Source organism: Capra hircus, chromosome 16, assembly GCF_001704415.2.
Source record: "Capra hircus breed San Clemente chromosome 16, ASM170441v1, whole genome shotgun sequence".
NCBI lineage: Eukaryota > Metazoa > Chordata > Mammalia > Artiodactyla > Bovidae > Capra > Capra hircus.
Genome location: NC_030823.1, coordinates 69,962,465 through 70,206,257, shown reverse-complemented (window position 1 = coordinate 70,206,257; position 243,793 = coordinate 69,962,465). Strand labels below are relative to the sequence as shown.

Sequence of the window (243,793 nt, the reverse complement as noted above, 5' to 3'; positions counted from 1 at the left end):
ACTTGCGCAGCTCACTGGGCTCACTCACCAGAGCTCACAGGGGTACCCAGGCTCCTCCACACCGGGTAGAGGCTGAGTGGTCCCGCACCCATCCCCACTCTCTTCTGGCAAGTCTCCAGGCGTGCGTTCTGAGGCGTGGTCATACCTGTGCACTGTGGATTTACACACATTTTATGACAACGCCCAGGCCACTGGCAGAAGTGCTGCGCTGGGACAACCGTTCATGAAGCCAAGAGATCTTAGAGGGACCCAAGTTACCTGCCAATCAGTTTCACCAGCTCCACGTGCCCCCCCCCACCCCCCACGCCCATTACACATACCCACAAATCCTGTAAATTCATTCTTTCCTTTAAACGCTACCCCTCCTTTAAGCCAACATCAACTTTAAAGAGAAAAAGGCAAAATGAGCAAAGAAATTGAGAGATTTATTTTAAAAGAAAACTTCCAGGAATGTGCCCTGTGCTTCATCTTGGGAGCAGCTTCCAGCCCAAGTGCCCATATCAGCAATGTCTGCAATCTTGTGATCCCTGATGTCTAGAAATCATGATCCCAAAGCACTGAATGATCCCAAATCAGGAAGAAACAGTTAAATGACATCTAGGACACTGTGCTCAGACAAGAAAGTCTATTATTATTACTTTTATAATGGTTTTCAACCAGTATTGAAACAGAAAAAAAGGGGTTTTCTGGCCTAACCAGAAAACATCTATTCCCTGAGCATTCCAAGTCACTGAGGTTATATTATAAAGAGACTGCTATTTCTAGATGATCAAGTCTAGCATTACCTAACATGCCAAGAACTTAAACCAATCAAAGGAAAGGATCTGCCCTCCTAACTTAAAATATTAAGATACTAAATGCAGGTGATTCTTTCACTCTTAAGAAACAAACAAAAAGTCTGTATTATATATAATCACACACATATTAGAAAAAACAAATTATTAATTTCCAATCTTTCTACGTAATTGTTAGCTGCTGTTTGGGTAAATTAAATACTAAAACAATAAATTAATATTGCTTTAGCAGGGAAAAGATGGGTAAATAGTTGAAATAATATGGCAGCATGTTTCAATTCTGCCAGACCAGTCACGCTCAGAACCCACAAGACCAGATGTTTCAGGGGACACTTTCAATTCCAACCAACTATGGGAGGACTCTGTGTCTATACCCTGGGTAAACCCAGCACCTACTGATCAGAACTAGGATTTCCCAAGGCCTAGCTCAGAATTAGAGGTCTATGTCAGGCAGCAAGTGATATATTTTGGTAGAAAAGCAGTCAAATTTACTAATTCAATGATCCCAATATGTGACTTTTCCTGAAAGAAAAAGAAAAGACTCAGCCACAATAAAAGCAATCATAGCAAAACAACAAAAGTGTTAAAGATGAGATGAAGGGCTTGGTGGGAGAAGCAGTCAGGAAAAAATAAAAATCTTTCTGGTTAGGACCCCAATTGTTTCTCAAACTGAATTTTTTAGAAAAAAAAATATTTTCCCCCAGAATGTTACATTACAGAAACCGATGAATAAATGGATTCCGCATTCTAACGTTCGTATCTTAATCCATAAGAAAAAGCAAACTATCTTTGCCCAGCTGATCCGTCCCTGGAGGTCTGCAGTGCGTCGGCTGTGTGGCTAAAACCGCGTGTAGGCATTTCGCTGCTGTTGCTGTTGCAGCGGCTGCTGGGCCTGCTGCTGCTGTAGGCGAATCTGCTGGGAGTAAGGGTCCTCCAGGGATTTCACAAATATGGTAGTTCGGGGACCAGTCTTCCACACGATACCGTTGGCGTCTTTCACCGAAGATTCCACTGTAATGTTGTGAGTACCAAGAATGGCGAAGTTCAACAGAAATTGAGTACTGAAGTAATCGTTATGAGGCTCAACCCTCTGCTCCATCTCATTGGTCATATTGTCAATGGGTATCTGGAATGAAAAAATTGTTAAATGACAGCAACAGCTGACATGTATAGAGGGGTATGCTATGAGCCAGCCCTGGTGATAAGAGAGCACTGTTTAACCCTTGCAAACAAGCAAGAGGTAGGTATTACTATGATCCTTGCTTCATGAATGAGGAAACTGAGGCAGGGAGGTTGGGTAACTTCTCTGAGGCCATACAGCTAACAAGTGGGGCAGCAGGCATCTGAACCCAGGCAGGCTGATTCCAGGGCCTCCATGCTCCATCATCAGATGATAATGCCTCCTCACTGTCCTTGAGCAGAAGAGGCTACCTCTACCTTCTCACGCGGGCCCGTGTGTTTTGCGATGGAGTTCAGAACACGCCACCCCAAGTAGGCTGCTGAGGCAGCGTTAAGGGTACTTGAAAAACAACAGATACAGAAAGGGCTTTCTGATCTGCCCCACACACTTCTTTTTTTAACCTAAAACACACGTCAAATTCTCCATAAGAAAGGTAACCTCCCTGCACAAGGAACAGAAGACCAGCCTTAGCACCAGAGCCTGGGAATCACTGAGACGGAGCTGTACAGACCCACCTCTGAAGAGAACCCTCACCTTCCACCGGTCTCTCCGCACTGTCCCAAGAAATCTCCTAGCCTTATGGTCTCCTTGACTTACTGTCTCTAGTCCCAAACCCCCCGTCTTGTCATTTTGTCAAAAATACATTGCTTCTGGGTCTAAAAAAAGGCATTTAAGTTTTCTGTCCTGGTCACTTCTTTGGTCTCCATCCTTCTGTGAAGATGCCCATATATGTGTGAAATGCTAATAAAACTGGCCTGCTTTTCTCCCGTTAACCTGCCTTCATGTCAATTCAGTCTTAGGCCCAGCTGGAGACCCTGAGGGTAAAGAGAAAGTTCTCTTCTCCATACACTTGCTAGATTAACCCCAACCCAATTTCCATCTTTCTTGACCCTGTGAAGAGATATTCTAAAGAAAGAGGATGCAAACATCTTTTTCAGGGAGTTTAAAATCTAGACGACAGAAGAACAACATAATGCTTAGTAAATATATAGTTTCCCTCCAAATCCTAGCTAGCAGTGATTCCTCCTTTAACAAATTGACTGTTTTTTTTTTTCCCAAGGGTTTTTTTTTTTTTTTTGATGTGGACCATTTTTAAAGTCTTTAATTTGTTACAATATTGCTTCTGTTTTATGTTTTGGGTTTTTGGCCCTAAGATATGTGAGATCTTAGCTTCCTGACTAGGGATCGAACCTGCACCCCCTGCTTTACAAGGTGAAGTCTTAACCACTGGACTCCTAGGGAAGTCCCAACAAATCAGTGTCTTGTTCAGACTGTCAGTATATTATGAAACACATTGATTATTATATTATGAACACACTGGTTCACTTATTTAGCTAGATATTCAAACCTCTGTCCTTCACAGAACAGAATAACACCTGTGGATGTACCCTTATCTGTACCCAAGACGAAGTATGTCAAGGGTGACACTAATTCTAAGAATGCATATAGAGATAATCAGAATGAATATTTGACCTGATTGCTCTATGTTTCTGTGTGTTTCTGTTGTATGATTAATTATATAAATGTGCTCTGAAGCTTTGGGTCTCTGTAGGCAGTTATCATGAGGTCAGTTTCCCAAAGACACTGATGTTACATTAATGAAATGAAGTTGCCAACCAATTCAAGATCTTAGAGTTATTTGTAAGTCCTTTTTTGTTTTTTATTTGCACATTCAAATTCTGTAGGATGTTTATTTCCCTAAAGAATATGCCCACCAAACAAGAACTTCCTTAAAAGGACCAGAAATAGGCCTAGGAGGCAACCTGATCCCTCTAAATGGATGATGCATCTTAAGCTACAAACTCACTACAAGTAACATTACAAAGCAATCATGTATCACCTGGTTTCTTAATATCAGCTTCTTGACTTTCAGCATGACTCTTGAGAGGAAAGTCAACAATGAAAACTCACCTCGATTTAAACGTATGTTTTTTTAAAAACAGAAATCACCACTGTTCTTTCAAACTCAAAATGAGCAGAGAGCTGCAGACAGGGATAAGCTAACTATGTAAATTCTCGTTATGATCTTCTGTGAGTGACAACAGAGATCACTGCAACAACACAATAAATGATTTTTTCCTTATTCACCACATACCTACTGAATGGCCACATAAGGTGCTGTGCTTTATGCCATGGAAGTCAAAAGAGAGGGAGGGAATGAAGACAGAGCCTTCTCAGGGTGGGCACAGAGCCCCCGGAAAGAGAGAGTCACCAAAGTAAGGAAAGCAGTGATGGCTTACACCAGACATTCCCTTGGCTGTTAGTTTATATCTTTACTGATACCCCATTTTCCTTGCTCTGGACCTCAGTTCACGGATGCCGACAAATAAACCAATTTGGGCATTTAAACAATCTGTTCATACAACTGCACACTTGTTCTCTTGTTCCACTTACAATGAATAAATCTCCAAGCAACTGGCAAGAGATGTCTATAAAGACAGGACATTTCACATTTGGAACGTTGGTGTCTCATGGGCACAGATTCAGAATCTTAGCTTTGACTAACAAAGCAAGCATGATTTTGGCTAATCTACCTCATGATTTCTCAAAGCAGCACATTCCTAGGTCTAATCCTTAACAAGAGGTTTTACTTCATCTCATCATTGCATATCAACACAGTAATTTTTTTTTGAACATGTTAAAATTTACTTAAAGGAAAAATAAACAGATGTGTTCTTTTGGGGTCAAAGGGTTAGGGAGAAGTTATTCCCCACTCCTGATGCTTCCCTCCACGTGGAGGAACCTTTCATTAGATGAACAACACCTGTCTCTAGGCGAGAAGGTAAATGCCACTGATTGGTAAGTTGTGGGGTGGGGGCTGGACTTCGGGTGCTAAGCACCTTCTCCCTCCCTTCTCCTTTGGGCTGCGGGGTACTGCTCCTCCCAGTTTCACAGGGGCAGGCTCTTGCGTGTACTGGTGGAGGCCGGTGGGAGAACGCAATTCAGAGCTACAAGGCTAGGCAGTCCTTGCTGCCAGGAACTGAGCTAGGTTCCCCCAGCTCTAACAGGGGTGACACTCCACTGCCTAGATGCTTTGTCCGTCAATTGGTTCAGGCAGGGAAAAGAGAAGTGTTGCTGATCAGCCCCCTCACACCACAATAAGCGCTTTTAGCTTATGTCCATCTGTGTCCTTTGGTAGGTTTAAGTACTGTCTGCTTAACCATGGAAAACTTGCATCAGTGAGTTGATAAAACCCGCATCACAACTCTGCCTCTTTTCTACGTTACCTTGTAGTCCTGCCCGGATTTACTCTGCAGCGTGGAGGACACGTTCAGACAGACGGACTGAATTCTGCGGAAGAGTCCGGGTTTAGACCCGTGCTGGACCACCCCCTCTACCTTCAGCGCCAGCTGCTGGTTATTCTGGACCGCGATGGGCTCTGCAGGGTTCCGGGGGGACGGTGACAGGGCAAGCTGGAAAGCCAACACCAAAAAGAATGCTCACAACCGAAAGCAAGCTTCCTTCCAACACACACACCTGTGCTATTCGCTGATCACAGATTAAAATGGTACTTGCACACAGAGACACACATCCCCCTTTAAAGACCTGATTGTGCTGGGACGACCAGACAGTTGTACCTTTAAAGTCTATGGTTCCTTATCCCCAGTGCCTCTTTTAAAATACCAATTTTTGTTTGTTTGTTTATTTGAATTTACCCCCTACAGAGGGGAACAGAGGCTTACAGAACAGTAAGGGCCCTTCTCTCCCAATTTCTGAGGTGGGGCACTTCTCTCACAATGAACCAACTCCAGCAGGGAAATGCACTATGGAAATTTTCATGTGCAGTTGCTGTCTCTTTGGCCTTAGGTAATTTTAAATAGACTAAATTCAAATGCAAATGACTCCAAAATTCTAGGATTACATATACCACCAAGTCACCATGGTATAAAAGTCAATTTAAAAAAAAAAAAAAAAAGTCTATTTCCAATGAAATTTTTTTTAAGCCAAAGACATTTTTAACCTCACTAGTTTTTCTTTCAAAAACATATTAAGAATCCTAAATACACTTTAATTACAGAAAGCTCAAATCTTACTTAAATAAAATGAGGGAAGAAATTGGGTCTTTTTGATAATGTTGAGCCACTAAACTAATCAACCCTGGAGACATGGTGCCTTTAGGACTTCTTATCTAGATAATCAATTTTCCTTATTATTCATGTCATTCTGAAATGGAATGTTCTATCATCTGCAGTCAAAAACATTCAAAAGGATCCAAAAGTACACTGAAGACATTTACTGATACAGATAATCCAGGGAATCTCTTGAAAGTGACAATTCCCCTCTTCCCCAACAATTTCATTCTTTGAATCAAAACAGCTTTTAAATTTTGAGTGGCTTAAATACTTTAAAATACTAACTCTACTCAGTGACCAGCTCCTCAAAACTTGTTATTCACAGACAAAAGTGCTCTGGAGGTAGGGCTGGTAATGTTTCACTGGACCTGATTCATTCTAAGTTGGGTCTGAACAGGCTGATTAGACATGGATTCAGCTCAAGATCCTTATGGGCTACTATGATGAATACCACTCAAATCATTCTTGAAGACAAGTCAGAACTCCAGGTACCCAAATGTCTATCACACTGCATTGGGTGCTGTCAGGTAAGAAAGGAGAGGAGAAGGTTTAACTCCTAAATATGTTGATAAAGGAAAGGCTTACAACGGAAGAGTATAAGTTTTATCTAAACCAAAGGTAAAGCTCTGCCCCTTGTCATCTTCAGAAGAAGGTATTAAACTACATTAAACCTGAGTGTTCGTCCTATATTACCTTGATGCTGGTAGACTGAAGTTTCTGGAAAAAATATCTCTGAAATGAAAGAGGAACTTTCAGCAAAGAAATGATGGCATTGCAGAGGCATGCTGTATGCTGGGGGGGAAAAAAAAGAAAAATGAAGTGAAAATAAATTTCCAAATTTCATCAACGAATAGTTACTTTCAGGAAGAAGTTTAAAAACTTCAAATGTTCATGATTCTTACAAAAGTACACACCAAGCAGGTTAATAGAGACAACACTTAGGAACTCATACATCTGTCAAATCACTCTTGCTGAGGTCAGAGATTTATAGCCCTTGGGCCCACCCCCACAGGTATGTTAGCTGCAGGTAACTATCAACGTGCCAGTCTGGAGATGTGAAATCACATCTCATAGCACATGGTATGATAATCACATGGCATGGTTAGTACCCTGCTAGGAGGACTAGTCCATCTCCAATACCTTCTTCAATGCAAACCCAGCACTTTGCAGCCTTTGGATCTTCCTGACATTTCTGTAGCTCCTGACAATGGTCCTCTTCCATGGGATGCCCCTTCACAGCCCCTGCCCTCACTTTTTCTGCCTGCTCCCTTCTCCATCTTCTTCCCTAAGATTCTCTTCCTTTGCTTGCTCCCTCAGTGTTGACACTTCAGTCCTTTTGTGTTCTCGGTCCACTTGTTCTTCACAGGCAATTTTCTTCACTCCCAGGACATGAAGAATCTCTACATCATGACAACTTCCATGCATCGCAATCTATCTCCTTCTGACATCAGACCTATTATCCAACTGTCCAGGTTTCACAGGTTTAAAAACAAAACCTTCACCTCTCCCACTGTCCCTCCGTATTCTGTCTCAGTAAAGTATCAACCACTTGTGCACATGGTCACCCAAGCTGGAAACCCAGAGGTCATGTCTGCATCCCTTATATCTGATTTAAAGAAAACAAAAAACAAAACCAAGCCTTGAAAATATTACACCTAAGTAATCTTTATGCATCTGTTCTTCTCATTCTTACTCCCATTTTACCAGTGCGGCCCTTACTTTGGATTACTGCAAAAGTCTTATAACCACCCTTCTAATTCCATGCCCTCCAGGCCATGACCTGTTCTGTTTCTATAGAGCCATAATGCACAGTCTTAGCTTAACCACTTCTCTCCCACCTCCATGTAAAATTCCTAAAGAGTGCCCCCACTGCCTATGGGACAAGGTCCAAACTCCTTAAGACTGTGTCCAAAGCCTTTTGTCATCTGGCCTCTGCCCACCTCTCTAGTCCCGAGCCTGGGCATTATATTGCAGCAGTAACACACCGTTTCCAGGAGACGGAACGGTGCCTCTGCTTTAGAATGTATTGTCTTCTGCCACGAATTCTCCACACTTCCTTACCTGCCTGGAAAACCCATGTGCAAGCACATCTCTCTGGCTCGCGCCCTCACCTGTTCTTCCCACCCTTCAACGTGAATTACTTTCTTTTTCGTGCTACAGCTCTACTTTGCAAGGAGCTCCACCACTGCACAGGACCTGTATTTGCTTACAGAATCTTTCTTTCTTATCAGGCTATGGACAACTGGAGGGAAGATCCTCTTTGTCATTTTTCTATTCCTAGGATTCAAAAAATACTTGTTGAACTGCATTTTGGGTTCAGAAAGTACCAACTCTATAAAAGACAATTTGGAAAGGGAATCAAGAGTTAGTAACCACTCCTTTTATGCCGGGCCAGACAATGTGCTAGGCATCAGGCATTATCTCACTTAAACTTCACAAAAACTCTATGAGGTAGATATTTTTCCACATCACAGAAAAGGATATTAGAAATCTGCCTCAAATCATGACCTGCTGATTGGCAGCAGAACTTGACCCGAGGGGTCTTCTCTTATATTGCATACCCACTGAGCAGAAAATTCCCATTTCTTCCATTATATTCAGTGGATTCAAATGTATCAAACTCAAGTTACTGTGTGGCATTTATTTAACTTCTTAGGGTGGAGCTTAGAGGAAATATGAAAATATTTTTTTAACCAATGTCTCACACAGATATGTCTATTTTCTACAAAGATTATCTTTACAACCTTCCTTAGCAATCAATTTCAGTATCAAACAGCTACCTATGTCATTTCAACTCAGCATATACGTACTGACAATCTAATGTGGAAAGCAGTGTGTAAAGCAGAGTATCTAACCTTGGTATCGAACTTGACTCTTTCATGACACATCCTGCCAGTTTCTTCTAAAACACTTGATGAATGACGAGTTCAGAACGCGGGGAGCAGGAGGCGGAAGAGAGCCACAGGGAGTCAGCACCCCACGTGTGGGCAGCGCAAGGGACACCTCCAGGGTGTCAAGTTCAAAGATGGCGCTGCGGGCTGATGTGCTGCTGTGTCCAGACCCACATGCGGAAGCCCCAACTCCCAGTGTGCTGATATCTGAGGGTGGGCCTTTGGGAGGTCATTAAGTTTCAATGCGGATATGAGGGTGGGGCCCCCGTTATGGGAGAAGAGAAAAAGAGATGAGAGCCTCCTCTCCCTCCAATTCCTGAGGACACAGTGAGAAAGCAGCTGGCAGGCTAGCAAGAGGGCCCTACCAGGAAACAAGCTGGCTGGTACCCTGATTCTGGACTTCTCAGCCTCCAGAACTGTGAGAAATGGCCACTGCTTAAGCTACTATGTCTATTTTTTTATAGGAACCTGAGTTGACTATGACACTGGAGAAACGGCCAGACAGGGAGGAGGAAATCTGGGTGAGAGTGTCAAGTGTCTTCTGTGACTGGAAAGTCAGGGGATAAAGAGCAGGTGCTCAACAGAACCCAAGGCACCAGAGATTCAGCAGGCTAAGTGGCCAGGTGTACTAAGACGGCCAGGTTGTACTAAAGGACCACACTGGCATCGCCTGGCAGGAACTGATTTACTGACAGTCAGACAATAAGCCCAGTTCTTTCTGTTTTAATTGGCCAGTGGTTTTTAACCCTCGTGTCATGAAAGAATCACCTGGGAGCTTTTAAAAATACTAATGTCTGGGCCTCACAGAGATTCAAAGATAACTGGTTTGTGGTGGGGCCTAGATATTGATGTATTTTTTAAAAAGCTTCCCAAGTGATTCTAGAACGTAGCCAAGATTGAGAACAACTGCAATCTCAGTTAAACAGTTTAAAAAAGGGGAAAAATAGTTTTATCTGCATTCTGGTGGAACAGATTTGACATGTTTGTGTGACTACGTAGCCACTACAGATGTGTGTTAAGTAGCAGCTTTCACGGATTACCATCCTCACAGCTACCATGCTGCAAGCACCGTACTAACCCTGTCACAAAACAGGCACAGAGAGGTTGATGTGCTGAAGTCACAACACAGTAAGTGCCAGAGACACACAAAAACTCACTTCCACATAAAAAAACCTCAATGAAACAAATGCGACTTGCCATGTAAGAAACAGGGGTATATTTCCGATTGAGCGATTCCACCTCCTCCAAGACATGATTATATACAGACATCATTCTTCTCTCATATTCACTATCAGCATGGGCTGCTCCTGTAGACCCATATTCCTGGAAACTGAAGTCAAAAATTAGTATCAATGAATCAACGAAAACAGTAATTTAATGTCAAAATGTGTCAGGTACTTTCCACACACTCATTTAATCTTCAAAATAATGAAGTAGACACTGTTATTTCCATTTCACAGATGAGAAAACTGAGGCTTGGAGACGTTAAGTAATTTGCCTTCAGTCACAATAAGTGACAAGCTGGAATGCAAATCCAGACCTGATTTCAAATTATACAAGTCTTAATCACTTTGGTTGTTAGCTAGATGAAAAATGTTTAATTAAAAATTGTTCCAAAAAAAAAAAAATTGTTCCTGCCATGAGGTGAAACAGACAAAAGATATCTGAAAAGGTAACTATTAATAAAGCCAGCAGACAAGGGCCAAATAACCAATAAAGATATGCAAGTCATCAGATTATGCAAGGAGTTGAGGAATGTCATAGAAGACATCAATCTTGGACAAATCACTACACAAGTAGCAAGGAGAAGACATGAAGAGATGAAAACTGCGGAGGGCATTCACAGCTGGGAAAATGGCATGAATCAAGCAAGCAGGTGAAATGCTCAAGAATGGTCAGCACAGAGCTACCATATGGAACATGCTAGAAAAAGTTTTATCCAGATTTCTTCAGTTTTCTCTCTACTGCCTCAAACCCAAAGATATTTTTGGAAGTATTTCTAAATGGGAAGAGGTGGCAAAACTGCATTCTAACTAAACTTCAAAAATGCAATACAGGTAACTATGTCGTGCTAATACTACTCTTATCACTCCCTTATTATCCTTTTAATGCCTACTATGCGCAAGGTACTTCAACTAGGTACTTTATAGAGGTTTTTCACTTAACCAACACAACCACTCTTAAGAGACAGGCATCATTACTTACCTATAGTTTACGCATAAGAGGCTCAGGGAGATGAAATTACATGTCTGTATTCATACAGCTAGGAGTGAGTCTTAAGGGACTGACTCACTCCCAGCTGTAAGCGCATGAGTATCCGGCTGGCTCCTAAGCTTTGTTCCCTACTCTGTACTGCATCTTAAGTTGCATTAAGACAAGAACCAAACCTCATTTATACGACAGACTTTAAGGAAAACTACCCCACACAATAAAGCATGATGACTTTAAAGTCTTTGACAAAGTGACCTAATAAAAGGGTAAAACCCCAGAATACATTGTTCCACCTTCAATACAAAAGGAGTATTCCTTTACTTAAAAATAAATTTTACAAAGATACGTTACAAAATCACAAAAATGCACCTTTCCTAGTCAGATCCCTACCTTTGGCCCCCAGTAACCACTGCAGATGGTGACTGCAGCCATGAAATTAAAAGATGCTTACTCCTTGGAAGAAAAGCTATGACCAACCCAGACAGCATATTAAAAAGCAGAGACATTGCTTTGCTGACAAAGGTCCGTCTAGTCAAGGCTATGGTTCTTCCAGTCATGTATGGATGTGAGAGTTGGACTATAAAGAAAGCTGAGTGCTAAAGAATTGATGCTTTCGAACTGCGGTGTTAGAGAACACTCTTGAGAGTCCCTTGGACTGCAAGGAGATCCAACCAGTCCATCCTAAAGGAGATCAGTCCTGGGTGTTCATTGGAAGGACTGATGCTGAAGCTGAAACTCCAGTAACTCCAGTACTTTAGCCACCTGATGCAAAGAGCTGACTCATTGGAAAAGACCCTGATCTAGGGAGGGATTGGGGGGCAAGAGGAGAAGGGGATGACAGAGGATGAGATGGCTGGATGGCATCACTGACTCGATGGACGTTAAGTCTGAGCAAGCTCTGGGAGTTGGTGACGGACAGGGAGGCCTGGCATGCTGCAGTCCATGGGGTCGCAAAGCGTTGGACATGACTAAGTGACTGAACTGACTGAATATTCCACTGTATGGATATACTACAATTTATTTGCTCACTCGTCTGTTGACATATTTGGCTCCTTCCAATTTTTGTTGTTATAAATAAAGCTGCTAAGAAAATCTGTGTATAGGTCTCTGTAAAAATATGTTTTTCTCTTAAGTAAGCAGGCATAGAACTGGTGGTCATATGGTAACTGCCAAACAGTTTTCAAAGTGGCTGAATCATTTTGTAGTCCCAACAATATATGAAATTCAAGCTCTTCCACAACTAATTAATACTTGGCATTATAGGGCTTTTTAATTTTAGCTATTCTAGTGGGTATAAGTTTATCTCACTGTGATTTTAATTTGCATTTTCCTGATATTTAATGATACTAAGTGTCTTGTCATGTGCTTATTGGACATTAATACGTCTTCTTTTTTGAAGTGTCTCGTCAAATCTCTTGTCAAGAGCTTTTCTGGTGGCCCAGGGCTAAAGAATCCACCTGCCAATGCAGGGGACACAGCTTTGATCCCTGATCCAGGAAGATCCCACAGGTCGTGGAGCAACTAAGCCCGTGCCCCCCAGTTACTGAGCCTGTGCTCTAGAGCCCAGGAGCTGCGACTACTGAAGCCCGAGCGCCTATAGCCTGTGCTCCGCAACAAGAGAAGCCTCCTCCATGAGAAGCCCACACACCACACCTGGAGAGGACCCCCGCTCGCCCCGACTAGAGACAAGCCTGAGCAGCAACGAGAACCCAGCACAGCTAAATAAACAAATAAAATCTAAAAAAAAAATCTTGTCAGTTCTCAAAAATTGGGTTATCTTGAGTTGTACGGTTTCCTTAATACTCTGAACACAAGAACTTTGACAGAGTATGTTTGAGAATATTTTCACCCTGCAACCTATCTTTTCATTTTCTTAGTGGCATTTTTCAAAGAACAGAAGTTAAAATTTTTAAATCCAATTAAACAAATTTTTCTTGATGGTAACTGCTATTTGTGTCCTTGCTGACCTCAAGGTCATGGAGATTTTCTCTCACACAGTATTCTAAAAAATTTGGAATGAATCAGGTAAATGGGAGAAAAATAGCCAAGTGGCCTAGTCTGAGAGTAGACAGGACTTCAAAACAGAAGGCCAGGATTTTGATACTGCTTAGAAAAAAAAATGGTTAAGTCAATGCTTTAGGACAGAGAAATTTAAAATGCTTTGTTTAAATAGCCAAGACATGGAAACAATCTAAATGTCTATCGACAGAAGAATGGATACAGATGCGGTATATATACAGTGGAATACTACTCAGTGGTTAAACAGAATGAAATAATGCCATCTGCAGCAACATGGACCTGAAGGGAGTCACACTGAGTGAAGTAAGTCAGACAGAGAAGGAGTATTATCATATGATATCCATTATATGTGGAATCTAAAAAGAAATGATACAAATGAACTTATAAAACAGAGAGAGACTCAGACTCAGAAAACAAACTTATGGTTGCTGGGGGTTGGGGGGAAGGCATAGTTAGGGAGTTTGGGAAGGTCATGTGCACACTGCTGTCTTCAAAACGGATAAGCAATAAAGACCTACTGCATAACACATGGAATTCTACTCAGTGTTATGTGCCAGCCTGGATGGAAGCAGGGCTTGGGGGATAATGGATACATGTACATGTATAGCTGAGTCCCTTTGCTGTTCACCTGAAACTACCACAACATTGTTCATCAGCTATACCCCAATACAAAATAAAAAGTTAAAGTTCAAAAAATAAATATATATTATCATAGACATCCTTTCGTAAAAAAATAATAATTAAAAAAATAGAATGCTTCATTGATAATATACTGAGAAGTAGGGGACATGGGTTCGATCCCTGGCTGGGGAACTAAGATTCCACTTGCCGCAGAGCGACTCAGCCTGCACGTCATGACTACTGAGCCTGAGAGCTCCAGAGTCCACATGCCACAACGAGAGACGCCCAAGGCCACGACTACTGAGCCTGCGAGCTCCAGAGCCCACGTGCCACAACGAGAGACACCCAAAGGCCACGACTACTGAGCCTGCATGCTCAACCAGAGAGTCCAGGCACCATAACAAAAGATCCCACAGGATGCAACAAAGATACTGCACACTACAGCGAAGGCCTGAAAGACAAATAAATCGTAAATATTTTTTTTTAAATGAAAGCCTTAAAAAAAAATACCTTGCTGATTCTGGGTCCAAAATGAGGGCTTCAATTGCATGAGATATCAGTAAACAGCTCTGCTGCTGTCTGAATTATGTTAAGGTTATACGTTATACATGATAATAGAGAAATGTACTACAGACTTTACATTTGAATATTAAATAAGGCAAGATGAAAATCACCATATTCTTGGTGAAGGTAACTATGTTACTGATTCAAACAGTCTGTGGTGGTTTTGTCTTTTTTTCCTTTTAAGGGATATATGTTGTCTGTAATAGTTCCAGGAAGGGTGCTTCAGAGGTTCATGTTGGAAAGAGGAACCTAAGCAACAGGATCTGTGATTCACTCACAAAAGCTCTTTATCTTAGATACAGGCGTTTCACTGATAAAAGTTAAAAACCACCACCACAATAAGGGTCTGTACAGTGGTTACCCTGGAGATTCCTAGGCTGGGAGGGATCTGTTAACCCTCCTGAAATGGTATGCAAACTTTGGGAGGGTATGTGCACATATGCATTTTTCAGGGGAGAGAGTCAATAGCATTCATTGGGTTTTCTATCGGGTAAGCCAAATTGCCAGAAATTATTGATTTATAGGTCCTACAACTAAAAATCAATGTATCTCTTTACTCTTTTCAAAAAGGATCTAAGGCTGCTAATAAAAAAATATGGAGAACTAAAGATGGCTTAAGGAACAAAAGTGATGACTGAAACAACTGAATATATCACTAATAAAGGTGATGGAATCTAGGGTTGTTAGCTGTGAAGAAAAGAAGGTGAGGCAAGAGACAAAATGGCTCTCTGGTGCAAAAATGTTCTGTAACTTAAGTGAGCACAAAGACCTCAACACTGATCAGACCTTGGTTTTGGATGCTCTTCTCAAGAGGGAGAACGACCACCCGCCATTGAGTCACCACCTTTTAAAAAGCTTGGTTGAAAAAGAAAAGTATAATTATACTGTTCATACTAGATTTCAAAAAAAGAAAATCATTACTTACAGTAGATTTATGGGCTTCCCTGGCGGCTCAACTAGTAAAGAATCCACCTGCAATGTGGGAGACCTGGGTTCGATCCCTGGGTTGGGAAGATGCCCTGGAGAAGGGAACGGCCACCCACTCCAGTATTCTGGCCTGGAGAATTCCATGGACTATACAGTCCATGGGGTCGCAGAGAGTCGGACGTGACTGAGCGACTTTAACATTGTAAATCTGTAGGGTTATCTAATGTATATTTTAGTTACGCATATCTGAAGTATTTATTCTACATTTAAAAGAATACTTCCGATGAACAAGAAATATCAGGCAAGTTTAGGATACAGTTCTACATTCCTCAAAGTTGCCGAATCAGCATCAAAAGACGCCTGATAAAGATCCCCATATCGGGAAGCAAGGCTTCGGAATTCTTCCATGGACAGCTTCATCTATAAAGAAGGAAAAATATCAATTATGATAAATAAACAAACATGCTATCCTTATTGTGTAAATAACACAAAAACTGAAACCTAAGGAAAAAATCCTCAAACAATTAAAAAATGCAAAAAATATTTCAACTCTTTTTCATTTTCAGTTCACTCAGTTTTATAAACTGTGGAGAATTAACAAAGGTGGCAAATGAAACCACAAATGGGCATAAGATTATAATAATTTACATACCACGTATAGAAACAAAAACCACTGCATTTTTAGCTTCTTCAAAGTTCTACCAAAATAAATAATAGCTGTGAACATCCCAAAGTTTCTTTAAAATGTATGTCCTTTCTCTTTATATAAATATATAGCATGGAGTGAGGTATCATCAATCATTTTGTCATTTTAATAAGCTTTCGTAGCTTGTGTTTTGCAAGACAGATGAGTTTATAAGCATTTGCTGTTGCCTATGAGTCAAACCACTGATTTCTAAATTTCACAATGTAAAAATAAATAAATAAATAAATAAATAAATAAATAAATTTCACAATATTTTTGATCTCACAACTAACCTCAAAAATCTCTAAAGTGTACATAAAAACTGCCCTGAAAATACAGTTAAGACATGCCTGATTGGAGATGCGACCACACCGCTGAAGGTCATTCCCTAAGGTCATGGCGATAGTTGTGGCAATTGCAGGTGGGGGGCTTGTCTTGAGGCTATTACAAGTACAGATAAGTTGGGAGAAGGCTTGCAGAAGGTCGATCCTGAGCTTTACAAATTCACACTGAAAACTTAAAGGATTCAGTGGTGTACTGGCAGCCTGGGGAATTAAAAAAAAAAGATATATTTAAGACAAAGTAAACATAAAAGGAAGATGGTGAAGGGCAAAGTATTTGTTGTAGTCTGTGCAAAAGACCAACAGTTCTAACAATGATGGATAAACACTTATAACGGGAGGACATAATACAGAAAGGAAGACACTGTTTTTACCGGCACTCTGAAAATCTGGGTTCCATCAACCCTGAGGATCCTTCCTTCCTACATTTGCCAAGATCTTACAACACATGGATCAGCTACACTGTCAGCAGTAAGACTGCGTATAAAGGGTGCTTCATGGACATTACCACTCTCTCCAGATTCCCTTATTACATTCCTACCCTTCTAACCTGAAATTTTCATGCTGGAATCATTAGCAGAATTGTTAAAAGGTGGGAGTGGGGAGAAAAGGAAGGTAAGGGCAGGAGAATTATACTGTTAGATAGTCACTGCTTAAAAAGCATGTTGCTGGTAGAGCTGAGGCAAGGGACAGCCAGATTATGTGGGGCCTGCAAACAACAGGCAAAGTTCTGGATTATGTTTTAAACGTAGCAGAAAGGCAGTTTCAACAACAACAAACAAAGCATGTTGCCTCATGGCTGCTTTCTTCCATGACTAGTCCAGGTCAACTTTATTTTACTTATTTATTAATTTAAAAAAATTTGTTTATTTCTGGCTGCACTGGGTCTTCGTTGCTGCGCGTGGGCTCTCCCTGGTGAGCAGGGGCCACGCTCTAGTTGCAGTGCACGAGTTCCTCACTGTAGTGGCTTCTGTTGCAGAGCACGGGTTCTAGGGCTCATGGGCTCCAGAGCTCTGGCTCAGGAGTCGTGGCGCACAGGCTTAGCTGCCTCGTGGCGCACAGGCTTAGCTGCCTCGTGGCGCACAGGCTTAGCTGCCTCATGGCATGTGGGATCTTCTCAGATCAGGGGTCGAACCTGGTCCTCTGCATTGGCAGGTAGATTTTTAACCACTGGAAGCAAAGTCTCAAGCCCAGATTAATTTTAAAGAGAATTTCTCATTAGACATTTAGGATGCACAGAGAGGCTACCAAGGAATAGGTTATAACACACAAGTTTCAACGAGAATGGAGAAAAGTCAGGGATATGTCTTAAATAGCAAAGAGCAGCATCAGCTAGGTAAAGGAGGCCAAGAATTTAAGTCAAGTCAGTGTAGACAGAGAACTAAGACAACCTTTAACTATTTATCAACTGCCCTAGGGAAGAAACTGGCATGGTGCTTTCAACAAAAGGCATATTAAAAATACATTAATTTAACAACAAAGAAAGTACAATGACATTAATTCTCTTCTCTGACATGACTCACTTAAAACATGTGGATGCTGTTTCTTAGTACCTCATACTATTCTTTTAGCTGGAGAGCCTGCTTAATTCCGGAGAAGACAATGGCACCCCACTCCAGTACTCTGGCCTGGAAAATCCCATGGATGGAGGAGCCTGGTGGGCTGCCATCTAACGGGTCACACAGAGTCGGACACAACTGAAGCGACTTAGCAGTAGCAGCAGCAGCTGCTTAATTCTGGAACTTTAAATTTTCAATTCTGGAACCTCAAGGTATGTGACTTGAGGTTCCAGAATTCAGTTACAATATTATACATCTGTCCAAGTATCACATATTGACCTCTGTGAGGTTCTCTCTAGTCTTAAGTGTCAAATGGTAAGTTTTATTACTTGGCAGCATTTGTATTTTACTCTAGGAAATAGCCACTTCCTATATCCTTTACAAGAATGTATACTTGCTATAGTATCCCTCTCAGATTGCAAAACTATCTCTATATAAAATTATATAAGCTAGAGGTAATAACTGTAATCAATGTATCGAATTCTGTGGTTTTCAAACTTTTGGGATGTTTTGTTCTAACTGTGAAACAGTACAGATTAGGATGTAAAAGAGACTATTTCAATTGTTTTTAATTTCTTGGAGATCTGATTTGCTTTTACAGGAAGATAAATTCCCCTTCCCTCTGCCTCTTATGTTCCTACTTGCTATTTTTAATTTATTGCTTGTCAGTAACTTTAGAAGGGTCAGAAACACAAGTAGGTATATGATACTGTTATATACAGTGCAGACCATCTTATCAGGCAAAAAAATTTGCAACATTGTCCTAACATTCATTATAAAACTGACAGCAAAGAAAGATGTAGTTATAATGAGAAAGATTTACTGTTAGCCTGGATTTATTTCTGACTAACAAGAAATATTTGATTGATGACATAAGATGGCAACTTTGCAAGTTATTGTGCATCTTTGACTGTGGTATACCGAAGGAAAAATACGCTAGATATAGTATGCATGTTCAAAAACAATACAGAAAGTCTAAGCTTGTGCTAGAGGTCAAAGACTTTAAAAAGGTAGTATCATCCATGAAAGATAGAAAAACAGACAAAAATAAAATTTAGACTATAGCATGATGAACAATGCCAATGAGGAATAAAAGGAATATTATTTACTTTTCTTTATGCTGGGGCTAAAGTTTAAATAGAAGTGGGTTGTAAGGTCAGCAGGTAAAGCAAAAATTGTATATAATCACAATTATTCTTGAAAATTTCTCAAGAAAGAATCACCTCCAATAAATTTAACACTGGTGAAAAAACAGCAAACTCAGAGCTCTTCTCTACTGCTCACTCTGGGGTACAAGCTAATGGAGAAAAACTGCTCACTATTTAAACTGCTATTTTGCTTCCCTATTATTGAAATAGCTTATTTTTTTCTTCATTCCTGTTTTTTGTTTTCTTGACTTTTTTAAAAAAAAGCCTAAGTGCTAGTGCTGAGTTACTTTAATCATGTCCAGGTCTGTGAGATCCCATGAACTGTAGCCCACCAGGCTCCTCCATCCATGGGATTCTGCAGGCAAGAATACTGGAGTGGGTTGGCACTTCTTTCTCAAAAAAAAAAAAAAAGGAAAGCCTAAAGTTAAATTTGAGTTAAATAAGAGTTAAATTTGAGTTAATAAGAGTTAAATTTGTGTTAAACACACATATAATACTGCTTCACAGAATTTCTGACTTGTGGTTCATATCCTGATTTCTACATGGATCAGCTAAAAGAAAACTCCCAATGTGGCTGAAAGTAACACTACTTGATAAACTCAGTTTAAAATATTTATATACATTGTGATAAAGAACACGGAACAACCAAGAATGAGCCACAGTGATGGACTTAAAGCCCCTAGTAACCACCATCATACTTTTTTGGCAAACTTTTAGTATTTTAGTATTTTTAGTATTTTATTCATTTTATTCATTTTTCATAGTTTTACAGTATTAGTAAAAATAACAGTCATTATAAATAAGTATAAAATGGAAGGTGATGACAAAATAACCCCAAGTCTTTCTTGACTCCCACCATCCCCCCCCAAAACTTGTTAGTATATGGCAAATATCCTTTTCACATGTTATCTTTAGGCATATATTCACTTTGAGGTGGTGGATGGTTTAGTTGCTAAGTCATGTCCGACTCTTGCAACCCCATGGATTATAGCCTGCCAGGTCCTCTGTCCATGGGGTTTTCCAGGCAAGAGTACTGGAGTAGGGTGCCAGTGCCTTCTCCACTTATTTTCTGTTTCTATGAATCCGACCACTTTCAGTTAAGTGGAATCATACAATATTTGTCTTCTTGTGACTATATTTTACTTAATACAAGCTCAGTTTTTGAAAGAATAAGCCAAGCTTAAGGGAATGCTAAATAGTCTTAAACCATCCAGCCTGTTAAGAGCAAATGGAAAAATGAATAAAATGTTATAAACATCTATCTGAAAACACTGAAGAGCTATAAGCAACAAGGAACCAAAATCACAGAGAAGTGGGCAATTCAAGGAGGTAAGACTGACATTTGGTAATATCTGCTATTTTGAAATCTGCTCCCAGCAGTCAGAGAAGCTGAACAGAGCTTTCATCAGTCTCACAAAACTAAGAAGAGGGCTGTGGAAAACATTTCAGGCTTTTCTCTGTAACTTCAAAGAGCTATACTCTAGCAGTCAGGAGAACCAAAAATAGACTGATTCTTCCAAGGACTGAAGCTTAGCTTTGAATTAGCTCAATCCTTGGTTGGATTAAGTAATCTGCCCAGAGCCTAACTGCCCTCCGAAAGCAAAGATAATATAATTACTATAATTTTCACACTCACTGTCCAAAACTAAATAAAAAATAACTGAGCATACAACAAAGACGAAATTCCTCAAACCAAGAGGGGGAAAAAGTGTCAAAGACACAAACTGTAATAGATTCAGATAATGGACATATATGAATTTCAAGACAACTATAATTAGCATATTAAAGAATTTCAATGACAAGATAGAGGATCCTAAAGAAGAACTACAAAATATAAAATAATTAAATGGAAATTTTGAAACTGGAAAAACACAATAAATGAAATTAAGAACTTAATGAATGAGTTTAAAAAAAAAGAACTTAATGAATGAGTTTAATATATGAATTAGATACAATGTAAGTGAGAATTATGGGAATGGAAGACAGGCCAGAAGAAAATATTGAATTAGGTACGGAGAGATAAAAAGGCAAAACATACAGAAGAGAATGGAGAGAGAGTTGAGACTTGGTAAAAAGAATTAACAAAGGAGTACTTGGAGTCATTGGCTGAAGAGATAATGGCAAATGTTCCATAACTGACCAAAGTCATCAAGTCATATATTCAAGAAGTACTGTGAACCCCAAAAGGCACTTATACTGATAGGAGTATAAACTGGAAACCACCACAGGCAACTTTTTGGCAGTATTTATTAAAGCTGAACTTAAACATATAACACCATCCAGGAAATATGCACACTTCTACCAAAAGATGTGCAAAGAAAGTTAATAGTGAAATTACCTTAAATAGCCCCATCCTGGAAATAACTCAAATGTTGATCAAAAATAAAAGATAAACAGACTGTTATAAGTCATTCAAAAGAATATCATGATGATATGAAATGAGCAAACTACTGCAATATGTAACAGATACCATTACTGTATCACATAAATATAAAGCTGAGTAAAGAAGCTATAATCAAGTCTAATACTGCATGATTTCTTAAATGATGATGAAAAACAAGGCAAGACTAATCTATAATTTTAGAAACCAAAAGTGATTTCTGTAGAGGAGGGTAAAGGTAGTGACTTGAAGGGAAAACATTTCTTAGAGTGACTGTGAATGAAAAGATAGGTGCAGCTCATATTACCGACAAAAGACTGGTATTTAGAACATACAAAATGAAAAGACAACCTACTGAGTGGAAAGAAATATTTGCAAATCATATATTTAATAAGAGGTTAATATCCAAAATACATTTAAAAACTCATACAACTCAATAGTAAAAAAAAAAAAAAATTCTGATTAAAAAATAGGCAGAGCTCTGAATAGACATTTTTCCAAAGAAGACACATAGATGGCCTCAGCATCACTAACCATCATGGAAATGAAAATCAAAACCACAATGAGATATCACTTCACACCTGTCAGAATGGCTATCATCAAGACCAGAGTAACAAGTGTTGGAGTGGATATGAAGAAAGGGACCACTGTGTGCGTCTGACAGGAGTGTAAACTGGCGCAGCCACTATGGAAGAGTATGAAGGGGCCTCGAAAAATTAAAAATAGAACCACAAGTTCCAGCAGTTTTGCTTTTGCGTTTTTACCCAAAGCAAACAAGAACACTAATTCAAAAAGATATACGCAACCGTCACACTGCAGTTTTACTTACAACAGGCAAGATATGGAAGGCATCTAAGCTCCCATCAACAGACAAACGGATAAAGAGACGCAGCACACATTTGTACAATGGGATATTAGCCATAAAAAAAGAGGGCAATCTTGTCATTTGCAACGACACTGGTGGGCCTTTAGGCTAAGCTAAAAAAGTCAGAGGAAAACAAATACTGTATGATTTAATGTATAAATGGCATCTAGAAAACAAAGCAAGTGAGTAAACATGACTGGACAGAAAGAGAGTCGCAGAGAGAAGAGGCGGTTACCAGAGGGGAGAGGGCAGGAAGGTGAAACACACAAGGGAGGCCAAGAGGAATACACTATCAGACACAAAGTAAACGAGCCACAGATAATGTGATGTACCACGTGAGAAACAGCCAATAATCATGACCATATTTTTATGGTGACGGATGCCAAGGAGACTTATCACGGTACCATTTTAAAATAGATGCCAACATTGAATCAGTGTGTTGTGTATAAGGAACTGAGTTTTGTAGGTCAATTATACTTAACAAATCAACAAAAAAAATTTCAAATTTGTGGCTACCAGAGGTGGAAGACTGGGGGTGGGGGCAGGCGGAGAACTGAAAGAAGGTAGTCAAAAGGTACAAAATTCCAGTTATACATAAGCTCTAAGGATAAAATGTACGTAAGATGTATGATATATATGAAAGGCAAGAAAAAATCCTACATGTTTTTTCCACAAGAAAAAAAGCTATTTTCTCTATTTCTTTAATGTATTTATATGAGACCATGGATGGTCACTAATCCCATTATGATAAACAGTTCATGATGTATACTGATTATCATGTTGTACACTTTAAACTACACAGTGTTTTATGTCGATTATATCTCAAGAAAACTGGAAGAAAAAACAAGTTTTAAAAACACTATATTGAATATTTGAAAGTTGCTAAGATAGTACATCTTAAAAGTCCTCTTCACAAGAAAAAAAAAATTAGTAACTATATATGTGACAGATTTTAACTATCACCATACTTACTGTAGTGATTTCACAACAGATAAAATATCAAATCCTGTTGCACATCTGAAACTAATATGTTCTATAATAAGCAAAACTCAAATATGCAGATATATAAAGTTTAATTGTATTAATTACTCCAATCATAACTTCCAGAACATACCAATGGGGGAAATGTAGAGTAACAAGAACTCATACACTGCTGGAAATACTGTAAATTTAAAACCACTATGTAAAAACTCCTGATATCAGCTAGTCAACTGAAGATGCACATAACTTATGCAATTTTACTCCAAGGTAGTACTTTAGATCAATATCTTTTAATAGGAGCAGGAATATCCTCAGCATTTCAGAAAATTCAGCATCTCCAGTCAATGACCATTAGGCTAGCAGCAGTCTCTCCAACCACTCTATCACTGGGAAAAACAGAAACATCTTCACATATTTCTAAATTGGAGCAGCGAGCAGATACACAGTTTTGACTGAGGTATACTGCCCTAGAGAAGGGTCTTCAACCTCAGCATACTAGTGACATTTTGGAATAACTCTCAAATTTTGAGGGGAGCTGTCTTATGCTTTGTTGGATGTTTAGCAGTATCTTTGGCCTTTATCCACTAAATGCCAGTTAACACCTAGTTGTGATAATCATAAATGACTCTCAGTTCAGTTCAGTTCAGTCGCTCAGTCGTGTCCAACTCTTTGCGACCCCATGAATCGCAGCACGCCAGGCCTCTCTGTCCATCACCAACTCCCGGAGTTCACTCAAACTCACGTTCATTGAGTCGTTGATGCCATCCAGCCATCTCATCCTCTGTCGTCCCCTTCTCCTCCTGCCCCCAATCCTTCCCAGCGTCAGGGTCTTTTCCAATGAGTCAACTCTTCACATGAGGTGGCCAAAGTACTGGAGTTTCAGCTTTAGCATCAGTCCTTCCAATGAACACCCAGGACTGATCTCCTTTAGGATGGACTGGTTGGATCTCCTTGCAGTCCAAGGGACTCTCAAGAGTCACAGTTCAAAAGCATCAATTCTTCAGCACTCAGCTTTCTTTATAGTCCAACTCTCACATCCATACATGACCACTGGAAAAACCATAGCCTGACTAGTTGGACCTTTGTTGACAAAGTAATGTCTCTGCTTTTTAATATGCTGTCTAGGTGGGTCATAACTTTCCTCCAAGGAGTAAGCGTCTTTTAATTTCATGGCCGCAATCACCATCTGCAGTGATTTTGGAGCCCAAATATATAAAGTCAGCCACTGTTTTCACATTTCCCCATCTATTTGCCATGAGGTGATGGGACCAGATGCCATGACCTTCATTTTCTAAATGTTGAGCTTTAAGCCAACTTTTTCACTCTCTTCTTTCACTTTCATCAAGAGGCTTTTTAGTTCCTCTTCACTTTCTGCCATAAGGGTGGTGTCATCTGCATATCTGAGGTTATTGAGATTTCTGCCGGCAATCTTGATTCCAGTTTGTGCTTCCTCCAGCCCAGCATTTCTCATGATGTACTCTGCATATAAGTTTATACTTAGATATTTGATATCTTTATACACCCTATATAATATATAGATATACCTATTCAATATTTAATAAGGTAAAAAATAAAGACCCACCATCTGTAGGCAGATTGCTAAAATGGTTCCTCTAATCATGCTTTCCCACTCCCATCCCAGTCTCCAAAACTTGTGTAATCTCCCTTAAAGTGTGGATAGAACCTGTAACTTGCTTCTAATTAATGGAATATAGAAAAAGTAATAGATTGTGAGGATGTAATTTAGGTCCCTGATGATCTGACTTTATACTCTTCAAAAGGAAGATTATTCTGGGTAGATCACTCCTCATCAGGTGAGTCCATTAAAACAAAGTCTTGAAGGTAAGAGATGTTCCTTCTGGCCTTGAGGCTTCCACAAGTCTCACAGCTGTGAGGACATGAATCCTGCCAACAATTACAGGAGTTTAGAAGCGGACCCTGCACCCAAGTCCCAGACAAGATTGGCCCTGGCTGACACCTGGACTGCAACTCTGTGACAATATGACCAGGGAACCCAGTTAAGTCATGCCTGGACTTCTGACTCATGCAATGGTAAAACAGTAAACAATAAATGGGTCCTGTTTTAAGCCACTAAATTTGTGGTAATTTGTTACACAGCACAGAAAGCTGATACAAACACTTTTTATGAATTTTATTCCTAAGAAGCAAGGTAACTATCATTAATCACTCTACTGGGAAATCAGACACCCAATATTGCTATAGCATCTCCAACAAACACAGAATTCTTAACTTCTGTTTAGTTTGGTTGAAGAAGGTTTAAAAAGCATAATCGTCACAGCTGACATGTTCCTTCATGTGTCAAGGAACAAAAAAGGCAATTAGGCTTCCCTGGTCGCTCAGCTGGTAAAGAATCCACCTGCAATGCAGGAGACCCCAGTTCGATTCCTGGGTCAGAAAGTTTCCCTAGAGGAGGGAACTACCCACTCCAGTATTCTTGGGATTCCCTGGTGGCTCAGATGTAAAGAATCTGCCTGCAATGTGGGAGACCTGGGTTCTATCCCTGGGTGGGGAAGATACCCTGGAGGAGGGCATGGCAACCCACTGCAGCATTCTTGTCTGGAAAATCCCATGGACAGAAGAGCCTGGTGGGCAACAGTGCATGGGGTCGCAAAGAGTTGGACACGACTGAGCAACTAAGCACACGCTCAAATCATCTCTGTTAAAAAGACAGAAAGCTATCATCAAATTCACACTTGTCTAAAAATCTTAAGAAACAAACAAACAAAAAAACCCCCCAAACTGTGATAGTATAGTACTTATAATCAGAAATGTGAGAAGTTCCAAATGATTGTTTAGGCTTATACTTCCTTCCTCTTGAGACTACTCTCAAGTGAAGAATTATTTCCTGATTCTTTTATCCTCAAAGCAGTGTTTGGCACATAGCAAGTGTTTACAGTTTGCTGAATAAAGGAACTCCATCAAAAGATGATTTGAAGATCAATAACCTGCCTTAGGTCACAATGTGTTAATTGCAGAACAGAGGCTAAGACAAGGGTCTTTTGTCTGCCAATTGGCTGCTTTCTTCCTATATCGGAATTCACTTCTTAATTACTGCCAAACCTCATTAAACACACATACCACACAAATCATTAGGACTATTAAGTATTCAATAAGATTTTTTTCATAATATTAAGTCCACCTGGCTCACTATTTTGTTAGCCTATATCACAGTTCCTATCATTCACTGTACTAAATGATTAACAATTTTCTGCTCTACAGCAACTAGAAAATGAAATAATTCTACTTACTAGAGACAGTAACAGTACTTTTAGATTTTCTGAGGTATTTAATAGCCTGATATAGGCAACAACAATCTTTTCCCAGGATAGTCAAGGGAAGAGAACCACAGAAGTCAATGCTACCCCTTAAAATGGAGGGGAGCCACACCTATATTCCTGTTTTAAAACAGCAGTCAATCAATCCCAGCCCCCTAAAATCATTCCTCAAAAGATATGCACCCACAGTTATTTGAACAGTCTGTCTCTTGTGACATCTGTTTGTTCTCTGTTCTGTTTGCAACAGTTCTCTTTGAATGGCTCACCATTAAAAACATTTTAGATTATGTGATAAATATAAAACAGGTACCAAAAGTTTTATGGCCCCATCTATATACATATAATTTTTTTTTAATATACATATAATTTTTAAAGTCAAGTGACAATACTTTAAAGATGCTTAATGGTGATTACACAAACTTTACACTCTTCAGGGGAAAAAGTCCTTGCATTAATATATAAAATGCACATTTTAGGAAACAGGTACTTACTTAAGGAAAAGAACTGGTTTCAAGAAAATGTTAAGGATCTGCTCTCTCTGTACCCCTCTTTCTTTCTTGGCAGAAAAAAAAACTGAAATGGTAGTAGCTGGCTGATTGTTAATTTGGAATGGGAAGACATCACAGAGGGATAAAAGGTGAGATACTGGCATCCTAGATAATTTCTTCTTTATTTACAAAATAAGAAACTCTAGTAAGTAGCTCCCAGGTATGAGACGGGGTGGAGGGTTCACATTTGACAACAGTAGTGATCCAGGTTGGGGTCTTACTAAGAGTCTGGAAAGGGGGAATCCCACCTTCAGTTATCCCTCCTGTATGGATTCAGCAATTCTTTTCACATGTGTACCCGATACTTGATAAAACAAAATGATAAATGTTCATCAATCTAGGAACAGTAAAAAGTTGGGGAGGGGTTAATGATCTACTTCCAGATCCTATTCATCATTTTAATACTGCCAAATACATGTGTATCGCAAATTTTTCAAGGTTAAAAGAGAATAGCCCCAAAAGAAAAGAGAAATCGTTCTCACAAGTAATCGTCACCAAAGGAGAATTAAGCGCACTTACTGTTAAGGAAGCAATCCCTTTGTGGTAGAATTTTAAAGACTCAGCAATGCAAGAAAGTGCTGAACTATAATTCTCTTCTTGTAACTCAGTGAGGCACTGTTCTGCATGTGAGAACTCCTTCAAACTATTCAGCCAGAAGTAGAAATGTTCTGAGGCAACCTGAGTCAGCAAACTCTGATAAAGCTCTCTGGCCATGTCATGATTACCCTAAAAAAAAAAAGTGGGGGGAGGGAGAAATGGAGGGGCATGATGAGATTCTTACACTTGAATTGGTTGATGTAGCAGCTAAAAGAGAAATTCAAACCTTGGATAAAGTTTTAGCAATCATTCCTCACATTATATAACTGTGTCAGACTCCGTCAAAGTAGTTCTTCAGAGAAAATATGCTGAGCTGCTTTTATGTAACATAATGCCTGAAGTTCTGTACCAAAACAGTTCCAAAGAAAAAATGAATGGTGTTATCTATAACCTGGGTCTAGAATTTTAGTTCAAGATTTAGAAAGTATAAATTCTTACTGTATGTCATTTTCGTATGAGCTATTTAGTGGGGTGGGGGAGAAGTCCAGTTAAGTTCCATCAAGTATTACTGTACCCTCTGGAAATGACTGACGGAGAGGGAGGGAGTTGAGGGGGGATGTGAATGCCTGTTAATGCCTGGGGGCGAGGGATGCTCACTCTCCTGCCCAGTATAAGAATGATAAGGTGGGAGAGAAAAAGGGAAGAAAGACGTGGGAAGCTGAAAGGGGAGGAGAGAAACACGAGTGGGAAGGAGCTGTGTTTCCGAGAGCACACGGTAAACTGAAAGCGCTGCTAACAACCTACAGCCGGAAAGCTCCTATTTCTGGAATTCCGGTGGAATCTCTCCCTAACAATGTATATATTGTTCTCATGTGTATATGTTAAAAATTACGTCCTTTCCTTCATCATCTTTTAATCCCATGACTAAAAAGTACTTCCACCTTCATCTTTAGTTCTGACTAGGAGGAACAATCACACAACCTAAAGGTTCGTAATCTGCCCTTTTCAACAACCCAGCTCGCACAGAAGGACAGTACGCACCATTCGGGATGCCTGTCTGGCAATCCGGTAGACAGTCCATCCATTGGAAACGCTTTCAAGCTGCTGCTTTATCACCGCCTTCACTTCAGCAGACAGTGCTTTCTGACTGGCTACAAAAATCACAGTGGCCAAGCTCACCTAGCATCGAACAAGAACAAAGTCAAGAGAATCGTTGACTCTATCCAATGTTATAGATAACTTTACCCAGAAGGGTGAAACGCTAGTTAGAGCCTACTGAAAAATAACAACATTTGTCTTCCTTTGACACTTACTAAATTTCCACTTTATTCCACTACTCAGAACATTGTGTATAACAGAAAATAATTAGAAACAATGCCCAATTATATGGACAAACTATGATATTAATAAAATCACACAATGAAAAACTATAGAGCAGTGAAATGGATAAACCAGAAATACTCTTAACAATATAGAATCAATACACACTCACATAAAACAGGAAAAATGCAAAAGATCACATGTAGTGCGATAACATATAAAGTTAAAACATGCAAAAAATCTTGCATATCACGTAGGATATATACTAAGGCAGTAAATACAGAACAATATGTATGGGAATGACAAACCCCAGTTTTGGGATAGTGGTTACCTATCCTGACAGGAAGGAAGAAGATACCATCATGGAGATACATAGGCGGGTACAAGCCTACTGTACTAGCAACACTTTTTTCTTAAACTAAGTGACGGATGCAAGACCTCTCATCATATTATTCCTGATGTGTTTTTGAATATTTCCTGTCATAATTTAAAGTTGCTTTTAAAATAGTACTAAACAAAAAAAAAGGGATAAAGAATAGTAGTTGAAAATGCTGCTTCAATGAAAAGCAGACTTGGCTACCTGCTGCTCAGTATTCCAAAGCCAACACATACCAGGGTCCATACACACTGTGATAAATGCATGGTTTCCACGACCACTGCCACTCAAGACATCAGGGTAACCTTTCCTGACAGCAAATGATGAGATGGGGGCGATCTTTTACATAATGCCCCCTGCAGGATTAAACATAAAATGGGCTTGAGTAAGTAATTTCACTAGGCTTTTTCCCAAGCCATATAATCAGATGACCACAAACAATATGGAGAGGCTACTTTGAAGCTAAATTCCAATTTATGCCTATTTAGCATCCAGTCTACTCTCAGCCCTGGAGAACTTTCAAGTCAACATTATTACACAACTTCCACGCCTTCCATGCCTTCCCTTTTCCAACCCCAGGACTGCATTGAAACCCAAACTGGATCCTCAACAGCTAAAGAGGTCCTGGACTGGCAAAGAGGAACTGATTTAATTCCTCTTATGGTCACTGATATCACTAGGTCATTTTACTTATATTTTTGGAAGGACAAAACAGGGTTTGGTTCATTATTTATTTGCTTTGTAAAAAAGAGGAAAAAAATAAAAACAAACCCTTCAGTTTCATTTTGTCCTTTGTAATAAAGCAAAAATATCAGATTGAAGGTTTTGGCTACACTAAACTGATTTGACAGGGCTTAGGAAGAAAGCAGTTTTACATGTGAACTAAACAGGGCTTTCTATACCTAAAGTGGAAACAGCAAAAAGCTCCAGCTCCCCAGCCTATTTTCACTTCAGCATGCTCCTGGTCTTAGCTAATTATTTTAACCTGCTGTCTTCCTGGATTACTGATAATCCTCCCTAGACCGGAACCCATTCATCCACAGGAGGTCTGAAAAGTAGCTCTTTACCAGAAGCTCCTGTTGCTTGTCTGTGGCTGATCGTCCGATCACCTTGTAGAGTTCCACAAGGTCACCGAGCATCCCATCGCCCAGCACGGGCAGCTGCATGGCAATGGCGGCCAGGCAGTGGCACATCAGGATGCGGGCAGTGTCCTGAGCGCTGTGCAGCTGAGTCAACAAGGTCTCAACCACGGACTGGCTGAGATGGGGCCTGCCCTTGGCCAACTTCACCATACAGTTCAGAGCAATCTGCATATTGAATAGAAAGTGGACTAGTTACATTTAGAAGGTATGAAGTGAAGCTTTAAAGAAAGTTACAGTTACTAGGAAGAATCAAGGTTGTTGGTAGGCACAAAAAAACGTCTTGTGGTCCCACAGGGATTCTGGGGATTTGCCAATCACATGGGGCCTATTTCCTTCACCACCTCTTGATTATCAGCTTCTATTTAACAGTACCAGCATCTGTATTATTCATCATTATAACCACATCATACCTTTTCTTAACATGCTAAAGTAAGTCATGATTTTTCTCAAACTATACCTTAAACAAGCTATAGTCCTTACATTCTCCAATGTCTAACAGCCTTTTATTTCTATTGGTCCTACTTTTCTTAATTATTTTGTGCCATCAAATATTACATTTCATGTTTAACTCCAATAATAGTCTCATTTCACCTTAAAATGTTGAAATACCTCTAAGATGATAGTTAAGTGAGTGGATTAAAACTAGGGCTTCTATACTGTATAAACTAATATACACTTACACATTTATTTCAGTAATTTCATTAGTTCTTTGTGACCTTATCAGTGTTACCTCAGATTATAAAACTTGCAAAAGTACAGGAGCTCTGTCTGTTTGACTTTGCTTTACATTATCTAGGATCATCATACATATCTATTACAACTTAATAAATACTTTCAACTGATGGCAAAATAGGCCAAAATCAAATTTTAACTTCATCTGTCTTTCGGAATAACAACAGTCAAAATACTAGCTTTGAAAGTGAAGATCAAGGGCAAATATTTGTTTAAGCCAGAGGCTGACAAACTCTTGCACTTGGACCAAATCCTGCCTGTTTATGCAAATAAAATTTTACCAGAACATAGTCATACCATTAACCCTTCTCTTAAAAAAAAAAAAAAAATTGTCCATGGCTATTTTTTCCCTATAATAGCAGAACTGAGTAGTTGTGACAAAAAGTGCATTGTCTGCAAAGCTTAAAATATTTACTATCTAACCCTTTACAGAGAGACTGGCAATCTACACTTCTGGCAATGAAAACAGGCATTATATAAAAAGAGCTGATGTTTTTACCTTTAAAGTGGCTTGAGCACCTGGGCTATCATCTTGACTACAAAGCACCAGAAGGGATTCCAGGCCAAAGACAGCATCTTGTTCCAGTGCCAAAAGGTCTAGAGGAAAAATACTGTGTTTTTAATGGTCAAGCAGAGAAGATTACATACACACACACAGATGCACACAGAAGAAAAAAACATTCAGGACAAGAAAATACAAAACAGCTTAGCTAAGAAAGATACTAAGTACAGCAAACCATGTATCGACATGGTGTGTGTCAAATCTTCCAAACTAGCCTAACATTATGCAGGTCCATTTTTACCTAGGATGCAACCTTCTCATTGAAGTAGAAATGCTTTCTAGAAATAATCAAGATCCCACTTCATCTTACTAGTGTTTTAAGTCAGATCATAAAGAAATGAACCCTTTAGATGTCTCATGTAATACCAGTACTATATCATCTCTTCACTACTTTTGAGCTAAAATTTCTCTAAAGTTCTGTGTGTGTGTGTGTGTATGTATATATAAAACCACATTTAGGTTAATATTAACATATGTCAACTTTGAGAATACAGAGCAATTTTCTGTGTTACATGGTAGATGATGCTTATTACTATGCCAAAAATTGAGTTACTGAAATCAGAATGAACAAACAACTTAAATGCCTTTTGAGTCAGTGTAAGAGCTTGGCAAACAATGTCTGGTGAAGATCAAGGTGCTGGGAAAACAAAGGTACTAGTCACAAGCAGTGCTGAAGCCTAGTGGGGATAAGAGGAACTGCTGATTCTTAACAAAGATCAAAATAAGCACTGAAACAGATGAAACATCCAGAATGCATTCCTGTTTTTGAACACCAGCATGCATTTGTTTAGGTCAAAAGATGTTAAGAATACAATAAAATATATGCATTATTTTCTATGCACATCCTTCTTGACTATACAAGTCATTTAATGCTATAGATACGTAGAGATAAATTCCATGACAGTTTAACTTACATTGCTCTGTTAATTCATTTTCCCCCTAGGTGAAAACTATCTGTTACTTAAGCCTCTCAATAACTTTGTATGCTTTTTCTCCCCTAAATTTTCTAGTCTTTTTTAAACAAGTGAACAAACTGATAATCACTGGATAGTTATAAGCAGCCTCTGTCCATAGCACCATATGAGCAGTTCTGCACTCCCAATCCCAAGGTCCTCATTTTGTTTTCCCAAAGAATTAGGTAGTTTTGAGAAAATACGCCCTAAGAACATTCAGGAGGAGGTGACTAATAGATAAAAGCACACAGCCTAAAAATAATTAGGGATTAAAAAATGAAATACAGCACTCTGGTGAAACTCCAATCTGAAAGTTCATACATAGTATCAGTCTTGATCAAACTTACCTTTTTCTTGACAAGATACAGTTATATTAGTTAGGACTCTCACTCCATGAGCTGCAATGCCCCTGTTATTATGGTAACAGCACTCTTGGGCTAATTTGACTAAATCAGAGGATCTAGGGGACGAAGCCACATTTCCTAAACAAGCAAAGAAAAGTAGGGCAGATTTAATTAATTTACACAGTTCAAAAGCAGTTCATTTTATAGGTTCATTTTTTATCATTTTCAAAAGAAAATCTCTAACAATGAATTTCAACAAAATTTTCTACCTCAACCCTATGCTCAATATACAAAACCATCCCTTTTTCTCCTGTTCACATACTTAGAATAAGTATATACTAAATAGTTTTCTAATGATTAAGATCTAAAATTAACATAATATTGCTGCTGCTGCTAAGTCGCTTCAGCCATGTCCGACTCTGTGCGACCCCACAGACGGCAGCCCACCAGGCTCCCCGTCCCTGGGATTCTCCAGACAAGAACACTGGAGTGGGTTGCCATTTCCTTCTCCAATGCATGAAAGTGAAAAGTGAGAGGGAAGTCGCTCAGTCGTGTCTGACCCTCAGCGACCCCATGGACTGCAGCCTTCCAGGCTCCTCTGTCCATGGGATTTTCCAGGCTCCCCCCACTCAAATATTAATAAAAATTGACTAAGAAACACACCAAAAGCCAAGATTGTATCTTGGGCATTCAAACGGATTCTCATTAAAACAGAATCATTACACGGCTTCTTGCCAGATTAAAAACCTTCCATTCAAGAGGAGAAAAGAGAAACAAAAATTTTAAGTTTGCTCAATTGCTGGCATATAGTTATACTGCAAAAGGTTTATGTAAGAATTTATAATTTTAGAGCTACCAAGGACTTGGAGATCTTCTGATTCAATACTATTTTTACAGAAGAAATTGAAGCCTAAAGATCTTAAGCATCTTGCCACCGAGGTCATATAAACTTGTTAGTTATGCACGAGCTTTGTGCTATATACGTTAAGTTCTATCCTATAGTTAAAAATCACACTTGAAATTCTGTAACATAAGGTTTATGCTGTGAATGTTTTTATTTATAGCAGAGAAGCTCTCAGTTACAGGTGAGTTTAGCATCAAGAAGAATCTGAAGATTAAAGCTAATTCAGCTTCTCAGCAGGGTCTTTCATTCCTGTCCTTCTCTGCCCTGTTTATTTTTCCATGATTCCTATCAACTATAACCTTGTCTTTCACACTGAGGGCAATCACCCTTTTAGAGGTTTGAAGGGGACACTATTACTAATAACAACAGCCTATAAACCAAAACTACCCCAGGTAGTCTGGGACATATGGTCACTTTACTGATTTCCAGTTTAACATAAAACTACTAGCGTAGGTAAGGCCTCAGTGTTTTTTCAATAGGCAAAACATGTGAAAGGATTTTTCTTCACAAAACAATGGAAATTGTAATTTTCTCCATTTTTTCCCTTGTACATGTAATATAGACAATGACAACTCATCTATAAATTTACAAATGTTTTGAACTTGCTTTTTTCCTTTTTTTTTTCCTCACTGAGATGTCAAAGAAAGCTTGGGGGAAAAAAAACAGGAAATAAAAAAGTCTCTAAACTCACAAACCAGCATAACCTTATTATTAGCTTTCTGTAATACTTAAAAAAAAATGTTTTCCCCTATGCATACAATTATAATTTTAAAATTCATAATCAGGATAAGTAGATATTGTCAATATCCTGCCTTTAAAATATAATATTTGTGAGCATTTTTCTGTGTCAATTGTTTCAGGGATAAAATTATTATTTTTAGTTTTTTTATTTAGAAATAATTTTGTAAGATAAATTTACTTGGTTCGAAAAGTTCAACCAATAGTAGGAAAAAGGTAAAAAGTTACTGAGTGAAAAGTCTTCCTCAAACACCTAAGGTTATGTCTCTTGTGTATCATTCTAAAGAGTCTACACATTTGTAAGCACAATCCTTTCTTTTTTCCTGTTTTAAACACTGCTGCGCATCCTGCTTTATTTCCCCCAGACATTATGTCATGGAGGTTATTCCATGCCATATATTCTTTTCAGTAAGCTGCACCGATTGCCACTGCAGTTTTGCACCTTAATTTCTTTAATGAGCTCCCTACTGATGGACCTTCTTATGCTACTCCATCTCCAGTGATGGACAATATTTTGCTACTACATTAGTGATGCTGTGAATAACCATGCACATGTCACTTCTCAAATGTGAGACTAAATTAGTAGGATAAATTCCAAGAAGTGGAATTCCTCTATGTTTTTCACTTATAATTTTGATGAGTGCTTCCAAATTACCTATGCTGAAGTTTAACAATTTACATTCCCACCAGCAGTGAATGAGAGTAGCTTTTGATTAGCCACACCCTTGTCAACACAACATATTATCAAACTTCTGGATCTTTGCCAAACTGATGGATTAGAAAAATATTTCAGTGTTGCTTTAATCTGCATTTTTCTTAGGTATGTGTGATACTGAACATCTTAGACGCTTAAGGCCCATTTGTTAGGGATAATTTAGACACACTAAATTTAAGTCTGTTTTACAAACTGTTTATCTGGTTATACTAAAACTCTAATCAATGAAAATACACTTAAATATTCACTATTAGTTATGGAAATAATCTGACTTTAGAAAATACCTGACATTTATTTCTTGTGAGCATTACCTAGTCTGGTTGTTTAAGCCGTTTGCTTAATTCCATATACAAATCACAATTTAACAAAATTTTAAAAAAGGACAAAGAAAATATCTAGCTTGTGAAGTGCTTGAATGTTATAACCTGACACACTTACAAAGGTCTTTGGAATTAGAAAATAAAGAAAAAGAAAGACATCTTGTATCTAGGTCAGTTTAGTATAGAAAAGAATCCCAAGACAGAGCCCTTGGGCTCGCGTGCTTCACAGCTGTGACTCTGGACACCACTGAAGCCCTGGGAGCCTCAGATCCAATACTTGTAGCTTCTATGCATGTGCCTCACTTAATAGGTACTCGTACAAAGGACCTCGTACGGGAGGGCTCCTATAAACTGTAAGATAAAATTAATACTTTGCCTACTGCTGCTCTTTCAGCATGTGATAGGAGTGAAGGATATTAACTGCAAGCTGGAGAAGACTCCTTAAAGTCCCTTGGACAGCAAGATCAAACCAATAAATTTTAATGGAACTTAACCCTGAATACTCGTTGGAAGGACTGATGCTGAAGGTGAACCTCCATTATGTTGGTCATCTGATGCGAACAGCCGACTCACTGGAAAAGTCCCTGATGCTGGGAAAGATTGAGGGCAAGAGTAGGGGCAACAGAGCATGAGATGTTTGGATGGCATCGCTGACTCAATGGACACAAGTCTGAGCAAACTCCGGGAGAGGGAGTAGGACAGGGAAGCCTGCCGTGCTGCAGTCCACGCGGCTGCCAAGAGTCAGACACAACTGGGTGACTGAACAACAATAAACTGAGATTGGCTGATTTATGTAGAAAAAAGAATTTATCGAAGACACAATGAGTATAAATAGATCATTGATTTTTTTAAATTGTTGATTTAAAAAAAACGCTGTGATAACTTCTCTCATCTCTTGTAGGCATGCCCCTTTGCAATGTAATGTTCCAATTCCTTGCATCAGCAGACGTTTATTTCTCCACCTGTCTGGGCTTGGCCATGCGACTTGCTTTGACCAATGAGACATTAAAAAACATGTGCAAGCAAAAGGCTAAAAAAGTGCTCATATGTTGGTGGCTTGCCTTCTTTTGGGTGCTGCTAGAATGGCAACCTACTCCAGGACTCTTCCCTACAGAATCCCGTGGACAGAGGAGCCTGGTGGGTTGCTGTCCATAGGATCACAAAGAGTCAGACACGACTAAAGAGACTTAGCATGCAAGCATGCATTGGAGAAGGAAATGGCAACCCACTCCAGTGTTCTTGCCTGGAGAATCCCAGGGACAGAGGAGCCTGGTGGGCTGCTGTCTATGGGGTCACACAGTCGGACATGACTGAAGCGACTTGGCAGCAGCAGCGGAACCCTAAGAACGTGATGTCAACAGGCCCAAGCTGGACTGCCAAAGAGTCAGAAGGAGGAGAACCACAGTGCCTCAGGTGAAAGTCTTTCCGACCTATAGCTGGTGAATGAGGCCATTTCAGACCATCCAGTCTGGTCAAGATGGCAAACAACTGTGGTTTCAAGCCACAGAGTTTTGATTTATTATGTAGCAATAGATAACTAATACAGAGGTACCTCACGCAATTATTGAAAAGGCTGGAAAACTAAGTTCAAAAGATGGATAGGAATAAGCTGAGGCTAGAGACCAACCAAAGGCTATAGCCCAAAGCATGCATAGAATTAGCCCAGTGAAGACATGATCACTGCTGTTACTGCTGCTTGCTGCCACAGCTTACATTGCTGCCAAAGGACCAGATACGGCAAACGTCCCTGCTACAGAGCACCCTGGAAATGGGATACTGCTGCGGTCATTGCAGTATCATCAGAATGGATTCTCAGATATCACTACTTCTTGCTGTCAATGCCTTCCAATTTATTCTCCAGTACGAAAATGATTAGTTGAGTCCAGACTGCTGTGTGCATCCTAGATGGCAGGAGCCTTGGCAATAGAGCATCAGGTCTTTACAGCTTCCTACCAAGACTTATACGGTGGGGAATTTCCCTTACCCAATAAGTGAGTTTATATGCTGTGAAGCCATAAAAAAGACAAATGCATAATGCAGTTCCTTAATTAATCCAATTCAGAATAACTAGATGCTAGTAAAGTAATGCTCAAAATTCTCCAAGCAAGGCTTCAACAGGATGTGAACCCTGAACTTCCAGATGTTCAAACTGGATTTAGAAAAAGCAGAGGAACCAGAGATCAAACTGCCAACATTTGTTGGATCATTGAAAAAGCAAAAGAGTTCCAGAAAAACATCTACTTCTGCTTTATTGGCTATTTACAACAAACTGTGGAAAATTCTTAAAGAGACAGGAATATCAGATCACCTGACCTGCCTCTTGAGAAATATGTATGCAGGTCAGGAAGGAACAGTTAGAACTGGACATGGAACAACAGACTCGTTTCAAATCGGGAAAGGGGTATGTCAAGGCTGTACACTGTCACCCTGCTTACTTAACTTACATTCACAGTACATCATGAGAAACGCTGGGCTGGAAGAAACACAAGCTGGAATCAAGATTGCCGGGAGAAATATCAATAACCTCAGTTACGCAGATGACAACACCCTCATGGTAGAAAGTGAAGAAGAACTAAAGAGCATCTTGACGAAAGTGAAAGAGAAGAGTGATAGAGCTGGCTTAAGGCACAACTTCATAAAACTAAGACTATGGCATCTGATCCCATCACTTCATGGCAAATAGATGGGGAACCAGAGGAAACAGTGACAGATTTTTATTTTTTGGAGCTCCAAAATCACTGCAGATGGTGACTGCAGCCATGAAATTAAAAGATGCTTGCTCCTTGGAAGAAAAGTTATGACCAACCTAGACAACATATTAAAAAGCAGAGACATTACTTGGCCAACAAAGTCCATCTAGTCAAAGCAATGGTTTTTCCAATAGTCAAGTATGGATGTGAGAGTTGGACTATAAAGAATGCTGAGTGCCAAAGACTGATGCTTTTGAACTGTGATGTTGGAGAAGACTCTTGAGAGTCCCTTGGACTGCAAGGAGATCCAACCAGTCTATCCTAAAGGAAGTCAGTCCTGAATATTCACTGGAAGGACTGATGCTGATCCAATACTTTGGCCACCTGATGTGAAGAACTGACTCATTGGAAAAGACCCTGATGCTGGGAAAGATTAAAGGCAGGAGGAGAAGGGGACAACAGAGGATGAGATGGTTGGATGGCATTACCAACTCAATGGACATGAATTTGAGTAAACTCTGAGAGTTGGTGATGGACAGGGAGGCCTGGTATGCTGCAGTCCATGGGGTTGCAAAGAGTTGGACACGACTGAGCAACTGAACTGAACTGAACTGAACTAGAAAAGGAAGCAATAGAGATCCTACAAAACTTGCATTCAAACAACAAAAACCTTTAAGCTTAAGTGTGTTATGTAAGCAAGCTCCTCATAAGGCATTAATAAAGGCATTTTGGAGTTAAATCATCTTGAAGAGGCAAGTAGGAAAGCATTATTGAACTGAGGCAAAGTTTTATTTTAATCATTTTCCAGAAGGATAACATATGCGTAAAAGGAAGCATATGACATTTGCTTTTAAAATTCACCACCACTTGGCCTTTGAAATATACTTAAATCCAAAGGGCAATTTAAGTCAGAGACATACAAAAGCAAACCAGCTATTTTAAGCACTCTCAAAAAATATTATTTCATCCACATAACAATGCAAAAAAGGGCAAATCCAGAAAAACTATAGCCTTGAGTTAATATCAAGGATGCAAGCTTTTATTATCTTAGGAATTAGTTAAGAAATCATTTTTGAAGAAATTACTAACATGTAACAGTAAGAAACTAAAACCTTTCTTGATTCTAAAGCTTTAACTTGAAATATAAACATGACATGAATAAAAGATTACTAGCATGTTATCCATATATCATCTCCTTTCTTCTCTTTACCTGAAGCTATGCTGAAGTAATGTTTGACGGCGATGGTCCCTGACAGCGTGGCAAGGACAGAGAGCATCCCGAGTTTCAAGCTGTCATAAGGAGTCTGCAGGGCACATTCACAGAGTGCCTGAAATGCAAAAGAGAAAGGAACACAGAAGTTAAAACATCGATATACCTTAAAACTGTCTACTCATTGTAAATGTTCCAGCTTTCAGAGAAACTGTATCTTTCTTCCATAAGAAAATACTTCAGTCAAACTTGCCAGAGTCAAGAGGAACCTAAGGAGACAATGCTGTATCCTAGATGGATCTGGAACAACAGCAACAAAAAGAGATACTGGGTAAAAGCTGAAGAAGTCAGAACAGAGTATGAGCTTTGGTCAATAATAATAATGTTTCAGTACTGATTCACTGATTTTTAACAAACCTACTACAGTCTTGTAAAAGATCAATAACTGGGGAAACTGGTTGTGGGTATGTGGGAGTTCTCTGTACTACCTTCTCCATTTTTCTGTAAATCTATACATGTTCTAAAAAATACAGTCTGTTAAAAAGTCATGATGAACTTTTTATTAAGGTCATTATCAATTATGTACTGCTTACTTCTCACAAGCAGAAGTTCCAACATATTTACCTTATCTAAGAGATGAATATTAGCTGAATATAAATGAATATGTGTATGTGTGTATATATATATATACATATATGTATATTTAAAAATAATTGAGAGTGTAGCATTCTATCTGGCTAGTGAGTGGGCTGTCTCTCTGTTCTTTGCCATTTCAGGTCACTTCCTCTGCTCCTTACCTAGGTGCTCTGATGTATTGCTAAAATCAAGATGCTAGTTTTCCTTTCACTGCAGTTAACCCTGAATATGTCAGTGTTGGCTTAGTGACTGTTGGCTCATCCTGGATATTTACTCTTATGACTCTATAACTATATATATATGGTCAAATAACTGTCCTGTTAAATTAAACTAATTTCCATTCTCTCACCAAGTTTCAGAAGATGAACAAAACTGAAAGACTAGGGAAACAATAAAAAATCAAATTTCACAGAGTTAAACAATAAATTTAATATGACTCCAGTAAAAATGTCAACAAAATACTGGAGGGAGGGGAGAACTTAGATAACCTTTATCTAAAGATCATATGGAAAAACAGAAATCAGAAAATATGCAGAACATTCTGACAAAGTATAATGACAGACAAAACAAGCCCTATCAAACATTAAAATATATAATAAATTTGAAGAAATATTATAAATTTTTCCTACTTCATAGAAATCAAAAGAGAACTGGTCCCAGAAATAGACTCCATTACACAAACAATTTAATATATGATAATGGTATTTCAAATCAGAGAGACCAGGCAATAAACAATTCAAGGTCAACTGGCCAGTCACCTGGAAAAAATAAAACTTGATTCTTTTTTCTTTTTTTATGGCAAATCAAAAGAAACTATAAAAGTACGAAGAGTTAACAAGGCAAAAGAAAACGTAAAATGATGATGGACAAAACTGGAAGAAAAATTCATATCATGTAAAGTCAACAAAAGTCTAATAATCTTTATATTAAAGTTCTTACTAATAAATAGGCAAACAACCCAAAAAGAAAAATCAGTAGTTCACAGAAAAAATTTATACAAACGTTTTAAAACTTCATTCATAATCTTAAAATTTTAAATTAAAATTAGAGTTGTTTTTCACTGATCTGATTGGCCAAGATTAAAATTTAATAATACATAACACTGCAAACAGTATGGGGAAATGCCCTCTACCACACTGTGGACAGAGGGTGCGTGTGTGTGTGCTCAGCTGCCAAGTCACGTCGAGCTGTGGTGACCCTATGGACTGCAGCCCACTGGGCTCCTTTGTCTATGGGATTTCCCAGGCAAGAATACTAGAGTGGGTTGCCACTTCCTACTCCAGGGGATCTTAATGACCCAGGGATCGAATCCCCATCTCCTGCACTGGCAGGCAGTTTCTTTACCACTGAGCCACCTGGGAAGCCCTGACAGAGAGGAAAAGGGTGTAACTTTCCTTGACTGGTAACTGGCGTTAAACACAAAACACTGTCGAGCCCTTAATTCCTCTTTTGGAAATTTATGTCGACAAAGGCAACTTTTCTTTTATTTTAAACAAACTAGTCAATGTAGCAATATAAACAGCAGCAGTAAAAATACCGGAAGCAACTCCAACTTCCACTGATGGAGTACTGGGAATAAAGAGAGAGGACAAGACTGAGCGACTGAACTGAACTACATAGTTGGTAAAAGAATGCAGTAGATCTGTGTGCTAATATGAGATATTCTCCCAGATATACTCTTTAAGTGATAAAAAATTCTTAACATGCATAGAGTATTATTTTCATTTGTACAGAAAAAAGATGGGACATACACGTGCTTGCATGTGGATGAAGAAATTCAGGTAGAATACCTAAGAAACTAGTAACAGTGATCACCTCTACAGAGGACACTTGAGGGAAGAGATGGAAGACACTTATATTTTGCTCACCATGCACCTATGAACTGCTTTTTTAAAATATAGATATCATGTGCATGCAATACTTTTTCAATTCAAAGAAAAACTTAGTTAATAACAAAAACACCATCAGCAGCAAACACTACTGAGGAAAGCATGGAAATGGACTTGAGACACAAAGTAGGTTTTTGGAAGGGAAGACTGTCTAGGTGATATAAACAAGAACTGGGGCAATAAGGCCAGAATATGAAGTGCTTATTTGTGGTAAGAGGAGATGTATCCAAAAGGGATGAAGGCTAAGAGAGAGAAATATTTAGGCCAGATTGGAGGGCTTTGAAAGTCGGGCAGAATAATTTAAACAGGATGAGAAAGAAAAAATGAAGCCACTGGAGAGGAATAATGTCATCTAAAGTGTTGGGAAGATTATTCTGGCAATGGTAAACAGAACAAGTTAACAAAGAAAGCTGAGAGCTAAGAAGCCATCCTGTAGTTTATGGCAGCAATCAGACATCCACTGGTGATGGCCTGAGCTAGAACCCAGGGGTAGGAGCGGAGAATAGAGGATGAATATGAGAGACACTTGGAAGGAGACTGTACATGAGGCATGAGCAGTGAACAAGGAGCATTCAATTACTATCACAACATTTCAAAACTGATGGCCAGAGAATGTTGGTTCCATTTATAAAGACTAAGAATTTATGTGGATAAATGAACACGTGTGTAAGAATAGAAAATAGGAGGAGACATGAAATCCAAAAAGCAAGATCCACCGGGCATTTGGAATCTGAGATGTAGCAGATTTTTAACTGGAAGACTTGCATTAGAATTCTGGCTCTGCCACTTACCATCTCCGTGATCTGAGCCAATTATTGAAATCTTTGAGTCTCAACTTCTTTGTCTATAAAATGGCAGTAAAGATTTACACAGAATTTATATATCTCTGGAAAAACATATAAGAAATTAGATACTGGCTGCCACCAGGCAAAGGAGCTGAGTGGATGGCAGAAAGGTGGGAAAGATTTTACTATATATGTAGCCTTTTGCTACTGCTGTTGTGCTGTGCTCTGTCATGTCTGACTCTTTGCAACCCCAAGGACTGTAGCCTGCCAGGCTCCTCTGTCCATGAGATTCTCCAGGCAAAAAACTGAATGAGTTGCCATTTTTCCCCAGGGGATCTTGGAGACCCAGGGATCACATTTGTGTCTGCTGTGTCTCCTACACTGGCAGGTAAATTCTTTATCACTAGCCACCTGGGAAGTCCAGATAAAGAGCATCTGAATTTTGACACATGAGTGTATTGGCATTAAAAGAAAGGAAGCGAAATTTAAAATATAAGAGGAGGTGACATATAGCATCTGTAAGATCAAACAGCTACCGAGAGACAAAAAAGCACTCACAACCTCTTTAAGCTACTGCGCTGGAGAGCAACTGAGCTCAGAAGTGGACTCAATTGTTAGAGGATGTGACGGCTGAGGTTAAGGGAAGCCCTCAGGGGGCAGAGAATAAATGGAAGAAAGCACGTAGACGGAACTCCACTCAAAAACTTCAACTCTGAGGAAAGGGAGCAGTGAAATCCCGAGAAGCTGCAGTTCAGAGAGTGGGAAGAGCAAGTGAGGACAGTGAGGCCCAAAGAAGCCAGAGAAAGGAGAGGCTGGCGGTGTCATACGGACCCAAAGGAAAGCCGGGAAAGGCAGAAAAAGGCTCTGGGTTTAGCATTGAGAACACTGGTGATCTTAAGTAACTAAGCAAAGGAATAGGGGACAGAATTATGTCCAAGTGTGTTACAGACAGAGTAGAGGATGAAGAAATACAAGCAGATAGAGATGCTTTTTTGAAGTTCAAAAGAAAGCTTTTTTTTAAAAATGGTGATTGTTATTAGGTAAATTACAGTTATAACTTATTTATTTAAATACTGAGACTACTTCCACTTATCCACTTTTTATTGCCTAAACTGGTTTGCTTGTACTGTTTGTATCTAGGAATAAAATTCTCAATCAAATAGCCCCAGAGGCTATGTCCTGTATTTATACAAATTCAAAATTATGTATTATGACATGCTCTATGTATAACAGAACAATTATTTTGGAATAATCAAGTAGGTAAGAGAGACATGTAAGATGATACTAAAAGTTTTAAAGAAAAAAATTATCATTTAAAAAATTGAACAAAACATTAGAAAATCTTAGAATTATTTACAATGTCATCTTCTAATTAGTGCCACTTTGCACAGTACTGGATATCTAAAATGCTCTCTGTAATGACATATTGGTCTTAAAGGTCCAATTAATTCAAAGTAGTAATTAACTGAGCTCATCAAAGCTCCCTAGAGATAGCCCGTCAATCATATTTCAATGATAAACTCTGGTTCAAGTCTCTCTTTCAAGGATGTTACCTATTACAAAATTGTTCTTACCAGGACTGTTTTTCATATCAACCAAAAGGAAAAATCTAATTCTTCAAATGAAGGCGCCCTTTCTCACACACCACCACTGTTATTGTCACTGCCTATCTGGTCTGGATTTCTCTCTCTCTAGGCTGGTTTAACTCACTGCTCAGCTGAGGCTCTGTCCTGATTTACTGTTTTCTGGGTCAGCTCCTAAGTGGGGGCTTCTCCTCTACTCTGGGATGGGACTGGCCACCAGGGATGTGTTCTAGAAAGGCATGGCAGTTTATAATCCTTAAAGAGAAATGCCACATGAAAAATACTCTGTGAAGGGGATTAAGAGGCACAAACTTCCAGTCATTAAAACAAAAAAAGTCACGGCATGTGAGGTACAGCATAGGAAATCTGGTGAATATACTACAGTAACCCTGAATGAGGACAAGTAGTTACCAGATTTATCGTGATGATCCTTTCATAGAGTATTTAAATGTTGAATCCCTGGGATACATTTGAAACTAACATAACATTGCATGTCAACTACACTTCAATTAAAAATAAAAGTACTGCGTCAAAGACACTCTTGTTGTTCAGTCGCTCAGTTGTGTCCCACTCTTTGCAACCCCACGGGCTGCAGCACGCCAGGCTTCCCTGTCCTCCCCTCCCTCCCCATCATATGTGCAGTCCATGGGGTTGCAAAGAGTGGGACACAGCTGAGTAACTAACACTTTCACTTTTCACATGGCAGAGATTAACACAATACTGTAAAGCAATTATCCTCCAATTAAAAATAAATTTTTAAAAAACCCAAAGAAAAATATAAATGTGAAAAACTTTCTTTGTTCCTATGAACTTATTTTTCACAACCTTAACAAGAATACACCATTCTTGGGCCTTGATTTTAAGCTCTTCCTTCCTTCAGGTTTTTAAAACATTCAGAATGAAGGTACTTCTTTTACGGCTGGAATATTTGATTACGGGTGGAAATTATAATACCTACCAACACACCAGTAAAAGTAGCAATAGAACAGATTCAATTTGCATTGGAAATACCAAAACTCAAAAAACAATCACCAGAGCTAACACTGGCTAAGAGAAAGAAAAAAGGAAAGAATGAAGAAAGAAGAGGGAGACCTAGAAGAAAAATAATTATTTTTGGTGACTAAGAGCAAAATTCAAATTTGAAATCAACAAGCTATTACTCTGTAAAGATTAAATCATTAGAACATTCTCCTGCTCTATTTTAAAATTTTCAAAAAATACACCATACTTTGAAAAAACAATTGTTTGATCATATCCATTTAATTAAAATCAAGTTTCAGGAAAAAATTCTTTGTGGGAGAGATAAATATTCAAAAATACATATTTTCAATCAAAAACAACTAATGAAAAAAGCCACAAGAAAGAGATAAATCAGAACAAAAAACTCCAGAGAACATGGGGTATACTGAAGAAATACTAGTAAGCTGTGAAATCAACAAAACAGTTAACACTTAAGTGACCATTCATGTGGTTGTGAAATTCAATGGAAATATTATGAAAAAAATTACTACAAAAAAGAAATTACATAGTATTAAAGAAAAAACAGTAACTGGTATTTAAATTCCAGATTATCTTAACACAAAAGGGAAGGGGAGGGAATGAAGGGGAGTAGAAAAGAGTACCTAAGGCTGCCAAAATTTGCAACATATCAACCACCATACTTTGCATTCTGAATAGAGATATACAAGTTCTAACATTAATATATTAAGTATAGAGGTAGGCAGAGTAAGAATAATGTTTAATTACCATGTCAAAGTCTCTTTAATTCGCTAGAGAATAAACAAAGAAAACCTGATCAAAATAACAAAGGAAAGTAATGAAACAAAAGAAACAAAACGGACATGTTATAAACAGTATAAAATAAGAGGAAGGAAGTTTAAAAAAAACTCAGTTACATCAATAACTGTAAATAAGTCATGCATGTTATACTACTAAAAAAGATTCAGATTAAGTCCAAAGAGGTAAATCTGACTATATAGATTTCATACGGTTTTATACTGAAATAAATGTTAATAATATATAATATCAATACATAATACATATATATTATATACTTATCTACATTATCTAATATATTATATTATATAGAAAATATACCTTCTTTTCAAATTCTATGAACTGTTTATAAAAAGTGACCCTACCTTGGGCTGCAAAGAAACTTTAAAATCAGGAATTAACAACGGACATGAGTTCAAGTAAACTCCGGGAGTTGGTGATGGACAGGGAGGCCTGGCATGCTGCAGTCCATGGGGTCGCAGAGTCAGACACAACTGAGCGACTGAACTGAACAAGAGGTTAGCAACAACAAAAATTCCATCAACAAATATAAAAAGCTTATCACTTTAAAAACAGAAACTTCCAGTTGTAAGTAAGTATTAGGGGTGTAATGCACACCATGGTGACTGTAGCTAACGCTGCTGCGTGACACACAGGAAAACTTAGACGAAATCCTACGAGTTACCCTCACAAGCAAAAAAAACTTTTTTGTTTTTTCTTTTTATCTATATGAGACAATGGATGCAAACCAAACTAATTCCATTGCCAAAGGGGAAATCAAAATGGCTCTCAAGGAAATTAAAAGAAGGAAATGACTTAAAATACAGTTAACCTTCCATATCTGCAGGGGTTCCAAGACCCCCTGCGCTGCTGTGGATACCAAAGTCCCTTCTCTAAAGTGGTGTGTTTGCATATAAGCTGCCTGTGCACATCTTCCCATATACTTTACATCATCTTTCGATTACTTACAATACCTAATACAATGTAAATACTATGTGAATAGTTGCTGGCAAATTTGCAGGTGCACATTCAAGTTTTGCTTTGGGGGACTTTCTGGGATTTTTTTTCCTTTAATATTTTTTTGAGTCTGGGGTTAGTTGAATTTGTAGACATGGAACCTGAGGATATCACCAAAAACCATGAGATACCTAGGAATATCATACAGAATATGTGCAAAATTTGTGTGCTGAAGACTAAAAACCACTGATGAGAAAGAGAGGAAGCTCTACATAAATGGAGAGATGTGCCATGTTCATAGATCAGAAAACTCAGTGCTATGAAGATGGCAACGCTCTCCAAATTGATCTGTAGATGCAAATGCCGAACAGAAAGAATCCTAGCAGACTTTTTGCAGAAACTGACAAATTGATTCAAGGCAAGGAAAGGAAAGGCAAAAGACTTACAACTTTCAAAACAAAGAAGAAATACAAAGGTTAGAGGACCCACACCACCTGATTCCAAGACTTATAGATTTCAAGCTACAGAAATCAGAATTGTGTGCTACTTGGCTTAAGAACATATACATGGACCAAAGGAACAGACTGGAATCCAGAAATAGATCTATACAGAAAAGGTCAACTGATTTTCAACAAAGATGCTGAGGTAACTCAAAGAGAAAGCACAGTCTTTTCAACAAATTGTGCTGGAACACACACCTATCCAAACACATCTTGATTCCTACCTTGCACCATATGTGATGAAAAGTGAAAGTGTTAGTCGCTCAATGATGTCTGACTCTTTGTGACCCCATGGACTGTAGCCTGCCAGGCTCATCTGTCCAGGAATTCTCCAGGCAAGAATGCTGGAGTGGGTAACCATTCCCTTCTCCAGGGGACCCAGGGGATATTCCCGACACAGGGAACAAACCCAGGTCTGCTACACTGCACAACAGTTAACTCAAAACGGATTACATAGAGTTAAATATTAAACTTAAAACTAAAATTTCTAGAAGAGAATATATGATAAAATCTTTGTGACTTTGGGTTAGGTAAAGACTTCCTAGATAAAACACAAAAATAAAACCCCAAAAGGAATAAAAAATGATAAATTAGATTTCATCAAAACAAAAATCTTCAAAAGATATTTATTATATTAGAGACGCAGTTACAAAGGTGAAAACTGTAGGAAATAGATGATTGCGATAGTTGCACGAAAGTGTGAATGTACTTAGTGCCACTGAACTGCACAGTTAAATACGGTTAAAATAGTAGGTTTTATATTACGTGACTTTTACCACAGCAAAAAAATTTAAAAGGCTCTGCATTAAAGGCGCATACTGGCAGGAAATATTTGCAAAATATACATCTGATAAAGAATTTGTGTCTAGAACATAGAGAGAACTCAGTAACAAGAAGAAAACTTAAAGCATAAAAGATCAGAATACGCACTTCACCAAAGAAGAGATCTGGTGATGACAAGACTAAAAGGTTGAACACCGCTTGTCACCAGGGAAATGCAAATTAAAACCACAATGGGATACCACTACACAATTATTCAAAAGGCTACAATTACAGGACCATACAACAGAAAGTGCAAGCAAGGGTACAGAACCACAACTCAGACATTGCCGGTGACCACGTCAAATGGTATGGCACTATAGGAAACAATTTGGCAGTTTCTTACAAAGTTAACCATACATTTACCACACAACCCGGCAATTCTACTTCTAGGTATTTACTCAAATAACATCCTACAAAGGTCTGTACATCAGGAATTTTATTTATAACAGAAAAACAAACTGGAAACAATTTAAATGTCCATCAAGTTGTGAACAGATAAACTGTGGTTCATATACTGGGATACTTCTTGGCAGCAAAAAGGAATGAACTAACTATTCACGCAACAATATGGATGAATGATGTTAAGCATTATGCTAGGCCAAAGAAACCATACCCCAAAGGCTACATACTATATAAATCCTTTCAGGTTTTGGAAAGGCAAACTCATAGGGCTAGAAATCCGTTCAGTGGTAGTCAGGAGTTAGGCAAAAAACTGACTACAGAGGGGCCTGAAGAAACCTTTTGGAGTGATCTGAAAAATGTTCTATATCACAACTGTGGTGGTGGTTACACAGCTGTATAGATTTATCAAAACTCGAACTGCATATCTAGAACTGTATACCTGGAAAAGTTTCAGTGAGTAAATTATACCACAGTAAATCTGACTTAAAAAGTGTACTTCAAATTAATGGCAAAGGGAACACTAAGAGTTGCAATTTATGGAATGTGGCCAACCTGCACTAAGATGAAAATTAATAGCCTTGAGTGCTTCCATTATTAAACAGAAGAATGAAAATAAATGTACCAACCACTTGAGGCGTAAGAAAGCCATGCTGCTGACAAGTTTAATAAAGAAAAGGGAAACACAAACACAACAGTAAGAATAAAATAAAGATAACATTTTAAATACAGACATACTACAAATTACAAAGGTTCTCCTTATGTTGATACTAATGCATCTGCAAAAAAAAATTAAATGAAAAAAAATTATCAAGACTGATTCAAGAAGAGCTAGAAAACCTCAACAGGGTAACAACCATGTAAGGAATAGGAAATATTCTCAAAATGCTATTCCTGGAAGAAAGTCCAGGTTCAGACCGACTTACGGCCCTTATAAAGCTATACCCTCAGAAGACAGAAAATTTTTATGTCAAAGCTCTTAACTGTTTCAGAGCATGGAAAGGGCAACTATTTACACTGCATTTAGATTTTATTTACAACTACTTACATAGTATTTACATTGTATTAGCTATTATAAGTAATCTAGAGATTAGATTTAAGGTATATAGGAGGATATACATAGGTATATGCAAAAACTGCTTCATTTTATACAAAGAACTTAAGCATCTGAGGATTTTGGTATCCAGTAGGGAGTACTAGACCCAATTCCCCAATGACATCAAGGGACATCGGAATAGCAATGAAAGGAAAAAAACATGCAGCCACATGGACGAGTCTCATCAGTACAATGCTAAGCAAAAGCAGTAAACACAAAACTAAATGGTATTTTCAGGGAGGCACAGATGGTAAAACTATGAAGAGCAAAAAGTGACTGTCACAAAAGTCAAGAGTGGTTTCCTTTGGGTGGTCATTAAGACTCTGATCAGGGAGAAGCATGTGAGCAGAGGAAGCAGTTCAGTTCAGTTCAGTTCAGTTCAGTTCAGTCGCTCAGTCGTGTCCGATTCTTTGCGACCCCATGAATCGCAGCACGCCAGGCCTACCTGTCCATCACCATCTCCCGGAGTTGACTCAGACTCACATCCATTAAGTCCGTGATGCCATCCAGCCATCTCATCCTCGGTTGTCCCCTTCTTCTCCTGCCCCCAATCCCTGCCAGCATCAGAGTCTTTTCCAGTGAGTCAACTCTTCGCATGAGGTGGCCAAAGTACTGGAGCTCCAGCTTTAGCATCATTCCTTCCAAAGAAATCCCAGGGTTGATCTCCTTCAGAATGGACTGGTTGGATCTCCTTGCAGTCCAAGGGACTCTCAGGAGTCTTCTCCAACACCACAGTTCAAAAGCATCAATTCTTCGGCACTCAGCCTTCTTCATAGTCCAACACTCACATCCATACATGACCACTGGAAAAACCATAGCCTTGACTAGACGGACCTTAGTTGGCAAAGTAATGTCTCTGCTTTTGAATATACTATCTAGGTTGGTCGTAACTTTTCTTCCAAGGAGTAAGTGTCTTTTAATTTCATGGCTGCAGTCACCATCTGCAGTGATTTTGGAGCCCCCCCAAAATAAAGTCTGACACTGTTTCCACTGGTTCCCCATCTATTTCCCATGAAGTGATGGGACCGGATGCCACGATCTTCGTTTTCTGAATGTTGAGCTTTAAGCCAACTTTTTCGCTCTCCTCTTTCACTTTCATCAAATGGCTTTTTAGCTCCTCTTCACTTTCTGCCATAAGGGTGGTGTCATCTGCATATCTGAGGTTATTGATATTTCTCCCGGCAATCTTGATTCCAGCTTGTGTTTCTTCCAGTCCAGCATTTCTCATGATGTACTCTGCATAGAAGTTAAATAAGCAGGGTGACAATATACAGCCTTGACGTACTCCTTTTCCTATTTGGAACCAGTCTGTTGTTCCATGTCCAGTTCTAACTGTTGCTTCCTGACCTGCATACAGATTTCTCAAGAGGCAGGTTAGGTGGTCTGGTATTCCCATCTCTTGCAGAATTTTCCACAGTTTATTGTGATCCACACAGTCAAAGGCTTTGGCATAGTCAAGAAAGCAGAAAGAGATGTTTTTCTGGAACTCACTTGCTTTTTCCATGATCCAGCGGATGTTGGCAATTGGATCTCTGGTTCCTCTGCCTTTTCTAAAACCAGCTTGAACATCAGGGAGTTCACGGTTCACGTATTGCTGAAGCCTGGCTTGGAGAATTTTGAGCATTACTTTACTAGCATGTGAGATGAATGCAATTGTGTGGTAGTTTGAGCATGCTTTGGCATTGCCTTTCTTTGGAATTGGAATGAAAACTGACCTTTTCTAGTCCTGTGGCCACTGCTGAGTTTTCCAAACTTGCTGGCGTATTGAGTACAGCACTTTCACAGCATCATCTTTCAGGATTTGAAACAGCTCAACTGGAATTCCATCACCTCCACTAGCTTTGTTCATAGTGATGCTTTCTAAGGCCCACTTGACTTCACATTCTAAGATGTCTGGCTCTAGATTAGTGATCACATCATCATGATTATCTGGGTCGTGAAGATCTTTTTTGTACAGTTCTTCCATGTATTCTTGCTACCTCTTCTTAATATCTTCTGCTTCTGTTAGGTCCATACCATTTCTGTCCTTTATCGAGCCCATCTTTGCATGAAATGTTCCCTTGGTATCTCTAATTTTCTTAAAGAGATCTCTAGTCTTTCCCATTCTGTTGTTTTCCTCTATTTATTTGCATTGATCACTGAAGAAGGCTTTCTTATCTCTTCTTGCTGTTCTTTGGAACTTTGCATTCAGATGCTTTTATCTTTCCTTTTCTCCTTTGCTTTTCGCCTCTCTTCTTTTCACAGCCATTTGTAAGGCCTCCCCAGGCAGCCATTTTGCTTTTTTGCATTTCTTTTCCATGGGGATGGTCTTGATCCCTGTCTCCTGTACAATGTCACGAACCTCATTCCATAGTTCATCAGGCAGTCTATCTATCAGATCTAGGCCCTTAAATCTATTTCTCACTTCCAGTGTATAATCATAAGGGATCTGATTTAGGTCATACCTAAATGGTCTAGTGGTTTTCTCTATTTTCTTCAATTTGAGTCTGAATTTGGTAATTAAGGAGTTCATGATCTGAGCCACAGTCAGCTCCTGGTCCTGTTTTTGTTGACTGTATAGAGCTTCTCCATCTTTGGCTGCAAAGAATATAATCAATCTGATTTCTGTGTTGACCATCTGGTGATGTCCATGTGTAGAGTCTTCTCTTGTGTTGTTGGAAGAGGGTGTTTGCTATGACCAGTGCATTTTCTTGGCAAAACGCTATTAGTCTTTGCCCTGCTTCATTCCGCATTCCAAGGCCAAATTTGCCTGTTACTCCAAGTGTTTCTTGACTTCCTACTTTTGCATTCCAGTCCCTTATAATGAAAAAGACATCTTTTGGGTGTTAGTTCTAAAAGGTCTTGTAGGTCTTCATAAAACCGTTCAACTTCAGTTTCTTCACCATTACTGGTTGGGGCATAGACTTGGATAACTGTGATATTGAATGGTTTGCCTTGGAGATGAACAGAGATCATTCTGTCGTTTTTGAGATTGCATCCAAGTACTGCGTTTCGGACTCTTTTGTTGACCATGATGGCTACTCCATTTCTTCTGGGGGATTCCTGCCCACAGTAGTAGATATAATGGTCATCTTAGTTAAATTCACCCATTCCAGTCCATTTTAGTTCACTGATTCCTAGAATGCCGACGTTCACCCTTGCCATCTCTTGTTTGACCACTTCCAATTTGCCTTGATTCATGGACCTGACATTCAGGGAAGCAGGGTCCTGTGATTTTTGCAGTGTTCTATTTCTAGCTGATGGAGACTACATGGGCTTTGACTTACAATTATTATTTAAACTATTAAATATACATTCTTCAAGTGTGTGTGTGATTTATTCACAATAAGGAAAGAAATGAGATGGACTAATACAGTGCTTTCACTGGGTCTGGTTCCTTAAAGCGGTCAAGCACATTCTCTTCCTGTTTAGTAGGAAAAAAGCACTAGAGGACAGAGCTCTCTTAATTAAATTCTTAATTAAGCCCTCTTAAGAAGCTCTCTTAAGCATATTAAATCTCTCTGAATCCTAATTTACTCATCTATTAAGTGCAAATACTAATAACTGTCCTCATCTCTTGGGATATTTGCCAACTATCAATCATAATATATTAAAACATGTTTGGCTTAGATGCTCAGTCGTGTCTGACTTTTTGCGGCCTCGTGGACTGTAGCCCGCCAGGCATTTCTGTCCATGGGATTTTTCAGGCAAAAATACTGGAGTGGGTTGCCATTTCCTCCTTCGGGGGATCTTTCCAACCCAGGGATTGAACCCAGGTCTCCTGAAGTGCAGGCGGATTCTTTACCAGCTGAGCCACCAGGGAAGCCCAAGAATACTGAAGTGGGTAGCAATCCCTTCTCCAAGGGGATCTTCCTGACCCAGGGACTGAACCATCATCTCTAATGTCTCCTGCACTGGCAGGCAGGTTCTGTACCACAAGCGCCACCTGGGAAGCCCACTGAGACATGTTTAGAAAATTGCAAAACAAAACAAACAAACAAAAAGAGCAGCTCGGTTTTCATAATCTGAAACTCAGCAGTTTTTGTTACACTGTAGCTATGATGATACCAAGAAATAATAAAATCCATGAAAACAAAGATTGAATTTAACAATCTTCCATTTCACTTTAAGCAGCATTTAAAAACAGGGTTGTACCTTGAGAAAAATATTAAACATCAATGTAACCTAAGAAATGCTATAAAAGATGTCACATTAAAAGTCTAAAGATTGAGATCTTCTCTTGTATTTACAAAAGAAAACTTAAGACTGTCTTTTCCTCTGTGTGTAAAGGAGAAATAAGCTTTACCTCTTCTCTAATAAATCATAGCCAGCACCAAAACCATTCTCCCTAAATTGAGTAAAGGAGACAGGAATAAAATGAACAACTTAACAGGGCTTCTCAACTAGCCATGGTGCTGCTATGGGATAATTAAAAAAGAAACTAAGAGATCAGTCTAATGAACTACAACAAATCTAAACATGAAAGGATATAAGCTTTTCAGTAACTAGGTAATATCTTTGTATGGTGACATATCATAACTAGACTTATCATGGTGATCATTTTGAAATTTTGTATAGAAAAAAAATGACTACATTGCACAATAGGAACTAACAGTGTTATAGCTCAATTATACATTAAAAGCAAGAAAACAAACAAATATACAGACTCAGTCAGAAAAAGATGAGATCTGTGGTTACCAGAGGCAGAGGGTAGTAGGATGAAGGCAGTCAAAGGCACAAACTTCCATTTATAAGATAGGTAAGTACTAGGGATGTGATGTACAACATGGTTAATATAATTAACACTGCTGTAAGCTATATATGAAATTAGTTAAGAAAGTAAATCTAAAAATTTTTTTCTTTAATTTTGTGTCTATATGAGATAGACACAAATGGATGTGCACTAAACTTACTGAGATAATCACTTTACGATGTTCTAAGTTAAATCGTTATGCTGTATACCTTAAACTTACACAGTGCTGCGTGTCAATTACATTTCAATAAAACTGGGAAAAAAGTAAAGGGAAAATAACAAAGAATTTTTATATATTTACTTTGCCAGTTCTAACTTCTGCCATAAATATCAACAATACTCTTAGAAATTTTCCATATTCAAACATTTAAGAAGACAAAAATAACATAAAAACGTAAAGTGAAACAATTTGATCTATGACAACATCATATTATTTTTCTATATAAAATAATGATGCTTGAAGTTCTACATACCTGAATGTTTTCTCTACTCCAAGTATGTGGTGTTTTATTGGCAAGTAATTTCAGATCTTGAATAGCAAGTCTCTTTACTGCTTTCCTAGGGTCATTCTTCAAATACTGCAATAAAAGCTGAATCTATAAAGGAAATAAGTCATTCCATGAGTGACATCATCACTGAAATTATCATTAGGGATGCACTGTAGTTTCATGAAACTTTCAGATTTGAGATAGGGCTCATTTCAAATTACAGCCCTGTCATTTATTCACTATGTACCCATGTTTGGGCCTTTCTCCTCGTATAAAAATATACCTCCACTTAACTTGCAAGGTTCTAGCGCAAGACCTGGCCTTAAACACTCAACTCTTCCTTTTTCCACCCACCAACTCCATGCTCTGCCATGTACTTACTCTCACCTCCACCTCATTTAATTTTTATAAGACTTCCAAGAATCAGCACTGAGAATACAACTCAAATCTTCCTCCCCACTGCACCAACTCCATGCTCTGCTCTGTACCCTCACCGCCACCTCTTTTATCACAAGACTCCCAAGAATTAATACTGTGAATACAAAGAGGGAAAAGAACAAGCAAAAGGAAATTAAACTTTCTGCGATCTTTATCAGAGAAAGGGATCTCAATACTATCAAAACTTATGGGTTACTTAACTTATTTTTTAGCATATTAATACTTAAAAGGCAAGTTTACTGAAGAAAAAGGAAGTTTAAAGGAAACTGAAACTACCTGCTTAGGCGTATCAACCAGAGATGAAGCTGCAAGCAGCGTGAAAGTGTGCAGAGAGACTATCACCATTTTGGTGGAAGGATAGGCGGTGACCAGCTGCTGTAGGAGCTGACGCGCGCTGGACGCCAAGATGGCGTCATGGTGCATGTGCTGCAGGATGGGGATCAACTTCAGCTTCAAGTCTACTGGCGTGGCTAGACCTGGACATGGAAAGAACGCTTAGAGATTTCTGACCCTCATCCTGGATAATACCTCAGATTCAGAAGGTCTGATTCCATTAGCAAAATGACTATTTAAAAGCAAATAGCACACTCAATGGTTAGCTGCTCAGTCATGTCTGATTCTTTGCAATCCCAAGGACTGTAGCCCATGAGACTCCTCTGTCTATAGGATCTCTCCTGGCAAGAATACTGGAGTGGGTTGCCATTCCCTTTTCCAGGGAATCTTCCTGACCCAGGGATCGAACCCACTGGAGGGGGCCCTCCAGTATTGCCATGCCCTCTGCCAGGAGATCTTCCCAACCTAGGGGCTGAACTCAGGTCTCCTGCACTGCAGGCGGATTCTCTACTGCCTGAGCCATCAGAGAAGCCCGCCCCAATTCCCACCCTGTGCTCTTCTCCCTTTCTCTCTGTACCTCCTGAGCGTGAAAATAGCTCAGTGGTGTCCCAACTCTTTGAGACACTATTGACTATACAGTCAGTGGAATTCTCCAGGCCAGAATACTGGAGTGGGTAGCCTTTCGCTTCTCCAGGGGAACTTCCCAACCCAGGGATCCAACCCAGGTCTCCAACATTGCAGGCGGATTCTTTACCAGCTGAGCCGTAAGGGAAGCCCAGGAATACGGAGTAGGTAGCCTATCCCTTCTCCAGGGGATCTTCCCACCCCAGAAACTGAACCAGGGTCTCCTGCATTGCAGGCGGATTATTTACCAAGTAAGCTATCAGGGAAGTCCTGTATCTCCTAATTCCTGTTAATATACTTTAATTTTGTGTAGATAAAACTAAAGAAACAAAAACACATTGCAGGTGAATTCTTCACCACCTGAGCCACCAGGAAGCCCAAATAGTACACTAGTATTATGTTTAAATTTATATTATGCTTATATATATTATGCTTATGTAATACTATATTAGAGGTAATCAAGTTCAATAGTTTTTTCCAAAAGTATTTATCTTGATTTGGGGGTGATTATTAAATTACAGGCTAATAGTAGAAAATATCCTTAAAAGGCCAGTAGAAAGCAGTCATATTTGCTGCCTCTTTCTTCCCATAGCATACCAAAACATATACATATTCATGAACATATATATACATGCATATACACAAACTCAATGGCGATAACCTGTTATAATTACAATTTTAATTATTTCCTTCAACACCAAGTCAAGATCAGAATGTGAACAGACTATATACGGAGCAGCTGCAAAGTTCTCTGAACTTTGTGCAGCACTGCCTTTCTTTACAGCATCCACAGGTGGAATTTCATTGAGAACTGATTCCAAAGCATCTTGTCAACACTGGAGCTAAATAAACAGAAAGTCTTTGCTTCTACATCATGGCTTAATGGTGATAGTAAACAAAAAACTGTCAATCATACTGTCCTACTTATATGCCAAAAGCTAATTTATCTCTGCTGATGAGTGCTTTTTGCCACAGTGAATAACTCTTAGTATGAATACATGACATTTCAACATCCAACAGTAGCTTACATCAACTGACTCCCTTACTGTTTGGCCACTCTTCAAATTTAGCCAAAGCAGAGCACCCCCAAGAGATAGGAGAGAGAAGAATGCCAGAGTATTTACTCCCTGGTTTTCTCTGTGCAGGGTCAGATCAGGCCTGTGTTATGGCTGCTTTGATCCTTAAGTTACTGAATGCATTTGCAAGACCATTCTATCTTTGAACTCTTTCTCAGTGGCTTTTGCTTTTTCACTCTTCCTGGTTTTTGTCCTTCCTCTGGCTGTTCTTTCTCAATCTCTTTGTATTCTTCTATCCACACTTTAATTTCTGATATTCCTTGGGGTTGCTAATAAATTATCTTCTTCTCCTATGTACTTTCCCTGAGTGAGCTGATATAATCCCATGGGTTCTGCAATCAGCTATTTGCTTTTAAAGACTGCCTCCCCTCTCACTCCGACCCCCTGAATTTCAGATGCATATGTCCCATCACCTTCTGGTTATTACCTTCCCGTTACCTTCTGTCCCATTACCTTCTGGTTATTACCTTCTGTCCCATTACCTTCTGGTCATCACCAATGGGCTATCTCAGAAGTACCTTATGCTTAACAGGGACAAAGAGAACTTCTGATCTTTACTATGAAACTGCCCGTGCAAAACTTTCCCCATTTCAAAATATGACAGCTCCTCAGACCCTGGAGTCTTTCCTGATTCTCTTCTTTCTCTCACATTCACATCCAAATTTATTAACAAATCTTGTTGGTTTCTAGCTTCAAAACATAAACCAAGTCTGACAGTCTTTCCACCTTCACTGCTGTCACACCGGTTCATTTCTACCACTACCTCCTGACTGGATCATTACAAAGTTTCCTAAGTATTGTCCCTACTTAAGAGCTTCCCCACGGCAGACTTCCATCTCATATCCCTCCCTTCTCCTCTGCAAGCCTATTCTCAGGCCAGCAGTCAGAGGATTCTTTGTGTTTGCAGACACCTTCACTGAAGGTTTTGTTGTTGTTTAGCTGCTAAGTCATGTTTAGGGAGACTCAAAATTCTACTTCATAGAAACACAAGCAGCTGAAAATTTAAGGATATTTATTCCTCAAACTCACCTGCCACTTCTGTATGTTGGGCTTCAATCTTCCTCTACCTTGCCCCCACTTCTGTGCTGTGCTTAGTTGCTCAGTTATGTCTAACTCTTTGCGACTCCATAGAATTTAGCCCGCTAGGCTCCTCTGTCCAAGGAGATTCTCCAGGCAAGAATACTGGAATGGGCCCTCCACCATTGCCATGCCCTCCGCCAAGGGATCTTCCCAACCTAGGGACTGAACCCAGGTCTCCCATACTGCAGGTGGATTTTCTACGATCTGAACCACCAGGGAAGCCCAACCCCATTTCTACCCCATTGCTTTTTTCCTTTTCTCTCTGTACTTCCTAATTCCTGTTTAATATTTTTTTAATGAATCAACCTATTTTTATTCATTTGGCAGTGCAGGCTCTTTAGTTGCAGCATGTGGGATCTATTTTCCCTGACCAGGGATCGAACCCAGGCCCCTGCACGGGGAGCATAGAGTCTTAGCCACTGGACCATCAGGTTAAGTCCCTTTACTTTAATTTTGTATAGATAAAAACTAAAGGAACAAAAATGAATCTTAAATATGTACATTAATGGATTCTACATATGCCTGTATCTATATTCATATATACACACCACTCAAGTTATACAGAATCCTTCAGCATCCTAGGAGGCTTACCTATATAGCTTTCATCAACTCCCTTGCTATCTACCCTGTCTGTGTGGAGAGCCCCAGCAGATGGGAAGTCCAGGTCAGGTCAGTGTATTTATTCCTTGGCTCCTCTACAGGGTCACATCAAGTCGCATCACCCTGAAGGTCAGTATTCCAAAGTGGCCTTCTGGATGTGACTCCAGGTTCCGATAAGCACTTCCTCCCCTGCAGCTCAGACAGTGCAGGACAACGTCATTCCCTCTAGTTTATTCTGCCCACATCTTTGTAAATGGCTCCTTCATTAAACCCTACTTGAATTACTGCAGTTCAAGTGTGACATGTTTCCTGCTGAGATGCTGTCTGATACAGCAGGTGTTCAGCAAAAACCTGCTCAATAAATGAGTGATGCTGCTTCTAATGAAAGCTTTCTGCAAGGCAGCCTTTTTCTGGAGGTAGTGGGGAAAGACAAAGGAATAAAGGGAAACCGCAGAAAGCTCAATCACTGTATCTTGGTCTTCAACTAAGTGATCTTACTATGACTCCATTTCCTTTTCCATAAAAGAAGAGTACTACCTATTCAAGTCTGCCAAATTACACAATACAAAGACACACCATAGAGAAAAATACAAAGGAAGTCGTGTTCTCCGGAGCTGTGCGATGCTGTAACCCCAGAGCTTGCTTTTGTGACTATTATGAGAGGAAATGGGGTGATACACGGGAAGCACGGTACGGAAGATGAGACTAGAACACGGCTTTGCAGGCTACAGTAGGCAACTTGGATTTGGGTTAGTAGAAATTGGAAGATACTGGAGGCATATTAGCAGAGTGAAGAGAGTCTCTGAGTTTTCCCCCCGGTCAGAATATTTTCCCCCTAAAAATATGCATTTCTTACTCAAGTATCACCTGATCAGAAGTCTTCCTTGATCAAGAGATATACGACAGAAATCTCACCCCTGCCATCCTGCCATGGACTCTAGACTGTCCTTCTTACCTCGCCTTTCTTCCACAGCGCCTGCTGTGCCATAAATTGACTCACCTGTTGCTGGCACTCCTTCCACCACTAGAATGCAGGTTACACGGGAGCAAGGACTCTGCCTTGTGCAGTATTGCATCCTAAGCTCCCAGAATAGTTCTGGCATTTAGAAGACACTTAATAAGCATTATTTGGAGGAATAAAGGAATGAATAGTGACTAGCAAATAGTAAGTGTTTAATGAATGTTAGCAGCTATTATTAGTATGAGTACCATTAAGTCACTTCATAACACCAAATGAAGAATACATACCTTGAATCATTTCACTGATTTTGTTACAGATTCCTACAGCAAAATCCCTTGGGAAAGAGAAAACAGTATAATCTTTAAAACCAAAAAAAAATTAAATTTGCTTCAGTTTTCTAAGGACTTATATAGAACACAGAAAGCACAGGAGAAAGGCAATATTCCAAATCATAACTAATATTCCTAAGGTCAGGTGCTGGGGATGGGGAAAGAAATGCAACCAAAACCAAAACTCCACAAAGCAAGTGGGCTTCTGTCAACACTGTTCTCACATGATCTTCAAGGAAAGATGCTCTGATTTATGAGCACTGTTGCCATTTCATTACTGAACGACACTGTCTGAAATACTCAAGGTCACTATCTCAGTCTACAGTGTTTTAGGACACACGTTTAGTTAAGAAAAGCTTTTGACACACAAGCTAATCATTTATATAAACAATAAAATATACATCAAATAGTCTGAATTTTAGAAAAACAGAGTAAGTATGAAGCAGTAGAAATGCAGTGGGAAATATGGGTAGAGCCAAATTATTTAAAAGTGGCCATTTTTAGATTAAAGACCTAAATGTAAGACCAGATACCATAAAACTCCTAGAGGAAAACAGGCAGAATGCTCTTTGACATATATTGCAGTAATATCTTTTTGGAGCTATCTGCCAGTAAGATGGAAGTAAAAACAAAAATAAACAATAAGACCTAATTAAACATAAAAGCTTTTACACAGCAGAGGAGACCATAAGAAACAAAAACAAAAACAACCTACAGAACGGGAGAAAATATACACAATGCAATTGACAACAGATAAACCTTCAAAATATACAAGCAGCTCATACAGATCAATATCGAAAAACAAAAAACTCAATCAAAAAAAATGGGCAGAACATCTAAATAGACATTTCTCCAAAGAAGAAAGAAGACATAAAGATGGCCAAAAGGCACATGAAAAGATGCCCCTCATCACTAATTATTAGAAGTGCAAAGCAAAACTATAATACAATGAGGTATCACCCCACACCAGTCATAACGGCCATTTATCAAAAAATTCTACAAATAATAAATGCTGGAGAGGGTGTGGAGGAGGTTAGTGGGAAGGTAAATTGGTGCAGCTACTCTGGAAACCAGTATGGAGGTTCCCTAAAAAACTAAAACCAGAGTTACCATCACTCAGTTCAGTTCAGTCGCTCAGTCGTGTCCAACTCTTTGCGACCCCATGAGTTGAGCACATCAGGCCTCCCTGTCCATTACCAACTCCCGGAGTTCACTCAGACTGACGTCCATTGAGTCAGTGATGCCATCCAGCAATCTCATCCTCTGTCGTCCCCTTCTCCTCCTGCCTCCAATCCCTCCCAGTATCAGAGTCTTTTCCAATGAATCAACTCTTTGCATAAGGTGGCCAAAGTACTGGAGTTTCAGCTTCAGCAACATTCCCTCCAAAGAAATCCCAGGGCTGATCTCCTTCAGAATGGACTGGTTGGATCTCCTTGCCATCCAAGGGACTCTCAAGAGTCTTTTCCAACACCACAGTTCAAAAGCACCAATTCTTCAGGGCTCAGCTTTCTTCACAGTCCAACGCTCACATCCATACATGACCACTGGAAAAACCATAGCCCCGACTAGACGGACCTTCGTTGGCCAAGTAATGTCTCTGCTTTTCAATATGCTATCTAGGTTGGCCATAACTTTTCTTCCAAGGAGTAAGCATCTTTTAGTGTCATGGCTTCAATCACCATCTGCAGTGATTTTGGAGCCCCCCAAAATAAAGTCTGACACTGTTTCCACTGTTTCCCCATCTATTTCCCATGAAGTGATGGGACCAGATGCCATGATCTTTGTTTTCTGAATGTTGAGCTTTAAGCCAACTTTTTCACTCTCTTCTTGCACTTTCATCAAATGGCTTTTTAGTTCCTCTTCACTTTCTGCCATAACGGTGGTGTCATTTGCATATCTGAGGTTATTGATATTTCTCCCGGCAATCTTGATTCCAGCTTGCTCTTCTTCCAGCCCAGCGTTTCTCATGATGTGGTGTCGCAGAGTCGGACACAACTGAAGTGAAGTGACTCTGCATATAAGTTAAATAAGCAGGGTGACAATATACTGCCTTGATGTACTCCTTTTCCTATTTGGAACCAGTCTGTTGTTCCATGTCCAGTTCTAACTGTTGCTTCCTGACCTGCATATAGGTTTCTCAAGAGGCAGGTCAGGTGGTCTGGTATTCCCATCTCTTTCAGAATTTTCCACAGTTTATTGTGATCCACACAGTCAAAGGCTTTGGCATAGTCAAGAAAGCAGAAAGAGATGTTTTTCTGGAACTCACTTGCTTTTTCCATGATCCAGCGGATGTTGGCAATTTGACCTCTGGTTCCTCTGCCTTTTCTAAGATCCTGCAATCGCACCACTGGGCATACACTTGGAGAAAAACATAACTCGAATAGACACATGCACCTCAATGCTGACTGCAGCACTATTTACATGGAAGTAAACTAAATGTCCATCAACAGATGAACGGATGAAGAAGACGTGGTATATATCACAATGGAACATAACTCAGCCACAAAAAGAAGAAATAACGCATTTGCAGCAACATGGATGAATCCAGAGATTATCATACCCAATGAAATAAGCCAGATTAAGAAACACAAATATCTTAAGATATCACTAATACATGGAATAAAAAAAAAATGATAGAAATGAACTTACTTACAAAACAGAGATAAACCCACAGATATAGAAAACAGATGTGTAGTCACCAAGGGGAAGGGGGGAGGAGGGATAAATTAGAAGTTAGGGATTAACACACGTACACCACTAAATAAATACAAACTAGACAACCAATAGGACCTACTATATAGCACAGGGAACTATATTCAATATTTTATAATAACCTATATGAGAAAAGAATATAAAAAAGATATATATATATGTATAATTGAATACTCTGCTGTATACCTAAAAATAACATTGTTAAGTATACTTCAATTAAACAAATAAATAAATAAAATTTTAAAGTAGCCATTTTCAAAATATTGTATATCTGAAAAGTATTTTCTAAGGCGTCGCTTTTGAGTCTGTTGCAACTGAAATAACACTGAATGTTGCAAAAGTTATCAGTAACATGAATGTTTGGGATAAAACTATATAATATATAAGGAAAGATGATACAAGTAACATGATCAAACTTGGTTCTTTCAGTCACGATTCATGACACATAAGGCATGAAATACTTTCGCTCTGCAGTTCAATGGATGTCTGTATAAAATATTTTCTGCCATTAAGATATTATTTTAACATTCTCTGACAAAATGAAAAGTACACGTAAATTACACAGCGGCTGTCTGCAGGGTAAGCACCATGCAATCCTTAGAGTTATGAGATGAACTAGCCATTTTTTCATGAAACTCCATAACTATTCAGAAATGGCTATTTGCAGGTATCTTCTAAAGAGATAAATAAAGTAAGCATGTAACTTTAAGAAAAATAACTGGGTAAACTTTTTGCCAATCCTAGCTTCTAAACAAAAACTAGCACTTCAGAAAACTTCTGTCACCAGGAGCTTGACAGCGTAATACTTAAAGCCTTTCCTGATGAGATCAGTGGTGATAACAACAAATATGATCCTTTGATATTTAACAACAAATTTGATATTTTACAAAGGAAAGGGCCAACATTTGGTAGACCTGCATTAACAGAGTCAACCAATATTTCCCAAAAGACCAATGTCTAAGTTATAAAACCATACATAGGTAAGGGATGCCAACGGATTTCAATGTAATAGTACATGTTCACTGACACGGTTTTACAGTTCACATTGCAACTAACTTTTATGAACCAACAATTTTCTAGTTCCGTTAAGAGATCAAGGAAAAATAAGCATAATTATCTACAAAACCTTTAAAAATACTCCTCTCTTTTTCAACTACGTATCTGTGTGAGGCTGGCATTTTTTCATATACTTTAACCAAAACATCACATTGTAAAAGAAATGGTGAATGCAGAACCAGATGTGACAATCCAGCCTGACATTAAAGAGATTTGTCAAAATGTAAAAAACAACGTCCCTCTTCCCACAAAATTGATTTTTGTTTTGGAAAAATATTTTCATAAAGATATTTTTGTGTCAATACATTAGGAATTTGTTATTCTTTAAATGAATTAATAATGTATTTTAAGTTTAGGCATTTTCATCTCTAATACAGTAAATACCAATCAATGTAATCTATATAAACATAAAAAGCACTTTGAGGACGTTAATAATGCTGAAGAGTGTAAAGAGATTCTGATACCAAATAGTTTGAAAATTACTGCTCTGATATCAGCCTTATATTCAATAAGAAAAAGTAAGCTGTAAATGTCTTTTGGGTACAAGGCAAGAGGTGTATTAGGTATCTACAGATGACCTGTTCACCTTTCAGAGCGCTCTTATATTTGTTATTCCTTCTGCTTGGAATATCCTTCCTCCAGATGGCTGCGTCTTCTTCAGGACCGTTTCAGCTCAAATGCCACCTCTTCGGGGAGGCTATCCCCGATCACTCTACCTAAGGAGCTTGCTTAGGTCATCACCATAATGATAAAACTACTTTATTTTTCTGTAACATTAGTGAGCAGCTGAAACTACTGTGGGTTTACATAGCAACAGAGCATTCATCTTTTCCACTCCTGTATTCCTGCTGATTGGAATAGAGTCTGGACATGATGGATATTCACTAAGTATTTCTTAACTAACTAAATAACTTTTTTAACAAATGCAAAATTTAAAAATCTGTTACAGGCCTCTAGGGTCAATAAACTGCAAGTTTGAAGCCTGGAGTTTTCTCTTTTTTTTGGTCTAATAATATTTCTAAAAACTCTTAATGGCAGCATTAAAAATACGTTAAGAATACATAGTCTCATTCGCTGAGACTACAGAATAATCTGATTCTCCAGCTTCTTCCCATCCCAAATTCAGATCTGACAACACTGGTCATATTTCCTGCACCATCACTGTCAGCTGGTACCCAGGAACAGTTACCCTTTCAGATGGTGTGCACATTCCAGTCCACCAGTGACCACTAGAGGTCACCACTCTGCTTGACAATGCCTCCCAGGTTCCTGAAGTCATTTGGGTTTGCAATTCCTCCTCTGGGACTAGCTCTTAACAATTAAAACCTTTTTGGGGGCACAGCGGTCAAGAATCTGCCTGCCAATACAGGAGATTCAAAAGAAACAGGTTCAATTCCTGGGTCAGGAAAACCCCCTGGAGAAGGAATTGGCAACCTGCTCCAGTATTCTTGCCTGCAAAATTTCATGGACATAGGAGCCTGGCAGGCTGTAGTCCATGGGGTCACAAAGAGCTGGCCACAACTGAGCACGCACACCCTCAGAACAAGTTACCTGTGGTTATGGTAGCAGACAGGTAGAAACAGGATTAAATCAATTTTAAAAGCCTTTGTTTGGTCAACTACTCTAAGATCCAAAACTAATAAAGATACTAAGATAAAAATCCATCTGTACTGGTTGTGATATCTGATCTCAAACCAGGTCATCATTTCTGAGGGAAGTGCACGCACTGTTCAGTTGTGTCTGACTCTTTGTGACCCCATGGATTGCAGCCCACCAGACTCCTCTGTCCATGGAACTTCCCATGGTAAATGCTAATCTGGAAAAGATGTATTTTCTTGATTTTCACACTCTAAGACATTCCGCTAAGTACTTCAGACTTAACTATTGCACTAATTTGGTATGTTTAAACATCACAAATCACAAGTATACCATATTGAAGCCTGGTATGTTAAAAACCGCTTCTATGTTTAAACTGTTAAATGTTTACTGGTCATCAATTCTATAAATGAAAAATCATGTTGTTCCTATGTTACTTAATCTTTTCCAAGATAGATCAGAAATTCCACAGCTGATAAAATTAGCTTCTGATAATAACACATGAGAAAAACTGAGCCAAAAATGATTTTCATAAGCAAATTCTAATACTGAATCACAAATTTATCATCTACATTTAGAAAACTATTTTTAGAGCTACTCCAAGTACACACTTAATTGGACAGATTTAAAGTACTCACACCTTGACAGTGGTGATCAGATGATAAATATTCACCAGCTATAACTCTTAACCAATAAAATTAATTTTTAAAAAGTTCTTGCAATACCCATGACTCTCAATAAGAAAAAAATGCCGATTTTCAAAAGCACAAATTGGGATCGTCTTTACTTAGATATTTCTCTTCCTCATTTACTGTCACACCTACTACTTTCAATCAGTAAATAAAATAATACACAGTTTATGTTCTCTAATCTCCTTTTCCAATGAATAATCCTGGACTTCTGAAGGTTTGATAGGAGCAGCTGAAGAGATGAATAAGCATATAATTAAACTATAAAGAAAGATCACTGGTGATTAACTATTTCAAGTCTTATCCAAATTTAGCAGAGGCTCTTAAATGCTATTTTTACATTAAAAAATTCATTAGTCACCTGATTATAAATCAAAACTTGCTCCTAGCAGGATATACAGAAATTTGTGAAAAATAAAATAAAAATAAGATAATATCTTCACTCAGAGACAATATTTCAATACATATCCTAGTCTCTTTTCTATTCCATAAATACTTGCTTTTCAAATAAACCGTAATATCACATAACCTATTATGTAACTTGTTTTCAAATATATTTCTAAAATACATTAGTTATAAAAGCTGATATAGTATTTCAATGTATGATCCTATTTATCTTATTGGCACACTGGTTGGAATTGGTTACTAATATTTTTTGTTATTACAATCTTATAACTAGCATCCTTGCAAGTAAGTATCAGTACACACTGCTGATTCCTTAGGATAAATTCTTATAAGTGGATTTTCTAGGTCCAAGGGATGTACAAAATACATATTACCAAAATGCCCTCCAAAAAGCAGCGTTACTTTCACATCATCAGTCAGTAAAAGAAATAATCAGTAAGTCAAACACATTAATAAAACTATGGCCAATATTTCATCAAAAATAATAAATATATGTAGAGAAAAATACTATTTTATAAGATAATAGAGTATGATACCCCAAAGAAGTTAAAATTGGTTTCAATTCCAGTTATTATCTCTGTCAAATTGTCCAGACTTGAGACGATAGTAAGAAAAGAATAATTTAGTATTAGGACAGTATAGGTTTGGGGAAGACACCTCAGTGGACAAAGCTTCTGCTTCCCAGTGAAGCCTTCCCCAACTATTCTAATCCCAGGCTGATCCTGTCCTTCTGGGAGCTTTAATTTCATTTACAGTTAATGCCAACATCTGTACTTAACTCTTCTGCTTTATGGATTTAAGTCCTGTTTTCCCAACATGATAGAAACACCCTTGGAAAATACATCTTGCAGTTTACATTTTTCTATATCCCTTAGTGTTTACATATATAAATGAGCTATTCTTTCAAAACCTCTTCTTAGGAAGCCAAACTATAAAAGGCCTAGGCTTACTTTGACTGTGCAGAGAAGTTAGCAGCAGCAAAAACAGCAGCTTCAACTTCTACATTATCATGTGAATCCAGACTCTGACGAATACTATGATGAGCATTCTTCCTCTCGGGAATTATTGATGCCAGACTTCCCAACATCCTACACAAACAGAGAAACCCAAAAAGAATGGAAATACAGTAAGTTCAAGGTCAGAAAAGGGAGAAACAGGCAAAGCTTACCAAAAATAAAGTTTGTAGGTCACTCTATAAATCTCAGGTTAATGACATATCAATTTTAAAAATCAGCGACTCAAGTTCTGTAAACATTTTTCCATACTTCAACATGTAAGAAAAATTAACATGGTTAATTTAACACAGCAAAAATTTTTTTAAAAAATCACCTTGAAGTACATGCCAAGTACCAAAGAGAGCCCAGGAAAACAAACTTTTGAATTACTAAAGCATCAAAATGCCAATTTTCCAATGTTATATAAAGAAGTCCATTTTAGCAAAGCATTAAGAGTCAAATATTTTTGCTATTAAGCAGACCCACAAAGTAAAAATGTAAGACTTCCCAGTCTTTTTTCCACATCAGTAATTACTTGTATCATGATTTTCAAATCTCTCAACATCAAGAGAAGTAGAGGATGTCCCCTGGAGCTCATATCAGAATAGAGGCAGGTATAGCTTAGGAAAGTGATCAAAAATCCAAAGTTTACACATACTAATTTCATAGATGACAGACCTAAAAAGAGGATATGGTTCAAGCTGGTTTTAAGGCTTACAAAATGAAATTCTACCAAAAATTTTTTAATGCCAAGAAAGAAAAGGAAATGTTGAAGAAACTAAGGTGGTTGTACCTGGCATTCTCTAAGGAGTCAAGATATAAATTATCATATATAAAAATGAGCACATAATCAAGGATGAATATAGAAAACGGACACGAAACAGGAAGAACAAGGTCAGAAAGGTCAAAGTTCAAAATAAGCATGAGGCTTCCCTGGTGGCTCAGAGGTTAAAGTGTCTGCCTGCAATGCAGGAGACCCAGGTTCGACCCCTGGGTCAGGAAGAGCCTCTGGAAAAGGAAATGGCAACCCACTGCAGTATTCTTGCCTGGGAAATCCTCATGGATGGAGAAGCTTGGTAGGCTACAGTTCACGGGGTCACAAAGAGTTGGACTTGACTGAGCAACTTCATTTTCTTTCTTTCTTTCAAACCATACTTACATTTGAGTTAACAGATCAGAACATCTACCTACAAAACGAGTGTCTCAAACATAAGTTACCAAAACTGTATCACAGACGGTTAGCTCTAAAGCATTTATAGATTGGGATGGTTACCATATTTTCTCATTGATTCTTACTAGGAAAAACAAAAATGAATTCCTAATATTCAGAGTAACAGAAGTAAATGTACGGCCTTTTGGGAGTATAGAAATACAGCTCAAACAATCTTGCGGTGACTCAGCGGCGTAACAGAACATACCGCAGTGTGATGGCTCTTGCAACAGGGTCATTACTATGAATCACAGAGAAAATTCTCTTTACAAACTCATCCACATTTAGGATCTTCTCCAAATGCTTCTCACTTTGTTGGGTAACTTTAAGAACACACAGCCTCAGGAAATTGTTTCTAGGAAGAACCACAGACAAAATGAATTAGACCACTTTAGGAAAGTAATATTTAATTAGGAATCAAAGCAACACAAATGATACTAATAAATTTTAGCAACAGGCCAATGTTTTTCAATCTTAACATTCTGTTTTACCACAGAAACAGCCAAAAGTCTGTACCGTCATCCTACGATACCCGCAGTGTGGAGGGGAACTAATTCCAGGACTAGCCCGCACCAAACCCAAATCCTTGGAGACTGAACTCGCTTCTGCAAAATGGCACAGTGCCTGCGCATCCTCTCACATAGTTTAAATCATCTCTAGATTACTTATAATACCTAATACAATGTAAATGCTATGTAAACTAGTATAAGTACAATGTAACTAGTGGCCAGTGGGTGGCAAGTTCAAGTTCTGCTTTCTGGAACTTTCTGGAATTATCTTCCCAAATATTTTTGACCCGTGGTTGGTAGAACCCGTGGATGTAGAACCCTGAGATGAGTACTAAGCATAAGCAGTTAGCAGAGCCTGCAGTCCTGCAGGAAAGCACCCAAACAGCTGTAACGTAGAGAGAAGCCTGGGAGCCAAACTCAACGTCCTCAATCCTACTAGAACCAAGAAGATGGTCTTCCTCCTTCAAGCTAATTCTACAGCTTCTTCTCTGCAAGTCTGATTAGGTTTGTGTGTAAGCACACAAGTATATGGAGAATGATGGAAAGAAGTGGGAGAGGGAATGGCGTAGAGACAGAACAGGTATATATTCAGGCTCTGCTTACATGTTTCAGGCACTTCACAGTGGCCCATAATCTCATGTAATATGTAATCTCATGTTATAAAAATAAATTGTTAAATCAGAAACTTCTCAAAATGAACTACACAAAGCCACAGATATTTCCAAAATACACAATTATATATCAAGGTTGTCTTTAATTTTGAATTATCCTGTCCCTCAAAGAAATAAGTACTCTCTGCCTTATACCCTTTACTTTGGCTCAAAATGCCATTAAATTTCACACCAAAATTTGTTGTGAATTTCCACATGCGTCCACTAAAACGGTAAAAAAACAGAAACAAAAAACCATCACGTCGAAGTCCGAAAAGGCAAAAAGAATACAGACTACAATATAAAACAAAGAAATATGAACAAAGTGCTTTAGGACACCAAGGGCTTAAAAAGACTTACCCAACTCTGAAAACATCAGCTAACTTTAGGAATGCAGAATTGATGAGAATAGGGAATGGATACTTCTGAAAGAGCCTGGGAAAGCGGACAACTGCTTCACACTGTTCACCAAGTTTGCCAGATCTTAGACCTATGGGAACCATTAAAAGGGAAGAACAGATTAGAAATTTTTGACTATAGAAAGGCAAAAACAGCAAATACCAACACAGTATTACAGACTAAAATTTATTTACACAGTAAAATTATAATCATTCTTAACAATTAGATAAAGTACAACAGTAACTCGTTATGTTTTCAAAAATAAAAATGACACATGAAATAGTAATTTTGGAAAGTGCCACCTTAAGATATAATGAAAGAGAAACTTTTTTTTTTAAGGTTGAATTGATAGAATATTTGGGGCCACAAGTAAATCTCAACAAATATGAAAGCACTGAAATCATATTATATATGTTCTCCATTACAACATAATGGAATTAAATTAAAAATCAGTAAGAGAAAAATATTAAAAATTTTTCAAATATACTGGAAATTAAGCAACACAGTTATTTAAAAAAACCAATAAGATGAACCACTGAAAGAATTAGAAGTGTAAAAGAAGAAATCAGAAGAGAAATTTAAAAGAGGAAAAAAAGAAACTCAATCCTTAATTTGCACCATATACAAAAATTAATTCAAAATGAACCACAGACCTAAGAGTAAGAGTTAAAATTATGAAGCATATAGAAAAAAGGAAGAAATTTTTGTATGCTTGTATTATGCAATAATTCTTAGATAAAACACAAAAAGTGTGCTTTTTAAAGATTAAAGAATAAGTTTAAACTTCATAAAAATTTAAAACTTATGTTCTTCAAAATATACTTTTCTGAATAAAAAAACAAGCCACATACTGGAAGAGATATTTGTAGAACATGTATCTGATAAAGGACTTCATTCACAGCTCTTATATCTCTAGAAAACTCAGTTTTTAAAATGGGCAAGATGTGAACAGAAATTTCCCTACAAAGGAAATACGAATGGCAAATATAAGCACATGAACAGATGCTCATCATTATTAGTCATCCAGGAACTATAAATTAAAAACAACAGTAAGATACCACTACACATCCACTAGAATGGCGAAAAATTCCCAGTCCATCAACTGGTGAATGAATAAACAAACTGTGATATCTCCATACAATAGTCTCCTACTCAGCGTTCAAGAAACTAAGATCATGGCATCTGGTCCTATAACTTCATGGCAAATAGATGGGGACAAAAATGGAAACAGTAATAGACTTCGTTTTCTTGGGCTCCAAAATCTCTGCGGACAGTGACTGCAGCCATGAAATTAAAAGATGTTTGCTCCTTGGAAGAAAAGCTATGACAAACCTAGACAGTGTATTAAAAAGCAGAGACATCACTTTGCCAACAAAGGTCCATCTAGTCAAAGCTATGGTTTTTCTAGCAGTCGTGTACAGATGTGAGAGTTGGACCATAAAGAAGGCTGAATACCGAAGAAATGATGATTTCGAATTGTGGTGCTGGAGAGGACTCTTGAGAGTTCCTTGGACAACAAGATCAAACCAGTCCATCCTAAAGGAAATCAACCCTGAATATTCATTGGAAGGACTGATGCTGAAGCTGAAGCTCTAATACTTTGGTCACCTGATGCGAAGAGCTGACTCACTGGAAAAGACCCTGATGCTGGGAAAGATTGAGGGCAGGAGGAGAAGGAGGCAACAGAGGATGAAAAGGTTGGATTGCATCACTGACTCAACAGACATGAGTTTGAGAAAGCTCCAGGAGACAGTGAAGTTCAGGGAAGCCTGGGGTGCTACAGTCCACGGGGTCAGGAAGAGTCAGACACAACTTAGTGACAGAACAGCAGCAGCAAAAAAAAAAAAGGGAACCCGTTACTGATGCACAACATGGGTGGATCTCAAAATCATCATGCTAAATCAAAGAAGTCAGACCCAAAAGACTACTCTATGACTATACATTACATGACATTCTGGAAAAGGCAAAGCTATGAAGACAGAAAGTGGAAAGTGGTTGCCGAAAGCTAAAGAAAGACTGACCACAAAGGGGCATGAGGAAGTTCTAGGGGTGAAATATTCCAGGCAGTGGTTTCATGACTATATACATTTGGTGAACTTTATTACAAACAAATTATGCCTCAATGAATGATTCCTTTTTTTTTTGGTTGCACTGCTTATGGGATCTTAATTCCCAGATCAGAGATTGAACCCAGGCCCTCAACAGTGAAACCATGGAGCCCTAAATGCTGGACCACCAGGGAATTCCCTCAATGAATTTGATTTTTCAAAAATCCAACAAACAGCTCATGTTCAATCCTTAAAAAAATCCATTAAGAATGAATATCCTGATATGAAATTAATAGTATCACCTTCAAATAATTTTTATTATTTTGCCACTTATAAAATGCTGATTATATCTGTACAAGAATAAGTGCCCATGAATAGTTCTGTTCAGTAAAGTTTGTTCATTGTTTAAAAATGACAAAGGAAATATCTGGGGTTGAAACAAGGAATGTCGCTCGCCATTCAGTCCTACGAGGAATGAGTCACTGACCTACAGTATACCCTGAAAGGAATTCAGCTTAAAGAACTAAATGAGGCACTCTGTGTTTTAAGGAAAACAGGCCAAACATGCACTTAGGCAGTTATATTTCAGGGGAAAAAAGTTTATGAACCCGGAGTCCTGCATTTTCCCACACTTAGAAAAGCACCAAAGTCATTAACTGAGATGTGTGTTCCTTGAAACTGTCAGTAACCTACCGAGATGTCAGCCGGCTTGCACATACTCCTTAGTCATAATTGCATGATATACTGACCTCTCCCCCTGAGCGATTTCTCAGAGCTTTCTGGAAAGCTGTCTCCAGGGCTATAGTCCTCAGTGAGACACTGACTGAAACTGAACTCACCGCTCGTACACTGTGCGGTTGATTTCCAGCGGACTGAGGGCTCTTTCCTGGGTGCCTCTTTGTCTCAATGTGGAAGACTTACAAAGTAAATGCGCACATGCAATTTCTACAACTTACTAATGAATTCAGTTCTGTAGGCACACTCAGGTTAGTTATCTGGTACTGGGAACATATTTCCTCATAGGAAAAAAAAAAAGTACCGTCAGTACTTAACAGTACTCTGTAATCTAATGGCTGCTTATAATAAAAGTTCTTAAGGGAAAATTAATCCAAAATTAATTTCTAACTGAGATATTCAGAACATATCCCTTCTTTGTCTGCTCCCCTCTCCCTACACACCTCACTCACCAACTTCCACACACACAAGAACTGCCACTAGGAGCTCTTGGAGTCTTCTTCCCATTAAATACACTAAGCGCCAATAGAGACCTTCTAGGTGACTAGCAATGGCTCCTGAAGCCTTGAAAAGGCGGTCCAGGGACACAAAGCCAGGGCAGTGAAGGGAAAGAAAGGCAAGCCTCAAGACAGAGGTGAAGGCAGAGGAAGGAGAGATGTGTGCTTGTATACATGCGGCGGGGGAACGGACTGCTGGGGGAACCCAGAGCAACTGGGTTTGCTTCCTTCTCTCTCTCTCCCTGGTTGAGTGATGCACATGACAGCAAAGTTCTGTTTGTAGTAAATTAACCTTAGTTGGGATGAAAAAGGGAAAGGAGGAAGTAGCCTAGGCACAAGGAGTCTCTTCAACAGAAGACGATCCACTTTACCTTCCCTTTAAAACAGAATCTCAGACCAATTTATTCAAACTGATTCAAAATGTGCCAAAGATAATTTTGCATCTGCCAGAGAAATATTCTGATTTTTCTAGTGTGGTCAATTTTTATTTAAGATAGACCATTTATTCCTGTAACAGAGCCTTGGGTACATGAGCTAAAGAACAGTAAATGTCTTGCTTATTTTCTGATATGAGAGTCTTATTATGAGAGAGGAAATGAGAAGGTAGGGTGCAAAAGAGAGAAATGCATTCAGTTCAGTTCAGTTCAGTCGCTCAGTCATGTCCAACTCTTTGCTTAGCCACACATAAAAATGAATCTGTGGATTTCAATAAGAACCAAAGAAGGGTCTTGAATTTTTGGATCAGTTCTCACAGCTGGCCAAGGGATCACTGGCTTTAAGAAATAGTCCATTATAATGCTTGTTTTTATGTGACTTTGAGTTAACAGTCTGACCTTCACCTCAATTCTATTATACATGATCTTAGAGGTCCACGGGCTTCCCAGATGGCTCAGTGGGAAAGAATCCACCTGTAATTCAGGAGATGGGTTCGATCCCTTGGTCGAGAAGATCTCCTGAAGTAGGAAATGGCAATCCACTCCACTATTCTTGCTTGGAAAATTCCATGGACAGAGGAGGGTCACCAAGAGTCAGACACGACTGAGCGCACATGTGCCAAGGCCAAGAGGTCCACCTCTCAACACTAAGTTTGGTCTGGTAGTACAGATTCTTAAAGAGAAAGAATTTGACTCAGTGTGGATCACATGTCCATTTCTGAATCACTTATGGCACAGAATTAAGTCACTTGGTACAATCTTGGCTGCAGAGATCTCCCTCTTTGGAAGGGGATATGAGGATACTTGCAAGGCCTCACATTTATTTATCATGCCAACTACATCTGTGCCAATACGGACAGTGTAAAAGCAACCTGTGCTCTTCTTCAATCTGAGAATTCAGATGTTTGCCAACATAGGTGACGTGATAGCATCTAAGGGAAAAATAAGGGAGACAAGACAGTTGTCCTGATTGACGGCATCCATATCAATTTCTTCACTGAACATACCGTCAGGTTTTCCATGCAGCATTAAGTTCACCAGCACCTCGGCCAGCAACTCCAACCCCTGCACGTCCTCCTTTCTCATCGCCCAGGCACAGGAAAGGCAAACTGCTCTCTTCTCCATTGCTCTTTGATCTCATCCCTCCCAAGACCAACCTCACAGAAAGCAGGCAGGCTGAGTGGTGTCTTCTACAGTAGCTTCTCCTTTCCACCCAGGGTGGAGATCTTGCGTACCTTTTCCTAAATCATCGGGACACTTCCCATCAGCTGACTTAAAAATCTTTAGACTGACAATGTTTAGTGAAAAAGTTACACTAACTGAATAAATTATGTGAAGTATGTCCTTTGTAATGCCTATACTATAGAAATGATGTGCTGTATTACGAAATGTCCAATATACGTAAGTTGTACTTGATTTAACACTTAACTCTGTTTGCTTTGTCTTCATAGCTCAGGCAGCATGGTTATCAGCTTAAAACTTTAAAAAGGGGAAGGCAAAAAGACCTCGACATAGGAGCGAAAGTCATCCTCAAAAATGTAAACCAATCCATGTCAGTCCTCTACTTAAAAACTTCTCAATGTCTTCTCATAAAATCCAAACTTCTTGTCCTAACAAGGCCATATTTAATCTAGTCCTGTCTGATTCCTTAGGTGAGCTTTTTTTTTTTTTTTTTCCCATAGGTAAGAAGTAGATTAATTCAAAGAGAAACACACTCCATAGATACAGTGTGGGCCACGACAGAGGGCAAGTGCTGTGGTCTTGAAATGTGGCCATGGTTAGTTTTTCTGGGCCGGATAATTTCGTAGGCTAATGAGTGGGAGGATTAGTCCAACTATTTGGGGGGAGGGGAGATTTCCAGGAATTAGGCCACTGCCCACTTTTTGGTCTTTTTTTTAAAAAACTTATTTATTTTTAATTGAAAGATAATTGCTTTACAATACTGGTTTGATTTCTGCCACATATTAACATGAATTAGCCATAGTCTATGTCCCTTCCTTGAACCTCCCTCCCTCAGGTGAGGTTCTTAAAGCTGTTTTGTTCACTAATACAGCTCCAAGTTTAAGTGCCTAATACAGTGCAGGTGATTAGTAAATATTTATTAAATGAATTAATGACTATTATATGAATGATTATTTTCCTGTGTTACTAACTACATCCTAAACAGACATTCAATCAGCTTTAAAAGACCATCCATTTATTCCTAGAGAGATCAGAAATAAACACCTTACGTCCATGCTTGCTCAAAATGCTCAGAACAAAGTACAACAGTCATAACCATATAACAGGTTATAAAATGGCAATATTTCCCAAGTGGGTTTCTTGACACTCGTGCTACAGATACTTTTCTATTATGGACTTCAACTATCACATCTTATATCTAACTGCCTACCCAACATCTCCATTCGAATGTCTAAGCGATAGCTCAAATTCAATAGTCCCACAGTGATCTGATTTTCATCCACTCGGTAAATGACCATATATACTTCCAATAGCTCTGACCAAAAAAACCCAAGAAACCTCTGAGTTTCTCCTGACCTCTTATTCTCACATCCTCAACTAATTCATTAGCCAATCTTGTTGGCCCTACCTTCAAAATACATACATAATCTCAGCACTTCACACAGCTTCACTGTAACCTGGCCCAAGCCACTCTTCTCTTCTCCCTGGATTATTACAATCACCTCCTCTCTACAGCAGTAGCCTCGCTGCTATCTGTGTGGCACCATGTATTCAAGCAACCCCAGACCAACTTCCACCTGTAAAATAACTGGGTTGGTCAAAAAGTTACTTTGCGTTCTTCTGTAAGATGTTATGGAATAGAATAACATCTTACATCACCCAAGGTGCCGCTGGGAGGATTAAACATGATCTAGGACTGACACCTGGTTTATAGGTAAACACTCAATAACCATCTATACACTTCTTACAGGTCTAAAATATTCCTATTTCAACTTTTGGGAAGGAAAAATTGTGTTACATTTTTTTCTTACCCCAACTGCAAGTTTTTAGGAATCAAATAATTCTAGAGCTCTCATTTCTTCAGAGTCCCATCCCAATGCTGTTCTACACTACTGCTCTACCGTCATTATGGGATGAGTCCACCCAGACCACAGTGGTAGAAAATCTCTTTAGAGATTTAGTAGAAATATTAGACATGTAGACCTGCAACTCTTATCGGGGAATAAGGAAGGAATTAACAGAATGGGGAGGAAAAGGTTATGCAGTGTTTAAAAAACACATCTGATATTATGATTTTCTATTTCAGAAGGAAAAAGCCCTATAGTTTTTCTTAAGAGAAAGCAAAGCTCAACATCATTTTCTTGGATGATGGACTTGCACTACTATGACTCAACCAAAGGAATATCTCATTGGAGTGTTATGAAATTTTCATGTTGATCAAAGGAAGTTAAAAGTTTGTTTGTTTGCTTTTAAGTCTGAGAAACTCTTATCTGGACCAACTGCACTTTAAATGTCTACAAGGTAAAAAAAAAATTGAAGTCCCAGAAAAGTTAACAAAGTGTCCAAGTCAGAGGGCTGGGAAGTGGCTCCAAGTGGACTTAAAAATCCTTCTAACTGCTAGTCCAGTTCTTAACATATTACCCACTGGCTACAGTTAATTAACTGTATACCAAGTGATGTTTCCCCCATTCAATAAAAATAACAAGTACACTGAAACAAGAGAGTCACTGTAATACTTTGAGTTCTCTACTAAGAAATACCTGCCCTTGCCTTCCAAATCCCTCTCTAAAAGATAAGGCAAATCTCTTCTGCATTTAATAAGGACTTTTTTGCATACTATTACATCACTTAATATTTACAACCATTTTGCCAGCTCAATGGTATTTTACTCATTTTGCAGAGAAAAAAAACAAGATTAGGTTTGGTTAAATGACATGTCCATGATCATAAAACTAGCGAAACTAGAATTCAACTCAAGTCTATCCAAAGCTTCTACTACTACACCAAGCCTGTCCCATCCCTTCATTGCCATAAGGAAATTGAACTCATTCGCAGAGAATGTGTGTGAAAGTCGCTCAGTCGTATCCGCCTCTTTGCATCCCCAAGGACTATACACACTCCAGGGAATTCTTCAGGCCAGAATAGTGGAACGGGTAGCTTCCCAACCCAGGGATCCAACCCAAGTCCCCCGCATTGTAGGCAGATTCTTTATCAGCTGAGCCACAAAGGAAGCCCAATTAAATAATAACTAAGACTTTATTTTACAGGTTTTTAAGATGACTCTGTTTCAGAGATGTTAATATGTGAAAAAATATGTATCTTAATGGATGAAATAGGATATATGATGTCTCATTTATTGTATTTTTAGGACTTAATTGTAGTTTCTAAGAAGTAACACTACTTTATTGATAGGCTTCAAATACCCCCTTCAAAACTACCAAATATAGGAAATATAGTGAGAAAATCATCAATCATACACAAGTTCCCAAGTAAGTCCGGATTCTCTAATCTTTCCATTGATCTGACCCTGCCCTTAAAGTACACTGCTTTAATTACACTAAGCTTGCCCAACAAGCGAAGCCCAAGAATACTAGCGTGGGTAGCCTATCCCTTCTCCAGCGGATGTTCCGGACCCAGGAATCGAACCTTGCATTGCAGGCGGATTCTATACCAGCTGAGCTATCAGGAAAGCAGAGAATGAATAGGGGCTATGCTTTTCGGATGTCTTGGCCCTATTTTTGACCTGCCTAGTAACCGGCAGGTAAGAATTACAGAAATTAAATGAATCGCTGTAAAGTCGGTGCAAGAAGCAGCAGTCTTGGTGAAGACCTGGTCTCAACTGCACATACTGAAAAATAATTTCATAATTTCAATACAGCACTTTTAGAAACTGCGTGGAAAATCGCGGGGCTGTGCCCTCAAGTGGTCCAAGCGAGCCTTTAGCGGGAGCTCTCTACTTTTTCAGCTGTACAAGGCCAATCAAGCAACGCTTCCGTTTTCGGTCAACCTCCCAAAGCCGCGAAAGCCCTGGGCTCACCAAAGGCAAAGGCGCCCGACCCCGCCCCGCCCAGGAAGCACCGCGCATGCGCCTCCCCAGCTTCTCGCGCCGCTACCACCGCCTGGTGGCGCCACTTGCCCCCACACACGCGCAGCCCGCTCTTTCGAAATACCTTTGTCTAACTCCATAAGGGCAGAGTTAGCATCCAGCTCCTGTTCGCCATAGCCGGCATCTGCCAGAAAAGACTTAGTTGAGTTTGACGCCATGACCCATACAGTTACTCGATTAGCCTATTCATAGAGATTGCAAACTCGGCCCCACCACCGCCATCTTCTTCCACCACCTTCTCGCGGATTTTTCCTCCGCGCTCTGTCAAGCCGTGTTACGCATGCGCCCTGGGCTCCCTGCCGTTCGCCAGCGCCCCTGCGGCCCCCCGCGCAGGCGCTCAGGGAGCTCTGGAACGCTAGGTTCCCGCGGCTGGGCGAGAAGGAGGCGGGGCTTCGAAGGGGGAAGTGACTCGTACGCGCCCGGACGCCGCTCCGAGAGCCAATCAGAGGGCGTGACGTCAGTTTGGCGGGGAGTTTGGTGACCGGGGCTTACAGTGGCGGGAGTTGGAGGCAATAACTTAGTCGTGGTCTAAGGGGCGCAGGATACAGTTTCTGCTGAATCTGGAGGCATTTCCACGGCTTTTTCCTCAGTTGAGCGTTTTCCTCCGTCCCAGATGCTCTTCAATTCGGTGCTCCGCCAGCCCCAGTTTGGCGTCCCGAGAAATGGTGAGTAACGGCCCTAACCGCTGTTTCTTGCCGGCGGGATTCACCTCCCCCAGAACAACTCCTCGGACCAATGCCGATTTCAGTTCAGTTTCCCAGCCGCCGAGTTCTCCCCCAGCCAGAATGAGTTCGTACTAGGTAGGAATACTGAAGAAAGCCGCACTTTAGTGCCCTCGAGATACTTTTCGTCGTAATCGAGGCTTTTTTTAGTCGTGTAGGCTGAGGGAGGGAGGGACGTTGAGTTAACTGACCTCCATTACGGTTTATGTCTGTTTTGCACGTTAACTGGAAGACGCGTGCATTTGAGAGTGTTTGGCTTTCTGAACGAACCTCTGTGTGAGATCGTCAAGGATCGTACGCATTGATTAATTCATTCATTTGTAGTGGAAACTTAGTGAGCCCTATCGTTTGCTATATACACCAGAGAATAGGATCGGCTCTTAAAAAGAACTCAGTCAGGCAGGGAGAACAGAACATCTGCTTCTAGCATGGTCAGAATTTTTTCTTCCTGATTAATTCAAGGGTATAAAAATTCGTAGTAATACCGTGAAAAATGCCCGTAAGCACATTTCCCACAAATGACCACTATTAATAGATTGAAGTATTTTATTCCAAAATGTTTTTCAATGCCAGAAGTAGGAAGTATTGTTATTTATGGAAATGGGATTAAAATGTTTTATCTCTTTACTTTTACGATAGAACTTGGAAATACTTCCATGTTAGTATATAGGCTTCCAATTTATTCTTTCCAGTTCTTGAAGTTCCTTAGGTTAAAACATTGGCAGAGTGTCATCAACCTGAAACTTTCTGGTAAGTTTTTGATAAGGGAGTTACCACCCAGACTAAGGTTGGCTGCAAATGAAATCTCATTCATTTAAAGATGAACAAGGTCTTCTTTCCCCTTGAAACCCGTGTGGAAAACAGAAAATGTGAGAAGTGAGCTTTTTATATTTAAGGCATAGGTCTTGAAAAAAGATATTGAGAAGATTGGTGAGTAGCTCATCAGCTTCCTTCCTCCAGTCTAAAACTCTACCATCCTTATCTCTTAGACAGTCTTTTAAATTATACTCTAAAAGCCTCTCCTTTCTGTCTCTGCTGCGACCTTGCTTTACTTCTATATCCTTTGTGTCATGAATGTCAGTATAGCATGGTAGTTAAGAGCTCTGTCTTCCTAATTTCACCTCCACTCCTTGCTTGTCTGTGTGACCTGGAGCAAACTATGTAGTCTTTCATTTGAAACAGATTCTTCTCTTAACTCTACATTCTGTCTGTCAACTTTATCTCTGATTCGTAAATATTTTTCCGGAAAGGGTAAATTTCCCCCTCTACGTTGATTGAGTATATATGGCTGGACTAATAACAAAATAGACACAAGAGATTAGCAGGAGAAAAACAAATTTTAATTCATGTGCATGGAGATCTCATAGAAATGGTATCTAAGAAGTGGCCAAAGCAGGCAGCTTTTATACTTTTCAGACCCCAGAAAAGGCAACAAATTTGTGAGGAATTGACAGGACAAAGAACTTAAGTTTGGGATACGTAATTAGTAAGGAATCTAAACAGAGTTTGGGCTTGAGGTAGTAAATTAAAAGAAGTTACAAGGTTTGTTTACACAGCCTTCTTGGCTCTGAATTTCCTCTCTGTGGATAAGGGTGACCTTATACCTCCAGTTGCAAGGAGTGCACCTTTCATAGGAGAGATTTATTTCCTGCCTTTCAGGGAGACAGGAAGGTTAGGGTTTCCTTCTTGCATCAGCTGCTTCTCAAGCAACTTCAATTCAAAATAATCAATATGCTGTTATGGTATGTTTTGAAACAGCCCACACCAAGCCCCCAAATACTCATTCATTGTTTTGTGTTTAGGCGCTGAAATTCATTCATTGTTATATATCATGCGCCAAACTTTGTAGGACCATCTTTCTCCTTCCATGATCTATCCTAGGCCCCTTTTCTGTTTCTACCAACTCCCATGGGTGATCATAGCTGTAACCAGGATTTCTTCCACTATTACCTGCAACCTTCTATTCGCTTTACATCTGTTTCTATGAGAGGTGTATAAGCATCTTCATCCAGGTGGTCAGTCCCAGAAACATCTCAAACTCATGTACCAAAACCAAACTCACTTTTTTCTCTAACCTGCTATATTACCTAGTTTAGGAAATGGTCTCATTGTTTTAAACTGGTCTTCACAGTCAGAAACATGAAAGTCAATCAGAATTCCTCCATTTTCCTCAAGATACCCTTTCGAGAAGTTCCCTTAAAATCTCCTGAATCCTTCCTTCTCTGTGTCTTCTTCGCTGGTTTTGCCTCTTCACATATTTTGGATCTATATTATGCTTACCATTCTGTTTCCCTCAGTTGGGCCTTTATACCTTCTTGTCTGGACTATAACAAGTCTCTTGAATGGTCTCTTAGTTTCCCTCATTCCAGTTTATTTCCCATATTGCTGCCAATGATCTTTCTAAAATGAAAGCTGATTACTCTTCTGTGTATTTTTAAATTGATCAGAAGTTTTCTTTAAAAGTTTAAACAGATGCAAAGGATATATAATTTCTGACCATATTGTGTTTACCTTCTTAAATGAAAATGCTGTGTCTTTAAACTGTGTCTAATAGACTGTAAATACTATAGTAATGATTTAATAATCACATCAACCATTTTTTAAAGTATGAACTGCTAGATATTCTACATAGTTGTTTTTTTCCCTTGAATATATTTCCACTTTATTTTTCCCACAGATTTATCCTAATGTAATTTGACTTGAAGCTTGAAAAGTCATTTTTTTGATCACCCTATCTTACTCTGTAAAAAACTGTTTTATAGATTTAAATCGTTTTAGGATCGTTTCTAAATCGTTTTAGAACAGAGGATTTTAAGGACTGCCTTTCTGTCTGTAGATGCAGATTTGTGAACTCTACAACATAACTAATTTTTGTATTCATATTATTCTTTTAGTGGTCTTTAAAGGCAATGGCACCCCACTCCAGTACTCTTGCCTGGAAAATCCCATGGGCAGAGGAGCCTGGTAGGCTGCAGTCCATGGGGTCGCTAAGAGTTGGACACGACTGAGCGACTTCCCTTTCACTTTTCACTTTCATGCATTGGAGAAGGAAATGGCAACCCACTCCAGTGTTCTTGCCTGGAGAATCCCAGGGACAGGGGAGCCTGGTGGGCTGCCATCTATAGGGTCGCACAGAGTCGGACACGACTGAAGTGACTTAGCAGTAGCAGTAGCAGTTACAATGATATCTGGCCTTAAGGTAATGCCCCCAGGAGTAATGACTAAATCTGAGTTGAATTTCTTTGCCTTCTTTGTATTCCTTTAGGTTATTTCTGTGAACCTGCAGAACTAGATTTGTGTGAGATTATTTAGGCTAAGATGTCTTCTCCAAATGACATTTTTTATTTTATATCACCAAAAGTAAGAATTGAGAGTACTGTAAAATATGAGTGAGTTTCTTAATTATTTAGACAATTCTCTAGATTGTAACTTCATTGTTTCCTCCAATGCTTACTATATTTGGTTGTCAGTAACTGTATACTAAATGAATGTTTTATATATTTAAAATATGTTAACCTACATGGCAAAATGGTAAAACAAAACCTTGTAGATGGTTTACTATTTTAGGACCATAGTACACATCAGGTCTCTGACCCAAGCAGAGTAAGCTTTCCCTCCACTCTGAATTTCTTCCTCTTTCATATATTCAATGAGCACTTACTCTCCTTTCAAAACTTGTGTTTGATTTCACCTTCTTTAAAGACTTCCAGACCCTACCTACTACTGCTATTCAGGGCTTAAAATTGTTGTGATAAACTTTAAGATACTATGACTTGTTCCCGTTAACGTTTTGGAGTCCTAGAATTTCAATGCTGGAAAGGAAAGAGAGAGTATAAGAACTAATATTTACTTGTGAATATGTTACTGGCATGAACTTAACAGAAGCAGAAGATATTAAGAAGAGGTGGTAAGAATACACAGAACTATACAAAAAAGATCTTCATGACCCAGATAATCACAGTGGTGTGATCACTCACCTAGAGCCAGACATCCTGGAATGCCAAGTCAAGTGGGCCTTAGGAAGCATCGCTATGAACAAAGCTAGTGGAGGTGATGGAATTCCAGTTGAGCTATTTCAAATCCTAAAAGCTGATGCTGTGAAAGTGCTGCGCTCAATATGCCAGCAAATTTGGAAAACTCAGCAGTGCCCATGGGACTAGAAAAGGTCAGTTTTCATTTCAGTCCCAAAGAAAGGCAATGCCAAAGAATGCTCAAACTATCACAGAATTACACTTATCTCACATGCTAGCAAAGTAATGCTCAAAATTCTCCAAGCCAGGCTTCAACAGTACGTGAACCTTCCAGTTGCCCAAGCTAGATTTCGAAAAGGCAGAGGAACCAGAGATCAAATTGCCAACATCCATTGGATCATCGAAAAGTGAAAGAGTTTCAGAAAAACATCTATTTCTGCTTTATTGACTATGCCAAAGCTTTTGACTATGTGGATCACAACAGACTGGAAAGTTCTTAAAGAGATGGGAATACCAGACCACCTGACCTGCCTCCTGAGAAATCTGTACAGGTCAAGAAGCAACAGTTAGAACTGGACATGGAACAACAGGCTGGTTCCACATTGGGAAAGGAGTACGTCAAGGCTGCATATTGTCACCCTGCTTATTTAACCTATATGCAGAGTATATCATGAGAAATGCTGGACTGGATGAAGCACAAGCTGGAATCAAGATTGCTGAGAGCAATATCGATAAGCTCAGATATGCAGGTGACACAGCACCCTTATGACAGAAAGCAAAGAAGAACTACAGAGCCTCTTGGTAAAAGTGAAAAGAGAGTGAAACACCTGGCTTAAAATTCAACATTTAGAAAACTAAGATCATGGCATCTGGTCCCATCACTTCATGGCAAATTGATGGGGAAACGGTGACAGACTATTTTGGGGGGCTCCAAAATCACTGCAGGTGGTGACTGCAGCCATGAAATTAAAAGATGTTTACTCCTTGGAAGAAAAATTGTGACCAACCTAGACAACATATTAAAAAGCAGAGACATTACATTGCCAACAAAGGTCCGTCTAGTCAAGGCTATGGTTTTTCCAGTGGTCATGTATGGATGTGAGAGTTGGACTATAAAGAAAGCTGAGCACTGAAGAATTGATGCTTTTGAACTGTGGTGTTGGAGAAGACTCTTAAGAGTCCCTTAGACTACAAGGAGATCCAACCAGTCAATCCTAAAGGAAATCAGTCCTGAATATTCATTGGAAGGACTGATGCTGAAGCTGAAACTCCATTACTTTGGCACGTAATGTAAAGAGGTGACTCATTGGAAAAGACCTTGATGCTGGGAAAGATTGAAGGTGGGAAGAGAAGAGGACGACAGAGATGGTTGGACAGCATCACTGACTCAATGGACATGAGTTTGAGTAAACTCCAGGAGATGGTGATGTCAGGGAGGCTTGGTGTGCTGCAGTCCATGGGTTTGCAAAGAGTCAGACACAACTGCGACTGAACTGAACTGATGTTAGTGGCTTGATGTTGTGGGTTGACCAAAAAGTTCATTCTGACTTTTCCACACCACCTTACCAGAAACTTGAACAAACTTTTTGGCCAACCTTACGTTATTTCCTTTGACTCCGACCATCAGATTATGTGTGATGTTGCTAGTAACTTAAAGTTTGCAGTAATGATTTGAACTCTAGAAACTTAGAATTTTACTTGATAAGAATGGCTGTGGTAATCTTTGTGGTTATTTTTCGTGATTGTCACCAAAGGATGGGGGAAGGAGTAACATATAAAGGCCACTAGTGTCTTTCTGTGCTAAATACGTTTAGCAAGAGTCTTCATTTTTGATGGTAAGCCCAAAGCTGTATCTCACCAGAAGTTGAGAAGTGCTCTTTCATTTTTTCCTTAGGACCACTTAGGAAAATATCTGAAACTGTATTCCAGAGGGCCATGGATAGTGAATAGATCTATAGTAAAATATATGAAACTTTTAAAAGTGAATTTTTGCCTCTGCATTTGTTAGAAGTACTGAAATGTGATGATATATTGGAATCTATAAGGAATTTTGTCTTCCTTTAGGATGGTCTTCACAGTACCCGCTACAGTCCCTGCTCACTGGCTATCAGTGCAGCTATAATGATGAGCATACTTCGTATGGAGAAACAGGAACCCCAGTTCCTCCTTTTGGATGCACCTTCTCTTCTGGTAAGAGAATTACTGAATAAGCAAGGTTGGTCAGAAATGATCTGGTTCACTCTTTAGAGGGAAATTATCCTAAGCTGTCTCTTTTAACAAAAAGTATATTAGATGGTAGAGTTTTTCTAATATCTCCTCTCTTCTCATTTATAAAATCTACTTTAATCTCTGTGCATAACTATATATTTCTGCTAAACCATACGATTCTTATAGCATCATTTTTAGTTTGTTTTTATCTGATATTGGGAAAGGGTTACAAAGGTTCAGCCATCATGTTGATCTCATTGAATCTGTCTCCTCTGCAGTGCATTGGGGAACATATCACAGAAGTAGAAGTGCTTGTCCCTGCTGTTAAAAGTTTAACAGAGGAAAAGTAAAGCGGAAAAGGGATATTAATTTAATAGGGTTAGCCTGCTGGAGGCCTATGTCATATGCCCCCCCTCTTTTTTTTTTTTGCCATTGGCCAGTATCACTCTTGTTTTGTTCAAGTATCACTCTTGATTCAGCTCCCCTTTAAATAAGAGATTATCTGAAGATTGGTGGTTTTTAGTCACTTACTAAATTAGATATTATGGCAAATTTTAAGCCATCTTTAACTCAGAAAAACCTCTACTGTACCAGATGTTATACGGGCAGAATTGTCTTGCCTCTTTCCGAACGGGTTCCTTGTGTTTACCTTTTAGTTTTCAGTTAATCGATATTATGTTGTTTATACATATATAGCTTTAAACTCAGCTTTAACATTTGTTCTTACTCTTTATTTTATTCTTTATTTCTTACGTAGCTCCCAATATGGAGCATATACTAGCAGTTGCCAATGAAGAAGGCTTTGTTAGGTTGTATAACACCGAATCACAAAGCAGTAGAAAGAAGTGCATCAAAGGTAAGTCAAGATCTAAAATATCTGTTTTAATATTTTTAATTCATAAAGCCTCAATGAGGAAATTAGGCTTTCCCGCATAGCTCAGTGGGTAAAGAATTTGCCTGAAATGCAGGAGACCTGAGTTTGATTCCTGGTTGGAAGGATCCCCTGAAGAAGGAAATGGCAACCCACACCAGTGTTGCCTAGAGAATCATGGACAAAGGAGCCTGGCAGGCTACAGTCCAAGGCATCTCAAGAGTCAGACACGACTTAGTGACTAAATCACCACCACAAGGAAATTACTATTTGAATAAATTCTCAGTGATACTCACTTTTGATTAAGTTTGTTTAGGGACCAGACTGAAAGTAAATGGTGGGCTGCCTTTCTGTCAATAACTGTTAACTGCAGCAAAATCTTTACTGAGAGTTAAGAACATTTTAGGATTAACGACAATTTTTCTTTCAAAAAGTTAAAGTTTTTATACTTAATGTGGGAAAACATTGCTTTAAAATATTTATATTGAACAAGTATCTTTTAGGCATAAGGCAAAGTTCTGCTGACCTTAAAGAGGTGACACTACCCTTATGGCAGAAAGTGAAGAGGAACTAAAAAGCCTCTTGATGAAAGTGACAGAGGAGAGTGGAAAAGTTGGCTTAAAGCTCAACATTTAGAAAACTAAGATCATGGCATCTGGTCCCATCACTTTATGGCAAATGGATGGGGAAACAGTGTCAAACATTATTTTTTTGGGCTCCAAAATCACTGTAGATGATGACTGCAGCCATGAAATTAAAAGAGGCTTACTCCTTGGAAAGAAAGTTATGACCAACCTAGATAGCATATTCAAAAGCAGAGACGTTATTTTGCCAACAGAGGTCTGTCTAGTCAAGGCTATAGTTTATCCAGTGGTCATGTATGGATGTGAGCGTTGGACTATGAAGAAAGCTGGGCACTGAAGAATTGATGCTTTTGAACTGTGGTGTTGGAGAAGACTCTTGAGAGTCCCTTGGACTGCAAGGAGATCCAACCAGTCCTTTCTAAAGGAGATCAGCCCTGGGTGTTCTTTGGAAGGAATGATGCTAAAGCTGAAACTCCATTACTTTGGCTACCTCATGCGAAGAGCTGAGTCATTGGAAAAGACTCTGATGCTGGGAGGGATTGTGGGCAGGAGGAGAAGGGGACGACAGAGGCTAAGATGGCTGATGGCATCACCGACTCGATGGACGTGAGTTTGAGTGAACTCCAGGAGTTGGTGATGGACAGGGAGGCCTGATGTGCTGCAGTTCATGGGGTCACAAAGAGTCGGACATGACTGAGCGACTGAACTGAACTGAACTGAACTTGGGAAAGACTAGAGATCGCTTCAAGAAAACTGGAGATATCAAGAGAACATCCCATGCAAAGATGGACATGATAAAGGACAGACATGGTGAGGACCTAACGGAAGCAGAAGAAATTAAGAAGAGGTGGCAAGAACTGTACAAAATCACTGCAGATGGTGATTGCAGCCATGAAATTAAAAGACAGTTACTCCTTGGAAGGAAAGTTATGACCAACCTAGACAGCATGTTAAAAGGCAGAGACATTACTTTGACAACAAAGGTCCGTCTAGTCAAGGCTATGGTTTTCCCATTGGCCACATATGGATGTGAGAGTTGGACTATGCAGAAAGCTGAATGGCGAAGAATTGATGCTTTTGAACTGTGGTGTTGGAGAAGACTCTTGAGAGCCCTTGGACTGCAAAGGAGATCCAACCAGTCCATCCTAAAGGAAATCAGTCCTAAATATTCATTGGAAGGACTGATGTTGAAGCTGAAATTCCAGTACTTTGGCCACCTGATGCGAAGAGCTGACTCATTTGAAAAGACCCTGATGCTGGGAAAGATTGAAGGCAGGAGGAGAAGGGGACGACGGGATGAGATGGTTGGATGGCATCACTGACTCGATGGTCATGGGTTTGGGTCAGCTCTGGGAGTTGGTGATGGGCGGGGAGGCCTGGCATGCTGTGGTTCATGGGGTCACAAAGAGTCGGACATGACTGAGCAACTGAACTGAACTGAATACAAAAAAGTCTTAATAACCCAGATAATCACAGTGGTATGGTCATCACCTGGAGCTGGACTTCCTGTGAAGTCAAGTGGACCTTAGGAAGCATCACTGTAAATAAAGCTAGTGGAGGTGACAGAATTCCAGCTGAGCTATTTCAAATCCTAAAAGATGATGCTATTAAAGTGCAACACTCAGTGTGTCAGCAAATTTGGAAAACTCAGCAGTGGCCACAGGACTGGAAAAGGTCATTTTCCATTTCAATCGCTAAGAAGGTCAGTGCTAAAGAATGTTCAAATTACCATACAACTGTGTTCATTTTACATGCTAGCAAGGTTATGCTCAAAATCCTTCCAGGTAGGCTTCAGCAGTACATGAACTGAAAACTTCCAGAGGTACTAGCTGTGTTCAGAAAAGTCAGAGGAACCAGAGATCAAATTGCCAACACTGGTTGCATTATGGAAAAAGCAAGGAAGTTCCAGTGAAACATCTACTTCTGCTTCATTGACTATATTAAAGCTTTTGACTTGTGGATCACAACAAACTAGAAAATTCTAAGAGATAGGAATACTAGATCAGTACAAACCAGGAGGTAAGACCTGACTGATTCAAAATTGGGGCAGGAGTATGACAAGGCTATATATTGTTACCCTGCTTATTTTACTTATATGTGGAGTGCATCATGTGAAATGCCATGCTAGATAAATCACAAGCTGCAATCAAGATTGCCAGGAGAATAGCAGCAACCTCAGAGATGTAGATGATACCACTCTGATGGCAGAAAGTGAAGAGCAACTAAAGAGCCTCTTGATAAGGGTGAAAGAGGAGAGTGACAAAGCTGGCTTAAAACTCAACATTCTAAAAACTCAGATCATGGCATCCAGTCCGCTTCATGGCAAATGAAGGAGAAAAAGTGGAAGGAGTGATCGATTTTCTTTCCTTGGATTCTAGAATCACTGAGGACAGTGATTGCAGCCATGAAATTAAAAGATACTTGTTCCTTGGAAGGAAAGCTGTGACCAACGTAGACAGCATATTAAAAAGCATAGACGTCACTTTGCTGACAAAGGTCCATATAATCAAAGCTATGGTTTTATCAGTAATCATGTATGGATGTGAGAGTTGGACCATAAAGAAAGCTGAGCCAAAGAACTGATGCTTTCAGATTGTGGTGCTGAAGAAGACTCTCGAGAGTCCCTTGGACTGCAGGGAGATGAAACCAGTCAATCCTAAAGAAAATCAACCCTCAATATTCATTGGAAGGATTGTTGCTGAATCTGAAACTTCAATCCTTTGGCCACCTGATGCGAAAAGCCAACTTGTTGGAAAAGACCCTGATGCTAGGAAAGAATGAGAGCAAGAGAAGAGGGTGTCAGAGGATGAAATGGTTAGATAGCATCAGTGACTGAATGGACATGAATTTGAGCGTGGGAACTCCGGGAAATAGTGGAAAACAGAGGAGCCTGGCGTGCTATAGTCCGTGGGGTTGCAGGGTTAGAAATGCCTTAGTAACTGAACAGCAACAACAACAAATTCAGGTGTTTGAAAAAAAACTCAAAAAAGGCTTTAGATGATGTAGATGAAATACAAAGAAAACACCACACGGGTTACAGAAAGCTCTCATCTAGTAAAGAGGGTGAGGGAAATTTTTCATAAAGGATGGGACATTTAAGGTGGACTGTGGTATTTTAGACGAGTGCAGGTGGAATTGGACACTCCAAGTAGAGGGAAAAGCATTTGCAAAGGCCTCAAGATAGGAAAGCGTCAGAAGTTATGTGGATAGAGGCAGTGATGCAGTTTGATTGGAATAAGGTACATAGAGCACAGTGAGAGATAGGCCAACATGAGCAGAACTTTGAGTGTCAAGCTAAAGTACTTTAGACTCCTTTCAGAGAGCATGATGAAGAGTTTTTAGAATGTTTCACAAATACTCTGTTTTAGAGAATATATCCCCTCATGGAAAGCAATTTGATATCAGATGGTAGTTTTATGAGGTAGTGAAGGGAATGCATAATGTGTGTGAATCCACAAATTCTCTTTGGCCCATGGACCTTACTGTACTGACCACTGATGTTTTTACTACAATTTTCAAGCCATTTAAATTGTTGGTATGGCTACCGCAGAACATAGTTAGACATTTCACATTCACCGTTTTCTTCGTTTAGAGTGGATGGCTCACTGGAATGCTGTCTTTGACCTGGCCTGGGTCCCTGGTGAATTTAAGCTTGTAAGTAACTTTCATTTTGGGGGTAATCTGGGTAAATACTAGTAAAGGGTTGTTTTATTAAACCATGATACCTTGTTTTTGAAAGGTTACAGCAGCAGGTGATCAGACAGCCAAATTTTGGGATGTAAATGCTGGTGAGCTGATTGGAACTTGCAAAGGTCATCAGTGTAGCCTCAAGTCAGTTGCCTTTTCTAAGTTTGAGAAAGGTAAGTATGTGCTTATCCTCTTTCATATCCTTAACCTCTTTCATGGTGAAGTAATAAGCTACAGTTGTTTGTACCTATCAGATTTGCACTTTTCCCTACATAGATGATGGAGATTCTTAAGATGACCTGGAAACCTCAATGAAATCAAGTTGGATTTTAGTCCTGTTCTAATGGATATTGCCTCTAACTTGTCCCTAAAAGTCAAGCATCTTCAGATAATTTTTTTCTATGATGTTACAGATAAGATAAAAATTCACAAATAGCCACGATAACCTCTGTATCCAGCTACTACTCAAAATTAATCTTTCTACATTTATTTAACTATTATAATGGGGAAGGAAGGTTTAAGGAGGGCTGTAACACAGAATAGTACTATAGTAGCTAGGGAAAAACTTAGCAGGGGTGTCTGAATTAGCTCTTAATTTCTGTTTTTTTTGTTTTTCCTCCTTCCATTTGTTTCTCACTAAATGAGAGTGAGACAACAAACTTTAACCTCAGAGAAGTGGCTGATCCATCTGACCTCAGTCTCATAATAATAGAAATAAGCATTATAGTCTCCTTTACATTAAAAAATATTCTGTTTTTTAAAGGAATATTTTCCTTTATTCACCTGAGCACTCAGTAGTACTAAACCGAGTTGTGGAACTGGTTTGAACTTTTAAAAAAAATCAGTTGCTATTGAGACTGGAACCATGAAGAGAAAATACATGACATAGTTTTTATATCTGCATACCTTTTCCCTAGCACATCTATTTTGTAAAGTTAGATATGTTTATGTTCTAGGTTACTACACTTGTGTCAGAGTTCATTCTGAGTTTATGAAAATAAGGTCATGGAAATGTATTAATTCTTAAGGTAAATTTGTTTCAATTCAGTTCGGTCTCTTAGTCATGTCCAACTCTTTGCAACCCCATGAACCGCAGCACGCCAGGCCTCCCTGTCCATCACCAACTCCCGGAGTCCACCCAAACCCATGTCCATTGAGTCAGTGATGCCATCCAACCATCTCATCACCTGTGGCCCCCTTCTCTTGCCCTCAATCTTTCCCAACATCAGAGTCTTTTCCAGTGAGTCAGCTGTTCGCATCAGGCGGCCAAAGTAATGGAGTTTCAGCTTAAACATCAGTCCTTCCAATGAACACCCAGGACTGATCTCCTTTAGAATGGACTGGTTGGATCTCCTTGCAGTCCAAGGGACTCTCAAGAGTCTTCTCCAACACCACAATTCAAAAGCATCAATTCTTCTGCACTCAGCTTTCTTTATAGTCCAACTCTCACATCCATACATAACCACTGGAAAAACCATAGCCTTGACTAGACAGACCTTTGTTGACAAACTAATGTCTCTGCTTTTTAATATGCTGTCTAGGTTGGTCATAACTTTCCTTCCAAGGAGTAATCGTCTTTTAATTTCATGGCTGCAGTCACCATCTGTAGTGATTTTGGAGCCCCAAAAAATAAAGTCTTCCACTATTTCCCCATCTATTTGCCATGAAGTGATGGAACCAGATGCCATAATCTTACTTACAAACAAACAGAGAAGGAAAACACCATTATCATTCAGTCCCTTTGCTTAATTTTGAAAACTCTGTGCACTGAATCTATGCTAGTAAGGTCTAGTAGAGAAAGCACAAACCTTATTTTGGATCCCAGTAGTCCACAGTTGCCCCATTATGAATGTCTGGTGGGACACTGCCCCCACGGCCATCTAGTTTGATTGCTAAAACACAGATTTTAACCCCTTCTCCTTCAGCCAAGTGTTCTTGTGCAGAGCATACTTTTACCACCATACATAGAAGACCCCATGTTTTATTCTGATTTCTGCCTCTAAATTCTTAGGCTAAGTCATTTTTATCTCCCTGAATGTTCATTTAGTGAGATAAATATCCTGTTTAACCACAAAACCATTTTTGTTGTTATTGTTTAGTTACTCAGTCATGTTTGACTCTTTGTGACCCCATGGACCCCAGCATGCCAAGCTTCCTTGTCCTTCACTGTCTTCCAGAGTTTCCTCAAACTCCAGTGCATTGAGTCAGTGATGCCATCCAACCATCTCATCCCGTCGCCCCCTTCTCTTGCCCTCAGTCTTTCCCAATATCAGGATTTTTTGCAATGAGTTGGCTCTTCACATCAGGTGGCCAAAATATTACTTTCAGTATTGGTCCGTCCGCTGAATATTCAAGGTTGATTTTCTTTAGGATTGAATAGTTTGATCTCCTCATGAGCATAAAAATGAGATGTGATGTGCATGCACAAAATAACAGCAGCAAATGCAAAAAGCAAAACTGAGGGGCATATAAATGCTTGGTGGGGGTTCTTGGTTTTTGAGGGGTTGTAGTCAACATGGTAGAAAAGATCATGATCAAGTTCTTTCAGCCCTGCATGAGCAGGATACAGATAACCCTGTTAGGACATAGTTATATTAATAATAGTGTAATTTGCCTCCCCTAAATATCTACCACCTCGAAACCCAGAAAATGTTTTCATTTTTCATTGTCAGTTACTCCCAGATGTGTTTTTGTGTGGTCCAAGGGGTGCTAGAACTACTAGTGGATAATTAAAAGTAATTACAAATATATTTCTGTTACCCCTCGTACATTATCTTTGAATTTGTACCTTCTTTCTGATTCTTCATTATCCAATTTAAAACCGGTCTTTCTTCCTAGGGTACTGGGTCTCAACCCTGACTCATTAGTCACCTGGAAAGGTTTTTGGTTTGTTTTTTTATTGAAGTTTACAATGTGTTAATTTCTGCTGTATAGCAATGTGACTCAGTTACACACATTAGGGAGCTTTTTTAAAATACCAATTAAGTGTGAATCTCTTGAAGGTGGGCCAGGCATCTATTTAGTTAAAATTCCTCAAAGGGATTCCAGCGTGCTGCTAATGTTGAGAAGCATTCTTGATCCTCCCCCAAGACCTTGTGCCATCACTTATGTCTCCACAGTTTTCCTTTTCTTGGCTCTTCCTAGGAAAGATGCAAGCATATCTGTGGCCTGTCCCTAAAAGAACATCTTATCACCCTATCTTATCACCCTTTCTTATTTCCTTATCTCTTCTAAGTTTCTTAAGCTAAGCTAAGTTGCTTCAGTCACATCCGACTCTGTGTAACCACAAAGACTGCAGCCTTCCAGGCTCCCCCATCCCTGGGATTCTCCAGGCAAGAACACTGGAGTGGGTTGCCATTTCCTTCTCCAATGCATGAAAGTGAAAAGTGAAAGGGAAGTCACTCAGTCATGTCCGACCCTCAGCAACCCCATGGACTGCAGCCCTCCAGGCTCCTCCGTCCAAGGTATTTTCCAGGCAAGAGTACTGGAGTGGGGTGCCATTGCCTTCTTAAAGTGAAAGTGAAGTCGCTCAGTCGTGTCTGACTCTTTGCGACCCGTGGACTGTAGCCCACCAGGCTCCTCCGTCCATGGGATTTTCCAGGCAAGAGTACTGGAGTGGGTTGCCATTGCCTTCTCCAGCTGGCATGGCCCAAAATTTGGTATTTGCCCATGTTTTCCTTTCAGTCTGTATCTTCTCCCTGGGCAGTCTCATCTATTCCAATTTTGTTTTTTGCTCTACTTACATTGAACCAGATTATATTTCCAACTTTCACTTTTCTGGTAGGACTTCAAATTCAGCATATCTGAAACTGAGCTCATGATTTACCCCAATCTGGGAAGTTTTCTGCCATTTTTTGAAATATTTGCCCTGTTTTCTCTCCTGTTGCTGCTGCTGCTGCTAAGTCACTTCAGTTGTATCCAACTCTGTGACCCCATAGACAGCAGCCCACCAGGCCCCTCTGTCCATGGGATTCTCCAGGCAAGAACACTGGAGTGGGTTGCCATTTCCTTCTCCAATGCATGAAAGTGAAAAGTGAAAGTGAAGTCGCTCAGTCTTGTCTGACTGTTAGTGACCCCATGGACTACAGCCTACCAGGCTCCTCCATCCATGGGATTTGCCAGGCAAGAGTACTGGAGTGGGGTGTCATTGCCTTCTCCATCATACTTACTAGTTTATTTATTTTTTAGATTCCACACATGAGTGATATCATACAGTATTTGTCTTTCTTTGTCTAACTTACTTCACTTAGCATAATACCTTCCAGGTCTATCCATGTTGATGCAAATGGTACAGTTCATCCTTTTTTATGGCTGGGTAGCATTCTATTGTGTGTGCATGTGTGTGTACACAGCACATCTTCATAGTCCTCATCTGTTGATGGACAGTTAGATTATTTCCATATCTTGGCAATTATAAATAATGCTGCCATGAACCCTGGGATACATGTTTCTTTTTGAATTAGTGTTTTTGTTTTTATATAACCCAGGATTGGAATTGCTAGGTCATATGGCAGTTCTATTTTTCTCTCCTAGAACTCCACAATTACTCATGTACTAGACTTCTTGAAATTGTCCCATGAATCCTTGAAGCTTTATTCATCTTTTCCAGTTTTCTTAAATATAATTAATATACCATAAAATTCACCCATTTACTATGTATGTTTCAGTGATTTTTAATTTTTTTATAGAGTTCAGTCATCACCACAGTCCAAGTTTAGAACAGTTTCATCAGCCCAAAAAGAAAACAGAGCCATTAACAGTACTTTCCATCTTCCACAGCCTTATACAGCCTACTTTCTTTCTGTCTCTATAGATTTGCCTATTATGCCTTCATGTAAATGGAACCATACAATACGTTGTTGGCTTCTTTTACTTAGTGTAATGTTCAGTCTTAGTTTTCTCTCTTCCTCAGATGGAATGATTTCTGTTGATTTGTCTTCAAGTTCATAGACTTTTTCCTCTGTTCCCTCCATTCTGCTCTTAGGCCCATCCAGTGAATTTTATCATTTCAGAAGTTGTGGGTGGTGGTTCTAAAATCTCCATTTGTTTTTGGTAAGTTCTATTTGTTTCTCTGCTGAGATTTCTTATCTTTTTCATTGACTGTCTCTTTATTTCACTTGACATAGTTATATCTATTTTACAACTGGACCTGATAAATCAGTATCTGGGTCGTTTTGAGGTTGACCTCTGTTGACTTTTCTCTTGAGAATGACTCATTTTCCTGGCTCTTTATAAGGCAAATAATTTAAGATTGTACCCTGTGCGTTGGGAATGGTATGCTGGACTCTGGATTCTGTTATGTTGCTCAGAAAAGAGTTGGTGCACAATTGCACTCATCTCACACGTTAATAAAGTGATGCTTAAAATTCTACAAGCCAGGCTTCAGCAGTACGTGAACCATGAACTTCCAGATGTGCAAGCTGGTTTTAGAAAAGGCAGAGGAACCAGAGATCAAATTACCAACATCCGCTGGATCATGGAAAAAGCAAGAGAGTTCCAGAAAAACATCTATTTCTCCTTTATTGACTATGCCAAAGCCTTTGACTGTGTGGATCACAATAAACTGTGGAAAATTCTGAAAGAGATGGGAATACCGGACCACCTGACCTGCCTCTTGAGAAACCTATATGCAGGTCAGGAAGCAACAGTTAGAACTGAACATGGAACAACAGGATGGTTCCAAATAAGAAAAGGAGTTCGTCAAGGCTGTATATTGTCACCCTACTTATTTAACTTCTATGCAGAGTACATCATGAGAAATGCTGGGCTGGAAGAAGCATAAGTTGGGATCAAGATTGCCGGGAGAAATACCAATAACCTCAGATATGCAGATGACTCCACCCTTATGGGAGAAAGTGAAGAGGAACTAAAGAGCCTCTTGATGAAAGTGAAAGAGGAATACAATATTGTAAAGTAATTAACCTCCAATTAAAATAAATAAATTTATATATTAAAAAAGAAAGTGAAAGAGGAGAGTGAAAAAGTTGGCTTAATACTCAACATTCAGAAAATGAAGATCATGGGATCCCGTCTCATCACTTCATGGCAAATAGATGGGGAAACAGTGGCTGACTTTATTTTTGGGGGCTCCAAAATCACTACAGATGGTGATTGTAGCCACAAAATTAAGACGCTTACTCCTTGGAAGAAAAGTTATGACCAACCTAGACAGCATATTAAAAAGCAGAGACATTACTTTGTCAACAAAGGTCCATCTAGTCAAGGCTATGGTTTTTCCAGTGGTCATGTACAGTTGTGAGAGTTGGACTATAAAGAAAGCTGAGCGCAGAAGAATTGATGCTTTTGAAGTATGGTGTTGGAGAAGATTCTTGAGAGTCCGTTGGACTGCAAGGAGATCCAACCAGTCCATCCTAAAGGAGATCAGTCCTGGGTGTTCATTGGAAGGACTCATGTTGAAGCTGAAACTCCAATACTTCGGCCACCTGTTGCAAAGAGCTGACTCACTGGAAAAGACCCTGATGCTGGGAAAGATTGAGGGCAGGAGGAGAAGGGGACGACAGAGGATGGGATGGTTGGATGGCATCACCGACCCAATGGACATGGGTTTGGGTGGACTCCGGGAGTTGGTGATGGACAGGGAGGCCTGGCGTGCTGTGGTTCATGGGGTCGCAAAGAGTTGGAGACGACTGAGCGACTGGATTGATTGATTGATTTCAGACTGCATGGTCAAACCTGTAGGAAAGCAGTTAGTTCAGAAGATCAGATCTCAGTTCAGTTCTTACAGCTCATACATACACGGTTCAGGAGTCAGCCAGAGACTTGCACTAAGTATAAACACAGTATTAGGGTTTCCCATTGTCTCCCCTCTCCAGAGTTTCCTGCTGCTGCTTACAGCTCGCGTTGCCCCACTGTTTTTCCTAATTCCTCCACTTTAGCTGCTTGGTCCTGATGGTACAACTCTGGCTGCCCTCAAGGTAAAACCGCAAAAACCCAGGAACTTAGCCTAGGCCAGTCAGTTGATTCAGTGGTTGACTTCCTTTCAAAAATTGCATGTTTTTGTTCAGTGTCTGTAGGGCCCTCAAATAGTTTTTGTATTTTGACCTGAGCGCTTATCAAATTAATCTGTCTACATTGGCTGCAAATTAATCCAGGTGGATTAACTTGGTAAGTGGTCACTCATACAGGAAGCATACTTTTTTTGGTTTAATTTTTAAAGAGGAAAGCATGTGACAGGTAAATTGGAGTTCCTCCTGTGTTTCTTCCTCCAATGTCACTGCCCTTCTTCCATCCCCAGAGGCAACTCCTTTCACAAATTTTATATTGATCTAGTTTATAATTTTATCCTGAGAATACAGCTTGGAAATTCAGAGTATGGGCTGTAGATACATAAGCCAAAAATAATCTTTGCAAGTTACTTATCCTCCCTATGCCTTAATTTTCTCATCTATAAAATGAGGGTAATAATTCTCATTGAGGTGTTCTTTTAAAAAAGTCATCTATAAAAAAGGATAGTGTCTAGAACTTAGTAAGGACTCCATATATTTTGGTTAGTGCTTATTTATCATTATTCTTACTATAACTTTAGTATATAATATAGTATTTCATGTGGCTTTAGGAAAACTTACAGAGGTTTATTCTATCAAGTTTTTGCTCAATGTAAGCGTTTTGAGTTCTAATACTTTTCCTTCACAGCTTTGTTTTCTCTTATTTGTGTTGAGCTGCATATTTTATCATTTTTAGTCTCCAGTGCCAATTACAGTACCAAGCATATACCCTTGGAACCTTATTAATAAGTTGAAATACATGTGTCATTGACTGGTTTTGTTAACTTCTTGATAAACTATTTATATGTCTACAGCTGTCTTCTGTACAGGGGGTAGAGATGGCAACATTATGGTCTGGGATACCAGGTGCAACAAAAAAGGTAATCTAGTTCATTTTAATTTTGACAAATGTGGTATTGCTCCATAATAATTTTGAATGAAAGAATTGGTGATTTTACCTGTTTACCACCAGGGGGCACAGGTTCATAATCCCTAGTTCTTCTGTTTGGTTCCCAGGTTCTTAGTGATTTCTTCAAGCATTACCCTCCATATTTACCTTATGAACTATAATGCCAGTTATCTAAATTATCAATGGGATTGCAATTATTAGTACATGATCTTTCATTTTAATTTTAAAAATTTGAGGACTTTAAAGAATTGGATTAAATTAAATTTAATTATACTCACATTGCCCCCTAATGCCATTAAGCAGAAAGCAGTGCTTTCAGAGAAAGAAACAGCAACCCACTCCATATTTTGTCTGGGAAAGCCCATGGGCAGAGAAGCCTGATGGGCTAGAATACATGGAGTCGCAAAAAGAGTCAGATATGACTTAGCAACTGAACAGCAACAAATGACTGTCTCCCTGCTTACATCATTATTTAAAAAAATTATTTGTAATAGACTATTTTTTAGAGCAGCTTTAGATATACAGCAAAACTGAGCAGAATGTATAGAGTTCTCTGTATGGATCTACCCCATGTCCTCACAGTCTCTCCCACTGTCAACATCCTGCACCAGAGTTGGACATTTGTTACAGCTGGTGAACCCACACTGATACGCCATTATCACCCAGTGTCCATCTGTGCTTGCTGAACGTTATGGTTCACTGTTGGTATTATATGTGCTCTTGGTTTTGACAGGTGTATAACTGGCATGGATGTGCCATTACAGTACCATACAGAGTAGTTTCTCTGCCCTAAAAATCCTCTGTGCTCCACCTAGTCATCATACCCTTCCTCCTAAACCCTGGCTATGAGTGATCTTTTACACTCTCTCCATAGTGTTGCCTTTATCAGAATGTCATGATTGGATCCCTAGAGTATATATAGCCTTTTCAGATTGCCTTCTCTCACCTAGTAATACATCTTTAAAGGTCTGTTCATGACTTCGTAGCTCATTTTCTTTTTTTTAGTATGGAATGATGTATCATTGTCTACTTACACCGCACTTTTATTCATATATTCGCCTACTGAAGGACATCTTGGTTGCTTCCAGATTTGGACAATTAAGAATAAAGCTGCTATGCATATCCATGTGCTTATTTCCTTTTTATATATTATAATCTCACACAAGAGATTATAGTACAGTGACCCTGCTGGCTTCTACTTTTACTAATTTAAAACAATATAATTTTGAGATCTTATATATAAATGTTACATTCAGCATGGGAATAAATTTCTGAAACCTAAACCAATTATGTTCTGAAAAAAATATTTTTCAGATGGATTTTACAGGCAAGTGAACCAAATCAGTGGAGCTCATAATACCTTAGACAAGCAAACCCCTTCAAAACCTAAGAAGAAACAGAATTCCAAAGGGCTTGCTCCTTCTGTGGTAAGGTTTTATAGCTGTGTACATGTGTGCAGATCTTGACAGCATCATAGAGTCTCATTTTGGGAAGTTTGTTGGGCATTAAATGAGAGTGATTCAGTTAGTGAAAGGAGAGTCTTTATTTCTTCTTGATACCAGTGGTTTATTGTTTGATACTCATTCAGTACCTACAGTACTGATTCTCAAACTCTCGAGTGCAACAGAGTCACCAGGGAAATGTGTTAAAAATTCAGTTTCCTGAAACTCATCCCTAGAGATCTCCATGCATGCATACCATCTACAGTAGAATAACTCATTAGGAGAGGGAGATGTGTGGTTTAAAAAGCATATTAAGTGCCATGGTGCCATATTCTGTAGGCAAAGGAATCTGTTGTTGTTTTCATAATACAAACTGCTGAACAGATGTGAGTTTTTTTATGTTTTTTTTTTAAACATACTTGGCAAAAGATTTCAAAATATTTTGAGAAATATTGGGGGAAATATAAGTACCTCTTTAGCATTTTACAGTCAAAGTTCAAACAGTGCCCATAATATAGCTTTTTTCTTAAAAAAAAAAAAAGAAATTATCAGTGTTTCTTAATTTATTTTTCTAATATTCCTGTTCTGTAGGGTCTAAGTTAATATTTTGGGGATGTGTGGTTGCTAAAACATTAGGGCTTAAACTACATTGGCATGAATGGAAACTGACTGGGCTAGTATGTAGTCTTTGGAAGCCAGATGAAGTTAAAATGAGTAACTTTTCAGACATTCCATCAGATTCTGGGGCCAAGAAAACTTAACATCGATTCAGTTCAGTTCAGTTCAGTCGCTCAGTCGTGTCCGACTCTTTGCGACCCCATGAATCGCAGCACGCCAGGCCTCCCTGTCCATCACCAACTCCCGGAGTTCACTCAGACTCACATCCATCGAGTCAGTGATGCCATCCAGCCATCTCATCCTCTGTCGTCCCCTTCTCCTGCCCCCAATCCCTCCCAGCATCAGAGTCTTTTCCAATGAGTCAACTCTTTGCATGGGGTGGCCAAAGTACTGGAGTTTCAGCTTTAGCATCATTCCTTCCAAAGAAATCCCAGGGCTGATCTCCTTCAGAATGGACTGGTTGGATCTCCTTGCAGTCCAAGGGACTCTCAGGAGTCTTCTCCAACACCACAGTTCAAAAGCATCAATTCTTCGGCACTCAGCCTTCTTCATAGTCCAACTCTCACATCCATACATGACCACTCGAAAAATCATAGCCTTGACTAGACGGACCTTTGTGGGCAAAGTAATGTCTCTGCTTTTGAATATGCTATCTAGGTTGGTCATAACTTTCCTTCCAAGGAGTAAGCGTCTTTTAATTAGGAGGTAAAATTCCACTAGCTCCTTTAGATTTTTCAGAGCATGTAACCATCTTTTATCTATAATTCTTGACACTCCTATATGATAATCTGGAAAGATATCAACATTTTATAAATGAAACATGCACAAGTTAAATGAGTTTCCTAAGGATACACAGTAGGAATGACTTTACATATAGCCAATAGACTTAGGTACTAAAATACTGTGTTAATCACCAGTTTTTTGCTTGAATGCAAGTCAGAATGTTCATAGTATGATATAAATTGATGTTTAGGTTATTTTCTTGCTAAAATTACTTCTTGGTCTACAATATATGTTTGACTGATATTGCTGGGGAAAGATTTAGCCTAGTTCAATTTAGGGGATAAAGGCATCATTTTAGCGCCTTGGTCTCTTAATAGTGAAGATTGTTATACCCCAAATAGGATTTCCTTCTTTTTTTTTTTCTTCCTTGTGCTATTAGGATTTCCAGCAGAGTGTTACTGTGGTCCTCTTTCAAGATGAGAACACATTAGTCTCAGCAGGAGCCGTGGATGGGTAAGAAGAGTCTTTATTTATTGGTTCTTTTGATGAGCTGTCTTTCATGAACTGTGATGGATAAGTCACCTAATCTCATTGTAATTTAATGTGTGTGCTTTTAAATTTCAACATAGTACCCAGCTGAGAAGAAGAACTCTAGATCATACTGGAAAATATCTAGTTATTAGGACTCTTGCTCAAATAATTAAATGAGATAATTGTCATAGTTAGCACATTGTCTATCACTTAGGAGCAGCGTTGGCACTTGCTGCTGCTGCTGTTACAGAGAAGCTTGATGGTAACTTGCTTGTGTGCTGCATAATTTAATCAATGGTTTTCCATTATATTTAAAAGATATGTTTATATTTTACTGTAGTCTGTTGTGTGTAAGATAGCATTGTGTCTAAAAAAGTCAATGTACAGATCTTAATTTAAAAATATTTTATTGCTGGAAAATACCAAAACAATTACAGTGGTAACATCACAGATCACTATAGCAAAAATAATAATGATGAAAAATTGAAACATTAGGAGAGCTACCAAAATGTGACATAGAGACATGAAATGAGAAGATGCTGTTGGAAAACTGGTACCTATAGACTTGCCACAACCTTCGATTTGTGAAAAAATGGAATATCTGCAAAGCACAGTGGAACGAGATATGCCTATATTTGGGGTTTTATCTTCTCTACTTTAGTAGTATCCTAAAAGACGGAACTCGATTTGAGGCATGTAGCTGGCATTTCAGGGAGTACTCTAACTAAATTGATGTTAAGGCCTAAGGACTTAATCATACTTTCCATCCATGATTGGTCTGAGTTTTGGGCTTCCATATAAGTTTGTGATACTTCTTGATTTTTTACTTTGTTGAAATTTAAGTTCATTGAGTATAGGGGCTCTTTCTTTTTAAAATATTCTTCTTTGCCCTCTTTTTGCCCATTATATCTCCCAAGATATCCTTCCCTTCAAAAATTTTAATTTAAAAATATGGTTTAATAAACTAAGATTTCTGTTGTGTCCTCTAAACACTAAAACTCTTCTGTGGACCAAATTCTCAGGCACAAATGAAGGATTATCTAAAGGTTATTAGTTATATTTGTAAATGGCTTTCTTTGTGAAAGCTTTCTTTCCAAGGAATACTGCCCTTTTATAACCAAGCGTGTGTTTTCAAGTTGTTTACAAAGTAGATCTCGAAAATTAGGAAAATCATCCTAATAGGTGAAATGTAAAAATACTCTATTTCACAGGAAAGTTTGTTTAGACTAGATTTCTTAAAGAGTTAATGTATAGAGATCCAACTATAAGGACACAGTTTCCTACTTAATGATGTCAAAGGTTACATGCGGAATGCTAAAGGCTTAGGAAGTGTTCCTTTTTTTTTTTCCTGAAAACAATGAAACAATGACTATCAGCACTCAACCTTCATCTTCCTTTTCCGCTCTCTTCAAGTAAACTCAGGGCAACCCATCTGTGGGTCAGAACACATCTGTTTCCGTTCTACTGGAATTGTTAGCCTGACATTGGAGACAAGAGTATGAGATAGTTCAATCTGTTTCCCAATGAAATATCCTCACTGTAGATGGTTGATGTGCCAGAGAAATTAGATTAAAAGTCATTTCACATTCAAACATAGTTGAAACTGATTGGTGTTGGAAAAGGACTACAAAATAACTATTTCTTCACCTTGATTTTTAGCATAATCAAAATATGGGATTTACGTAAGAATTATACTGCTTATCGACAGGAACCCATAGCATCGAAGTCTTTCCTGTACCCAGGTAGCAGCACTCGAAAACTAGGTAAGCCTTTGTATTCTGTAGGACTCTTGTAGGGCTTTTTTGGATATGTAAGTTTTATCAAAATTTTAAAATAAATATCAAGCTAGTTTTCAGCAACTGTTATTCTCAGTTGACTTGAGAAACTAGTATATGAAAGTATCTTTTTGAAGTTACAAAAACTTAGAAGAGTAATTTTGGTTTGTAGAAATTTGGGGGAATAAGAATTCTGATGATACTTCTTATGAAGTGATCTAAAAAGATAATTTTCACCTCCAATCTACTTTGTCATCAGCGCTTGCTAACTCAAATTCCTTTTTCCAGGATACTCAAGTCTGATTTTGGATTCTACTGGCTCCACTTTATTTGCTAACTGCACAGATGACAACATCTATATGTTCAATATGACTGGATTAAAGACTTCTCCAAGTAGGATCTTAGTCATTCAGATTCTTTCCTAAAAATAATATGGATTTTTTTCATTAATGATAGTTTAATGTTGTTTGTTTTCTCTGTACTGAATTTATGAAGACATATAGGTGCTTTGGGGTCTTTGATTAGCTCCAGTGATGTTTTAATTCATAGATGTACTTATCTTGTGATGATTTCACAAGTGAACAGAATCCAGCTCCATGTGCTGGCTTAAATTTAATAGTAAGTCTTTCCCTAAATTATGCCCCTTTAGGTATACTTAAAATTATTTCAATATTTGTGGGATAGAGAAGGCTGTTCTGTTCAGCTTTTGTCCTTTGTGTGGGTTATTTGTTAAAGTTAGGGGGCTTAGTTTTAAGCCCTCAAAATAGTTCCTACCTACCTCAGCCTTCTCCCTAATGTTGGACAGAAGCTATTTTATCTCTGGATGTTTTCCCTAATCTCATTTTTTTTCTTTAAGAAAATTATAAGTGGAGTATATAATTTATAAGTGGACCATAAAAAGCTTACATATGTATTTATAAGTAGAATATATAAAGCTAATAAATGACATTTTTAAAAATTAGTTTCTCAAGCATACTCTCAAGAGGATTAGAGTTATATCATTTTAAGGACATTATCAGTTGTTTAAGCAAGCAACATACTTGTAACCTACCTACTTATTTCTCATATATAACTGTCAGAAAAAGACTTTGAATTCTATAACCAATCCCTAGAGCTACCCAGTTCCCACTAAAATAAGATGCATTGATAAAAAAGAAATCTTGAAATAGTGCAGAATTTAGCTGGGCATTTACAGAAGTTTCCTAAGACTGACCCCAAGCTATTATTAGGACTTCAGTACCTATGACAGTATCATACGTGGCATTTTTAATGCCCTGTGTTAGGGCATTAAACTGATGTTGTCTAAACAAGAGTAAGAATGTTTAGAAAAGGAAAGAGGTTTTATAACTTTGCTTGCTGTCTCCTTGATTGAAATTAGAACTTGAACAACTCCTGGTTTATTTAGCCATATAAAACAAACTCTTCAAAAATTTTCCCTAGAAGATGAAAGCCTAATCATATTATCAGATGTCCAAGAGCTTTTTCTATATCATTTTGTTATGTGTGGACACCAGCAGGGGCCTTAAATTTAGTTGTTCTTCTGCCATCAAACAAATATGCCCAAGGCCACTTAACTAATAATTTAGTAACCTTTCCTCTGTACTCCTGAAATTGTTTTATTGGCTCTCATATATAGATAGGTAGTTAGGTAGGCAGATAGGTATGTTCGTTAGAAATTGACAGATGTGTATGTGAGAGAGAAAGAGAGATCTAATAATTGCTTGTCTTTTTCAAAACTTAAGGTCCTGAACTCAGTACTTGATCTTCTATACCTTTAGTTCACAGCATTTTATTATACTAAGTGATGTTTATAAGGATGACTCTGAAGCATCTTCAGTTCAGTTCAGTTGCTCAGTCGTTTCCGACTCCTTGCAACCCCATGAATTGCAGCACGCCAGGCCTCCCTGTCCATCACCAACTCCCGGAGTTCACTCAAACTCATGTCCATCGAGTCAGTGATGCCATCCGGCCATCTCATCCTCTTTCATCCCCTGCTCCTCCTGCCCCCAATCCCTCCGAGCATCAGGGTCTTTTCCAATGAGTCAACTTTTTGCATGAGGTGGCCAAAGTATTGGAGGTTCAACTTTAGCATCAGTCCTTCCAATGAACACCCAGGACTGATCTCCTTTAGGATGGACTGGTTGAATCTCTCGAGTCTTCTCCAACACCACACTTCAGAAGCATCAATTCTTCGGTGCTCAGCTTTCTTCACAGTCCAACTCTCACATCCATACATGACCACTGGAAAAACCATAGCCTTGACCAGACAGACCTTTGTTGGCAAAGTAACGTCTCTGCTTTTCAATATGCTATCTAGGTTGGTCATAACTGTCCTTCCAAGGAATAAGCGTCTTCTAATTTCATGGCTGCAATCACCATCTGCAGTGATTTTAGAGCCCCAAAAAATAAAGTCTGACACTGTTTCCACTGGTTCCCCATCTATTTCCCATGAAGTGATGGGACCAGAGTACATGATCTTTGTTTTCTGAATGTTGAGCTTTAAGCCAACTTTTTCACTCTCCTCTTTCATCAAGAGTCTCTTTAGTTCTTCACTTTCTGCCATAAGGGTGGTGTCATCTGTATATCTGAGGTTATTGATATTTCTCCCAGCAATCTTGATTCCAGCTTGTGCTTCTTCTAGTCCAGCGTTTCTCATGATGTACTCTGCATAGAAGTTAAATAAGCAGGGTGACAATATACAGCCTTGACGTACTCCTTTTCCTAATTGGAACCAGTCTGTTGTTCCCATGTCCAGTTCTAACTGTTGCTTCCTGACCTGCATACAGGTTTCTCAAGAGGCAGGTCAGGTGGTCTGGCATTCCTATCTCTTTCTGAATTTTCCACAGTTTATTGTGATCCACACAGTCAAAGGCTTTGGCATAGTCAATAAAGCAGAAATAGATGTTTTTCTGGAACTCTCTTGCTTTTTCCTTGATCCAGCGGATGTTGGCAATTAAAGTATCTTAATGAAGCATTTTAAGAGCTCAAATTGTCAACAGTTAAACTAATTAAAGCCAATATAGGTTTAGAAGGAATTTTTTTCTATGAACTTTATGTTGGCTTTCTTAGACCAGCAGAGGGCAATAAATACTTAAGAGTTTAGTGGAAAATTTGGTCTATAGTTTTCTATTCATAGCTAAGAGCTGAGGAAGGTGAACAATTATAGTTTGGGAATTGCATTCAGAATAAAGGATCCTGTTTATTATGTGAGGATTTATCTGTTATAGTAACTCTAATACATGTATCTGAATTGATTCATGTCTTGCTTAACTTTAACAGTTGCAGTATGTGATGTGGCAGTGTATTTGACATGCAGGGTTTTTCTTGAAGTGCTTTAAATACAAAGTTTGTTTTTTTTTAATCCAATTTTTTATTCTAGCAAAAGGAAGAGATTTTTGTGAGTAGTTATGGAAAGCTGTTAGTTGAGTTCAGTTCAGTCGCTCAATCGTGTCCGGCTCTTTGCAACTCCAGGAACTGCAGCACGCTGGGCCTCCCTGTCCATCACCAACTCCAGAGTCCACCCAAACCCATGTCATTGAGTCGGTGATGCCATCCAACCATCTCATCCTCTGTCATCCCCTTCTCCTGCCCTCAATCTTTCCCAACATCAGGGTCTTTTCAGATGAGTCAGCTCTTCGCATCAGGTGGCCAAAATATTGGAATTTCAGCTTCAACATCAGTCCTTCCAATAATAATTGTTTTTCCCCCACTCCGTTAGAAGATTGCAGTGAAGTATTTTTTCCTTCCTGAATGTATCCTTAAATTTTCCAGTGACCGAGATGTTTTTTTCTTTTTATTTCCTAGTAGAGTTCTGATGCCTGAGGCCTCAGGTTTTGGTCTCCTTAGGATGGAATTAACATATCAAGCACATTATGCTAGATTGAATAGTAAGAAGTCTAAACCTAACCTAGTTGGAGTATTTTACATATGAATATATAGTTTACCTCATTGGCCACTTCTACTCTTCAGCCTACTTAAAGTCAAGTTTAAAGGTTACCGCATCTCAGATAAACTATCCATAAATCTTAACTCTCCTTTCACTGATTTTTACCTATTCAGACAACAAATGTTTGAAGACTTCCTCTGTTCAAAGCATTATAAAGTCTGAAGTATAGTGAGGAAAGAAAAAGATATTTGTGGAATGTATCCTTAAGAGGTTTGACGTTTAAGAGGAAGAAAGACCAATGTTTAATGCAATGGAAAAAACCTAGCCTGGGGTGGAAAGAGAGGGTCTAACAAAGGCATTTTTACTAAAGGACTGGACACTGGCTCTGCTCTTCCTTTAAGAATATTTTTTGTCACTTTCTTCTCAATAGCTAACTCCATACCAAGTATTTGGGCTTAGATCATGGAGTGGGTTGCCATTTCCTTCTCCAGGGGATCTTCGTGACCCAGGGATCAAACCCAGGTCTCCTGCATTGTAGGCAGATGCTTTAACCTCTGAGCCACCAGGGAAGCCCTTAGATCATGAGATTGGATCTAATATAAAGCCTTTTCCTAGGATTTCCTTTCTTTCTCTGCCATTGTCCAGTTCTTTTTTAATTGCTGACTGACTTGACCATCTGCTTCATTAGTCAGTACATTAATAAAACTTATTAGGATATGTATACTGTCTGCATTTATTTGAAAACTGGAAATAAAAAGAAATAATTTGATTTTTTTCCTTCTGGCAGTGGCTGTCTTCAATGGACATCAGAACTCTACCTTTTATGTTAAATCCAGTATTAGTCCAGATGACCAGTTTTTAGTCAGTGGCTCAAGTGATGAAGCTGCCTACATCTGGAAGGTAAGTTACCAAACTTTAGCCTTTCTATATCAGATGTTAAGTAAAAATTGCTTTTTGCCTCTTAATACAGCCAAAACTTCACCCTAACTGTGACAAAATATATCACAGTTTCACAGTTTGCTTCTCAGAATCTAAATACATATCCTCCAGCAGATTTACAGATTATGAGGAAGTTGAGAATTCAGAAGACTGAAAAGACTGTTAAATACTTTGTCCTGCTTCCTGGAAAAACATGCTGTACTGCCTTACTGCCCTGGGTTTTCAGACTCATAAAACTTTGTATTAGTTTGGTACAGTAACAGAGTACAGTATTTGAATCCTACACCCCAGTCACCCGTAGAACCTTGCACAAAACACTCATTCAAAAATATTCATGTAATAATTGTATTTTTTACTCTCCTCTAAGTAGCTAGTTGTCAGGTTATTAAAACAGTTGTGGCTGCTTTGTCAGTTTTGTATTTCTTTAATAGCATTATTTATTCATTTATTTATTTTACAGATTACCTGTTCATGTTGTACAAATTTATAATTTTTTGTTTTTACATTTTAAATAGTGGTTCTAAAGCAGCTACTATAGGCTAAGAAGTTTAAAGCTATTCATTTGAAGTCAAGCAGAGAAAATTGAAATACAAGTAGCACTTGCTAAGCAATGGAAAATGACTTTTATGAAATAATTAATTATAGAAATGTCTGAGTTCAAAGAAAAAGAGCATTAAGGTTTTCCTGGGGCTAGAAATCATTATCTTCTGGATTGCCCTATAGTTTCATAAATGTCATAGACATTGGTGAAATAAATGATCAAAGTTTATTGATTTTAGCTTTTAGAATCATAGTGACTGAAACTTCATAGACCTGTAGGTTCAATATTATTAAATCCCTTTTCAGGAGACAATTGTGTTACCTTTAGTCCTGCCAACTTCTAGGAAGTCATATCTTTAATGCAGGACAGGGGTAGATCCTATCAGATATGAGGCATAATTCTTCAGCTTAATTTCAACTAGTCCTGGGGGAGGTACTAAAAAATGACTAAATGTAATACTACCTTCTCAAAAGCTTTAGTAACAATAAACTTGATGATCACAGGGTGGAGATATTGTTCTATCCAAGATGCTTTTTTGTTTACCTTGCCTCTTTTTCTTCACACACACCTACTGTATTTTTAAATGAAAATTTTCTTATAAAATATATACTTGAGACTCTCATGATAAGAGTTTTACATAACTTCCTGTCTATAAAATTCTTCTTACTTGAGCTTTAAACTTTATGTGACTAGCACTAGTGTTTCTGTTTCATAATCTGGTCTTGTGCTGCATATTTATTATCTTTTGGTTTTTCCTTCCCTCACTATCTTACCTACATTCCTTTTTCTGCTTTGGTTCCCAACTTAGCTAGAGGATTTTATTCCTACCAAGGTCAGTATCTTTTAAATTTTTTTTCTTAAAAGTAAAACTGCAAACATACCAAAAAGCATAATAAAGGATTATGCACAAAACAACTTAGGCACTCATCATATTTTAAAATCAGCTTTTTAGTTATATAGTTGAGTGTGTGTGTGTGTGTGTGTGTGTGTGTGTGTGTGTGTATAGTTTATTGCCAATACTTTTGTTTGTTTTCTGGCTTTGTTTTCTTTTTTCTTTTTTTTTTAATTGCCAGTTTCTAAAGTTCCTCTTAGCTCTGGTACAAAAGATTGCCTTTTTTTTTTTTGGTTCCAGAAAATCTGGGTTGAGGGATGCTTCCTCTCCTTAAAGACAAGGAGTAAAGATACTTGGCTGTTCATTAGTAACTCATTTTCAAACATCCAGTCAGTGAGTATCACACACATGGGTGACCCTTTCTGAATTCTAGGCTGGGTCACATGTTGGTGCTGAGTGATGTGGTTCAGACATGATGTTCTCCTGCCTGTCCACACATAACTCAGTGTGCAGGTTCTGATATTTGAGATCCTGGCAAACTTACTGCTCCTAAAAGTGAATTTGCCTGGTGAGGTGGCTCAGTTTTCCTTTTCCATGGTAAGAAAAGGGGGGTGGGATGTAGTGTGTAATTTAAAAACAGTTACACACAAGCTGAGTAGTCAGACAATTAGGTCAGAATTCTCTCAGGTATAAGGATTTTCCTATGCCAAAAAAATCCCATGGGCGCAAGAAAATGGGGTGAAAGAATGGAGTTTTAGATCTCGGGGCAGAAGAGAATGAATGGCCCTCCAGTCCTAACTACTGCCCAGCAAAGAGGAGATGTAATTTAATTAGGCTTTCTGACACTGAGGCCCAAGAGTAAAAAGATTTAATATTATTTTTTCTTCTTATTTAATTTCCTACTCCTTGTCCTACCCTAACCCCTGCCCCCTTCCCTGGTTCATTTCTGATAGAGCCACTGAATAGTATTAAAGTGGTTATAAATAAACTGATTTGGCACCATCATTCTACCGCTGACTGGCGAAACATTGAGCCTGACACTTTAGGAAGTGTAAATGATCTCATGGCAGAAATGAAGATTAGGTTTGGTCTCTAACTGGGCAGAGTAAGGAGGTTTTTTGAGGAAAGGTGCTGATCTTTTTTGCCTGTTCAAGTATACAAAATGTTTTATGAGGTCTGTACATTAGGGCCAGTTGCTTCTAAAGGTACCTTCATTGTTCTGAGAGTTTTAACTTAGGAATTTCTCCTGCCTTGAGTTAAGCCTTTATTCTGTAACAACTAAAATTTGTAAGAGAAGACAATTTTTTGTGTTTTGACCTTTCCCAGAATGCATAGATGTAAATGTCTATTGGGCTTAATTAGTCTCCTCTTCCTATTTAAAAGTAGAGGGAGGTTTTCAAAAGTGAAATCATGTCATTATGATAATATTTTTATTATAATTATAATGAATATTATAGTGAAGGGACAATAAATAAAAACATATTTGAATAAGAATCAAAGATTTAAGTCACCTGATTTTCATTAGAAGAAATTAATCTTCTTTGGAGTAGTCACCAAATATACTTTACCATACTAGGATAGTCCTCAACTGTGAAAACACTTGTTACTGACTTTCATAAAAAGTTGTTGGACATAAGCTCTCATTCTAGCCTACAACATGCCCTTCCCTCCACTTTTTCTTTTAGATTGGTGTAGAATTTGAATACTGTAAAATTCACCATTGTAGTCATTTTAAAGTGTACAGTTCAGTGCTTTTTTTTTTTTTTTTTGGTATAGTCACAGTATTGTGCAGCCATCCCATCTCATTCCCAGACATTTTTATCACTCCCAAAAGAAACCCCATAACCTTTGGAGTCACTCCATTCCTCCCTTCCCCCAACTTCTGGCAACTGCTAACCTTCATTCTGTCTCTGTAGATCTGCCTTTTCTGAACATTTCCTATAAATGGAATTATATAGAGACATGATCTTCTATGTCTGGCTTTGCTTTCATAAAATTTATCCATTTTTATATATATCAGTACTTCATTCCTCTTTATGGAGGGAATATTCCATTGGATGTTTAGACCTTATTTGTCTATTTATCAGTTGATGGACATTTAAACTTTCCCACTTTTTGGCTTTTTTTAAAAATTATTCATTTATTTATATATTTGACTGCATCTGGTCTTGGTTGCAGCATGCGGGATCGTTTGTTGCATCTCACAGACTTCTCTCCAGTGTGGTGTGTGGACTTGGTTGTCCTTCAGCATGTGGGATCTTAATTACCCCCCAAGGAGGAAACCGATGTCCCCTGCAGTGGAAGGTGGATTCTTAACCACTGGGCCACCAGGGAAGTCCCCACTTTTTTGGCTTTATGAACAGAGCTACTATGAACATGCATGTAAAAAGTTGTGTTTGAATATGTCTTCAATTCTCCTGGGAGTGTATACCCAAGAGTAGAATTGCTGGGTCGTATGGTAACTAACTCTATGTTTTTAACTTTTTAGAAATCCTCCTCTCACTTTCAATGCTATGTAAGATACCTGGTTCATGGCAATCATTCAATAAATGCTGACTTTTATTGTTACTATTTTTATTCCTGCCTTATTATCAAATTATAAAAAATTTTTCCAACAGGTCTATCTTTTCTTCTGGGGTTTTGTTTTGTTTTTCTCTTAAATCCTATAGATAAGTGCAGAAATGTACATACATTCTATTGGTGGACATTTTTTTTCTGGACATTTTTTAATCTTCGATATAGACACTCAGGTTCTCCTCGGTATATGTAATGCCTAAGAAACTGAGGAAGGGACAGTACCATGAGATGATGAGCTAGAAGCAACAAGCAAGTAAATACATGGAATAAAATAATATGTTGTTACCCGGGAGGGTCAGAAGGACATAGGATTTTCTCTTTTAATTTGCTGTTACCCATCCTCCTTGGGTCTTGGGTAAAGAGAAACTTTATAGGCTGGGACCATTGAGAATTTTTGTGACTGTTGAGATCATTAGAGTCTATCTTGAAAGTGTTTTCTAAAATATGCCACCATGTGAGAGAATGAGTTCTGTGGGATTGTAGAAGTAGGCAGCCAGAGAGATCCTTTTAGAGCTCGAAGAAAAGCCTCCTTTTCTGTTAAACTTTAATTAATCCAGCAGGGCAAATCAGATTCTGCTCTTTGTCTTCTTTGGCTTTTTGAATCATTACATATGTGCCATTTAACCCAGGAGAGGAGTAGTAATAATTGAGTTGGATACTTTATGAATCAGTATGTCGAATCTCTTAACTACAGTCTGAGGAGTCCATTAACTTACTTAGTCATTGTTCCAAATATTCTTCCCAGAGTGCCACCTCCTTCTTCATATGAATGAGCAATGGTTAAGAGTCTCAGGTAAATGAGAAGAGAATAATTTCTCTTTTTCAAACACATATGCTAGTAATAGCTACGTGAGTCTGTCTCTTTGTGTTGTGCTGATTAATGCCCATGGCCTCTGACAGGGATTGACAGCTCTTGAATGAGTCAGCTGTCAAACGCATATCACTAATAGCATCCAGTGAGGGGGAAAATACCATTCTTAGTCACCTGTGTAGTACTGCACAATGTGACCCTTCTTTTGTACATTAAAATGTGACAATACTTAACTTGAAAATTCAGTTTCTTTAAGCAAATGAACTGAAAATAAAATTTCAGAGAAGTTTTTTTTTTTTCCAAAAAAATACCAAAGTGCCACGTAGAATATAGCTTTTCCCCCTTCAAAATGAAGGAGTATAACTTTGGGCTTTCTTAGAAGTCAGTTGAGTTCTTTTGGAAGAAAGACTATCCCCTTGTCCCAAGAGATCTGCTACCATTTCTCAAGTACCTTCAGGATTTAGTACGTGCAGTGTTCCTGGAAGTAGCTGACTAGAGAAGATCTAAAATTTAGTCTAGGTTCCACTTGAAGTGTTATACCTAGCCACTGAAACTCACCCTTTCAGTCTTGAATTTTAATCAAAATATGTATAACTAAGACAGAGGATGAGATGGCTGGATGGCATCACCGACTCGATGGACGTGAGTCTGAGTGAACTCCGGGAGTTGGTGATGGACAGGGAGGCCTGGTGTGCTGCGATTCATGGGGTTGCAAAGAGTCAGACACGACAGAGTGACTGAACTGAACTGAAGTAGTCCTGATTTGAAATAAGAGCTGTCCTGGTGTCTTACCTCATACTATTTACTTATTTTGGCTGTTTTCCTTCTATTTTCTCAGATTAATGACAGAAATACTTTCATTGCCCATTGGGCCTCTCTTTCTGAGCTATAACTAGGCATGTCTAGGGATTTTTGGTAACAACTCTACAGCTGTCTTAAGGAACAAGTATGGATAAATTTGAAGTCGCGGTCTGGAGACCTAACACTGCCCTGCTGACTTGTTTGTTTTTGATGGTGTGATAGGTCTCCATGCCCTGGCATCCTCCCACCGTGCTCCTGGGTCATTCTCAAGAGGTCACATCTGTGTGCTGGTGTCCATCAGACTTCACAAAGGTTTGTAAGCGAATCTCTGTAGCTGGTTTAAAAGATCACAGATTTGTAGATTTTCCCAACACAGACTTTTATGTTTAAATAAACACTGAAAGATCTAGAAGCCATCCAGGATCTATATCATCATTAATCACACATTCTGTTTTTTCCTGCTAAGTGTATTTCTTGGTTCTCTAGAGTCATTCCTTTCCTAAACATAGCATTTAAGTTTTTAACGTTAGTAAAATTTCATCTAAAAATTAAGGTGAAAAGAAAGTCTAAAGTGAAGAAAACTAGTGTTTCTGACTTTGTATATATTATTAATGTGTGTTAAAAGTAACATCTTGACTGTTCTTCACAGACCAGTTTGGGTTCGCACATGCCTGAAAAATGCTTACTGTGAAGTCTTAAAATGTTTGGCTATCTGTGACTAAACTATGGAAGAAGTAACTCTAAACTGTTATAGACACTCTGAAAAGAAGAAAATATACTTTTAAAATAATTTTTTAATAGTGATACTTTAAACAAATTTTTAAAACCTGAAAGGCAGAAATCCCGGAAACAATAAATTCTACATATATATAGGGGTTTCATATAATAGTGGCCCCAGTTCCACTCACTCTCCCAGCCCCCCACCTTTGGTCTCTGGCTTATTTTGGATTTACCGGAGATGTTCCTTCTGTGGAGAGCTCCATTTCGTCTATTATGTGTTAAAGGTTTGTTGCCTATTGTGCCTATCTGTTTTTCTATCTTTTAGAATCTTCTCATGGTCTTATCTACTCAGGACATCCCTGCTGGCTTTCAAGTACTACTATGGATTTGCTTTTATTTCTGTATCCCTGTATAGCCATTTCTGTGATGAGCTCATGATAGACTTTTTTTTTTTAATCATTGCTTTAATCACCAATAATTACATCCCAGTGACATTTTCCCTCTAAGTTTCCATGTGATTTCCAGTGAAATATCTGCTTTTAATGAGGAATTTTATATCTTCAGAGAACTTGAAGATGAATTTTCTTCAAATTACTCAGTTAATCATGTCATTTTTCTCCATCCATTGTATATTGTCCTTATCTCTATGCACAGGAAAGACTCAAAGGAAGTAGGAGCAGGGCTGTTTTCCCATATTCATTTAACAACCACCTTTTCAAAAGGGTCTTTAAAATAATTTTGTCCCTACCCTAGAATTAGGAATATAAAATACCCACTTTAAAGATAAAAGCTTTAGACTTTGAAAAAACTTGGATTTAAATTCTAGCTCTGAGCTGGGAGAACGGGATAGTTAGGCAGTTAGGGAAGGTCACGTGCAAACTGCTATATTCAAAATGGATAACCAGCAAGGACCTACTGTATAGCACATGGAACTCTGTTCATTGTTATGTGCCAGGCTGGTTGGGAAGGGAGTTTGGGGGAGAATGGATGCATGTATACATATGACTGAGTCCTTTCACTGTTCACCTGAAACTGTCACAACATTGTTAATCGGCCATACCCCAATACAAGATAAAAAGTTTAAAGTTTGAAAAATAGATAAATTCTAGCTCTGCCACTGAATTGTGGTGACCTTGGGCAAATAACTCTATTCTTGTTTTGTAGATGAGGTTATTTGAGTGTCAGGCTTTTATATAATGAGAATTAAATAAGATAATGTTAATTTTAGGACACTCAGACTTAATAGTTGCTCTGTAAGTAACAACTAGATAATAGACTATAGAACAACTGGGAATCCCAGGCATCTCTTTGAGCGGTTAAATATGTGTGTCTTCTTTTGGCCTCCCAGTAAGGAAAGGAAAAAGCTGCCAGCCTCTTGGGGGCCAAGACTTAAGAGAACGTGTGTTCTTTTTTTCTCTCTCTTCAGTTACTGAAATAGAGAAATTATATAAACAAATGCTAGGGAACAGCTCTGGTACCAGTGGCCATTTGCCACAAGCTCTTCAAGCCGGACTTTCTCTGCCATAAAAGGCTTGGGACCAAGATCAGGAACGGTCAGATATTTTTAAAGGGGCAAAGGTTATTTTTAACTTCTTTCAGGCTAGTGAACTTGTTGTTTTCCCAGATTGCTCCTTTACCTATCTGAAAAAGAATCTTAGGAAATGGTTTCAGTCTACTTGTCACAGCATACTAGAGTCATGGGCTAATAAGTCAGATCTTGGGAGTGATCCCATTACTTGGAATAAGCCAGAACTTGAAGAATTCTGAAGAAAGTCACGTGAATTGAATGTCAGTGACATAACACTGATCGATCACGTAAGAGAAAAGCAATGTCTTAATTATGTGTGTTTTGTAGTTATACAGAAGGTGATAATGATTTGCCCAACTTCTTGAAAATAAGATGAAATGAACCTGGTTTTATAGTAGAGCTTTAGGTTAGCTGAGAAATCACTGGTTACAAAAGTCATAACCACAGAGTGTATATAAAGAAGAAACTAAAGGATCCACTTCTTTGGAAATCTGGAATGATTTCTGAAAGCAAGGAATGAAAGTATCTGACCTTTTAGGTAGCATTTTCTATATCAGACAGAATAATTCTCTAGTCATGAGCCCTTAAAGACATGTCTGCTTTCTACTTTGTTGTGAATCTTTGATTGAAAGTTACTAACTCCCTTTCTGGTTCTCTGTAGATTGCTACTTGCTCTGATGACAATACTCTGAAAGTCTGGCGCTTGAACAGAGATTTAGAGGAGAAATCAGGAGGAGATAAACTCTCCATAGTGGGATGGGCCTCTCAGAAGAAGAGAGAGGCAAAAGCCGACTTTGGTAAGGATCCCATGCATTTTTCTAAGGTTTTTTATGTTTTTATTGATTTAGTTCTGCAGTACGGAAGGATGAGCTAGATTTGATCTTATTTTAGTATGATTTTGAAGGAAAGCACCATCTTACTGACATTTTCTTTAATATATATTTTCTGAACACTGTATTATCTATACAAGGCATTGGAATACACCGGTAGATCTATTTCTTTAAATATTTGTTGAATATCTACTGTGTGCTAAGCACTATTCTGATTTGCTGTGGATTCTGTAGTAATCAAAAGAATCAAGAATCAGAAATGAAGCTTACATATTAGTTTGAGTCAGTAAACAAGTTAAAGAAATAAAATTTGCTTGTTAGGTAGTAATACGTGGATTAGAGAAAAAGGAAAGAAGGAATGGGAGAATAACAGCATGCTGTTAAAATTTTAAATTGGGTGCCTACAGAAACCTCAATGAAAAGAGGTGCTTGAGAACAGGAAGTGAAGTAGTAAGTCATGGGGGTGTTTTTGAGAATGTTTCTGGCAGATGAAACAGCAAATGCAAACCCCCTGAAGCAGGAGCAGACCTGGCATGTTTTGTGTTCCTCAAAGAGGCTGATGTAGCTGTAATCCCTGTGGCTAAAGCAGGCAGAAGAGAGGACAGGAAATAGTAGTGGAAAATAAGGTTCTTGCTTTTATTTTGATAGACAAAAAACTGTTGGAGGGCTTTGAATAGAGAAGTATACGATCTGACTTTTCTTGGTCATTCTAAATTCTCCGTTGAAAATAAATTGTAAGGGGATCAGGGTAAAACTGGAAGTTAATTTAAAAACTTACTGAAGTAACCTAGGAAACAATGGTGGTGACTTGGACCAAAGAGGTAGGAGACGATACAATTTTTAAAAGTATTCAAATTCCAGATATATTGACATGATGGGTTCAACAGAAGGTTCTGTGGGATCAGATGTGGGATTTGAGGGAGAGTTATCAAGGATAACATCAGAGTTCTTGGTTTGAGAAGCTAGGATGGAGTAACCATTAACCTCTATAGCAATCACTGCAGGAAGAGCAGTTTGAGGGAGGGAACAACTGGATATGTTGTTTGATATGATTATTAAATATCTAAATGGAGATGTCAAAGAGGCGGTTAGGTATTTGATTCTGCAGTTCAGGGCTAGAGTTGTAAATTTGGGATTTATTATCATATAGGTAAAAGGTAGCTATATATGGAAAAGAGAATAAGTCTGGGGTCTGAGCCTTGGAACATCCTAACATAAGTTGGGGGAGGTGAAGCAGCAAGTACAACCAGAGAAGTAAGGAAAAAAAACAGAATATTGTATAAAGTAAGTAAAGGGAAGAGGGATGAATTTGGTTGAATGTGTTTGGCATGCCAAGTAAGATGAGGGCTAAAAACTGACCTTTGGATTTGGCAGTGCAGGGGTTATTTAGCAACCTTGCTGAGGGCAGTTTTTGGTGGCGTGTCAGTGGCCTGGTTAGTGTTGTTCAGGAGGATGGGAAGAGAGGAGGCTCTTTCAAGGAATCTTGCTAGAAAGCAAAGGAGGAAAATGAAATGGTAGTTAGAGGACGAAGCAATGCTGAAGTTTGTTTTTAGTGAGAATATAGCATTTTGTATCTGATTAGAAGGATCCTCTAGTCCAGGAGAAAACTGACGCAGGGAAATTTGCTGGAGCAGTTTCCTTGAGTGAGGGGATGATCTCGAATATACGGGGTGTGGATTGTTCATCCATAGTGATGAGAAGGCAGAAATACAGGCATGGTGAAGGTAGATGGATAAGTGGGAGGGTCAGAACTTGTGGAAGTTTTTGTTTTCTTGGTGACATTGGAATCAGGATCATCAACTGAGAATAAGGATTAGAGGAAGAGGTGATAGAGATTTGAGGAGAGAAAAGAAAGTCTGAAACAGTCACATAGAGAATAGAAGAGCAAATGGACCAGGGAAATACAATTGTTGAGTGAAGAATCTACCTGAGGCTAGCACTCCTTCGCTGAAAATGAGCGGTCGGTATGGTTGTGTTTCTGCTGCACAGGTACAGGCAGACTGTAGGTGGAAAAGTTGGTTTTAATCAGGAATGTGGTTTAAATCCACAAGTATGATGAAGTGAGTGGAAGGCCAAGGGAGTTGAGGATAGATATACTGTCAGAGTTAAACTGGGTGAGGAAGGAAGTGTGGATATAATTGGGCTGAGGGTAGAAGTGGAAGGGTCAGTGAACTGAGGGGCCCCTGGGCATGAAGAGCTGATGGCACTGGAGTGCTGAAGAGAACTGGGAAAAGAGGTGGTGGTTGAAATTGAGATAGTGGAGGATTTTAGTAATAATGGAGGCACTGGTAATAAGGCCAAGGAATAAGTGAGTGAAAGGACAAGGTTATTGTAGAAGAAGGTGGTCAAGAAAATGAGAAACCAGGATATTGAAAAGATTATGAATGTGGGTTTTGTAATAACTGAACTGACGGGTAGAGTTAAAGAGAGTGATAGGGAATCGAGAACAAAACTCTAAGCACTGAGCCAGTCAAAGGGGATATCAGTAGATAGTCATAAGTTTGAAATTCAAGCTTCAAACTTCTGTCAGCCATCAAGGCCTGAGGTAATGAGGATTTGAGGGTGAGAATATATGCTCATTTTTCTACTGACTTGTTTAGTCTCTTACAAGATACCTCAAGCGTGACTAAACTCCAGAGGAGTCTTTCTATCTAAGTCTACTTCTATAAAGTGTTTAATTTGGGTTTCTGCTTTATTTAAAAAAAAATTTTTTTTTAAGTGTTGATACTTTAACAAGTCAACTAACTCTACAGGGCTAAATAAGGTAAATAGCATTCTCTAGATACCCTACCATAGTTCCCTTTTCCCAGGGAGACAACTTCAAATCTTTTAACTAATATTTTGATACTTATTCCTGTATCTCTAAGTAATATTTGTGCATTTCTATCTCTTAGGGGATTTTTTGTTGTTGCTTTAGCATTATCTATTGACATCTTACTCTGTGAGATGAGCACTTAGCTCTTTCCTATGTCCCCATGATTACCAAACCTCTGCACACTCAACATTCCCCTAGCTTCCCAACATAGGGTCATAATTTTGGTTAGATCAACAGTTATTATTATTACTATCATTGTATTTTCTATTCAGAATTTAGCTATGTGGTAAATAGTTGTTTCTTTTTATTTCCTATACTTTTTTTTCCCCCTTGAGACTTAAAAAAAAAGTCAAGATATATTCGCATACCACAAATTCACCTGTTTATACAGTCCAGTGTTCTTCAGTATATTCAGAGTTGGGCAGTCAACATAATCTAATTCTAGTCTATTTTCAAGACCCAAAATAAGGGTTCCAGTGTCTCCATAACCTTGCCAACACTTGTTATTATTTATTTTTTTAAATTATAGCCATCTTACTGAGTGTGCAGTGGTATCCCACTGTGGTTTTGATTTGTACTGATATTTTCATGATGGTTTATGATGTTTAATATCTTTTCATGTGCCTATTGGTGATCTGTAAATTTTCTTCAGAAAAGTGCCTATGCAAATAAATCCTTTGCCCATATTTTAATTGGGTAATTTGTCTATTGTTTATATTGTTGAGTTTTATATATTCTGGATATATCTCCCTTGTCATATAATGATTCATAAATATTTTCTATTATTCTGTAGGTTGTTTTTTCATTTTCTTGATGATGTCCTTTGACACACAAAATGTTCTAATTTTGATGAAGACCTGTTTATCTGTTTTTTTCCTTTTGTAATTTGTGCTTTTAATGTTGTATCTAAGAAAGCATTGCCTAATCCAAACTCACAGATTTATGTCTGTATTTTCTTGTAGGAATGTTGTCGTTTTGGGGCTACTGTTGATTTTGCGTTTATTTTTGTGTATAGTATGAGATAGGTAAGGGTCCAAATTCTTTTGCATGTGGATAGCCCACATTCTCAGTATTATTTTTCAAAGAGACTATTCTTTACCCCATTGCATTTTTTCAGCGCTCTTGTCAAAAATTAACTGACAGTAAGAGTCAGGGTTCATTTCTGGAGGCTCAGCTCCATTGATCTGTAAGTCGTCCTTATGCTTTCACCACATTGTCTCGATTCGTGTCCCTGGCGGTAGGTTTTAAAAATCAGAAAGTCTGAGCCCTCCAATTGTCTTTTAAATTTTAAGATTGTTTGGACTATTCTTGGTCTCATATTTCTATACAAACTTTAGGACCAGCTTGCCAATTTCTGCAGAAATAATCAGCTGGAATTCTGTTAGGGATTGCATTGAATCTATAGATCAGTTTTGGGAATATTGCCGTCTTAATAGTATTTTCTTCTGATTCATGAACATAGGATGTCTTTCTGCTGCCTTGTCTTTAATTTTGCTTCCTAATTTTGAAAAAAATAAAAGAATTATATAAGGAAAAAGTCATCAGCCTCCCCAACACTCATACACAATTTTAGTTAACATTTTGCTCAATTTTAGATTTTACCCCTTTATCCAGAGAGATTTTTTTATTAACAGAGTCATGCTATGTATACATTTGGATTTCTTGAAGATTTTTTCACTAAACATGATATTCTAAACACTTTCTTTGTTATCTTTTTAGCAAAACTTTTAAATGTTCCATAGTTTACCTAGTTCTTCTCTTGTAGTTAAACGTTTTATTTCCAATGTTTTGTGGGGGGGTGTGGGGGGAATGGTTTTTTCTAAATTTAGGGTCTTCATTTCCCATTAAAATAGATTCCCAGAGGTGAAATCTCTGTGTTAATGACTATAAACATTTTTGAGGAAAAATATGTTGTCTTTTAACTAGGTATTTCTAGGTATTAACTATTCTTAGTTTTGGAAACTAAGTCACAAAAAAGTTCCATATGTTGACCAAATTTATACCATATTAATAACATTTAGCCATTATTAAGAATTAGCATAGTTGGTTCTAAAGACCTATTTGTATTATCTCATTTATTAGTAATTCCCCAAACAACCAAACCTGAAGCTCAAGGAACTTAGATTTGCTTAAAGTCACACAGCTGTGAAGTTATAGTAGAACCAGTTCAGACCCTTGCAGTCTGATTCTAAAGCTCATGCCTGGAGTACTGCCTCCTTTAGAACCCAGCACAAGAGTTTAGGTGAAGACTGGTCCAGGAATTAGACCTAGATTTCTTTTTCTGGGTAATGCTAAAGTTAACTCTGAAGAGCAAGAGAGCAGCAACTTGACACAGGGACCAAAGGCTGGTGCACTGGCCAGTCAGCCCTTTAAGCCAATTCCCAGCGACAGATTGGCTGTTGCTAATCACACTGCCATTTTGAAAATTATGTTCCTCTGCTTGCCCGAGCTTCTAATTGCCACCCCAACCCTTCACGGCTGTCCTGGATTACCTGTCTTCTCTTTTGGCCCTTTTTAACTGATTAACTGGCAAGCTTTAAATCACAACACACAGCCCCATTCCCTTCTGTCCTACTTTTCCCAGTCAGCACCTGCTCCATTACTTACTATTCTTTCATTGTTTCAGCCAGAGATCTCAGCACTGTCAGGCCAAGGGGTTCTCTATCCTGTCTGTGCATCGGAAGCACTTGTGGAGCTTTTAAACCATTTGTATGCCTCCAGAAATTGTTAGGTAGGCCTAGAGTAGAGACCAAGTACCTGTATTATAAAGCTCCAAATGAGTCCAATATGCAGCCAGACTGAGAACCTCTGGTCTAGGTATCACTGAGTGAAAAGGTGATTATCTTAAAAAGAGGGAAATGTTAGCTGTTCTATCTCAAGTGCTTGCTGTAGACTTATAAGTCAAACACAGTACTTACAGAATCTGTTCTTTGATGGTTGGAACTTGACCCTCATCCCTGTCAGCAGTAATGAAATTTAACAAGCATTGTTTAATAATTCCTTGCTAGGAACTATAGTGGCACTAGACCTAAAAATGAGTAAATCATTATCACTTGCCCTCTGGATGCTCCTAGTCTAATCCAGGAGGCAGCTACAAAAACTATAGTATATTGTAACCATTTCACCCAGCTACATAGACAAAAGGCTTTGAGAACTTGCTTCCTGTGGGAGAAGAGGAAAAAAGTTTGTGAAATCTTCACAAAGGAGTTAATAACACTGTCACCAGAGCCTGGAAACATGAGCGTTTTTGCCTGGAAAAGAAGGGGTAGGCTTGGCGAGAAAACCACGTGAGCAGCGAGATGTGACAGTGCACACAGCTTGTTCAGGAAGCTGTGCGTCGTCTCCTGTAACAGGATCCTCAGCGGGCAGAGCCCGTGACCAGACTGCAAAGGTAGGCTGAGTCCAGGTGGCAAATTAAAAAAAGAAGCTCCAAATGGACTGGTGATTAGTAAACTCTGTAATTCCTCAAAGGGACCTACTTCCATGAAGCTTTTAGGGCAGTGGCCCAGTCTGTGCCACCATGTCATCAGATACCATGCAGCACTTAGGGTCCATAGGAGTTGGGGATGCACTTAGGAGATGAGGGCTTCCCTGGTGGCTCAGAGGGTAAAGCATCTGCCTGTGATGTGGAAGACCCAGGTTCGATCCCTGGGTCGGGAAGATCCCCTGGAGAAGGAAATGGCAACCCACTCCAGTATTCTTGCCTGGAGAATCCCATGGACAGAGGAGCCTGGTGGGCTATAGTCCATGGGGTCGCAAAGAGTCAGACATGGTTGAGCGACTACACTTACTTAGGAGATGAAGTACTAAAGGCATCTGTGTTTTAAGTCTAAAGGTCAATGTAGTGACTCATATACAGCTGTTAAAAAGATTGTATTGCATCTAAGTGTACTTCTATGAAGAGGTGTAAAGAGGAGAAGATAGGATGTTCAGAGGAGAGAAAATTGCAGAATGTGTGTGTGTGTGATCTTTTTTTAAGTGTGATATACATATACTTTTGTGAATGCGAATAGGTACATAGAAAATAGTGGAATACACAGCAGCATGAGTGAAATGAGATGGTTGAAAAGAGCACCTTTTACTTGTTACCTTATTCCCCCCTGTAGCTGTTCAGAGGAGGAAGGAAAGAAAAAGAAGAAAATCGGACGATAACATCCTGAAGAGGATACAGCTTTTCACATATCAGATTTTCCATTGGCCTTTAGTAGACACTTCAGATTTCTGCCACTGAAGTGTCAGAAACATGTATTTGGTTTGTCCCTGGCCCAACTTTTCCTTCCTCCCTGAATCCTGCCTTAGAATCTGCATGTTGTAAGACCCATGGTATTTTAGGACTTCTGCCCTAAACATACTCTTCAGCTCAATTTAATGGAACTGATAACTGTAGGGGCTGTGCATTGACTATGGACCTGCAGTGAGGAGTTTTCTCTGGAAGTAGTAACAGTGCTCAGGCTCTAGAACATGAGTGTGAGAGCCATCACCAAACGCTGCGTGTACTGGTCCTAATCATTAACTCCCCTTCTATAGCTTGTTACAATGACATGGGGCTTTCCAGGGATGATCTTTGTTGAAGAAGCAGTATCACTTTGTCTCTAAACATACCATTGATGAGAAAAGTTTAGACAAAAGTCAGTTTGTAGAACTTCTCTGTCTCAAGGCTAGGCTGTTTGAGTAGGGAAAAGCAGAAGGTAAAATGTACAGGAAAACTAACTGACCAGAGTTAGGACTTGTATTTATTTGCATATAAATACAATGAAGTAGTTAAACGGAATTAAACATCAGAGTTGTAGTACTGGGTAACTGAGAAATAAATGCCTTTTCCTTGTTATTTGAAGACTGGAACCCTTTTTCAGAAATCTGGAAAGCTCAGGAGGGTGAGAAAACATCATGTCTGTCGGGTCCTCAGGAGGAAGAAACACGAGCTTTATGAGAGTTTGCCTGAAGTACTGGTCCTGGCCTAGAGACAAGGGGCAGGACAGGTGGAGCGGAGTGCTCCCCACAGTGTGATTGGTTTTGCATCACATTTTGGAAACGTTCTTTGCCATTCTTTGCTTGTGGAAAATCATAAATTGTATATTAAGGAGGAAGGCACATGAGGCCTGATAACCTTAACAAGTAATTGATGGGATTACTTTTTGTGGAGATTCAAAGCTATCTCCATTTAACAGATGTGGAAACTGAGGCCGAAGAGGTGAACGGTTGTACCCAGGTGACCTAGTAAGCGATTGTGCTGGATTGGAGACCTGTGCTCTCCTGACATGTGGTGCCTCTCTGGCCCAGCATTGCTTAGAAGCATCACAGAAATACTAAGAGCAGCACTACTTAACAACCCTGATGTCTTACTGTTACCTTAGAATACTTTGTAGCTGTTAAAAATGGTACAGATCTGTGTTACTGTGGGAAATGTTCATGATACATTAAGAAGCAGGTTACTAAGTATCTTGTACATCATGGTCCCATTTTTGTATAGAAAACCTTAAGAGATATCATATGCATAAATATAAAAAATTGTTCACCTGGATGCTTTTAAATTTTTCTTTTCCTGTATTTTCTAGACTTTTACAAGCATATGTTTTACAACAGGGTGTCTTAGGGGCTGACAGGAAATGGGAAGAAAAGTGCTAAAAAGGGTCTGGGAAGAATCGAATGATTTATGTGATCCACACTGGAAAATCAGCCCCTGGATGATTAAGTTAGCTATCGGTATAATTTTCATTGATGAGAACCCTGGGATATTCTGTAGCTTTCACCTCTGATTTTGTGACCTCTTTGGTTTCTCAGTGGCAGTGCCCAGCAGCCAGAGCACTCCGGCCAAAGCACCCAGAGCAAAGAGCAGCCCGTGCACCTCCTCCCCGTCGTCGGCAGCCTGTGCTCCGAGCTGCGCCGGGGACCTGCCCCTCGCTTCAAATACGCCCACCTTCTCTCTTAAGACCCCTCCTGCCAAGGCCCGGTCTCCCATCAGCAGAAGAGGCTCTGTGTCCTCCGTCTCTCCCAAGCCACCCTCATCTTTCAAAATGTCCATTAGAAACTGGATGACCCGAACGGCTTCCTTATCACCACCCGTCACTCCACCTGCTTCCGAAACCAAGATAACGTCTCCCAGAAAAGCCCTCATACCTGTGAGCCTGAAATCATCCCAGGCAGTGGCTTGCTCTGAGTCTAGAAATAGAGTAAAGAGGAGGCTAGACTCCAGTTGTCTGGAGAATGTGAAACAAAAGTGTGTAAAGAGTTGCAGCTGTGTGACTGAACTTGACGACCCCGTTGAAAAGCTTCATTTGGATCTGTGCTGCCTTGCTGGTACCCAGGAAGACCTTGGGAAAGACTCGCTAGGTCCTACCAAACCAAGCAAGATTGAAGGAGCTAGTATGAGTGTCTCTGAGCCTCCTTCTCCTGCCAGTCCTTATGCTTCAGAAGGCTGTGGAACGCTACCTCTTCCTTTGGGATCTTGTGGAGAAGGCTCTGAAGTGGTAGGCAAAGAGAATAGCTCCCCAGAGAATAAAAACTGGTTGTTGGCCATGGCAGCCAAACGGAAGGCGGAGAATTCATCTCCACGAAGTCCATCATCCCAGACCCCCAATCCCAGGAGACAGAGCGGAAAGACCTCTCCAGGACCGGTAAGTTGGCAGCAATAGAAAATGCATTTCCTAACCTGGCCAGGGCAGGCACAAATGTCTTCTCAGAAGTCAGAATGCTTTTTTTTTTTAAGTAAATCTTTTTATTCCTAGGATCACCAGGTTTAACATAAAAATATAGGACAAATATTGCATGGGACATATTTATACTAAAAATTTTCATACTGCAATGTTATTTGTTTGAATTTCAAATGTAACTGCATGTGTCCTGTATTTCCTTTGGCAATCCTATTTGCTCCAATTAAAATCCCTTTTGTCAAAGTCCACACCCCCCAGCCCCTTTGCCCAGTTCTTCAAAGCCTTCTTCATCCTCTAGGATATCAGTTCAAAAATAACTTCCTTCTTTGTTTGACAGTATTCCCTCCCACAACCCCTTGCTTTTTAAAAATTTGCCTCACCATCCCTCAGCTCCTGCAACCTCTTTTTATAGATTTCCCTCCCCTTTTTATAGAGAAAGCTATAATTCATGGACAAGTTGCCAACATCCACAAATAGATTTTCAATTTGTAATTACAGCTTATGATTATTTAAAATAAAGCAAAATTAAGATACTTACAAAGCAGTTTTAAGTGCAGAATCCTAGAGTTACATGATTTTTTCCAGTCTTTGAGGATCATCTTGCTCACACTGGTATTTTTGGCAACTCACCTGTATCTCCCTTTTTTTAAACATTCATCTTAATTTTACCCATCTTTTCATTAAATTTAGATAATCTCAAAAACAGATATTGCTCAGAAATAGCTTTGTGAACCTTGAAAAGCAAGTAACTCATAATGATGGAGGCAGAAGTAGCTGTGAGCATTGGGTGAGCTGCGGGCACCAGTCAAAGAGAATGGATAGCTTCTGCCACTCAGGTTGCAAGTTAAGGATGGAGGCAGTTTAAGGAAGTTTCTCCCGTAGCTCTTTCTGTGTTAGGGAGAAGGTGGAAGAATGAAACCTGATCCAGGTAAGATCTGCCCTTATAAAGGGCAGTACTTAACCTTAGGCCAGTACTAATTTAACAAATGTTCATAACCCCTTCCTACTGTCAATAAGCCTATCCCCTAATTTTAGAAAAGATAAACTAGAAATATTTTAAAGATTACTTCAAACACAAACTCCAAGGCCTTGCCATAGAGTATAAAGGGGGAAAAAAGGCTGTAAGGAGTCTTCTCTCAAAATTCGCACTGTAGGTAATCTTTGCCCCTAGCCAAAATTCCTATTTTTTTCAAGGGAGCTGGTCTGAGCTATGTGTTAGCAGGAAAACAATTTCAATAAAAAATTATTTTCATGAATGTGTACATCTTAAGGGCATTTTAAAAAAGTCTTCTTATCTAAGATATTTCTGGCTTTATAATTTCAATCTTTTGAAGCTAAAGTTTCTTTAAAACATTTTTTGTCTTTATGTACAGGTTGATAAAGACTTCAGAAAAGGGTAGTATCCGCCATTTGAAATACCTATCTTGTTTGTAAATTTGGAAGGCTTATTTACTCATTTATTTCAAAGAGGATGGTAATTGTAACCTCTTTGGTTCCTATTACGAGGCTTAAGTGGTACATATTTTCCATTCACATGAAAAATCTGTTTTCCTTTCACGCATGCTGCCTTCAATTTTTCTATATTTGGTACAAATCAACCAAAAGAGACATTGCCATCAAGTAATTGAGACTGAAATCTGGCTACATAAGCAAATTTCCAGGCATCCTAACTCAAAATACCCATAATGATAACCTGCTGAGATAATAGCTGAACTTTATCGTAGAAAATCTCTAAAATCTTAACTTTCTTCTTCTAGGTCACCATTACTCCCAGCTCCATGCGGAAAATCTGTACATATTTCCATAGAAAGTCCCAAGATGACTTCTGTAGTCCAGAACAGTCAACAGAATTATAGATTCTCATCTGAGTGAGTTACCTGAAGCTTGGCTCATTAAAACAAGATAAAAAAATTCGAGAGGGACTCTAACTCTGGTTTTAAGAAAGCTACCATTGTTTCATTTTTAGTGAAAATCGTTTGGAAAAGTTTACCTAGTCTGGTTCTGCTACCATAGTGTATGTGCAGCTTCCTCAGAGTGAACACTTTGTTTAAATTTCATGAAGTTTGCCACTCTGTAACATTTTGAGTGAGTAGTCTTTTAAATGACACGTCTTCTGTACAATAGTGACATCCCAGTTTGTAGAGGCAAAAAAAAAACAAGCCTTATCTCTTCCTGCTCTGAGACCTGTGCACAGCTGAAAGCCTCCACAGGCCACAGCAGGAGGCCCGTCTGTGAAGGTCAACTGCCGAACGGGACCCTAGGTCTCTGCTGCCTCTAACACATTAATACAGTTTCATATAAAATATATAACCTTTTCACTACGTTTTTGTGGATTTTTTAAGTACGTGGTTTAATGTGATTTTTAGATAAGCACATTTATATTGATTCAGTGTTAAAATACAATCTCTTAAGTTAAAATTGTCTTTATTTTAAAAACAGCGGTAAATGTCAACTTGTTGGCGAAACTAGAACACTAGCAACTTTGTCTTTTCTCCCCCCAAATATATATGCCGTATATGATCTGAGGTTTTCACATTTTTACTAAGCAATCTACTGCATTTCCAACCCAACTTCACGTTATGATTTTTGACATTTCCTGGAGGAAGATGTTTATAAAATCAGTAGTCATACACTGAAGCTGGGGTTTGAATTTAACGTCTTTGGTTTTTTAAGGGGCTGCTACTTTAAAAAAAAAAAAGCTATCAAATTTTAAGCAAAGTATTGATTTCTTATTGATATTTTTATAAAAGTGTAGGTAGTTCCTATACTGAAAATCCAGAACCTAAAAATTAAATCTTCGCCTTAACTTGATCTTACGGATTCTCTTCATGTACTAAAAAGCAGTGAATGTCTAGTAGAGCCCTGAGCCAAAAAGTCGTGGGATTTTCTCTATAGATATTTAACATAGAGAGTATATAGGCGACTCTCAGTTAATAATGTGCAAAATACCTTGACTATCTCTTAACAGTTATGTATCAATAAGTTTGAACTGAACCATTGTTTTCTATTTTAGCCCTTTGTAACCTCATAGAAACAAGTTCCATGTATTTTCTATGTACTATGTCCTTAGAAGGGAGTCCCCTTCCACTCATGAAACGTGATTCATTTTATCCATTTCCCTAAGGACTGTGTAGGCTTTATTCATATATTCTGTCATTTTTAAATGTATTCTTAATTATAACTCTATAATTCCTTTGATTCTTATAAATTAAGCTGTAACTGCAAAAACTACATAGGTCAATTAAGCATGGATTCTCCTGGTTTTATCCAAGGAGAAAAATAAATAAAAGGCCACAGAAATGCTGTTTTTGAAACAAAGTATGGCATAGCATTAACTGAATATTTAAGAACTCTAGTTATATTTGATGTTTGATTTTGGAGTGTTGGACTATGGGAAGGTGTTATTTATGACCAGTACCTGCCGATAATGCTGTCTCTCTTGATTTGAAAGCCTGTAACCTGTGAAGAAGAGATCTAAAGTAGATGATTTTCTTCTTTGTGTCTCTGCTCATCTCCTGACAGCTCTACTGAGTGTAATTGGGATAAATATGGCTGTCAGAAACTGCTGAGGGTCTAGTGGGTGTAACATTCCCACTTGGAAAACTAGTACTTCAAATAGGTGCTGAAGGTCAGTGAGCTAAGGTAATGAGCTAATAATTATCCCTACTTGTGTCCCTGTCAGACTTTGAGCTGCTTCTGAATAAAAAGCCTTTTACCTGATCTGATGTTCTTTCCTGAGCTTTTGCATTAACCTAGAAGCAGTCTGTCTACACAAAAGAACTATAGTAGTAATCAAGAATCCCTTCTACTTGTTCATTGAATAAAATTTGTTTATTCCCAAGGACATGATCTAGCTCAGGCTGAAAGAAGTTTTAATACCTCTTGCTTGATCAGACCTTGCGCATTTAAGATGACTTGGGATTACTTGATAAAAGAGGGTGGAGTGATGTAGTTCTTTTTCTAAACAAGTATTTCCAGCCCAAGCTTTTCTATTTGAATATACTCCAAGCACTGTTGCTACAAAGCTGTGTTAGTTTCCTTTTGGCTGTTTCAACAGGGGCTCTTAATTTACTTTTGGGAGGGTTGACTAATTAGTCCTTTAAAATGCCTCTTAATCTAGGCTACACTTTTAATTGGTGATAAAACCATGTGTAGCTGCCTCCATAGGGGTTGCAGAAGGCAGATTCAGCCCACCACCCTTATCCCCAGCCTTAATGACTTAAAACTTTACCAAGACTTTTTTGGGGACACCCTGAATAGGAGGCGTTTTTTAAAACCTCAGCTGTCCAGTATGGATGTGTAGAGATGACTTTGAGAGACAGAGAGAGAAAGGAATAGGGCTTCCCCGGTGGCTCGGGGGGTAAAGAATCTGCCTGCAGTGCAGGAGACACAGGAGATGCAGGTTCAATCCCAGTCGGGAGATCCCCTGAAAAAGAAAATGGCAATCTGCTCCAGTATTCTTTCCTGGAAAATCCCATGGACAGAGGAGCCTGGCAGGCTGCAGTCCAAAGGGTCTCGAAGAATCGGACATGACTAAGCACGCAGGCACGTTGTGCTCTTGTATAGGTCACACATATCAGTTTAATGTGTTTTTTGAGAACCTGTTGTAGCAGACACACTGTGCCCTTGGTCTGTTTTTCTGCTATTCCTAGTCCCTAGACGGAGAAGGCAATGGCACCCCACTCCAGTACTCTTGCCTGGAAAAGTCCCATGGATGGAGGAGCCTGGTAGGCTGCAGGCCATGGGATCGAGAAGAGTTGGACATGACTGAGCGACTTCACTTTCACTTTTCACTTTCCTGCATTGGAGAAGGAAATGGCAACCCACTCCAGTCTTCTTGCCTGGAGAATCCCAGGGACGGGGGAGCCTGGTGGGCTGCCGTCTATGGGGTCGCACAAAGTTGGACACGACTGAAGCAACTTCGCAGTAGCAGTAGTCCCTAAAGGGACCAGACTTCCTCTCACACTGTTCTTAGAGCAAAGGCCCAGCAGCCTCACAAAGAGAATCGGTTCCACAAACAGATGGTGGGGGCACCATCTTACAGAGGTGCTTCGGAAGAGACCCTGGGAGAGGGTGTCGACTGAGTTGTGTTCTCCTTGGGGCCGTGCAGCGCAGCTCTGCTTCTTCATTTTATGAAGGGCCGCGTCCTGACCCAGCTGAGCATCGCACCGCTTCCACACACGTCTTCAGAGGAGATTCTCTGACTGCCTTCGGTTTGGGTCATGCCACATCACAGATTAACCGGTTACTCATTAAATTCTTAGGAGTTGTGGGAGAACCAGTATTATGCATGAGCTCTTCAGAGGTTGCTTGGCAGTTACAGGCAGGCCAAACACAGCGTTTTGTTGAATGTGAAATGAGTCAAATACTTCATTAGATCCAATGCCAAGAATACATGCCCAGCTTGTTATAAGGGACCCACTTTATCCTTTAAAGTGGTAGGAAAAACCTGTTTTTATTTCTGAGCTACGTTTGAGGGCATGCTGCAAAGTGTAAAGGTCATTAAACAATGATGTAAGGTGAACTCAGCCTTTAAAAACATTACTGGGCAGTGTGTTGGGATCAGTATGCCTGCAGCAGATAGGTACAACACAAATGAGAGCTGTTATATTATTGAAGCTTCTTCCATCCCCAAAGCTCCTCCCTCCCACTTCCCTGCTAAGCCAGGGAAGAGGACTATATAACCAGGTTCTTTATTTTGAATTTCAAAAGTTTAATACTCCATTTATACTCAGTTTCTCTTTAATTTCCTTAACTTGCTACATGCCCTTTCCTGTTTTGACATTCTAAATAGTTCAAGCCAGTTTGTAGAATATGAATAGCACATTTCAAATGCCTTTAATTGGAAGGTATTCAATTCAGCCAACACTTATTTATTCATCACCTGAGTGCCAAGCCTTGTGTGAGGCACCTGGCCTGCAGAGTTCTTGCCTTTTAAGTTGTCACAGGAGTCACTTTATCTGTGGCGCTTCAATAGGCCAAAGCCAGCATGTGAGGGACACAGGCAGATACCAGATTTTCAAGTACTATGAATGAAGTTGTGAGCAGCTACAATGTAGCAAGTACTGGCTAGATGCTGACTTCAGTGGAGCAGCTTCATTCACTGCCCATTAAACCTTCTTTAACTTTTCATGAGGATAGCAGGAAATGCTATCCTTGTGAATGTTTTTGTTTCAAGTGTTTTGTTTTTATCTGATGACATTTTAAAAATATTTATTTGGCTGTGCCAGGTCTTAGTTATAGCATGTGGGATCTAGTTCCCTGACCAGGATTGAACCCAGGCCTCCTGCATTCAGAATGTGGAATTTTAAGCACTGGACTATCAGGGAAGTCCCCTCATGCATGTTTCATATATACTTTACAACCTTGTTAAATAACAGTTAAAAACATGATCTCTAGACTAAGCTGCCCAGCTTTGGTTTCCAACCCTAGCTGTGTGACCTTGGACAAGTTCCTTAACCTCTGAATCAGTTTCCATGGGCTGTGTGGTTATTACAAGCGCAGTTCCTAGGACAGTGCCTAATAGCACATAATAGCTTAAATTTATTGAATGTTTACTGTTAGCTATTCCCATAAGGTAGGGAGGGCAGGGGTTAACTATTTTTGATAAACGGACAGACAGGTTTAAGTAACTTCAGTCTGACTCATTCCTATTCCACTACAGTTGTAAGTCTCAAAGTTACAGGAACTAAATCAGAATCGCCTGGGAAGCTTTTAAAAATGTCGCCTGGGTCTCCTAGTCTTAGCATTTTTCAAAAGGAGCAAAGAGGACTCGGGGGGAAAAATTTCCATTTCCCCACATATTTGGGATTCATGACTCTCACCAGGTATACATGAAAATTACAAGGTTATTTCCTATACTGGCTCAGCCACAGTTTAAAGAGGCTATCATTTGCAGATCTATATTGTGAACTCAGCCAAAGACATTGTTCACACCAGGCCCACTCTCCCATTTCCTGAAGCCTGCCCTCATATTTGCTACGTTGTTTAAGATGTGTTCACCTTAGGGAGGAAGCTGCTGCTGGTCCACTCTTAGAGCCAAGTCTTAATCGCTTGTTGCCCTATTGTGTTCCCTGGCCAGTGAGAGAGGAGGTGAAGCTCAACATAGGCCGTTCTGCTCTGTCAGTGGCTCTGATTTTGTAAGAAAGGTAGTTGCTGAACATCTGGCTGAGGAGTATCCTGTAACTCTAGATTCTTTTCCCTCATTTTAATGAGTTTCTTCCCTGGGTTCTTTTTCGAGGCCAGTGGTATCACATCAGTGCCAAAGTGCCAGCCATGAAGGGTTGACCCTTTGGTGGACAAACAGCATGGGTTCAGTTGGCACCCGAGTACCAAACTGAGCTACTGCTGTTGCTGTTCAGGACCCTGGTTTCCAGTTTACAAGAACTTTCTCTTAGTAGGGGATGGCATCTCCCTCTCTGTGAACAGTCCTCCACGCCAGACCCCTTCATGGGTTTGTGCCAGAGTTAGCAATTTGGATAAAGATGTTAAGAGTTTTGAAGTCAGAGTCTAAAAGTAATTATACAAATGGACCCTTCCTTAGTATATTACTAGATAATACATGTTACTAGAACAGCAAACCATAAATAAACCTTCTGGCCTTGCTATATTGATATGAAGTTAGCAAATATTGTCATACATCACTCGATAATCATTCAACACCAGCCTTTCTCTCTTTAATTTCCACCTTTTTCCCCATCACCTATGGTGTACTCAAACACAACTTTCCAAGAGTTATTTGAAAAGAAGCATTATAGGATTTATTAAGTGTAACACCTAAAAAAGGTACACAAACTTAACAATTAAAATCCAGTAGGCATTGTTGCCCCTTATAATAGCTTAACATTTGGCCCAACACAATGTCAAGTCGGAAGTGCTACTGCCATAAAAACCTTATTGAATTTTTCTGGCTTTATGTGGAAGTTAAGATTCTGAGTCCAGAAACCAATGTCTTCCAAAGGGGTTGACTAGCAGACAAGTCAAAATGAATATTAGTAACTTTTCAGGGGAGGAGAGGATGTTCATAATAAACATTTCTCAGCTCCCTAATTAGGTAATGAGGTATTGGCCTTTAAGTGTTGCAGCTATAATTAAGTATTTGGTTTTGGAAAACTACCTCCTAAAACCAGGAAATGTCAGTGACAGTGTAGAATTCTACATGGAGTGCCTGCAGGACTAGAAGTAGAATGTGGTTTTTTGATGATTAAAAATGGTTTCTCTCCCAGCCAATTCTTCTGTTCAATAAATTACACACAGGGAGGATGCTGTTCAGAGCTGCTTAACTTGAGTTACCCTGTGGTGTCCTTACGCCTTCCTGTTGACTGTGACAGCATTTCACTGTTTCATGTTATTTTGGCCAGCTGAATAGTAGATGAAGCCAGGGTTGTGAGTTTGATTCCCAACTGGGCCTATTCACTTCACTCTGTTCTGTGGCCACAGGCAGCGAGCGTGTCACAGGCTTTCCCTAGCCAGCCACCCCACAGAGAGGGCTGGATAGTGTTGAGGCTCAGGATAAACAGACTCAGAGTCTGTATCCTCAGTGCACACATCCTGAAGGCATTCTGAATTCTGGTCTTTCCTCAGTTCTATCTGAAGAACAAGTTTATAAACCTCTTTTAATCAAACTTGTAGACTATTTCATGCAATACACGAATAAGTGACTGTAATTGTTATCCACATTTTGACGGATCCACATTTAGGCAGAAACTAAAGCACAAAAGTTCAGTAACTTGCCCAAAGACACCAAAGCCAACAAGTGGCAGCTTGTAGACTGGGCTGACTCAAATGCCCACAGTACTAATTCCTGTATTATAATGCATCAGAAAAAAGCCTGACTCTGGCCCCTGGAATACCAGACCACCTGACCTGCCTCTTGAGAAATCTGTATGCAGGTCAGGAAGCAACAGTTAGAACTGGACATGGAACAACAGACTGGTTCCAAATAGGAAAAGGAGTACGTCAAGGCTGTATATTGTCACCCTGCTTATTTAACTTATATGCAGAGTACATCATGAGAAATACTGGACTGGAAGAAACACAAGCTGGAATCAGGATTGCCGGGAGAAATATCAATAACCTCAGATATGCAGATGACACCACCCTTATGGCAGAAAGTGAAGAGGAACTACAAAGCCTCTTGATGAAAGTGAAAGAGGAGAGTGAAAAAGTTGGCTTAAAGCTCAACATTCAGAAAACGAAGATCATGGCATCTGGTCCCATCACTTCATGGGAAATAGATGGGGAAACAGTAGAAACAGTGTCAGAGTTTATTTTGGGGGGCTCCAAAATCACTGCAGATGGTGACTGCAGCCATGAAATTAAAAGACGCTTACTCCTTGGAAGAAAAGTTATGACCAACCTAGATAGCATATTCAAAAGCAGAGACATTACTTTGCCTGCAGGGGGCGCTCCCCAGAAAAAGAGAGGCAGTGGAACTTCCCTCAGCAAAGCCGAAGGGTCCCAAGGAGAGGTGAGCCTGCTGTCTGTCAACCCAGCCCCTCAGCAAGCGAGAGACAAACAGACCCAACAGGGGTTCCATCTGAGCAGTTTGGCTTTATTGCCACAAACTCTTGGTTTATATAGGCAAGCAAGGGGTTTTGCGAGGGTTGGACCAATCACGTTAAAGGTCAAATTGTAATATGCCATAGTTGTACCAATCATGTTAAAGGTCAAATCTTAATATACCATAGTTGCACCAATCATGTTGAAGGTCAAGTCGACATGCGCTTCATTGTAACAAGTCAATGGTGATCACGCACTGTCCACGTGCACGGAAATCAAGAGCACCAATCAAAAGTTTTAAGAAACAACTTAGTCCACGCCCTCATCTCTTCCGCTAGGTGCCATCTTAGCTCTAAACCGCAAAGCTAGCCCTTCTTTTTTCAAGGTTTCCCATTTAGGGCCCCACATTTGCCGACTAAGGTCCGTCTGGTCAAGGCTATGGTTTTTCCCCTGGTCATGTATGGATGTAAGAGTTGGACTGTGAAGAAGGCTGAGCACTGACGAATTGATGCTTTTACACTGTGGTGTTGGAGAAGACTCTTGAGAGTCCCTTCGACTGCAAGGAGATCCAACCAGTCCATTCTGAAGGAGATCAGCCCTGGGATTTCTTTGGAAGGAATGATGGTAAAGCTGAAACTCCAGTACTTTGGACACCTCATGAGAAGAGTTGACTCATTGGAAAAGACTCTGATGCTGGGAGGGATTGGGGGCAGGAGGAGAAGGGGACGACAGAGGATGAGATGGCTGGATGGCATCACTGGCTCGATGGACATGAGTCTGAGTTAACTCCAGGACTTGGTGATGGACAGGGAGGCCTGGCGTGCTGCGATTCATGGGGTCGCAAAGAGTCAGATACAACTGAGCGACTGAACTGAAAGGAATGAAAATGAGATAGTTCTCTAGAGGAGACAGGCAAGAGGTGGGGAGGAGGAAGTTCTAGATAGACTGGAAAATAACAATTACACAAAGGGAATGAGCTACTAGGTGAGCCTGGGAGACCTCGATACTTTCTAAGGAAAAAGGAGAATCCTCTGCTCCCCTGAGGCAGAAGGATGAAAAGAGTTGCTTCTGCAGGTGCTGTGAGGATTCAGTATATTCGTTCACTTTACTGGAAAAGAACTGAGACTTCAGCAAACAGTGCAATGGCTCCAACATGGGCCTGGAGTTTTCATAACTGGGACTGAGCCAAGAGTTAAGAGAATCCAGCAGCATTGCAGCCTTTAGCTGCCTGAAAAAATGAAGTCGCTCAGTCGTGTCCAATTCTTTGCGATCCCATGGGCTGTAGCCTGTAACAGGCTCCTCTGTCCATGGGATTTTCCAGGCAATAGTCCTGAAGTGGATTGCGATTTCCTTCTCCAGGGGATCTTCCCAACCCAGGGATCGAACCCGGGTCTCCCGCGTTGTAGACAGACGCTTTACCCTCTGAGCCACCAGGGAAGTCAAATTCCATGCTATATACATTTCTTCCTTTCTCCTTCCTCAATCTTTTGTTTTCTTACTTTTCCCATGGTCAGTCATCAAATTAAGACAGAAATGGGTCATAGAAGTCAAATTCTTATTTTAAAGATATAGAAACTGGCCTGGGAAAGTGAACCAATTTGACCAGCATCACAAAACTAGATAGTGGCAGGATCCATTCTGGTATCCCACTTTGTTTGCATGCCAGTCCTTCTCATCTGTTAGCCAGTCCCCTGAATACTTGACTGTCCCGCCTGTGTTCAAGGTGTTTCCTGTGACTGGAATAGTTTTCACCCCCTTATGCCTGCCTTTAATATCCTCTTTTTTTTAAAGGTCCAATTCAAACACTTTTCTCTATACTTCTAAGGGAAGTATATACTTTTATGGGAAGCATTTATAGATTTTCATAATTAAGTCCGCCTTCCACTGAACCCCCAGCACCTTTTTTAGACACTAGTATTTATCACATTTATCTTAGAATTATTTCCATATTTTGATGTCAAACTGGACTCACTCATTCCTGTCTACCTAGTGGTGTGCTAGAGCTGACTCATGAAAGCCAAGTATTAAATATTCAAGAATTTTGTGAGCTGGTTGTTAAAATGGTAGCCTGAATCACTGGTGAGAGTATTTACACTATGGAAGAGACAAAAGCTACAAATCAGGGCCCTTTTTTTCCCTAGAGAGACAGCACATCAAGGCATATTTCCCATCACCACTACCACCAACCCTGCTTGCTATACTGCCCAGCAGAGCAGTTGCAAAAAGCATGAGGAAGAAGGAACCAGTGGAAGCACAGACCAAATTGTAAAGAGAATTCCAGAAGTGTCTGCTCAGGAGCCCGGAGAAGAGAGATCTTTGAGAACTGGGTCGTTGACTGCTGCAGAGAAGTTGACCATAAGGCCAGCAAGTCTTTGTCCTCCAGAGTTATCCCAGTAGCGTCACAGGGATGAAAGGTGTCTGGGATGGGAAAAACAGGAGTGGTTAGAAAAGAAGCAGTCAAGGTAGGTTCCTCTCAAGAGAACCTAGTCTTTCTCCTAGTAAATAGCTATTTGCTGAACACCTAAGGCTTCCCAGGTGACACTTGTGGTAAAGAACCTGCCTGCCAATGCAGGAGACACAAGAGATGCAGGTTTGATCCCTGGGTCAGGAAGATGCCCTAGAAGAGGGCACAGCAACCCATTCCAGTAAAATTGCCTGGAGAATCCCATGATAGAAGCCTGGAGGGCTGCAGTCCATGGCGTTGCAAAGAGTCGGACATGACTGAAGTGGCTTAGCACATGCTACGTGTCAGGCATTGCGCTAAACAGAAGTGACAAAGGCCTGTCCTCAAGCTGCTCCCAGTCTCCTAGGGCAGACGAGAATGGACATGATGTGCTAAGGTCTCTGCTGAAGGCATGATGGGTGAGGGCGCTGGGGCACATCCAGCCAAGCCTGGACATCAGGGAAAGTTTTATTCAGAAGCTAATGCTGAGCCCTGGAGAAGAAAAAATTTCCAGATGGTAAATGAAAAAGGAGCATTCCTTATAAAGGAAATAGCAAATAACATCAACAATGGTCTGAGGGTGTGAGGAAGAGTGCCTGTTGGGGGAACTCAAGTAATTCCAGTTTCCCTAGGGCTGGAGTCTGAATTTGGTAGTAAGGAGTTCATGATCTAAGCCACAGTCAGCTCTTGGTCTTGTTTTTGTTGACTGTACAGAGCTTCTCCATCTTTGGCTGCAAAACAGTCTGATTTCGATGTTGACCATCTGGTGATGTCAATGTGTAGAGGCTTCTCACTGTGGCTTAGATCATGAACTCCTTATTACCAAATTCAGACTTAAATTGAAGTAGGGAAAACCGATAGACCATTCAGGTATGACCTAAATCAAATCCCTTATGATTATACAGTGGAAGTGAGAAATAGATTTAAGGGCCTAGATCTGATAGATAGACTGCCTGATGAACTATGGAATGAGGTTTGTGACATTGTACAGGAGACAGGGATCAAGACCATCCCCATGGAAAAGAAATGCAAAAAAGCAAAATGGCTGTCTGAGGAGGCCTTACAAATAGCTGTGAAAAGAAGAGAGGCGAAAAGCAAAGGAGAAAAGGAAAGATATAAGCATCTGAATGCAGAGTTCCAGAGGATAGCAAGAAGAGATAAGGAAGCCTTCAGCGATCAATGCAAAGAAATAGAGGAAAACAACAGAATGGGAAAGACTAGAGATCTCTTCAAGAAAATTAGAGATACCAAGGGAACATTTCATGCAAAGATGGGCTCGATAAAGGACAGAACCTAAGAGAAGCAGAAGATATTAAGAAGAGGTGGCAAGAACACACAGAAGAACCGTACAAAAAAGATCTTCATGACCCGGATAATCACAATGGTGTGATCACTCACCTAGAGCCAGACATCCTGGAATGTGAAGTCAAGTGGGCCTTAGAAAGCATCACTACGAACAAAGCTAGTGGAGGTGATGGAATTCCAGTAGCGCTATTTCAAATCCTGAAAGATAAATGCTATGAAAGTACTACACTCAATATACCAGCAAGTTTGGAAAACTCAGCAGTGGCCACAGGACTGGAAAAGGTCGGTTTTCATTCCAATCCCAAAGAAAGGTAATGCCTAAGAATGCTCAAACTGCCGCACAATTGCACTCATCTCACATGCTAGTAAAGTAATGCTCAAAATTCTCCAAGCCAGGCTTCAAGCAATACGTGAACCGTGAACTCCCTGATGTTCAAGCTGGTTTTAGAAAAGGCAGAGGAACCAGAGATCAAATTGCCAACATCCACTGGATCATGGAAAAAGCAAGAGAGTTCCAGAAAAACATCTCTTTCTGCTTTATTGACTATGCCAAAGCCTTTGTGTGGATCACAATAAACTGTGGAAAATTCTAAAAGAAGTGGGAATACCAGACCACCTGACCTGCCTCTTGAGAAATCTGTATGCAGGTCAGGAAGCAACAGTTAGAACTGGACATGGAACAACAGACTGGTTCCAAATAGGAAAAGGAGTATGTCAAGGCTGTATGTTGTCACCATGCTTATTTAACTTATATGCAGAATACATCATGAGAAATGCTGGACTGGAAGAAACACAAGCTGGAATCAAGATTGTCAGGAGAAATATCAACAATCCCAGATATGCAGATGACACTACCCTTATGGCAGAAAGTGAAGAGGAACTAAAAAGCCTCTTGATGAAAGGAAAGAGGAGAGTGAAAAAGTTGGCTTAAAGCTCAACATTCAGAAAACGAAGATCATGGCATCTGGTCCCATCACTTCATGGGAACACTTCATGTTCCCCAGTGGAAACAGTGTCAGACTTTATTTTTTTGGGCTCCAAACTCACTGCAGATGGTGACTGCAGCCATGAAATTAAAAGATGCTTACTCTTTGGAAGAAAAGTTATGACCAACTTAGATAGCATATTGAAAAGCAGAGACATTACTTTGCCAACTAAGGTCCGTCTAGTCAAGGCCACGGTTTTTCCAGTGGTCATGTATGGATGTGAGACTTGGACTGTGAAGAAGGCTGAGCGCCGAAGAATTGATGCGTTTGAACTGTGGTGTTGGAGAAGACTCTTGAGAGTCCCTTGGACTGCAAGGAGATCCAACTAGTCCATTCTGAAGGAAATCAACCCTGGGATTTCTTTGGAAGGAATGATGCTAAAGCTGAAACTCCAGTACTTTGGCCACCTCTTGCGAAGAGTTGACTCATTGGAAAAGACTCTGATGCTGGGAGGGATTGGGGGCAGGAGGAGAAGAGGACGACAGAGGATGAGATGGCTGGATGGCATCACTGGCTCGATGGACATGAGTCTGAGTGAACTCCAGGAGTTGGTGATGGACAGGGAGGCCTGGCGTGCTGCGATTCATGGGGTCGCAAAGAGTCGGACACGACTGAGCGACTGAACTGAACTAGGGCTGGAGAAGAGGGAATGTGTCAAGAACAGCAGGAGATGAGGCTGTGGGGGCAGGCAGGGGGCAGGGCGTGAAGGCCCCTACTGCGCCACTAGTTTGGACTCAGACACAGCCCCTGAGTGACTAGGTGGGAAACAAGCACGAGTTGGTTTTTCTTTTAGAAAGATGATTCTGGTAGCAGCTGGTAAAAAATCCGCCTGCAATGCAGGAGACCTGGATGCGATCCCTGGGTTGGGAAGATTCCCCGGAGAAGGGAAAGGCTACCCACTCCAGTATTCTGGCCTGGAGAATTCCACGGACTGTATAGTCCATGGGGTGACAAAGAGTCAGGGCTGAGCAACTTTCACTTTCACTTTTCTGGTAGCAGAGTGGAAGGTAGATCGGAAAGTCGACCCCGTTAGGAGGTATGCAGTAATCTCAGCAGTAGGAGGAATGGGCCTGAAGGAAGCAATGGCAGTGCGAGCGAGAGGAGAGTGCTGATTTGAGAGAGGTTCCTGAGACAGCAGTCTGGTGGTTTTCTAAGTGGGTAAACAAGAGAAGGAATCGAATGAATCCCAGGATCTGACACTGGCAACTGGTGGATGGTATATCATGTGGGGGGAAGGGATACAGTAGAAAGGACAGGATTATGGGAAAAGACTATTTTCCCTGTAAAGCCCTGATGAATAGTATCAAGTAGAGATGCCCTGTAGAAGTTCCAGAGAGCAGTCTGGGCTGGAAAGAATTTAAGGAGTATTAGGTGTGAAAAGAATAGTTAATGTGGAGCTTTAGAGAGGAAAGGGCTTCCCAGGTAGCACTAGTGGTAAAGAACTCTCCTGCCAATGCAGGAGACATGATACGTGAGTTCGATCCCTGGGTCAGGAAGATTCCCTGGAGGGAATGGCTACCCACTCCTGTATTCTTGCCTGGAGCGTCCCATGGACAGAGCAGCCTGGCAGGCCGCAGTCCATGGGGTCGCAGAGTCAGACAGTGCTGAAGCAACTTAGCACTAGCAGCAGAGAGGGAGAACGTGTCGAGTGGTGGTTCTCAAGCTTAGGTGAACACTCCACCAGCTTTTAATTCAGGAGATCTGAGGTGGGGCCTGAAAAGTTGTACCTTGAACAAGAGGCCAGGTTGATGGTACTGGTCTGAGGACCATGCTTATTTGTGTGGAGAGAAGCCCCCATTTGAGGATGAGTAGAGAAAGAAGCAAGCTTCCCTGGTGGCTCAGATGGTAAAGAATCTGCCTGCAATGTGGGAGACCCAGGTTGGATCCCTGGGTTGGGAAGATGCCCTGGAGGAGGGCATGACAAGCCACTCCAGTATTCTTGCCTGGAGAATCCCAAGGACAGAGGAGCCTGGCCGGCTACAGTCCATGGGGTCACAGAGTCAGACACGACAGCAACTAACAGGGAGAAAGAAGAGCTGACAGGAGAGACTGAGAGGGAGCCATTTAGGAAGAGATGATTCAAGATATAGTTTCAAGGAGTAAAAACAATGTTGGGCAAGATGGAGAACAAATAATGCCAATTGCATTTGACAATTTAGAGGGTAATACTGGAGTCAGATGCCGTGTCAGGGAGGAGATGGGAGGTAGCAAACACAGTCTCCTTTTCTGAGGGGTTTGGCTGAGAAGGGAAGAGAGACGGTCCGGACCCTGGGCGCAGGGGGAGGGTCGTGGTCAGGACGAGATCTGCGGAGAGGCGGTGCATGTGTGGGCCAGGAGATAGGAGGCAGGAAAGAGGGAGAGTTTAAGGACGGGAGTGGGGATAACTATGATGGAGGCACGAAGGAAGAGGATCCAGAACACAGGGAGCTTAGCCTTGAGGAGGAAGAGCCCTCCCTGTGAGGCCAGAGGGGCCTTCGGGATGCCAGGAAAGGCCAGAAGAATCAAGGGGGAGAGTTTTGAAGGCTAGATGTGCTTGGAGGAGGTTTGTAATGTTTGTAAGCCAACGGCAAGGGGCCTGCCCAGAGGCAAGGGGCCATGCTCTGGCTCAGGGTCCCGGAAATGGAGTCTTAGGAAGGATGGCATCAGGAACAGAGACAAGGATGTCATTTAGGAAGCTCCCAGAGATGCCGCTGCAGTCACCACAATGCTATGTATAATCTTGAAAAAATAAAAATAATATGAAAATTGTGACTATGTTATAAACCCGAAACATATAATATTGTACATCAGCTATACCTCAACCTTTTAAAAGTTTAAAAAAATAAAAATATTTTCCAGCAATCATAGGATGTTGGTTAGATAAATTAAGATATGAAAAGTGAAAGTGAAGTCGCTCAGTGTCTGTGACCCCATGGACTGTAGCCTTCCAGCCTCCTCTGTCCATGGATTTCCCAGGCAAAAGTACTGCAGTGGGTTGCCATTTCCTTCTTCAGGGGATCTTCCTGACCCAGGGATCAAACCTGGTTCTCCTGCATTGTAGGCAGATGCTTTACCATCTGAGCCACCAGGGAAGTCTCAAGATATGAAAGGAAAGATGCTATTGTAATGACAGAAAAAAGATAGGAAATAATATAAATTACCAAATAGTAGATGTAACATCTAATTTTGCTTTTCAAGGTGTAAGTGAATTTGAATGTTTGTAAAGGTACTGTAGTAATGGTAGTAGTCAGCACTGGAGAGTGGACTCACAAGTGATTGACTTATTTTCCAGATCTTTCTGTAAACATTCAAAAATTTTTTAATCTTTTAAAAATTATTTGATTTAAAAAAATTTTAAGTTATTTTGCAATATACTTTTTAGTTGAATCTAGGGAGGAAAAGAGTTACTTGTTTCTCAGAAGCAAAAGGAAAAGAAAAAATAAAGGGCAGAAATACAGAGAAGATTTGTAGTTTTTTTTCTAAGATAAGTAATTATATAACAAACATCTTTGTGTGTATGCAAAAACATTTCATATAGACTCTTTTATATAGAATATTCTATAACATATCAGGACTTCCATGGCAGTCCAGTGGATAAGACTCACTTTCTAACACAAGGGGTGAGGGTTCAGTCCCTGGCCAGGGACCTAAAACCCCCCAAGCCTCATGGCCAAAAAACCAAAACATAAAACAGAAGCAAGATTGTAACGAATTCAATAAAGACTTTAAAAATGGTCCACATCAAAAACCAGATACATAAAACATATGTAGTATAATTATGTTATAGAATTTATATGTAGAATACATATACACATTTCCACTACTTCTTTATGAAAGATTCCCAGAGATGGAATTACTGTGACGGAGGGACTGGAAAACAATGAGATCCCTGCCTAAAAAAATGAAAAATAAGATCCCTGCCTTACAAGTGCCGACTTACTTTCGAGAATGTGGTGCTGTAAAAGAGACTTTCGATAGAGATATAAGGACGTTGAAGTTCACCCAGAAAGAAGGTTTCAGAGTACGGAGAATGAAGAAACAAAGTGGGTGTGGGAAGAGAGGGAAAGGAACGAACATGTGCCTATTTGTGACCCAGTCTATGCTAGGCTGCTTGATAAATACAACCCTACAAGGGGATTGTTGTTATTCCCATTTTACAGATAAACTGAACCTCTGAGTTTAAACCATTTGCCCATGAAAGCTAGTGAGTAATGAGCAGAGTTCAAAGTGCTGACCTCCGGAAGCTCATGTGGGCACTGATTCAGTCAGACCCAGACAGAGAATGGAAGAATACCCCAACATTCCAACCCATGCTCACTGGAACTCCCAAAGCGATGCCTTTGGTCCCTGGTTCCCCCTGACCAAGAACGATAGCATCAGACTTGAAGTATTCATACCTCCAATTAAGAGTAAACAAGGGATGATTTATAAGACTGTTGAACTGCAGGAGGAGCTCTGATGAAAGTCAACAGACTTTTCCCAGAGTTTACAGTCATCTTATGATGAGATATAAGATAATGTCTCACCCAGATTCCCTAATCTTGACTCTACCACTTGGTAATTCTGTGACATTATGCTTTACTTAATCCTTCTGAGCCTGTTTCTTCATCAAAAAAATTACAGAAGTATTAACAGTAATTCTCTCATTGTCATTGGAGAAGTCAATGAGTTGGATTGTGTAAAGTCCTCAAATTAAGGGCCAGGCAGGTAATAAGTTTCTGCTTCTTTTTAATTTATTTTTAATTGCTTTATAATATTGTATTGGTTTCTGCCATATAGCAACAGGACTCATGTTGATATATGGCATATATATCATACCATAGGTAGACATATGGCCCCTCCTGAACCTTCCTCCCACCTCCCACACCGTCTTTTCCAACTGCTCTGAGGGGCCAAAATTCCTACCTTGGAGAGTGAATAGTAGAGGGGAGAGTCAGACACACGTGGTCTTTTTTTAAAAAGTATTTTATTGAAGTATAGTTAAAATGTTGGGTTAATTTTCTGCTGTACAGCAAAGTGACTCAGATATATATAAAATTCTTTTTCATATTCTTTTCCATTATGGTTTATTCCAGGATATTGAATATAGTTCTCTGTGCTGTACAATAGGACCTTGCTGTTTATCCATTCTATATTATAATAGTTCGCATCTGCTGATCCCAAACTCCCAAACCACCCCGTCCCCCTTAACAGCCAGAAGTCTGTTCTTAATATCTGTAAGTCTCTTTCTGTTTCACAGATAAATTCATTTGAAGACACGTGGTCCTTTTGTTGCTATTGACTGCCTATTACTATTTATTTATTAATAAGTATTCAGCATGTATTTCTTAAGAACATGAATTCCTTTACATGACCGCAGTATAATTATCATACTCAAGAAATTTGACATTGATATAGTAAATACAGACCCTTAAATGGAATGTTTTTTGAGGGCTCAGACATCACAGAAAGCTTGTAAATTTCCAGGAGAACTCAACAATATGGGAATAGAGGCAAAGACAGCTGAGTTAGGGATTACCTGCGATGGCGAGTTAGCCGAGAAGGACCCAGAGAAGAATAAACAATGCGAGATCAGTGAGCAGCCTGGAGACAGCAGCTCAAGGGGTCCAGGCTGGGAATGGAGGAAACAAGAGTTTCCGGGAAGGGTGACCAGGTGAGGAAGGAAATACCCCCACAGGCAAAAAGCGTTCGATAGGTCGCGTGCAGAGTAGGTTGTGAGAATTTGTGATGCCATGGGCCATTCTGATCCCATGTCCAGGTTATGTTCACAGTGGGAGAGTGCTGGAGATCCATAGACAACTGAATGGGGTGGCCAGGGAGATGGGACGGTCTGCTCTGGAGAGGACCAGAGAACAGGGCCGGCCACGTTTTCACTGGGAGAAGAAGATGGAAAACGTGTATGTGGAAAAGATGATGGAAGTGAGGAAGTGTGTTCACCGGCTCACTGCAAGAAAACACCTTCAAAGGCCTAGGAGCTCTGTGAAGCTCCGTCTTGTGATAGGATTGCTGCCTAACAGGAAGTGAAAGTGGGAGACCAGGACATGGCCCCTCACAGCCTGGCCTGGGCCCCCCGTGCCAGGACAGGACCTGCCGGAGGAAAAGTCCAGGGCTCCTGGGTCAGCACACTCAGCCTATTTCTGAACATTCAGGCTGCTGAGTAATGGCCCCAGAGGAAGTGCCAGCGTCTCACAGGGCGCAAGGAGAAAGTGAGAACTCGGGCTTGGCACCTTATTTTGGGAGCTGTCGTCAAAAGCCCAGCCCTGCGGTTTGTGTGCCTGACACCCCACTACAGCTCTCACAGGGAGTCTGAATGACCAGCCCTGCTCACACAGGTGCCCAGAGAGACAGGCACTGCAAGAAAAGAAGAGCTCTGTGGTTTCCCTGAAGATAACAAATTCTGAGTGCTTGCTTCCTCAAGGAGAATCAACAGTCAGTCCAGTTGGGCAACTAGCCAGTGAAACCTGTTATTTCTCCCTGCACATGCGTTCTTTAAAATGACTGCAAGATGACCATGCCATGCGGGACACCTACAGACACTCTGCTCCAAACCTGAGAGGTCGAGGTGTGTAGTTTGAGTTAGAGTGAATTTGAGTTTGTTTCCAAAGATGGGAATGCCAGCCTCACTCTCCCAGCCAGTCCCCTCTGCTGGTGAGGGTTACTGCTCAGCCTAACGTGGAGACAGTAACACACACAGGGTCAAATCTCTGACCCCATAGTACCCAGAGCTAATTGGCCCTGAGAGCCTCTGGGACAAGCCTTTGCATTAGTTGCTTCTGAATGCAAAACTCCAAAGACTGCCCTGGGAACACTCGTGGCTCTGTGATAGTTCAGTTCAGTTCAGTTGCTCAGTCATCTCCAACTCTGTAACCCTGTGGACTGCCGCATGCCAGGCTTCCCTGTCCGTTACCAACTCCCAGAGCTTGCTCAATTTCATCTCCATCGAGTCAGTGATCCCATCCAACCATCTCGTCCTCTATTGTCCCCTTCTCCTAACTTCAATCTTTCCCAGCATCAGGGTCTTTTCCAGTGAGTCATCTCTTCACATCAAGTGGCCAAAATATTGGAGTTTCAGCTTCAACATCAGTCCTTCCAGTGATTATTCAGGACTGATTTCCTTCAGGATGGATTGGTTTGATCTCCCTGAAGTCCAAGGGACTCTCAAGAATCTTCTCCAACACCACAGTTCAAAAGCATAAATTCTTCAGTATTCAGCTTTCTTTATGGTTCAACTCTCACATCCTTACATGACTACTCCAAAAACCATAGCTTTGACTAGATGGACCTTTGTCAGCAAAGTAATGTCTCTGCTTTTTAATATGCTGTCTAGGTTTGTCATAGCTTTTCTTCCAAGGAGCAAGCACCTTTTAATTTCATGGCTGAAGTCACCATCTGCAGTGATTTTGGAGCCTAAAAAAGTAAAGTCTGTCACTGTTTCCATTGTTTTTCCATCTACTTGCCATGAAGTGATTGGACCAGATGCCATCATCCTCGTTTTTTTAATGTTCAGTTTTAAGCCAGGTTTTTCACTCTCCTGTTTCCCTTTCATCAAGAGGCTCTTTAGTTCTTTTCTTTCTGCCATAAGGGTGGTGTGATCTGCCTATCAGGTTATTGCTATTTCTCCCAGCAATCTTGATTCCAGCTTATGCTTCATCCAGCCTGGCATTTTGCATGATGTACTCTACATATAAGTTAAATAAGCAGGGTGACAATATACAGCCTTGACGTACTCCTTTCCCAATTTTGAACCAGTCTGTTGTTCCATGTCCAGTTCTAACTGTTGCTTCCTGACCTGCATACAGATTTCTCAGGAGGCAGGTCGGGTGGTCTGGTATTCCCATCTCTTGAAGAATTTTCCACAGTTTATTGTGATCCACACAGCCAAAGGCTTTGGCATAGACTAAAGCAGAAGTCAGACATCTTGGAATGTGAAGTCAAGTGGGCCTTAGAAAGCATCACTACGAACAAAGCTAGTGGAGGTGATGGAATTCCAGTTGAGCTGTTTCAAATCCTGAAAGATGATGCTGTGAAAGTGCTGCACTCAATATGCCAGCAAGTTTGGAAAACTCAGCAGTGGCCACAGGACTGGAAAAGGTCAGTTTTCATTCCAATTCCAAAGAAAGGCAATACAAAAGCATGCTCAAACTACCGCACAGTTGCACTCATCTCACATGCTAGTAAAGTAATGCTCAAAATTCTCCAAGCCAGGCTTCAGCAATACTTGAACCGTGAACTCCCTGATGTTCAAGCTGGTTTTAGAAAAGGCAGAGGAACCAGAGATCAAATTGCCAACATCCACTGGATCATGAAAAAAGCAAGAGAGTTCCAGAAAAATATCTCTTTCTGCTTTATTGACTATGCCAAAGCCTTTGTGTGGATCACAATAAACTGTGGAAAATTCTTCAAGAGATGGGAATACCAGATCACCTGACCTGCCTCTTGAGAAATCTGTATGCAGGTCAGGAAGCAACAGTTAGAACTGGACATGGAATAACAGACTGGTTCCAAATAGGAAAAGGAGTACGTCAAGGCTGTATATTGTCACCCTGCTTATTTAACTTCTATGCAGAGTACATCATGAGAAACGCTGGACCGGAAGAAACACAAGCTGGAATCAAGATTGCCGGGAGAAATAACCTCAGATATGCAGATGACACCACCCTTATGGCAGAAGGTGAAGAGGAGCTAAAAAGCCTCTTGATGAAGGTGAAAGAGGAGAGTGAAAAAGTTGGCTTAAAGCTCAACATTCAGAAAACGAAGATCATGGCATCTGGTCCCATCACTTCATGGGAAATAGATGGGGAAACAGTAGAAACAGTGTCAGACTTGATATTTTTGGGCTCCCAAATCACTGCAGATGGTGATTGCAGCCATGAAATTAAAAGACGCTTACTCCTTGGAAGAAAAGTTATGACCAACTTAGATAGTATATTCAAAAGCAGAGACATTACTTTGCCGACTACGGTCTGTCTAGTCAAGGCTATGGTTTTTCCTGGGGTCATGTATGGATGTGAGAGTTAGACTGTGAAGAAGGCTGAGTGCCGAAGAATTGATGCGTTTGAACTGTGGTGTTGGAGAAGACTCTTGAGGGTCCCTTGGACTGCAAGGAGATCCAACCAGTCCATTCTGAAGGAGATCAGCCCTGGGATTTCTTTGGAAGGAATGATGCTAAAGCTGAAACTCCAGTACTTTGGCCACCTCATGCAAAGAACTGACTCATTGGAAAAGACTCTGATGCTGGGAGGGATTGGGGGCAGGAGGAGAAGGGGACGACCCAGGATGAGATGGCTGGATGGCATCACGGACTTGATGGACGTGAGTTTGAGTGAACTCCGGGAGATGGTGATGGACAGGGAGGCCTGGTGTGCTGCGATTCATGGGGTCCCAGAGTTGGACACGACTGAGCAACTGAACTGAACTGAAAGCAGAAGTAGATGTATTTCTGGGACTCTTGCTTTTTCAATAATCCAGTGAATGTTGGCAATTTGATCTCTGGTTTCTAAATCTGGCTTGAACATCTGGAAGTTCTCTGTTCATGTATGATAATAGGTCTGGTTAATTCTCAAGGTTAATCCTATGATAGTAGGTCTGGTTAATTCTCAAGTTCCCTTAAGTCTTTTAGGGGTTCCAAGACTAGATCTGAGATGAATCTCCTGTCTCGACTTCCTATATACCTCCTTTTCTTAAAAAGTAAACTCTCTTAATTACTTGGGACTTCTTAGGAATTCAAGTTCTCTCTTCTTAAATAGCCCAATGAATAATTGGGATCCAACAGGGTTGAGTGGTTTGCGTGGAATTGTGTGAACCCTAGGGGGCCTCCCTGGTGGTCTAGTGGGTAAGACTCCACCCTCCCAACACAGGGGGCCTAGGTTCAATCCCTGGACAGGAAACTAGATCCCACGTGCTGCAGCCAAGTGTTTGCTAGCGGCACCTAAAGATCTCGCCTGCTATAACAAAGATTGGAGATCCCAAGTGTTGCAACCAAGACCCAATGCACCCAAATACACACATAAATAATAAACAGAAAGAACTCTGCAGCACAGCTGTGACTGAAGCTCAGTGGGGTCCCTGCCTCTTTCAGTTGGCCCACCTCCGCCTGCTTGTCTCTGGTTGGTGCCAGTCTAAAAACCAAACCACGGATGGCTACAGGCATAGGCTCCTCTGCAACTGCCACCTGTCTCTCTGGGACAGTCTTGGACATCACTACATCAGGTAGCAGATTATAAATACCCTAGCAAACCTGACACGTACCTTTCGGTGATAACCCCTGCTAGGTGGAATTCTACTCAGCTCAAATATTATTGTCCTGTAGTCATGGCTTCTGATGTGGTTTTTTTCTGTCATTGATCTGTCGATGACTCCCCTATAGTCAGAATGACTGTCTTGTGCACAGAAGACCTGACCTGTGTTCTGAATTTCATTAGTTTTCTGTGGCTACAGCCAGGACTTAATTCATTTATCAGATTAGATGCGATAGTGTTGGGAGCATAAGTTTCTACACTTGTCCTCTGAAAAGTTCAAGGATTTCTTAACTGTTTGGGGATTATCCACATTTGGAGGAATCTTTGAAATCCAGAGACACACACTACAGAGAAATTCACATGATACTTATATACAAAATGTTGCTTGTAAGAGTATGGTTGTGGGTCTGCAGGTTCATAGACCTAATGAGGCCCACTGATGACCCTCAGAGGCTCTGCAGGTCTGTGTTTAAGGATGCCTGGCTCAAGCTGCTGCAGAGCAGTTGAGCTCCAGCCCAACAGTAGTGGAACAGGGTTCATGGATTTAGTCCCTCTGTGGGTGAGTTGACTTTGCACACAGAAGCTCTTATCTCAGAACCGCAGAATAATCTCAAAAGTTCAGACCTGGAAACAGGCTTAGTATGTGCTTAGTTCAACCTCCTCTTTTTATAGATTAAAAAGGAAAAGAAAAGCACAGAGAAAATTAGTCATTCACTTGAGGTCACATGGCAATTACAGGGCTAGAACTAGAGCCCAGGCCACACCACGTAATACCAAGTGAATGGCTTTAAATGGTGAATCAGGGATATAATTTTGCATATGATGGAAAGCACATGATTATAGTCTCCTCATTTTTAAACACACGAACTGAGATAGGCAGCCAATATTTACTTAGTGTCTATCATACATCTGTTCATTTCTTCAGTTATCAAAAAAATATGTATCTAATGTACACTAAGTGCCAGGCACTATGCAAGGCACTATTTACCATCAAGGTCATGCTTCCCTTAACATAGTATTAACAGACACACAACACACAAAATTGGTGCCAACATCCCCTTCTTATGTTGTATTTTTTTTTCGTCGCACACAGATAGCAATTCAGATGCAGTCCACACTCAGGGCTTCCACTGGTCATGGCTTCAAGGTCCTTTTCCTATTGTGAACTGAGTTGGAGGGAGGTGATTTTCCTGTACTAAATGTAGGCAGAACTATCTCTTTTACATGCTGAGCAAATGTTCTGATTAGCAGCTTATTATAGATGGGGAAACAGTGGAAACAGTGTCAGACTTTATTTTTTCGGCTCCAAAATCATGGCAGATGGTGATTGCAGCCATGAAATTAAAAGACGCTTACTCCTTGGAAGGAAAGTTATGACCAACCTAGATAGCATATTCAAAAGCAGAGACATTACTTTGCCAACAAAGGTCCATCTAGTCAAGGCTATGGTTTTTCCAGTGGTCATGTATGGATGTGAGACTTGGACTGTGAAGAAAGCTGAGTGCCGTAGAATTGATGCTTTTGACCTGTGGTGATGGAGAAGACTCCTGAGAGTCCCTTGGGCTGCAAGATCCAACCAGTCCATTCTGAAGGAGATCAGCCCTGGGTGTTCTTTGGAAGGAATGATGCTAAAGCTGAAACTCCAGTACTTTGGCTACCTCATGCGAAGAGTTGACTTATTGGAAAAGACTCTGATGGTGGGAGGGATTGGGGGCAGGAGGAAAAGGGAACGACGGGATGAGATGGCTGGATGGCATCACAGACTTGATGGACGTGAGTTTGAGTGAACTCTGGGAGTTGGTGATGGACAGGGAGGCCTGGCGTGCTGAGACTCATGGGGTCTCAAAGAGTTGGACACGACTGAGTGAACTGAACTGAACTGATAGTTTAGTTTATACTTTTTAAAATTTTAATTTTATTTAGGTATAATAGACATATAAAATGTAATATATTTAAAATGTACTTCATGGTGATTTATATGTGTATATATATACACACACGTACACACTGTGAAATGATTGCCCCCTCATTCTAGCTAAGTAACTCATCACCTCACATATATCAGTTTTTTAATGTAACATTTAAGTTATATTCTCTTAGCAAATTTGTTTTACAATACAGTATTATCAACTACAAGGATCATGTTTTATATTAGATCCTGTGCTGTGCTTAGTCTCTCTGTCATGTCCAGCTCTTTGCAACTGCATGGTTCAGTTCAGTTCAGTCACTCATTCATGTCCAATGCTTTGCGACCCCATGAACTGCAGCACACCAGGCCTCCCTGTCCATCACCAACTCCCAGAGTCCATCCAAACCCATGTCCATTGAGTCGGTGATGCCATCCAACCATTTCATCCTCTGTTGTCCCCTTCTTCTGCCCTCAATCTTTCCCAACATCAGGGTCTTTTCAAATGAGTCAGCTCTTCGCATCAGGTGGCCAAAGTACTGGAGTTTCAGCTTTAGCATCATTCCTTCCAAAGAACACCCAGGGCTGATCTCCTTCAGAATGGACTGGTTGGATCTCCTTGCAGTCCAAGGGACTCTCAAGAGTCTTCTCCAACACCACAGGTCAAAAGCATCAATTTTTTGGCGCTCAGCTTTCTTTATAGTCCAACTCTCATATCCATACATGACCACTGGAAAAACCATAGCCTTGACTAGACAGACCTTTGTTGGCAAAGTAATGTCTCTGCTTTTGAATATGCTGTCTAGGTTGGTCATAACTTTCCTTCCAAGGAGTAAGCGTCTTTTAATTTCATGGCTGCAATCACCATCTGCAGTGATTTTGGAGCCGAAAAAAATAAGAGTCAACCACTGTTTCCCCATCTATTTGCCATGAAGTGATGGGGCCAGATACCGTGACCTTCGTTTTCTAAATGTTGAGCTTTAAGCCAACTTTTTCATTCTCCTCTTTCACTTTCATCAAGGGGCTCTTTAGTTCTTCTTCACTTTCTGCCATAAGGGTGGTGTTATCTGCAAATCTGAGGTTACTGCGACTGCATGGACTGTAGCCCAAAAGGCTCCTCTGTCCATGGGATTCTCCAGGCAAGATTACTATAGTGGGTTGCCATGCCCTCCTAGAGGGGCTCTTTCCAATCCAGGGATCGCACTCAGGTCTACTATGTTGCGGGCAGATTCTTTACCTTCTGAGCCACCAGGGAAGCCCAAGAATACTGGAGTGGGTAGCCTATCCCTTCTCCAGGGGATCTTCCTGACCCAGCAATTGAACCAGGGATTCTTTACCAGCTGAGCTATCAGGGAAGCCCACATTAGATCCTAAGACCTTATTAATCTTATAGTTGAAACTTCATGCCCCTTTATCAATCTCTCCTTATTCTCTCACTCTTCAGACCCTGGCAACCACTTTTCTACTCAATTTCTCTACATCTCATTTTGTTTTTAAGAGTCCATATGTAAATGGTAACACACAGTATTTGTTTTACTCTGTCTGGCTTATTTCACTTAGCCTAATGCCCTCAAAGTCCATCCATGTTGTTGCAAATGACAGGATTTCCTTCTTTCTCGTGGCTCAATAATATTCCGTTGTATATGTGTGTCCCCTTCTTTATCCATTCCTCTGTAGATGGACACTTAGCTTGTTTCCATATCTTAGCCATTGTGAGTAATGCATGCAAGTATCTCTTCAAGAACCTGTTTTCATTTCCTTTGGATATACTCTGAAATGGGATTGCTGGATCCTGTAGTAGTTGTATTTTAAAATTTTTGAGGAACCCCTATGTTGTTTTCCGTACTGGCTGCACCAATCTGCATTCCCACTAAGAGTGTACAGAGGTTCCCTTTTCTCTATATTCTCCCCAAACTTGCCATCTTGTCTTTTTGATGATAGCCATTCAACAGTATTGGTATGAGGTGATATCATCTTGTGGTTTTGATTTGCATTTCCCTGATAATTAGTGATACAGAGCATGTTTTTATTAACAGGTCCCTGTTGGCCATCTGTATGTCTTCTTTGGAAAAATTGTCTATTCAGTTCCTCTGCCCACCTTTTGATTGGATTGTTTGGGGGTGGGTTGGCATCAATTGAGATGATGGTGTGTTATTAATATTATTTTTTCACTCATTCTATTACTGTGGTGCATTGATTTTTTTTCTTTTTTTTTGGCTGTGCTGGATTTTCGTTGCTGTGCTTGGGTTTTCTCTAGTTGCGGCGAGTGGGGACTGCTCTTCACTGAGGTACATGGGCTTCTCATTGTGCTGGCTTCTCTTGTTGCAGACTATGGGCTCTAGGCGGGTGGGCTCAGTAGTTGTGGCACACGGGCTTTGTTCCCTCATGGCGTGTGGGATCTTCCCAGACCAGGGATTGAACCCATGTCCCCTGCATTGGCAGGTGGGTTGTCAACCACTGGACCACCAGGAGAGTCCCTGTTTGGTTTTTTGCTACTGTGTTTTGTGAGCTCTTTATTTATTCTGGATTGTGATATCATGATGTATAAGCTTATTCAGAAGCCCAAGATATATTTCTCATATATATTTTGTCTTCATGTACAGTTCCTGGCTCACAACTCTCAAAACCCTTGGGATTTCCTAAGTGTTGAGAGTGATAAAGGTGCTTTTTGTTATGTGAAAGAGATAACTTTCAGAAGCACCTAAGGGTGGGGACTGGTGGCCAGGTAAACCAACCCTATGACTATAGGACCCTTCTGCTCCATGCCCTGATTTCCAGAAAGGAGAGAGCTGTTTGAGGTTCAATCAAACACCTTTGGCCAATGATTGAGTCGATCATGTCTCTGAGGATGGCTTTTTGGTCCTTTTTGGAGAGCTTCCACTTTGGGGAACCAGAATGCTTCCATGTGCCACCATGTCAGGCGCCACATTCCGTGAGGACAGAAGCACCTTTGTTCAGGACCTTGCCCTATGTATCTCTGCATTTGGCTATTGATTCATAATCTTTATTGCCCCTTCATAATAAATTGGTAATCTAGTGAGTAAACAGGTTTTCCTGAGTTCTGTGAGCCATTCTAGCAAATTAATCAAACCCAGGAGGCAGTAGTGGGAACTTCTTAGTTTAGCCAGTAGGTCAGAAGAACAAATGACAACTGAGGTCGAGAACGGCTCCCTCGTGGGACTGAGCTCTTTACTTGTGGTTTCTGATTCTATCTACAGGTAGGTAGTGTCAGAATTGAGTTGCATTTTTGGACACATTGCTTGTTGGTGAGGAGAAGCCTGCCACACACATTGGAACTGGTTCCAGGAGGAACTCTGCAGGATATTTACCCCTTAACAGACGTATGAATTGCAGATATTTCCTCCTGTCTCACAGGTTGCCTTTCATTTTGTTGATGATTTCCTTTGCTATGCAGATATTTTTTAGTTTGATATAATCATGTAGTCCCACTGGTTTGTTTTGCTTTTGTTGCCTTTACTTTGGTGTTATATCCAAAAAATCATTGCCAAGAGTGATGTCAAGGGGCTTACCCTTTATGTTTCATCTAGGAGTGTTATGGTTTCAAGTCTTACATTTAAGTCCGTAATCCATTTTGAGTCGATTTTTGTGTATGGCGTAAGATAGGAGTTTCATTCTTCTGCAAGTGGCTGCCAAGTTTTCCCAACATCATTTATTGAGACTATCATTTCCCCATTATATATTCTTGGTTTCTTTGTCAAAAATTAATTAGCCATATTTACATGGGTTTACTTCTGGGCTATTCTGTCTCAGTGATCTTTGTTTCCAGTTTTATACCAATATTGTACCGTTTTGATTACTATAGCATCATAATATAATTTGAAGTCAGGGTGCATGATACTTCCAGCTTTGTTCTTTCTCAAGATAGCTTTGGCTATTTGGAATTTTAGAATTCTAGAATTTTACAAACATTAGAATTGTTTGTTCTAGTCCTGTGAAAACTGCCATTGGAATTTTGATAGGGATTGCATTGAATCTGTAGTTTGCATTGGATTGTATAGATATTTTAATAATATTAATTCTTCCAGTCCATGAGCACAGAATATTTTTCCATTTATTTATGTCTTCTTTAGTTTCTTTCTTGAATGTGTTATAATTTTCAGTGTACAGATCTTTCACCTCCTTAGTTAAATTTTTTCCTAGGTACTTTATTCTCTTGATGCAATTATACATGAGATTGTTTCCTTAATATCTCTTTCTGATAGTTCATATTAGTGTATAGAAAGGCAACTGACTTTTGTACCTTGATTTTGGGTCCTACAACTTTACTGAATTTGATTATTAGTATTAACAATGTTTGGTGGCCTTTTTAGGGTTGTCTACACATAATAGCCTGTCATCTACATAGAGGGACAATTTTGCTTCTTCCTTTTTGATTTGGAGGTTTTTTATTTCTTTGTTTTGCCTGATTCTTCTGGCTCGGCCTTCCAGTACTATGTTAAATAAAGGTAGTGGGAGTGGGCATCCGTTTTGTTTCTGATCTTAAGGGGAAAGCTTGCAGCTTTTCACCATTAAGTGTAATATTAGCTGTGAGCTTGTCATCTATGGCCTTTATTACGTTGAGGTAGGTTTCCCCACGCCCAGTTTGTTGAGAAGTGAAGTGGCTCAGCCATGTGTGAGCAATCCCATGGACTGTAGCTTACCAGGCTCCTCTGTCCATGGAATTTTCCAGGCAAGAATACTGGAGTGGGTTGCCGTTTCCTTCTGCAGGGGAACTTTCCACCCCAGGGATTGAACCCAGGTCTCCCACATGACTGGCAGATGCTTTACCCACTGAGCCACCAGGGAAGCCCAAGTTTGCTGAGGGCTTAGTTAATCTTTGCAATAACATGGCAAGGAGGTGCTTTTATTATCTCCATCTTAATGATCAGGAAACTGAAGCTTAGAGAGCTCGAGTAGCTTCCCCAGTGTTTGCAAGTGCTGAAGCCAGAACTAAACTTTTCAGTCTGACCCCTACACAGCTCCTTCTAAGAGCCGAAGTAGCAGGACGCCAAGGGGAAGCAAGCTGTATGTGTGACTCCTCCAGCCTCCAGCGTGCTGAGAGTCATTCTGGGGTGTCTCTGTTACTCATTAGACCACGATGGTACTGCATCTTATGACATATTGCCCTATGTATGTGGGTTACTGTTTTTTTATTTTTAAAGATGTATTTATTTATATTTGTCCATTTATTTGGCTGTGTTGCATCATGCAAGATCTTTCATTGCATTTCATGGACTCCAGTTGTGGCTCCCAGGCTCCAGAGCGTGAGGGCTGAGTAGTTATGGAGCGTGGGCTTAGCTGCTCTGAGACATGTGGGATCTTGGACCAAGACCAAGGATCGAACCCATGTCCCCTGCACTGAAAGGTAGATTCTTAACCACTGGACCACCAGGAAAGTCCCTGGGTTATTTTTTAAAAATACATTGTGAGCTCCTTGAAGATAGAGATCGTGTTCCACCATAGCACTGCACACATGCCAAGCAAATAGTTTGGCAAGTCCTTATCCACTGGGCTCAAAATTCCCTGAGGGTAAACCTTAGGTATAGCAATTCAGAAAACTACATCTGAAAGACCTCCGAGGCTTCCAAGTCTCATTTAAGAGTTGAAGAAACCGAGGCCTAAAAAGTGGAATCAAAGCTAGTCTCAACCCTTTCTTCAGGGCAGGGCCATCCTAAAGTATCCTCTCCTCCTACCCCCACCAGCCTTGTGAGCAGTGCTGAAACTCTGTGTGTAATTATCCAATAGATGTTAAGACCTTGGGATCCAGTGACCATAAGACAAGAAAACTCTGATGTCATTGCTGGTCAGTCAGGTTTGTAGCTGGAACCGAAGGAACCTAGCGATCATCTTGTTTAGTTGTAAGGGAAGTAACAGGCTCAGAGATGGCAAGGGACCTAGGACTCATCAGCAGGCCGAGGGTAATCAATTAAATGGCACTCCCCTGCCCAGAGGGAGCTAGGACACAGGAGACATGTGTGGCCTTTCCCTGGCTGGAGTGTGTATGTCTAGGTGGGAGTGGGGTTGCTCTCTTCCCAAGTCTGGCCAGCTTAGGGAACACTGTTCACGCTTCAGCAGGTATGTCAGTGACTCGGCCCTGTGTTCACCTGCTCTCCTCCATACTCCAAACAGTAGACGCCACCCCTGAGGCCTGGGTGCAAGCTGCAACCTAAGTCCACCACTCTGGCCCAGTGAGCAGGTTAGGACTGTCACACATGCACAGATTATAACCTGGCTGCCCTGTGTCTCCTCCACAGGTAAAACACCCAGAGTGGAGGGACAGAAGCATCTCCACTCTGTATCACTCTCTACAGAAGCCAAGGGCCAGAGGAAGCCGTTGCTTCCTTGAAGGCAGTGTGGGCACCAGACTGTTGAGTTAATTGAAGCATTAAAGAGAGCTGTGTAGTCCTCACTAGAATTGCACAGTAACCTTCCTCAGGGGTCAAACCCTGTCCCTCCCGTGCACTCACAAGCACAGTACGGATCAAAGAACAGCACTTTCTGAAAGCTGAAAGGGATAGTTCCCAACAAGCCTGCTGAGACAGTGCAGGGAGGCTGAGCTCCACGCGGGCAATCAGTCAGGCTGTCCCAGGGGCAGGAAGTTTGGGAGGTGAACTGCAGGGAAGCTCACTCTGTGGAGACAGAGGACCCCTCCCCCGAGCTGTGCTTCCACAGAGAGCTGGGAGCTAGTTATTCCCGTCCCCCAGGCCTGCAAACAGGGGAGGGGAAAGATTCTCACCTCTCCTCGATGGCTAAGTCCAACCCCTGAAGAACTGATCTCTCTGCCTCCTTCTTGTCTGCACTCAAGACCCCAAACACCACTGAGGAAAGTCTTACCATCAGGCAGATGGCTCGTGCTCGTGTCCGCCTCTGTGACCCCGTGGATGGTAGCTGGCAAGGCTCCTCTGTCCATGGGGATTCTCCAAGCAAGAATACTGGAGTCGGTTGCCATGCCCTCTTCCAGGGATCTTCCCGACCCAGAGATCAAACCCGCATCTATCTTGAGTCTCCTGCATTGACAGGCAGGTTCTTTACTACTATGCTAACTTGGAAGCCCCCAGTCAGATAGGTTCCACTGTAACTTAGGAGGATCATCAACCCTACATGCACCAAAATTGGTTGACAATTTTACCGGATTTCTGGTACATTCTGTCAACACTGTTCCTATCAACATTCCTACAACACCGTTCCAAACCTTCTCCACTCCCCTGAGGGCCCTCACCTCCACCCTCCCTTTCCTCAGAAGTCATCATCTTCCAGTTCCTCCTCTTTTGTGTTGAAATTGTTAATCGCTCTGGCATGTCTAACTCTGCAACCCCACGGACTATAGTCTGCCAGGCTCCTCTGTCCATGGAATTCTCCAGGCAAGAATACTGGAGTGGGGAGCCATTCCCTTCTCTAGGGGATCTTCCCGACTCAGGAATCAAACTGGCATCTCCTGCATTGCAGGCGAATTCTTTACCATCTGAGCCACCAGGGAAGCCCACCAAATGTTTCAGCCTACCTAGACTTCCCTTCCTTCTTGCTCCCCATTATGCTGAAAGAGTTTTCCCGTCTACTCTCTAACCAAGAGCCATCCCACCACTTGTGTATTATATCCCATTCTCCACCTTCCTACAGTGAATCTTAACTGTAATTTAGCCAATCTTTCTGTTGTATATTTAGTCTCTTCCTCTGTACTCAGTCTGTCTCATACTTTTTTTTTTTTTTAATGTATTTACTTAGCTGTCCCAGGTCTTACTTGCAGCATGTAGGATATTTTAGCTGAGACGTACAAACTCTTAGCTGTGGCATGTGGGATCTGGTTCCCTGATCAGCGATTGAGCACGGGCCCCTGCACTGAGAGCTAGGAGTCTTAGCCACTGGACTACCAGGGAAGTCCGCTTCTGGTGGTTATTTAAACAAACTCACATCTCTCTCATTAAAAAAGAGATTAACATACATGCTTTTCGGTCTGCGGCCTTCTTTCTCTATTCCTGTTCACAATCTAATTCCTCCGTTTAACGTTCAGTACACTCCAGTCTGACTTGCACTGTTATTACTCTCCTGAAGCAGCTTTTTCAATGGTCATCGGGGATATTCATGATTAATACAGTGGCCATTTTTTCAGTCCTCATCTTGCCTCTTCAGCATTGGACTCTGTTGAGTGGTTGTACATGACCATTCTCTCTCTTAAAAAAAAAACCTTCCCTTATCCTCCACGACACAACAGTCTCCTTGTTTGATTTCTCTGTCTTTACCCGCCTTGCTCAGTCTCCTTTACAAACTTATCCTTCTCTACCTAGCCATTCATGGTTAGAGTTCAAGGCATAAAGTTCTCTTCAAGTCTCTTATTGTAAAAGTGCTTTTGCACACTACACTGAACTGCCTTGTGAAAATGTTAAAATCAGCTTTTTATCATAAACATCTTCCCATATCTGCAAAATTATTTTAGTGGGGGCATATTATGCATGTACTCTAACTTATTTACTCAAACTCCTACTGTTAGTCATGTGTGTGCGTGCTAAGTCACTTCAGTCGTGTCCGACTCTTTGCGTCCCTATGGACTGTAGTCTGCCAGGCTTTCCTGTCCGTGGGAGTCTCCAGGCAAGAATACTGGAGTGGGTTGCCATTTCCTACTCCAAGGGATCTTCCTGATCCAGGGAGCGAACCCAGGGTCAATTGAACCCTGCGTCTCCCATGCCTCCTGCATTGGCAGGCAGGTTCTTTTCCACCAACACCTCCTGGGAAGCCTGTTGTTGGTCACGTAGGTCCTTTCTAATACTTCTGCCTCCATAAGTACCACTGTGACAATCACCCTTATACGACTCTTCTTGCATGTGATTAGATGAGAGATGCTAATATTAATGACTACTATCCAGTCAGTAAGAAACTGCTATGTGGACTGGGAATTTGGGGAAAATGTACACTTCATTTTTGAGATCAGTAGCATGGAAGAAGCTACCTAGGTAGCCCACAGAACAGTACTGAGAAGGACAGACTCTTAGGAAGGAAAAAACCCAGCTTGGTCAAGTGTGTGTCTGTGTGTGTGTGTGTGTGTGTGTGTATGTGTATATCTGGAAGTTACCACCTCAGATGAAAAGAGGTTCTGGGCAAGGCATTGCTCACACTGGGAGCCAGGGGGCATTGGCCTTATTCCCACATTAGACTTCAGCAGGGGAGCCAGTCCTAATAGAGCTAGATGGATCTTAACTGACCTCAGAGGCCTTTGAGGACATGGATGGACTGGAGAGGTCTGCAGGGCCTGAGGTGAGTCCTGGACCTGATTTGTCAGGCCCAAAGTTGGATGGCTGCAGGACAAGTAAGTCAGCAAAAGTCAGTGCCAGAAAGGCAGCAAGAATATGCTGATAGCAGACAGGATGGGGCATGGCCTTGAGAGCGAAAGAGAATTGTGGGGAAAGGAGGAGGGTTGGCACAGACAACGTGGGCTCTTCTTCATCTCCCCAAATATTTCCTATCAGAGAGCCCCAGGGCCCAGTCCTGAACTTCCACCTGCTCTGTCCATCCTTCCTTAGTGATCTCACCCAGACCCACAGCTTTGAGTATTAACACTATCCGTACAGAGATGATCCCCAACTTTACACCTCTAGCCTGACTTCCAGCCTGATCACATGACCAGTGCATCCAAATGAAAAGTTGACATCCCCACTTGGATGTCTAACAAGCATCTCACGTTTAACACAAAGCTTAACTCCTAACTCTACGTCCTCGCCTCCCCGGCTAAATCTGATTTCAACTCAGGTAATGGCAATATCACTCTTCCGGTTTCAAACTAAAAGCTTCATTCATTTCTTTATTTTGTCTGTGCTGGGTCTTTGTTGGGGTCCACGGGCTTTCTTAGCTGAGGAGCACAGGTGCTAGAGCACTCGGGCTCAGCAGCTGCAGCATGTGGACTCCCTAGGTGTGGCGTGTGGGCTTAGTTGTCCTGCTCCATGTGGGATCTTAGTTCCCTGACCAGGGTCAGAACCCATGTCCATCGCATTAGAAGGCAGATTCTTAACCTCTGGACCACCAGGAAAGTCCTCAGGCCAGAAACTTGAAGTCATCCTTGACGTCCTCTTTTTCTCACAACCTGCATCCAACTCATAATCAAATCCTGTTGGCCTGATCTTCAAAAACAGATTCAGGTTTGCCTTCATCCATGAAAAATGGGACTTAACTATCTCTCTATAAACAATGGAAAAACTGGATCAAAGATATGGAACAACTATTTCCAGACATTGGATCAGAGGCAAGACAGGACTGTGATCCCTCAGGAAAGGGAAGCAAATGAGGTGAGCCCTCAATCGTGGAGGCACAGGCAATTTTCAGATTGCATGGCCCCCAGTACAGAACCATTTTTCAAGGACAAGAACCAGCCACTTGTGGGAAGCTGATTATATTTGTTCTTCTTCACCATGGAAGAGATAACAGTTTATCTTGACTGGGATTAAAACATATTTCATTAACTCTGGGAAGAAGCCATACTCCCAGAATTATAGTACCTGTGACATACAACAGGTAATTACCATTTTAACTCACTCCTTTTCACAAGTTTTCAACTATATCCATACAGAAAAATGTCTCTGTAAGTCCTCAGTTAAGTCCTAATGGAAGTCAATATTAAAATGTTATTTGCTTTCTGCCTCATTTTATAGAAAGATACTTATTCTCTGTCAAACAAGAAAACACTGTACAATGGAGGACCTCTGTATTCCCAAATGCCCTGCATTAGTTCACTCTACAAACATCTGATGAGTGTCTGCTATGTATCAGGCAAAGAACACTAAGGACAGAGGGATCAATGGGCAAACAGGCTCCAAAGCAGGCACTAATCTACTGGACTACCCAAAATCAAGGACCAAGTTTCATTTCAGACACCTGATGGTAATTTTTTAGGGGTGTGCCTTCAAGCAATCAGTTTAATTTGCATATTAAAGAAGTCCAATTATAAGATCACTTATGATTTATATTAGTTTATTATTACCAATATTTAATATTATTAGCTATTATTATTTACAGTTTCAATTCAAGAATAAAAAGAAGAAAAACTAAATAGTATGTTTATTTGATGTTAGAATAACAACATATAGAAATTTTTGAAGTCTGTATCTGTATAATAAAGTATACTTTTTAAATGTCTGACTTAACCCGGTCTCCTGCATTGCAGGCAGACTCTTTACCGTCTAAGCCACCAGGGAAGCCCCAACTTAAAAAACATATTTCATTAACTCCAAGTGGATCCTGGACTTATTTATAAAATGTAAAGGTATAAAATACTTTAAGGAAAAGAAAACAGAGGAGAAAGTCTTTGAGATCTAGGGCTAGGCAATGAGTTCTAAGAATTGACCCCGAAAGCTTGATCCATACAAGGAGGAGGTGATAAATCTGACCTCACTAAAATTAAGAGCTTCTGCTCAATCAAAGACTGTGAAAAGGATGAAAGAAGCTATTGGGAGAAAATGTTTGCAAAGCATATACCTATCAATGGACCAGTATCCAAAATACATAAAGAACCCTTAAAACTCAATAGTAAAAAAAAAAAAATAAGTCCAGTTAGAAAATGGACAAAAGATACAGACATTTCACTGAAGATATACAGATGGAAAATAAACACATGGCCAAAAAGTCCCATAGCATTAGCCATTGAAGAAAAATAAAACCACAATGAGATGTCACTACACGTTTACTGAAATAAATAATTGTGACATCAAATGCTGGTGAGAATGTAGGAAAACTGGCTCCCTCACATTGCTGGCAGGAATGTGAAATGGTATAGTGGCACTGGAAAAGAGCTTGGCAGGTTTGTTGTTATTGTTTTTAATAAAACTGAACATAAAATCGCCTTATGACCCAGCAATTGCGCTCTTGGGCATTAATTCCAGAGAAATGAAGACTTCTGTTCACACGAAAACCTATACACAAATGTTCATAGTTGCTTTATTCATGACAGCCAAAGGAAAAAAAATGGAAACAGTCCAGCTGTCTTTCAGTGCTTGAAAAGGTAAACAAACTGTACATTCATACCGCAGAATACTCAGCAATAGAAAAGAATGAACTATTGGTGAACGCAACAACTTGGATGACTCTTCAGGGAAGTATACTGAGTGGGAAAAGCCAATTCTAAAAGGTTATGCTTTGAATGATTCCATTTATTAAGTCTCTGTTTTGAGGGACTTCCCTGGCAATCCAGTGGTTAAGGTTTCACCTTCCAGTGTGGGGGATGCAGGTTCACTTCTTGGTCAGGGAATTAAGATCCCTTGACAGCATGCTTGACAGCCAAAAACCAAAGCATTAAAATGAAAAAAAAGAGGCCCAAAAGCAATATTGAAGGAAATTCAATAAAGACTTTAAAAACGGTCCACATCAAAAAATCTTTTTAAAAAATTTAGAGGTGATGAAACATGGAGAACAGATGAATGGTTGTCAGAGGCTAGGGACTGGGGAGAAGAGAGGGAGAAGCAACAGTCAAGACAGGGAATCCTGTGGGGCTGGAACTGGTTTGTATCTTGACTGAGGAGGTGGATAAACAAACCTACACACATGGTACAATTGTATAGAAAGAAGTACATACACACAGACTCACAGACACAGAAAGACGGAGAGGCAAAATTGGAGCAATCCGAATTGTAACGGGCTTCCCTGGTGGCTCAGATGGTAAAGAATCCGCCTGACACATGGGAGACCTGGGTTTCATCCCTGGGTCAGGAAGATCCCCTGGAGAAGGGCATGCCAACCCACTCCAGTATTCTTGTCTGGAGAATTCCATGGACAGAGGAGCCTGGTGGGCTACAGCCCATGGGGTCACAAAGACTCAGACATGACTGAGTGACTAACACACTGATCTGTAATCATGTCTGTCTCCCAGCTGCAGCATTGTACTTTTGTAAGATGCTACCCTTGGGGGGACACTGGATAAAGAGTACATTAGATCTCTCTGGAACTGTTTTTTCAATGGCATATGCATGTATAATTATCAAATAAAGGTTTAATTTTAAAACGACATCTTCCTGGTTGCTATTCTAGGTTTGGATGGGCTTTTTCTGCCAGGAGAGCCTGGGCCAACACCACAATCCAAAGGCTTGTTAGAGTGTTAGGTCCACTGACACAGGACTGAGTGTAACCTCGCTTTGGAATCTGGGCCTCACTCTTCAGCAACGGTGGGAGTAGGTACATGTCCTGGGATCCCCTGGTCCTAGCTCACATCCAGAAGCTGACAGTGGTGAAGTGGCTGCTTAATGAGGCAGCTGAGACACCAGCTTGGAGCTGATATCACGCTAATCAACCACCATTATATTCTGCTGTGAAGACTGATGCTGAAGCTAAAACTCCAATATTTTGGCCACTTGATGTGAAGAGCTGACTTACTGGAAAAGCCCGTGATGTTGGGAAGGGTTGAGGGCAGGAGGAGAAGGGGGCAACAGAGGATGAGATGTTTGGATGGCATCACTGACTCAATGGACATGAATCTGAGCAAACTCCAAGGGACAGTGAAGGACAGGGAAGCTTAGTGTGCTGCAGTCCATGGAGCAAAGAGTCGGACATGACTTAGCAACTCAACAACAACGATATACACTACTGTGTCCCTAACGGATGGAACACATACGTCCAGGAACCATGGTAGACCTGGACATGGTAGACTCCAGTGACCTTGTGGAATTTCTACATCCAGTCCCTGAAACTTTAGGCTCTATGTATGGGTCTAGAGGCCCTGATTCTCATAGGGAGAATGCTTCCACCAGGAGGAGGCATAGCAGGCGTTCCGGTAAGTTGTAAGCCATGGCTGCTGCCTGGTAACTGCAAGTTCCTCATGCTAAGAGACCAGCAGACAGTGAAAGCATCACCAGGCTGGCCGAGGTCATTGACTCTGATGATCAGAAGGCTGTGTTAAACTGTGGAGACAGGGAGGAATACCTCTGGCATTCCTGTAATCCATTGGAGCCTCTCCTGATAGTCCTCCTTCCGATCATAAAGGTATATGGAAAAGTGTAGCGGCCTCAATCTAAGGAGGACATGGTAACCCACTGCTCACATCCCTTGGGAATGAGGGTCTGGGTCACACCACTTGGAACAGCAGAGGTGCCAGCCAAGGGTGAGGGCACTCTGGAATGGGCAGTACAGGAGGGAGATGCTGCATATTCATTATGGTCTCAGGACTGCAGTACTGGGGGGAGAGGTCGGGGGTGACTCATTCATCTTGCTAAACTTCCTTAAGTTCCTCCAGGGGAACAGACTAGCCAGAATCCCGGAGAAACTCTTCCCCGATGGAGTGGATTTGAACGTCACAGGAGGTTGGTGTGTAACAGACAGGACAATGCTCAGTCCCGGTCCCCCCTTCAGGACTGAGACTTGCATTCCCTCCGCATCCAGGAGTGTTGCCTATGATGGCTCACGGCTGTGTCCCTCTCTGAGCAACGCTGTCAGCTGAAAGGAACTTCCTTGGCTCATTTCTGCACACCCTCGCCGGGGGAGCCCACAACCAAAGACCTGTCAGTGTGGGGCTGCAAATCCTTGCTCAGTGCTTCAGTATGGGGTATCTATCCAAGAACCATCTCAAAATTAACTTGTTCAAAACCAAACTTTTCCAAAGAAAAAAAGAAACCAAACTTTTTTTTTTTTTTAACATAAGTGGATTTATTTAGAGAGAAACACACTCCACAGAGTATTGGCCATTTCTGAAGGCTAGAGTGGCCAGCAACCAAACTCCTGGAGTCCTCTTGAAACATGTCCACTTCTCCATTTCAGTAAATGCCAAGCACATGCCTCCAGTTGTCCAGTCCAAAACGTTGGAATTTTGACTTCACTCTCTCTGTTTTCCTGAACATCTAATACACCAGCAAATCTTGTTGCCCATAGGTTCATGGCCACAATTTGACCGGTTCTCAGCACTACCACTGCTAACCGTCTGCTCCAACTCCCTGTAATCTCTCACCACAACACACCACAGCCTCCTAACTGGCCCCCCGCCTCCGTGCCTGTCCCTTTCCTTTCTTCCATGCAAGCGGACAAAATGATCATCATGTCTCTAACAAATTCTCCGAGAGGCTTCTTATCACACTCAGACTACAAGTTAAAACCTTTGCAACAGCCTGTACCACCTGTCTGACCTCCAGTCCAGCCCCTCCATCCCTCCCTCTGCCTACTCCAGCCTCTGTTCTATGCTGTTCCTCAAGCTCGCCAAGGATGCTCCTGCCACAGGGCCTTTGTACTTGCCTCTCCCCTGCCTGGAATGCTGTTCCCCGAGATAGCCACACCCCTCAGTTTCCTTGGGGCTCCACTCCGATATCACTTCATCCAGCACATGTTTCCTGTCCATCTTACACGTAACAGCAAAACACCATCCCCACCTTATCACCACCCCGCTCTCCCAACCCTCCTTGTTTGGTCCTTACCAACTGACATCAATTTGATTGTTTATCTACGTGCCTCCAGTAGAGGGAAAGCTACATGAGAAAGGGAACTTTCTCTTTCGTTTGTTTACTGCACCATCGCTCTAGTTTCTATAACGAGGCTTGGAATATAGTAGCTACTCAAAAAATATGTTTGTGGGATGAACCAATCAAGTTTCAGGGACTTTATAATTGAAGCTTTCACACTACCCACCCCTGCACTCCAGAATAACTACATCCTGAAATGCAGACACACCAGGACCACCACGGGAGCGCCAGGCATCATGTGCAACACACCCTCTCAGTGACTCAGTACACACCTCAAGTGGGAGTGCCTCTCAGATGTGAATTCACTGTCCCGAACCATCTGGATCACAGTGAGACTCAAAGATTCCAGAAGAAGGAAGAGACTCGAGCTTGCAAGAGTTCCCTTAGTTGATCCTTAGCCACAGTGGGAGGGGGGTGTTCATGAGGCATGATACTTTTCAGTTCAGTTCAGTCGCTCAGTCGTGTCCGACTCTTTGCGACCTTATGAACTGCAGCACGCCAGGCCTCCCTGTCCATCACCAACTCCCGGAGTTCACTCAAACTCACATCCATCGAGTCAGTGATGCCATCCAGCCATCTCATCCTCTGTTGTCTCCTTCTCCTCCTGCCCCCAATCCTTCCCAGCATCAGGGTCTTTTCCAGTGACTCAGCTCTTCACATGAGGTGGCCAAGGTGCTGGAGTTTCAGCTTTAGCATCATTCCTTTCAAAGAATACCCAGGGCTGATCTTTAGGATGGACTGGTTGAATCTCCTTGCAGTCCAAGGGACTCTCAAGAGTCTTCTCTAACACCACAGTGCAAAAGCATCAATTCTTCAGTGCTCAGCTTTCTTCACAGTCCAACTCTCACATTCATACATCACTACTGGAAAAACCATAGCCTTTTAGGGACTCACAAAAATACTTTAGCTGTAATTCCTTTTGGAATCAGAAGAGAGGTGAGTATAATAATAATTAATATTTGCTAATAAATCCAGCTTGGATTATTATATCAATAGTCATGAGATGGAATTTTTAATATTTTCTTATGGAGGAAACAACCCAGAAAGGTGGAAGGGACCCACAAAAGCCACAGTGTGGCCCCACCTGACACAGCACGCCTTTAAAGCTCTGGCTAATGTCAAGAGCCAGATGCATCACCAACTCGATGGGCATGAGTTTGAGCAAGCTCCAGGAGTTGGTGATGGACAGGGAAGCCTGGCGTGCTACAGTCCAGGGGGTCACAAAGAGTCGGACTGAGTGACTGAACTGAACTGAACTGAATGTCAAGAGCCAGCAGGACAGGGAGACAGAGGGGAACTGACATTCAGCAGGCTTTCTCATTGGGTTGTCTCCCCAATCCATCTTTTCAGCCCTATGCTATCAAAGGGGAAACTGAAGCCCTGAACAGTGAAGTGATTTCACCTGTTGCCATCAAGACAGTAAATGGCCGGGCTTCCCTTGTGGTCCACTGGTTAAGAATCTGCCTTGCAATTCAGGGAACAATTCGATCCCTGATCTGAGAAGATCCCATGTGCCATGGGGGCAACTAAACCTGTGTACCACGACTACTAAAGCCCTGTGCTCTGCTGCAAGAGAATCCACCGTAATGAGAAGCCCACGCACCGCAACCAGAGAGTAGGCCCTGCAAAGCAATGGCAGCCCACTCCAGCACTCTCGCCTGGAAAATCCCACGGACGGAGGAGCCTGGTGGGCTGCAGTCCATGAGATCACTAAGAGTCGGACACGACTGGCAACTTCACTTTCACTTTTCACTTTCACGCGCTGGAGAAGGAAATGGCAACCCACTCCAGTGTTCTTGCCTGGAGAATCCCAGGGATGGTGGGCTGCTGTCTATGGGGTCGCACAGAGTCAGACACGACTGAAGCGACTTAGCAGCAGCAGCAGCAGCAGCCACAACTAGAGAACGCTCGGGCACAGCAGCAAAGACCCAACACAGCCAAAGATGAAGATAAATAAATAAAAATAAATTCTTTTAAAAAAGTGAAAAAAACAGTCAATAGCTCAGTTCTGAGCCTAGGACAGTGGAGACCCATCACCAGGCTCCATAACCCCTGCAGCTTCCAGAGGGTGCCTACACAGCTGCAGGCACCAATCGTGGTTAGATGCTGTCCTCAGCTCTGCCCCTGCCAGCCGGAAGCTGCCCTGCACCCTGCCCCCTGAGTCACCCCAGCTCCACCCGGCCCTACAAGAGCCTGAATATTCCTCTTCTGCCCCAGCCCCAGTGCCACAGCCCTGCCCCACCTTTGGCTCCCGGTCTTAATCATGATGCCCCACCCTATGCCCGGGCAGGCCCGGCTGCCTTCTTGTACCTGTCAGTCCTTCCAGAGAACAATAACTTTGTCCTGAGGAGGAAAAGAGCAGCCTGGGAGGGACTTGTGCTTATGACCCCCAGTGCAGTCTGGGTGCCAAATCCTTCCTCCTGACACCCAGGGAAAGGTCTGCAAAGACGGTAAAGGCCCCTCCTGTCTGCACCTAGCCCTCCCCAGCACATGCTCAGGGGTAAGTAGGTCCTTCCCGAGCCCCAAGCAAAAATTCTCTAAAGGGAGCCACCTTAGTCTCCATCTCCTGCCCGTTTGTGTGTGTGCACAATCAGTCATGTCCGCCTGTTTGTGACCCCATGGACTGAAGCCTGTCGCTCCTCTCCCGGTGGAGTTTTCCAGACAAGAATACTGGAGCGGGTTGCCTTTTCCTACTCCAGGGGAGCTTCCCGACTCAGGGGTTGAACCCGCATCTCTTACGTCTCCTGTATTGGCGGGTGGATTCTTTACCACTGTGCCACTCCTGTCTGGTGGCCTCCGAAAAGGAGAAAGTGGGTAGAATTCACGATCCAGAAGAAGAGCTAGAAAGAGAAGTGTGGACTTGGGAACAGAAGGGCCTAACTGAATTACAGCCTGTGATTTACAGCCTGAATTACAGCCTGAGAAGTGATTTCACTTCTCCAAATGTAATTAAAACTTGCTAAACACGAAAAGAGAGACAGGGACTTCCTTGGTGGTCCAGTGGCTAAGACTCCAAGTTCCCAATCCCTGGGTTCAATCCCTCGTTAGGGAACTAGATCGCACATGCCGCAACTAAGAGCCAGTGCAGCCAAATAAATAAAAATTTTCTTAAAAGAGAACAAAATGTTCTTAAAGTGGCTAGCACAGAATCTGGAATCAGGTTGTGCCAATAAATGTTAGTGAAGTTTTATGCCAAGTGTGCCTTCCACCCTAATTTGCCTGGTTTTGTGGTTGTTATACTTCTGGGTTTTCTCCCTAATTCATTACACATTTACTGAATCCATCCATGTTGGCCACTATGTAAGCTTTGGAGACACAATACTGAGTCGAATAAATCTTTGCCTCTGAAGATCTCATGCTCTAGTGGGGGCTGCAGAGAAGCAAGCCGTCAACGACGGTACACTGTGGGAGTTGTTCAGCTCTGGATCTTAAGTCAGGGTGCTGCCTTCAGGGAACCAACAAGTCAGATGGTAGAGAAGCACTCAGCCTTTAATTGGGCAGTGTGTAAACAAAAACAAGAAACCAAATCATGTTGTAAACAGGAAGGACCAGGATGGGTAACAGGAAAATGAGACCTGGCATTTGACCATTCTGTAAAGTCGGAGGTGTAAACCTAGCTGTTCTTGGCTATTCTTCCAAAGAGAGAAGCCCCAGTAGGGTTCCCGGGGGTTTGCCTTACGATTTTTCTAAAATGACAATAGGAATATTTGTATTGGCTTTATGAGTAGGTGGGTAGGTTGCCACCCACGTGTGTGCTCCGAGAGAAACGAGGGGGTGCCTCGGGGGAATGCCAGAATACCTCCTTGTGCCACTGTCCCTGGAAGTCCAGCATCACAGGCGGTCCTCAAGGACCCTTTGAGCGGCAAAGCCTTCCTGTAAAAGCATTTGCTCTAGAGAGGGATGCTCCTTTGCCCTGGCTGCTCCTTTCCACACCCATGCAAAGCCTGTTTGAAGTCGTCCATGTCCAGAGCGCTTCCTCCGGGCTCCTCTTCCAGCCTGTCTTCCTCTTTGGAAGGACTCATACTGCTGCTGTGAGACTTTGATCCGGCAGATTTGGTCTCGTGTGGCTTCTTGATTGGATTCTGTGTGTGTGTTGTGTGTATTTGTGTGTGCGTGCTCATACGCTTCCTAATCAGCGTGTCTGTCAATTATAGGTACCCCCACTTTTCGAAAGCTTTTACGAAGGGCCTGCGCTAGTACCTGTTTTCATTCACCAAAAGAAATCCAAAGGGGTTTTCACTTTTATGAGAAATGATCATTGCTTCTTCACTTTATACCATCTCCGCTTAGGAAAAGCTTTGTAGAAGCACTCTGTTTTTGGATAGTGGGGGAAACCTGTATCTATCTTGTTGCACTACAAATTACCCCAAAACTTAAAACAACTGTTTATTTACTCACAACTCTATAATACAGGCTAGAATCAGTTGGTGGATCTTCTGATGATAGGCTTGATGTCACTCACACAGCTGTCATTGTCTGGAGGATCAACTGTGATGGAAAAACCCAAGAGGACTTCATTCATGTGTCTGATTCTCAGTTGAGGAAATTAGAACAGCTAGGAACTGGCTGGCCCCTCTTTCCATATAGTGTGTTGTTCTCCAGGGCCTCTCTTCATAACCTCTTCTCCAGCAGGTCATCCTGGGCTTTCTAACAGTATGGCAGCTGAGTTTCAGAAGGCAGCATTTCCAGAAGTAGAGCCCTGATGTGCAAGCACTTATCTAGTTGCTTCATATTTGTTAATATCTCACAAGGAAATCACACAACCAAACCCAGAGTCAATGAGGGACAGGACTCATGGGCAGTATGGTTTGGGGGGAAATGTGTCCACCAATATCTAACACAGTCTATAAACAGAGTAGAGACTGTATTTTTTTTTTTAATGTTCACATTTACCAGCATAGTCTAGAGTATATTGGTAGATGCTCCATAAATACTTGGTGACTGACAAATGAAGAATGTGGTTAACTGCAAGCAAAGCTCTGTAGGATGGGCCTTGCAGGGAGAGGTGAAGTTGCTCCATGAAGAAAGTAGAAGCCTGAAATTCGGAAAGGTGATTGAACACCAAACAGAAATGAGTGGATTTTGGTGAATTTAACTATTTCCTTCCCTAGTGATTTCAAACCCAGAAAAATCGAAGCAAGAAATATCAGAAGAAACCAAAATATGCTCAGCTCAGCACTGTGTTCAGCCTCATGGAGGAGATGAAAGAAAAGAGGGCCTTTGAGGTCACTGGAGAAACAAGAAATAAATACAGGAAAACTCAAATATCACAAAGTCTAATAATGTTTGTTTATTTACTTTTGGCTGCACTGGATCTTTGCTGCTGTGCACAGGCTTTCTCTAGCTGTCACGACCGTGGGCTACTCTCTAGCTGCAGTGCGTGCGCTTCTTACCACAGCAGCTTCTCTTGTTGTGGAGCACAGGCCTTAGTAGCTGTGGCTCATGAGCCTAGTTGCCCCATGGCATGTGGAATCTTCCATGGGCCCTGCATTGGCAAGCATATTCTTAACCACTGGACCCCCAGGAAATTCCCCTAACGTCTTTAGCATAGTTCATATCACATAATAGACACTCATGAAAAGTTGCAGGAAGAACAAGGTATGGTCAGGAAATGAAAAATAGGTTAGTCTAAGGTTCAGCAAACTACAACCCACAGGCCAAATCCTGCCCTCTGTCAGTTTTTATAAATAAAGTTTAATTTGAATAGAGCCATATCCATTGGTTATCTGTGGCCATTTTTGTTCTATGACAGCAGAATTAAATAGTTTCAAAAAGACCAAAAGACTTGCAAAGCCTAAGATAGGCACAGCCTGGGCCTTGACAGAAAAAGTTTGCCAACCCCAAAACTCAATAAATGCTCCCCAGACTCTCTAAAATTGGTACAACTTCCCTTGATGGAGGAGAAGGTAGATTAGTGCTCGGTTAGGTGGAAGATGAAGTACTTTGTACTCAAAACTGTAAATGGCTAAGCCTGAGAGGAAACGGTTTGGGCGGGGGGGGGTGGGGGGGGGTGGGGCAGGGAGGGGACTGCAGCTAGGAAGGATCTGTGTTGATTTGCAACACTGTCAGGCCCTGGGCCCCTGTTTAGACTAGCATTCTCCCCATCTCCTGGCATTCTCCCCATCTCCTAACCCTGTTTGTCCATCCTCCTCCACGCTTTTATCTTGAGGTTGGACAAGGTATCCAGATATTGAAGTTGGACATCAGATACACTTTCCATTTGGGTATATATCTGAGTCCTTAGGAGGAAGGGAGGCATCTAACTATATATAGAGAGAAAGGGCATGGTACCTTCAATCTCATTCGTTCAGCTCCATGGGTCTCAAAAGATCATTTTAGTCATTCCCTTGTGTCCAGACTGGATTAAAGTCTTCTCCTTGATCCAATAAACACACACACATGCCTCACTATACCAAACTCCCACATGCTTAAAAAAAGCCCAGTCTCTCCCCAGGGCCAACTGATCCAAAGAGAGTAGGCGCAATGCTAAAGGCCTGTGATATTTTAAGGACCAACACAAATATTTTAATTTTAACTTATTTTAATACTAGAAGGAAAAAGGAATGTAATAATAGTGGATATATAGTAATGATATATATATATATAGAGAGAGAGAGAGAGAGAGAGTGATGATATATATACAATACTTTGGCCACCTGATGCGAAGAACTGACTCATTGGAAAAGACCCTGATGGTGGGAAAGGTTGAAGGTAGGAGGAGAAAGGGGCAACAGAGAATGAGATAGTTGGATGGCATTATTGACTCGATGGAGATGAGTTTGAACAAACTCTGGGAGATAGTGAAGGACAGGGAAGCCTGGCAAGCTGCAATCTATGGGGTCACAAAGAGTCGGACACAACTGAGCGACTGAACAACAGCATATTGTAATGAATCCAGCCTAGATTATATTCTTTATACAAATTATATATAAAATATAATTTAAAATATATTTTAATGGAGGAAGTGGGCCACAAAGGCAAAAGTGTCAACGGGCCAGCAAAAGCCATAATGCAGCCTTGTCTTCCTTACATAACAGCTTTTTCAAGGTCCATAAACCTGATGGAGAATGGCTTCTTCTCAAGAGCTGAGCAGAATTCCTTCTGCGATCATGTTCTTCCTTGGCCCAGTCCTTTGGAGAACTAAACACAGCTGCCTTTGACCTTTGAGTCAGGATAAAAACAAAAAAAGCTCTCTGGAAGGAAGTGGAGGCTGGCAGCTAGGAAAGAAAGGTGCTGGTGTTGATTCAACTGGCCCCGGGGCCTGGCAAGGCCGGACTGCCCAGCAGTGTCCCTGCCACCAGCGTATCTGCTCTGGGCAGAGCAAAACCCAGCTCAGGCCCTTCATGAATAAACATTGCTTCAGGCCCAAGCGTGTTGACCGAAGAAGCTGTGGTTCCTTCACCTCTCCCTGGCTCAGATTGCTCTGCGGGGGCCGCAGTCCAGTTAAAAGGTCTTTGAGGAATCAGCCCAGCCTGGGATTTGCTTTCCAGCTCTGATCACTGCTGCTCAAGGGGCTCCATTTCTCAGGAGCCAAGGATTAACCAGATGCTATAATTCTCCAAAATTCTCCACCTGCCTCCCACCACTTCTCTTCCTTTCTGCTTCATAGCGTTTCTTCTTAGAAGGGTGGAAGAATAAAATTTGCTTTTCTTAAAATCAGGGTAGCTGGTGCTACTTAAAATGCAACTTAAAACTTACCTAGATGGGACTTCTGGTGGTCCAGTGATTAAGGATTCACCTACTAATGCAGGGGACTCGGGTTGGATCCCTGGTGAGGGGAGCAAAGAGCCTCCCTGCTGTGGAGCAACTAAGCTCACGCACCACAACTACTGAGCCCATCCGCGCCACAGCTAGAGAGCCGGTGCAGCGCGACGGAAGACGCAGTGAAGACCCTGCGTGCTGAAACTAAGGCCCAAGGCAGCCAACGAAATAAATAAACATTTTTTTAAATGTACCCAGATCTTTGTCATGGGCTGAATTGTGTTCCCCCTACCCACAAAGAAAAGATATATTGAAATCCTAGTTGTCAGTGAAAGTGTTAGTCTCTCAGTCATGTCCGATTCTTTGAACCCCATGGACTGTGGCTTGCCAGGCTCCTCTGTCCATGGGATTCTCCAGGCAAGAATCCTGGAGCGGGGTGCCATCCTCCTCCTGGGGATCTTCCCGACCCAGGGCTCGAACCCGGGTCTCCTGCATTGCAGGCAGTTTCTTTACCGTCTGAGCCACCAGGGAGGTACTCAGCTCAGGTACTGAGCCACCCTCAGTACCTCGAAAAGTGATATTATTGAGAAAAAGTCTGTACAGATGAATTCAATTAAGATAGGGTCAGACTGGAGGAGGCTGGACCCCTCATCCGATATGGCTGGTTTCCTTACAAAAAGAACACCAGGTGAAGAGGCAGAGACAGGCAGAGTGGAGATAGCCATGGGAAAACACAAGCAGAGAGAGGAGAAAAGCTGTCAGAAGCCTAGGACAGCCTACGGCCACCAGAAACTGGAGGAGGCGCAGAAAGATCATCTCCTAGAGGCTTTGGAGGGAGCGTGGCCCTGCCAGCATCTTATTTCAAACCTCGCCTCCAGAACTGAGCGAACACATTCCTGTTGCTATAAGCCACTGGTTTGCGGTTTTCCATTCCAGCAGCCCTAGGAAACTAATACTGTTCAAAGCAAACAATCCACACAGCTGGAGCATCAAGAATCAACTGACAGACACAATAATCACTCCAAGCCCTTGTTTAGTGTAAAAATTTTACTTCTTGAAGTTCTTTCCTCTCGGTTGTCTCATTTTAGCCTTTGTGACACAGGGCAGGTTTTATTATCCCTCATTTTATAGATGCACAACATGAAGGTCAGGGTGTAAAGTCACTTACGCAGAGTCAGGGGTACATGTTTCTCGGAAGAAAGCAATGCGTGACAGGAATGCAAACTCAGCTCCGCCCTGGCGAGGTGTGCACACGAGCAGCCGCTGCGGAGCAGCCCAAGCCCTGGCATCCGCACACTGGAATTTCAAGTACAGTCGTTACTTTCCTTTTAAGAGAGTTAAAAATCACCTGCCATCTACCATCAACATCACTTCATAGAAGAAAAGGCATTTTAACAGTAAAACAAGGCAAAATCAGAATACCAGAATAAAGGGGGTGTCTTTTAAATTAAATAACTTTCATTTCTTTTTTAAATTCACTACTTTTGGATGGCATCACTGACTCAACAGACATGAGTTTAAGCAAACTCTGGGAGATGGTGAAGGATAGGGAAGCCTGGCGTGCTGCAGTCCATGGGGTTGCAAAAAGTCAGACACGCCTTAGCGACTGAACAACTTTGCTTTTTTTGTTGTTTTTTTTTTTTGCTTTTCAGAAGACTGGCAGATACCAGGATCCGTATTTGGGACCAACTTCTGAAATCTCTCTGGCCTTATTTATCAATACCTTATCAGAGGGTATTGGATTTCTCCTTGAATCCCTCCACCTCCGAACATTTAATGATTCTCTGACTCCAGCCCAGATTCTCTTTCTACTAACAGCTGGAAATAGAAACCCCTGGACTGGCAGTGTTGGCCAGAATGCCCTGGTCAGAGGAGCCAGATGTGTGTCTAGAATCCATCTGAAGACCACACCACTCCCTGCAATACCCCGAGGGAGAGAGTGACCAGGAGATATTTCAGTGGCATCACGTCAGTCATGGAAAGAACTGACTTCCTTTTAGAAAGTGACTCCTTTGTATCTGAGGCCAAACAGCTTGGGATTTGATGTGCAAACTGCAGTCTGCTTTCTCGCAGTACCTCCTGCCATCAGGCTGGTTCTGGCTGGCTTAGCGTTCACCCTGCGCAGCAGGACAGCCTGGGGGCCCTTCAGGCTGTCAGTACCCCTGCTGCTCTCGGTCAGAGCCGGGGAAAGCATCCTGGAAAATCCAGTGCTTCTCACACAGGCTGCCACTGGGCAAAGCCTGAAGCTTGAATGTGCCCCCCTGCTACAGTCAATGATTTTATTATCATTAATGATGAGAACAGTCTTCTGCATATCGTTTTAAAATAATTTTTAAAAATCTGATATCTTTTTAGCATAACATCGGTGCTCAGGGAAATCTCTATGAAAGAGATAGGACTGAAAGGGTACTCTGAACAGGTGACGTCCTTGAACAGGGAGTAAGGATGGGATGGAGCCTATTGAGGAGCAGGGGAGGTGAGAGCTGAGAAGAGCCCTGCCTGAAGGGGGCACTGAATTCCCAGAAGGAGAGAGATGGGATGAGCTAGCCACTCACTTTCACTTTTCACTTTCACACATTAGAGAAGGAAATGGCAACCCACTCCAGTGTTCTTGCCTGGAGAATCCCAGGGACAGGGGAGCCTGGTGGGCTGCCATCTATGGGGTCTCATAGAGTTGGACACAACTGAAGCGACTTAGCAGCAGCAGCAGCAAGGATGGGCTGGGCTTCCCAGGTGCTGCAACAGTAAAGGGCTTCCCTGATAGTCCAGGGAAATCAGTCCTGAATATTCATTGGAAGGACTGATGCTGAAGCTGAAACTCCAATCCTCTGGCCACCTGATGCAAAGAACTGACTCATTTGAAAAGACCCTGATGCTGGGAAAGATTGAAGGTGGGAAGAGAAGGGGATGACAGAGGATGAGATGATTGAATGGCATCACCAACTCAATGGCCATGAGTTTGATCAAGCTCTGGGAAATGGTGATCGACAGGGAGACCTGGTGTGCTGCAGCCCACGGGGTCACAAATAGTCAGACATGATTGAGTGACTGAATTGAACTGAACTGAACTGGTAGTTCAGACAGTAAAGAATCTGCCTGCAATGCAGGAGACCTGGATTCAATCCCTGAGTTGGAAAGATCCCCTGGAGGAGCTTGGCAACCCACTCCAGTATTCTTGCCTGGCAGATTCCATGGACAGAGCAGTCTGGTGGGCTACAGTCCACGTGGTCGCAAAGAATTGGACACAACTGAGGGATACACACTTTCAGTTTCAGGAATGGGCCAGGTGTATGGAGATCTCACAGGCTTTTGTTTTGGCTGCATCAGATTTTCCTTGCATCATACGTACCAGTTTTGGCCCATGGGCTCAATAGTTGCAGGACGTGGGATCTTAGTTCCCTGACCAGGGACTGAACATGTGTCCTCTGCATTGCAAGGCGGATTCTTAACCGCTAGACCACCAGGAAGTCCCTTGCACAGCCTTCTGAGGCAGACAGACTTGGTCAAGCCCTAGCTCAACCACTTACCAGTGGTATTATTCCCCTTCATCCTGCAACCTCACTGGGAGGGAAAGCTCTCCAAGGCTAGAAGAGTTAAGTGGTCTCGAGGGGTGGAGAAAGGGAAGGAACAGAATGAGTCTGACTGGAATTCTGTCAAAAAGTTGTTCAAGGAAACATCAAACAACCTCCACCCTCTCGGTCTCTTCAACTGGTTGCTTTGGGGCCTCCTTTTCCTTGAAAGTGAAGTTCCAGGGAGATAAACATCCACGGAAAGCAACAGGTCTGGAGGCAAATGTGACCCCACCAGCCGAAAAACAGTCCTTCCTGCCCTGCTCTCAGGCGGGGTCTGTAATAAGGACTGAGGAAGTGACCTTTTCTCAGGAAGTGGGTGGACGAATGACCTAGAATTCAGCCCTTCCCTTCGTGGAAGAAACCTATTGACTAAAGGAGGAAAGTTGGCGAATGTGCTCCTCTCAGGGCAGAAGGAAAAGGGAGTGGCAGGAACAAGTTACTGTCCAGCAGTAGGTTTTAGAATATATTAACAGAAGAGAAACGTTTTCTACAAATGGGCACCTGTTTCCTCTGAGGCGAGAACTGGCCCCTTTAAAGAGGAGGCTGAAAATTTTCTCTGGAAAATGTAGCCTCTACTTTTATCATTGTCCCAGTTGGACACCAAGAGGGATTTTTTCATATGTGATATGGATGTGTTATTTATTGACTATGTTTGGTTTTCCATCACCTTCTATTGAAACTGTCGGGATTCAGACTCAGTAGGGTGTGAAGACCCCGGACCAGACTGAGAGTGGCGAGACTGATGAAGGAGCTGACCTAAGGACTGGAGGAAGATTGGGCACGAACAGCTAACTCAATTGTGTTTGACTTTCTATGACTTTATTTGAATTTGCAGTTTTATTATGAAAGGAATATATGTACCCAGTCAACTTGGTGTTTATATTATAAAATTAATTTAAATATCCAGTATATATATTACACAATGAATATAAGAACCTCGTGTGGAGGCATTCCAGCATTCTCTCCAGATCTGTGATCAGCTCCTTACATGTTCTTATGAAAAAGTGTCTATGCATAGGTAACTAGGAGAGTGTATCATTTCTTTAAAAAACTCGCACAGAGCTTCCCTGGTGGCTCAGTGGTAAGGAATCCACCTGCCAATGCAGGAGACGCAGGTTCCATCCCTGATCCAGAAAGGTCCCACATGCCGAGGAACAGCTGAGCCTGTGCACCACAATTATGGAGCCTCTGCTCTAGAGCCCAGTAGCCACAGCTGTCAAAGCTCACACGCCCTAGAGCCTGAGCTCTGCAACAAGAGAAGCCCAAAAGCACAGTGGGGAGTAGCCCAGGCAGCAACGAAGACCCAGCACAGCCCAGCATAAACAAGCAAACATTATTAAAACAGAAACAAAGACCTCACCCAAAAAGAAAAATCCCACACAAATGGAGTCATGCTATGCACACTGTGATACATCATGCCTTTCTTACCTAAACATCTTCCTTGGAGATCATTCTTTTCATTGGAATGGCTGTATGTCCCAGTTTGCCTGGGACAGTCCATCCTGTATAATTATCAACAGATTCCCCCTCTCAAAGCATCCTGGTTTGGATAAATTTCTCTACTTATCAGGTCAAATAGATTTCATGCCTTGCTTTTAGTAAGTTTCATAGAATGTCACACCATGGGTACCTCAAATACTAATATAACTAATCACCCATCTATCAGTTCAGTTCAGTTGCTCAGTCATATCCGACTCTTTGCGACCCCATGGACTGCCCCATGCCAGACTTCCCTGTTCATCACCAACTCCCAGAGCTTGCTCAAACTCATGTCCATCCAGTCAGTGATGCCATCTAACCATCTCATCCTCTGTCGTCCCCTTCTCCTCCAGCCTTCAATCTTATTCAGCATCAGGGTCTTTTGCAACAAGACAGTTCTCATCAGGTGGCCAGAGTACTGGAGTTTCAGCTTCAGCATCTGCCCTTCCAATGAATATTCAGGACTGATTTCCTTTAGGATGGACTGGTCTGATCTCCTTGCAGTCCAACGAACTGTCAACAGTCTTCTCCAACACCACAGTTCAAAACCATCCACCCATCTATGGGCACAGGATATTTCTTATTTTACCTATTAGAAACCATTCAGCTTCCTTGTACATTCATCTTTGAACATCTATTTCTGCTTTATTGACTATGCCAAAGCCTTTGACTGTGTGGATCACAATAAACTGTGGAAAATTCTGAAAGAGATGGGAATACCAGACCACCTGACCTGCCTCTTGAGAAACCTATATGCAGGTCAGGAAGCAACAATTAGAGCTGGACATGGAACAACAGACTGGTTCCAAATAGGAAAAGGAGTACATCAAGGCTGTATATTGTCACGCTGCTTATTTAACTTATATGCAGAGTACATCATGAGAAACACTGGACTGGAAGAAGCACAAGCTGGAATCAAGATTGCCGGGAGAAATATCAATAACCTCAGATATGCAGATGACACCACCCTTATGGCAGAAAATGAAGAGGAACTAAAAAGCCTCTTGATGAAAGTGAAAGAGGAGAGTGAAAAAGTTGGCTTAAAGCTCAACATTCAGAAAACGAAGATCATGGCATCTGGTCCCATCACTTCTTGGCAAATAGATGGGGAAACAGGGGAAACAGTGTCAGACTTTATTTTGGGGGGCTCCAAAATCACTGCAGATGGTGACTGCAGCCATGAAATTAAAAGACGCTTACTCCTTGGAAGGAAAGTTATGACCAACTTAGATGGCATATTAAAAAGCAGAGACATTACTTTGCCAACAAAGATCCATCTAGTCAAGGCTATGGTTTTTCCAGTGGTCATGTATGGATGTGAGAGTTGGACTGTGAAGAAAGCTGAGGGCAGAAGAATTGATGCTTTTGAACTGTGGTGTTGGAGAAGATTCTTGAGAGTCCCTTGGACTGCAAGGAGATCCAACCAGTCCATCCTAAAGGAGATCAGTCCTGGGTGTTCATTGGAAAGATGATGCTGAAGCTGAAACTCCAGTACTTTGGCCACCTCATGTGAAGAGTTGAGTCACTGGAAAAGACCCTGATGGTGGGAGGGATTGGGGGAAGGAGGAGAAGGGGACGACAGAGGATGAGATGGCTGGATGGCATCACTGAGTTGATGAACATGAATTTGAGTGAACTCCGGGAGTTGGTGATGGACAGGGAGGCCTGGCGCGCTGCGATTCATGGGGTCGCAGAGTCGGAGACAACTGAGCGACTGAACTGAACTGAGCTGAATTGAAAAGGTTACATGTGCAGGATAAATTCCTGGCAGTGAGACTTGCTGGGTCAAATTGTGCCTTTTACATTTTGTTCTGTGAAAATAATATTTACATTTACTTTTTAATGGAGGCATAATAGTCTGTGGTATGAATTTGGTACCAGTAATTTATCTATCTTTTACATCTTTTGAAAACGTGAGCAAAATTCCTCTCCTAAAAGGAGAAACTGCAGGCAGAGGGACTAGCCCAGAGCAGTCTTTCAGGTACCTCTCTCACTCTCATAGCCCAGACACCCCACACCTCTGGACTCTCATTGGGCTAGACCACTGTCCCCTCTCACGATTACAGCAGATTCTTCTCTGACTCCTTCTCTCTCCTGTAGGTGCCCAGCCCTCTTCCAGGAGGCACGGCCTGACTGCCCCCTTACCGACCCCCCTAAGACTGGGCTGGGGCCTCTTGTGCGTACTCTCACAGAGTTCGATACTTCTGTCCCTGCACTCATCCCATTGAACCTTAATCCCTTTTTAACTTCCGTCTTCTGAGTTGAGCTCTGGATTCATTTCCTATTGCTGCTGTCACAAATCACCACAAACAGTGACTGACAACAACACAGATTCACTATTTTATAGTTGTGAAGGTCAGAAGTCTAAAATGGGTTTCACTGAAACCGAGGTGGTGGCACGACTGGGCTCCTTTTGGAGGCTCCAGGCAGAATCTGGTTTCTTGCCTTTTCCAGTTTCTAGATGCTTAGCACATGGCTTCTTCCATCTTCGAAGCCAGCAGTGGAATTCCCTGACAGTCCAGAGGTTAGGACTATGAGCTTCTAGTGCGAGTGGCCTGGGTTCAATCCTTGGTCAGGGAATTAAGATCCCACAAGTCACGTGGCATGGCCAAAAAAAAAACCCAAAAAACTGAAGAGCCAGCAATGGCTGGTTGAGCCTTTCCTGTGTCGCTTCACTCAGACACCAGCTCTCCTGTCCCTTCCACGTTTAAGGATCGTGCGACTACAGAGATCCCACCTAAATAAGCCAGGATACCCTCCCTACTTTAGGGAATTCCCTGGTTGTCCAGTGGTTAGGACCTGGTGCTTTTGTTGCTGCGACCTGGGTCTGATCCCTGGCCGGGGAACTAAGATCCCACAAGTCACGTGGCATGGCCAAAAAAAAAGTCAGTTGGTGAGCAATCTTAACTTCCATTTGCGACCTTAATTCTCTTTGCTGGGTAGTAGAGTATGTCCACAGCGTCCACGGATTAGGACACGGACGTCTTTGGGTGCCTCTATTCTGTCTACCACAGACTCCAAGCTCTGCAAGGGCAGAAGGCAGATCATAGTCTCTATCGTATGCCCAGTACGTGGAACATGGTAAGTATTCATTAGTTAATTAGTGTTAGTCGCTCAGTCGTGCCCGACTCTTCGCGACCCCATGGACTGCAGCCCACCAGGCTCCTCTGTCCATGAGATTTTCCAGGCAAGAATACTGGCATGGGTTGCCATTTCCTTCTCCAGGGGATCTTCCCAACCCAGGGGTCAAACCCGGGTCTGCTGCTCTGCAGGCAGATTCTTTACCGACTGAGCTACAAGGGAAGCCCAAGTATTCATTAACTATGTATCAATCCACTGCTCCTTACCCTGCATGATTCTTGCAGGTCAGATAAAACGGGGTGCCTGAAGGGTTCCGCCAGAAGGCATACTGTTGTCTGCTCATCAAAGTGAGCAAGAAAACCTCATGGTGGAGACTAGAGACTCCTTTTCCAACACAACTCTTTTTATCCTGAGGGAGTTGAAGACCAGGTCAGTCACATATGTGGTTCAGAGTAGAGACCATTTCATCTGTCTGCATGTTCCCCAACCCAGAGCCTGGCACACTTTAGAACTCAGTGCATTTTTGTGGAGGGGTCAGGGTGGGTGAAAGCCCAACTGGGGCAGAAAAACTGACAGCAAGGATTCCACTAGGGTACTGGTCAGAGTGGGAGGCTTAGAGGCCAGCTGGGGTGAATGTGTGAGCAAGGTTTCCAAAGCAGACAGTGCTGTATCGGTCAGGCCCCAAGAGCCAGCGTGGAGAATGAGGTCAGGCAGGAAGTCGGACAAGGCAATGCAACATGGATGGCAGGGGAGAGGGCAGGGGCAGGGCTGGGTTCAGGAAGCTGGGAGGAGGTGGAGGTTAAAACTGAGGGGCACATCAGGAACCTGGAGGAGACTAGGAATGAACTTGACCACACCAGCTTCCTGCACCGTGCCCCAGTTTTGCGTTGTTTCTGTGATAAGAGTCAGTTCAGCCTGGCCAGAGGGCCCTGGTCAGCGGATGGTGCCCCAGGTCTGGGAGCAGGAACAGCAGCTGTGAGGGACCATAAACCAGACATGGGCAGGAGTCAATAGGAAGCTGTCACAGTAGATACAAAACTGTATATGACACAGTCATCCTCCTTGGGAAATTAGAGTCCAGGGCAATAGTCAGGCACTGCCCAAATTTTATATAAGGTAGGAGATGAGAATGAAGGGTGATTAAACAGACAGCTTTTTAAAAAAATCCTCTTTAACCTTCCCAGTATGTATAGTAAATGTTATTCCTTCCATTTTATAGATGAGAATTGTGAGGCTCAGAGAAGGTAGGTAATTTGCCCAAGATCACACCACTAATCAATGGAAGAGCCAGGATACAAACTCAGTATCCTGTGAATTTGTATCCTTGTCTTACTCTTTAGAGGCCACACTTCTAAAGTCTATCCCATAAAAGCAGAGGCTGTTTTTCTCTATAGCCAAGCATGTGCTTAGCAGCTCAGTCGTGTTCGACTCTTTGCGACCCCGTGGACCGTAGCCTGCCAGGATCCTCTGTCCATGGGGATTCTCCAGGCAAGAATACTGGAGTGGGTTGCCAATAATGCCAGGTATATAGTAGGCATTCAGTAAACGCTTATTAAATGAATGACACTTCTGAAGTAAATTTAATTCTTACGCTCCTTTACTCTACACACGTTTCTGTTATAACTCTGAGTTAGTACTAAGGCCTTGGTAGAATAAACACATTTCACTCATTCCAAACAGAACTTGAAATAGAATAGGTATGTGGTTCTGAGCTTGCTTTCCTGTCAAGCTGTGAGCTCCTAGGAGACAGGAACTATACCCTACCAACTTTTTCACCTAGCACACAGTAGGTGTTCAGTAACTATGAGTATGAACAAGTGAAGGTTAACTTGGCAGTGTTGCAATCAATGAACTGGAGAGGGGACAAAGAGGATCTGGGCTGAAACGTGGGGCCCTCTTTTCCTTCCCAGTATTACTCTAGTTCTAGTTGCAACAGTAGAATCCTATCTACTCTGGGTAGTTCTAGAGGCAGCAGAGATATTATATTACATTCTAGGGACCTCTCAGGCCAAAGAATTTCACACTATGTCTACAGAATACCCCTGTCTCCAAAGAAACTGCAGTTCAGTTCCAAGTAGTTGTACCACAATCATAAACACAACCACAGAGGAATGGAAACAAACCACCAGAACACGATGAGTGGGAGGCCCAACTCCTCTCACCCAGTGGAGAGTATTTCTAAACAAAGGGGGATTACACCTGCTCCAGTTCCTGCCAAAAAAATAGAAAGCAAACCCAAGAAAATCGGACTGGCACCAAGTGAGAACCCAATGGGGCCAAATAGGAGGAAGTTTCCTGGAGGAGATTAATGTAAGATTCCAGGGATTAATGTAAGAGGTAGGAGGTTGACCTAGTTACACTGTCTTCAAGGAATATGATTGTAAAGTCTAATGGGTTGTCCAATTCAGGCCTATTATGTAACTGTAATCAGAGATAATAACAACTGACTTCCATTGAGTGATGATTATTGAATACCAGGCGCTGTGCTAAGTATTCTTTATCATTAGCTCACAGCAGCCCTGAGACCCGCTAAAACCAGGCAGGGAGGTAATCAAGTCACGAGAGGCATCCAGGTAGGTGAGAGAACAGATACGATCCACACAGTTGAGGACAGAAAGTTCAGAGGTCAGCAAAGAGATCCAGCACAGGTGCCTGCCTCACCTCCAGCCATTTAAGCTGATGATTCCCAAACACAAACCAGAGTCATCTCGGGAAATTTCCAAAAGATGGCTTTCTGGGTCCCACCCAGACTGCCTCAATCAAAATTTCTAAAAGCAGGGCCCAGAAATCTGTATTTTAATCTATATTTAAAAATCTCTATATTTAAAAAAATCGCTCTGGGACCTCCCCAGTGGTCCAGTGGCTAAGACTCCACACTGCCAATAAAGGAGGCCCAGGTTCAATCCCTGGTCAGAAACTAGATCCCACACACTGCAACTAAGATTTCCCAGCGACTAAGATCCTGCAAGCTGCAACTAAGATCCAGGCAAACTGAATCTAAAAAATTGTTTTAATCACCCCGAATTCACACTCATTCACGTGTATGTATTCAACACGCATGGACTCTTAAAGGAAAATGCAAATACTAAAATAACTCAGGACCCTGCAATGGACATGAGTCTGAGCACGCTCCGGGAGTTGGTGATGGACAGGGAAGCCTGGTGTGCTGTGGTCCGTGGGGTCGCAAAGAGTTGAACACGACTGGGTGACTGAACTGAACTGCACTGCGTTGGCTTGTTCCCAAACTGCTTCCTTATAATCCTAGATCTGTTCTCAGTCTCCTCTGACTCTCTGTGACCCCATGGACTGTAGCCCACCCGTCTCCTCTGTCCATGGGATTTCCCAGGCAAGAATACTGGAGTTGGTTGCTATTTCCTGCTCCAGGGGATCTTCCCAACCCAGGGATCGAAACGGCATCTTTTGTGTCTCCTGCATTGGCAAGCGGATTCTTTGCCACTGAGCCACCTGGGAAGCCCCAGTCTTAAATCTACCTGGTTACAAATTCTTGGCTCTGAAATCCTAGCATTCTGGGGCTGGTGGAGCTGGTGTTTCTCTGGATGACATTCAGTCTTTGAATCTGAATCTGTCCCTAGATCCCTCAGATTAACTTGACTCCTTTGAGATTTTGTGCCATCTGATGCTGGGAAAGACTTAAGGCAAAAGGAGGAGGGAGTGGCAGAGGAGGAGATGGTTAGATAGCATCATCAGCTCAATGGACATGAGTCTGAGCAAATGCCGGGAGATACTTCAGGAGATAGTGAAGGACAGGGAAGCCTGATATGCTGCAGTCCAAACAGTCACAAAGATCTGGGCACAACGTAGTGACCAAACAACAACAACAAAAATCTCAGGTGGTTCTTCCTCCCACCCCAGCTGTCTGCATCTGGCCAAAGCAGTGCAGAGTCCCACAAGAGAGGATGGTGGTGAGGATACTTCTCAGGGTACCAGCAATGAGAGCATCACACAGTAAGATGAGGGCACTACATGACCAGGCCCAACCAAAGGCTTGATATCTGCTTTCTATCTGGAGAGGAATCCCACAGCAGTCCTGAGCCCACAGATGAGGAGGTGCAAGTGAGGAGAATCAGAAGTCTGAGCTTGCAGGTCAAGCTAGGATCATCTCAACAAGCTTCTCAGGTTCTGAATCCTTCTCCTGCATCAGTAGTCATCTCCACCCGTCCCTGTCTGTTTTTACCACAGGCAAACACCTCTGCTCAGTCTTGGCAACCGTCCACAACCCACAGACAAAAATAGCCCGGCTGGCCTCTGCAAGCACTTTGCTTTCGCTGATGAGAAACAAACGCCCATTTGGTTTACTTTCCCTTCAAAAGTCCAGGAAGCCTCTTGACAGAAGATATTGGGAAGGTTTAGTGAAGGCCAAGGGTTTAAGTTTTGAAACCTAAACCATTTGACAGGCCCTGTGAAGGTGATGAAAGCCGAGAAACTTATGGTCAATTTGAAACTCTTGCACTTTCTCATTCACTACACGTGGTAAGACATTCATCACGGTTGCTTAGACGCAGAAAAAAATCTAACTCCAGTGAGGCACTGGAATAAAGAACTTTCTAGTAAAGACTTCCATGGGATGAAGAGTTGGCCCTGGGAAATGCGAAATCATTTCCACTGGATGTGACTCTGACTCATTATTTGTCAGCCTTGTCACAGATACGAGGTTGGAGCCTGATGACCTTTGAGATAGCTTGCAATCCCTAATTCCATGACTCTGATTATTATCACTGTAACCTTTAAAGGCTTGCGGTAAAGGATAGTGGCTTGTGATAGAGCACAGAGAACACGTGAGCTCAGAAAAGGCATAGTGAGAACCAGAACTAGTCATGTTCTAAGGGATATTCCTGCAAAGCTCTGAGGCCATAATAATTTACTAGAATATAATCCTAAGAATATTCCTGGATATTTCAGTGAGAATCCAGACAGCTTCATCTCTGAGCTTTCCTGATAGCTCAGTTAGTAAAGAATCCGTCTGCAGTGCAGGAGACCCCGGTTCGATTCTTGGGTTGGTAAGATCCCCTGGAGAAGAGAAAGGCGACCCACTCCAGTATTCTGGCCTGGAGCATTCCATGGACTGTATAGTCCATGGGGTTGCAAAGAGTCGGACACAACTGAGCGACTTTCACTTTTCACTTTCATCTCTGAGCAGTGTCTACTAATCAGCTCTCTGTTTTTAAAATAGTCCAAGTCAGTCTTACACACACTCTTCTCTCTGAAACACTCTCACCTATCTGCACATCTTGTTCCCTCTTCTCCTTCAGGTATTTGCTTAATTGTCACATTTGTGGTGAAGCCTTCCTGCTGCTGCTGCTAAGTTACTTCAGTCGTGTCCGACTCTGTGCAACCCCATACGGCAGCCCATCAGGCTCCCCCATCCCTGGGATTCTCCAGGCAAGAACACTGGAGTGGGTTGCCATTTCCTTCTCCAATGCATGAAAGTGAAAAGTGAAAATGAAAGTGAAGTCGCTCAGTCGTGTCGACTCTTAGCGACCCCATGGACTGCAGCCTACCAGGCTCCTCCATCCATGGGATTTTCCAGGCAAGAGTGCTGGAGTGGGGTGCCATTGCCTTCTCCAACCATTCTATTTATCCAGCCTGCCTGTTAGTTGTAGAGTTTAGACTATTTATATTTAGTGTAATTATTGACAGAACTGGCTTCTAAGTCAACTCTCTTGCTATTTATATTCAATTTACCCCATTTGTTCTCTGTTCTATTTTTTTTTCAATCTCTCTTCCTGCTTTCCTTTGTATAGAGCAAAAAAACAAACTTTTTGAAGTGTTCTATTTTGTCTTCTCTATTGACATTTTAGCTATTTCTCCTGAGATTTTTGTTTATTTTAGTGGTTGAAATTACAATATGCATGCTTAACTTTTCACAGGTATCTCTTGAAATCAAGATATTATATATTATAAATATTATATCACTTCATGTATAAGGTAAGAAACATACAATGATATATTTTACCCCTCCTGGCTTTTGTGCTATTGTAATACGCTTAATTATTTCTACACAGTTTATAAGCCCCATAAATTGTTTATTTGTAGTTAAAAGTCAGTTGTGTAAGTTCATGAATTTCTATTTTATTCAATGACTTATAATCTATTACTATTACTATTTTTTATCTTTAAATTGTCCATACATATGACCAGTAGCAATTTCTTCAAGTTATCTCCTGTGTCCTTATGATTTGACTCCATCATTCTCTGAGTATTTTCTTACTTTTAGTAACAGGATCTAGAGTCATCTTATACTCCTTGCCTTGGCCCCTAAAGTAGCCATTTCTCTGAGGAGACTTGACTCCTTTTAGCAGAAGGTGATATTCATAAGTCAGGATCTGGGTATTTAGTGTGCTCATTGCTGCTGGAGAGTCATTTATTACTTCTAAGGCCCCCGTCCTTGCAATAGACAGAATTAGGAAAAGATAAACATATACACACATGCACATCTGTATATCTATTTCCATGTCTGCCTACTAAAAACCATGAGTTCTCACCAATACTTCCAGTTTCAATTTAGTATCACAGGGTTTCTCTTAGCCTTACCTTTCTCATATTTGGAATTCCTTTCACTAACAATGAGTCACTTTTATTATCCTTAATATATTACATGTTGGCTCAATTCTCTTGAATGTAACCAATACCCTGGCTACTCTGGGGCCAGTTCTTGGTCCTGCAGTCACTGATTCCCATCAGTGGGATCCTTCCCCTCTAATCCCTGCTGACCATGTTGGAGCAAAAACCCAGGCCCTGATGAAGGGCTCAGTAGGCCTGACATAGAAGCAGAGGAAATGGCTAGATTAATCCAAGGCTGATGATAGATAAAGAAGAAGTGACAGGAAAATCTGGGAGCCTGGATTCTAAGAATGCCAGAGGATAGGCCATGAATTTCAGGCAGGATATAGAAGGAAGATACACCAGGAGGGGTGCTGAAGTGGGAGAAAATGGAGAGGTGGAAACACCAGAGATCCCGATAAAGTCAGAGAATACATATGAGGGAGATCATTCTGAGGACCCAGTCGTTTCCAGCTAGCCAGTCAAATGTCTGATCATATCTATACGTAAACGGGGCTACAGTGAGACCTGACTCCATTAGAACTCTTATTGTCAAGCGAGTCACATCCGGGAGACTTGCCGTTAAGCAGACATTTTTCCAAACAGGGATTACAGGTGCTTCCCCTCCAGCAAATTGAGTCCCCTGGAGCAGAAGTGAAGGAAGCACATGTACGCTCACACACAGACTGAGTATAATCCTGGCCCCCAATCAACACCATCAGGAAGCCAGAATCCGAGGCAAGCCCCTGTCCTAAAATGACTCTTTCGTGATCAGATTCCACAGGTTCTCAGAGAGAAAACACCCACACAGAGCTTCTGCAGGTTCCTGAGCCCAGAAGCCACACGGTCCCCAGGGAGAAATCCAGGACAAGCCACAAGTACGCCAAAACCGCGTGACACACGTGGTGTGTACACTGTCAACGCTGCCTTCTCAGATCCTCCCACTCTCTCCTTCCCCCACTGCGTCCACAAGTCCGATCTCTAGGTCTGCGTTGGCTCAAGAGGGAGGGGATATGTATGTAGTTACGACTGATTCATGCCGGTGTTGTTGTACGGCAGAAGACACTGTAAAGCAATCATCCTCTAATTAAATATATATATATATAATATATATTTTTAAAAAATAAAGTAAAAGAATACAGACCCAAAAATAAAAAAACAGTCTGACGGAACAGTGGGTACATCTGCTACATGGGAGCAGGTCAGGGCCAAGGCAGAGTCACGTCTCCATTCAAAGCCAGGCACTTGGTACCACTTGGCAATGTCTCCGAGTGCCCCTTTCCTCCTTCATTCCCTACGGTGGCTATTCAAGACCTCTCTTAGAAGGCAGCCTTGGGGCTTCCCAGGTGGTCCAGTGGTTAAGAATCCACCCTGCAATGCAGGGGACATGGGTTTGATCCCTGGTCTGGAAACTAAGATCCCATGTGCCACAGAGCTACTAAGCTTGCACACCCAAGTTCATGTGCCACAACAAAAGATCCGCATGAGGAAATAAAGATCCTGGGTGCTGCGACTAAGACCCAACAGAGCCAGATGAATACACATTTTAGAAAGTAGACGAGGACAGCCTTGCTGGCTTCAGTAACAGACACCAAGACTATCAGTCATGAACTTTCTCCATCTCCTCTCTCTCTCTGCACCTACAAATTATTGCATTTATACTTACTGAACACTTCTCTCCTTCCCCAGTCACAGGAAGACATGTCCTGTCCAAGGCTAATTCCTCACACTGCTCTCATACTCACCTCCCTTCTCCCTCTCGGAAACATTTGCCGCCGTTCTCACCCACAAACCCTTTCAGACTCTTTCCCAAAAGCCTTGAACAAGCAAACCTCACGAGCGCATGAAACCTCAGTTTCAGCTTTCCTCATTCTTCTCTTATCCCTGTTTTCTTTTCTCAGGTTTCCTGGTCCTCTGGTCCTTAGTCCCCTGTCGGCGTCTTTACTAGCGTTTTCTCGGCACTGACTGTGCCCTGGAATCATCTGCAATATGTGCCTAGAGATTGTGATTCAGCCTGAGCTTCGGCATCAGTATTTTGCAGAGGCTACACGTCCTCCACTCAGTCACTTTTCCTCCTTTGTTGCTCGTTTCAGGAATGGCACACCTCTCCATCCACTCATTTAATCTAGAAATCTTGCCTTCTCCTCTTCCAGTCAATCACTACATCCTATCAATCTACCTCCTTGGAGTGCATGCATGTATGATCATTCATATCTGACTCTGCGAAACTGTGGACTCTTGCCCACCAGCCTCCTCTGCCCACAGAATTTTCCAGGCAAGAATACTGGAGTAGGTTGCCATTTCCTACTCCAGGGGATCTTCCCAACCCAGGGATCAAACCCAAATCTCTTGTGTCTCCTGCATTGGTAGGAGATTCTTTACCACTTGGGAAGCCCCAAATGTATCTCCTTACTATTTCTTACTATGTCTTTCTACATCTCTCCATCTCCGATTGTCATTACCTCCTTCAACCCATCGTCATTTCTTACTTGGATGATTGAAATGCCTTTGTAGTTGATCTTGCCTCCAATCTTGCCTCACTCCAGTCTTTGTATTATTTTTGTTGTTCCACAATGAAAAAGGGCTTCCCTGATAGCTCAGTTGGTAAAGAATCCACCTTCAATGCAGGAGACCCTGGTTTGATTCCTGAGTTTGGAAGATCTGCTGGAGGAGGGATAGGCCACGCCCTCCAGTATTCTTGGGCTTCCCTTGTGGCTAAGCTGGTAAAGAATCTATTTGCAATGTGGGAGACCTGTGTTTGATCCCTGGATTGGGAAGAGCCCCTGAAGAAGCAAAGGGCTACCCACTCCAGTATTCTGGCCTGGAGAATTCCTACAGTCCATGGGATCACAGAGTCAGACACAACTGAGCAACTTTCACTTTCACAATGAAAATAGCATTGTTGTTTTTTCCCGATTATATAAATAATACAAATCAATATTGGAGAAGGCAATGGCACCCCACTCCAGTACTCTTGCCTGGAAAATCCCATGGACGGAGGAGCCTGGTAGGCTGCAATCCATGGGGTCGCTAGGAGTCGGACACGACTGAGCAACTTCACTTTCACTTTTCACTTTGATTCATTGGAGAAGGAAATGGCAACCCACTCCAGTGTTCTTGCCTGGAGAATCCCAAGGACGGCAGAGCCTGGTGGGCTGCTGTCTATGGGGTCACACAGAGTCGGACACGACTGAAGCGACTTAGCAGTAGCAGCACAAATCAATATAAAAATTAAAACACTCATACAAACATAAGGAAGAAAGAAATGATCACCTGAAATCCTCCTCCCTGTGATAGCCCCATTCCCCATTAATGTTGTGATGGTCATTCCTATGGGCTCCTTTTCGTATTGATCAATCATGTGAAAGAATGGTCTAAACCTTATCCCTCCTTGGGATTCAGATGGATGGCCCTGAGGGAGGAATAATTTTAAGTAGGAACAAACAGGGCCTGGAAGGAGTGAATATATAATTGGAAACAAATGGAATTATATCATAATGCTTTGTTTTGAATAAAGGACACCTTTTATTTAGATACTTTTTTTGTACCTTCCTTCCAGTCTCTTTCTGTACTTCCTGCACCCCCACACCCACCCCAAGTAATCAATGCTAAGAATGAGTACTTTCATACCTTTTCTTCATTATAATCATAATTATATTTGGTCCTTCATTACAGTGACCAAACTACAGGTGTTTAGTCACTTGAGGTTTTATCCTTGCACGTACAAAGTCCAGGGCTCCATAAAGTGATCAGGGAGCCAGGTTCCATCTGCCTTGTAGTCTTTCACGCTTCATATATTCAAAGCCATAAAATGACTGTAAAAATACCAACTATCACATCCTTATTTCAGATAAGAAAAGGGGAAGACCAGGAGTAAAAATGAACTTCAGCAAACACTCCATCCAAAACTTCCACTTATATCTCATTGGTCACTCCTATCTGCAAGGCGGGCAACACACACACACACACACACACACACACACACACACACACATGGTTTTAGGGTTGTTTTGCTATCAGTGAAGTGAAGTGAAGTCGCTCAGTCGTGTCCGACTCTTTGCAACCCCACGGACTGTAGCCTACCAGGCTCCTCCGTCCATGGGATTCTCCACTCAAGAGTACTGGAGTGGGTTGCCATTTCCTTCTCCAGGGGATCTTCCCAACCCAGAGACTGAACCTGGGTTTAGCCTCTGAGCCACGAGGGAACTGCCTGCGTTCTCTAAAAATTGGATCAGAGTACATATACACCTTTGCATATAGCTTTTCCCACTTAATCACACTTCATGGAAATCCCTCTAAGTCAGTGAGTATAATCTAACATATTCTTAAGGCTAAACAACTCCTCACAGACTGTGTACATCATTATGTTTTCAGTCATTCCCCTAACAGTGGGATTTCACTTTGTTTTCAGTGTTTTGCCAACCATAAACAATATAGCAATAAACACTTCCCTACATATATCCTTTGTCCTTTGCTTTTGCACTTGACACCGAACAATACAGGGATGAGAGACACCAGTTCTCCACGTAGTCCAAAATCTGTATGTAACTTGTGCATTGTGTTAGTCTCTCAGTCCTATCCAACTCTTCACAACCCCATGTGCTTGCTGTAGGCTGCCAGGCTCCTCCATCCATGGGATTCTCCAGGCAAGAATACTGGAGTGGATTGCCAGTTCCTTCTCCAGGAGATCTTCCCGACCCGGGGATTGAATCTGTGTCTCCCGCATTGCAGGCAAACTCTCTACCATCTGAGCCACCATACTTTGTCTGCTATATATATGGGTGCCTGCATGCTAAGTTGCTTCAGTTACGCCCAACTCTTTGTGACCATATGGACTGTAGCCTGCCAGGCTCCTCTGTTCATGGGATTCTCCAGGCAAGAATACTGGAGCGGGGTGCCATTTCTTCTTCAGGGGATCCTCCCAACCTAGGGATCGAATTCACGCCTCTTATCTCTCCTCTATCAGCTGGCCGTTTCTTTACCACAAGCGCCACCTGGGAAACAGCTCCTCTCTATTTGCGGTTCTTCCATATCTGCTGATTCAACCAACCACAGATTGTTTACTACTACAGTATTTACTACAGAAGGAAAAAAAAAACAGCCCATTATAGATCCACGAAGTTCAAACCCATATTGTTCAAGGGTTAACTATGCTTCTATAGGGTCAATTAGCAGCAATGGGATTGCTGGGATAAAGGACATATGTGTTAAATTTTTATAGTCTTTGCCTGATTGCCAAAGAGTCTGTAGCAATTTATATTTCATCTAGCAATGTACAAATATTTCTTCTTTCTTGTTACCAGGAGTAGGTGTTATCTTTCTTAATTTTTACCAAATTGAAGGGTAAAAAGTAAAATTACATTATTGCTTTAATTTTCTTTAGCATATTTTAAGTACATTTACTGGATATTTAGATGTTCTCTTCCATGAATTGCATATTCATATCATTTATCCATTTCTACCAAGTTTGTCTTTTCTTACCAGTTTCTGGGAGCTCCGTGTATATTGTGGATATTAATCACTAATTAGTATAGTGCAGTTAGTATACTAATATACTACATGAAAACTTTATCAGATCCTCTTTGCTTACAGAATAAAGTCTATGTACTTTAACAAAGCCAGATGTGGGGACCTCCCAGACAGTCCGGTGGTTAAGACTCCGTCCTTCCACTGCAGGGGGCACAGGTTCGATCCCTGGTCAGGGAACTAAGAACTATGTGTTGCATGGTATGGCCAAAAAATAAAAATAAAACACTTTCAAAAAGCCAAATGTGTTGTCTGAGCAGGAGATGGTGTTCAGATACCTTTGATAAGAATGGTTGGGCCACTGCCTTCCCTCCATGTATCCATTTACACCTGTTGATTGACACAGAAGTTGAACAGTACAACCTGTGAGAAAGAGTCTGAACCTTATTCCTGATTGGATCAGTCACCTGATGAACTGGGGTGGCACTGAGGGAGGCATGATCATAGGTAGTGAGGCCTGAGAACTCAGCAGTCATAGAGAAGAAGGGATCTGCCTCCCTGAATTCATCTAGCATTTGGGCCCAAGTGCCCAAGGAGGATGGTGTTCCGGAAGTGGAAGCTAGCAGTGGAAGCTAGCTCTAGGACTTATCTCCGCTAGCCGTGTTGACAGCATGTGTGGCTCCCGGAAGAAAGGGGGCTTGTGTGGATGTTTAAAGAGCTAGTTCTGTGAAGCTGAGCAGCCTTGTTGTGGACCCTTATATGAATCGTATCCGGTAAGAGCATTTTCCTTCACACTTTGCTAGGGCAGTGCAGTAATCTCTGTACTTCAGATGCAGCAGTAATGCTCTGATTTCAACATATGAAGCTCCTTAATCTGCTAGGTATTTGTTCCACTCTTGCGTTGGCACCGTTGCAGAAGCACCAAGGCCTGGGACTGCAGTATTGCAGCCTGGCTAGAGATGGTAGTGAGGGATGACCTAGGTTGTTTCACTGAAGCATGGACGTACTCCCCAAAGAGGCCCCTGATGGGAAAGATGCTGAACTCTGACTGCCTCCAAGATCTTGACTTCCTGTGGTCAAGTTAATTGGATGCAGAGCACACGGGAGCTGGGTGTTGACGCCAGTGGGATTGCTTCTATATACACTGACTGCTGCTGCTGCTAAGTCACTTCAGTCGTGTCCGACTCTGTGCAACCCCATAGACGGCAGCCCACCAGGCTCCACCATCCCTGGGATTCTCCAGGCAAGAACACTGGAGAGGGTTGCTATTTCCTTCTCCAGTGCATGAAAGTGAAAAGTGAAAGTGAAGTCACTGAGTCGTGTCCAACTCTCAGCAACCCCATGGACTGTAGCCCACCAGGCGCCTCCATCCATGGGATTTTCCAGGCAAGAGTACTGGTGTGGGGTGCCATTGCCTTCTCCATATACACTGATGGGTAAGGCCCAAAGCTGGTCACATGTAACAGAGTTTGCCCAACTCTCTCATCTCCTGCATTTTCTCTGTTGCTCCCTAAGTTCTGGGTGTGTTGAGCCAGTAGTAAATTCCTTCAAGCCTCATACCTTCTTTGTTGACTATAACTCCACAAGTATTTCTTTCTTTTCCTGAAACACCCATCCCTTCAGCCATATTATTTATCGGCTAGCTCCTGTCAGCCACCATCTCCTTCAGGAAGTCCTCCTTGATTCCTCCAATCCTGGTGTGAGATCTCTGCTTAATGCTCTCCTAACATCCTGTGTGCTGACATACCCCACTCCTGTCAGAAGGGGAGCTAGTTTCTTCATCACAGAGTGCAATGCCTGACATATTAATGGATGCTCAACGATGCTTGTTAAATAAGAGAATTAGGAATGAAAAATTAAATGTCAGTGTGTGCTTGATGCTGTACTCATTTCTTCTAAGAGAAATAAAAAGCATGTATCCCTTGCCCTCCAGTGACTGACAACCCAATTGAGGAGACAGACGGTTTTGTGTTTGTTTTTTTTAAAACTACTAAATAATTGTATACATTTAAGATTAAATGTAAGAGCATAAAAGGAATCAAGATTGGAAAAGAAGAAGTAAAACTCTCACTATTTGCAGATGACATGACACTATACATAGGAAGCCCTAAAGATGCCACCAGAAAATTACTAGAGCTAATCAATGAATAAAGTCACAGGATATAGAATTAATACACAGAAATCCTTTGCATTTCTATACACTAACAATGAAAAATCAGAAAGACAAATTAAGGAAACAATCCCACTCACCATTGCAACAAAAAGAATAAAATGCTTAGGAATAAATCTACCTAGAGAGAGAAAAGACCTGTATGCAGAAAACCATAAGACACTAAAAGAAATCAAAGACGACACAGGTGGAGAGACACACCACGTTCTTGGGTTGGAACAATCAATAATGTGAAAATGACTGTACTACCCAAAGCAATCTACAGATTCAGTGAAATTCCTATCAAACAACCAATGGTATTTTTCACAGAACTAGAAGAAATAACTTCACAATTTGTATGCAAATACAAAAGACCCTTAAACGCCAAAGCAATCTTGAGAAAGAGGAAAGGAGCTGTAAGAATCAACTTTCCTGACTTCAGACTGTACTACAAAGCTATAACTATCGACAATGGGCTTCCCAGATGGCACTAGTGGTAAAGAACCCCCTGCCAATGCAGGAGACGTAAGACATGTGGGTTCGATCCCTGGGTTAGGGAAGCTCTCCTGAAGGAGGGCATGGCAACACACTATAGTATTCTTTCTTGGAGAATCCCAGGGACAGAGGAGCCTAGGGGTCTGCAGTCCATAGGGTCACACAGAGTTGGACATGACTGAAGTGACTTCAGTTCAGTTCAATTCAGTCTCTCAGTTGTGTCCGACTCTTTGCGACCCCATGAATCGCAGCACGCCAGGTCTCCCAGACTTAGCACACATCAAAACAGTATGGTACTGGCACCAAAACAGAAATAAAGATCAATGGAACAAGATAGAAAGCCCAGAGATGAATCCACACATGTATGGGCACCTTATCTTTGACAAAGGAAGCAAGAGTATACAATGGAGAAAAGATAGTCTCTTCAATAAGTGGTTCTGGGAAAACTGGACAGCTACATGTAAAAGAATGAAATTAGAACACTTTTAGTCAAGGCTATGGTTTTTCCAGTGGTCATGTATGGATGTGAGACTTGGACTGTGAAGAAAGCTGAGCGCAGAAGAATTGATGCTTTGGAACTGTGGTATTGGAGAAGACTCTTGAGAGTCCCTTGGACTGCAAGGAGATCCAAGTCCATCCTAAAGGAGATCAGTCCTGGGTGTTCACTGGAAGGACTGATGCTGAGGCTGAAACTCCAGTACTTTGGCCGCCTCATGTGAAGAGTTGACTCATTGGAAAAGACTCTGATGCTGGGAGGGATTAGGGGCAGAAAGAGAAGGGAACGACAGAGGATGAGATGGCTGGATGGCATCACTGACTCGATGGACATGAGTCTGGGTGAACTCTGGGTGGTGGTGATGGACAGGGAGGCCTGGTGTGCTGCGATTCATGAGGTCGCAAAGAATCAGACACGGCTGAGTGACTGAACTAACACCATACACAAATATAAACTCAAAATGGATTGAAGACCTAAGTGTAAGACCAGAAACTATGAAACTCTTGGAGGGAAACATAGGCAGAATGCTCTTTGACATAAATCACAGCAAGATCCTCTATGACTCACCTCCCAGAATAATGGAAATAAAAACGAAAATAAGTGGAACCTAATTAAACTTAAAAGTTTTTGCACACTAGAGGAAATTATATAAAATGAAACAACAATCCTCAGAATGGGAGAAAATAATAGGAAACAAAATAGCTTACAAAAGATTAATCTCCAAAATATATAAGCAGCTCATGCAGCTCAATACCAGAAGAGCAAGCAACCCAACCAAAAAGTGGGCAGAAGACCTAGACATACATTTCTCCAAAGAAGACAAACAGATGGCTAATAAACACATGAAAATATGCTCAACATTACTCAGTACTAGAGAAATGCAAATCAAAACTGCAATGAGATATTACCCCACACCAGTCAGAATGGTCTTCATCTAAATATCTACAAACAATAAATGCTGGAGCAGGTATGGAGAAAAGGGAACCGTCTTGCACTGTTGGTGGGAATGCAAACTGACGCAGCCACTATGGAGAATAGTATGGAGATTTCTTAAAAAAACTAGGAATAAAACTACCATCAGTCCAGTTCAGTTCAGTCGCTCAGTCGTGTCTGATTCTTCACGACCCCAAGAATCGCAGCACACCAGGCCTCCCTGTCCATCACCAACTCCCAGAGTTCACTCAGACTCACATCCATCGAGTCAGTGATGCCATCCAGCCATCTCATCCTCTGTCGTCCCCTTCTCCTTCTGCCCCTAATCCCTCCCAGCATCAGAGTCTTTTCCAATGAGTCAACTCTTCGCATGAGGTGGCCAAAGTACTGGAGTTTCAGCTTTAGCATCATTCCTTCCAAAGAAATCCCAGGGTTGATCTCCTTCAGAATGGACTGGTTGGATCTCCTTGCAGTCCAAGGGACCCTCAAGAGTCTTCTCCAACACCACAGTTCAAAAGCATCAATTCTTCTGCGCTCAGCCTTCTTCACAGTCCAACTCTCACATCCATACATGACTACTGGAAAAACCATAGCCTTGACTAGACGGACCTTAATCGGCAAAGTAATGTCTCTGCTTTTCAATATACTATCTAGGTTGGTCATAACTTTTCTTCCAAGGAGTAAGCGTCTTTCAATTTCATGGCTGCAGTCACCATCTGCAGTGATTTTGGAGCCCCCCAAAATAAAGTCTGACACTGTTTCCACTGTTTCCCCATCTATTTCCCATGAAGTGATGGGACTGGATGCCATGATCTTCGTTTTCTGAATGTTGAGCGTTAGGCCAACTTTTTCACTCTCCTCTTTCACTTCCATCAAGAGGCTTTGTAGTTCCTCTTCATTTTCTGCCATAAGGGTGGTGTCATCTGCATATCTGAGGTTATTGATATTTCTCCCGGCAATCTTGATTCCAGCTTGTGTTTCTTCCAGTCCAGCGTTTCTCATGATGTACTCTGCATAGAAGTTAAATAAGCAGGGTGACAATATATAGCCTTGACGGACTCCTTTTCCTATTTGGAACCAGTCTGTTGTTCCATGTCCAGTTGTAACTGCTGCTTCTTGACCTGCATACAGATTTCTCAAGAGGCAGGTCAGGTGGTCTGGCATTCCCATCTCTTTCAGAATTTTCCACAGTTTATTGTGATCCACACAGTCAAAGGCTACCATATGACCCAACAGTCCCACTACTGGGCACATAACCTGAGGAAACCATAAATGAAAAGGACAGATGCACCCCAGGGTTCATCTCAGCACTTTTACAACAGCCAGGATATGGAAGCAACCTATACATCCATCAACAGAGGAATGGATAAAGAAGATGTGGGGCATACATATGATGGAATGTTACTCGGCCATAAAAAGGAACTCATGTGAGTGAGTTCTAGAGGTGGATGAACCTAGAGCCTATTATACAGAGTGAAGTAAGTCAGAAAGAGAAAGATAAATATCATATATTAATGCATATGTAAGAAGAGGTGGCAAGAATACACAGAAGAACTGTACAAAGAAGATCTTCATGACCCAGATAATCATGATGATGTGATCACTAATCTAGAGCCAGACATCTTGGAATGTGAAGTCAAGTGGGCCTTAGAAAGCATCACTACGAACAAAGCTAGTGGAGGTGATGGAATTCTAGTTGAGCTGTTTCAAATCCTGAAAGATGATGCTGTGAAAGTGCTGCACTCAATATGCCAGCAAGTTTGGAAAACTCAGCAGTGGCCACAGGACTGGAAAAGGTCAGTTGCCAGGGTCCAGCCCCGGTGGATCCAGGGAATTCGAAGGGTGGACGGCGTTGGTGTGGAAAGACTTGGTTATTGATTGATATACGATTAGATTAAGAAACTATAGCGTAGTAGGAAGATGAAGTGGAGGAAGAGGGCTGAATAGCTTGGTTTACGCAGAAGACCAATAAAATTCCAGACAAGGAATTTGCACCATCTACGTTGGGCCACCGGCGCCCGCTTGAATATCTAAGGGTGCCTCGCCTTAAGCTCCCTTTCGCACGGGTCTTAACAGCCAGGGCAAGTAAGTAGACTTGGCGGGCCTCCGCGCCCCAGGTGGAGATTCAGCCTAAAATTAAAGGAAAGAGCAGAGGGAGGGGAAGAGAGAGAGACACAGGGGGAGCCAGAGTCCCAAAAAAACAGGCCGAGAGACTAGTCCGAGAAACTGGTCCGAGAAGCTGGTCCCCTCCTTTATTGTTCGGAAGGCCTCTTATACTTTTGATAAAACATGGAGATCAATGGGTAACACAAAATTATGTAGTGTTCACAACCCAGATTCTTTCCGTATATCATTTTGTATACAAAAGGTCTCAGGTGATTTACATTATCTTCTGGCCAAGAGGCTTGTTAACACTTTTTGGCTCTCTTCCTTAATGAATGTTAATTTTGTTTCCCCTGAAGTGTTTTTCTTTAATCTGCATCTCCTTAAAGCATTAAATTTACATCTCTATAGAACAAAGGTGCAGTGGGTTATAACAAAGAAGGTACTTAACTCAAAGATCTAATGTTGCTAATACAAGGTCTACTACTTGTTTTTCTATATACCAACTATATCTAAAAATAAAGGATATGAAAATTTAGCAGCAAGCATTGACTCAACAAATGAAACTTTTAATCAGTCCTATTCTAAAGATTTTGACTCCTCGGAAGCTCCTACATTCCTAGGATGTTTTAAGCTTCCTGTGCCTCCTGAGGTCAGGAGGCCTCAAACAATCACATGCGCAGCTGTACGAGTCCTGCAGGCAGGCTAGAAAGCCATCAGAGGGGTTTTTGGATTGAAACACTCTTTCAAATGCAGAAGACTAAAGCCCTGAATTGACTTTTTCCAGAAAATGTCAGAAGAGTGGAAAAGCAGAGCACAAAAACCGGCAGATTTTTGTTGGGGTACATGCTTAGGAATTTCCAGAGGGGTCCCTGAAGTCTGAGCACGCCTTGCGTATGTCAGCTTCCTTCCTCATGACCTTGTCACGGGCGGGATTCCTCACACTGGCTCCCGGCAGTCAGTTTGCATTCCAATTCCAAAGAAAGGCAATGCCAAAGCATGCTCAAACTACCACACAATTGCACTCATCTCACATGCTAGTAAAGTAATGCTCAAAATTCTCCAAGCCAGACTTCAGCAATACGTGAACTGTGAACTCCCTGATGTTCAAGCTGGTTTTAGAAAAGGCAGAGGAACCAGAGATCAAATTGCCAAGATCTGCTGGATCATGGAAAAAGCAAGAGAGTTCCAGAAAAACATCTCTTTCTGCTTTATTGACTATGCCAAAGCCTTTGACTGTGTGGATCACAATAAACTGTGGAAAATTCTGAAAGAGATAGGAATACCAGACCACCTGACCTGCCTCTTGAGAAATCTGTATGCAGGTCAGGAAGCAACAGTTAGAACTGGACATGGAACAACAGACTGGTTCCAAATAGGAAAAGGAGTCCGTCAAGGCTATATATTGTCACCCTGCTTATTTAACTTCTATGCAGAGTACATCATGAGAAACGCTGGACTGGAAGAAACACAAGCTGGAATCAAGATTGCCGGGAGAAATATCAATAACCTCAGATATGCAGATGACACCACCCTTATGGCAGAACGTTAAGAGGAGCCAAAAAGCCTCTTGATGGAAGTGAAAGAGGAGAGTGAAAAAGTTTGCTTAAAGCTCAACATTCAGAAAACGAAGATCATGGCATCCAGTCCCATCACTTCATGGGAAATAGATGGGGAAACAGTAGAAACAGAGTCAGACTTTATTTTTGGGGACTCCAAAATCACTGCAGATGGTGACTGCAGCCATGAAATTGAAAGATGCTTACTCCTTGGAAGAAAAGTTATGACCAACTTAGATAGTATATTCAAAAGCAGAGACATTACTTTGCCGATTAAGGTCCGCCTAGTCAAGGCTATGGTTTTTCCGGTAGTTATGTATGGATGTGAGAGTTGGACTGTGAAGAAGGCTGAGTGCCGAAGAATTGATGCTTTTGAACTGTGGTGTTGGAGAAGACTCTTGAGGGTCCCTTGGACTGCAAGGAGATCCAACCAGTCCATTCTGAAGGAGATCAACCCTGGGATTTCTTTGGAAGGAATGATGCTAAAGCTGAAGCTCCAATACTTTTGCCACCTCATGCGAAGAGTTGACTCATTGGAAAAGACTCTGATGCTGGGAGAGATTGGGGGCAGAAGGAGAAGGGGATGACCCAGGATGAGATGGCTGGACGGCATCATGGACTCGATGGACGTGAGTCTGAGTGAACTCCGGGAGATGGTGATAGACAGGGAGGCCTGGCGTGCTGCGAATCATGGAGTCACAAAGAGTCGGACACGACTGAGCGACTGAACTGAATTGAACTGAACTGAATGCATATGTATGGGACTAGAAAGATAGTACTGATGATCCTATATGCAGGGCAGCAAAGGAGACGCACATATAAAAGACAGACTTTTGGACACAGTAGGGGTAGTAGAGGATGGGGTGACATGAGAGAGTAGCATGGAAACATACATTACCATATGCAGAATAGACAGCCAGTGGGAATTTGCCGTATGATGCAGGGAACACAAATCTAGTGCTCTGTGAAAACCTAGAGGGGTGGGGAGGGATGTGAGGTGGGAGGAAGGTCCAAGAAGGAGGGACATATGTATACCTATGACTGATTCATGTTGGTGTATGGCAGAAACCAATACAATATTATAATCACCCTCCAATTAAAAATAAAGAAAAATTGTAAAAAAACATAAAAGCAAGGAAAATTGAGAGAAAAGGACATAATAGGGCCATACTCTTAGCAAAAGAGAGAATACCCTATTGTGCTAGTGAACATCTCTAGATGGTTCAAAAGTAACCTCTAAACTTGAATCAAATATTAAATCTATGAAGGGACTTCCCTGATGGGCCAGAATTCGCCTTGTTTGCAGGGGACGTGGGTTCGATCCCTCACTGGGGCACTGAGATCCCACATGCTGTGGAGCAGCTAAGCTCATGCACTGCAATTACCAAGCCAACGTGCTCTGGATCCCATGCACCACACCTAAGACCTGGTGCAGCTCAAATAAACAAATAAATAAAAGTAAATATACGAAGACCACCGTGCCAGTCACAGAAGCTGCAAGGAGGGAAATTACTATTTTAAGGACTTATTACCTAGACTTATTACCGCTTCAGATTCTGTTAAGAGGTAGGTAGGGCATAGGAAATAAACAAACAGGTCGCAAACATACAAGTGAGTCCCATGAGCGCAATGACAGGACAGGACTGCTACATGGAAATAAATGAAGCAAATCAGTTTTCACTTATTAAAATAGCAAGGATTAAAACAGAGATAATACATAGCTTTGATGGAGCGGGGGAACGGGTGCCATTATGTGCTTCAAGTAGAAGGGTAAATTGGTACATACTTTCTTGAGGGCAGTTTGGCAGCATAGGTCAAGCAAGACTTTCAGAAATGTTCTTACTCTTTTGACCCAGTAGCTCTATTTCCAGTAATTTATATTAAGGAAATAATCAGAGACATGGACACTCATGTACAGGGATATTAATAGCAGTGTTATTTTGAATGGAAAAAATTATAACAGCCTCCATGTTGAACAATAGGGCATCAGTTAAACAATTTGTGATTCATCTGTGTGATAGACCTCATGAAACCATTAAAAATTCTACTTTTCTGAGGATTTTAGCACTATGAGAAAATTTTCCTGTCATAACATTAAGTAAAAAAGTCCACGAAACTGTACACCTAGCACCCACATTGTGTGACTGAGGAAACACCAAAAGGAAGATCACTCAAGTTGTCAGTAATGGTGGAATTACGGAGGGTCTTTTTTTTCTTCTTTATCACTTTCTTTTCTAAATTTTCTACAACAAGTGTGTATTTTCTTATGGTTAGCAAGTGGCTTTAATTTTTTAGTAAAGATTGATTTGACAAGGTCGTTTCTGCTCAAAGCAAGGTGAGCAAGAGACAGTAAACTCGATTCGCGAAGCACGGTTGGGAATCACACCTGCTCCTCGGCTTCCTAGCTGTACATCTAGTCTTGTCTCTGATCACCTTTGCAGTGTGTGAGAAGGGAGAGCATGAGGAGAAAAGTAAGGGGAGGACCTGAGAGGCTGTGTTTCTCGCTTGTGGATTCAAGTGTTTGATGGAGGGTTTGTGGGTGGAGCAACTTGGCGGCCTTGGCCGTCAGCATCCTGTGTACCGTGAGTCTTTCCTCATCTCTTCTTTCATTGCCCTTGTGGAGGGAAAGGCTGGGGCACCAGGAGCTTTGAGAGGATGTGCAAGGCAAGCACTGAATGGCTCCCACACTCACACCAGCAAGTTGTCACGTCACCTCTGTCCCTCAGAGCAGGGAGCCCACAGCCCGATACCGGTCTGTGGCCCGTTAGGAACCGGGCCACACGGCAGGGGGTGAGCGGCAGGCAGGTGACCGAAGCTTCCCTGTATTTACAGCTGCTCCCTGTCACTTGTGTGACCGCCTGAGCTCCACCTCCTGTCAGCTCACAGGCAACATTATGTTCCCATAGGAGTGCGAACCTTAGTGCGCTTGAATCATCCCCAAAATATCCCCTCCTCCCCGGTCCGTGGAAAAACTGTCTTCCATGAAACCGGTCCCTGGTCCCTGGTGCCACAAAGGTTGGGGACCACTGCCTAGGAGTCCTCAACGACTCTTCAGCAACATCCGACCTGCCCCAGGCACGAGTCAGCACTGTCTCAGTTCTTCTGACCTGATGGAGGTGTGAGACCGAATTAAGGACTGAATGAGCAGGGAAGAGGCAGGCCCAGATGTCTGCCGAGATATCACTCGATAGCTTGGAAGTCAACCTGGTAATAACAGATGCTTCAAGCAGTCAAGGAACATTCAACACACAAAAACGAGCTTCCCCTTGCATCACTTTTGCCTCCAGTTCACCAAGGGCTTTTATACTCGTTGTTTTATTTGATCCTAACCACAACCCTTTAAGAAGGCACTAGTTTCCCATTTTAATGAGGTCACTGAGGCCCAACAAGATTAAAGGATTTGCCCAAGTTCTCTCTCAGTTAACAAAAGCTGGAGTTGGAACCCAGAACGTATTATTTCTCTTTTGGCTTGACACATTTAATACCTGGCAGACACAGTCTCATACAAGAACATGCAAATAGGGCGCTTCCTTGGTGGCTCAGTGGTAAAGAATCTGCCCACCAATGCCGGAGACACGAGTTCGATCCCTGGTCAGGGACAATCCCACATGCCTCGGAGCAACTAAGCCCGCGCGCCACAGTGATTGAGGCTGTGCTCTAGAGCCCGGGAGCTGCAACTACTGAGCCCACGTGCCACCACTACTGAAGCCTGCGTACACCCAGAGCCTGTGCCCCGCTGCAAAAGAAGCCTCTCCAGGGAAATCCACACACTACAGCAAAGAGTAGCGCCAGCTCACCGTAACTACAGAAAAGCCCGAGCAGCTATGAAGACCTAACGCAGCCAAAAATAAATTTAAAAAATGTTTTTTAAAAAAACACACAAATAGGGCTGAAATGTACAAAGAAAAATGAAAGTCTATCTACTGGCAGTTTGCCCACATGATCTTAACTAATGTTTCCCCCTTTGAAATTGCTTTTCATTTCTCCACCCTATCGTCTCAACCAAGGAGACGCACCACAGGCTGGGCTGGTATAGCACCTCGGGCTTTAATGTGTGTTTGCGTTGTGTTGCGCAGGCAGGGCCAGAGAATCTGGGCTTAGTGGGGGTTTCCGGGGTGACCCTGTTTGCCAAAGGCAGTGCTGAGGCACAGTTTGCAAGGCTCGTGTGTCCCGGGCCTGTCACAGTTTCTGCGTGGAGGAGTCTCTGGAGTGACGGGCTGCCATCTCGGTAAGGCGCCCTGGGTTCAGGCTGGTTCCCCTCCTCACGGCACTGGATGAGAGGAAAGCACAGTGAGGGCCTCGCGTTGGGCCTGTTCCTCCAACTCCTTAATCCACCTCGATCTCAGGTCCTGCTCTCCCACTGTGTTTCTGACGTGCACGAGAAGCGAAACGGCTGGAGCTACTTTTGGCCTAGGGCTGTATATTACCACATTTATCATATTCTTCAGCCCTGTGGAGTGATTGTCCCCGTTTTATAATCAAGGATTCTGTAGAATCAGAGAGGTCAGCAACACGGTCAAGGAGACACAACTAATAAGTAGCCCAGGAAGGACTTGAACCCAGATCTTTCTGGCAACCCAAGGGCTTTCCTACATAGGATCCAGCCTCCTTGGGCAGTAGGAGCTCAGTAAATGCCCCCCATCCCCAGCTCACCCTGAGCCATCAAGGAGACTCTATCTACCTGGATGCTTAACTTAAAAGCTGTACTGAGGCAGACTGGAACCTGGGACCCTTTGCTGCAGGGCTTGTGTTGGTGTTAGTTGCTCAGTCGTGTCTGACTCTTTGCGATCCCATGGACTGTAGCCCACCAGGCTCCTCTGTCCATGGAATTCTCTAGGCAAGAATACTGGAGTGGGTTGCCATGCCCTTCCCCAAGAGTTCTTTCTGACCCAGGGATCAAACCTGGGTCTCCCACATTGCGGGCAGATTCTTTACCATCTGAGCCACCAGGGGACTTGCACCTGGACAAACATCTCCTCAAGCAACAGAATACAGGGAAAACTTTAAGGCAGAAGTTCCCAGACTTTTTGACACAGGGACCAGTTTCGTGGAAGACAGTTTTTCCATGAAACAGGGTGGGGGGCGGTGTGTGATGATGGTTTTATGGTTTGGGGATGATTCAAGTGCCTTACATCTATTGTGCACTTTATTTCTATTATTATTGCATCAGCTCCACCTCAGATCATCAGGCATTAGATCCCAGAGTTTGGGGACTCCTGCAAATAAGGGATGAAAAGTAACTGCATGCATGAGCTATTGGGGCAATTATGAACAAGAAACAAAAAGACCACAAACCAACTCTGAGGTGCTGGGAGCAAAAGCAGGGTACTGCATATGATCCTGCCCACAGCACCACCAAGCGGGTGAGCAGACCTAAGCCACTCCGCCAATCAGACGCACTGATGCACCCCTACCCTCACCTCATTTAAGGAACCAGCCTGCCCTCCTTAGAGATGGAAACTATCACCTGTTTTCACTCCCCACTGCTGCAGCATAAGTCCCAGTTAAAGCCTTGCCTGAACTCCTCACCTGACCTCATCAGTTTCCACTGATGAAAGAGTCCAAGGACCAGAGCTGGAAACAGTACTGCCGCTGCAGATGCGGTGGGTATACACAGAGAGGCTTGGGCAGATCGTGCAGGAGCCAGAACAGCTCCTTCCCCGGACAGGCAGATCAGAGGACCCCTCTTCTAGGACTTGCCTCGTGGTCTTGTGGTTAGGAACCCACCTGCCAATGCAGGGGACACAGGTCCGATTTCTGGTCAGGAAGATCCCATACGCCGCGGAACAACTGAGCCTGCGTGCTGCGACTACTGAAGGCCGCACCTAGAGCCCGTGTTCCTCGACAAGAGCAGCTATGGGAGCACGAGGCCTGCACGTTGCAGCTAGAGAGTAGCTCCCACTCGCCACAATAGAGAAAGCCCATGGGCAGCAACGAAGACCAGAGCAGCAAAAATAATAATAGCAACAAACTTAAAAAGAAACCCCATTTTCTAGAACACCTTCCTGGCCCTGCATGACTCTGCTTAGCTTTAGAGCATCACACCTGACCCCTCCCCTAGCTTAACTGAGTAGTGACTTGCCCTTGAGACATTTATAAGTCGTTGTCCCAGAAGCGTCTCAGACCATCCACATGGCAACCACCTGTGTGTCTGCATGAGGGACCTAACTCAGGATTTTGAACCATGGAAGTCAGGGTCCTGGGCCATCTCAATCACTGCGGCAAACCCTACGTCAGCCCTGAATCCCCTGTAGCCCCTCTTCTCCCACCAGCAGCCACCTTTCCAGAGGGAACACCTGAGTCGTCTCCTCCTTTAGGAGGCTGAAACAGTAGCAGAATCTCTCTCCCCAGGAGGAAAGATGAGATATTCAGCCTTGAGTTTAAAAAAATAAAGAGTTCATTTTATGGAGTTTTCCCCTTCCAATCTGTTCCATAACCAGCTCCCCGATATTTCAGCTAGAATCACCTACCTTTTCTTATACCCACACCCTCTGTCTGTGGTGTCGCCTTCAGCCCTGCTGTCAGTGGCCAACAGGATCATGCTCAAGGCAGACAGTCTTGACTGCATCATTGACGTTTCCTGGTGCTGAGCATTTGTGTATTTTCGAAGTAAGTTTATTCAGTCTCCTCCCATAAACTCGAACCACAGAACATTAGGAATGGGAGGGACTCTAATTCACTGATCACCTCCACAGCCTGTTCCTTAAATCTGCTGGTCTTTGGCCTTTGACCCAGAACTCTCCCTGCCTCATTGCAGCAGCTCCTAGAGGAAACACTTCTTGTTTCTCGCCTGGTTTCCTCTGTGATCGGTGTTGCTGTCTGACAAATGCTTCTAGTTCTAATCACCCTCATGGGGGCTCTTGGGCTAGCCAACAGACCTGTGGGCAGCGGCATGGCTGTTTAGCCTGCTTCCGGTGCCAAGGCATGGCAGGCACACTGCTCTAGGAGGTGAGCCAGCCGCAGTTCTCCTTCCTCCCTGCCTCTCTGCCACCATCGTAGCCTCCCTGGACTAAGCGCCTCTGTTGCTGTGAGCTGGGGAAGGAACCTCCAGTCTAGAGGCTTCTATTTTCTTGAGGCGTCTTGGCCCTACACGTCCCACCTGGGAACCTCAGCAGGGCATCTGTGCCTACTAACGGCTAGAACTGGCAATGGTAATGATACCCTGGTGAGGATTATGGAGCCTCCCAGGCCTGCAGGGTGTCTCCACCTGAGAAAGTCATCCAATCCAAAGCTGGGTCTGTCCCCACCATACAGCATGCTCTGCAGTGAGTCAGGGCTTGCAAAGCCTGGAATTACCACCACCACGTTCTTCGGGCTGACTAATTCTCCCAGACATGATCGCTGTAGACTTCCTTCCACAGTAGGCTCTATACCTGTTCTGCAAGTCAGCTTAAGCCCTGGGGTTTCGGGCTTCGGGCTTCAGGTGAGTTTCTTTTTGTGTCAATTCTCAATCATTCTTGCTAAGGAAAGCAGCAATGGTCTGGATAGTCCAAAGGGGTGCGCCATCTAAAAATAATTTAGATAATTTAAATGTGTCTCTGGAATATGTTAAGTGATGTATTTGTTCTAGGCAGAGCATTTTCCTTCCTAACAAGACTTCATTTAGGGTAAGGAGAGAAAGAATTAGCATTCCATCCGCCCAGATTAGTCACACAGGCAGCTCTGCTGGCGGGGGAGTAACAGGGAGCTGGCGGGGCAGGTTATAAAGCAATGTGCTCAGCATTCAGTGGCCGGTGATCTGCGCTCTCACTTCCTGCATGCCCTGGGATGCAGTGGATACACATGCAGGGGTAGGTTCGTGCATCTTGTCATCTTTCCATTGATGTGAAGACGCCTGCCATCTTGGGAGCAATAGAGGAGCAAATTAGGCAGAGAAAGGAGTGCTTCATGAGTTCAGGAAGTTGGGAGCTGTACCCCAAAATTTAAAAGGCTGTGCCATCACGGTCTTTTTCCATCAAGCATGAGAACATCCTTTAGAAAGAGAGTATAGGCTTTCAGGAGTCCAAGGGTGGCCAATGCCCTATTGCCCTTTTTAGGACCTTAGAACTCTTAGCCCTGAGCAGCAGGATGTAAGAAGACTCCGGTGAGCAGAGAAAGGGACAAGGCAGGCAAATAGAGTGTGAGAACTAACACGATGCAGATTCAGTAGAAAAGGATTGCTTCATGTTGGCTATGGGAGTGTGGGCTAGTTATTCCATTGCTCTGACCCTCAATGAACTCATCTCAGTGTACTCATCATGAAAAAGTGAAAACCACAGTGATAAAGAGTAGCTGTCTTACAGATGAGTGGCAGCTAAATGTAGTATTTCTGAAATATTTTGTAAGTTATAGAGTCTGAAATATTTTGTAAGTCTCAGTTATTACCATCATCCTGAAAACTGGCTCAGTGAGACCCATCTACAGTCCTGGAAAAGCAGCTCCAGGACCATGCCACCTTAGAGCTGGGGGGGGTGTGTGTTCAGTACATGAGGGGTATGTTCTAGTGTGTACCTAATCATTGCTATTCTCATTCTGATGGGTAGAGATAGCACAAGAATCCAGAGCAAGTCCAACTGCCTTCCTGCACGTAGTCTTTTCTCATTTCCCTGATGTTTGGTCAGATATGATCGCAGCCTCTTCAGTTGTCAGCCTCTTCAGAAATGGTTGGCAGTAAATTGTCATCTACTTTGGAAGCTAGGTTGACATCTGCCCAGACTCTCAATAAGAGGTGCTTCCAAACCCTCTGCTGGGGTTCCCTTATCTAAGATCCTCTCTTCAAAGGACGGGGAGATGGGGGCCCAGGGAAGAGTAGCAGGGTGAGTGTGTGTGTGTGATAGTCGTCGGGTTTCCCAGGTGGCGCAGTGGTAGAGAATCTGCCTGCTCATGCAGGAGACACAGGTTCAATCTCTATCTGATTTAGGAAAATCCCCTGGAGAAGGAAATGACAACCCACTCCAGTATTCTTGCCTGGAAAATCCCATGGACAGAGGAGCCTGGCAGGCCAAAGTTTATGGGGTTGCAAAGAGTCAGACATGACTGAGTATACACACCCACGTGACAGTCACTGCTGATCTTCAGCTTTCCTGGGGGACTGCCTTCTCCCATAGCACAGAGGAGAGCAAGAATCATGATTAAAGTGTCGGGATCCCTCAAGTTTTCCTCCCCTGGTCTGAACCCTCTTTCTCATTTCTCAATGTGTCTCCTTCTTTCTTTTGACCATTGCTCCCATCCCCGACTTCAGTGTTTCTGTTCTCTCGTCCTCTTATCTTAAAGTCACAGGGCTCCTGGGATCAAACAGCAGACTCCTGGGGGACAATGGGAGGGTGCTCTGGGACCAGTGGGATAACCCAGTGTCACTGAAAGAAGAAACAAGTTCACCTGATGCTCTCAAATGACCTCCTGCTGCTGAAGGTCGAGTCTGGCTCTTCCTAAGTCTTCACAGGCTTGTGTTCCTAACTCCTCCAAACCCAACGGAATCTCAATCCTCATTCCACAGGGAGCCATCAGCTACCGTGAGTCCTTCACCTCCAGACCTTTAGTTATCCTTCAGCTACCTATCTGCGACCTCCCAGTAATTTCTACCCTTCATGGGAACTGTGTACATTTCAAATTGCCTGCAGTGGACAGAGTGTTTCTAAAAATGGAATCTCTTCTTTTTTATATAATTTTATTTATGTATGTATTTACTTATTTTTGGCTGTGCTGGGTCTTCATTGCTGTGTGAGCTTTTCTTTAGTTTGGCGAGCAGGGACTACTCTGTAGCTGTGATGCTTGAGCTTCTCACTGAGGTGGCTTCCCTTGCTGTGGAGCACAGGCTCAGTATATGTGGTGCACGGACTTAGTTGCTCCAAGGCGTATGGGATCTGTCTGGATCAGGGATCGAACCTGCATCTCCTGCGTAAAGTGAAAGTGAAGTTGCTCAGTTGTGTCTGACTCTTTGCAACCCCATGGACCGTAGCCCACCAGGCTTCTCCATCCATGGGATGCTCCAGGCAAGAATTCTGGAGTGGGTTGCTATTTCCTTCTCCAGGGGATCTTCCCAACCCAGGGATCGCACCCAGGTCTCCCTCATTGCAGGCAGATGTTTACCCTCTGAGCCACCAGGCATAAATTAGGAATCTTCAAAAACCTCATTTCCTGTCTTAGACTGGGTTCTCTAGAGGAGAGCCTGATGTGGGGATTCCTGTGCAGGTGGCTTTTAAGGGGAATGTTCTGGAATAAATCTGGGAGGGAGGGAGGGGGAGTAGGGTAGCGACAGGAAAAACTCAGCAAGAATGTGGCTTTGGGAGGATCATGGCTTCCACCGGTCCTTTCAGGAGCTCTGGAGTGTAAATGGCACCACAGAGTTTGTCCTGCATTGAGGCAAGGAGGTGGGAGCTTTTGTATCTGCACACCAGTCAGCCGCTGGCTGTAGGCTTGGAGGGGTGTCATTCCCAGGCACATGGGGAGGTGGCTCCAGTTGTGCAAAGTGTGAAGTGTCAGCAGCCCCTCCGCAGCTGAGGACAGACACCCCTGAATGTAACAGGGACCCCAAGGGCACCATCAGCTCCTGCTGCTACCTCTTGACTCTTTAATTCCAGTCTTGGAATTCTACCATATTGAAATAAATCTAAGTATGGGGATTGTGGAGAACAAAGGTTTTAATTGCAGTGATATTTATGATACGATGTTGTAAAATGCAAAACTCTAAGTTTCACAGGACAGGAATAAGGAAGTCAATATGTAACGACAAAATTAAGTAAATAAATTCTGCCTCTGTACGACATTCTTTGCCCCACAGAGCCTGGCCCCTGCCTACCTCCCTGAGTTCATCTAGTATCACTCTCCCGCCTGGTTCACTGGACTTTCATCAAGCCAGTCTCCTCTCTGTTCCACCAACGCACCAGGCTTGCCACTTTCCTGGGGTTCAGGCACGTCCCTTCCTCTGCCTGGAACAATGCACGTGACTGCCCTGCAGATCCCTCACTTGGTTCCTACATCATACCTTTTGAGAGGGCTTCCCTAAATACAAATCTTCGGCAGCTGCCCTGTCACTCTTTAACATACCACCCTGTTTTCTAGCTCTTATCACAGGTTTATCTTTTACCTGTCTTCCTTCCTCTAGCGTAAAAGCTTTGGGAGGCTGGCGATCTTATCTCAACACACTGCTTTATCCAGAGCCTGGAGCGTAGGAATTACTCAACCAATGTGTTTGGTAAGTGAATGAATGTATACACAGTTTAAAATAATGTTTACCAAAATTATGCAACAAATGGAAAAAATGACCAATATCTACTAAGTAAAAACACCATGACTTGAAATGTGATATGTTATTTCATTAAATCTTCCTTGAGAGAAGTTCAACTTCTGCCCATGATGAAGTAATACAGGCTCCAGAGGTTACTCTCTTACCTTAAGTAACTAAAAATCTGGGCAAACTATGACACAGTGGTTTCAGACTTTGGACAATAGTCAGCACAGGACTGTGGTCCCTTAAAAAAGGGGGGAGAACAAGGTCAGTCCTATGATTGCTTCAGCTTATTTGTTCAGTCACTCAGTTGTGTCCAATTCTTTGGAACCCCATGGACTGTAGAACGCCAGCTTCCCTGTCCTGCACCATCTCCTGGAGCTTGCTCCAACTTATGTCCCTTGAGTTGGTGAGGCCATCCAACCATCTCATCCTCTATCACCCCCTTCTCCTCCTGCCTTCAATCTTTCCCAACATCAGGGTCTCTTCCAGTGAGCCAGCTTTTCTCATCAAGTGGCCAAAGAATTAGAGCTTCAGCTTCAGCATCGGTCCTTCCAGTGAATATTCAGGATTGATTTCCTTTAAGATTGACTGGTTGGATCTCCTTGCAGTCCAAGGGACTCTCAAGAGTCTCCTCACCACAGTTCAAAAGCATCAATTCCTCAGTGCTCAGCTTTCTTTATGGTCCAACTCTCACATCCATACATGACCACTGGAAAAACCATAGATTTGACTCTATGGACCTTTGTTGGCAAAGTAATGTCTCTGTTTTTAAATACACTGTCTATGTTGGTCATAACTTTTTTTCCAAGGAGCAAGTGTCTTTTAATTTCATGGCTGCAGTTACCATCTGCAATGATTTTGGAGCCCAAGAAAATAAAGTCTGTCCCTGTTTCCATTTTTTTCCCCACCTATTTGCCATGATGTGATGGGACTGGATGCCATGATCTTAGTTTTTTTAATGCTGAGCTTTAAGCAGCTTTTTCACTCTCCACTTTCATCTTTAGGTTACTAGTTGGAGGCAGTTACTAGGCTTCAGTCAGCGGATGGGGAAAACAAACAAAGCCTGGTGGTCTCACTGAATTGAGAGGTTGGAATTCAGGGATGTTGAATCACTTGTGTAGGAGAAGACCAGTGTAACGGTAGAACTAGAGGATGGCAAGATCACACCTGTGAGAAAGTCTTCTTTCAGCAAGATTTCCTCATGTGTCTTGTCTGTCTTCTGTCCCATCAGGCACTAGAGAGGTCGAGTCTCCTAAGACCACCATGTACAGTGACTGGAAGGAAGGGCCCATGTCCGTTTGCATGATAGCATGGATTGGGCTTCCCCAGGGACTCAGCGGTAAAAAAGGAGATCCACCTGGAATGCAGCAGATGCAGGTTCGATCCCTGGGTTGGGAAGATTCCCCTGGAGGAGGGCATAGCAACTCCCTCCAGTATTCTTGCCTGGAGAATCCCACGGACAGAGGAGCCTGGCAGAGTCGGACACAACTGAAGCAACTTGGCACGCAGGTGTGCATGGATTAGTCAGTTAGAGTAGCTAGACGACACCTTGGAACTACTAACCTGGGGAGAAAGAACCATACAGCAGTAAGTTTTCTGCACTGAGGTGAAACTAACAATGGTGGGCAAGAAGCTGGTAGCAGGAAGAGGGAACAACACCCTGAAGACCGACACTTCTGTTTCAATTTGCCCTTGGGGATAGTCCTGTTGCATCTTAGATGGCGGTAGGATGGTGGTTCTTAAACTTTTTGAGCTGGAGGCACATCTCTGACTGCTAGAATTTAGGATAGAATATTTGAAAAAAAAATAGACTTCAAAACAACACCATAGTCAGCAGTGATTTCACCTGCAGTCTTTGCTAAAGTCTAACAAGCCCTTACAGTATATACAACCAAAGAGAGTAAACTGGTTTGGGGTCCATTTATATCAACATGCTTTCCTGGTGATTCAAACAGTAAAGAACCCACCTGCAATGCCAGAGATGGCAGTTTCAATCCCGGGGTCGGGAAGATGCCCTAGAGGAGGGCATGGCTACCCACTCCAGTATTCTGGCCTGGAGAATCCCATAGACAGAGGGACTTGGCGGGGTACAGTCCATGGGGTCACAAAGAGTCAGACACGATTGAGAGGCTGAGCACATACACATATCAAACATGCCACTGTTTGGAAAGAGCTTATTTATTGCCCCCTAAAGTCATCCTTACATAATCCTAAGGCAACATCCTCATGTGTCCAGTGAACACAGAACTTTTTTTCTGCTCTGTTTTTCATTTTCTGGGGGTTTAGGGAGGTGGTTAGAGTGGGCGAGGTAAGCATTCTGGCTCCACTTTACACCATTCCTCTTTCTGGAGGAAAGCTTGCATCCTCCTGTATGCCCCTGGCACGATCTGCTTGACTCAGCATTCTGACGTGTCCAAATCCTCAGTTTTAGCAAAAAATTCACTTTATGTATTAACCAATATTTGGCGGTGTCCCTTGAAAGGAGCCACAGCATGTGTGCGTGATAAATCACTTCAGTCATGTCTGACTCTGTGATCCTATGGACCGTAGCCCACCAGGCTCCTCTGTCCATGGGATTCTCCAGGCAAGAATACTGGAGTGGGTTGCCATGCCCTCCCCCAGAGGATCTTCCCCAGCCAGGGGCTCGTCTCCTGCATTGGCAGGCAAGTTCTTTACCATTGGCTCGCCCCATGGAAGGAGCCGCAGAAGCAGAGAGTAAATAGGAAACAGGTTTTCAGCCCCAGGAAGCTCAACTGGATTCAGTCAAAGCTAACTTAACTGCTGCCACATCCAACACCCTGAGTCTGAGTGGGTTGCACAGGCTAGGCTTCTGTCACCAGCAGAAGCTCGTCAGCCTTGAGCCACATCACTGGCTGCGGGCAGGGCCAGTTAAAAGTGAGGAAACCATCATGTACGTCAGAGGTATGTTTTCTTTTTTTTTCCCCTTTGAGAAGATGTTCTTGAGAACTCTTTGCCAGGAAGTTGGTCACTTCCTGCCCCAGTGAGGAGGTTTCCAAAAGGCAGAAATAGCTTCTCTGGCCACATGGAATTGGCTGAAGACGCCTCCCCAGGCCCCAGAAGGCAGACCTCTGGAGGGTGCCTCCCAGTATCAGGAAAGTGAGCGCCTCTGGGAGCCTGAGAACAGGGGCAGCAGCTGCAAGACAAGCGGGGTGACTCAGAGGAGGAGGCTTGAGGGCTGAGGGCAAAGGGCAGAGGGACCCGGAAAAGTAGCAAGTCTGCTGGAATTACTGCCGGAAGAAAGGTGCCGGGAGTGTGGGAAAGCATATGAGAGGAAAGAGTGGAATAAATGATGAGGAAAAGTAAGAAATGTTTGTAAGAATCTGCAGAAAGGACAGCAAAGCTCTAAGAGAAATGCCAGTAACTGGGCAGGGAGGGACTCGGGGCCAGCCACATGCAGGAAGGGGTCAAGGACACCAGAAGGGGAAGAAAAGGACAGCTGTCAGGGCTGAAAGCTGTGCCCCTTACTGGGTCCTGCTAAACTAAAGAACTCCCCGAATGGGCGCTGATACTACATTCAGATTTGTGTTACATCTACATTTCTGTGTGGTGAAAGTACACTAAGTTCTATTGGTAATTTACCCATGCTGTACTTGTATGCTCAGATGCTTAGTCATTTCAACTCTTTGTGACCCCATGGACTATGTAGCCCACCAGGTTCTTCTGTCCATGGAATTCTCCAGGCAAGAATTCTGGAGTGGGTTGCCATTTCCTTCTCCAGGGGATCTTCCCAACCTAGGGATCGAACTCGCATCTCTTGTGTCTCCTGCATTGGCAAGTCGGTTCTTTGCCACTAGAGCCACCTGGGAAGCCCCAGTTTAACCATGGGTGTGATTAAATTAATATCCATTATATCATTTTTTGCCTAGGATATTAGTCTGCCAAGGCAAGAAGGACCCCTACCTTGGACTTATACTTTAGGGCAGTGATCCCCAAGCTTTTGATCCAGGTACTGGTTTCACGGATAACAATTTTTTCAAGGACTAGGGGGAGAGGGGGATAGTTTTGTTATGGTTCAAGTGCATTACATTTATTGTGCATTTTATTTCTATTATTACTACAGCAGCTCCACCTCAGATCTTCAGGCATTGGATCCCAGAGGTTGGGGAGCCCTGCTTTAGAGCTTTATTATTCAAAGTATGGTCCTTGTACCACAGCATTGGCGTCACCTAGGAGTCTTTTAGACCTGTAATCTCAGCCCCCACCCCAGACCCACTAAATAAGGTCTCAGGTGATTCACATGCACGTTCAAGTCTGAGAAATAGGCTTCCTTCAGCTGTGTCTCTCCTCACTGGATGAGGAGTCCTCTGGGCCTGGGAGATGGGGCCACCAGAGCCCACCACCCCTTCTAGACCATGCTTCAAGGAGCAGGGATGCTTCAAGGAGCAGGGATGCTTCAAGGAGCAGGGATGCCCGAATCCTCTGTGCAGAGGGCCTTTCCTGATCCTGCTTCCAGGGCCTGTGTGACCTTTTCCTGGGACTCTGCTTCTGGCACTAACCTCTCTGTCCCTGTAAGATCTTCAGGTGGCCTTGTGGCAGCTGTTTGCAAAAATTGTAGACAGAGTTTGGACCACAGGCTGAGGTAGCTGTGGCCTTGCTCAGGAGGCCCCTCAGAGCCAGGAGCAGAAATACAAGTGGGGACTGAGTGGGGAAACAGTACCCTCTCCATTTCAGCACAGAACTCCAAGGAGATCAAGAATTCTGCGCTTGAAATGGCCTCCCCAGGTCATGATGAAGGTACACTTGTCAAATTAGGAGGATAAAACATTTTATTTAACAGTTTATTCTCTTGATTCATAACTTTAAATATTTAGATGTAGGTACATGGGAGTCCATGTGGGCTTTTGCCTGTGTCCCACAAATGTTCTCATTGTTCCCAAAATACACAGATCTGGGGACAGCCAAACAACCATGCTCGCATCCACTGGTTCCCAGGCAGGACTGTACCTGAATAAAACCTCTCTACCTTGGAGAAGGAAATGGCAACCCACTCCAGTATTCTTGCCTAGAAAATCCCACGGACAGAGGATCCTGGCAGGCTACAGTCCACAGGGTTGCAAAGAGCTGAACATGACTGAGCGACTAAACCATGGCTCACCTATGCAACTGGTGATAAAAAGGAGGAAATATGCCTCAGAACTTGGAAAAGGGGTTATGAAAGAAAACAACAGATTGTAGAAGGCAGAGCAAAAACAGAGCAAGAACCTATCCTTATGCAACTTGAAAAGTGAAAGTGAAAGTCACTCAGTCATGTCCAGGCCAGAATACTGGAGTGGGCAGCCTTTCCCATCTCCAGGGGATCTTCCCAACCTAGGGATTGAACACAGGTCTCCCATTGCAGGCGGATTCTTTACCAGCTGAGCCACCAGGGAAGCTCAAGATTACTGGATTGGGCTTATCCCTTCTCCAGGGGATCTTCCTGACCTAGGAATCGAACCAGGGTCTAAGAAACTGTCATAGCCAAGAGGAACCTAAGGAGACTTGACAGCTAAATGTAACATGGCATCCTGGATGAGATACTGGAACACAAAAAGGACATCAGATGAAAACTAAGTAAATCTGAATCAAGTATGGACTTCAGTTGGAAATAATGTATTAATATTGTTTTATTAATTGTAATAAATGTGCTATATTATTTTCTTTTTTCTTTTTTTTTAATTAATTTTTTATCTGAGTGTAGTTGCTTTGCAATGCTGTGTTAGTTTCTACTATGCAGCAAAGTGAACCAGCTATACATTTTTCCCTTCTCTTTTGGATTTCCTTCCCATTTAAGTCACCACAGAGGATGGAGTAGACTTCCCTGAGCTAAATGGTAAGTTCTTATTAGTCATCTATTTTGTACATAGTAGTGTATAGATATCAATCCCAATCTCCCAATTCACCCCACACCTCTTTTCCCCTCTTGGAATCCATACATTTTTTCTCTACATCTGTGTCTCTATTTCTGTTTTGCAAATAAGACCATCTCTACCATTTTTCTAGATTTCACATAAATGCATTAATTTACAATGTTTGCTTTTATCTTTCTGATTTACTTCACTATGTATGACAGTCTCTAGGTCCATCCACATCTCTACGTATGACCCATTTTTGTTCCTTTTTATGGCTGAGTAATATTCCATTGTATATTTGTACCACATTTTCTTTATCCATTCCTCTGCTGATAGACATTTTGGTTGCTTCCATGTCCTGGCTATTTTAAATAGTGCCACATGCAATTTTTCTGTAAATCTAAAAGCTAACACTTTTTTTTTTTTTTGAAGATACTAAAAACATTTATCTTTTCTCCCCTACAGTCGATTTTCCTTTAAAAATGATGTTTCTATACAAGCATGTTATGGAGAGCATACCAGCCTGCTCTGGGAGCTTAAGGGAGGCAGCAAGACTAACCAATCAAGAGTCATCTCTCATCAGGCATCCTGTGATTTCAGCATTCATTCTTACGCTGTTCCATGTTTATTGTGGCCTAAGCATTTACACACCATTCCTTAAAATTCTGTGCTGGGCAGGAAGGTGAAATATAGTGATTGTCTAAGTCTGCTCAGGCTGCCGTAACAAAATAGCAAATAGACTGAGTGGCTTAAGCAACAGAAATTTATTTCTCACAGTTCTAGAGGCTGGCAGTCCAAGATCAAAGTATCAACAAGGGTAGGTTTCATTCTGAGGTCCTTTTCCTGTTGTAGGCGACTTCCATCTTATTGTGTGCTCACAGGACCTCTTCTTAATGGAAAGAGAGACAGAGAGTTTTCTTATGTCTCATCTAATAAAGACAGTAATCCAGTCAGGGGTTGGGGGGTTAGGTGGGGGGGCCTCATGACCTCATCTAAACCTGGTTACCTCCCAAAGGCCCCATCTCCAAATACCATTACACCGAGGTTAGAACTTCAGCTTACATGTTTTGGGGGAACACTGTCATTCAGTTCACAGCAGCAGTCAAGGCCTCTGGACTCTGGAGTCCAACTACTTTGGTTCACATCCTGACTTTACCCCTTATTACCTCTGTGACCTTGAACAAATTACTCTGTGATTGTGCTTCTGTTTCCTCAGCTGTAAAATAGGAGATATAGTCAGCCCTCAAATCCAGCATCTGAGGGGAATTGATTCTAGGGTTGCCCATAGATATAAAAATCCAGGGTTGCTCAACTCCATTATACATAAAACAGTGTGGTATTTGCATATAATACACACATCCTCCCATATACTTTAAATCATCTCTAAAATGACATACTATACCTAGTACAATGTAAATGCTATAGAAATAATTATAAATGCAATGTAAATACTATGGAAATAGTTGCTGACATGCAGCAAATTCAAGTTTTTGGGGGAACTTTCTGGAATTTTTTTTCTTGAGTATTTTCTGTCCAAGGTTGGTAGAATCCTCCGCAAGGTTGGTTGAATCTCCACTATGAAACTTGGAGGATCAGAAGGCTGATGTAGTAACAATACTTACCTTGCAGGTGTCTCTGCAGATTAAACAAGTCAATGTGTATGAAGTGCTTAGAACAGTGTTGGCATGTAAGTATCAGTGAATGCTATCTGTTATCATCATTATGATGACGCAATTCATTAGCTCCTCCTGGTAATTTTCTCAATGTATTATACATAAAAATTGTCCTGAAATCAGATATGTTTGAGAAACACTGCAACGAACAATGGGGAATCTTTTTTTTTTAAGGGTTTTGAGCAGGGAGAATCCACTGCCAGTGCTGTACTTTCTCTACAGATGTGCCCATCAAAGGCGCCGGCCAAAGTGGCCGTTTCCTTCCTCTGTTCCTCATTTGTCCGGCTGGAATTTTATGTTCTTGGCACGTACTGACTTTTAACTTAGGGGGAAAAGGATGAAGTTACACACACATTCAGCCATATAAGACTGCAAATCTTGACTCCATCTTGTAGTTTTTTTCAAAGGGAGTGAATTATATAAATAAAAAGAGACACCTAATGAATATAGTACTTAGTTCTGCATTCAGTTCCATGTGCATTCCAAGTATAATTTTAATGTCTTAACAAATGCCTATCTCTATTCCATGGTTGAGTTTTTAATAGTAATTTTCTTCGTTGCCTAGCTTGTGTTATATCACAGTTATGGATTGCACTTCCCTCCAATTAAGCTAAAACCTTCATGCATCTTCCACCATAACTTGTACTCTCACGTTCCATTTTCAACTTGCTGCTCGTATTTTAGTGCCTGGCGCCATACATAGACTGTGTGGTTTGTTTGTTTGTTTTCAGTTTTTAATTGTGGTAAAAATACAACATCAAATATATCATCTTACCCATTTTAAATGTTCAGTTCAACATGGACTGTATTTTTGTTGTTAATACTTGTTTTATGGGCTTGCCTGCATTTAACTTGTGGACTGTGTGAACCCAGTGAATGTGTGCTCAGTTGCTAAGTCACGTCTGACTCTGCAACTCCATGGACGGTAGCCCACCAGCCCTCTCTGTTCGTGGGATTTTCCTAGTAAGAATACTGGAGTGGGTTGCCATTTCCTCCTCCAAATGATCTTCCCCACCCAGGGCTTGAACTGGTGTCTTCTGGGTTACATGTAGATTCTTTACCACTGAGCCACCTGGGAAGCCCCCAAACACAATGAATACATATTTGCTAAAAAAAAAAAAAAAAAAAAGTCCTCAGAATCATGGTAACAATATCCAGAAAAAATCCGTGAAAGGTTTTTCTTTGCTTCCTTTTTTCTTTTAATGGCCTAGATCTGTTCCATGGGAAAAGACTTGGATTTCTAAGAAAATCTTAATAATACAGATAATGGTAATTGCTGTTATAAAACTCCCTGAACGGTTGATAATGCTTTCTGTTTCCCTGATACTTTATCTTTTGAACAAAGATAAAGCCCTCTAGTTCTCTCAGCTTTCTATTGAGGAAAGAAGTGGTTCCTGTTTGGTCCAGAAGGGAACCAGGAGGGAGTCAGCAGAAGGCACGGTATCCCAGGGCATGCTGGGAATGGGAAGCAAGAAGGGTCCAGGCTGATAGCTGCTTCCCTGGGCTCCTCTCTATAGCTCCTTGCTTAGGTCAGCTAGACAGTGTCACTCACACAGCTCTGCCGGTGAAGGGTCTACAGCCTGGTCGCATCAAGACCATAGTTAAGTGGCAAATGAACTGTGCAGATAGTAAAGTAAGATATTCTGTGGTTGAAGGGTTAGAAAAGCCTCATGGGAGAAGTGAATTCTTTTTTATTTTAATAAGTGAAATCTTTGATGCACCTTTAAAGAATAGATTGTTGGAGAAACGGAGGGAAAATTAAGGACCTACTATGCAGGAAGTGTAAAAGCAGGGGAGGAAATGAATAAAAAAATCAAGAAAAAATGTGTCTCTTTAAAACATTTTACTATTAATTTTCATCTTCTTTCCACCTTGAGTTGGTTGGATTGGCTTTTGCCAGTCACAAAGCCTTTTTTTTTTTTTTTTCGCTTTCACCTCTTCTTGAATCCTTGATGCAACCTCTAGCATTTACCTTTTTATATTTTCATGGATGAAAAATAGATCTATCTTTCTGTGCTTTGGGCCTTGACTTCCTGAGGGTAGAGGTCATGGCTGTGATGGGCAGCAAAGTTCCTGGGAAAAATACAAGGAACTATTCCTTGCCTGAATCTGGCATGGACCCAAGGTTAGACTTCTCTCCTGGAAAGAGATCCTGGGAGCAGTGTTGGGGGGCAGGGGTAATTATATCTTCAGACACTTCTGGGGTGCCTGTGACTACCTAACCTTGGGAAGGACCTCGCCCATCACGGACCTTGAGTGTCTCCTGACCGAGATCACAGGTGGAATTTCTGTGTTCATCCAACAGCAATATTGACCAGGTTAACGGTCAGGTCTGGCTGACATCTGGACCCTGAAGGTATTGATCAGCTTTGCAGTATCTCCTCACCCTCCGGGGTCTCGATTTGGTTACTCAACTTATCCTGATCATGTGGTTTAGACAAGAAGAAAGGGCTTCTGGGCAGAATGCCAATAGGAAGATTGTCACTCAGAAAACAACACACCCTTTTATTTATGGTCTTTTCCTTTTCGCCCATTAAATTAGATTTTGCTTTCTCACACTACTTAGGTGAAAGAGACAAAGACCTGCGTTTAATATGCAAAAGCTGTAGTTCACGTCCCACTTGCTATTATCCTTGCAAAAAGATTTCTTTCAATGCTTTAAAATCCTTTCGCTATTTATTTTCATTGCGTGGGTTACATTTACCTATTTTTTGTTACAAGTTTTATATAGAATAATCACAAGGAAAGGGAAGCAGTTCTGTTCCACCTTTTTTTTTTTTTTCCTAGCTAGTCATCCCATTGAATTTTTGTTAGAAAGAGGAAAAAGAAGAAAATTCTACCTGGATTTCTTGTAAAGGAAATGCAAATAACTATAAGATTTGATTTCAAAAATAATTTTTTATCTTACTTTTCAAAACAGAGAATAAAATCACTGACACAGTAAGTGTAAAAGCACTATATCCTCTAAATTTCTTTTGGTTTCCTTATGTGTAAAATGAGAAGTTTACCTTGAATAGATTATTTTTAAGTTTCTTTCTAGTTTAATATTTATGGTTTACAGGAAGGTATGGCACTATTTTTGTTGGAATACATCGTTTTAAAAAAAAAGAGACAAAATTTGGCCTAGAGTAGATTGGTGATCATCAATCTACTTAAGACCCCCAGTCCTGAAAATGGTCAGAATTGGAGTGAATAGAAGGAAGTAGACCGTCCTCCATGGGGTCTTTGTATTTGGAGTTTAAAATTTGCAGCTAAGGATTTTGAGGCAAGTAACAAAGTCTGTGAAGCGGTGGAGTGAGAGTCCAAGGGGAGTGGTAGGAGCCCTAGGCAATAGAAGAGCTGCTGACCCCTACTTAAAACCACGTAAATTAAAAGTGGCATTGCCCCAAACACACAGATATATGGCTGCATTTGGTCTACCGGCTTCTAGCTTCCCACTTTTAAATTCAAATCCAGCCAATCCCTTTATTTTTCGAGTAAAAATCAGAGGTCCAGAGAGGGGCAGTAATTTGCCTGAAGTCACGCAGCTGTTTAGGGATATAGCAAGGACAAGAAGCTAGGTTTCTTGATTCCTAAGTCAGTGTTCTTCCCTCTGATTAGCCATCAGCTTACATCTATTCAGGTCTACTGATTGTCAACACAAAATGAGTTGTTATAGTCTTGCTGCCCTTGTCTGAAAATTGGTTATAAAAATATTAAAAGGCAATCTATGTTTTAAATAGTGTTGGCCTGTTAAGTCACTATTAAATCATGAATATTCTAGAACAGCATCTTCCAACAGCCACAGAGGTAGTTTGAAATCTTCCCGTAGCCACATTAACAAAAGTAAACACATATGTCAAAAATACTATCATTTAAACTTTAAGTAACAATTATTAATGAGACACATATTCCTCTTTTAATACAAATCTTTAAAATCTGGGGTGTATTTTATACTTGCAGCATGTTCTTAATTTGGACAATCCCATTTCAAGGGCTCAGTAGCCCCTGTGGCTACCATACTGGACAGTGAAGTTCTGGAAGCTTCTTTATATTCCATTCTCACTCTTCTGAAAGCCAACCAGAGCAAAAGTCCCCAGAGGTTTGTCTCTTTCAAGCCTCTGATTGCTAGTTAATTAAATCCCTAAGCAACAGCTGAGTCATTGTAACTGCGGAAGAGAATTTAAGATATCTGTCTTAAAGCCAAGGACACAGCTCCCCACCTTGAAGGTGGAAGAGTCTGCATTGAATCAGATGCCCTTGTGTGGGAGCGAAGAAGAGATGTCATTGACAAGGATTGAGGAAAGCAGAGAAATGAATCCCGGTAGGGTCACTATTTTCCTCCAAGCCACTATCAAGGAGAGTCTACAGTGCTTTACTCAGTCCTCACAGCCTATCCAGAGGTGAGTACTACATTATATCCCATTTTATGGAGGAGGAAACTGAGGCACAGAGAGGCCATAGAGCTTGCCTGAAGTCCTGTAGCTAGTAATCAGCACAGCTTGTGCCCAACGCCTAGATCTGATGGACTTCGGCACCTAGTTCTTAATCGCTAGACTGTACTTGGGGGTATTCTCACACCATCTCCAAATACCCTGAAGCACCACATGGAATACTTGTATTAAAATGTGCATAATTGTTTGGTGTTTACATGTAATTTATTATTGTGTGTATGACTGCATGGTCTATTTTTAGGCATCTTTTCATCTAAAATGGTATCACTGCTTCCCAATAAAGTGGTCAGTTCAGTTCAATTCTCAGTCATGTCTCACACTTTGTGACCCTACAGACTGCAGCACGCCAGGCTTCCCTGTCCATCACCACTCCTGGGCTTGCTCAAACTCATGTCCATTGAATCGGTGAGGCCATCCAACCATCTCATCCTCTGTCATCCCCTTCTCCTCCTGCCCTCAAACTTTCCCAGCATCAGTGACTTTTCCAATGAGTCAGCTATTCGCATCAGGTGGCCAAGTATTGACCAAAGCTTCAGCACCAGTCCTTCTAATGAATATCCAGGACTGATTTCCTCTAGGATGGACTGGTTGGATCTCCTTGCAATCCAAGGGACTCTCAAGAGTCTTCTCCAACACCACAGTTCAAAAGCATCAATCCTTTGGTGCTCAGCTTTCTTCACAGTCCAACGATCACATCCATACATGATCACTGGGAAAACCATAGCTTTGACTAGATGAACCTTTGTCAGCAAAGTAATGTCTCTGCTTTTTAATATGCCTTCTAGGTTGGTCACAGTTTTTCTTCCAAAGGGCAAGCATCTTTTAATTTCATGGCTACTGTCACCATCTGCAGTGATTTTGGAGCCCCCCAAAATAAAGTCTGTCACTGTTTCCCCATCGATTTGACATGAAGTGATGAGACTGGATGCCATAATATTAGCTTTTTGAATGTTGAGTTTTAAGCAGTTTTTACTTTCATCAAGAGGCTCTTCGTTCCTCTTTCGTTTCTGTTGTAAGGGTGTTGTCATCTGCATATCTGAGATTAATGACATTTCTCCCGGCAATCTTGATTCCAGCTTGTTCTTCATCCAGCCCGGCATTTCACATGATGTACTCTGCATAAAGTTAAATAAGCAGGGTGACAATATACAGCCTTGACGTACTCCTTTTCCTATTTGGAACCAGTCTGTTGTTCCATGTCCAGTTCTAACTGTTGCTTCCTGACCTGCATATAGGTTTCTCAAGAGGCAGGTCAGGTGGTCTGGTATTCCCATCTCTTTCAGAATTTTCCACAGTTTATTGTGATCCACACAGTCAAAGGCTTTGGCATAGTCAGTAAAAGAGAAGTAGATGTTTTTCTGGAATTCTCTTGCTTTTTCTATGATCCAACGGATGTTAGCAATTTGATCTCTGGTTCCTCTGCCTTTTCTAAATCCAGCTTGAACATTTGGAATTTCTCGGTTCATGTGCTGTTGAAGCCTGGCTTGGAGAATTTTGAGCGTTACTTTGCTAGGATGTGAGTTGGGAGCAATTGTGAGGTAGTTTGAACATTCTTTGGCATTGCCTTTCTTTGGGATTGGAATGAAAACTGACCTTTTCCAGTCCTGTGACCACTGCTGAGTTTTCCAAAATTGCTGGCATATTGAGTACCACACTTACTCAGCATCATCTTTTAGGACTAAAATAAAGTGGCAGTTTTTAAAAAAAAAATTGAAGTATAGTTACTGCACAATATAAGTGATTCACAATATTTAAAGTTTACACACCATTTTTAGTTACAAAATATTGGCTATACTCCCATGTTGTACAATATATCCTTGTCGCTCATTTTATACCTAGTAATTTGCATCTCTTGCCCCTCTACCCTAGTATTGCCCCTCCCCTTTTCTCTTAGAGTGGCAGTTCCTTGATCATTCTCATTGCTATTCCTTTACACCCAGCCACTGTTTCTTGTGGACTCTTGGAAGCAAAACTGCATGAAGAAGAGACACAGAGAGCAAAGAAGTAGGAAGTAGGTGCCAGGAATCAGTGGCGCTGGCTATTGGCAGAGGACTTGGCATATCTCTAGCATCTGATCTGCTGTGGGAGAGGAGGGAAATAGCAGCAGCTCTGTTTGTCCATTAATTTTTCTTCCTTCAATATCTCCTATTAGAATGGATGCTGATGTTTGAAGTCATATGATGTCCATAATCCAAATGTGGCTTCAGCATAGATTATATTCAGTTATTTCTCAATATTCTCAGAGATGTGGCCCGCACTGGTGCTGATGGGGGCAGCACCAAGAGTCATTCACAGACTCAGCCCGGGGGCTTGGGGGTGGTCCTGAAGCCGAATGGGAATGATCTGGGTGTTTGTTACAGCTTCAGACTCCAGAGGAGAAAAGGCTCCAGGCTACTTTAGTGACACAAACCTCTAGGACACCCCCAGGCTGAGCTCGGTCTGTGAATGGCTAGCTTCTCTGGGCTCCCTTTAGAGTGCTCTCCTCACCTTGTGGACTTACTGAAACCCCCAGCCCAGTGCCTAACACATGGTAAGTGCCTAAAACCTCTGAGCCACCACACTGAACCCACTAGTGAAACCACTTTACAAAGAGTAAAGGCTGTCACTCATATACTTATTTATAGAACGTGTTAGTAGAAACCTTTGTTCTTGAATTGTCAGAACCTCTTTGATTGTGGGGCAAGAAGGGAGAATCCTATATTTTCTTGGAAACCAGCAAACAAACTGAGGTTCATAGGGCTTAAGTTAATGGTCCTTACAGTTTCAGGTACCAGATTCCACATCCCAGGTGTCCCCCATGGCCTGGAGAAGGAGCTGGAAAGCTGTTGATTCCTCTCCTCCCACCACCCCTTGTGGGCCCTCTGCTCAGTCAAGCCAGCGATGGAGAGAGCCACCTTTTAGAGAAAGGTGACAGAGCCACCCTTCTCTAAGTGAGTCTCACTTCTAGGACAATAAGAAGCTGCTCCCCTGGCTTAGCACCCTTGACTGGGGACCATCCTGGTGCCAGGTACTGGGCTAAGTGCTGAGGATGTAAAGACAGACAAGACAGGTGAGGAACTCACATTCCAGTAGGGGTTCCTGGAGGTTTCTGGAGAAATGGGGTGCACGTGCTCTTGGAAACAGCAAAAGTCAGAGTGAAGGCAAAATGTCAACAAGAGCCCCAAAGCAAGAAAAGTCACAACGTAAGCATGAAAGAGACAACTGCAAAGAAAGCTGATTGACTTCTAAGCTCCTTATCCCACCCCCATTCCCAATATTCCCTGAGAATGTCTTGTGGCTAGAAAGGTCTTGGTAAAGACTGGCCATACCTTGCAGTAGTTGACCCCAAGAGCAGTGGGGAACAGCTCCCATCTGAGGGCTTCCTCCTCACCTGGACAGATGGGGGGCTACAGCTGGGGTGCCGGGGTGGGCGATGGGAGATGAGAAGGGGATGTAGTGTCTGTCATTTCTATTGACTAAGCCTCTTGTGGTTCTGGTTTGGCTGTGTATCACTGGTTTTGTGTTATAACGTGTGTGACTCTGCTTGTGAATTTAATCCTGGGAGTTAGATTATTTCATCACAAGAGTGTAACTCAGGGAGCAAATGGAGGCAAATCAAGGAGACTCTTCCTCTAGCCGGGTGGTTGGATGAAGGGGAACCCCACCGCCAACAACCATCACAGAGCTTGCTTTGCTGTTCAGTAGGGTGCCACCCAGGTGGGATGTTTTTGTTCCATTGGCAGGGAGGGAATGCCCTATAGGCTAATATGAAGGCTCTTGGCTTCTGGAAACGAACAGTTCATTTTTCAGTAAGGAAGAAGCCAGTGGCCCTCTCCCCACTGCCTGTCTCGGCCCTGCCCAGCTTCCCAACTACTGTAACCTCTGAGCTTTTACCCATCCTCAATGACCCACCCACTGGGAGCAGTGACCAGTGACCTGGCAGATGTTCCCCTGGCAGAAAATTCAGTTCCATTTAACGCCTAAAGGCCAGCTGCATACCTGAACAGCTCCATTTACTGCTGAGGATGCTCTCAGAAGCTCATCTCCCATCTTCTCAGAGGGGCTTGGTATTGAATGGTGTCAGGGCCCTATCCTGAAAAGACAAGTGATGCTGACGTTGACTGACCGCTAGGCACTGTTGGGCCTAAATGGATCCTCACCACAAGCTTAGAGAAATCTATAGAGATCTCTGCCGCACGGATGAGGACCCTGAGGTTCAGGGAAATGAAGTGCGTTGACCATAGTCACACAGCCAGCAGCTGACTGGGGCTGCGTCTCCCTGCAGAGCTGTGTAACACCAAGGCCTGTGCCATCCCCACCATGTCACGTGGCCTTCTGGTATTTTGGGCACCACACGGGTAACAACTTAACATTCTGGTGCAGAACTGCCAGCCGAGGCAGGAGACAGCTGTAGCTTGTTTGTAGTTCCTCCCCTTCTTGGGAAAGTAAATCTGCTCAGCCCCCAGGGTTTCCCCTCCAGTGAAAGACCTGGGCCCTGGTATTTTAATAAACTCCTGGTGGTTCCGATGGGAAATCCTGGCCAGAGTCCACTGAACAAGGCCTTCTCTAAGCCCATACTGCACGTACCCTTGGATTATTGAGTACTGACTACCGTCCAGGCATTTTATGTTCCTCATCTCATCTAATCCTCCTTAAAGCCCTGTCAGGTAAAGAAATTTCAGTAAACCATGCAAGATACCACAACCGGGGAATGGCAGACCAGGGACACAGACACGGGCGACTGAGCAACAGAGGTTGCGGAAGTAGCCACTATCCCAACACGGCTCAGGGCTTCCCTGGCGGCTCAGCTGGTAAAGAATCTGCCTGCAATGCAGAGACCCAGGTTCGATTACTGAGTTGGGAAGATGCCCTGGAGAAGGGAACGGCTACCCACTCCACTATTCTGGCCTGGAGAATTCCATGGAAGGAGGAGCCTGACAGGCTACAGTCCATGGGTCACAAAGAGTGAGACACGACTGAGTGACTTTCACTTCACCACATGGCTCACCACTCACTCTGCCACCTCTTAACAGGGTCTTCTGGGGAAAATATCTTCCCTCTGGGGACATGAATTGACTAGCAGGAATAACTCACTAACCACAGGCCTGAGGTGGGTAGAATATTTTGAGACAAACAGTTTTCAACATTTCCCTCCTTTTCTATTTCAGGTCAGCTGCCACAGATACGCCAGCTTTTCTGATGACGGCTACTTCCACTGATTCCTGGCATTTATCTCCAACTCTTTGCTCTCTGTGTTCCCTCCTCCCCCACCCATTGACCCCATACAGTTTGTTTCTGGGACCACCAGAAACAGTAAGTGAGTGAAAAGGAAATAGCAAAGAGAAAGATTAAGAAGCCACCACTTTATTGGGAAGTGGTGATCCTGTTTCCGATTGAAACTGGCCTGAAAAAAATAGGCCACTGAGTCATGCTGACAATAATTAATAATGTTAGCTAATACTTGCTTTTACCCATGGGCCACAGGCAGTATTTCAAGTAATTTACAAATATAATTCATTTAATCTTTACAAGAACCCCACTAAGGAAGGCTGTATTACTATTCTCATTTTCTACGTGAGGACAATGAGGCAGGCAAGGTTTAAGTAACTTGACCCAAGTCTCTCAGATTTGAATGTTGGGGCCCTGGTTTGAACCCTGGCATTCTTGCTCCAAAGAAAACTGGGTTAGCTGTTAACCTTGGGAGCAGCCTTTAAGAGAGTGGTGGATTCTGCCCAGGAGTAGAGGAGTTCACTCTGAATGACCTCTCACTGGTCACCATCTCTTCTCCAACTTGTATCTGTATTACAGTCCATAGGCTGCAAAGAATCAGGCACAACTGAGTGACTACACTTTCACTTTTCATGTATATATATGTATATACATATGTACAGTTGATTTACAACTGTTCAACTGTTGATTCAGGTATACAACAAAGTGATTCAGTTATCTATCTATCTATCTATCTATATATATGTTCTTTTTCGGGCTTCCCTGGTGGCTCAGAATCTGCCTGCAGTGTGGGAGCCCAGGTTCAGTCCCTGGGTTGGAAAGATCCCCTGGAGAAGGAAATGGCAACCCACCCCAATATTCTTGCCTGGAGAATTCTAAGGACAGAGGAGCCTAGTGGGCTACAGTCCATGGGGTTGCAAAGAGTCAGACACGACTCAGCAACTAAGCACAGTACACACAATGAGAGGACTAGGCAGATGTTACAACTGACTCAAAGGAATCCAAAGGACAACACATTTATCAATCAGGAATATTGCAAAGAATTTGCAAATAGATACAAAACTGGTTTTTCTAGGGTGGGGAGAAGAAATGTTGTCCCTCCACTGGACAGGATTCATTTGAATGTCCATGGGCTAGCATAATTAATTTATATTATTATCAGTTCTCTACTACCCACAGAGTTTTAAAATACAGCAAAGGCAAGGAAAGATTAGAATCAAATAATCCTAAAGGGTATGTTTTACACAATGCACAATCTCTGTGGTCTGATTCTTCTTTTAGTTGTTTCTTTGGACTCTCATTCGTGGCATTTTATTTCCTTGTATATTTTATCGTTTGTTTTTTAAATCTGTGCTTTGGCCATGTCAACATGGCCTGTGGGATCTTAGTTCCCCAACCAGGGATTGAACCCGGGCCCTCAGCAGTGAGAACACAAAGTGCTAACCACTATCACCAGGGAATTCCTTAAAAAACTGGGAGTTTATATTTTTTGGGTCTTTACCGGCTAGGATTCTCTGAGATCTGGTGTGTTCCACAAGAGAGGATATACACTTACTTCTTCTAGGTGCTCAGAGTCACCACCTACCCAGACACAATTTAAATGAAATTCTCAATTTTAGGTTGTCAAGAATATGTAAGTAGAGTGAATTTGAACCCTAAACCTGAGTCAAGAAATGGCTTATGCTGACGCATATCTCAAGGGAACTTTTGTTTTGTTTTTTTTCTCAAACTGAGAGCAAAAGCCAAGAGAAGTAATTCCTTGTTAAGTGCTTTTGTAGGGTACCCCACTTCCACTGCAGTTCGACCCTGCAGAAGCCCAGGTGTTTATTAGGGCGTCTGATCCTTAAGCTTCTGTGGCTTCTGGTTGCTAGAAACTGACAGATGTTTCTTCATGGTACCTCCGGCTTCAGCATTCACGTACCTCTCTAGATTTTTCTATTGCTTTGATTTTTTTGCCTTTTAGTTTTTCCTTTTCGGTCTGTGTGTTTATGAGGAGGGGGGTGATATATAGGCACAGCAGCTCAGCAATACATTTTTAAAGTTTAAAAAAATTTTTTAGGTTATTTTTAGATATTTTAGGTATTTTTTACAGACAGGATTTTTAAGAATGTCTGCTCCACCATATTGTGGGGAATAGAATTTATCTGCTAGTGCTAAGATGTAGATCACAACAAACTGTGGGAAATTCTTCAAGAGATGGGAATGCCAGACCACTTACATGCCTCCTGAGAAATCTGTATGCAGATCAGGAAGCAACAGTTAGAATTGGACATGGAACAACCAACTGGTTCCAAATTGGGAAAGGAGTATGGCAAAGCTATATATTGTCACCCTGCTTATTTAACTTACATGCAGAGTACATCATGCGAAATGCCGGGCTGGATGAAGCACAAGCTGGAATCAAGATTGCTGGGAGAAATATCAATAACCTCAGATATGCAGATGACACCACCTTTTGGCAGAAAGTGAAGAGGAACTGAAGAGCCTCTAGATGAAAATGAAAGAGGAGAGTGAGAAAGCTAGCTTAAAACTCAGCATTCAAAAAACTAATATCATGGCATCCAGTCCTAACACTTCATGGTGAATAGATGGGGAAACGATGGAAACAGTGACAGACTTTATTTTCTTGGGCTCCAAAATCACTGTAGATGGTGACTGCAGCCATGAAATTAAAAGATGCTTGCTACTTGGAAAAAAAGCTGTGACCAGCCTAGACAGCATATTAAAAAGCAGAGACATTACTCCATTGACAAAGGTTCGTAAAGTCACAGCTATGCTTTTTTCCAGTAGTCATGTACGGATGTGAGAGCTGGACTACAAAGAAAGCTGAGCACCAAAGATTTGATGCTTTTGAAGTGTGGTGTTGGAGAACTCTTGAGAGTCCCTTAGACTGCAAGGAGATCCAACCAGTCTATTCTAAAGGAAAACAGTCCTGAATATTCATTGGAAGGATTGATGCTGAAGCTGAAACTCCAATACTTTGGCCACCTGATGAGAAAAGATGGCCCATTGGAAAAGACCCTAATGTTGGGAAAGATTAAAGGCAGGAAGAGAAGGGGATGATAGAGGAGGAGATGGTTGGGTGGCCCCACCTACTCAATGGACATGAGTTTGAGCAAGCTCCAGCAGTTGGTGATGGGCAGGAAAGTGTGAGTGCTGCAGTCCGTGGGGTGGCAAAGAGTCAGACACGACTGAGCGACTAAACTGGACTGAACTGCAAGTAGTAGCATATGGTAATAATGTAAACCTGGGATTTGGGCTAGCTCATTTAGAATGGCTACTGTATGTCTGGCACTGTACTAGACATTGTGAACAAAATTCTGCCCTTGGCCTCAGGTTGATGCCTGGTTCCATCTCTTTCATAAAGTTAGAACTGCATTGAATTTGCGCTATTTACCAGGTGTATTAACTTAAATACATTTCTTAAACTATAAAAAGGAGCTATATTCTTCACAGACAATGGTGAAGACTAAGTGGACTAAATAGTGGATATCAGAACAATTTCTGATGTAAGTACCAGAACCTCCAATTTAATATGAGTTAGGAGATCTTCCCGACCCAGGAATTGAACCCAGGTCTCCTGCATGGTAGGCAGACGCTTTACCATCTGAGCCACCAGGGAAGTCCAAGCAATAAAAACGTTATCACATCATGAGTTAGAAAGTCCAGAGTTATCCCAGGTTTCAGGGGAGAATATCAGGACTCTTGACTCTGCCCTCCTCTCTGTGCTGACATTTATCCTGAGGCTGATAACACGCTGAATGCAAACAATTTCAGGAATGTCATCCAAACACAATACCCAGAGAGAAAATCTATCTCTTTCTGTGTCTCTTTCCCAGAACCTTCCCCCTCCCCTCCAAAAAGAGCTCCCTTCATATTTTGTTGGCCAGAATTATATCACATGACCCTTCCCGTGCCAGTTAGTTAATATCAAGGGAAATGGAAATATTGTGATTGGTTTAGATGGATTAATATTTATCTTTGGAATCAGGGGATAGATCACCTTTCTCTAAGCCTCAAAATGAAAGAAGAGATGAACAAGACTGGAGCCCTGTCAACACGAAAGAAAGGGAGAAATGCAAGTTGAGCAGGCCACCAACAATTTCTGCGGCAGTCTGCAAATGCCCAGGATAACGACGACCACTTGGCAGGTGCCCGTCCCAGAAATGTTAGTCACCACTGCTCTCAACTACAGCCAAACCTAATCTATACAAGCTGGATTGAGGGCAACCTCTTAATGCACCTCTCCACTTGGAAATCAAGTCATTTGTCAGAGCCAGTGAAAATTTTTCAAAAGCTTGAGATTATACAGTCTCCAGACGTGGATGCTGACTCTGCACGCCTTGTTGCCTGCTGCACAGCACAGCACATGGCCAAGCCAGTGCTCTTGGGTTGACCAGTTGTTCCTTCTGCTCTCCTCTGTGTTATAGCTAAGCCTCTTTATAGTTTTTATTCCACAACTGGTAAAGAACACCTCACCTGAATAGCACCTCTGTCCTCCCTGTCCCCCAAACAAATACCCTGCCTGGGAGGCATGACAGCCAGCCCTGTCCTTCTACTTCGAATAAAATACAATAAATATGGAAATAAAAAAAAACAGACAGGGAAAAAGCAGACTTAGAAAGACAGAATAAGGAAAACACACATATCTTTACAAAAGCAAATGAGGAAAAAGGAGGCAGAGGAATGATCTCTGAGCCTACTGGAGGGCTGGGAAATCTGATATCATTTTTTTTAAAAAACTACTTTTGAGATTTAAAGATTTATTACTACCTTCCCTTCCTAATAGCCCTCTTTTCAGCAGTTTCATTATTCATCTGGAGGCAGGAGGACGAACAAAGGGTTTTTCCTCCTCAAGAAACACCCTCTCCTTCCTTGCCTCCACACCCCTGTCCTAGGAATCCATGACTCCAGGAAACGTTTTCAGATAAAACAATTCCAGTTACTGGAAAATCTTAAGGTTTTCCTTGTGGGTCTGCTGCAGTGGCCTGGCCTCTGACTCACAAATAAAAGAGATTTACTAAGAGATAGTAACACCTTTTGTGTAATTACAAATTACTTTTTCTTTCCCATATTGACTCCTCTATCACACAGTGATGAAGGTTGAAATGAATCAGTGGTTTTCAAACTGCATATGTGTGTGTGCACGCATGCATGCATGAATGTGTCTGTATTTAAACAGAAGAACATCTTTTTGAATTATGCTATTTTATGTGGAACCCCAACATGAAAACCAGATAAAAGTAGATATGTTTTGGTTGAAGGGAGAGTGGGAGTGGAAGGGTGAAATAAGTGAAGAAGGCATGTTTTTAAAGGCCCCATTCTTGGCCCCGGAAGCTCTCAAAGTATTGCCCCAAGCTGGGTCTTCTCAGGGCTGTTTGATAACCAGAGATGTCTCTCAGATAACTTTTTTAAAGCAAAGAAATTAAACTTGGCACATAGAGGTAAATTATCTTAATTCATCTCCCCCATTCTATTTTCTTCCTTCTCTCCTCAGACAATGGCTATCAAGACAATTTTTTTGTTACTTAGTCGCTCAGTCCTGTCTGACTTATTTGCAACCCCATAGACTGCAGCCTGCCAGGCTCTTCTGTCCGTGGGATTTCCCAGGCAAGGATACTAAAATGGGGTTGCCATTTCCTTCTCTAGGGGATCTTCCGGACCCAGGAATCAAACCCACGGCTCCTGCTTGGCAGGTGAATTCTTTACCACTGAGCCACCAGGGAATACTGGCCTCCTAAAAATGTTTAGGTCCTAGTCCCCTAGAAGCTGTGGATACATTACTTTACGTGGCTAAAGGGAACTTACAGATGTAATTTAATTAAAGAAGTTGAGATGGGGAGATTATTCTGGATTACGCTGCTAGGCCCAGCGTAACCATAAGTATCTTTACTAGAGGGAGGGTCAGAGTCAGAAGACATGTAGTAATAAATGCAGAAGTTGGTGTGGTGGGGCCAAGAGCCAAGGGATGTGGGCAGCGTCTAGAAGCTGGAAAAGGCAAGGATTCTCTCTTAGAACCTCCAGAAGGAACTCAGCCCTGCTGACTCGCTGCAGACTTCTACCGTGAAAACTGTAAGATTATAAAGTTGTATTCTCCAAAGTTACTGAGTTGGTGCTAGTTTGTTACAGCAGCAATAAGATACTAGTACAATGAGTTAAACATGTTTCCACCTGGTCCATGTTTTTATACTTGAACTAAGTGGAGAGATAGAAATAAATAGAGAAGATAATTTTATTTATTTTCTATCCTCACTTCATGTTTTTGAGAATCTATCCATTTGATACATGAATATCTAGTTCACCTGGTTTAACTGCTGTATAGCATTTTATCATATGAATATATCATAGTTTATGTCATTCTCTAACATGGGGATTAGGATGTTAAAAATTTTTCACAGCAATAAATATCCTTTTCATATTTCCTCACACACAGATGTCCTACACATATACATGGAAGTTTACTAGAGTGTATATCTAGAATTTGCAGATTCTAGCTTTTCCCCAGTGTCCAGATTACACATAGCTCCAGCCTGCTGAACCAGAGGCTGTCTCTGAGAAAGAGAATAGGATTTGGAGGGAAGGACTGGGAGAATAACGTTCTCATTCACCTTAATTCTTTGATGTTTGTATTTTTTATGGCTATGTATTACTGCAGTAAAAAGAAACATTATTCAGATGTTTAGGACATAAAATGGAGAGCCTCAGGCTGGCTGCAGCTGGCAGACAAGTTTTGTTTGGCTCACAGAGGGTTTAAAACATATTAAAACATAACTATAATGAGGTAGCACCTCACACTCGTCAGAATGACCTTCATAAAAAACTCTACACATAATAAAAGCTGGAGAGGGTGTAGAGAAAGGGGAACCCTCCTACACTGTCGGTGGGAAGGTAAATTGGTGCAGCCACTGTGGAGAACATTATGGAAGTTCCTTAAAATACTAAGAGCTGCCATATGATCCAGTAATCCCACTCCTGGAAATTTATTTGGAGAAAACTCTAATTCTAAAAGATGCATGCTCCCCAGTGTTCATAGCAGCACTATTTATAATAAAATATGATACAAATTAACTTACTTAGAAAACAGAGACTCACAGACACAGAAAACAACTTTATGGTTACCAAAGGGGAAAGGGACTTCTCTGATGGCTCAGCAGGTAAAGAATCTGCAGGAGACACAGGAGACACTGGTTCGATCCCCGGGTTGGGAAGGTCCCCTGGAGGAGGAAATGATGACCCAGTCCAGTGTTCTTGACTGAAAAACCCCATGGACAGAGGAACCTGGCGGGCTACAGTCTATGCAGTCGCAAAGAACTAGATACGACTGAGCGACTAAGCGCACACAGCACACAACGTGGAAAGGGGTTAAGTGAAGGCCACTCAGTCGTGTCCGACTCTTTACGACCCGTGGACTATACAGTCCGTGGAATTCTCTAGGCCAGAACACTGGAGTGGGTAGCCTTTCCCTTCTCCAGGGGATCTTCCCAACCCAGGGACTGAACCCAGGTCTCCCTCATTGCACGCAGATTCTTTATCAGCTGAGCCACAAGGGAAGCCCAAGAATACTGCAGTGGGTAGCCTATCCCTTCTCCAGCCAATCTTCCCAACCCAGGAATCGAACCTGGGTCTCCTGCATTGCAGGCGGATTCTTTACCAACTGAGCTACCAGGGAAGCAGGGGAGGGATAAATTAGGAGTTTGGGATTGGCAGATGTAAGCTACTGCATATAAAGTAGATAAACAACAAGGACTTACTGTACAGCACAGGGAACTACATTCAATCTCTTATAATAAGCCACGGGAAAGAATATACATATATTTATATATCAATCACTTTGCTATATATCAGAAACTAGCACAACATTATGAATCAACTATACTTCCGTTAAAAATATTGAAATGTTCATTTATATTAAATAGGAGATTTCACATAAAATCCAAAGTTCCAACTTCCCTTGAAATGTTAGAAGAGTTGGAAACACTGGCAGTAATTGGCAAGAGCAAAGTTGGGCTGCTCGTCTAAGTGGAGCAAGTGTTCTCTTGTTTTGCCACAGTCCCCACCGCACTCTGTCACCTGACACCCTGCTCATATTCCTCATTCATTTCATGTTCCAGCCTTCTGTAGGCATTTGAACTTGGCCACCCCAGCTACAGTTGCCAGACAGAAAAACAGAACTTCAGTTAAATTTGAACTTCAGACAATCAACAAATAAGATTTTAGTGTTTGTCCCAAATAATGCTGGACATCTTGAATTTTTATTTGTTAAATCTATCACCTCTAACCCCAGGTCCCGAGCACTTCATAACCTGGCCTCTTGATTCCAACTTTATCTCTCATTAATCTCTGCAGAGTACATCATGAGAAACACTGGACTGGAAGAGGCACAAGCTGGAATCAAGATTGCCGGGAGAAATATCAATAACCTCAGATATGCAGGTGACACCACCCTTATGGCAGAAAGTGAAGAGCCTTTTGATGAAAGTGAAAGTGGAGAGTGAAAAAGTTGGCTTAAAGCTCAACATTCAGAAAACTAAGATCATGGCATCTGGTCCCATCACTTCATGGAAAAAGAGATGGGGAAACAGGGGAAACAGTGTCAGACTTTATTTTTGGGGGCTCCAAAATCACTGCAGATGGTGATTGCAGCCACGAAATTAAAAGACGCTTACTCCTTGGAAGGAAAGTTATGACCAACCTAGATAGCATATTCAAAAGCAGAGATATTACTTTGCCAACAAAGGTCCATCTAGTCAAGGCTATGGTTTTTCCAGTGGTCATGTATGGATTTGAGAGTTGGACTGTGGTTTTTCCAGCAGTCATGTATGGAAGTGAAAGTTGGACTGTGAAGAAAGCTGAGCACCGAAGAATTGATGCTTTTGAACTGTGATGTTGGAGAAGACTCTTGAGAGTCCCTTGGACTGCAAGGAGATCCAACCAGTCCGTCCTAAAGGAGATCAGTCCTGGGTGTTCATTGGAAGGACTGATGCTAAAGCTGAAACTCCAGTACTTTGGCCACCCCATGCAAAGAGTTGACTCACTGGAAGAGACTCTGATGCTAGGAGGGATTGGGGGCAGGAGGAGAAGGGGACGACAGAGGATGAGATGGCTGGATGGCATCACTGACTCAATGGACATGAGTTTGAGTGAACTCCGGGATTTGGTGATGGACAGGGAGGCCTGGTGTGCTGTGATTCATGGGGTCGCACAGAGTCGGACACGACTGAAGTGACTCAACAGCAAAGAGTTGGACATGACTGAGCGACTGAACTGAGCTGAACCCCCTTTACAGGGTTTAACTTCTGCCCACACCAGACTGCTCACCCGTTTCCTGAACATGTTATTTGCAGTCTTCTCCTGTCTTGGAGATTCTACTTCCATTACTCTCCAGTCATATAAGATTAAATGAACAGCCTTCTAGACCAAGTGCATGTTTCCACCCCTGCAGAAAGTTTCTCCGCCTCGGGGATCACTTCTTTCTGCCAACGCTTGTAGAAGTATTGGTAGAAGTCCCTCAGCATTTATCATTTTGAACTTCAGTGATACTTATTTTTTCTAGGTAGAACAGTTCTCCAACTAGATGATAATCTTTGAGTTTTACTCGTTATTGTATCCCCAAGGGCCTAACAAATCTTTGGAATTAGGGAGGAGTTGGTATAAGTGCGTACATGTAAGACGTAAGGATGATGTATCACTTAGCTTTTCGTAACAAACTACCTCTAAACTTCATGACTTAAAATAACAAGTATTTATTGTAGCTCATGATTCTGTGGGTTGGTTGGGTGGTTCCTCTGATCTGGGCTGGTTTGTTTGCGACTGGGTGGTCTGGAACGGCCTCACTTGTAGATCCGGAGCCTCAAGTGACTTGCAGGAGAACAGTGGGTATGGTCAGAGCCTCTTTGTTTGGTACCTGTCATCCCCGAGGGGACGTGGTCATGTGGTGGCAAAGGGTTCCCACCAGAGAGAGCCTCCACTGTGTCAAATTTGCTATCATCCACTTGCCAAAGGCTTACCTGGTGGCTCAGACAGTGAAGAATCCACCTGCAGCGCAGGAGACCCAGGCTTGGTCCCTAGGTTGGGAAGATCCCCTGGAGGACATGACAGCCCACTCCAGGATATTCTTGCCTGGAGAACTCCATGGACAGAGGAACCTGGCAGACTACAGTCCATGGGGTTGCAAAGAGTCAGACACGACTAAGCTACTGACACACACATACTTGCAAGAGAAGGTTGTACAGATTCAACAGAAGCCCAGATTCATCAAATAGAGAAACAGGAGAGGGACAAAATCACACAACAAGAATAAACTGGAGGCAATTACTGCAAAAGTACCTGAGATGATAACAAGAACC

At 41.6% G+C, this 243,793-nt stretch overlaps 2 protein-coding genes across 2 annotated transcripts; one reads left to right on the top strand and one right to left on the bottom strand.

Annotated features, from left to right (window-relative positions):
• INTS7 (integrator complex subunit 7) lies at positions 405-80,114 on the bottom strand. Its single transcript, XM_005691017.3, has 20 exons — positions 79,798-80,114; positions 70,913-71,042; positions 69,602-69,748; positions 68,139-68,276; positions 60,689-60,735; positions 56,004-56,203; positions 55,275-55,397; positions 39,627-39,744; positions 33,053-33,187; positions 31,690-31,787; positions 30,384-30,623; positions 28,662-28,799; positions 27,603-27,809; positions 16,316-16,510; positions 15,597-15,700; positions 14,300-14,368; positions 10,136-10,268; positions 6,741-6,839; positions 5,202-5,387; positions 405-1,920 (listed from the first exon to the last, which is right to left on the bottom strand). The coding sequence occupies exons 1-20, from the start codon at positions 79,889-79,891 to the stop codon at positions 1,633-1,635; spliced, it is 2,889 nt and encodes a 962-aa protein (XP_005691074.2). The 5' UTR covers positions 79,892-80,114; the 3' UTR covers positions 405-1,632.
• On the top strand, positions 80,012-131,429 carry DTL (denticleless E3 ubiquitin protein ligase homolog). Its single transcript, XM_005691016.3, has 15 exons — positions 80,012-80,398; positions 86,491-86,616; positions 87,392-87,490; positions 91,682-91,743; positions 91,829-91,949; positions 99,596-99,661; positions 101,005-101,117; positions 102,913-102,986; positions 104,664-104,767; positions 105,068-105,172; positions 109,453-109,565; positions 115,389-115,478; positions 118,076-118,211; positions 126,841-127,673; positions 129,467-131,429. Exons 1-15 carry the CDS (start codon positions 80,347-80,349, stop codon positions 129,563-129,565), a joined length of 2,193 nt encoding a protein of 730 aa, XP_005691073.1. The 5' UTR covers positions 80,012-80,346; the 3' UTR covers positions 129,566-131,429.

What these genes read in the sequence shown, in the direction of transcription:
- INTS7 (XM_005691017.3), bottom strand. Translation starts at nt 79,891, where the DNA reads ATGGCGTCAAACTCAACTAAGTCTTTTCTGGCAGATGCCGGCTATGGC. An exon ending in GCTGATGTTTTCAGAGTTGG is followed by an intron (nt 69,749 to 70,912) that starts GTAAGTCTTTTT and finishes GGTTCTTCCTAG; the next exon opens with AAACAATTTCCTGAGGCTGT. An exon ending in AATCCGGGCAGGACTACAAG is followed by an intron (nt 1,921 to 5,201) that starts GTAACGTAGAAA and finishes TTTTCATTCCAG; the next exon opens with ATACCCATTGACAATATGAC.
- DTL (XM_005691016.3), top strand. Translation starts at nt 80,347, where the DNA reads ATGCTCTTCAATTCGGTGCTCCGCCAGCCCCAGTTTGGCGTCCCGAGA. An exon ending in TGGATTAAAGACTTCTCCAA is followed by an intron (nt 105,173 to 109,452) that starts GTAGGATCTTAG and finishes TCCTTCTGGCAG; the next exon opens with TGGCTGTCTTCAATGGACAT. An exon ending in GTCCATCAGACTTCACAAAG is followed by an intron (nt 115,479 to 118,075) that starts GTTTGTAAGCGA and finishes GGTTCTCTGTAG; the next exon opens with ATTGCTACTTGCTCTGATGA.